Source organism: Microtus pennsylvanicus, chromosome 13, assembly GCF_037038515.1.
Source record: "Microtus pennsylvanicus isolate mMicPen1 chromosome 13, mMicPen1.hap1, whole genome shotgun sequence".
Classification (NCBI taxonomy): Eukaryota; Metazoa; Chordata; class Mammalia; order Rodentia; family Cricetidae; genus Microtus; species Microtus pennsylvanicus.
In genome coordinates, this window is record NC_134591.1 from 70260621 (window position 1) to 70463742 (window position 203122).

General features: G+C 49.1%; 5 protein-coding genes across 12 annotated transcripts; 2 read left to right on the forward strand and 3 right to left on the reverse strand.

Annotated features, from left to right (window-relative positions):
• Positions 1-4662: 4662 nt before the first annotated feature.
• On the forward strand, positions 4663-6943 carry Rnf186 (ring finger protein 186). The gene has a single exon (XM_075945063.1). It carries the CDS (start codon positions 4709-4711, stop codon positions 5549-5551), a length of 843 nt encoding a protein of 280 aa, XP_075801178.1. The 5' UTR covers positions 4663-4708; the 3' UTR covers positions 5552-6943.
• Positions 6944-10188: 3245 nt separating this feature from the next.
• On the forward strand, positions 10189-78642 carry Tmco4 (transmembrane and coiled-coil domains 4). 7 transcript variants are annotated; one of them, XM_075945727.1, is made up of 16 exons: positions 10475-10734; positions 14757-14889; positions 18632-18768; positions 22492-22669; positions 28483-28657; positions 29225-29252; positions 43395-43527; positions 50579-50676; positions 51039-51182; positions 51810-51929; positions 53113-53277; positions 54327-54463; positions 58968-59052; positions 73305-73422; positions 74884-75001; positions 77527-78642. In XM_075945727.1, the coding sequence occupies exons 4-16, from the start codon at positions 22500-22502 to the stop codon at positions 77929-77931; spliced, it is 1896 nt and encodes a 631-aa protein (XP_075801842.1). In that variant the 5' UTR covers positions 10475-10734; positions 14757-14889; positions 18632-18768; positions 22492-22499; the 3' UTR covers positions 77932-78642. The 7 variants fall into 7 exon arrangements, with proteins under 7 accessions (XP_075801849.1, XP_075801848.1, XP_075801842.1 ...); XM_075945731.1 differs by having other exon boundaries at positions 18681-18768; XM_075945730.1 differs by lacking the exon at positions 10475-10734 and adding an exon at positions 11083-11221.
• Positions 78643-79155: 513 nt separating this feature from the next.
• Htr6 (5-hydroxytryptamine receptor 6) lies at positions 79156-94327 on the reverse strand. The gene is made up of 3 exons (XM_075946291.1): positions 93193-94327; positions 81353-81511; positions 79156-81213 (listed from the first exon to the last, which is right to left on the reverse strand). Exons 1-3 carry the CDS (start codon positions 93904-93906, stop codon positions 80767-80769), a joined length of 1320 nt encoding a protein of 439 aa, XP_075802406.1. The 5' UTR covers positions 93907-94327; the 3' UTR covers positions 79156-80766.
• Positions 94328-102321: 7994 nt separating this feature from the next.
• On the reverse strand, positions 102322-149482 carry Nbl1 (NBL1, DAN family BMP antagonist). Of its 2 annotated transcripts, none has more exons than XM_075946866.1 (4): positions 112146-112288; positions 104312-104506; positions 104079-104190; positions 102322-103626 (listed from the first exon to the last, which is right to left on the reverse strand). In XM_075946866.1, exons 2-4 carry the CDS (start codon positions 104476-104478, stop codon positions 103375-103377), a joined length of 531 nt encoding a protein of 176 aa, XP_075802981.1. In that variant the 5' UTR covers positions 104479-104506; positions 112146-112288; the 3' UTR covers positions 102322-103374. The 2 variants fall into 2 exon arrangements, with proteins under 2 accessions (XP_075802981.1, XP_075802982.1); XM_075946867.1 differs by lacking the exon at positions 112146-112288 and adding an exon at positions 149382-149482 and having other exon boundaries at positions 103242-103626.
• Micos10 (mitochondrial contact site and cristae organizing system subunit 10) lies at positions 122428-149513 on the reverse strand. The gene is made up of 4 exons (XM_075946868.1): positions 149382-149513; positions 124485-124532; positions 123678-123787; positions 122428-122658 (listed from the first exon to the last, which is right to left on the reverse strand). The coding sequence occupies exons 1-4, from the start codon at positions 149458-149460 to the stop codon at positions 122650-122652; spliced, it is 246 nt and encodes an 81-aa protein (XP_075802983.1). The 5' UTR covers positions 149461-149513; the 3' UTR covers positions 122428-122649.
• Positions 149514-203122: the final 53609 nt, after the last annotated feature.

Below are 203122 nucleotides of genomic sequence, written 5' to 3' on the forward strand. Positions count from 1 at the left end.
ATACCAGGCACCAAGACTGGGTAGACCAGAGACTGGAGCAGAAAGCACAAGCCGAGGGAGTGGGACACTGTATACCCGAAGTGGTGTCTTACTGTTATCATGGCTGAGCTGCCTGGTGGCCAAAGCAAAACTGGGAGGCAGGCGACCGTACAGCCAGAAAATCTGAGTAGTGTAGACACAGAACATACCATTGGGGAAGCCAAGGGTTTTGTCAAACTCATCTCCTCTAGGCCAGTTTCCCATGTTCTGCGAGGGGGACACTGAGGACCGTCACATCCAGAGTCTTGGCCTAGTCTCAGGATACAGGAGCAGCCAGGGTGGCCCCTGAAATACAACTCCATCAGAATCTTCAGAAAGTATGCTCAGCATGACCAAGCTTGATCCACGGGCATTCCCCAAACCACATCTCAGACCCAGAGTCAGACACTGTGTGGGCTTTGTAAACGGGGCCTCCTGGAGCTGCCTGTGACTCCAGCACAGGAGGGCAGGAAGACCCGGTGTGAGGCCAGCCTTGGCTAGACTGACCATTAAAAGAAAATGGGAGGAGAGGGGGTGGGAAGAGGGAGCGAGGGGAAGAAAGAGGGATAAAGGGAAAGGAGAAGGAGAGGGAAGGAAAGGAAAGAGAAAACAAGGGCGGTGAGGAGGAGAAAAGGAGGAGAATGTTGTATAAAAATGGGTTTCTGATGGAATGTTATATAAAAATGGAGAGGTGGCTTAGTAGTTAAGAGCACTAGCTGACCTTGAGGAAGACCCAGGCTTGATTCCAGCACCCACAAGGCAGCTCACAAGCGTCTGTAACTCCAGTTCCAGGGGGTCCCATGTCTTCTTCTGGCCTCTGCATGCATAGACATGCATGCTGGCAAAGCACTCATACACAGAAAATAAAAGAAATGAATCTAAAAAAATATAAGGTTTCTGAGACGGAGAAGGTAGCTCAATGATGGAGCTAGTCCCTGAGTTCGATTCCCAGCACTGCCCAAATGGGGGTGGGGTGAATGCCACAAGTAAATACATTAGTGGTAAAGTCAGGATTAACAGAATTAAGCCTGTTTGTTTAGTGTTTAGTATTTTTATTGTCGCTAAGGTCTAAATAAGCACAGAGCAGAGAATTCTGGGACAAAAATGTGAGAGAACACTGCAGGTAGCCAATCCCAGAATATAAGAGAAGTGTGTGTGTGTGTGTGTGTGTGTGTGTAGCTAGTGGCTAGGACCCAGCTCTCTGAATCCCCAAGGTGAGTTGATCTCAAGAGGAACAGGCATGGGCTGGAAGACCTAACTTAGTCATTGCTATCTCAAATCCTTTCCCAGGGGAGCTAAAGCTCAGGTGGAAGTGTCTTGATTAGGTAACACCAGCAGTGTGACTTCCAGGGCAGCCCCCTTTAACTGCTGTCTCTTGGTTTCCACTCTCTTCGAGGCAGAACGTTCTACCACCACCCAAGCCTGTCGGAAGCCTCAAAAGGAATTGTCTGCAGCTCCAAGTTGAAAAACAAACAAGCAAAAGCCCACAAGCTTTGCTAAAAATCAGTGTCTGTATCTCTACAGCAATAAAACAAACAAACAGAAGTCTGACTTGGGGAGCTGGAAGGATCTCAACATCACAGCACACATACCAACCACAAGGTAGAGTGAGGAAGCCAAACACACGGGGCATGCTCAGTCTTCCAGAACCATCTGTGCTTCCTCTGGGATGGATGACTTCAGACTGTGCCCAAACCCTGCCAGAATCACTTCTCTTCCAGAAGCCCATGCTGATCGGCTCAGGTATCCTCAAGTCCCTGTTGCTTCTGCTGCTGAAGCTTTGAACTCGCGTCTAGCTGGCCCTCGGGCTTCTGAACAATTCTCCTGTTTCTATGCCCATATCATGAGAGTGTGCTGGGCTGACAGGTGCTCGCACACCAGTGAACTGGCATTTTACATGGGTTCTGAGGATCAGACTCAGGTCATCAGGCTTGCATGGCAAATCCTTTTCCCCACTAAGCTGTCTCCCCTCGTATTCTGACACAGTGTCTTATCTACCCCAGCTGGTCATGAACTCACTATGTAGCCGAGGATGGCCCTGAGCCCCTGATCCTCCAGCCTCTGCCTCTCAAGGGCTGAGATTACAGGTGTGCACCACCGGGCCTTGTTTACATTGCTCTGGGGATGGAACCTAGTGTGAACTTTGTGCACACTAGGCGAACACTCCATCAACTGAACTACATCCCTAACCCCTCCCTTAACGACCCTCTGATAACCTGACTTTCCCGTAGATGGGTAGGAGAGAGAGAAGACATGGCCATCCCACGTCCCTCTGCTGTGTGTCTGATATTATTTTTTAATTTTTAATGTTATTAAGTATCTATTATAAAATAAATGAAAGTGACTGATAGGCTTCTCCTCTCCCCTCCCCAACCCTTTCTGCACAAAGCGAACAGAAAGGAACACTACGCAAGCCTAGAGCAGGGAAAGCCATTATCTCAGCAGAGTGACATATTGTCACCTGGGACTGTGTGCATGCTGTCTGTGGGGTCTCACCCACTCAGAAAGCCAAAGTTGCTTTTCCTCGGCTACTGGCGTACCATCCAGGTAGTTCTCACTTGCAGGAAACAGAAATCCGGTTTAATTGACTCATGATTAACTGGAAAGTTGAGTGACCAAGACCTTGGGTTCAAGCCCCAGAACTAAGAAAAAGAAAAGTATGCTTCATAAATTAATGTAATTGAAAAATCTTCAGAGGGCTTTCTCTGGCTTCAGGCTTGGCTGGGTCCAGGCGCTAAAAGAATGTTTTGTGCCTTGGCCTTATTCCTGGGCAAGTTATTTGCACACTGTGGCCCTGTCCCTCCCCCAGGGCATCCACTTAAGCTGGGAAACCCAGGAGAAAGACACCATTAACAGTTCCAACAGGAGTCCCAGAACCCAATCTTGTTGGCTTTGCTTAGGTCAGAACCAATCAGTGCAAGCAGCCGGCGGAATATGCTAACTGGTCCTCCTTAAATCTCAAGGTATCAGCCGGTTTCCACTCTGAAGCCCAGGGTGTGGGCTCCTTTCTTCCACGGGGCCACACAGAAAGGCTGTGGGGGGGGAGCAGCAATCACCCGTAGTGAAGACAGGCTTCTTTCAGTCAGAAAGTGGGGAACATATGGGCACAGATACCCAGCTAGAGCCAAGGCCCCTTTGAGTGAACTTTATAGACACTGTGGTAGAAAGAAATCACCGCCTACCCATCCTAAGGCAGAAAACCAAGGAAACTGGGGTTGGGATTCAGAGTGAGAGAGCCATGAGGGGGAGACAACCCAAGAATCAGCAGCCTCTGCCTGTGGGTGGCTCCACAACACAGGTTGAGCCTGCAGCGCCACTCTTGTGGTGGAGGGAAGGGCTTAATTGAAAGAGCTAGACACCAGAAGCCATTGGCAACAGTTTCTGTGTTTGTTGTGGAGGTTTTTTTTGGGGGGGGGGGTGCAAGGACCTCCATTCGAGCTCTAGCATCCCAGGCATGGTAAGGGGGACAGAATTTCATAACTGCCATGTTGCATCCTATCTGCCATCCCACGTGAGTCCTGCCAGTTCAGGCCAGCTGCCCGGAGGTCAGTCGAATCTGCACCTATTGACATGGCTGGGTCCCGTGAGACTGGGAACCAGACCTTGGACACAACTGGGTCCTGCCCCTGTGAGAGGCCCCTTGGCAGGCAGCCAGCAGGCCAACACCCAGCTCCCGTGCCTAGACCTTCCTTATGGAGCTGGGATTCTAGGAGACCACAGATGAGAAACCAGGCCTCTTCTTCCCTGCGAGTTTGCTCTGAGAAGGCCCAAATAAATGGTAGCTTGTGCTCGTGGCCCCGGAGGACACAGCCAACGGTGCCTTTTCTTAAGGTGCCTGTTTGTGCGGTACGCTGATGAGATGCCTGGGGACCAGCGTCTGCTAAGCCAGCTGTCGGGATGACAAGGCGCTGAATGGACCAGTGGACGCTTAGAAAGACTCCTTTTCCTGTCCTCCTTTGCTCATCTTTCCCCATCACCTCTCTGTTTTCACTGGGTCACCCATTCGCCCGTGTGCTCAAAGCACAAACATGGTTCCCATTGATTCTGAAACCCGGAAGGTCTGGTCAGAAAGCCCATTTCTGGAGGCCTTTCTCCAAATGATGCTCCCCGGTCACCCTCATCAGGATCACATGGATGTTTGTGAACTCCACGGCTCTTTGGACCCCATCCTCTCTGAGCCCTGAAGCCCAACATTCTGGACTTTTAAAGGCTGGCGAGGTGGCTCAGCAAGTAGAGGCACTTGCCATCAACCCTGGTGACCTGAGTTTTACCCCTAGTACACACCTGCTGGAAGGCAAGAACAGACTCTCACAAGTCCTTCTGCTTCCTCCTGTATACCATGACACAGACAGAGAATAAATGTCATTTTTTAAAAGGTGTGGGGAGTCCCCTCATCTACCCAGATCAGGAAACTTGAGAGGGGTCACCAATGCACCCCAGAGCTTGAGAGGAACCCTCTGGCATCACGGTGTCTTAGCTGGTTGTCATGTAGACAGACACGCATCAGGCAGGGCCCCAACAGGAAAGTCCTGATTCATGAGACTCCACCCCCTTTGGCCCTTCTATCAGGTAACTCAAAGTCTCCAGGTCTCTAAGTTACTGATTAACCCTGGGTTTCGAGTAAAGAAATAATAATAACTGAAGGGGACAACGTAAGCTGAGAAACAAGCTGGGCAACCAAAAGAGAAAGATGCCAGAAAGCTGCTGTCAGCAGGTACCCGGACAGAGCAGAGAGGAGGCTGGAAGCGTCTCCACAGGGCCAGAACCCATGCAAGTCCCGGCAGCACCGGTGGTCACTCCTCGTGGATGCCCCTATGCGGAACAGCCTCATTGCAGCAACTTGGTACCCAGAATGTCTTGCACCAAGGCCCCTTCGCCTATCCCAGCGGGTGCCACCACCACAACCACTGTCATCGCCTTGGGACCCACTGGGCATCTCAGTATCTCTACGGAGGATGACCTGGAATGCTTGGTGTGCCGAGAACCCTACAACTGTGCCCGGTCCCCCAAGCTGCTCAGCTGTCAGCACGCCTTCTGCGCTGTGTGCCTGAAGCTTCTGTTATTTGTGGAAGAAGACACCTGGTCCATCCCCTGTCCACTGTGCCGAAAGGTCACTGCCGTCCCAGGAGGCCTAATCTGCAGCCTGCGAGACCAGGAGGCGATGGTGGGGCGGCTGGCCCGCTCATGCCCGGAGGTACACCTGTGTCCCCAGAGACTAGTTGGTTCTGCCACTCCAGCCGCGCGGCCAGCCAACTGGACGGGAGAAGATGATCAGGATGTAGTAAGTGTCAATCGGGTAGCTGCCCGGCGCCTAGCCGTACACCTGTTCTTGTTGGCTCTTCTCATTGTCCTAATCCTGCCTTTCATCTATCCGGGTGTCATCCGGTGGGTGCTGGCCGTTATCATCGCCCTGGCGCTACTGATGGCCACCCTACTCTGCTGTTACCCCTACAGCCGGAGCAGCAACTGGCCTTGCTCCAGGACTCTGCTCTGCAGAGAGCAAAAGCAAGCCCAGATCACGTCTATTGCCTGAGAGACCTGGATCACTACAGGCCCAGCACTGCCACGGCTCCCCTTCCCCAGATCTCATAACCCACGAAGGAAAAGGACTAGGAGCCTCCCTTTGAAATCACATGCGAACTGGACTTGTACTAGCTGTGTTGGATCAAGGACTCTGGGCTGGGACAATGGGCTTGCACCTGTCTGCCTTGTGTAGCATAGCCAAACTTTTAGGGGAAAAGGGAAGAGACACATTCCCTTAATGAATGACTTTCAAGGGCGGTGGGGTCCCTACCCCTCTTCCTGAGCTCCTGGGTTTTGTATATATCACTACGTGCACATATTGGGACGTTGACCTTACTACAAAGCAAATAGAACCAGCGCTCTTTTGTAATCCTTGTTGCTGGCTTCATTTTCTTGTCTGGGTTTTTATGTTTTGTGTGCTGGGAAGTCTGTGGCCATTTCTAGCTGTTGGACCTTTTTCCATCCTGGGATGCCCATGCTCATGGGAGCATTGCCAGACTTTCTCCAGAGTCATTTACCACGGTTATCCTAAACCCTTCATGGCAAAGGTCTCATCAGGGTTTCCCACAGGATCCACCCCGGGGGTGCGGGGAGGGGAAGAAGCCACACGGAGGCATACTTATAAAGCTGGGGAGGGGGCTATCTCAGGTTGAGCAGATAGAGCTGGGGAGGTGTGGAGAGGGTGAGTTCAGGAATTGTCCCCAGACTCCTCACTGAGATCACCAGGCACGAGAGAATCTCAGGGTTATAAGGGCGGAGGAGAGAGAGAATGAATGAGAATCCAGCTCGCCCTCAGACTCCCAGGCCCACAGGACAGAACGGAAGGTTTCCAGGTGGTGCCACCCTTCTTATCACATCTACGGTCCTATTTGTTCCTTTGCCATAAAGATAAGACATCTCGTAAAGGCAACGGTCCTCAGCAGTGACACCGCTGCCCCGCCCCCCACCCAGTCTCAGTGTGACAGTCACTAGATAGGTCCCTGGGTCATCTCTTCAACACAGGGAATCATCTGCCCTCAGAAGTCAGCTCTGGTGGGTTCCAGGCTAAGGCTCAGCCAGGGAGGAGACGGAAGGACAAGGAGTCCAGCATGGGAGCTGGAAGTACGTCTTGGAAAATCCGTGATTAGCAGCGCCAGACATGAAAGTCTGGAGGGACTCACCAGGCCCCTCGCACGGTCCTTTCCCATGCACCCCACTTCCTGAAACGGGAGAATTACAGACAGAGAGGGCACAGTTCATGGTGACAGAACCTTCGCCAAGAGTGAGCAGAGGACTCTGCCACTGGGCCCTGGGTGCTCAGCCCTGGCCAGTGGTCACATGCTGTTGAGCAAGGTTGGCTCTCAGCTTCCTTCCCATGCCCCAGACTGAGTAAGTCTGACTCAATTAGTCTTAAAAAAAAAAACCCAGGATATTCTAACTACTTAGGACATGGCTCAAGCCTCAGGTCGATGGAGGAGTCATACTCTTGTGAATGTCTGCAAGGAGTTCACAAGGACTCCTTCTGTCTCACTGTGTGGCAGGCTGAGGGTGGAGCTTGGCGGTAAAGCGTTTGCCCGGAATGTGTGAGGCCCTGGGTTCCCTCCATCCCCAACAACGTGAAATAAATAAGTGGCCAAGAAAACAAAAGTCCATGTGCAGTACGCTGCCATGAAAAGCACAGTGGCTCCCTACTTTTCTTATAAAGTCAGGCAATTCCCAGTACAGACAGAGAGAGCTGGGGTTGTGCATGGATTCAGGCTCTCACAGTCCGCCAGCATGGGCCTGCAGAACACCCTTTCCGAGAGGGTGAACAGATGGGGAGGGCCTTCAAGCATCTGCCCCATTGGCCGTGGGTGTGTGCAGTTTGGGATGGTTGCCAGTCTCCTCACCTACTCCTCCAAGCCCATTTTACTTCCCAGAGACAACTCTTCAGTTGATCAAGGAAGTACCATTTGTTATCATTTGGTGGGAGCGTGTTTAGCCAGTACTCGCAAGAGAGACAGGCGTTCCCCTTATAGGCGAGTTATGGGTCTCTAACAGCCTTGTGAAGTGGCAACCATTGTGTTCCCTCATGCAGAGGAAGACACTGAGATCAGAAGGGCGGCTTTCCCTGCTTTGGGCTGCACAGCCAGGCTATGCCAGAGAGCTGTGGGGAAGCGGCCCAGAGTTTCGTCTCAACTTGAGCCTCCCTTGTACACAGAATGATCTGGAAACTGATCGCCACCTATGGGCTTGAGAGAAATGCCATCGAGAATACGAGAATGACAGGACCCAGAGATTCCAGGACTCAGAGATCAGCAGGTTTCAGAAGGAAGAATGATAACAATGGGATTGGCCTGCCACCTCCCCCTCCAGCCTTCCCTGAAGGAACCCTGCTGCTGGGAGCCCTGGAGTCCCCATCTTGAGGTGCATCCTCTTGATCAAATGACTACCATCCTGAGCCTCGGCTTGTGACAGAGACACACAAGCTCCTGTTGTTATTCCTGGCCCCCAACCAAGGCATCTTTGGGATAGCTGGGCAAAAGTAGTCTAGTATTACTGTTTTCTGGCCCTTGGAAGCTGACTTGGTCCCAACTGTCTTCTGGAACTTCAAAGCTTGGGGGCAAGAATGGCAGCCAAGACCAGCTCTGTCCTGGAGGGGACAGAGGAATGAGGCAGTGTGATGGGGATGTGGTCGGAAGGAACCATCCAAGAGGCCCTCGGCTCACTGCCAGACTCTGGCCCACATTGGAAGGAGTTAACAGATGTTTCTGGGCCTTGGTTTGTTCCCTTAGAAATGGGAGCGTGGCGCCAGGCTCACTGAGAGACCTTGTCTTAGAAGAAAAGGGAAGACTGTTGTCCCCTTCGAAATGGGAGGCTAGCGCTAGGCTCACTGAGAGGTCTTGTCTTAGAAGAAAAGGGCAAAGAGTGACAGAGCAGATCACCTGACCCCTCCTCGGACCTAGAATGAGGGCTGGGGCTATACTTCAGTGATATGGCACTCCTCTGAGACCTCCAATAAAGAAAAGAGACTCCTAGGCATTTGTCCCCAGTCCAGTACATTTTTTTTAACTGTCAGCAACTCATATCCTGGTGATACACAGCACATTTTTACAAGTACGTGAACGTGGTGTTAAACGACTTCGGCTCACACATGGAGAAGGCCACTCCTCAGTTCTCTGTGGAGGAGGTGGTTCAATGCCTCAGAGTTTGAAAGGTCACCTAGCAGGAGTGACCCATCCTTTTTTATGGATTTCGGGGGGATGGAACCTGCCCAGCCAGTGCTCTGTCACTGAGATGTAGCTCCAATCTTTTGTCTGTTTTTTTTTTGAGACCTTTAACTCACTCTAAAGCCCAGAAACAAGTGATTTCAGCCCCACCATGAGGCCCTGATACTCTGTTTAAACAAAGGCAAGACAGGGCTTAGTTCGGAGTGGCTGTTACACTATGGGTTCAATCTCTGCCATTTAGCAAATGTGTGTTGGGGAGTTTTTGATTGGCAGGAAATTGCAGAGATGGCAGAGTTCTTAGCAAAAACTCATGTGCCCTTTGCCCTGATTTCCAATCTTAACACTGATACATTAGTCCAGATTTTAAAAAATCAATATTGCTATGTGGTATTGACTAAAGCAGAGGCTCCATTGATCGGTTTTCTCAGTAATGTCCTTACTGGCTCAAAACCTACTGGGGGACCACTTTTTATGGAGTACAACTTATTTCCTAAAATTATTTTCCATATTGATTTCACTTATCTATCGTTATTCCATTCTCCATTAGCAAATGATCCTTTTTTAACTTTTAGAATTACAATTATTTACTTATTTATAGTAAGACTTTACTAAGTCAGCTTCTGCTGAACTAGAAACAGTGGTTCCTATTTTCCCTATATTTCTCACTCCTGAAAGGCTGAGACCCTCACTGTTGCTCAGGCTGAGGCCGGGTACTTCAGCCTGGAACCCTCTGGCCACTACTGTCCTTCATCCCTCATAGCCAACAATAGGATCTTTCTAAATTCCGGTTTGGATGGGCGCTGGAGGGGAGAAGGGGTCAAATGCCACCTCCGTGTGTCTATTGCCTGCCCTTAGTGATGCCCAGAATCTCAGCTAGAACCCTTCAGCCCTCCAGAACTGATCCTTTCGACCTACAATAACCCTCTAGCTATTCTTGGCCCTGATTGGCCGATAGGAAGGTCAGGTGACAGAGGCCCATAGCATTCCAGTAGGGTCCTGAGTCACAAGCTCCGGGCTGGAATGCAGGCGTCTGACCTTTTTCCACTTACAGCCCCAGCCTACCTTCTCCGAGAGAAAGAGCGACTGGCCTCGGAGGTCATTGCGTAGGTCCTGGTGACTCATATTCCAGCCCTGACCAGAGTGGCCGCCTACTTCCTCGCCAGTAGACTATAGGTGATGAAAATCCACAGGTTACCAGGGCAACAGGAACTGTGGCGCTGTCCCTGAAGCTGGGGACCGAGCAGCGAATGAGGCACCGGAGACCTCCATTTCTGGGCCTTTGTTCTAGTGTGGGACACACAGATTGTAAATTGGCAAACAATCAACTTCACAGCTTTAAGTATTACTATTAAAGTATTACGGGCCTGAATGCCTGGTGTGCCAATCCATGGCCTTGGAACAGGACCTGGCGCATAGTAGGTGCTCAGCAAATATTTGTTAAATGGCTAAAGCTGAGTGGGTGGTGAGGGAAGTCTCACAGGGATGGAACCCCAAAACGAAGACCTGTGGGATGTAAGAGCCTCGGCTGCAAACATTGGCAGCATTAGAGAAAGTGAAAGAAGAACCGGGAGGCGTGAATGTTGCAAACTTCACAGAGCAGTGTAAGCCTGAGGGAGGTTGCTTCTGAGCTAGGCGCTTTCAGTGTGTGGAGGCACAATTTGGAAATTTCCCCTCTGAGTGTCTGCGCGTAACCCTTTCCTACCAGCCGAGCCCCTGGTGAGCACTTTCTGCAGAGTCCTCCTGCACCCCGCGTTCTCACTCCCTGGGGCGCAGATCTGCAGGTCCCTCCCGGAGGCCAGCACGCGGGTGGCGGCTTTGGTGGCAAAGGAGGCTGTGCGCCCGCCCCAGCCCGGAAGGTCGGGGCCCTGTGGCTGCACAGGCGGGACCGGCCGAGGCCAGAGTAGGGCGGCTGGGCCTGGGTGAGGACGGGCGGGGAGAGCCGAGGCGGAAGCAGCTGGGCCGCCAGGATCCAAGTCTCCGTCCCGTCGGTCGCTGCCACCTCCAGGTAAGCCAGCCCGGAGCCTCCAGAGCCCCCAGACCGCTTTCGGACCCGGAAGTGCTATTAGGATTCGAGCTGGGCTGCAGGAGGGGACACTGATGCCTGCGGAGCCCGCGGGCCTGCACACCAGGGCACCAAACCGCGCCCCTGAAAGATAAGGGGCTGGGCTGGAAGATTAGGAAGTGTTTTGCCCAAGGTCACTCAGGGTCACTGGACGCCCCCTGCTTACTGGTGGGGCTCCAGAAACCCGCTCCCGCCTTCCGCGTCTCTAGACTCATTTCCCCGAAGCCTAGGAAGCCCCCGAGTCCTGGAAAGGTCCGGCCCCTTCCTACTGTGACCGGGGCGTGGCTTCTCTCCCGGCGGGTATTTACGGAACGAGGGACGTTTCCTGCTACTGATGTGAGAGCAGATTTTCCAGCTGAGAAAACTGAGGCTGGGGACAATGGGGTGACTTTGGCTAGGACCAGGCCATCAAAGCAAAGGTGATAACAAGGTGAGCTGACTCCAAAGTTTGACCCAGCGTTAGATTCAAAGTTGGCCTCGATGATGTCGTTGTCTTTCCCAGGGGTGACCCAGTGTAGAAGCAGAGCAAGGCTAAACCTGTAGGTTTGCTTCAGAGACCACTGCTGCCTTGAAGTAGGAGGGAACACCATACCCATGAGACTCCCCAGGCCTTCATTGGCCTACTATGTATCTATTGAGCACCTACTACGGGTCAGTGTGTACATTCCTGAGGCACTGAAGACACAACAGCTAACAGTCGTTCCTCGGGAGTACACTCCAGAGGCTGAATCAGCGGGTCGATGGGTAGACAAGACCACTGAAGCCTTCCCAACTACCCAGTTTGTGGAAGAAGCAGGGACCCAGGGCCTGTACCAAACGTTCTGGACATCTTTACCTCAGTGAAGATGCTTCTTCCAGCCTCAGTTTCCCACTTCCCAAAGTTCTGGGGAATAGGTGAGTGAGCCAAGAGTCTCCTGGACCTAGCAGATGCCCTCGATGAACCTTGGCAAAGCGCGGGACTGCGAACCTAGCAGATGCCCTCGATGAACCCTGGCAAAGCGCAATGCGCCGGACTGCCACTTCCTCTGTCACCGTTGGTGTCTCCTTGGACCTACATTTCCTTATAACACAAAGGGACCATAAATCCTCCTGGTGCCAAAGTACTGTTGGAATGCTTCATGAGTGCAAAGGCACAGGACAGTGAGTCTTGGCCAAATCAGAAGTAAAGTAAATCCGAGTGTGGCAGCCCATGCCTTTAATCCCAGCACTTTGGAGGCAGAGGCAGGCCGGTCTCTGTGAATCTGAGCCTGGCCTCTTCTACAAAGTGAGTTCCAAAAGAGCCAGGGCTATGTAGAGACGCTATCTTAAAAAATGGGGCGGGGGGGGGGAGTGGGAATTAAAAATATTTGCTTTGGGTGTGGGGACCAAACAAGCAAAGATGCTTTTCTTCAGAGGCTTAGTGACTCGAGAACCTGTTCTTGCTCACAGTAGAGAAACTTTAGAAGCAGAGCTAGGGGGTGGCCGAGTTCCAGGTGAGGAGGCTGAGGCTCCCTCCAGGGCTGGAAACACAACCCGCGCCTCACACTCTGCATTTCCGGTTTGTGCACTCTGGCAGATTCACGCAGGGTCAGACAGTAAGACAGGTTGTGTTCCTCAGCTTCCTGAGCGGGCCCCCAGCAAGCCGTGACCTAGTCTGTAAGCTTGGCAGAGGACTGGAAGGAGCAGAACAGGGTGACGTCTGGCACCCTTGGAACCTCGATAGACCCAGGCTTCAGAGTGTGGCTGGAAGGGCATAGCCGACTGGTTTAGGTTGCTGTGGCTCAGCCTGTACTTGGATACCACGGGATTGGGGAGGCTAGACCAGAGCCTGGGCTGGCCGATGTGGGACCTGAAGATGGTCGTTATGTATTAGGTGGTTAATAATCATCTTATATGCCTTCAGTGGTTTTTATTTTCTTGGAGGCAAAGTATTATGTAGCCCAGTCAACCTTGAGCTCACTGTGACCAAAGATGACCACCTAACTCTTCTGATCCTCCTGCCTCCACCTCCTGGGTGCTGGGATAAAACAAGGGTATCATTATACCTGGATTTATGATGCTAAAAACAGAACACAGTGCTTCAAGCAGGCTAAGCAAGCACTCTCCCAACTGAGATCCCTGGTCTCTGAGATACTGCTATACAGCAAAGATTGCGGAGTGGGGGGTCTGGCTTCCTTGAACCTGGTACAGCAGGCAGAATCCAGCCTCTTTTCTGTTTGACCTCCCCACACTGGCAGCTGGACCTATGCCAGGGTGCTTCTCCCTAAAACCTGCCCAGCTCCCTGTTTTCTTAGGGTAAAGAGCAAAATTCTTGTGTCATGGACTCTGAGGTCCTTCCCCTGTGCCTGCTCTAGCCTCCCAGCACACCTCAGAGTGCCCATCAAGAGTGTCCTGCCTCCCCACCTCCCTACCTCTTTTTGTGATAAACACCTCACTCATCAGATGTTAGCCCAACCCAGCTCTGCGATCCAAATGCCCAGGCCACACAAGTCATGGAATCTGCGTGTCAGAGGCTAAGCCCAAGTGGACGCGAACTTTCGGTGCCAGCCCTCGTGCCAGCCACGACTTCTAGGATCTGGTCGGAGGCAGTTTGCTAGGTGTTAAGTAATGAAAGTCACCGGCAGAAAGAACCTTTTGAGAAAACTGGGGACCCTATAGATATAAAACTGCTTTACCGGGCTGGAGAGATGGCTCAGTGGTTAAGAGCAGTGCCTGCTCTTCCAAAGGTCCTGAGTTCAATTCCTAGCAACCACATGGTGGCTCACAACCATCTGTAATGAGGTCTGGTGCCCTCTTCTGGCCTGCAGACATACACAGACAGAACATTGTATACATAATAAATAAAAATAAATATAAAAAAAAACCTGCTTTACCCTTTGTAAAGACATACGGAATTCATTTCTCAGCTGTGGAGAGAGGCATTCATTGCGGCGGACTTCTCGACCAGCGAGAAAGAACAACCACCACACCAGGATTCTACTCAGAACACGCTTTACTGGAGTGTCCTTGATTGATGGGGAGCAGGAAGCAAGAGGGGCAGAAAACGAGGGGCAGGAAGGGAAGGGCAGGGAGCGAAGGGGAGAGAGAGCACTGAGGCAGCTGCTTAAATAGGGAATTGGCACACGGGTCGCCCTGTGATTGGCTGCCACCAACAGCTGACACCAGACCACATAGGGATAGGCTCAAGGATCCTCATCCACCGCGCATGCGGGAAGTGGGGGACACACAGCTCTCAAAGGCATAGCCAAATATGGAGTTGTATATTTCCAACAAGACAGGATGTTGGCGCCATCTTGTAATGGCGAGCCTGTCCGGCTCACTTCATTCATTCATTCATTCATTCATTCATTCATTCATTCATCACTGTCTCTGCCAGATGCTACCCAGGGTACCTCAAGGAACATAGTCCAAGGGCCACTTTCTAGCTGGAGAGACGTCATTTTGATTCGCAGCAGATCTCAGCCTTCCTAATGCTCTACGCTTTAATACAGTTCCTCGTGTTGTGGTGACCCCCAACCGTAAAATCATTTCGTTGCTATTTCATCACTGTAATTTTGCTACTGTTAGGAATCGTAATGTAAATATCTGATATGTGACCCCAAAGGATCGTGACCCACAGGTTGAGAACCACTGATCTTGGTCAAACCAATTCAGACAGATGAGTTACCCGAGGCTGGGGTGATGGGGTTGGAGTAAGCCTGGAGCTCTCATGGGGACATGGGGAAGTGGAGTGGAGTGACAGGGACACACTGATGCCCTGGACTTCAGCCGCTGTCTCCCTGTCTCCCTGGCCAGGAAGGCAGACACACCCAAAGGTAGGACTCAGACTGTGGCTTCAAAGGCAATGACCCCGTGGTAGCTCTATAATTCAGGGGAGCTCATGGCAGCTGAGTCCACTTAGTAAAATGACAGAGGAAAAAGTACTCTGGGTTCATTTTTATTTTTATTTAATTATTTATTTTGTTTAATCTTCTTGTATTTTTCAGTGCTGGGAGCCCTAGTGTGTGCTAGACAAAATGCTCTGTCACTGAGCTCCATCCCCAGCCAGAACTTGGGATCTGAAGTCACATGCACCTAGGGTGGGACTGCCGCGTGCCAGTGATGTGACCTCCACTTTTGGTGAGCATTAGCTTCAATGTGTCGGGTGGGGATAGAGATGGTGTCTTCCTCTTAAGGACTCAGTGTTGCAGAAGGGGGCGTAGCAGTCTGCCCCAGGGAATCTTAGATTTTGTTAGCATGATTGCTATGTATAAAAGGCCCCACTTGGACATGGGGACCCAGACCAAAGGAATCAAGTAAGTTGGGGTTGGAGGCCCCCAACTGTGGGTCTTCGGTGGCGGGGTTAGCTGTCCCTGTGGTCATCTGGGGAAGAGAGCATTTCAGCGAAGGGACAGACAGTGCAAAGGCCGTGGTCCCACAGTGTCTGGGGGACAGGACCAGCAGGACGGTGTGACAATAGCAGAGCCAGGGAGAAAGAAAAAGATGGGGAGGGTAGTAGGACCATGGGACCAGATTGCCTATGGCTTTGCCACCCTTGTGAAGGCCTGGGATGGCTCTGTCTTCATGACACATGACGAGTGGCGGTAAGTGAAGGCAGGGTGACACGGGAGACTAGTGAGGAGGCTCTTCCGTGACCCCATGAGAAATGGCGGTGGGTATGCCAGGGCCCCAGCAGGAGAAAGGGTGCGGTGGCAAATGTGGACACAGACCACAGAGTCTGCCCTGCACCTGTCCTCCCTTCCTTATAAGAATTCACAGCCGGGCGGTGATGGCGCACGCCTTTAATCCCAGCACTCAGGAGGCAGAGGCAGGCAGATCTTTGTGAGTTCGCAGCCAGCCTGGTCTACAGAGTGAGTTCCAGGACAGGTTCCAAAGCTACAGAAAAACCCTGTCTAGAAAAACCTTTTAAAAAAATTGACAAAACACGGGGCTGGAGAGATGGCTCAGTGGTTAAGAGCATTGCCTGCTCTTCCAAAGGTCCTGAGTTCTATTCCCAGCAACCACATGGTGGCTCACAACCATCTGTAATGAGGTCTGGTGCCATCTTCTGGCCTGCAGACATACACACGGACAGAATATTATATACATAATAAATAAATATTTTTAAAAAATTGACAAAACATAAAATATTGAAATCTCCCTGAATTCAGTCTCCATCCCCTTGGAGTGGTCATGGCCAGCACCCTGTCACATGTTCCAGTAGCTGTTTCTATGTACACACACACACAAGCACACACACACACCCGTCCACGGCACCTTCTAGAGAGCTCAAAGGGGGCCACGGCAGAAAGCAGTAGAGAAGCATTCACATCCCTGGCCGCTCACCCTTTGGAAGTGATTTTGGAAAATGCCCTCGCCACATGTTTTTCTCTCTGTATGGTTTCCACATGATTAGTTTCAGTTTAAATTTCCTCAGTTTTGGGGATTCTTGTGTACTGACGAAGTATTTAAAAAACTCAGTTAGCTTTTAAAGAGGCAAAGAGTAATATTCCTTGCTTGGCTGTGTGTGTTGGCTAGTTTTATGTCAGCTTGACTCGTTTGGAGTCATCTGAGAGGAGAGAGCCTCAGTTGAGAAAATATCTCCATAACATCAGGCTGTAGGCAAGCCTGTAGAGCGTTTTCTTAATCAGTGATTGATGGGGGAGGGCCCAGCCCATTGTGAGTACATACACCCATGGGCCTGTGGTCCAGGTTTTTATAAGAAAGCAGGCTGAGCAAGCCGGTAAGCATCTCCCCTCCATGACCTCCCCATCACTTCCTGCCTCTAGGCCCCTGCCCTGCTTGAGTTTCCAGCCTACCTACATCCTATGATGAACTCTGATATAGAACTGTGAGCAAAACAAACCCTTTCTTCTCCAAGTTGCTTTTGGTCCTGGTGTTTCATCCCATCAACAGAAACACTTAAGACAGAAACCAGTCCCAGGAGTGGGACATTGCTGTGACAGACCTGGTCATGTTTTGAGGAGGATTATGGAAGGACTTTGAAACTTTGGAAAAGAAAAGCCATCCAGTGCTCTAACCTTGGTTAACTGTTCTATGAGATCCTGGAAAATATGAAATGTAATCCTAATTAATCTTATCAATTAAAAACCAGGAGTCAGATATCGGGGTAAATGGTGGAAGATCAGAGAAGCAAAGGAGCAGCCACAGTTACCTGTTACCTCTCTAAACCCTCTGACTGCCAGGGCTGAGATCTTTCTGCCTCCACTCCACGTCGTCACTTCCTGTCGCCTCTCTGTACAGATCTCCAGACTTCTATGGTTAACTCGTGGCTAGCTCCGCCCTCTGATCTCCAGGCAAGCTTATTTGTCAGAACACAAACAAAACAGCACAACAACTAACCGTACTGGGGAAAATATAGACAATGAAGGCCCGGCTTCTGATTTCAGAGGGAAGTCTGAGGGTCCCTTACAGACTAGATCGGAGCCATTGCATGTTTTGAAAGAAGAATCTGTGGTTCTGGTCAGCTGGGGCTGAAGAATCAGCTGTGATTAACAAGAGACCAGAGCCACTAAAGTGAAACGTTTGCTTTGCTGGGCTAATTGATGCTGGTCAGCTGGAGTTGAGAAATTATCGGTGACTAAGAAGAGACCAGCATCACTGAGGTGAAATCTGGGAAGTGTTTTCTCAGAATCACCGTACAGAAGCCGTGGTTCAGAGGTGGCCGAGGTTGTACCTTGTGCTGGCAGCCGAACATGGTCCTGTGTCCTGTGTGAAAGTCTCCCAGGGGGCACTGGTTTTGAAGGCATGAAGGGATCATGGAGAGCAGCTAGGGCTTGGCACCATGAGAGGCCAGATGCTGCCGCTGGTGCAGGTGAAGCCAGAAGTTAAAGGCCCAAGATCGAAAGGGTCACTGAGAGAAGCTGAGGCTTGGCATGATGAGAGCCCAGGAGAGGCTATTGGTGGCAGCTCAGCCCAGCTGCAGCAGAGGACCCCAGCATATTCGCAATACCAGTGCTATAGTACACAGTGATTTTTTAGTAGGAAAAAGATAAAGTTTAAGATGAACACGCCTTGCTTTCAACGAAGGCCCAAAAGATAGACAAACAGATCACAGACAAAGGAGAGGCACAGACATCCAGACACACAGGGAATGATTCCCAATGAAAGCCAATGGCCAGGCATAGTAACTCATGTCTGTAATCTTAGCAGTCAGGAGACCTGGGAGGCAGAGGCAGGTGGATCTCTGCAAGTTTGGGTCCAGCCTGATCTACATAGTGAATTCTAGGCCAGTCAGAACTACATGGTGAGTCTCTATCTTAAAAAAAGATGTCAAGTTTGAGGATAGCCTAAGCAACTTAGTGGAATCGATCTCATAATGTTTGTGTGTGTGCATGTGTGCATGTAAAGGGGAAGGAGAAGGTTTAGCTAGGTGGTAGAGCTCTTGCCTAGCATGTGTGAGGCCATGCTGCAAACAATGGCCAGACTGGAGTTCAAACTGTTTGACATGTGAGGGTGCCCTGGGTGGGAATCATCCCTGGGTGACTTCATACACTAACCCCCTCTCCCTTTCCCATCTGATATCCAATTGGGGTGTGAGAAGTTTCCCATCTAAACTCAGCTCTTTAACTTGTTCACGAATCGGTGTTTTCTGAGCAACTGCCCTGCTGGATGCTTCATGGACCCAGCGAGCTGCAATGCAGAGAAATAACTCCTGCCTGTGGTGGCCAGGCTAACCCAGGGAACAGGTGTAGTCACAGCCCAAGGCACAAGGACATCCATGAGATAATCTGAGCGGCACCTGGCACTCTGAGGGAGAGGGACCACTAAGTGAGGGCTGCGTGCTGCCGTGCTGGGTCAGGCGTCTGAGTGAGTCAAGAGCACAGCCTAGGCTAACTGCTCCTTCTCCCACCGGTTCCAGGCTCCACACCCTCTGGACCTGTGGCTGGTTTTTCTGGTTTGGTCTCTAGAGCAATTTGCATATTTCCTTGAGGAACCCTCTGAAGTTGAACAGCCTCTCCTGAGAAAGGGACGCCCACGTTGGCTCTCCAGAATTGGGTAAGGTCCCCAGAGGTTTCCTTTGCTGCAAGTCCTTGGCATTATCTAAAGTCTCTTTCTAGCCTAGAGTCCCCATGAGGGGAACCATTGTCTGTCTGTCTTGGCACAGACACCCCTATGTCCCCACCAGACACCCTGATGTCTGGCACCTGCTAAGTGCCAGTACTTGCTTCTTAAATCAATAGCTGGTTAGTTTGTAGTGGGCATGGATGCTTCTAATTGTCTTGGACCCTAAGGAAAGACCTTTAGGTTTCTCTGCGTGCTCCTGATGGAATTCTTTTGACTTGTGTTTCAAAATCATGTTGAATGTAAAGGAAGTTACAGAATTAATACTTGGAAGGACCTGTGTTCCCTCACCCACTCCACTGGCTCTGAACATGAGAAAAGCCTTCCCTGGACCATTGGGCCCTGCATTGGGCCCTGCATGGTCCCTGTGACAGCTCCCCTCAGTGTCTCATCAGTTAGACCATCCTCCATACCCAACCACCGGCAGAGCCCTGGCTTCCCTGGAGAATCTCTTTGAGTCTATGAAATCCTGTCTCTCTTTTGCCTTGAGGCCTGCCACACGCTGTGCCCTCTGCACAGGACATGCCCTCTGGCCCACCCACCCCATCTGATTTTTCTTGTTTGTTCTTCAGGTCTCATCCTAGTCCTTGTCTTTGCTAACTCCGGCTTTGTTTTGGTATGCCTCCATCTCTCATGTTACTAGTACAGTGTTTATCCGCCCCCACCCACTTTCTGAGTCAGGGTTTCACTATGTAGTCCTGGCTGTCATGGACTCGCTCTGTAGACCAGGCTGGCCTCGAACTCACAAAGATCCGCCTGCCTCTGTCTCCCAAGTGCTGGGATTAAAGATGGGCACCACACCTAGCTCTTTCCTGGCTTCTTTAGTGTACCGGACCTGAATGTGAATCTTGGTTCCTCCCCCTTTTTTCTTTTTGAAGATTTAAAAATTTTTATGTGAATGTGTGTACCTGAATGTATGTATATGCACCGTGTGTGTACAGAGGCCAGAAGGCACCAGATATCCTAGAATTGGACTCACAGGTGGTTGTGAGCCTCCATGTCCATGCTAAGAACCAAATCCAGGTCCTCAGCAAGAGCAGCAAGGGCTCTTAACCACTGAGCCATCCCTCAAGCTCCCCTCCCCAGCTCCCTTCTGTAACTTTGACCTTGTTACTTGACCGTGGTGTCACTGTGTGTTATGTTATGTTAAACACTGTGTGTATGTTATTATCTGTCTCCCAGCAGCATGCAAGCCTCTCCATTTTTGAAGAAGTGAGTTTGATGCCTGCAGTATTCTAAAACAGAGAAAGCTTGGGCAAATAGCAGGGCCGCCATCTGTCTAAGGCAAGGGAAGGAAGATTCAGACGCTGAAGTAGAGGAGAGAAGTAGAGGCTTGGACTCAAAAGTCTGTGTCAGGTCTATCACTCATTCACTTTGTAACATTGGGGAAGAGGCGTGGCCTCCCTGAGCCCACCCCTCAGTTGTAGGAGGGAATCCTACTGCCTCATTTCCTCCCTACTTACAAGCATGGTGTGTGTAAGAATTAAATGTATTAGAGCGTGCTTTACAAACTGATTTGCTGTTTGAAAGTATGAATATTTCAGACACTGATCTGAGCCCAATTTACCCTGAATGAAGTTGATATTTAAGTGCGTCCTTTAAAAAAAGTTTATTGCTGGGTGGTGGTGGTGCACAGCTTTAATCCCAGCACTGAGGAGGCAGAGGCAGGTGGATCTCTGAGTTTGAGGTCAGCCTGGTCTACAGAATGAGTTCCAGGACAGCCAGGGATACATAGAGAAACTGAGTCCCAGAAAAAAAAAAGTTTGTTGCTTTTAACTATGTTTTGAAAATTAATACATTATTGGTTGTGGACAGATGAGCAATATATATGTATATATGTTTCATATATATAACTCATCTATGAGTCCATCTATATAATCTACATATAATAGCTATATATAAAGTGAGTAAATATATATTACTCATTATATATCTAATGTATAATGTATATAATATATATATTTTTTACCAGCTGGATGAGAACAAACCTATGGCTTGAGAACAGTGTGGGCTGACTATTAAACTCAGAAGTTCTTAGAATCATGACCATTGTTTAAAACAGAGACAGTGGCCCAGAACTTAGCCTGGCTTCTGTCAGTCTGCCACTTGCTGGCTGTGTGACCCAGGCCCAGTGGCTTCTCCTCTGAGGCTGTCTGAGGATGTACAACCTGTGCTTTATGGTCCTTCTTACCACCTGGAATTAGAATCCCAGCCCCAGTGCTCAGGGACTGTTGAAGACCCACCTTGACAAAAATGTCTCTTGCCAGAGTAGGGGGCTTGGGGATTTAGAAATATAAGTAAAGAATACAGAGATGCATAAAAATAATAAGACAGAAACCATAGAAAATACCACGAGGGCATTCCAGTGATTACTGAAATTTCCCAAGTTTATTTTTCCACAGCTTTTATAGTCAGTGTAAAGGGGGGGGGGGGGGAATGTAACAAAAGACTTTATTAACATGATACAAAGGACAACTCAGTCAGTCCCTCTAACACTCTGAGATATCAAATCATTAGCATTTTGCTGTTTAAGCAGTGAAACTGCTCTCGGCCAAGATCCTGAAGGCAGCCACTCCCGAGGTGACACAATCGTTACAAAAGAAGGAGCAGAAGTACCATCTGTACATCCTGACCACCCGTCAGGATGGCATTGGCCTACTTGTATAAGCTGTTTCAATGTTAAAAGAAAATCAAGCAATCACATCCTGAGTTGGGTGCTTGTCAACCATTTGAGCAACCTTCAACTCTCTGACTGACAGACAAGGTGGAAACGGGCCCACATTTTTGGGCCTCCACAGGGACAGACAGTTTAGTCTTACAGATTAGGTCTATATATCCCAGGATGACCTCCAGCTGTGTATAGCCTGGGGTGACCTTACACTTGGGATCCTCCTGCCTCTGCCTTCCAGGTACTATGATTACAGGTGTGTCTCCCACACCTGGCATATGCAGCAGTATAGGAGATGGATCAGGGCCCAGTGCATGTAGGGCAAGCACACAGTATATTCCTAGCCCAGTATTAGCTTTTATTGTTTATTGTATCCATGCTGTGTTCCACATACATATACATATACACACACATGTGTATACTAATATGTATGTATACACACACACACACACACACACACACACACATATACACGCAGAGGCCAACTATTCCATGTATGTGTGTTTATACCTGTCCTGCACTAAGGAGGCTAGCTTCAAACTCACAAAGATCCACCTGCCTTGGTCTTCCAAATGCTGGAATTAAAGATGTGCACCCTGTCCCCATTCCCTGGACTGTATGTGAATAGAGCCCATCTTGTAATCCCAGCGTGGGATGCAGAGATAGAGAGTGAGTTCAAGGTCATCTTCAGCCATGTAGCAAGTTTGAGGCCAGCCTAGGCTGCAGAGACCCATCTCAAACCAACGTACTGAACAAAAAGCCATCATTTTGGTGACATTAATACGTCAGTCCCTTCTTTTATGGTTTATGTTCTGTGGTCTTGCTGCGTAGCCTAGGCTGACTGGGAACTTGCAGTCCTCCTGCCTCGACCTCCCTCATGCTGGAGGACCCTCAAGCACCACCAAAGTTTATGCTGGGTGACTTTTGTGACCCCCTCTAGTAATCTCTGCCTTCCCCTGGAAGCTTCTCACTGGGATTCTTTCTTGCAGGGCTGGGAATGGCCACATGGATCAGGCCACACCTGAAGCAGCCTCTGGCAGCAGAGCCAGCTACAGAAGGGGAGTCTCAGCAGCCCCTGGGCCGAGAGCTGACCGAAGCCAACCGCTTTGCCTATGCTGCCCTCTGTAGTATCTCTTTGTCAGAGCTGTTTCCAGAGCCCGAGCAGAGGTGAGCTTTTAAGTCTCTCAGAGGGAAGGCCCTTTCAGGGAGGGGCATCTCAAGAGGCAGTTAGCTGCCAAGGTTAGTTGGCCACAGGGGGATGAGATGCCCCTTGTCCAGTTATCTCTCATGGATGCTGTTCCCAAGTATCTTTTGAGCTCCGACTGGACACCAGGCACAATTTTCAGTTCACAAAAGGCCTTGTGTATATGATAAATGAGACAGATCCATTCCTCCCCTCAAGCGGGTCACTGTCTACAGAAGACAAGTGATTTATTCATCCTTTATGTGTGTTTATTGTGCACTTACCATGTGCTGGGCATAGTGCCAGCCTTGCAGGTGAAACTGAAGAACACGAGACCTGGCTCCTGATCCCTCCTGGTGCTTAGATATGACGGTGGCAAGCAGAGATGAGAAGGGGCCATGTTTGTATTTGATGTCTGTCACTGTTGCTGCCTACCAGGTGTGGGCTTCAGTCATGCATTTGGCAGCAGTGGAATGAGATGGTTAGGAGCCTGCAAGGTTGCAAGGATGGGGGTTGGGGCAGAGTTTTGGAGGTTGAAAGTGGCCTGGAAGGGGTTCACAGTAGAGTCTGTCTGCAGGGCAGAGCACATGAGAGCCTGCTTAATGTAGGGGGAGGGAGAAGCAGGAGCTAACAGACTGACCCTGAGGAAGGAAAGAGCCTAGAGGCGAGAGATGTCTCTGTGGAAGGGACCACACCACCTGACATTCCCCCAAACCCTCAATGACCTCCTGACTATACTGCCTGCCAGCCTGGGGTGGCCTCTGAGTGGCCTTCCCCAAACTGCCATCACCCCGTCAGGGCAGTCAGGGCCACTGTTCTGCATAGAACACCAGCTGCTTCCCCCAGTCCTCTCAGTAGATTGCGCCCAGACCCACCACTACCCCTGCACCCTGAGCTCCTTGGAAGGTCACTTTTCAACCCCAGGACCTTCCCATAGTTCAGTGAAGCCCTGGCCCTTAGTGAAATCCCTGAGAAAAATTGACAGCAACTGCTGGATTTGGAAGCACGGGAACCTTCCACAGATTCACGCTCAGCTCTCGTCACATCCTGTAACTTTGGGAGGGTGGCCTAAGCAGGTGGGGAGGGGACCAGCAGTCTGGATTACCACCACAGTGCCTAACACACAGTAGGTGCTCAGTCTGCATCTGTAGGATCAACACCACAGTGCCTAGCACACCCTAGGTACTCAGTACATTCACCAACTCTGCACCTTACTCCCTTTGCCCTAGTTTATAGCAGTCTTTTTCTGTCCCACCAGCCAGCTCCCAAACTACACAGAGACTTATTAATTATGAAAGCACGGCCTTAGCTTAGGCTTGTCCTGTGAGCTCTTACAACTTAACCCATTGTGACTTTTTACCGTGTTTCATCTTGCACCTCCTGCTTCCTCGCTATCTGGTTGCCAACTCTGCCTTTGTTCTTCCCAGAGTCCTCTCTGTCCCCAGAAGTCCCACCTATCCTCTTCCTGTCTAGCTATTGGCCGTCTGGCTCTTTATTACATCAATCACAGCAGATACATCTTCACACAGTGTGCAAACATCCCACAACACTGGTTTCCTCGAAGTGTGAGGATAACAGCGGAACCTCTTCCTGCAGCCGGGGAACTTTTGGGTACGAGTTCTAAAACAGAGCTAAAAGAATAAGTGGTAGATTTCTTTATGTGCTAAAAACAAACAAGCCAAAGGTAGATAATTCCCAGTTGATGGCTGCCCCAGAGGCACTTGCTAATTTATAAGATTCCTGATCACAAAATAGCTGCTTCAGTTCTGTATATCACAGGACCAGGCCCAAGGCCGGAGGAAAGACAGACAGACAGTCTTTCCTAATCTCCCTTGACCCCTTCTACTCCACCCCTTCCCCCAAGGCTTCCTTTTGTGTCATTGGTAAGATCCAGTCACATGGCCAAACTTCACCCTTGGGGTGGGGACGGGGAGGAGAGTGTTTGTCAGCTTTTGCCATCATCGGAGAAACAACTGGCACTGCATTGATGTCACAGGGGGCAGCAGGGCAGGGGATGTGCACAGATGGCCTCTGAAGAGCCTGGCTCAGAGTTACAGCCCTGCATCAAACTGGGCGTGGGGACACAGGATGGCAGTACCAGCACCTGTGATGTAAAGGCAGGAAGATCAGGAGCTCAGCATCATCCTCCCCCACAAAGTAAATTTGAAGCCAGCCTGGGCTACACGAGACCCTGTTTCAAATGATGCTGATGATGTCGTTGCCATTGCCATAGCCTCCATGTGGCAGCGAGAAACATCTGGATAGGCTGCTCCCCCGCATCTTAGTCGCTTTCCTCTTCCTGCGACAGGGGCATCACGACCAAGGCCACCTGTGAAGGAGAGCGTTTGATTGCTCCTGTGGTTTCAGAGGGTTAGAGTCCACGCTGGCAGAGCAAAGGCATGGCGGCAGGAACAGTGGAGAGCTCACCTCTCAAAGCAGGAGGCAGAGAGCCCCTCAAAGCTCAGCCCTGGTGACACACCCCCTCTAACAAGGCCACACCTCCCAGTTCTTCCTCAAGAGCCACCAACTGGGGACCAAGTATTCAGGTTCCTGAGACTTCTAAGGGACATCTCATTCTCATTCACACCACCTCACCAGGCAGGCCCACGTCTGTCTCCTACAAGAGTTCAGCTCAACATCTACTCCATCCCTTGCTTGTACCAAACCTGGGAAGCCGCCATCTTCCCAAAAGCTCCCCTAAACTGAGCCACCTCCCCCACCACCTCCACCATCACCTCCACCTCCACCACTGCCATCATCATCACCATCACCACCACCACTTCCACTACCACCTCCACTTCCCCACCACTGCCACCACCACCAACAAAGGATCCCCCAAAAGCAGGTCTTGATTACCCCAACTGCAGGCCTGTCCTGGCCACTGCTAAAAGGACACTAGGGGTGTGAATTCTGTTCCTATGACCCCCAGCATTCTCCCTGGGCTCCCCAGTTCCCCACTGTTTCCCATGCTGTGTGCCAAGTTGCTGCTCCTCTGAATTTTAAGGCAGAGCACATTTTTTTGAACTCTCTGCCTTTCTGAAGCCCAGACAGGCTGCTGGGCTCCCCGTTATCTTGAGAAAACATTCAGTGGCCGGTTTTTTTGTCCTCCTGAGACATCAAAGCAAGTGTCTTGAATATTTATTTCTTATCTGTCCTCTGAGTGTCCCAGATGCTGCTCCTTACAATTGATTCAATTTATTCACAATATAGAGCCAGGCGGGCAGGGAGGAAGCGCAGCGGTGGAGTGCCTGCCCAGAATGCATGCGGCACAGTCCCTGCACTACAGGAAAAGAAAGATAAATGAAAGAAAAAAGACCAAAATAAAACCAAAGAAGCAGTATAGAGACAGGTGCAGCAGCTCCAGGCTCATACCTCTATCCTGCTGCATACTCTCGGGCAGGAGAAATCACATGTTCAAGGCCAACCTGGGCTATATGCTGAGGCCACATCTCAAAAAAAGTCAAAACTGGTTGGGTATACAAAGTTCTGCAAAACTCCTTTTGCCGAGGCTCAGGTACTTTTGCTTCTCAGACTGTGGCTGTGTCAGTTATTCAACCTCAGTCTTGTAGCCCATTTGTAGCCCCCAAGAGCATGGCTGTGTGTCAATAAAACTTTATTCATAAAAGCAGGCTGGGGGCAGATTCCTGAATGCTATAGTTTGTATTTCATGAGGGGAAAAACTTTAGAGAAAGAATAAGGAAGCCTTGCCTGTGTTCCCCTTTTTGGGACCCTGGTGAGCTTGAACCCCAAAGCCAGGTGCCCTACCTGTAAGAAAGGGAGTGACCAGCACATGATGACCCAGGGTGACAGCGTTGCTAGAGAGGGGCTGGCTCCATGGCAGGTAAGCACAGCAGTGGGGGTACAAGATGAATGTCTGAGACATGTCTGGATCTAGGTTGCCATATCTGGGGGGACAGAAGTTGACACAAGACCTTCCTGACCTCCTGGGGCTGTGGTAGGAATTCAAGTCTCTGTATGGAAAGACAGCGCAGGCAGACTTAGCTGTGTGACGAGCGTCGATGCATTTGCTCTTGCTGTCTTATTTTATTTTTGACGGTGCTGGGGATGGAACCTGAGGCCTGGTGCACACTGTGCTTGCCCTTCACCCTGAGCTAAACTCCCAGCCCGTCATTGCCTTATTTCTGTGTACGTCAGCCCTATCAACCAGAGTCACAGTAATTGCCAAGGCCCTGTTTACCAAGGCCCTGCCCATCTGACATACAACTGAACTTGTTCACTTGCTATGTGGCAACACACGCACACACTTCCACTCGACGGTTGTGCTGTTTAGTTCTGTCAACATGACAATGCCTAGGGGCTGAAGAGATGGCTCAGCGGTTTAGAGCACCGGCTGCTCTTCCAGAGGTCCTGAGTTCAATTCCCAGCACCCACATGGTGGCTCATGACCATCTGCAATGGGATCTGATGCACTCTTCTGACACACAGGTGTACATGCAGAGTACTCATACATAAAATTAAATAAAGTTTGAGAAAGCCGTGTGCATAGTTTAAAAAAAAACATGACAATGCCTAGAATCACCTAGAAAAGTCTTCATGAAGAACTGTCTAGATGTCGGTGGCTTACGGCTGTCTGTGGAGGACTGTCTCATGGTTCATTGCTGTAGGAAGAGGCCAGTCCACTGTGGGCAGCACCATTCCCTCTGCAGGGGGTCCTGAACGGTGTGAGAGGAGAGAGCTAGCTGAGAGCAGCGAACAGGAAGGATCCATGGACTCGGTCCATCTCTGCTTATGACCGTATATGCGATGTTTTAAGTTCCTGTCTTGACTTCCACGCCATGATGGACTGTAACCTGGAATCCCAAGCCAGATAAACCTTCTCTTCCCGAAGCTGCTTTTCATCGGGATATTGTATCACAACGGCAAGCGGAACTAGAGCAGCCATTGTAGAACTATGTCAGTCGGTAGTGCCCCACATGTGGACAGATAACCAATTCTGTTGATCTTTCCAGCGACCCTGTGAACTAGGTTTTCTCGTTGTCACAACTATTTTGTATATTGAAACTCTGAGTCAGAGGGATGGAGTAACTGATGCCAGGATCACACAGCTGGGGGCAACGCCAGTGGCTCTGCTCTTTAAACTTGGGCTCCTGTGACAAGATAGTTCTTTGGGCCCAAGCCTTCCTGGGCAGGCGGCAAGCTAGACTACTCCCTTGGCCCTTAGCCGTTCCTCTTTTACATTGACTGCTCTAGTCAGCTACTTACTCATATTCCTGGAAACATCCTGTCCACACCCGCCACCTGCCCCTCCCGGGATGACCCAGGGGGAAGTGCCTTATCTATCACGAGGCCATCACAGGAGATAACATTTACTGCAGGTGTGCAGATGCCACACGCTGCTCCTGTCATTTTATCTTCTTGTTTAATTCCTGGGGTGGGTCCCGACGTCACCCACATTTTACAGCCTTAGAAAATACGAAAGGTTAAGTGGGGACTCTGAGGATTTCCCAAGAAGGCCGCACGTCATGGTCCGACTCTCACCCTTCTCTCTGTTGTCTCCCCCGGTCACCTGTCTATCAGTTACAATGCTGACTAGCATCGCTCAGGCATTTTCTGCTTGCTGTGTTCTACCCTGTGAAACTGGCCTCTTGAACCCATTTTACAGTCAAGAGTTAAGGACTCTGAGGCACAGAGCTGCATTGCCTGAGATTCTGTCTGGACCATCTCTGTGCTTCTGGACCCTAGTCACAGGCTGACTTATGTGGCCCTGTCCATCCACCATGGGCCCCTCCAGGCCATGTTCCCCAGAGGGCTGGGCTCTAACTACATCTCTTTATAGCTCCTTCTGCACAGAATTTGTGAAAGACCTGGTGAAATGGCTGCATTTGTCCGAAGTCGTCCTCCCAACTATGACCGCCTTCGCCAGCGGCCTGGGAGGTGAAGGAGCCAACATCTTTGCTCAGACTCTACTGCAGGACCCCGTCCTGAAAGGAGAGCCCTCAGCAATCACTCAGGTGCGCTGGTCCCTGGGTGGCAGCTCACAACCATCTACAACTCCAGCTCCAGAGGCCCTGACGCCCTCTTCTGGGCCCCGTGGGCACTGCACACATGTGGTACACAGACATGCATACCACTAGAAGGAAACTAACAAGGAAGCTAACCATACCCAGAAAATACAGAAAACAGATAACATCCCACTAGCAAACCTCACAAAAGGGAAACACACAACCACTATCAAACACCCATACACAAAAAATAAAATTTTAAAAACCTTAAAAAAATATTCTAGCCCCCCCTCCCAACTGGAAGTCTTGAAAGCACTTCTGGTTGTATGTACTTTGAACATGGGACACACTCAGCCTGTGTCACCTGCCCCAGGAGGTTGTTTGAGAATTAAATGTCTCAATGTCTGTAAAGGCGAGATCTCATTTTAAGTACTCTGAGCGTTAAATGCATAGTAATGGTTTCCGCCATGAAAATTCAACATCAGCTGTGATCATCACTGTAATATAGGACGGTGGGTATTGAACTGGGTGGTGGGCTGTCAGCACTTCACTGATAACTGTCTCCTTTCCCCACAGGACCTTCTGAGCTTCTCACTCAAGGACGGTAAGTGGATTTGCTGCCTTCGTGAGGTGGGCGCAGGGCGGCCGGTGACCATACCACACCTGTGTTCCCCCGAGTGTGTTTTTGATGAGCAATGTGTGATATTGACGGGGCTTATTTCATTTCTACCTCATAACCCTCAAGTCTGTCCCTTCCTCACCACTCAGCATCCTGGGGCCACGTAGGTGACAGCTGGGGTCTCCTCCAGCCACTCTCTCCGCTTATATCTCAATGATATTCCAGAGGACTGCCTGGCTACCCTCGTCTCCCTGCCTCATACCCATCAAGGGCTTCCAGCACATTCCATGTGGCCCCGAAGGCCTGGTGGGCTTCTCATCCTCTCTCTTGCCTCCTCAGTCAATATAGTCAAGTCCCAGCCCCAAGGGTGGCCTGTACCAGCTGTGGCTCCTTGTAGCTCCCTGGGTGTCTGATGCTCTTTGCACCTTGGAGTCTTTGCACATAACCCTCCCCTCACCCTTTTGTACACTCTTCAGGCTGGGTATCATGACTTACTGTCCTTGGTCCACCCACTGGCTCTGCCCTTACCTCCTTCCACTCAGCCCTCACCTGCCCTGGAGACAGAACGCCTGACAAAAGCAACTTACAGATGGCGCATGGTAGGGTTGATTTTGGCTCACAGTCTGAGGGCACAGCCCACCACGGTGGGGAAGACATGGGAGCAGGAAACTGAGGTAGCAGCTTCCATTCCATCCACAGTCAATGCCGACTCCCTGTCTGTTCTTTTTATTCAGTCCAAGCCGGCAACCATGGGCTGCCCACTCGGGGTAACTTTCCTTCCTCCGTTAAACCTTCTGGAAACACCCTCACAGACATGCCCGGAGATTATACAGTGATGATTAACCCTCCCAATGCTGCCCCTCCTCAATGTGATAACCCCACACGTAATTTTTAGTGATGACATTCTACTTGTGGTGCCAACATCTGTGGCTGTCTCATGATGTACCGTGTATTTAGTTCATTTTATCAGTTCTAACGGCGCTCAAAAGCCCGGAGTCCTTTCTGATGCTCAAGGTGATTTTAACTATAAATCTTTGTAAAAACCACAATAAGTTATGGTAGTGGCTCACACCTTTAATCCCAGAAGAGGCAGTGAATCTCTGAGTTCAAGTCCAGCCTGGTCCATGGAGTGAGTTCCAGGACAGCTAGGGATACACAGAAACCCTGTCTCAGAAGGAAAATAAAGTTATATACTCCCAATATACAAAGGCACAGAGTAAGCGTTCCCATTCCAAGGAAGGAATGGGGGCAGAGAAAGGATAGAATGGGCCCAATCCAGACCAAAGCCCAGAGGACAAAGAACATATCCTGTCACCCCATATGTAACATCCCAGAGCTCTCGGTGGTCCCTCCTCAGGTAACTCCTGTGCTCCAGCGAGCTTCAGCAACTGCACCTCTCCCGTTCTCACCTGCAGCAGAGATCTCTGCTGGTTACACTTCACTGTGAATTCCAGCTTTCCTTGGCATACGTCCTGTGGTCTTGGTTTTCTCCACCTTTCTTTGGGTCTCTGTTGGATTTTAGGCTTCACCATCAAGTCTTCATCAGTGGTCTCTCAGAACCTCTCCCAGGGGATCTAACTGCCACAAATCCCCTAGAGTGCTCAGCTTTCTGGCGCTTTAGTGCTAGCTTCCATGAGCCTTGGGCAATGTGCACACACCTACTGTTGGGTTTCTATGGCCATGATGAGGCGCTGTGATTAGCCATGATGAAGCACTATGCTCCAACTGGGGAGGAACGGGTTTGTTTTGCTTATACTTACACATTGTAATTCATCGTTGAAGGAAGTAAGAACAGGAACTCACACAGACCAGGAACCTGGAGGCAGGAGCTGGTGCAGAGGCAACGGAGGGGTGCTGCTTACTGGCTTGCTCAGCTTGCTTTCTTGTAGAAACCAGGACCACCAGCCCAGGGGTAGCATCACCCCACCAATCACTAAGAAAATGCCCTACAGCTCAATATTATGGAGGCATTTCCTTCATGAGGTTCCCTCCTCTCGGATGACTTTAACTTGTGTCAGCGACCTGAAGCTACCCAGCTGCTAAACAGCTGTCGGCTCCTCCGTACACCTAGTGCCTGAACCCGGAAAGTCACTTCTAGGAAGTTGAGTTCAAGCTGAGAAAGCCTCTTGACATTCAGTTTGGGCTTTTTTTTTTTCAAATAAAATTGCACTTTCCCAAGTTGGAGCCTTCAGTAGACTCTCCAGAATGGCCCATTACACCCAGCTTATGGCGTTCTAGAGTTCTCTAGCCTGCAGTTCAGATTCTCCTGGTCCTGGAAAGCTACCCAAAGGCCCATGAGCCATATTGTGAGGTACAAGGATGGCCTTCCTTATCAATATGCATTTCTTCCATCCATTGTATTCTTATCGCTATGGCAAAGAACCTGAACAGAAACAACCTAAGGGTACCCTCCTGGTGGGAGAGACACCAAAGAAAGGGATTTCCCAGGGTGAGGCTCACCCTCGCTTTGCAGGTGTTTGGACTCCTGGGGTCTCCCCAGCTCTGGGAAACTCAACTGCATGAGTTATTACTATGGGGGACTGCTTTTCCCTGTGTTTTAGTTTAAAATAGAGTATTGGAGCCGGAGAGATGGCTTAGTGGTTAAGAGTGCCAGCTGCTCTTCCAGATGCCCTGGGTTCAGTTCTCAGTACCCATGTGGTGGCTCACAACCACTTAGAATGCGGTCCCAGGAATTCCAGCACATCTCTGGCCTCCTTGGGCACTGCACACATATGGTACACAGACACGCATGCAGTCAAAACTGCCACCAGCTCAAGGAATGAAGGGATTATTTTTGAATGAAAAAAAAAAAGACAAGGAAGGACAGGACTGCTCCTAGGTGTGCTGGGGTAAGCATTTGTTGTAGATAAAAGAGAGCAGAGGTGGGGACGTTTGGGAGAGTCTGACTGAACATGACCTTGACTGGGCTACCAGAGGGGAGGGGAGGGGAGAACGAGGTGAGTAAAGGGTAGACAAAAGGGCCGTACCCAAACAGACAGGGACCGAGGGATGGTGGGGGAACCTGGTGGCCAGGTACACTTTGATATATCAAATAGGCACCTCAGCCATTTGTCCCAGGTTTGAGACCTAACTATTTTGGCTTATAGTTTCAGGGTGCAGTCCATCAGTGGCATTGTGACAAAAGCTATTCTGGCTATAGTGGGAGGAGCACGCAACAAGGTCACATGACAGCCACAGTCAGGAAGCAGGGAAAGGTGGATGCTCACTGGGCTGGTCTACTCTCCCCAGTTAAAGTTTGTCGGAGACAGTCTCACAGTGATACCTAATCCAGTTCGACTAACAAAGAAGTTGAGCTACCTCACGTGGGAAAACATTTGGGCCTCTCAGTGTGGACAACAAAAGTAACTTTGCACTTCCTTATGTGCCTCTTGGTAACAACTTCCTCGCTACTCGGAAGCTTCCAGTAGGTCTAGCTCAGCGCCAGACACTTAGCAAATTCCTGTAGGTTCAGGAGATAGATCTGCCACCCTCTTTGTGGAGGAAGGCAGTTCAGGCACGTTCAACCATTTTCTCTTCTGGAGTTCCTCGATGAGCAGCAAGGCCAGATTCTACCTATATTGGTTTCCCATGACAAAGTGTTGCTAGCCTCCTGACTTCTCTGTACCCTCTGAGAAGCCAGGCATCTGAACCACAGACATCTGGTGGCGCTTCCTCTGGAGGATCCTTCACGTCTCTCTCAGTTTCTCTTTGCTCTCAGAGCACCTTGGCCTGGGTCCCGAACCCTACCTGGCCTTCCCAAGGACTTTGCCTTCTCACTATCTCTCCTCTGGGTACCTTACCTCTATTGTCATGGAAGGACAACACCTCGTCAGGACAACCTCATCTCTAGGGCTTTATTTTGATATCTGAAGAAGAATTTTTTTTTCTGACATAAAACACTTTCCATCTCAGGTACATCTTAATGACACACTGTTCAACTGCTAAGCAGCCATGGCTGCCTCTCAGGCACCTGCTGTCCCCATGGCTGCTATCCGCCATCTTCCGCCAACTCAAGGAGATTGCCTATTTCCTAATCTGAGCTTTTAGTCCCCAAACCTTGGGTGCTTATTCTGTTAACCAGTGGGAAAGGGGGGACAAATTAATGAGGAACTCCCCAGCAAAGTGATTAATGCCGGGCATGATGGCACATGCTCTTATTCACAAAAGGTGGGAGGTAGACTCGCGGGGATCAGGAGGTCAGTGCCAACCTGGGCTGTGTGAAACCCTGCTCACAACACCACCTGGAAAACTCAGAGGAGGGGTAGGAAGCACAACAGCTCAAGGGCAGGAATGGGCAAGGAATCCCAGGACTGGCAGACAGTGAGGTGACAGATGCGGGTGGGCTCAGGGCCATCAAGAGGCTAGGTGACAAGACTGGGGAGCTGGACCAGTATGGTGCCCACAGTCTCACCCAAGCAGCAGAGAGAGCCTGGAGAAGGCCGCTGGTAAGCAGACAGATGTGGCCGTGGAGAAGAGAGGGTCCTGGCATGCTGCCTCAGCTCTGGGATTCTGGATGTCCGGTACCTGGTACCTCTCTTGGAGATGCTGAGTTTGCAAGATTTTGTTTAGAGACCCTTGAAGAGCGGGGAGCTGGGGCTTTCTCTGGTCACACGTGGACTGTGGAGACTGCCTTCTCTTGCTTAGTTGCTAAGGAGGGTTTGTGTGGTATAGTCACTGCCCAACCGGATGGCAGAGCTTGGAGGTCCCCCCTCATGGAGGCTGCTGCTTGTGAGGACAATAAGAATTCTGGGTTGTTAGAAAAGATCTCTAAGCCTGCTGTTCCCACTATGGCCCACAGACACCCCCCTCCCAATACCAGTGCCAGCATCGGCACCAGCGGCCCCCAGAACTTTGCCAGAAATGCCTAGTCTGGGCCCAGAAGATCCACAGTGCCATCAATAGCTGCTGGTTCTTTGATCCCAGTAGACTCCTCCAGGCCCTGGCCCAGAGAATACTTTTGGTTCTTTATGTTATCAGTTGTGGGGCGGGGCCATGCTACAGGAATGCACGTATTGTAGTGCACGTGTGGAGGTCAGAGGTCAGCCTCCGGTGTCAGGCCTCACCTTTCACCTTGTTTGAGACAGACCCTTTGTTGCTTCCTCTGGCATCCGCCAGGCTAGCTGGCCCATGAGCTTGTGGAGATCCTGTCCTCCCCTTGCATCTCACCATAGTGTCCTGCTTTACTGGGCTCGGGGAATCAGAGCCTTAGGACGTCACAGTTGCATAGCAAGTGTCTTATCAGTGAGCAAACTTCTAGTTCTGGGTCTTTACACTGCGTTGAGCTGTCACAGAATGCCTGAGACTGAGTAACTCGCAGGGAACAAAGATGAATTTCTTACAGTTCTAGAAGCCGGGTCCAATATCAAGGGACCTGCATCTGGCAAGAGCCTTCATGTTGAAGTGTCCCGAGGCAGAAAATGGAAGAACAAGGGGAACAGGAATGAGAGAAGAGAAAGCAGGATGGGTCGGGACCCGCTCTGGCAATGCCAGCGTTGATCCCTCCTGACTTAGTCTTCTCTTAAAGATTTCACCTCTTAACACATGCATTGGGGTTAAGTTTCCATCCCTTGCTTCTGATGGCTATAGTCAACCCAGACCTGAGAGTACAATCTCAATGATGACAAAGCTACTGTGTGCTGAGCCACTGCTCTGGACCGAGCATGGATCTAAGGGCCCACGCAGCCACCTGACTCTCTGGCCCCCAGTGAAGCACTCTGGACACTTGCCTCAGTTTGCAGACCTGAGACTCACCTCAAGGCTAGTTTGGATGATCGCATTTTGAAAGGAGAGACCAAAGCCAAGAAAGGAAAGGGGACCTTCTCGGGGAAATATAGTAAGTGGTAGACTAGGAATCAAAACCAGGCTTCCTGGACCAGTGCTTTCCCCCATCGCCTCTCCACTGAATGCAGAGTCTCAGCTAGTACTGCCTTTTGTGTTTGTTTTGAGAAACCCCACCATTTACCAGCACCCTTACAAAGGATGAAGGATGGGTGAATGGTGGATGGAAGAATAGATGGGGGGTGGATGAGTGGATAGGTGGGTGCCCGTGTGCATAGATGGATGGATGAGAGCAGGTAGGGAGGCAGGAATTATATACATATGGATGAGTGGATGGGTGGATGAGTGGATGGATGGATGGATGGATGGATGGATGGATGGATGGATGGATGGATGAGAGAAAAGAGGAGAGGGATAGAAGAAGAAGAATGATAGTCTTCAGAGGACAAACTTAGATCAGAGCTGTCATTTCCTCTGAACACTGTTCTCTAGAGGCTGGCTGGGGTTGCCCAGCAGGGCGGCTGGATTTCTCCCTGTGTGGGGCAGGATGAATAATCATGGAATCCACATTTCTTAAAAGTTGCTGGAAAACTGACCTTTATTGATAGCCTGGGGATGATTGTTACAGAGTAATACCATATTGGCTACTGGGTGGGCTGCTGATCATGTTCTGTAGCACCCCACAAGGCTGTTTGCCCACATAAGTACAAAAGTTAGTCATGTAGTACAGGTAACCAGACGAGAGTTGGCAGCTCTCATCCCGCGGGTTCTGGGGATGTTTGGAGCAGAGGATCCTGTGTGGCAGGGCATCCTGCCCGCTGTAGGACATCAAGCGGCCTCCCTGGCCTCTATCCATTAGATTTCAATAGCCTATCTCATGTTGTGACAATCACTGGTGTCTGAGGCTGGGGAGACAGCTCAGTCAGTAAAATGCTTGCTGCACAGCGTGAGGATCCAAGGTCGGATCCCTGGCACCGTGTAAAAGCATGGCAGCAATCCTCTAACCTGGGCATTGCGGATATGGACACAGGCAGATAGATCACTGTTGCTCACTGGCCAGCCGGCCTGCGTAGCTGAAGCAGCGAGCTTTAGGTCCCATGAGAGGACAACCGAGGAAGACAGCCGACGCCTATCTCTGACCTTAATATGTGGTTATGCATCCACCCGCACACAAATGTCGGTGCAAAATCAAAACGTTGCTATCACAGTTGCGACCTGTTTGTTTGCACTCGGTAACCCTTACAAGCCATTGAAGTTGCTCTTTGGGCCCTTGGTATTGATTGTGAGTTATTGCATAGTGTGTAACCTCACATCAGCTACTGAAAAACCTGTATAATTGCCCCCGCTACCAGGGAGGAAATCAGTGCCGCAGAGGTTAAGCAGGTCGCCCAGGGTTCCATTTCAGAATTCTATTTCAGGCAGCACGAAGCTCGGTGTGAACTCTGAAATCAGAGCCAGGGCAACTGAGCCCTGAGTTTGACCTCTGCTCTCTTTGTGCCTTTCGTGGGTCAACAGAAAGCCAGGTTCCCCTGCACGCGCACGAACGTGAGCCGTAGCCATGTGCGCCTCACAGCTGACTCTGCTTTCTGTGAGAAGTCTTTCTGGAGGGACTGCGTTCCTGTCCCCAAATGAACAGAGCTTTGTGAAATGAGGCTGGCCTGGCAGAAATGTCCCTCCTGTGACCAAGTTGCTAAGTTCCCTGGCCGTGTCCTTGTGTTTTGGGCAATTGATGGTTAATTTTGCAACATCCTGCTTCCTCTATTCAGCAAAATAAGCTCCGAGCTGCTGCTGTGTGCACGGGCCCTGCACAAGGCCCTGGGAACAAACAGTTCCTGTGCCTGCTGGGTGCCTGGCTCCCAGCTGAGGGCTTCCTTTCCAAGCACTCTTTGGTGGAAGCCACACAATTCCTCCAGGAGACAGGTGCAATGGCTGTCCCCATCTTACAAAAGAGGAGAGTATGCACAGAGGGTAGGATAACCTGTCTGGGACCACACTGCTTAAAGCCAAGTAGTGGGATTCATCACCCACAATCCATCCCTTCCCGTGTTGCCTCCAGGCCTGAGGATGGACACCGTTGTGCCTTGTTCTCCACCGTGCAGAACCGTCTGACGGGTGGCAGGATGAACATGTCAACAGGAAGAGTAATACTAGGGACAGCCAGGTGGTGCATGCCTGTAATCCAGCACTCGGGATGCAGGGTCCAGAGGACTGAGGATCTGAGACCAGCCTGGGCTACAGAACGTCTTTGCCTTTAAACAAAACAAAACAGCAATTCTGGCTGCCTTTGGTTGTGTACTGCATGCCTCCAGTGCTGGCCAGACTCAATCAATAGCCTCCGGTTACTCCTCAGCAAAGGCAGAGGTAGCATGCCCAAGACCCTGGGTTCCGTCCTCGTGCCCATGCATGCCCAGACACACACACAGGCACACACCACAGTTGGGATCAAGGGCATGGGCCACTTCTCTACCAGGGAGCCAGTGGTCCTGGGCAAGTGACCCAGTGACCAAACCAGTGCTGTTTCCTCTGAACAATGGTGTGAGTAGTTATGCCTGCCTCCTTTTGAAATGAAGAAGGTTTGTGAAAAGCAGGGTAGAACAAAAGGATAGCTCAGAATGTGGCCCAGAATGGGCATTGGAGAGCATTAATGGTCTGCTGGCATATTGTTCCTTGGGCGGTTGGATGGCATCTCCCAGACTCTGCTCTTCTTCTCCTGTATCTTTGCTTGGATTTCCCGCCTGGCTCTATCCTGCCTTGCCATAGGCCAAAGCAGCTTTGTTTAGCAACCAATGAGAGCAACACATATCCACGGTGTACAGAAAGACATCCCACAGCACTAGGGTTTCTCTGTCCCTCTAGCCAGCTCCCAAACCACAACACAGAGATTTAGTAATTCTGAAAGCTCAACCAGCAACTTAGGCTTATTTTTAACTAACTCTTTTTTTAAAAAAAATATATTTATTTATTTATTATGTATACAGCATTCCTTCCATGTATGTCTGCAGGCCAGAAAAGGGCACCAGACCCCATTACAGATGGTTGTGAGCCACCATATGGTTGCTAGGAATTGAACTCAGGACCTTTGGAAGAACAGTCAGTGCTCTTAACCTCTGAGCCATCTCACCAGCCCCTTTAACTAACTCTTATAACTTAAATTAATCTTATAACTTTTAATCTGTATTCTTTTATGTGGCTTAGTTACCTTTACTTTGTAATGTCCATGCTGCTTACTCTTCATCCCTGCTGTCTCCGCCTTCTTCACAGCATTCTCCATGCCTGGAAATCCTGCCTAGCTATTGACTGTTCAGCTTTTTATTAAACCAATTACAGTAACATAGCTTCACACAGTGTAATCAAATATCTCGTAACAGGAGACAGACAGAAAAAAAAAGTAGGCAATCAAAACTACCAACATATTTATTTTTGTTTGCTTGAGACAAGGTCCCAAGATGATCCTCCTGCCTCCACCTCCTAAGCGCTGGGATTATAGGCATGTACCACCAGGTCTGGTTTATGCACCGCTGAGGGTAGAAGCCAGGACTTCATGCATGTTAGGGAAGCACTCTGTCAACTGAGCTGCATCCCTAGCTCCAAAACTGCCCATCTAAATGGTGGTTAGTAGGAACTGCTGTTGCTGAGGCAACAGAGGCCATGGCGTGGCATCCACAACGGCTTCCCAGAGGAGGTGACCCCCGAGAAGGAACTGAGCTATGCAGAAACCTCAGGCAGAATGTTCTAAGTATTGCCAGAGCTGGGCTCATAATAAAGGCTTGGGGGAGGGGCTTAGACAGTTGAGCTCTATGCCCAGTGCCCCCCCATGTCCTCTGGGAAGGAAAGACTCTGAGCTCCTGAAAAAAAAATCTCACAGAGATGGCAAAGGTCTTTTGTGTCATGTGGGGCTGTGGACACAGCAGAGAATCTGGTGGACCAGGAGGACTGTGGTCTGTCAGTGGGTGCACCTACTAAGCCAGGTATAGACAGACAGGAGCAGGCAGAGAAACCTGAGCTGTGTGGCTGGCATTCTGATGAACTGAGCCAGACAAGAGTCTGCACAATTGTGGGGAACAGAATGGCTGAGGCTGGGTGCTCCTGGTGAGGAGCCAGTGGCCTCTCCAGGGAGCTGGTATTTAAGTTGAAGCTTGACTGGTGGACAAGGACCAACCTGGCAGTGCACAGGGGAGGTACTGCCCAGACAGCAAGCATGCAAGTATAAAGGGCCTGACGTCAGTGCATGCTTGGCTCCTGGGCTGGACTGATGGTTGATGCCTGAAGCAAAGACCAGTAGTAGAGGATGTGAGAGAAGCTGGCAGGCAGGGCCTGGGAATGGACAGTCTTGCAGGCCATGACAAGATGTGTTGGTTTCTTTCTAAAGACATGGAAGCTGTTAGACTTTAAAGCTGGGATAGAAAATGATCTGCTAGGTTTTCGTGGACCTCTTTGGCCACCGTGGGGCAAATGGAATGCATGGGGCCAGCAGGGTGACCGGAGGTGGTAGACCAATGGCCATAGTCATGCCAAGTGGAGCAAAGTGCTCAAACCCAGTAGTCTGTTCTTAGGAGACACGGCTCTGGCCTTAGCTGATGGCCTGGATGCTGGGCTGGGAGAACCAGAAGTCTCTAGACCAGCGGTTCTCAACCTTCCTAATGCTACGATCCTTTAATACAGATCCTCATGTTGTGGTGACCATAAAATTATTTTCATTACCATTTTTTTATGTATACAGGTGCTTTGTCTGTATACATGCCTGCAGACCTGAAGAGGACATCAGATTGTGAGCTGCCATGTAGATGCTGGGAACTGAACTCAGGACCTCTGGAGGAGCAGCCCATGCTCTTAACCACTGACCCATCTCTCCAGCCCCCTCTTTGCTACTTCTTAATTGTAATTTTGCTACTGTTATAAATTGTCATATGGAAATATTAGATGCACAGGATGTCTGATATGTGACCCCTGTGAAAAGGTCGTTCGACCCCCAAAGGGGTCCACGATCCACAAGTTGAGAGCCACTGCTTCAGACCAATGCCCAGGGTGGATGGATGGCATGGGCTGCTCTTCCAGGGGTCCTGAGTTCCCAGCTCCTACATGGCAGCTCACAATCTGATGCCCTCTTCAGGTCTGCAGGCATGCATCAATGACAGCTTACAAGTTAGCTGACCACCTGGTAAGCTGGTAGGAGACCTGTTCCAAACTGCCCGACATAGTCCAGGACCCGGGAGCCACCCATCTCCCTCCCTCAAACAGCTCTGCTCCCGGGCACGCAGCCCAGCCCCCAGTCTTTGAAATGACTCTTTCCTGATGCTTCCCCTTCCCGGGAAGGGGCCTAGTGCCTGATATTACCACCCTGCTTATTAACTAAGTCCCCGTGCACGTGGCAGCCTGAATCACCACAGCCTTGACCGATGGAGCATGCATTGCCGGCTAATTACAATCGCCACCCATTAATCACCCCAGCCAAGCCTTCTCCACAGCTTGATTATCTCCGGGCGTCACAAGCTTCCCTTCAAAGAAAAAGGAGTGCCTTTGTCTGTGTGAGCCCAGTGACCCCAAGACGCGACACACTTGTCTGTCCCTGGGCACGTAGGCAGCTCCCATTATAGTATGTATGTCTGAGGACTCTGAGGACCCCATCCCTGCCCCGGCCAGCGTGTGTGTGTGTGTGTGTGTGTGTGTGTGGCTAAGAATGGAGCCCAGGCCAGCTTGTGTGTGTGTGTGTGTGTGTGTGTGTGTGTGTGTGTGTGTGTGTGTGTGTGGCTAAGAATGGAGCCCAGTGCATGTTAGATCAGCTCTGCCGCTGAACTGTATCTCCAGCCAGCAATCCTCATCCCTGCTATGTTCCTCAGATATCGCGGATGGGCAACAGGTATTGAAAACGGCACGTCTGACTATTCGTGTCTCCACAGGGCCCATGAGACTGTGCAGCGGCTGAATGCCAAGTCCTGTGACTCTCTGGGGGAAAGAAAATCTGATTTTAAGCTCTTATGTTGCACCTCACTAAAGGCAGACGCTGCAGTAGAACATGTGGATGAGTCAGAGTGTCATCTAGCCTGACACAGGCAAGCCTGTCACACAGGAATGCCAGGAGAGAGGCTACATGCAGGACCATAGGCCCCAGCACAGGTGTGGTCTGGAGAGGGTCCAAGGCTTAGCTTGAGGAAAAGAAAGTGTCAAAGCTCAGTAGAATCTGGGCCATCAGAGGTGTGTCCCCCTCAGCTCTGGAACCTCTGACTTTGCTACCCTACATGACTTTGGAATTGCATCCAGATGAAGCATCTTGAGATGGGGAGATAGTTCTGGATGGAGATGGTGGTATGATGGAGCCCCAGGGTCCCTGGAGGAGAGAGAGGAGATCCAATAAGAAGCAGAGGTTGGAGTAATACGATCAAGAGCCAAGGCTTCTAGAAACTGGGAAAGGGGATGGGCACTGTCGCAGAATGAAGTGGGCTACTTAGTGAGCTCAAGGTCAGCTTTTGGGATACATAGCAAAACCTTATATGAAGACAGGAGCGGGTTACATGTGAGAACCTGGTGACTGTGAAATGGCTCGGTCTCTAAAGTGCTTGCCCCGAGTTCAGTCCCTAGCATTGACATAAAAACCCCGTCCAGAGACACATGCTTGTAATCCCGGCACTGGGGAGGCAAGAACAGGAGCATCCCTGGGACCTGATGGTCAGACTAGCCAAACTGGCAAGCTCTGGGTTCAGTGAGAGACCCTGTCTCCAAAGATAAGGTGAAGAGAGGTGGAGGAAAAACCTGTTGACCTCTGACCTCTACACAAATACATGAACATGTACACATTTCTCTCTCTCCCTCTGTTATACATACACACATGCACACACATATGACAGACACACATACACACACAGCATGTACAAAATCTCAGAAAGGCTGGGGACAGATCCTCCCCGACTCCCTGAGAGAATCCATCCAGCTATCACCTTGATTTGGAATCTGCATCCACAGCACTGTAAAATGATCAGCTTGCCCTATCTGGGCCAGTGAGATGGCTCCATGGTTAAAATAACCCAAGTTCAATCCCCGGGACTCACATAGTGGAGGGGAAGAACTGACTCCTGCGAGTTGTCCTCTGACCTCCACACATATGCCATGGTTTACATACATATGTACATACACACACCTGACCTCCACACATATGCCATGGTTTACATACATACATACATACATACATACATACATACACACACACACCTGATCTCCACACATATGCCATGGCTTACATAATACATACATACATACACACACCTGACCTCCACACATATGCCATGGTTTACATACATACATACATACATACATACACACCTGACCTCCACACATATGCCATGGTTTACATACATACATACATACATACATACACACCTGACCTCCACACATATGTCATGGCATACATACATACATACACACCTGACCTCCACACATATGCCATGGTTTACATACATACATACATACATACATACATACATACATACACACCTGACCTCCACACATATGCCATGGTTTACATACATACATACATACATACATACACACCTGACCTCCACACATATGCCATGGTTTACATACATACATACATACATACATACACACCTGACCTCCACACATATGTCATGGCATACATACATACATACACACCTGACCTCCACACATATGCCATGGTTTACATACATACATACATACATACATACACACCTGACCTCCACACATATGCCATGGTTTACATACATACATACATACATACATACACACCTGACCTCCACACATATGCCATGGTTTACATACATACATACATACATACACACCTGACCTCCACACATATGCCATGGTTTACATACATACATACATACATACATACACACCTGACCTCCACACATATGCCATGATTTACATACATACATACATACATACATACATACACACACACACACCTGACCTCCACACATATGCCATGGCTTACATACATACATACATATACACACACACACAATTATTAATTTAAGAAAAAAGATTATACCTGGGCATTTTATTGTAGCAACATAAACAAATTCCTAGATCTTAGCATTCTGAAGCCCTGCTGTGAGAGACTATTTGTCATCCAAGAATCAGCGGCTCACATGACCCAAGACCACTAGGACAGAAAATGGAGACTGTCCACTTGGAGCATTATAGGCACACAGGGATGTGTGGCCTTGTGTGCTTGGGTCAGGGGGCAGAGCCACTCCTGAGTCTGGCTTCCCTGGGGCTTTTTGGGTTTTTTTTGTCTCCAGGTTTGGGTTTTGCTGTTTGCACCACTGCTAACATCTCTGAACTGATTCTCTGGATGTTCTGTTACCTTTCAAGGACACTACGACGCCCGAGCAAGAGTCCTCGTTTGTCATGTGACTTCCCTGCTCCAGGTGCCCGTGGAGGAGCTTGATATACTCGAAGAGGCATTTCTGGAGAGCCTGAAGGACACCAAAGAGGAGGAGTCGGAGTAAGATAGCCTTGCGGGCCCTGGTAGAAGCCTAAATTCCACTTGAGGGCTTTTGCCCATCATGGGTTGTAGCATGAATATTAAAAACTCAGAGTCAGATATTGGGGTTCAACCTGAAGATCAGGAAAGCAAAGCAACCAGCCACTGGCTCTTATCTCTTTCTCAGACCGAACTGGTGATCCTGCCTCCAGAAATCCTCAGAATGAGACAGAGCTGAGACCTGTCACAGTTTTATATTCTACTCTAGTGCTGGGATTAAAGGTGTGCCCCACTACCGCCTGGCCTCTGTGGCTAACTTGTGTAGCTACTGGGATTAAAGGTGTGTGTTACGACTATCTGGTCTGTAAGGCTGACCAGTGAGGTTGTTTTACTCTCTGGTCTTCAGGCAAGCTTTATTTATTAGAATACAAATGAAATGCCTCTACAGTGGGTTCCCTTCCCAAGTAGAGGTCTTGCGGTGAGGTAGACGGAGCACTGGACAAAGTCCCAGTGGCCCTGACTCGCTGTGTGACCTTAGCAAGTCACTTGCCACCCTCTCTGGGCTTAGCTATGTTTACAAGAAGAAATATTTATTAAAGGCCCTGGATGTGTGGCCGCCATCCAGTGGTCCCGACGCCCTTGTCCACCTCAAGCTTTTATGACACTGTCTGCGGGCCCACATGAACCATCCGCTACTTTACCACAGACGGGTGGCCTCCTTTCTCTCACCACAGTATCCCTGGATATAAGATGGCGATAACAATAGTGCCCTCTCAGGGTCACTGGAGAAAGGAATGTGTGACCCTGTCAGAAAATGCTCAGCCCAGGACTGGCATGTGGCAAGGGCCTGACAGATGAGCCCTCCCGTTCACAAACCCCTGCACCGTGTGTGTGGTCGGGAATGTGAACGGATGTGGGGAGATAGCTCAGAAAGTGCTGGCCTTAGAATCACTGAACCGGAGGTGGATCCCAGAACCAGCAAAAGCTGGTAATGGTGGTATACACTTGGATCCTTGGCACTCATCAGTCAGGCAGCCTAGCCAAACTGGTGAGTTTCAGGCCATGGAGAGACCTGCCTCAAAAGTAAAAAAAAAAAAAAAAAGAAAGAAAGAAAAAAAAAAAAAGAAATAGTGAATGGTATCTGAGAAATGCCAAACAGGACTTGTCCTCTGGCAACATGCGCACATGCACACACACGCGCACACACACACACACACACACGCGCGCGCGCACACACACACACACGCACACATCAAGCACCTTGCCGCCATCACCCATGTTCACACTAAGGGCGTGGGAAGGAAAAGCAACCTTGTGACTTGGCCAGCGCCCAGCTCTGAGCATCGTCTAATCCAGTATCGTAAATCAACCCCAGTGCCCTCCTGATCCTGGCCTGCTGCACCAGGCACTAGGCATTGCAGCCCAGCACAGGCTTCTTCTCATCCCTCAGTTACCCCAGTTCAACCCAGTGGGAGGTAGAAATGTGAAGCCCAGTTCAGAGGCAGAGCCTGCTCCCCCAGAATAAAAGGAGGGGTGTTAGCAGTGGCAAGGATAGATTTTTTGGTCTCTCTGTGTAGTCCTGGTCTATTCTGGAACTTGCTATGTAGACCAGGCTAGCCTCAAATTCACAGAGCTCCACCTACTTCTGCCTCCTGAGTACTGGAATTGAAGGTGTGCTCCCCCACAGGCTCAGGTGGTTTGTTGAAATAACCTAAAGGGAGGATGAGGAGATGGTTCAGTCAGAAGAGTTTGCCATGCAAGTGTGAGGAACCAAATGTAGGCCTCCAGCACCCTGGGAACAGCAGCGAGCACCTGTAAACCTAGCGATGGCGGGTGGAGACAAGAGAGTCCCTGATACTAGTTGGGGAGCTCCAGGGTTCAGTGGGAGACCCTGTCCCAAAAAATCAAATGGAGCGTGATTGAGGAAGACACTTAATGTCAACCTCTGGTCTTCTCACACACAAACACACATATGCACATATATATGCACACTTACCCCATACACACACGCAAACACACACATGTGTGTGCATACACATACTTACCCACACACACACACACACACATATGTGCATACTTACTGTCGTTTACATACACACAAAAAAAATAATGTGAAAATATTCGTGTTTTGATGCTCAGAACTATACCAGGGAGCAAACAGCTGGACCTGGGCCAATAACCTTAACCAAAGGTCATTGTCACGAGAAAAATTACCACATTCTTTAGCTAGGTTCAAAGTGTGCTGGGCCTCACAGTCTGGAGAAGGAGAGACCTCCCAGTTAGTCAGTTAGTAGCTGAGGGTTTGTTACAGACAGAAGCATGTTACCTGGGGTGGGGGGCTGTGCCCACTCTGTCCATATCAAAGAGTCTGAGAAGATGGACTCCAGAAGTTCCAACACAACCCAGCTCCAAACTCCCTAGGGCCTCAGTTTCCTTACCTGCAAAATGGGGATAGCAATCAAGACCTATTGCCCAGGTTTCCTGTGGAACAGAAAGGAAGCAAACAGTGGGTCCATATAGTTCATCGTCTATGTATTAGCAGTGGGGTTGCAATTATGTTATTATTACATCGGAATGTGGAGTTTTCAGGGCTGTAGAGAGAGAGCTCTGGAATTCTCTAGGATTTGAGACCAAAGGAAAGCAGCTCTTCAGACCAGGGTCTCTATTGATTCTCCTGTGTGGGCTTGGGCAGGGTTTTTGTCTTCTCTGGGCACCAGGACCAGTCTGTCCCCTCTGTGTTAAGCGACTGGGTTCTACAGAAATTTCTTTTCCTATTAAGTCTTTTTAGTGAGTTTCTCTCTGGTGCTTCTTTGTGGGCAGGGCTCAGAATGTGACATACCACCCCAGTGTGCTCGGTCCTCACCTGAATGCTGGGACCATCCCAGCCTCCCTGGGCATTTATTGGCCTCACCTCTCCGTGCCTTGGTTTCTTCAGCTTTGGTGTGGGGTTAGTGGGAGTTCTATGTCAGAGGACTATAGGAGAATTAAATTAATTGCCTCACATCAAAAGCTTGGGACCGTGCCCTGGTATGCTGCAGGCCCTGGTGACCCTCAGCAAGACTGGATTTTATAGCTCCTGCAAGAATGTCTAACTCCTGCCAAGTACTTCCTGATGCAGGCCCAGGGGGCTGCCCCATCTGTAACAACTTTTACAGTCCTTGTGGGGAGCCAGCCAGGTGATTTGTTCAGCCCAGGGCATACAGCCGTTCAATGGCACCCTGATTCAACCGTGTCATCCAGCCTGTGTGTTGCTTTCTTTCTTTTCTTTTTTTTTCCCCAAGACAAAGTCTCACCACGTAGCTTAGGCTGTCTTAGAACTCTCTATGTAGACCAGACTGGCCTTGAACTCACAGAGATCTGCCTGCCTCTGCCTCCCTAGTGCTGGGATTAAAGGTGTGCGCCACCACACCTGATTTGTGTCTTATTTACTTGAGGCCCAATTCAGAATCCCAGATCCCCTCCTTCCCAGCTTTAACTAGAAAGAGCTCTTAGGGCGGGCTGGGGTGGGGGCTGCACACCGTTTGCAGGTAAATCACTCATACACACACGTATGAGGACAGACAAGAGCATTGGTGTCCTGCCCTATCACTGCCAACCTTAATCCCTTCAAACAGACTCTCTCATGGAACCCGGGGCTAAGCTGATGGCCAGCAAGCCTAGTGACAGAGCGCTTTTGCCTAGCGTACACGAGGGGGGGTATTTGATTGGTGAGTCTGTGCTTGATATCTTGCTCTTCTTGAGCTATTCCTGCAGTCAGTGTGGGATCTGACTTCGGCTGACAGGGACACACCAACCGAAGTTCATGCCCAGTCGTCTAGAGGAGGTGTGTGGCCAGCGACTGCCCGTCTGATGGTGTCGGTTGCCATTGTGTCTAATCAGATGGCAAAGTCCATAGCAGTGACAAAGCCACCGTTTAGATTTATAGTTCTCAGGATTTCAGCATCCGAGGAGAAGGAAGAAAGTATCTTCTTAGCTATGACTCAGAGCAGAGTAGACGTCTCCCCTTGGGTCCTCGATGTGGAAATTCACCCAGACACCTGAAATCATTGCGAGAGTAAAATGCCGTGATAATCAGCAAAGATAAGGGGGCCTATCCACCTTACAGGGAAAGCGGTTCCTAAGATGGGTGCACCTGCGGAAACCAACAGCCCACGGAGGCGAATGTCAGAGAGAGCGCTTGCGCTGAGATGGCTCAGCATGTGCAGGCATCTGCTGCCAAGCCTGACAACCTGGGACCCAAACCCTGGGACCCATGTGGTAGAAGCAGAGAACTGATTCCCGCAAGTTATCCTCAGGCCTCCAGTTATACATATACATACATAAACATACACACAAACATATATACATACAGTAAACATTAATGAAAACTTGAAAACATAAAATAATTATTTTGTTTTTAAAAGAAAAGGTGGCTGTAGAGTTGGGTCAGAAGATAAAAGCACTGACTGCTCTTCCAGAGGACCCAGGTTCAGTTCCCAGCACCCACAAGGCGGCTGCTGACTGGCTGTAACTCCAGTGCTAGCTCTGTTGCCCTCTTCTGGTCTCCACGGGTATTGCATACATCTGATGCACAAACTATATGGAGACAAACACACAAAATAAAATAATAGTTTTTTTTTTTAAAGAAAGACAATTTCACCTTTTCCAGTCCAAAAAAATGTTTTCAAACACATAAATAATAACATGGAGGAAGCTGTGGGGGTCAGAGCATCTCATGTGTGCCGTCTCTGCAGGGCTGCTCTGGTGCAGCTTCATGCATTTGAGTCACACAGACCTCAGGGACCCTATTGATTTAGCTGTCACTCTACTCCATCCAACTCAGCTGAGCCTGCTGACCATCTGGTACCGTTATCAAATGGATGTCACCATGGGAACACTCTAGAAGCCAGCAGTGCCAACTCACGTCAATGGCACTAACTTCAAAACTGCACTAGGTTCTTAGTAAAATACATTAGTAATAATTATGAACATCCTATTTATTTATTTACTTGAGACGGGCCTCACTATATAAGCCGTGGCTGGCCTGGAGCTTGCCATGTAGACCAGAGTGGCCTCAAGCTCTTAAACGTTTTCTGACACTTCCCGTCTGTTCTCTTATTCCACGAGTTTCTAACGGGATGGTGACTGGCTTGTACCCCACCCACATGCTTCCATTTGCCCTGTGTCCCTCTGGTTTTTATAAGTGGTAGGGGAGCTATGTCACTGCAGCAAAGCAGTCAGCACTTTCTGGAATGATTGGTTTTGTTCAAGAAACATCCCAGGGCCGGGGAGATGTCTCAGATGCTGTGTCAGCGTGAGAACCTGGGTCGGATCCCCGGCACCCATGTGAAAAGCCCAGACGTGGCAGCGTGAGCCTCCAGCCCAGTGCTTGGGATAAGGACTGGGTGGAGACAGGAGGATCCCTGAAACTCACCAGCCAGCTGCTGTCACTGCACCGTGAGCTGCAGCTCCACAGAGAGACCCTGACTCAAAAACTAAGGTGGAGAGCAATTGAGGAGGACACCGGATGTCAACCTCTGGCCTCCACATGCACCCAATAGACACACGCTTCTGAACACGTATGCACTCATATCCAAAGAAACCTGCCCTGAACACGCCCATGCCCAGGAAAAACTTCAGAGGGAAGAGAGCTAGGAAGGGAGAAGCCAGCAGTGCTGGGCCCCCGCACCCTGGCTCTCAGCATACAGCAGCTCCTTAGTCCATGACTGTCGTGTGGAGATGCCACTGACTTCACGCCACTCCGTTGTTCCCCACTATGTGTTCTCAGCCACTAGAATGTCTCGCTCAGTTCTTCCGCTGCACCAGAAGCCAGTCATTTCCAGGTCTCCTGTTTAACGACAAGGTCATTAATGAAGGGTCAAAGTGTAGGAGGAAGTGATGATTACAAGGAGACAGACGGTAACAGCAACAAACACATTGACCGGTGACAGTAAGCCAGTCACCTTGGCCAGTCACCTCCCGCAGGCCTTTTGACGCTCCCCGCCCCACCCCCAGGGTGTTTGCCCACGGAAGAGATTCAGGTGTAACCTATACAGAGTCACACGCTCGCTCCGTGAAGTGGGGAGATCTTGCTGCTGGAACAGCAATAAACCTCTTCTTGGCAAAATATGGGAAGTTCACAGTGTGAGTCTGGTGTTGAGGAAGCACTCACTAAATATTAACCGTTTCTCGTCATTTATGGTCGCTCCACGTTTTGTTGTCCAAATTCCAGCTTCAGTTCAGAGTTCTCTTGTAATGGCCTCTCCACCCACCCTCCACCGCTCTTCTTGCCTCTGATCACCTTAAAGCAGCCAAGGGCTAAAGGTCCGCTGGGAAAACTGAGTGTCTAGACTCTGAGCACTCGAGACCGCCATTCTCAGAGGGGCTGGTGATGGCCACTCAGTCAGTGGTGTGCTCGCCTAACATCCTCAGAACCCTGGGCTCGACACCCGTACCACATAAACTGAACATAGTGGTATGTGCCTGTGATTTCAGCACTTGGAAAACAGAGGCAGAAGGACCCTAAGTTCCAGGTTATTCTCAGCTAACAGCCTGCCAGGGCCTTGAGACCCTCTCAAAGAACTACAAACTAGATTACAAAATCCCCAACCTCTGTCATTGCAGATGCCTTCTTACCCTTGGCTGGGTTTATAGTATCTGTGTTTTGAGTCTGGACCAATCCAGCTGTTGCCACAAAGCCACCATTATCCATACAGATGTTTCACTAGCCCATCCCACAAGTAATTGCTGTGGAGGAGATGGGTTTTCCAAAATCCCCAGGGGAGGTGGATTCTGCTGGCAAGGTGAGGGTACATGCTGTACTCATTCTGGGTCCACCTGTTCTGTGAAAGCCATTCTATGTTTCTCTTGCTGTTATTATTATTATTATTATTGTTGTCTTTTCATTATTTAAATTGCACCCATTAGGATGGATCTGCAGGGTAAGTAGTTTGCCCCATTCACTGAGATTTCCCCCAGTCGCTGATGGTCCAGGGCCTGCCTACCATTGATCTAGGGTTTGGGGGTTGGTGAGGTGGGAGATCTCAAGGGCTCCTGACCCGTAACTAGCCATAGACCAGCCTCTTCTCTCCAGGACCGCAGAGGCATCCCGGAAGAAGAAAGAAAAACGGAGGAAGTGGAAACGCTATCTCCTGATAGGCCTGGCCACAGTTGGAGGCGGGACAGTGATCGGTGAGGCCTGCTATAGGGGTTTGCTCATGGTCTGTGTCTCAGTGAGGCGGTGGCCCCAGCACGTGATAGGCACTCAGCTCAGTAGTAAATACACTCATTAACACTGATAGAAGCTGCCCGAGAATGGTGGTGCAAGCCTGTAATCCCAGCACTTGGAGATGGACACAGAAGGATCAGGAGTTCAAGGTCATCCTTGGCTGCCTAGAATGTCTGAGGCCACCCTGAGCTATATAAGTATGTTTCCAAAAATAATAAATTAATTAATTAATTAATTAAAGGCACTGCTAGAAGCTTCCACAGAAGGCAGTGGGCAGCTCATGGGAAAAGAACCCATTAATCCTAACTGAGCTCTAACCTTGCAGGTGTGACTGGGGGGCTAGCTGCCCCCCTTGTTGCTGCGGGAGCTGCGACAATCATTGGCAGTGCTGGGGCAGCCGCACTGGGCTCGGTGGCTGGCATTGCTGTTATGACCTCATTGTTCGGTGCAGCTGGAGCTGGCCTGACAGGTAAGGTGGAAAGGGAACAGGAAGTTGGAAAGGATTCTTATCCAGCATGACTCAGCCAGAAGGATACCCTAGGTGGCATCCTGAGGGGATGAGGAGATGTGGCTTTGCCCCTTCTGAGCCCCACCAAGGTAGACTTGCAGACAGATGTCTCAGAAGTTGCTGGACTTAAATTCAGCACAGCCAGGGTCAGGACAAAGTTTGACAAACGAATTTTTCCCACGGGCACCCCGTAAGTAGCTGCTGAGAAAGAGTTCAGCCTGTTCAGCCGAGTCTATTGCCATCACCCCAGAAGTACCCAGGCACCATCCCTTGGAGGCATGAAGCTTCCTCGTGTCCTTGTCTCAGCTTTCTGTCCTCTCCCGTGCCCGTGGCCTCCAGTCACATTCTGGCACGTGGAACACTGCCAAGGCAGTCGATATCGTCTCTGTGACAATGAATTCCCAACAGGAAACATGGGACACTGCGGTGGTTCAGACATCCCTAGTCTGTGGCTCTGGTGGCCTTGGGCAGTGTCCTAGTGTCCTCTGATCAGGACAGTGGTGGTACCCGTCTTAAAGGGCTCACAGATGCGACGCATTTGTCCAGGAGCTGAGCATATGTCACAAGTGATCGTTTCTGTGTCCTTAGGGTACAAGATGAAGAAGCGAGTCGGGGCCATTGAGGAGTTCATGTTCCTGCCTCTGACAGAAGGCAGGCAGCTGCACATCACCATTGCCATCACGGGCTGGCTTGGATCCGGCATATACCGTGAGGACCGGGGTGGGGAGGGACGCAGGCTGGAACAGCTAGCTCTTCCTGTGTGTCTCTAAGGGGTGGACGTGGGAGGCTCTTTTCATAGAGGGGGAAATAGATTCAGAAGTAAGAAAACCATCTTCTACCCTCCACTTGTGCGCCCAACCACCCATTATCCACGTCAGAATTCACCCATTCATTTATCCAGCCAGCAATGACTGTAGATGGCCCATCCTCCACCCACCATTACCCACCATCCTTCAACCTCACCCACAATTTATAAATGCCAGCCTTACCACGTGCCCCACAGAAAGCCAAGCCCTCGATAGTCAACGGGAGCAATGCAGCCATTTTCTATGCTCTTGCAGAATACAAGAGAGGGTGCAGAGAGACCAAGTTACAGGAACTTGGGGGCTGGGAGAGTACACTTGTCTTTGGTCTGTCAGAAGGGCCATAGAAGAGGCATGGGGTTGGAACCCCAAGGGCCAGAGGAGGAAAGCAAGGAGCTGAGTCAAGAGGGGTGCTATTTAAACGCCTGTACCAGGGGCCGGAGCAGGTGCATGCCCTGCCACAGACAGAAACAAGGGGGATCAGATCGGCTGCCCTGCTGGGCTCCGAAGACAGAGGACTATAGGGAGGGGAGGATGGAGCAGATGGCCACAGTGAGCCTTGGTCTCCTGGTCCTCATTCAAGGTCATTTCCATGATATAGGTGAGGAAATGAAGGCCTCTTCCTACTCCAGAACTCCAACTTCCGTATTCTTTCCCAGCTGGTGTTTCTGGAGTCTAGATGCTGCCAGCTCACGGGGCCTCCATGTTAGTCCCCTGCGTGTTGGCAGATTGATGTTGGCCTTCTGGGAGAGGCGAAGGAATATTTACTTTGGAATAATTCACTTCTCTTACATATCTCACACCTTCCCACTTCATAGATGAGCAGAGTGAGGTTCAAGGTCAGATGGTGATGTTCCCAGGGTCCCCTAGATCTTAAAGAGGGCAGGAGTTGGGATTGGAAGCCATCTCTGGACACACTCATAGGGGAGCAGTGTGCTCATCTGCCCGACTGACTGCAGCTGATTGAGAACAGGGCGAACCCTCAGGAGCAAGAGGCCCCTCTCGCTGTCAGTCTGATCCAGTGGGCGGAGCATCAGCTGCCACAGACAATAGCGGATGCTGCCTATATCTACCTGTGTTCTCCTCAGGCACATTCAGCGCCCCGTGGACGACCCTAGCCCGCAGCCAGGAGCAGTACTGCCTGGCGTGGGAAGCCAAGTACCTGATGGAGCTGGGCAACGCCCTAGAGACCATCCTCAGCGGCCTCGCTAACATGGTGGCCCAGGAGGCTCTCAAGTACACCGTGCTCTCTGGTAAGCATCCCTCCCTGACTAACCATGGTATGACGCAAGTCCTCGAATGCTTGTGACCCAAGGGAGCCTGGCACCATGTTAGAGATAAAGGGTGCAGATCAAACCTAGGGCCTTATGCATGCCAAGCAAACATTCCACCAATCAGCCTCGCTAGCACTGTGTTTGCATTTTTCTTGTTTTTATTTTGGGTGGAGAGGGGAAAAAAAAATCACAGCTTTCTTGTACATTTGGAGTCCAGACAAATGGCCGCAGCAATATCAATCTTCAACTAGGTTCTTTTTATTATAATCAAAAACAGTTTTTAAATTGAAATATATTTTGACCATAGCCTTCCCCTCCCCCAAGTTTGTGTTTACTTTTTATCTCTAGGCAGGGTTTCATTAACTGGGTCCAGGCAGACCTTAAGCTTGCAATCCTCCTGCCTCGGCTTTTTCCTCTGTGAAAAGTTTGTGGCTTTTGTGCCAAGAGACTAGGCAACAGCCAATTAACTGCATAATGTATCAATTGGCTGTTGCTGCATAACAGGTCACTCCCGACCTCATGGCACACTGATGCTTTAGCTCAGGAGAGGCAAGGCTAGAGCTTGCTCATCTCACCTGGGTCTGCTGATAGATCGGCAGCTCAGCCAACTGTCCATGACACAGGCCAGCTTGTCTCAGGCAACTTGAACAGCTTGACTCTGTTCCGTGTGTCTCACCTCCTGAAGAGACCAACCTAGCCCACAGCAGTGGGAGACACACAGCAGAGGTGGGCCCTAGGCTAGTGCAAGCCTCACCCCTGCAGTCTCTTTGCCCTACCCAAGTCACATGACCTGGGTAGGATGGTGGATCTAGAATACTGAATGGGGTACCTAGATGGGGCTGTCTTTGGAATCTCCCAGTGATGTGTGCTTGGACAGAGATGTAGTTTGTGTGCAGAAATGCTTGGTTCAAGTCTCCCCCTTTGCAAGTTAGAGGAAACCTTTCAGATTCCTGGCTCTACAGACTCATATGCATTTACTAGAGCATCCATCGGCCACACTACCTTAGCAAGGCTCCCCGCTTCCCCAGGTATCGTGGCTGCCCTGACCTGGCCGGCCTCCCTCCTCAGTGTCGCCAACGTCATTGACAACCCCTGGGGGGTATGTCTCCACCGGTCCGCGGAGGTTGGCAAGCACCTGGCACACATCCTCCTCTCACGACAGCAGGTACCCGGGGACGGTGATGGCGGAGTGGGCGGGGAGGCAGACGGCGGAAGCTTGTATACCGACGCATGGGCCATGTATGCGGATGGGAGCCCCAACAATAAGTCGGTTGGAAGCAGCCCCGCAGCTTTGGGGGGAAAAGTCGTCTTTCCTGCCACTCAACTTCAAATCAGGGCAGTTTCCTAGGAAACTCAAAACCACCTGTGAGCGCAGCTCCAAGAAATCCAACTCCTTCTTTCAGCCTCCTCGGGCCCCTGCACCCACATGGCATACATACGCATATACACATAAATAAAATAAATCTTTAAAAAAAAAGTAGCTTTAAAGTAAAATTTGGATCAGGGCCAGAGAGATTTGATAAAAACCGTTGCCCCCAGAACCTACATTCACTAAACAAGCCAGATGTGGTGGTACACACCTTTAATCCCATCACCGGGAAGGTGGAAACAAGGGGCTCCCGGGGGCTCACTGCCCACCAAGACTAGCCAAATCAGAGCGCCCCCCCCTGCCTGTGAGAGACCCTGCCTCATAAAACAAGGTAGGCAGTTTTGGCAGGAATGGCATTCAGTGTTGACCTCTGGCCAGCACACACACACATACACATACATACATACATGCATACATGTAAACACACATACACAAACATACACACACATGTATACACACATGCACAAACATACACACACATACCTTCAAGGTGAAAGTTTACTTTTGCTGGAGAAGCCTAGAGCATGTTGGGCAATCTGATGCTGCATGAGCCCTGGGAGAGAGGCCTCTTGCCTTGAGCAGGAAGTCGGCAGGAAGTCAAGGCCTCGCAATTGTTGCCCTGGGTATGGCAGCAATAACTTGACTTCCTACCCCAGGATGACAGTACTTGAGCTCCAGCAGGCAGGAGAAAGGAGGAGCTGAAGAAGAAGCCAGGTGCCATACCGCCTCTAGGTGTCCGCTCCCTGGCCAGAGACTAGTCACATGCTCACACTTCACTGCCCCCAGAGCCAGGAAATCCAGTCTTTATTCTGAAAAGGCATGTAGCCAGCTGAAATTCAATTACTGTGGACAAAGGGGAGAGTAGATACCGAGAGACCCAGCAGTTTCTGCCAACCTGGGAAACTGCCAACTCCAGCCAACCCCTGTATCTTTTCCTCCCAAAATGAAAAAGAAAACCAGAGTAGCTCTTTGGCAGATCTGGCTGGAAGGCAAAGACCAAAGCAGCATTGGCTAAACAAGGTGGAACTTTATCATCTCCCATGTAGCAGTCTGGGTGTCAACGACCAAGGAAGGTGATGGGTCTTAGCATCCTCACCTCACACGTACTCTCCTCACAGTGTGGAGAGCAGACTTCTGGCCTCACAGGCTGCCTTTGTTCTGGATACTGCAAGCAAGTATCCATTTCCTAGCCTTCTGGGGCTCCCAGAGGCCTCTGTCCTCCTCTGCTGGTTGACCCTCCTCCATCTTCAAAGCTAGTGATGTCTGGTGTGTCCACAGGCAGCTTCCTCTTTGCTCCTCCTCCCTTCTGCCTGGCTCCTGCACTCCTTTGACTCCTGTGTCCCTCTGATTGCTGAATCCTTCTGCCTCCTGCAACCCTCTTTATTTGTTTAGTTTTGGTTGAGATAGTGTCTCTCTCTGTAGGCCAGGCTGCACTAGAATTCACAGTGTAGCCCAGGCTGGCCTCGAACTCCTAGCAGTCACCCAGCTTCAGCTGCCTGTCACAAGTGTGAGCCACTACACCAGCTAAGCTTCTTGACTAGGTCACATCTGCAAAGTCCCTGTCTTAGTTAGTGTCCTGTTGCTGTGAAGAGACACCATGACCAAAACAACTCTTATAAAACATTTAACTGGAGCTGGTTTACAGTTTCAGAAGTTTAGTGCATTATTATCATGGTGGTGAGAAGCATGGTGGCATGCAGGCAGACATAGTATGGGAGAGTAGCTGAGAGTTCTACATCTTGAACTATAAGCAGCAGGAGACTATGAACCACACTGGAGGTAGCTTGAGCATAGGAGACCTCAAAGCCCACCCCCATGGTGACACACTTCTTCCAACAAGGTTACACCTACTCCAACAAGGCCACACCTCCTAATAGTGCCACTCTGCATGGGACAAACAGTCAAACACATGAGTATATGGTGGCCACACCTATTCAAACCACCATAGTCCCTCTCCTGGATATTAGGTGACATTCCCAGGTTCTGGGATCTAAGATGTGCACACCTCAGCAGAAGCTGTTACTCTGTTTTAGTTACTTTCTACTGCCGTGACAAGACACCATGACCAAGGAAATATAAAAGAAAGCATTTGATTTGAAGCTCCCAGTTCCGGAGGGTTAGGCAGGCAAGCAGGCATGGTGTTGAAGCAGTAGCTGAGGGCTCACATCTCAGTCCGCAAGCATGAGACAGAGAGAGCTAACTGGGAATGGTGCAGGCTTTTTAAACCTCAAAGTCCACCCCCAGTGACACACTTCCTTCCACAGGGCCACATCTCCTAATCTTTCCCAAACAGTTGCACCAAATGGGGACCAAACATTCAAATAGATGAGCCTTTGGGGGCCGTTCTCATTCAAATCTCCACACTGTCTTCTGGGAGCCTGGGCTCCTCTAGTCACGGGCCTCTTTTGCTAAGCACTGGTGTCTCTGTGCCTGAGGGCATCCCCCACCATCGTGTGCACAGTACAGACTTTCAGAGGTCGGAACATAGAAATGAAAGACATTTCCCAGAAGTTGAAGCTGTCCCTGGTCTTCAGCCTCCTGGCCAGGACTCCCACCCTGGGAACACCCTTAACTACAAAGGACTTCTAGAAGTTTCCTCTCTGGCTGCCTGCCTGCCTAGAAAGAATCAGGACAGAGAGAGAAAGGACCCTAAGATGATCGGCAACTTTGAACACCTGCTCCTTTGCCTCCTGTGTACAGCTGGACCCTGCTACCCAATTTATTTTTCTTTAGCATGTTCCATGCCTTATCGTTTCTCCAGGCTCCCCAGTCAATATCCTATCGTTTCCTATCCAGAAAAACAAAGTTCCCTGTAGGGGAATGTGTTAAAGCTGTAAGGTTGCAGAAATATCCTGACTTATTGAGAAGCTAGGCTATACTTGGAGCCGCAATAGGACAGCTCTGAAGGGTAGAGCCGCAATAGGACAACTCAGCCTTGGAGGACAGGTGTCCTGACTATCAGGAAGCCAGGCTACCTGAAGCTGTGGTGTGTTGGGTGATGGTCTCCTCGCAGGATATAGCAGTCCAGCTCTTCTCCTGGATAGTGGCTACAGCTGAACTCCGCTCTGATGTTCCCTTAAGGGAACATCCTAACAGAGCTTTCCCCTTCTTCCCCAGACTAAGATGTTACTTCTTTTGCTAACACTCTGCTAAAGGGGAAGCCCCTGCAGAAATACAGTACTCTCCGGCTCTGGCGAAAAGTTGTTACTTTTTCTCTGCTCGGTCTTGCTCAGCTCTCCTTAAGGAGAGTTCTAGAAAAGTTCTTCTGTTCTGCTCCATCTTGCTCAGGCCCCCTAAGGGGGCGTCTCATCAAGGTTTTTCAGCTCAGTTCCTTAAGGGATATCCCAGCCAGTTCTATTCTGTGCCGATGAATGAAGATCGTCACCTAAGACTCTTTCAAGAAAGGGATTTATTTGAGAAGGAGTCCAGGAGTGGCTGCCTCTGCCAGGGAGGAATAAGAGGTGGCCTCTAACTGAACAGGCAGAGAGACTTATATAGGGCTTCTTAGGGGTGGAGTTTTACCAGGGAGAAGAGGGATTGGTTCGTTTTTCCATGCTCAGGGATTGGTTAGTTTAGTTGATCAGGGGCAGAGGTGGCTCTGACTTCATGGCCAAACTGTGTTTCTTTCACTGGTCCTTTTTAGCTTTTTGACTCTAATCATAGGACCAGGGCATATTTCTTTCACCGGCTCTGATTCTAGGGACAAAGTGTGTTTCTTTGACACTAGTTTCAGAGTCAGGGCATGTTTCTTTGGTCCTGGTTTCAGGGATGAAGATGTTTCTTTCCCTGGCCCTGGTCTCAGATCCAGGGTGTGTTTCTTTCACTAGCTCAGGGCTCAGAATCAGGAGGCTCAGTGATTGGTTAGTTTCCTGCTCCAGTTGTCCCTTTTACCCTACATTCCCTCTGCTGCCCTTCTGTGTTTTCCTCATCACATCACACTTGTGTCTAATCTCTCCATCCCCAGAGGGACCCCACATCACCCCAGTCCTTTGCCATAGGCAGATGAGTCTAAGAGAGTCTTTGTCATTGGCTCATTCTGTCTAGCTGGAAGATGAGCCATAGCCGATGATGGCTTGAGATGAAAGAGAATTAGCCCAGCCGGAGGCCGTCTACTCTTGTGGAAGCCAACTCCAGAGCTGCCAACTCCTGCATGCGCAAGACCCTGACACCACTGATTGATACTTCAGAGTGCAGGAACCGGGATGTTGCACACACGAGCAAGAGTTGAGGGGGAGTTTGCAGTCTGCAAGGACTGACATGCTGTAACGTCTCGAGATACCTGTGTCCTGTTTCCCCTCAGGGCCGGAGACCTGTCACCTTGGTTGGGTTCAGCCTGGGAGCCAGAGTCATCTACTTCTGTCTGCAAGAAATGGCTCAGGAACAAGGTAAGTCCCTTCATTGTCACAAACAAACACCCTTCTCAAGTCGGCCCCCAGGACCCTGGTTCTGGGCCTGGAGTCGTGAGTTTTGCACAGTATATTCCCAGTCCTTAAAATAACAGTTAAAATGAATAGTCTTTATATGGAAAGAGGGTTAGCTCTGTACATAGAGGACATGGGTGGCAGACAGCCCCATCGTGACGACAGTGATCCTGGTGCTCTGATGCATGTTCTTGAGTGGGAGTGACAGTGAGAAGCGCAAAGTCAAGGGGTCTGCAGGACCACGCTTGCCATGAGCCCAGGAGAAAGAAGCCTCCATTATCTCTTCCAGCTTCTAGTGGCTTGGCATCCCTTGGCAGTCTCTGGCTGTCCTTAGTGGTCCTTGGCTGTTGTTATCAGTTCACTGAAGTCTGTGGCATCCCTTGTTGGTCCCTGCCCCCCTCTTAATGACCCTTGGCAGTCCTTGGAGGACCTCCATGGCCCTTGGTATCCCTCGGTGGCCCTTGGCATCCCTTAGCTGCTCTTGGCCATCTTTGGTGGTTCCTGGCATGCCTTGGTGGTCCTTGCACTGTAGATTCTTTATTCAAATCTCTGTATCCATTCTACACACCACCACTTCCTGTTCCTCCTTTTCTAAGAACAGAGCCCATTCTGACCTGGGTCAGTCACAGATCATTAATTACATCTGTATAGACCCTTTTCCCAGAAAGACCTTTTTCACAAATTCTAGCTGAGAAAATCTTCTAGGCCACATTCAACCTACCATAGATATCCTGGAGAGTGTGTAAGGCCCCTGTGTCAACCTCTCTGTGCTAAAACAACCAAAGATCTGAGGGGGCTGCCAGGTGGAGGGGGGAGAGATGCCAGGTGGAGGGGAGCTGCCACTGGTGGGTGAGAGCTGCCAGACACGATGCCAGCTCTGCTCAGACCCATCTGCAGAAGCTGTGGGGGAGGCAGCTGTCTGGGGAGTGAGCTGCAAAGCTTTCTGCCACTCTTGCTGGGACACAGGCTTCCCTGCCCCCCTATCTCCTGGTAGCACATACACATGCAAGACACTGAAGACCAAAGAAAGATCTGGAAGAGAGCTCCTGCACACACAGGGCAGATAGGCTATGAAGAGCTGGAGGGGCAGCCACTGTTGCCAAGACCTGAGCACCACCCTGAGCTTCCTTTCCCCCAGTTACAGAATTGAGGGTCCTACCCCTTGTTCTGAGGAGCAAGTAGGGGTGTCCATACAGTGTTTTGGCCAATCTTTAACCCAGACAGTGCAAGGATGTCTTGGGGAGCCTTTATCATCAGTTTCTGCTCATACAGAGCTGCCCCGCTCCTTGGTCAGCCCGAGAACATGGCACAGTTGCTCCCCAGCCAGCGAGAGCAAAGAAAGATGGCGTGTCTGTCATCAGCTAGACCTGGAAAGGCCAGAATTCGTTCCAGCGCTGGCATTACCAAAACACCCTGGAAAAGTTCCGGAGCTCAGGAGTGTGGTTGGTCCATTCTTGCTCTTTGTGGACCAAATGTCTCCCCACCATCAGACTAATGGATGGATAATATGATATGGATAGATATATAGCAAGTCAATCCACCTACCTCAGGTAACTCACCTGTGATACTCTGGACTACTGGATGAATCCCTAGACAGCCACAGTGTCTCCTTTTCCTCAGCTCTTTGCCACCTCCCATGACTTTTTTGAGTCTCAACAGTTTCCCACTGCTGTGTTCTGTGTGGCTACTTTATACAGTGATCACTGCACTGCTTAACTCTCTTAGGAGAAACTTCTCAAGTGATGAAATCTTCTACATAAAAACACACACTCTAGGGGCTGGAGAGACGGCTCAGTGGTTAAGAGCACTAGCTGCTTTTCTGAGAGGTCATGAGTTCAATTCCCAGCAACCACATGGTGGCTCACAACCATCTGTAATGAGATATGGCGCCCTCTTCTGGCGTGTGGGCATACATGGAGGCAGAATGTTGTATACACAATAAATAAATAAATAGATAGATAAATAAACAAACAAACAAAAACCTCACACACTCTAAAGAGTCAAGAGGGGTGTATTGGTCAGCTTTGGTCACAGTAGCACTGCGTAACAAAGCACCCTTACACTCAGAGGGGTTTGGAAAGGGCAATGGCTGCCTATGGTTTAATTGATCTGACACAGGCTGTGTTCTGGCTGTGAAGTCAATGGCCTTGCTGCCAGCAGCTAGCTAGATTTAGGTCATTTCTGCATGTGTTTATACTGCACACCCACTGCCCTCTCCAAACCCAGACAGGAAGCACACCTGCCAAGTGAGCAGGAAATGAGCAATGCTAGAATTAGTGGAGATAAACAGCACCCCCACCACCGCAGTGGTCTGTTTCCCTGCCAACGGCATCAATTTGCTTTGGGAATGATGCCAGCTGGTGGCAGAGGTAAAGGTGATGGTGCCTGCTGCCAAGCAGAGCCTCCGCTGGAGTGCTCGCTAAGAGACCCTGGGCCCCGGATCGTAATGGACCATCCCTTTATTTTTTTTCTCTCGGTATTTGCTTTGAAAGGGTTTTAAAATTGGACAGTTGGAGGGAGAGTTCAATTGAGACTGATTCATACTGGCTGGCTCCGCCAGGAAAAAAAGCCCTAAGAACCAAAAAAATCAATTTCTGCTTCAGCTTATTTATGCATTTATTCTCCTCTTCATTCTAGAGGGACTGGAAGGGAATTAATTAAGGGCGCTGCATATTGTCTCTGCCCAGTGACCCTGGCCACACAGTCGGGGCTGAGCCAGCACGCCTGGGGCATATTTGCTAGCAATTAAAAAGCCTGCTTCTGCTGGACTCTGGGGTCCCTCCTTTCTGCCCACCCCTCCTGGCTCCCCATCCTTCTGTTGGACTCTGGGATCCCTCCTTTCTACCCACCCCTCCTGGCTCCCCGTCCTTCTGCTGGACTCTGGGGTCCCTCCTTTCTGCCCGCCCCACCAGGCTCCCCGTCCTTCTGCTGGACTCTGGGGTCCCTCCCTTCTGCCCACCCCTCCTGGCTCCCCGTCCTTCCCCATCTGCAGACTCATTCTGTCGCTCTTCCACGTCTCTTCAAGATGCAGAACAACAGGGAGAGTCCTGGGAGCAAAGCAGCATTGGTCGTAGGATTTAGAGACCTGAATTCAAGTCCAGACTCTGCTGGTTTCTGTCTGGGTGACCTTGGGCACGTCACTTCAGTGCCCAAACTTTAGGCTGATTGGTCAAATGATGCCACCGCCTATCATAGTTGTTCTGAGTTTTAACAGTTGCCTCTTGCTGACTACGGACAATGTGACAGGCCCCTGTGAAAGAAAGGCTTTGCCTGTTTTCTCTCACTGAGTAAAACCAGCAGCACTGAGAGGTAGACACTTCTATCCCCATCTTGGCTCTGGTGCAGTGAAGGCCAGAAAATATACATCAATGTGCGTAGCAGAGCTAGGGTGTGCCTAGCATGCACAAGGTCCCGAGTTCAATCCCCAATACCACAAAGAGAAGGGTGGGGTGGTATGGGAGATATAAAGCCATCTGGAAGTTTCCATGAAAAGAGAGCAGAGCCTGGATCCAGAAGTGCTCATAGCCAAGCCTGCATCCAAATCTAACTGTGCTGTTCCCAGCTGAGTAAGCAAATTCCACATTTAGTCTCTGGAGAAAAAGGTCCAGGGATGCTTGCTTCACGGGACTAGCCACATGATGAAGTGGAAATGCATCTCTAAAGAAGTTAGGTACATGGCTGGCCAGGAAGCAGTAGCCATGCAGGAGCTTAGGCTAAGGTCATTATTACCCTGTGTCTCAACACTTCTGTAGCTGTGATAGTTACCATACCAAAAGCAACTTCCGGGGCGTGGGGAGGGTTTACTTTACCTTACACTTTATAGCATATCCATCTCTGAGAGAAGCCAAGGCAGGAACCCAAGCAGGGCAGGAACCTGGAGTCAGGAACTGATGCAGAGGCCATGGAGGGGTGCTGCTTCCTGGCTTGCTCAGCATGGCTTGCTCAACCTGCTTTCTTAGAGAGCCCAGGAGCGGTACCACCCACAATGGGCTGAGCCCTCCCACACCAATCGTTCATCCAGACGATGCCCCACAGATTTGCCTGTAGGCCGAGCATGTTTTCTCAACTGAAGTTTTTTTTTTTTCCAATGACTTCAGCTTGTATCAAGTTGGAAGGAAACAAAAAGAGCAGGACACACCGTGTTTCTCTATTCTTAGCCTGTGCTGGAATTAAGCTATGAATTTAGCTATTAGCTTCCTCTTCGTCAAGGCAAAAAAAAACTAAAAGGGGACACGTGGGGACACAGAGATGGCAGCTCCACAGAGAACAAGGTCTTCCATTTCAACCCAGCATGTGTGGTCGCTTAGGCCTAGGCGCTCTGTTCAGACTTAATCAGCCAGCTGAATCTCAGTGTCTCTGCCTTTACTCTTTAGAAAGGTCAGGCTGGAGGCTGCTGTGGAAATGCCATGTAGGAAAGATCTTTATCAGCTTGAACTGAGCTGTACTGGAGAACCCCAGTGGGGAGTTCTTCAGATAATTACCGCTGCGACTTTCGGTGCACGCCTGGGGACCCGAAGACTCAATTAAGCCCCAAGTCTGGTTAGTTTTACATGCTGCAATCTCGTGGCTGTTAGCTGATGAGCTTCGTGAACCTGTCATGTGCTAATCGCAGACATGGAGAGCCACCACAGTGTGGAGTTAATCAGCCCTGCCTGACCTCTGCAGAACTCAGAAGGAGAATACTGCCCCCTCTCCAGTGTGCCAGGGAGCAGGAGAGGCTAATGTGTTTACGCGCACGGAGCCCAGAACCAGAGGGCCCAGCCATCCAGCAGTCTCCCTTCCTACCTGGTAGCATCTCTCCCCTTCCTCTTCTTCTCCTCCTCCTCAATCTCTGCTCTTACTCAGCTCCCTCGCTCTCCTGCTCTCCTCCTCTCCTCCTCTCTTCTCCTCCTTCCCCCCACCCCACCCTCTGACTACTATCTCTGTTTTCAATTTAATTTAAGGATTCTGCCGCAGAGTATCGGTCCAGGAGGCCCAGGAGGCCCAGGAGGCCCTCCCCTTGCTGACACGCACATCCGTGCTCTTCCTACCGTCCCATGAGGGTGGTGCTTGGCCTTGTATGGTGTACCTTCCCTGCAGGCTCCTGAGGTCCTGCCCTACTTAGAGACACCCTCGGTGCTGTGGCCAGCATAGCTCCACCTTGTGGCTTTGGGGGACATACTTCACAGAAGAGGAGGACCCAGCAGCCACTTGGCGTGACCAGGTCCCAGAAACCAGCTTTTAGAAGCACCTGCTGGAGAAACTGCCTTGCATTGCAAGGCTGTGTAAAACTCGGCAGCGGTTCAGATTTCCTGAGAAACGGCCACCAGTGTGATCCCCGCTTTCATTTTCCTGGATAAACATTTATTAGGCACTAAATCTACAAAGCAGGGAAGGGATTGATAGTTACCTGTTGATAGACAGTTGTGTCCAGACAGTCTCCCAGAAAACCTTCCTAACAGCCTGAAAGTTCAGGGTTCCTGGGACATTTTCCAGATGAGACTATGGCTGAGTGCGGTATTGGTCTCTGTTGTGACCCAAATACCTGACAAGTGGAGGCTTACAGGAGGAAGGGCTTATCTTTGGTTCATGGCACAGTCCTTCAAAGGAAAGGAAAAGTTACAGCCATGTTCAAGGTAGAATCGTTTTCTCTAGGCTTAAGGGGAGCCACCAGTCGCTGGAGATGCTTCTGAGGTGGGGGTCAAGGCTTAGGAGGTCCATGGACACGCTCTCGTGTTCCAAGGACATTGAGAGATATGGGTCATGCAGGTCTCAGTCCTTCTAGCATCCAAAACTGGCAATGCAGGGCTGCTCCGGCAAGGGATGAGCATTGCTCTCCGTCAACAGCCACGTCAACCGTTCCAAGAACAGTAAAGAGTCGCAAAGCTTCCGCCTTGTGCTGTCACAGCTACTCAGGCAGAAAGAAGGCTGAAGCAAGAGGAATATGTGGGGCCAGAAGTTCAAGACCAATCTGTACAACAGAGTAAGACCCCATCATCTTTAAAATGGGGAGGAAGCTGGGTATAGTGGCGCACACCTTCAATCCCAGCCTTCGAAAGGCAGAGGCAGGTAGAGCTCTGAGTTTGAGGCCAGCCTGATCTACATGTGGTCCACGTTAATCATGGCTACATGGTAAGATCCTGTCTCAAAGATGTGTGTGTGTGTGTGTGTTTGTGTGTGTGTGTGTGTGTGTGTAAATAAGTAAAAATAAAATATATGCAAGGGAAAGGGGCTGCATGTATTTCAGTGGTAGGGAATTCATACAGCATGTGTGAGGCCCTAAGTTTACGTCTCCTTGCTGCCAGAATGAAATAGTAAAACTAAAGAAATAAATAGTGGGTGTGGTGGCTCACACTTGAACTCAGGAAGAAGAATTGCCACATTGAAGGCCAGCCTGGGCTACAGATGAGCTCCTGCCTTAAAGAGAGCCAGAGAGCCAGAACGTGAGGGGGTGGGCAGAAACAGGTGGGTATTAGCATCTTTCTAGAGTGGCAAATGTATAAGCTAATTAGCCTCCCTGCTAACTTGCTGTGTAAATTCTCCCATCACAAACACCCCATAAATGCTAATGAAGTTGCTGCAGATACTCCTTAAAGTGCTGAGCTGAGCCCCCAAGAGGTGAAGAAACAAGAAAGGAATAGAAAGTCAAAGGAGGTATTGGGAGGGTGTGAGGGCACAGGCCGGTAACCCAGCCCTTAGGAGGCTGAGGCAGAAAGAAACAAGCTCAGGCCTCATGCCTAGAAGAACAGCACATTACAGTTATCGAAGGCATAGGCTTAAAGACTGAAAGTAAATAGTAAAGGGCCAGAGATGTGGTGACACACGCCTTTAACCCCAGCACTTGGGAGGCAGAGGCACACATATCTTCATGAGATCAAGGTCAGCCTCATCTACAAATCCAGTTCCAGTTCAACCAGGACTACATAGTGAGACTCTGTCTCAAAAACAAAACAAAACAAACAAACCATGTTTTTAAAAAAAGCCAGAGGGGTGGCAGTGCAGAGCCCTTTGACCCCAGCATCCAGGAGGCCTCAAAGCAGGAGGACCATGAGGTCCAGGTCAGCCTGGGTTTCATATAGAGATTCTGTCTGAAAAGAAAAAGGATAGAAGAAAACTAACAGATGAGCAAGACGCTTGGAAAAATAAAAATAAAAAGTGAGAGATTTGAAATGAGCCAAACGAAACTTCTGGATATGAGAAAGCAGGGTGGAAACCATGCTGGGTGATTCAGTAGCAGGTTAGACAGAGGAAGAGAGAAACCACTGCAAGATCCACGTGTAGAAATTACCCATGATGCATCAGGAAGGGAGTAAGAGAGTAGAAAAGAGGAAGTTCCTTAGTCATCTAATGCAAAAGCTAAAAGAAGAGCAGAGGGGAGAGAGAGTTGAATGCCTGTGGATTTTCCAGAAGTAAGTCCTGAGCTGCAGGGAGCAACCATGCCTGGTTGATAGATGCTTGGGAATAAACACGGCCCACCATGAGTTGCTAAGCAGGGACAAGCACAGAAACAGCCAGCCTATTCCTGACTAGGTCACCGTTGTAGAATATTATTTTAGGAAGTATTATATTTGTTTATGCTGTGGAACATTTGTTTAATGATGCAAAGATGTGTTACAATCTTTTATGTTGCATTTGTTTAACTCTGTGAAGCTGAGTTACTTTGCCTGTCTAAAAACCTGTCTGGTCTAATAAAGAGCTGAATGGCCAATAGCTAGGCAGGAGAAAGGATAGGTGGGGCTGGCAGGCAGAGAGAATAAATAGGAGGAGAAATCTAGAGATGAGAAAATCAAGGAGCAGGAAAAGAAGGGTCCAGCCACCCAACCACACAGCCAGACATGAAATAAAAAGGAAAGAAAAGATATACAGAAATAGAGAAAGGGGGGGCTCAGCGGTTAAGAGCATTGCCTGTTCTTCCAAAGGTCCTGAGTTCAATTCCTGGCAACCACATAGTGGCTCACAACCATCTGTAATGAGGTCTGGTGCCCTCTTCTGGTCTGCAGGCATACACACAGACAGAATATTGTACACATAATAAGTAAATAAATAAATAAATAGAGAAAGGTAAAAGCCCAACAGCAAAAGGTAGATGGGATAATTTAAGAAAAGCTAGCAAGAAACAAGCCAAGCTAAGGCCAGGCATTCGTAAGAAAGAATAAGCTCTGGGCGGTGGTGGCACGCACCTTTAATCCCAGCACTTGGGAGGCAGAGGCAGGCAGATCTCTGTGAGTTTGAGGCCAGCCTGGTCTACAGAGTGAGTTTCAGTACAGGCTCCAAAGCTACACAGAGAAATCCGGTCTCAAAATAAATAAATAAATAAATAAAACAGCCCCTGTGGGATTTATTTGGGAGCTGGGTGGTGGACCCCCAAAGAGCCAAGACTAAAGAATAAAAACAACCGATTACAGATTATACACACTCAATTAAGGAACACTGTGGTGCAGGCCTGGAATCCTAGTACCAGAGAAGGGGAGGCCAGCTCTGGCTACATAGTGAGTCTGGAGATCTCATGGGAAAAAACTTAAAGGGGGTAGGGTGGGTATTAGAGAGGGTAAGATGGCTCGATCGGTAAAGTTCCTGTAGCTGCAAACATGAGGACCTGAATTCAGATCCATGTAAGACAGCCGGGCTTGGCTGTGCCGTCTGTGACAGAGACAATTGAGGCCTCAGAGTTTGCTGACCAGTCAACCTAGCCAGTTAGTCGGTACCAGGTTCAGTGACAGATCCTGTCTCCAAAGACAAGGAAGACGGCAACTGAGCAAGCCAGCCAGCATCAACCTCCAGCCTCTACCCACATGCACATGCGTGTGCTACATGCATACACCACACACACACACACACACACACACACAATTCTTTTAAAGGAAGAAAAGGGAATCAGCTATGGTGGTGCATGCCCTATTCCCAGCACTCTGGGGCCAGAGGCAGGTAGATCTCAATGCGTTCTAGGCCTATCTGTCTTTATAATGAGTTCCAAGCCAGCAAGGGGCTACAAAGTCAGACCCTGTCTCAAAAAGGGGGAAAGGGGCCTGGAGAACTGGCTTAGTGGTTAACAGCATATAGTAGTGCTCTTTCAGAGGACGTAAATTTGATTCCCAATACCCACGTCCAGCCATTCACAACTGCTTGTAACTCTTGCTCCAGGGGAATCTGACAACTTCTAGCATCTGCTGGGCCCTGCACTCATGGGCACGTACACCTGGACATACATATATGTAATTGTAATGATACTAATAAAACATTTCTTTAACGATTTATTTGAGTAGCCCAGCTCTAGAACCCGCACACTCCCAGTTGGCCAAACCTTGGCTTGGCTGTCACCAGACACCAGCAGGAATACACAGCTGGCAGTGGCTCCGTCATGTGGCCCTTTCATTGCCACGGTAACGCACAAGTCACAATCGCAGTTGGTGTGATTTATTTCCCAGCCATGAAGCTGGCCCCACCAGTTGCTTGAACCAAGGCAGACCTAACTTTAGCCCACCTGGGGGGCAGCCAGGAGAAGCCAGGTGGAACAGATTAATTTTGAGGTTCCTGGGGTATAGTAATAGCTGTCTCTCTGGGGTAGGTATCAGAGAGCAGAAATGAAGGTTTAGGGGCCTTTGGAAGACTCCGTCTCAAATCCTGATCAGACGGCCAAACAGGTTCCTCTGGAGGGATTTCCTGCCAGTGTGAGCCTCCCATGGGGGCAACACTGCAGACAGAGCCCCCTCCTCCCAACTCATCTTCTCCCTTTATGGTTTCCTCCCCTTCCGTGGCAAGCGAGTGTTGTATCTTTTCAATGGACTTGGTTTGTGTTTGACACAGCTCAGATCATCTCCAAAGCCTTTCTTGCAAATCTGCAGCTGGCAGACGCTGCCCCCCCGCCCTCCTCCCCCCCCCCCCCGGCACCCTGCATTCCCATCTTATCACTCTCTGCACACAGGAACCCCTGATGGGAGGCACAGGATTCATCTACTTTGCAGGTCAGACTTGAGACGCTCTGGGCTTTCCAACTGAGAGTCTCGTTCCTGACAACGTGACGAGCATGGGGGAGTGTGCTTATGCCTCTCTGGCCATTTGGGGAGCTGTCAAAATCGGTCTCCCTTTAGCGAGGCCGGCTGTGGGGACAGGGAGACTCACAGAAGTCAGAGCAGGTATGGTGGGTTCCATGGGCGGAGCTGGCCCCCTGTGTTCTTTAAATGCTTGGCTTTAGAATGTATACATCACATCCAGGGTTTTCAAGGCTGACCCTGGGAAAAGAGTGTCCCTTCCGGTTTTTGGATGGGCCTTAGAAAAAGCGAAGGCAGCCATCTCTAGACTTCTAGGAGAGCCACAAAGTCCAAGTGCCGTGCTAGGAGTCCAGGGGGCAGCCCAGAGGTGTAGGCTGAGAGCAAATGGTGGCAGAAGTGAAGGAAGAATGGGAGGCCATGGCGCACACTATTTAATCCCAGCACCTGGGAGGCAGAGGCAGGGGGATCTCTGTGAGTTCGAGGCCAGCCTGGTCTACAGAGCGAGTTTCAGGACAAGCAGGGCCACACAGAGAAACCCTGTCTTGGAATACCAAGCAAACAGAAACAATAACAAAAATGAAGGGCAAACGCTGCACCATGGCATGGATGTTCTTGACGCCACTGAGCCAACTCTTGGGCGTTAAAGGTTTATTTTTATTCTTTCACTAAGCGTAGGGGTGTGAGTGCCCAGACAAGCCAGAAGAGGGTGTCAGATCCCCTGGAGCTTGGGGTTTTGGTTGTGAGATGCCCAACTTGGGTGCTGGGAACTGAACCAGGGTCCTTGGCAAGAGCTCTTAGCCACTGAGCCCTCTTTCCAGCCCCCGAACTGAACACTTTAACACGATAAAGGACAGGACGTGTGGCTGACTTAATAGAGTGCTTGTGTAGCATGCATGAACCCTGTGTTCCATCCCCAGGGCCTCATTAACTTGGAGTGGTGGCCTACTCCCAACAGCAGGGAGGTAAAAGTAGAAAGGTTGCCAGTTCAAGGCTATCCTCCACTCCATAGCTTGTTCTAAACCAGCCTATGATGCGCGGGGTCCTGTCTCAAACTAAACAAAAATGACAAGATGGGAAATGTTCTGTGTGTTTTCTCACATCCTCTAGGGATGGAGGGTGGCTGTGGCAGAACATCTGCTTCCTGGGCACCTGAACACTGGCTCTGTGGTAAAGAGCCCTTGGCTGTACTTGCCGAGGATCCAAGTTCGGTTCCCAGTACCCACATCAGGCAACTCACAGCTGCCTCTAACTCCATAGCATCAAGTGAACCATCTTCTGGCCTCCAAGGGCACCTGAACATACAACTCATGTACATATGCACGTACAAAACACTTAAAGAAAAGTAAAACATTTTAAGAAATTTGGGAGCAACGATGAAATACTATTCCATGGCCTGTCACGGGTTATCATTCTCCAATTGCTCTGTTGGGGTTTGTTTTTGAGATAGGGTTTCACGTATCCAGGCTAGCCTAAACGTAGCAATATAACCAAGGATGATGCCTCCTTACTGCCAAAGTTATAGCAGAATGAAGGACCGCCCACCCCCATGGTAATAGCAAGATGGAGGACCGCCCACCCCCATGGTAATAGCAGGATGGAGGACCGCCCACCCCCTTGGTAATAGGATGGAGGACCGCCCACCCCCATGGTAATAGCAGGATGGGGGACCGCCCACCCCCTTGGTAATAGGATGGAGGACCGCCCACCCCCATGGTAATAGCAGAAAATGAAAAGATCTAAGGATCAGTTGCAGAAATGAGAAATCCAAGCACAAAAGCTGCCCGTGTCTGTGACTTCTGAACTTAAAAGATCATCTCACCCTTTTATATAAGAATATGAATATTCATAAGCCTGGGGCGGAGATGGAAGGCACAAGCCAAGCCAGTGCTCTCCTGTTGAGCTGCATCCTCAGCCCTGTGGGTCTGTACTTAACAACTCAGACCTTCACAAGAGGGAAAGCCTGAGCCAGAAAATGACTCTTGGCAGGCTGTCCCCACAGCTAAAGAATGCCAGGGCCGTTAGATGCTCATCTCTGGCATCTTTATATTTTTACACTTACTTACGTGTGTGTGTGTTGTGTATGTGTGTTTGCTATGTATGTATGTGTATTGTTTGTGTGTGTATGTATGTGTATTGTCTGTGTGTTTGCTATGTATGTATGTGTATTGTTTGTGTGTGCTGTGTATGGATGGATGGATGGGGGATGGATGTGCGCACGCATGCATACTTGCATGCCTCTGTTCACATGTGGAGGTCAGAAGACAATTTGACTTGTTCTCTCCTACTATGTGGGTTCCTGGGATCAAACTCAGGCACTTCTACTCACTGAGCCATTTCACTGGCCCTCCGGCGTCTTTTGCTGGTCTTGAAAAGTGGGTGTATTCTATGCTGATTCCACATCCTGACCCCAGATTGCGTGTCCTTATGAGGGGCTGCTGGACACTGAAGGTGCAATCAGGATTTTTTTTTCAATGCAGGGACAGGAACGCAGGGCCTTGCACGTCTACACAAGCACATTAACCCTGTGTGATGATCCCAGCCCCCCATAAGGACATTTCTGTACCTCGCCTAGAAGGCCCAAATTATCTGGGGTTCAAAAGTTCCAGCCTTTTTTAGGGGGTGGGCTGGTTGATTGTTTTCCAGGCTGGCCTGAACTTGCTATATTGGAACTCTTGATCCTCCCACCTCCGCCTCAGTGGTGCTGGGATCACAGGTGTGTGACACCATGCCCAGCTTTAAACAGTGTCTTGCGGCTGTGCCTTTCTCACAGCCCTCGTCCCTGGCACAGCCTCATCCTGTCCTTTCCACTTCTAGAACCTTCAGAGAGTGGGTAATGTTCTCGGACCTCCCATTCAGGATTCCACAGTGGATGGTCTTGCAGCTGTCCTTAACCAACATCTGTATGTTGCTGAGAGCCTAGCTTGTAGTTTGTGTTCAGGTTTTACCCCCGTTGCAGAGAAGAAATCTTTTGAATGCAAACTCATCCGAGAACAGAAAGAAAGGGTTTAGTGAGGCAGCTGCCGGCTGGGCTTCAGGAATGGCGAAACGCGTGTGCAGTCCATCCTGGTTTATGTCCACTCTGGACTACCATAGGAGGCTCAGTTCAAGGGCAAAGCAGTAGCCTTTTAAGGCTTTTTCCAAGGCTTTCCCTGGATCTAGCAATTGCTCCGAAACCCCTGCTATTTTTCCTGTTGGCCACAAGGAGGTGTGGCACTCTACAGCTGTCCCATGACAGAATGGCCACTCTCCAGGGAGATGGAATTCCCTAGGGCAAAGGAGGCATCTGAATGGTCCATCCCAGAGGTCCTGGCCCAGTGGTGACCAGAGACCCTTTTGGTTACTGTATCAGAAGAGAGAATGGTCCCAGGGACCTCACGGCTGTCCAGGTACCCTGGGTTGTAGTCCTTGCTGGATTCTCTCTAGCTGTGTGGCCTTGGGCTGGTGCCACCTCCTCTCTGAGCCCATTTCCCATCTTCCAAGGGAAGGGTTCAGAATGAGGGAGACAGGTCATCCATGTTCTCAGTCAGTGTGAGCTTTTGGGTGCTGGGAAGATGCCCTGGTTCCAGCTTGAGCTGTGCTACTTGCTGTCTATGTCACTGTGGATGTTAACTGTGACAGCAACACTTAGCAGGAAGAGATCAGGCATGTAAGGGTCTGACTCAGGGCCTGGAGCCCTGAAAAAGCCACCCCCCCATTGCCGTGTGTGTGTGTGTGTGTGTGTGTGTGTGTGTGTGTGTGTGTGTGTGTTATGGGGTATTTGTTCACACTGACACTCCAAGACTGCTAATTAAGTTTACCTTGAATGAACCAGGGGATAGAGCCAACCATTGGTTAACTGGAATTAGCCATAGAGATTTTGGAGGACCTAGATGGGGGACACAGGAAGATACAGTGAGGCGCTTAGGAGATTCTCGGCCCTTTCGATTTGGGAAGTGTGGAGAGTTAGGGTCAGGTGATTGTTCCTCCACCGCTCTTTGGATCTATCAGGTTTTTACCCCAATATCTTTTTACCTCAATTACCCCAATAGTTACTTTTATTAATAACAGAACAACATAGGTACACACTTCATGTGTGTATCCATGTGCAAGTATGTATGTGTATGAGACAGTGATCGCCTTTATCATTCTTAAGCCCCCTGCCACCCCAACCTTCCCCCATCCCACCCCACACATACACCACCCTACCCCTCTCATGGGGACCCACTGTGGCATAGACCACTGACAGACTCTGCTGGACTCTCTCACCAGATTGCCAAGGGATCATCGAGGATGTGGTCCTTCTGGGTGCACCGGTAGAAGGGGACCCCAAGTACTGGGAACCGTTCCGGAAGGTGGTGTCCGGAAGAATCGTCAACGGGTACTGCAGGTCTGTCTGAACCTTATGCCTTGGTGAAGGAAGCAATATCTCCTGAGCACCTAGTGCCCCATCACACCCTTGCTGGAGACAGGAAGCCTCTATGCTAGAAGATACCAGAAGCTGGCCACTGGCTGTCAGCTGTGCAGCCAAGCCAGGGGTTCAGGTCTGGAAAGCATCTCACCCTGCAGGATGGTCATTGACAGGGGGGTACCTGACCCCGAGTCAGGCCCAAGGTCACCTGCAGGATGACTCAGCAGATTAGAACTGTAGGGGAAGCGTGGGGGTGGCACCTGAGACTGAAACACACCAGGGCTCCAGTCAGGAGCCCTTTAAGGCTAAGGCATTCCATTGGCAGTGGAATCCGGGCTCTGTTTTTGGAACGTGATTTCTGAGCAGGGGCGGGAAGATGGAAGAAGCTGCTGGCAGTATGGAGGGCTAGCACCCTGGGCAGCAGGACCTCTGGCAAGCAGGGGGACTTGGGGAATCCACTGGAGGGGGGGACAGCCCTGTTTGGAGTCTGAGGAGAGGCCCTCAGAATTTCATTCTCTACAATAACCTCAAGCTCCCAAAAAGCAGCGCCCCCACTTCAAGCTTGCAAGAACATCCTTATGACGCAGGCCACAGGCTAGTTAGCCGTACAAATTGCGAGCCTCATAAACCACCACAGGCATAGGTCCCAAGGGCTTTGGATAAGGGGCCTGCAGTGAAAACATAGGATGATGTCGCTCTAAGCTCAAAATCTAAGGGCAGTCTGGAAGGAGGAGACGGTGACTGTTATCTTTTGAAGGCAGGCTCTCCTACAGCCCAGGCTGGCTTTGAACTCTCTACAACCAAAGATCCTTCTGCCTCTACCTCCCAAGTGTTGTGATGCACAAACATGCACCACCAATTCTGGTTTATGTGGTGCTGGGATCTAAAGCAGGACTCGTGCATGCTAGGCAAGTAGGCAGTCCACCGAGCAGAGCGCTTGCCCAGGCCCCAGGGACCCAACTTTAAATATTATCATTTAAGGAAAAAAATTACATATATATATATATATATATATATATATATATATATATATAATCCATACATATGAGGGACTTGGGGCAAGTGCTGCAGGTTTGAGCAACAGTGTGCATGCAGCCCACGCTGTAAGGCAATGCAGTGCTCAGAGGTCGGAACTGAAGGGGCGGGTGAACCAGAGGTTCTGGGTGACCACTAAAGGCGGAGGGACAGACAGTGGAAGGCCTATGATGGAGGAGCCTGCAGGAGAAGAGCAAATGGTGGGGTTCCTATTTAAAGGATTCATCTCAGGAGGGGGCACCAGGTGTGGGCTGGTGTCCACATGCCATCCCTGCATTTGGAGGCTGAGGTGGGAGGATTGTGAGTTTGAGGCCAACCCAGGCTACACAGTGTCCCGCTGTGCCCAGTTAGTCAGTTGCCCAACCTGCCTGGGCTCAGGTTGACGGTGCCCATTTCTGCCTGCAGGGGAGACTGGTTGCTGAGCTTCGTGTACCGCACGTCTTCTGTGCAGCTCCGGGTCGCAGGCCTCCAGCCCGTGCTGCTGCAGGACCGGAGGATGGAGAATGTGGACCTGTCCGCAGTGGTGAGTGCTGGCCTGGCCCTCTAAGGGCTCCCCATTGGCTTGTGGATCACTGCAGCACTTGGCAGTAGCACCTGCATAGATCTATCGGCTATCCTATCGGCTCCATGCCAGCCTTTCCCCCTTGGCTGTAATCCTCAAGCTTCTACTGCCAGGCAGGAACTGCTGTGTCCCATTTACAGATGAGAAAATCCGAGCTTAGGAGAATTCCGGTCTCCCAACTAGAAACTCACAGGGCTGGATCCAAACCCCTAGCTAGAGTCTTCAAATTACCACCCTCCTCTCCTCCACCCCCGCAGCAATAACCAGATCACTGGTCAGGGCTACCCCCGCCCCTCACCCCAGCAATAACCAAAGCAAGCAGAGGACTCAGGTGCGGAGCATTGTCTAGATGCAAAACAGTCATCCCTGGTGCTGGCCAAGAAAGAACATAATCCAGCACTAAGCCCAGCCATCATATGGGGAGTTTCCTTAAGATGCAGGGCCCTGGGCTCGTGAGTGCTCCCTGATACTAGCCCCCTCCTCTTCCTCTTCAGCCCCCTCCCCACTACCCTCACTTCTCCAGTTTGGAGACTAGATGCTTGCGGACCTCCTCAAACACCTTGGCTTTGGCTCAGCTCCTGCCTAATAATAGCTCTTTATCACATTAGGGGCCCCAGCAAAGCGGTGCTTTCCTCCTCTGACTAATTAGAGGTAATTAGCATTGCCTTTGTGTCCCTGGCTTTCCTTGGCAGCTCACTGCTGGAGGAGGGGATGGCAGGGCTCCCTCGGGAGGATTTGCCTGGCAGCTCCCTCTGCGTCAGCAGCCAGGAGACCTGTCCCATCCCTCCTCCCTGTGGCAGGCAGGGACCATCTCTGGTGGGGGGTGGAGAAAGGGACCCTGGCTAGGAAGCCTCTCTCGGCTGCAGCTGGTGAAGGATTTTACCACCCCAGGGCTCAGTGCTTGAAGCTGTCCAGGAAGCCCTGGTCCAGGACAAACCTCTCCGTGTCCCAAAGGATGTGCTTGATTTAGAAGTTAACACAGGGCCAGCCACAGAGTACAGCAGTCAGTAACAGCACCAGCGTCAGGTAACAATGGCCATTGTGAATCAGGTGACCCTGCAAAAGGTCCCAGGAGGACATACTGATCCATGGTTCAGATGTGGAAACTGAGGCTACAGCTCGTGACAAACACGAGCGTATTAGTGACTTTCTGAGTCGCTTGTGACCACGCCCCTTGGCAGAAATAACTGAATTGGGGATTTATTTGCATTCGGCTTCAGTTCGCAAGGGCAAGCGAAGTCCAGCCGGAAGCTGTTCACAGAGGGATGGATCGACAGCAAAGGCGGAGGGAGGAGGCCAAGCCTAAGCGGCACATTCAAAGCCCACTTCCCGTGCCCTCTTCCACCAGCTGGGCCCTACCTCCTAACGGCTCTCCCAACACCACTAGAGAAGGAACAGTCAGGGACATGAGCCCGAGGGGGACATTGTAGATTCAAGCCAGAAACCCAGGGCAGCTGCCCCAGAGCTTGGGCCCTCGGCCACACGCTGGTGCCGCCTGCGTTCCTCAACCTTGTCAACAGTTTGCAGCCCTGGTGGCATGCCCTTATCCACATGGTCTCCTGCTCACGCCAGCACACATGGTGCTGGGGTTATTGCCAGTTTCGTTTTACAGAAGAAGCGGGGACAGCAAGGAACCCGGGGCTTAGTGGCCAAGGAAGGGGTCCTCAGGACGGACAGGTAGGGTGGTGGCAGCCAAGCCAGGTCTCTTGCAAGGCAGGAAAGGGGAAATGCTGGGGTCCACCCCTACCCACACGGACCTGGTAACTCCTCAAGTTCATAGTCTCTTGGCCAGTAGTCAATGAGCCTTTGCTAATGGACAGTGGGGGTAGTGTGTCCTGAGACATCATTCATGGAAGATGGCTGCTTTGTATTAGTGATATCTGGCTGTACAGGGCAGTGGGCAGGGCTTGGTAGGACAGCTGGGGAGATGGTCACGGGCTAAAAACTTGAGTCCACATCATGGGACCCTAACCCTAACCCTAACCCCACCTTGAGCCCACCCATGACCCACCTTGCCCTGCTGCTGGCTGTAAACATGGAGTACCAACAGCAATGACTCCATCTTGGGTCTCTGTAGACCTGCCAAGACCTGGATCAGCCTATGGCAGAGGAGGCTAGAGCTGTGGGCTGTAGGTGTGATGGCCACCTGAAGTCAGCAGCAATGACAGTGACACAGCCCTTCCTGGCCGCCTGTTCCCACACAGCCCTGGCACCAGTCCCCACTCCTTCCCCAGGATCCCAAATGCTCAGGAAAGCAGCTGTAATTTGTCCATGGAGAACTGGTTGGTGTTTGTCCCTGCAGGTCTGAAGTTTCCACACACACACACCCCTGCCCCCAGGGCACTCTGGACTTGAGAACCACTGAAAATTAGGACCCTAGGATTCTGAGGGACTGGCTGAGTCACTTGGATCCCAGGGAAAGGGTGGGCCTGTCCACTATCCTGCCCACCCACCCCCCGTGGTCCTCATTCATGGTCTCCCTGCAGGTCAATGGGCACTTGGACTACGCCAAGCAAATGGATGTGATCCTGAAGGCTGTGGGCATTCGTACCAAGCCAGGCTGGGGTGAGAAAGGATTCCTCCTGGCCCCTGGCAGCCTGGCCCAAGAAGAGCCTCTCCAGACAGCCACAGTCTCCACAGATGAGGCAATCCACCAAGATGGGCAAACCCAGGAACCTGGCCCAGAAGACAGTCTCAAAACCGCTGGACCTTCCAGTGCCAGGCTATCCCAGATGCCAACAGAACCAGACCAATCCACAGAGGCCTTGCTCCCTGCTGCTGCCAGTCCAGCAGAAGGACCCGTGATCTGCAGCCATGGTGTGGGTCCTAACCCACTGGGCTGCCCTGACTGCACACAAGGGACCCGGGAGTCCTGTGCAGAACTGGACTGACCCCAGGAGTCCAGTTATCTCTTTAGACTTCTGTATTCAATTTTTTCTCATACCTCTGGACTCCTCAGAGAGTTCTGGAGGTGTAGAATTTCCACAGGTGCCTTTCTGAAACAGAAAGAGCCTGGAATGGAGAGCTGGTGAGAAAAACGCTTGCTCCCTGAAGGGACACTGGCCATGTGACCCGCAACATCAGCCCAGCTCCAGGCCAGCGTAGGCTCCTGCCCTGCAGGTCCATCCAGAGGCCCAGGAGTCACTGTGAGACTGGAGGTCCCTGTGCTCTTTCTTCCTCCACCTCCAGTGGAACCAAGTGTCTTCCTGATCTTTTATCAACTCTCCTGGGCTGCCCACCAGCCCCAGGCCCTACCAGTAGGGTGTTTTCAGGTGCCAATGAAGTTCCTCTCTCTCTCTCTCTCTCTCTCTCTCTCTCTCTCTCTCTCTCTCTCTCTCTCTGCTCTTCTTGGGAGGTCCAGTCAGCGCTGTCTCATACAGATGTGCAGGCTGTGTGCATGCACTGCACAATTGCAGGAGTAACTGAGACAGATGTCATGTGAATGGTGCCCCACCCTGAGCTTGTGAGACATGGTGGCCCTGTCTAGAATGGTGGCCAGTGGAATAAAGGCAGAATTCACAGTCGGCATAGAGAGAAATGGGCCTGATGATAAAAGGATTACACAGGGAGGGACCAATAAGTACTAAAGCCTTTTCTCTTAACCTTTGTGGCTGCCTTTTATTTTATGCTTGGGAAACTGAGTCTCTATGTATTTAGGAAATCTGTTAAAGGCCACATGGCTGATCAGTCATGGAGTCACTGTGAAGTCTAGCCAATGGGATTTTAGACCCGAGCTCTAAGGTCCTGCATCTGCATCCATGGGAACCTCCTCCTTGTTCCTCCCACCTCTTCTGTAGAGCAGGGATGGAGGTGGCCCGCCCCCATTGCGAACGTGGAGAAATAAGACCCATCCGAGGCTGTGGGTGTCACAGTGTTCAGAAACCGGATGCCCCTCCGGTGTGCAGCACCTGTTCACTTTATAGACACCTACCCAACTCATGCTGCTTTCAGGACAAGTTGCTGTGTCCACACGGAAAAAATGACAATGATTTGTCGGGGTGTCGCAAAGCAAGCTAGGGACAGAGTCAGATCAGAGCCCAGGATGCTTGGATGGAAACCTTTTCGCAGCCACTTTTCAACCACCCAGGGATTCAATACGACTCGGTCCACACACAGTCATTTCACCTCGTGTTTATTGAGTCCCTCAGGCAGGCCTGGAGGAGGAGAAACCCGGGCAAGCACCAAAACCCTGCTGCCAGGGCCCAGTTAAGTATGATCAGCACCAAGGAGAGCTCCTGGTCACGCTGGGCGAGCCTGGGAGCCGGGGTTGAAGGGGTTGACGTAGCCTAAGGGCTTGAATAAAGACCTGGGACGGAAGAGGAACTCAGCAGAGAGAAGAAGCAGGGAGCCGAGGGTCCTCTGCCCGTACCCACAAAAGCCAGGCCCAAGAGGAACCCCTCCTGCTTGCCGGCAGCTTCACCCCCAAGCCAGGGACATTCCTCTTGATTGTTCTCTGCCCACCCAAGCAGCTGTCCTTTCTTTCAATGACCCTAGGGAGGACCCAAAGAGGCAGGGTGAGGAACTGAATCCGCCTCCATCAGCTGCTTCCTCTCCGGGAAGCCCGGGATGGAGGAAGCCCGCCCTAGAGGTGGAAGAGGCAGAACAGCAGGTGGGACTGGAAGGGTCCCTGAGTGGTGGGGTCAGAACAAGAAGGCTGGGAGCCCGAGTTAGGGTATAGAAATCAAGGCTGGAAAAGGACAGTGGGGCCGCGGTGTGGCTCTGCAGAAAGCACTTGCCTAGTGTGTGCAAGGTTGTTCTAACAGAAAGGAAAGGGCGCTGGGGACACAGCTCAGTTGACAGAGTGCCTCCCTAGACTGCATGAAGCCCTGAGGTCCATCCCCAGCACCACATAAACCCGGTGTGTGTGATACATCTGTGATCCCAGCACTTGGGAGGTAGAGGCAAGAGGATCAGAAGTTCAAGGTCATCCTTGGCCACACAGAACTCGAGAGCAGCCTGGCTACATGAAACCCTAGAAAAATAATAAAAGGGAGGGAAGGAGAGAGTAGAGAGGGAAGGAGGGGGAGAGGGTGGGGCCTTGCTAGCCTTCTACCAGAGCCAAGCCCTGGCTGACCAGGGATTAAAGCAACAGAATTTACCACCTCCTGACCCCTCACAGGTGCTGGGCACACCATTTCCATTGTCTCTCCCCTTGAGACCTGTGCCAAGCCCCCAAGCTGCCATAGACAGTTGAGGAAAGGGTCATGTTTCTGGCTGCCCGACTTCCAGCCTAAGGTGCTCTTTAGTATGGCAGTTCCCATCCTAGGGGCTGGCAGGTCCAAAGTGTCCAGCAAATGCATACGTGGGAAAGCTCATGAACATACAATTTTGACTGAGTGTATCTTCAGTGGAAAGGGGGGCACTTTGAATAAACTCCCCAAGGCCTATGAGAGCCCCAGTATCCCGAGGATGGCACTTTGGATAGCAGGGGATTGGGCCAGACAAGAACCGGGGTATCTAGATGAGCAGTCTTCCCACCTACCAAGAAAGAAAAGACCAAGAACAGGTTGCTTTCCTGCTGGCCTGAACCAAATGACCCGTTTCCCCAAGCCCCCCAGCCACACTACACAAACCACAGGTGACTCTCCATACAGAGCTGTTTCTGATCACTCCTCATGTCAATGGGGGTTAGCCAAGGATGCCTCATGGAGCTCACTTCCCAGGCTGAGGGAGAGTGGGTTGAGTTCTCTGGAATGTGGCTCTCCACTGACCAGCTCTTGACCGGGTCAGTTCGTGGGGGAACTCAGTGGATGCTGCTGTATCTCGGGCTCCACAGAGTCCGCGACGAAGAAGTTGACCACAGCGGTGGCCCTGGTGGGTGGCGGGGGTTCCCGGGTTGCCTCTCCAGGCAGCAGAAGCTGAGCTGCCGTGAGCTGCAGGCCCGAGGTGCCCCCTGACGCTGAGTCTGAATCTGAATTCGTTGGCAGAGGCAGAGGCAGCACCTGCTGCAGGCTGAGGCCTGGTCGTGCACCGCTGTGGGAAGTCCACACGGAGGGGGAGGCAGGGCTGGCCCGGTGCTCCGGGGGACAGTGAATGCATGGCAGGAACCTGCCCAGGGCCCTCTTGAAGTCCCGCATGAAGAGTGGGTAGATGATGGGGTTCATGGTGCTATTACAATACCCGAGCCAGGTGAGGACGTCGAAGAGGCCTGGGGAGATGCAGTCACACACGGCCTGTGGGGATAGGATTTGTCACACCTGGTCCTGGGCTACCTCACCCAGCAGGGATGGAACGGGCACACAGACACAGGTACCACACATGTACCGTCCTCCTCCCTCCCGCTTTTGCACAGTGAGGCATGTCATTTTTTACCTGAGCTATGTTGGCCACAAAGAAGGGCAGCCAGGTGACAAAGAACATGCCCAGAAGGATGCCCAGGGTCAAGCTGGCCTTCAAGGCCTTCCTGCTATGCTTGGTGGCCAAACGCCTGCTGTCAGTGGACTCCATCCCTGGGCGTGGGGTCCTGGGCACCTGTAGAGAGGAAGGCCACATAGGTTGACTGATTTTAGTCATAGACTGAGCCTCGATCCTAATACTAGACTGAGTCCTATTATACCAGCAAAAAATTGAGCCCTGATCCTTGACCGACCCCCAGCTAAAGCACTAGGCCTAACTCCAGTTCCACACTGAACTTGATACTGGCGGCAGACCAAGCCTGACATCGCTGCTAAGCTAAGCACAGCACAGACTGCCCACAGATCCTTGTGTGCCCAAGGTCTCAAGCTGAGCCTTCAACACGGCCTGTACTGAGCCCTGATCCTGGTCCCACACTACACCTTGTCCAAGCAGCATTCCACAAGGAGTTTGAGAAGGTTCAGATACAGAGGTCGTCAGCTCCAAACGGCCCTCCTGCGAGGCCAAACAGTACTCGGTGCATGGGGGCACCAGAATGTAGCTCAGTTGATAGAGCTTGCCTAGCATGCGGGAAGCCACTACCTCACAAACTAGGTGCAGAAATATGTGCCTGGAATCGAGGCAGACTCAGAAGTTCAAGGCTACCCTCAGCTACAAAATGACTTGAGACCTGCCTGAACTATGAGAGATGCAGTCTCAAAAATAAATAAGTGGATGGATGGATGATGGATGGATGGATGGATAGATGGATGGATGGATGATGGGTGGATGGATGGATGATGGATGGATGATGGGTGGATGGATGGATGGATGGATGGATGGATGGATGGATGATGGGTGGATGGATGGATGATGGGTGGATGGATGGATGGATGGATGATGGGTGGATGGGTGGATGGATGGATGATGGGTGGATGGATGGATGGATGGATGGATGATGGGTGGATGGATGGATGATGGGTGGATGGATGGATGATGGGTGGATTGATGGATGAACGGATGATGACATTCAACGCAGACAGGCACACAACACAAGAAGCCCCATCACCTTCCAAGGCTTTGGCGCTTCAAGACTCAGTTACACTTGAGGAAGAACACCCATGGCCGAAGAGCAGGTCATTGTGCAGCCCGTGGAGTCCCTGCATGTTTTGGTATTATGGTTGTTACACGCATGGTGCACAAAACAGAAATGTTTCTTTTGAATATGTACATGAAGCAAATGTTTGTGATGAAATCTTGTGTAGATGCACAGGGATGCTGGCCCATGACCTAGCACCGCACAGACCCCTGACAACCCAGACTGACATCCGACTCCAATCTCCTCGTGGACACTGGAGGGAACCAGGGAAGGAGGATGGTGCCACTCCCCAGAAGTCACTGAGAAGGAGACAGGCTCATGGAGAGATGTAAGGTGATGCTGCCACCTGTCAGCCAACCATCCCAGATCATTAGGAGGCATGGACGAAGCCTGGACCACCTTGAACTCTGAGAGCCCTTTGAAAAAGAGGAGAAACCTCCCCCCAGAAAAGGATGCTCATAAAAATGTATATCCGCGTGCACAAAAGAAAATAATACACCGCTTTTAAGTAAAGGTGACTGCCACCAAGCCTGACGATCTGTGTTCGAGCCCTGGAGATGACCTTGAACTCCTAATTTTCCAAGATTCACCTCCTGAATGTTGGGGTTACAAGCATGTGCCTCCACACTTGGTTTATGCAGAGCTAGGGACTGAGCCCAGGGCTCCACACCTGCTAGGCAAGCCCTCGACCAACTGAGCCATAGTCCCAGCCCTGTTCTTGCCTTCCTCACACACTTAGGTTTTGAATCCAGGAATTTCCCCAGCTTCTTCTTCTTTTCTTAACTTATTTTGAGACATGTAGTCCAGGGTATATAGTCCAGGCTAGCCTCATACTGAAAATAGTCCTGCCTTGGTCTTACCAGATCAGGGTAACAGGTAAGTTCCAACATGCCCAACTGGGTTCTGGAGGCAGCCAGAGGTGGGATGGCTGTGGAGAGATGCCAAGACCAGGAGGAGGCAAGGAGGGAACCAGATTCCCGGGCAACCCTCCACAGATGGAGAGGGGGTGGAGAAGACAAAGCCAGGGTCTGTCGGAGTCAGAGAGCTTCAGTGCCAGCCAAATGCTTTCTCACACGGGCGCACTCCTCCGCCTAGCTCCCTGCCAGCTGGGCTTACAGAGCAGAGGCCTGTCTATAGTGCCAAACCCCAGCTCCCAGCTGTCCTTCTGCAGGGTTCGGGGTCCTGCTCTGGAATATGAAAAGCAAAACACATCATAACAGATTTCTTAGATGAAAACTGGTGATACGAGAATCAGGGGCAAATCCATCAAAGAGCAGCCTGCAAGAGGCCCCGATCTCTTCCCCTTGGCCTTGAAAGGGTGGCAGAGGCAAAAGCTGGGCTTTATGATAGGCGGTCTGCAGCCAATCACAGCCTCACCTCACACTAGCTCTATGAACTTGAGCGAGAGTCCCCTGTCTACAACTGTAAAGAGAGAGACCATGGGGCCCGTAGAGATAGCTCAGTGGTCACGAGGGAGACGTTCCTCAGCCGCCAGAGCCGCTGGGGGAGTGCAGACTGTACGTGCCTGCGCAATACTGATGCCAGTGCCTGACTTCCCTCTTCCCAGGAGCCATGCCCAGCCATGCTAGGTCTCCTTCTGCTGTCTGTATGTCCCCTTTATATGTCTGTGGCTTGTCGTCCAGGGTAACCCGGCAGTTCCCTTCCACGTGGACACTTTGGTTCAGCTGACAACTCAACCAAAGGCGTGGCATAGGAGAAAATGAAGGCCTCAGCCACCAGCTGTCACCCAAGGAAGCAGATAAACCGTGCACCTTCCCACGGCAGAACACAGCACAAATTTTTTTTCTTGGCTCCGCAGGTAAAAGTCCCTACTGCCAAGTCCCATGACACGAGTTTGGTTCCTGGTGGAAAAGACAGAACTGGGCTAGGCATAGTGGTGCACACCTTTAATCCCAGCACTCGGGAGGCAGAGGCAGGAGGATCTCTATTAGTTTGAGGTCAGCCTGGTCTACAGAGTGAGTTCCAGGTCAGTCAAAGCTATATAATGAGACCATGTCTCAGGAGAAAAAAAAAAGAGAGAGACAGAACTGACTCCCACAGGTTGTTCTCTGACTTCCACAGGCATGCCATGGCGTAATGCTCCCCCAACACACACACACACACACACTGAATATACACACAATGAATGAATAAATACAATAAACATGTCGATGTTGTTGGCGAGGAGCCGGAGATGTACCGTCATTGGCACAGTGTGTGCCTAGCCTATAGGAAGTCCTGAGTTCCATGCTCAGCATTGCATAAACCAGGTGTGGTAGTATACACCTGTAATCTAGCCCTCAGAAGGGAGAGGCAGGAAGATTAGAAACATGTGATCGTCCTCTGCTACATCATAAGTTCAAGGCCAGCCTGGGCTACATGAGACCCTATCTCATAAATAGGCAAGTACTCTATCAACAGAGACATAGCCTGAGTCTAGAATTCATGCATTCATTTATTCACTCATTCATTCATTCATTCATTCTTCAAACAAGGTCTCAGTGGTTAAGAGCACTGGCTGCTCCTCCAGAGGACCTGGGTTCAATTCCCAGCACCCCCATAATGGCTCACATCCATTCATAACTCAAGTTCTAGGGGACCCAATACCCTCTTCAGGTCTCTTTGGGCAACAGACACGGTACACATGCATACATGCAAGCAAAATACAAAAATGCATAAAATAAATGCATCATTTTTTTTAATTAAAGTAAATAAATAAAGAATATGGTGGCCAAAGGAGGTGTGTTCTAAGTGAGAGTGGCAGCTATGTAAGCAGTACAGGCAGCATGTCTCCGTCGTGGGCAAAGCACTAACATAACATACCGATTCTTAAAGGCCTGACATAGGGAAGAACTGCAACAATAGCCGTAAAAGGCAAGAGCATCACCAGCGGTGAAGAGATTGAGTTCAAGGGATCTTTTACTTTTTGTTCCTTGTACTTCTTGGGCTGTGTGGAGCACTTTCCTATCAAGCATAAGGTCCTGGGCTCCACTACCGAACACCACAAAAAGCTAAAAGGAAGTGCGTATATATCTTCCCTCATTATTTAAATTGCTAAGGATCAAGGGCTAGAGGGATGGCTCCGCTGTTCAGAGCACTGGCCACTTGAAGAGGACCTGAGTTCTGCTCTCAGCACCCACATTGGCAGCTGTAACTTCAACTCTGAGGAATCCGATGCCCTCTTCTGGCCATCATGGGTATTGCACACGTGCGGTGCATATACAGCTGAACAGACACACATAGGTGTGCATAAAGATTAAAATAAGGGGCTAGAGAGATGGCTTGGTGCTTAAAAACACTTAATTGCTCTTTCAGAAGACCTGGGTTCAATTCCCAGCACCCACATGGCAGCTCACAACCATGTGTAATTCCAGTTCCAGCAGATCCTATGCCCTCTTCTGACCTCTGTGGGTGTTATAATACATGTCCTGCACATACAATCAAGTAGGCAAAACACCCGTGCACATAAAATACTTAAATATATCAAATTAATAAGTAAATTTAAATTTTTAATTAAGATAAATAAACATTAAAAACAATTCAGTAATTATCTAGTCACAGAGCCAGGCCGACAAGATGGATTTGAGCCAGAACACAGGGCATCACACCCCGACTCTCATCTAAGCAACTGAGCGACATTGGCGAGCTATGGTGCCTCTCCCATCTCTTCTGTATAAAGGCGCTGCTGAGAGTATCCACCTCACAGCCCTGTGCTAAGGGTCAAATAAAGTAATACAAACCTATTGGAACAGCTCCTGAACCCCATAAGTGTCATGTAGGTTAGCTGTTATCATTTACACTGTATACATCCCGAGAGTCTCACCTACTTAACGGTGATGCTGTTGGTGACCGCCATAACCATCTTTTCCCTGGAAAGACTAGGGGTCCCCAGAACCATCTATTCTACCACCAACAGGCAAGGAGGGACACCTGTTGAGAACCTACTATGTGCCAAAGCCACTGTATATTACCCCCTGTCTTATGAGTAGTCCTCTCTAGTTCTGAGATAGAGAGAGGTGGAATGACTTCTCCAAGGTCATTCAGCTGTGGCCGGAGCAAGCAGGATCTGAAGCAGGGAACACTGAGTTTCGACTCCAAGCCCCCAGCTCAGCACAGCAGCCACCTGCACTCTGCAGCCACCTCCCCAGCAGTGAATGTCACCTCTTCCTCCAATAAGGAGGAGGAATGGGGGTGGAGGGACAACCTGTCACAGACAGAAGGGGTGTGCAGTTGGGAGGGAAGGGCAGAGGTGGGAGGAAGACAGGGAGGAGGGAGAGGCGGGGGACATCAGGGGAGGCAGAGGAAAGATGATGGGAGGAGGAGCACCCATGGGGAGGGGGAGGAAGATTAAGGCAGGTTAGGAGCTGGGGGTGAGAAAGCAAGGTTAGGCAGAACAGGGAATCCTAGCTCTCCTCTCCCTCAGCATTCCCTGAGAATGCTGGGAAGACCTACTGGAAACCACTGCCCAGGAGTGGCTTTTTAAAACCCATTTTCACACAGAGGCATATGTGGATCAGAGGGAGATATGCTGGCCAGCTCCACGTTGCCCATGCCAGGAACTGTTTCCACCTCCCTTCCGTCTGCAGGGAGCTAGAAGCTGCACTGGTGAAGACAAGAGCTAAGAGAGAGGCAGATCCTAGATGGGAAAGGGCCTCATGCCACCTTCTCTGCACCCATCCACATTGTTCCTGTGGATCTGAGTTCTAAGACCATCTCTGCCTCCAGGCTGCAAGTTCCCTGCCTGGTTTGTTGTTGTTGTTTTGAGACAGGATCTCACTCTGCACCTCTGGCTTGCCTGAAACTCACTGCATAAATCAGGCTTGGTGCAGGACAATTCTGTATTCTGTCAATTATGTTTTAAATAAACACTGATTGGACAGTAGCCAGGCAGGAAGTATAGGCAGGACAACCAGACAGGAAGTAGAGGTGGGGCTATGAGAATAGAAGAATTCTGGGTAGGGGGAAGTTCCCTCTGCAGTCCTGTCCAGACATCAAAGAAGGAAGATGTGACCTACCCAGCTGAAAAAGGTACCAAGCCATATGGCTAACATATACTAGAATAATGGGCTAATATAAGTTATAAGACTTAATAAGAAGCCTGAGCTAATGGGCCAATCGGTTTTATAACTTATGTAGACCTTCCAGGTGATTCTTTGGGACCTAATGACTGTGGGAACTAGGCAGAACAGAAACCCCAACAAGCAGGCCCTCATGTTACACAGGCTGACGTTAAACTCAGAGATCTACCTGCCTCTGCCTCCCAAGTTTGAGTGCCAGGATTAAAGGTGTGCACCACCACCATTCCTGGCGAGCTGCCTTTCTGGATAAGCCAGCTTCTCAGAAGGAAAAACAGACACAAACCCCAAGCGGATGGAGCAAGAGTGCCACACACCAGCCCTCAATGGCAGGCAGGATCCAGGCACTCAGGAAACAGGCGCACAGAAGGCTCACTCTTAACCAAGTGGCTTTAAAAGCAGGGTAGTGGAGGGTCTGATGCTTCACCAGCCAAGAAAGTAGGCTTGGAGCTGGAAATATGGTTCCGCAGTTAAGAGCATGCCCTGCTCTTGCAGAGGACCCCAGTTCAGTTCCCAGCACCCATGTCTGGTGGCTCCCAACGGCTTAGAGCTCCAGATCTGGGGGATTTAACCCTCTGTCCTCCGAAGACACCTGCACCCACACGCGCACATGCAACACAAATAAAATAAGCACTATTTTTAAAAGAGAATGAGGCTGGGTGTGGTGGCTCATACTTCTGATCCCAGCATTTGAAAACAGATGAATCTCTGTAAGTTCCAGGCCAGCCTGGGCTACATAGAGAGATTCTCAACCACTCCCCTCCTACCCGCCCCCCAAAAAAAGGAAAGAGAGAGATTAGGCTTTCCCTTAGGTGTTTGGTGGGAGGAGGGAGACAGGATAAACAAGCCTCCGGCTTGAATGCCCAACGGATCATCCTGTCTGTGAGGTAGGATGATGGCCTTTGGCTTCAGGGTTCACTGTGGCTTCTCTGCCTAGGCCTTCAGCTACACACAGAACATGGCTTTTAGAGGTCTCCCCCTTCTAAGATCCACCCTCCTCCCCTCCTGCTAATGCTTAAGGTCAAAGTCCATCTCTCCAACCAGCATAAATTTAAGCAGGGCAGGGTCTCGCTCCTACACGCTGTAGGTACTCAACATATGCCATTGATTGGGCTAATGAATTCATGCTGTGAAATTGCATACAGTGAGCCTGCAGGAGCTGAGAATGGGCAGCCCTGTGAGCCAGAGTTGAACCCCAGGCCCTCTGCAGCTAGGCATCCATTTCCTTCCCACCACAAACATGGGCTGAGTGGCTGTGATAGGCTTGGCACTGTTCTGGGTGCTGAAAATACAGCCGTGAACATGACAAGCTCCTGCGCTCTCACAGCTCGCTTCCCACTCAGGAGAAGCCATCAATCAATCATCCATCAACTGGCAAGATGTTTGCAGACGCTGCTGGGAGAGCAGTGGGCCTGGAGAGGACCTAGTGAGGGCAGCAGTTCCTACTCAGAAGCAGGAGAACCGAAGGGACCAGAAGATGGGACAGAAACTGAAGAAGGACCTTATGGAAATGAAACAGGTCCTGGGACAGGAAGGTGCTTTATGCTCAAGCGACAGGGAGGAGGCCAATGTGGCTGACAGAGGAAGAGCAATCAAAGGGAGAAAGAGGGAAATATAGACAAGGATCAGGGAGTCTTGGGACAATAGCTGTCCCAAGCATAAAACACAGTATACATATCAGGTAGAAGATTACCACTGTAACCCAGGCATGATAAAGGGTCTCATCCCCAGGACGGCAGTGGAGATATGCAAGGTGCCCAGAGCCTGGGCGTGTGCCACAGGTAGAGAGGAGAGGACTGGGTCCATAGTGGAAGAAGCAGAGAGGCATCCAGGCTGCTTCCAGAGCTTCTAGCCTGGGAGATCAGAAAAAAGAGGTCACCATCCTCTGACATGTAGAAGACCCCAGGGGCTAAGTGCGGAGTCTGTGAAGGGCCGAGAGTTCTGTCTGTCCTTGAGCAAGGCTTGGCCTAACTGCTCGCAGATGGTATTTCCAGGCCTGAGACAAAACAAACCCACTACAGAGAGAGTGGAAAAAGAGCACTAGCGACCCAGGTCAGAGCCCCACGGTGCAGGCTGGCTGTGTTGGCAGATCAAGGCTCAGGGAGGACCTGGGAAACAATCGGCAGGCGGGGCAAGGTTTAATGTCGCTGGTCACAGTGATCAACTGTCACTTCATCACATCGGCTCTCTCTGGGGCATAGATGCCCTACCGTGAAGCAGGGCTGAGGGACAGATGCTCAGCGGGTGTTCTGGACACCAAGCTTGGCTTGGTGCCTCACAGAGTGCTTAAGCCAACAGTGTGTGTCTGTGGGAGGCTCCCACGCAGGTCCTGAGATCATGGTACCAGCTGGCTCGCTTCATCTAAAGAACACCTGTGTGGGGGCCCTGTTGGGACCGGAGAGCCCGACAGGCCAACCTCTAATAGTCTTGATCTCTGGCACAGAGTTTCCTCAAGAACGGGCATTCAGGACTTTTCAGTTAGATGAAACATTTCAAAAACTCGCAGAGCCAATGAGAAGGCTCAGCGGATAAAGGCACCTGCATCGAGCCCGATTAGACCTCGGGCTCCATGAAAATAGTCGTAAGTCCTACAGACACACATTGTGGTACACATGTGCATGCTCACACACAAACACACAATAATGAGTTAAAATTAAAAAATGCAAACACATGAGAGCTGCGAGCTATTTTCCCGCAAGAGAAGGCATGGTCTTTGCTCTTCGTATCCCCTCCCCAAACTCATGATGAGAAAGCCTGCTTCAAGTTTGGGCACGGCAGACAGACACGTCAAAGGCACGCCAGCGACACTGCGTGGGACCCCTCTGACATCCTGCCCTTGTGTTTCCTGTGACCGCTTGTGGGAAGGGATATTGGTTTTCCATTTCTGGAAGAGAGAGGGTTTTTTCTTTCTGAACACATTCATGGAATAAAAAGATAAATGAGGAATACAAAGAAAATTCCAGATAGAGATGAACTGAGAGACTTAAATAGGGGATTGGGGAGGAACTGGAAAGTAGATACGCCCCACCCCCAAGTGATTCTCCTTCCTTTACAAAATCTCAGAAAGCAAGCAGGGAGCTCAGTGGTAGACCACTGGAGACCCTGTGCCACGGTCAGCCAATGTCTTCACGAACCTGGGAGCTTCCGTTTGTATTGAATATTGTTTCCATTGGCTTTTATTTGTGTGTGTGTCTGTGTGTGTGTGTCTGTGTGTGTGTGTCTGTGTGTCTGTCTGTCTGTGTGTGTCTGTCTGTGTATATCGGTATGTGTCTGTCTGTGTGTGTGTGTGTGTCTGTGTGTGTGTCTGTGTGTGTGTGTCTGTGTGTGTGTCTGTGTATATCGGTATGTGTCTGTCTGTCTGTGTGTGTGTGTGTCTGTGTGTGTGTGTTGGTATGTGTCTGTGTGTGTGTGTGTGTGTGTCTGTATGTGTATGTGCTGACCTGTTACTGTCACATGTACCAAATCTGAGAGACAGCACTGAGCGCAATAGAGTTCTGGGTGTCTGTGGGTTGCCCAGCTTGTTATGTGGGTGCTGGGATCCAGTCTCCCATCTTCATGATTTTTCAGCAAGGTCTCTTAACCGCTGAACCATCTGACTCCTTTGCTGAGTAAGAAACAAGCCTCTGCTGTGTAGAGACATCACATATGATCTGTTTGTATCACCGACACTGCCTATAGCTCATTCACTTTCAGGACCCTCTGGAGAAGCCACCTGCCTCTGAGGCTAGGAAATTTACACAGGTGAGAAGCAACAAGTCAACAAATGGGCAAGTCAATGAAATCACAACGAGGCAGGAAGGACTCACAGCTGAGCAAGGATGTCTTTTCTTTCTTTCTTTCTTTCTTTCTTTCTTTTTTTTTTTTTTTTTTTTTTTTTTTTTTTTTGGTTTTTAGAGACAGGGTTTCTCTGTAGCTTTGGAGCCTGTCCTGGAACTAGGGAACTAGCTCTTGTAGACCAGGCTGGCCTCGAACTCACAGAGACCTGCCTGCCTTTGCCTCCCAAGTGCTGGGATTAAAGGCATATGCCACCACCGTTTGGCTTACAAGGATGTCTTTACAAACAAGCAAACAAAAAGAAACCACCAAAATCCTCAGAAAAGAGTGAAAGGCCCAGGGCATCGATCCTGCCTCTGTGTCAGGACCACAGTCAGCTGCTGGGACTCCAGAATGTTCTCAGAATGTAGAGAGAGACAGAGAGCTACAGCCAGGATTCCTGCCCACCCAGATACCACTGTCCTAGGTGACTGGACCTTGGAAGATCGGGCCTCTCTGTAGTCCAGCTGCCCTGGAGGCTGCCCAGAGCCTGCTACCTTTCCCACCTAGTCCCTGGCTGCTGTGTGACCCCCCAGGCTACCACTCTCGAAGACCCTCCTTCACCTGAGGCTACACCAAGACGTCCTTGCAGAGCCTACCTGGGACCTTGGCCAGAGCCTTAGATTTAGAGACCCAAATCTCAGAAGCTCAAGTCTAGTCAGTGGACATCTCCATCACTCGGGATGGACCTCAGCCTGAAGCCCAGCATGGCCTGGATGGCAAGACCAGCCACCCTTGCTTGAGCTAAGAGCCCTGCCCCATTCTCCAGCTATTACTGAGCTGTGTATTGAGGATCAAAACTGACCTAACCTCACACAGCTCCCAAGTCAGTGAGCCGAAGTGGCTAAATCAACAAACAAGTTTGGGGGTTGTGATGGCAAAAGCAGATTGGAGCCGATGGGCCTGCAGATCAGAAAGTCAGGGTCACCCTGGGAAGAGGTGAGTTTAAAGGGAATTGGGCAAGAGGGGCTCCAGGGAGAAGCATCCAGGCAAAGGCCACAGCAAATGCAAAGACCTTAAGGCAGGCATGGTGGCTCACACCTATAGTCCCAGCCCTTAGGAGGTAGAGGCAGGAAAATCCCAACTTCAAGATCACCCTCAGCTACATAGTGAATTTGAAGCCAGCCGAAGCTGCATGAGACTCTGTCTCAAAATAAAAGCCAAAATCTTGGCACAGAATTAAGCTTGGCAGCTTTGAGGACTGCCGTCGGGGCCCTGAGGCTGGTGCAGACCAAGTGGAAGAGAGGGAGAAAGGAGAAAGGGAGGATGGAGTTTGGCCCGGGAGGAAGGATCCACAGGCCACATTCTGAGATGGGTTTTCTCCTTATGGTGAGCTAGGTGAGGTTTGTAGAAGGAGAGCATCACTGCCAGGAGGGTCTTTTCCGTCATTCTGGCTCTGGTTGGAAAAGTGGACCGCAGCGGGGGTGGGGGTGGGGGCAGGGGCAGCAGGAGTCTATCAAAGGCTCCCTGGCGACAGTGGCTTACACAACGGAGACAGCCGACGCAGAGAGGTGTGCTTAGACCCGTAGGCAGGACCAGCAGGCCTGAGAAAGGAGTGTGGATATGAGGGAAAGAGCGCTCTCTAAGTTTGCCACATGTGACACACGATGGGGCCTGTCAAGGAGAAGCGCGCCAGCTTCCTCCTCCGTATCCGGATATAGCAGCTAACCCACCACAGTCAGAGTTTGAGATTCATGAGAGAGGCAGAGCCACGAGGCCTTAGAGGATCAGCCCCAAGCACTTACTAAGAGACAGCCAGCAAGTGGATTCCCAGTGGTTGTTTATTCCTTCCCATCCCACGAGCCCAGGTCTCCCAAACGCACCCCGGGTACCTGCAAGGTCTCCAGGGCCTGGCCAGTCATGCCCGTGGTGAGCGAGGCCACTTGCACCGCCTGCTTGCGGGCAGCCAGCAGGATCCTGCAGTAGGTGAAGCAGATGGCACCTGAGGGCAGGAAAAAGGTGACTCCGGACGCCACGAGGACAAAAGGCAGGCTGGCCAATAAGCGGCACTGGCCCGGGGCAGGTGTCTGAGCGTTGCCCAGTTTGTGCCAGCCCAGCAACAGGGGCAGGAAGGAGGCAAGCGCCGCAAGGCTCCAGGCACCCAGGATGAGCGCCAAGGCACGCGGGGTTGTCATGCGCAGCTTGTAGCGCAGCGGGGAGAGGATGAGCAGGTAGCGGTCCAGGCTGATGAGGCAGAGGTTGAGGATGGAGGCGCTGCAGCACATCACGTCGAAGGCGGTCCAAAGTAGGCAGAGGCCGCGCGCCAGCACCCAGCGCCCATACAGTGCATTCAGCATGGCCGGGGGCATCACCACCAACCCCACCATCAGGTCCGATGCGAAGAGCGACACCAGGAAGAAGTTAGACGTGTTGCGCAGCGCGGACTGCGTGCAGATGAGTACGATCAGCAACGAATTGGCGGCCGCTGTCAGCACGATGACCACGCAAAGCGCCGCGGCCACCCAGCCGCTTCCCCCTGGGGCAGGAGGTGGCCCAGGCCCCCAGACTGGGGTGCTATTGTTGATAGGGCCCGGCTCTGGGACCATGGGGACTAGGGTTGAGGACCAGGACGGGATATAGTGAACGCGGGGACAGGATGAAACCAAAGGAAGAGGAAGGAAGCTAGGTAAAAATTGCGCCCAGGAGGAGTAACAACACGGGGACCTTAGGTCACCAAGTGGCGATTACAAGAGATCGGGAAGGGGCTGTAGGGGTGTCTCCAACGGGAAGGGGCTGTAGGGGTGTCTCCAACGGTGGGGCCACCTGGAGGACTCAGGTAAGAAGTTTGGGGAGGGGTACCTGATGAACTGAGTTAATTAAAGTTAGGTTGGCGTTGAATGAGAGAACCTTGGAGTGGAACAGAGCCACCTGGGATGGCGTAAGATGGGGGTGGGGCTCCTGGCCAGAGACACAGCTGGGGAGATGGGAGCAGGAGGCGAACTCGCGCTCTCGGGCCGGGGCAGGCTCTTCAGGGAGGGTAGACGTGTGCGTACGCTAGATCACAAGCTGTCGCGCGTGGGGGGTCTCAAAGGGATGGCCCGAGAGCAGGAGCGCAACCCAGGCGCGGAAGGCAGGTCTCCTTTCGCCCAGAGGCACCGCGGGATTCGGGGTACCGGAGGCCGCGGGCAGGGCCAGGCCAGACTGGGCCGGGGTGAGCGGCTTGGCAGAGGAGCGCAGCGCCCCGCTCCGCCTTCCCGGCCGCGCCGGCTCGCCTGGCTGCCTCCCACCCGAGCTCCCTACCTGGGCGCTCGCGGGTGATCCGCTGCCGGCGACTGCGGCAAGAGCCGCCGGGCTGGAGACTACAGGCGGCGGCTGGTGGCGCGGCGGGCAAGGGGCTCCCGAGCCGGGGAGACGCGCGCAGGAGCCCCGCGACGCTTCAGCCACTAGCGGTCCCCGAGCCTCCGAGCGTGCGCCCCGCCCCGCGGTGGGCGGGCAGAGCCGAGCCCCTCTGGCAGACGAGCCAGGTCGCAGTACTTCAGGCCTGGAGAAGATGCTCAGAGCTCTCTTGGGTGCCTGCAGCCCCCACACCTCCGCCTGCGGCTCCCCTGCCCACACGTGGTGATGGCGCAGGCAGAACCCAAGGAAGGGGGATGTGACCTGTCTGTACGGGGAGACTGCTCTCAGTGGGGTCCGGCCCCTCACTGTGAGAGTCAACATGCCGGGAAATACCAAGCAATTCGTTTGACATCCCTCTGGACCTCAGTTGCTGGATCTATACAATGGGTAAATAATTTCTGCCGTTCTTCATCTTCGGGTCGCCCCATCCAGGTCTCCAACAGCACTGAATGTTATTCCTGAAGATCCCTCTAGGCCTGTCGAAGCGCCAAGTCTTAGTGTGAGGGATTTGGGAATCTCCAAGCCATTGGAAGGGTAGAGTCACTGCAAGCAAAGGGGCAGGGTATAGCGCCTCCTAATGATGACAAAATTTTATTCGCACCTAGTAGGTACCAGGTAATGCTCGGGTCAGGCTGGACACTACATCAGATGATACTTCCCATCTGGGAACTTCCGTTCCGGCATGGGTTAAAAAAAAAAAAACAAGCAAGGAACGGGCAAAGGAAACCTAAAGTGGGCATTTCTATTGGAAAAAGAAAGACAATGTACAGCAGTCTGAAGAGAACCTGGTGGGTGTCTTTTCCAAAATAGAAATACCTCCCAGTTAGAAGTCACGGGTGCAGTTTGTCCTGGAATATCTACCCCGACTATAATGCCAAAGAGAAGGTGTTAGTTAAGATGAGGCTCAGAGAGGTCAAGAGCCTCTGCAGAGGTCACCAGCACCAACCAATCTAATGGTTGCTCAGATCTGCCAGGTGCCCCAAGCAGAAGGCGGCCAGCGTAGTTGGGCAAGATGCCCCTGCCCGAATTCTCAGAGCAGCAGTACCCACTCGCCCCTTGAGTGTCTTGGGAGCAATGGAGCTCAGCGCCCACACTGGATGGAGCCAGCTGCAGCAGAGGACTGCCGGCCCTCCCCCACACCATACTACTTGACCCGAGGAAGAGAACGTCCCCGCTGGATAGAGAGTCAGAGACCACCGTGAGATCCCGTGAGAGTACTTCTGCTCATTCGGGGCCAGTGGCACCAGATCCTTCACCCTCACCCCCACCCCCGCCTTTCTCTTCAGCCACAGTTAGCAGAATTTGGTGTCTGACTCGCGGGGCGCCCGGGAAGATTAGACGACGCTATGTGACCTGACGGCTTGACTGTGTCACGTCAATACTGTTGGCTTCTGCGTCCCCCGTTGGGGTTCCACCCTAAGGTGCCTCTAATAGCATACGAACGCCTAGCATGGGCAGCAGGAGATTCATTTGGGGTTCAGCAACCTGGGCTCGTCGTCATGATCTGTTGCTTGATCTATAAGGCTGGCAAGGGCCGTTTGTTTCCCTGCCTATGAGTGTTGGGCTGCGTATATGTTTAGTGCCTGTGGAGGCCAGGAGAAGGCATCAAATCCCCTGGAATGGGAGTTACAAATGGTTGTGAGCTGTCATGTGGGTGCTGGGAATCAAACACGGGGTTTCTGGAAGAGCAGCCAGTATTCTTAAACAATGAGCCATCTCTCCAGGCCCCTAACAAAAGTTTGTTCTTTTTTTATTTTTTATGTTTTCTTTATTATTTATTATGTGTACAGTGTTCTGCCTGCATGTACACCCGCAGGCCAGAAGAGGGCATCAGTTCTCATTACAGATGGTTGTGAGCCACCATGTGGTTGCTGTGGATTGAACTTAGGACCTTTGGAAGAGCAGTTAGTGCTCTTAACCTCTGAACCATCTCTCCAGCCCCTGTTCTGTTTTTTTTATTATGTTTATTGTGTCTGTGTGTGTGTGTGTGTTGTGAGATATTTATACACTATGTGAAAATGTATTGCTGTGGTTGGTGTAATAAAAAGCTGAATGGCCAATAGCTAGGCAGGAGGTGTAGGTGGGACTTCTGGGAAGAGAAAGGAAGAGGAGGAGGCATCAAGGTGCACAGGAGATGCCCGGAGACACAGAGAGGAAACAGGGGGTAGGAGATGGAAGAGAGGTAATGGCATGTAATAGATTAATAGGAGTGGATTAATGTAAATTAAAAGAGCTAGTTAGCTATAAACCCAAGCTATAGGCTGAGCTTTCATAATAAACAAGAAGTCTCCATGTCATTATTTGAGAGTTGGCTAGCAGGACAGAAAAAGGCTCATTACGTGTGTGTGTGTGTGTGTGTGTGAGAGAGAGAGAGAGAGAGAGAGAGAGAGAGAGAGAGAGAGAGAGAACAGAGGACAGCTTCTAGGAATTCTCTCTTACCATGTGGGCCCCAAGAATGAAGCACAAACACAAGTCATCCAGTCTGAACAGCAGCTGCCTTCTCACTCAGGAATCTTCTCTTCCTGGCTCTTGTTTGTATGAATGTGGTTTTGTTTGTTTGTTTGAGACAGGGTCTGTCTTAGTTAGGGCGTCTATTGCTATGAAGAGACACCATGACTACGGCAACTCTTATAAAGGAAAACATTTAGTTGGCGCTGGCTTACAGCTTCAGAGGTTGATTCCATCATTGTCGTAGCAGGAAGCAAGGCGGTGTGCAAGCAGACAGGGTGCTGGAGAGGTCGTGGGGAGTTCCACATGTGGATCCGCAGGAAGAGACAGCTACACACTGGCCAGGCTTAAGCATCAGAGACCTCAAAGCCCACCCCACAGTGACACACTTCCTCCAACAAAGCCACACCTACTCTAGCAAAGCCACACCTCCTAATAGCGCCAGCCTAATAGTGACTCCGTTAAGTTACTTCTTTTTTTTTTTTTATTAGTGCCTGCTTTTTAAAAGTTTATTTTACATTTTAAATACATTACTTTTTCATTAAAAAAATCCTAACTCTGTGGTTTCTCTATATACATAAGAGCTGTGGGGCAGCCTAATGAATATTCTGGATGTAACAGCATAGACATTCGACTACTTCAAATCAAAATTCAAAAACACAGATTAAGCACTGGTTAGGAGAAAACAATCCAGTTTCTTAACAACTTCTATTCCAACCAACACGGCTTCATTATATAGGCCAGGCTAGCCTCAAATTTTCCATCTGCCTGCTCTGTTTTTTGAGAACTGGGTTGCAGACATCACTATGATGCCTGGCTGCAGAATGCTCTTCTATTCTCCGTGCTTTGATATCAGGGTAGTGGAGATGGGGGTGGGGATGCACATTAGAGCCTCTTGGCACAGCAGCCTGCTAAATTTTAGCTACATAAACAGAGGGAATATATCCCTTGCTTTAGTTTTTTTTCTATGATAGGTAATGTCCTTCACATTTTACAAATAAAACATGATCATTTTATTTATTTAGTTAGTTTTATTTGTATGGGTATTTTTGTCTGCTGGTACACATGTGCATCACATAATACAGTACCTGGTAAGGCCAGAAGAGGGCATCGGATCTCCTGGAACTAGAGTTACAACCATGTGGTTGCTGGGAATTGAACCTGGGACCTCTGGAAGAGCAACCAGTGCTCTTAAACATTGAGCATCTCTCCAGCCCCCAAAACCTAATCATTTTATCATTCCAGGTGGCATGCAATTTCCGTGAGTATTTATTATTATCCACAATATGCTATAATAAAAAGTTTATTTTTAACTGGGTGGTGGTGACGCACTCCTTTAATCTCAGCACTTGGGAGGCAGAGGCAGGAAGATCTCTGAGTTCAAGGTCAGCCTGGTCTACAGAGTGAGTTCCAAGACAGCCAAAGAGTGTACACAGAGAAACACAGTCTTGGGGAGGGAAACATCAAAAACGGTTTATATTTAAGACTTGCCTGGAAGTGGCGCCACCTTGTGGTCATACTGTTAATACCTCCAACTAAAAGAAGTTCGTCATTTGTCCTTTGTGTCCTGGACTGAATGGTAGGTAGGGTCCAAGCCTTCCTCAACATCACAGGTGCAGAGGGGCTTTGAGAATTTTCAACCCTTTCTTGGTTGCTCCCGGCCATGGTGAGCTTCCTCTATGAAGGAGGCTGGTAATGCCATGCGGAATAACAGGACAACAATCTTAGGAAGTCATACCCCTGCTCCAGCCCCCATGCCTAGAGACACAGAGGACAAAGACAGCTCCCCGCTACACAGCGGGAGGAGTCAAGGTCTGCGGAGGTCATGAGTCCCGCTGGAAGCTGCCTTTGCAGAAGATGCAGTGGGGGTCACCTCCACAAAGACAGGCAGGTTTAACCATGGACACTGTCTAGGTTCTTTGGAGACAGGGTTTCTCTGTAAAATAGTCCTGCTGTCTTAGAACACACTATGTAGACCAGGCCAGCCTCAAACTCATAGAGATGTGCCTGCTTCTGCCTCCCAAGTGCAGGGATTAAAGGCGTGAGCCACCATTGTCCGGCCCATCTAGGTTCTTAATAAATATCTGTCCAATAAGTGAATGAACGCACGGACAAACTATCTGTCCAGCTACCTGCAGTGTGGGCCAGTCATTCGTTCCCCATGGTCACAGCAAATGACACTTCCTGCGGTGTGGCCTAAGGCAGGCACTGTGCCCAACTCGCCATGTGCACTGACTTCCTTCGGGCACCCTCACCCTCTCCCTGGGAGTAGACTTGGCCGTGGACAATAGTTTCCACTCTACACGTGGGAACACCAAACCTCAGAGACCTTGTGATCTCTCAAGATCACAGTTAGAAAGTAGCCTAGCCGGGATTTGAACCCAGGCAGTGCAGACCTTCCCAGAAGCCTGGAGCAGGGGAAGGAAAGCAGTTGGTAGCTGATCCCATGCAAGGTTGGGAAACCAACTCGGGCAAACCAGCCATCTTGCCTAAATTGCTCATCTGTACAGATGCTAAAGGCCCTCGCTGCTTGTGCGACGGGGTAAAGGGCTGCAATTTTATGCTTGGGTTCTTTTAGTGGTTCGGTTTGAGCTTGGTGGAAGCAAAACTCTGAATCAGTACCCCATATAAACATACATACATACATACATACATACATACACAAATATACACATGCATTTACACACACACTTGAAGTAGACATAGCTCATGAGAATTCTCAAATTCTGCGTTCTGCTGAGTGTGATGGCACACACCTGTGATCCCAGCACTCTTGGACCTGAGGCAGGAGGACCATGAGTTCAAGTCCACTCTAGGCTACAGAACAATATTCTCCAAAGACGAAGAGTGGGTTGTAGCTCAGTTGCTAGAGTGCTTGCCTAGCATGCATGGAGCCCTGGATTCAACCCCCAACACTATGTAGGTCAGGCATGGAGGCACACTTGTCATAATCCCAGCACTCAGGAGGTGGAGGTGAGAGGATAAGTTCAAGGTTATAATCTGCCTAGGCTAAGACCTGGTCACAAAACAATGTTTTATCCTATGCAAAGATGAGGATCTGAGATGGATTCCCAGAACCTACGTTTTCAAAGAAAAATCTTGAGGTGGTAGTGGTGGTACACTCCTGTAATCCCAGCACTCAGGAGGCAGTGGCAGGCGAATCTCTGTGAGTTCGAGGCCAGCCTGGTCTACAGAGTGAGTTTCAGGACAGCCAGGGATACACAGAGAAACCCTGTCTCAGGTGGGGAGGGGGCTCATGTGAAGAAGGGAGGCAGGGTAAGGGTGCTTTCCACCAGGCCTGAGTATCTGAGTGCGACATCTTGTACTCACACAATGGGGAAAACCAACTCCTAAGAGACGTTCTCTGACCTCTATGTGAACACCATAGCATACACCTGCCCCCCCCACACACACCACACCTGGTAAGCTGGCATGTGTTTATAGTCTCAGTGCTGGGGATCTGGAGACAGATGGGTTCCTGGAGTTCAGTGACCAGTCAGCCTGGTGAGTTCTATCTAAGTCAATAAAACACTTTGTTTGTTTCGGGTGGTGGTGGTGCACGCCTTTAATCCCAGCACTCAGGAGGCAGAGGCAGGTGGATCTCTGTGAGTTTGAGGGCAGCCTGGTCTACAAGAGCTAGTTCCAGGACAGGCACCAAAGTTACAAAGAAACCCTGTCTCGAAAAAAAAAATTAAAAGACTTTGTCTCAAAAACAAGGCGAATAGCACCTGAAGAAAGATACTCAAGGTTGTCTTCTGGCCTCCACATGTGCCTGTGGACCCCCATGCACAAATACACACACACATATACATGCATTCCCACACACACACATGCACACATGTACACACACATGCATGTGCACACACACACAATTCTTTCTCATTCCTGAGATCTGGCCGCTCTCCCTGACAAGGCTAACACATCCGACCAGAGGCTGCTCTTCCTTGGGCCCTCCCGGCCCCTCTCAGATGGCTTCTCCAACCTCACTGGCCCTGAACAACTCTGGCCCCTGAACCCACCCACCAGCTGGCCTGCTGCCTTCAGGCCTTTGTCTCCAGCCTTTTGAGTCTTTCTGACAAGCATCTCTCTCTCTCTCTAGCTGCCATTCAGGACCTGCCAGCAGCCCGGCCACCACCTTCTCACCTCCTCACTGAATTAAGTCTCTACACTCTAAGAAGCAGCCCAGAGAAAAGACACCTGCAGTAAGACAGCGCTCAGACTTGAGGCACAGGACTCAGAGGTACAGTCCCAGGGACCTCTAGAAGCACAGTTATTGCTAGTTTTCTGACTGCCGTGTAAAAGTGACATCAGGAGATCTGTGAACTTCTACCAAGTCGGGATGTACCCACAAGTCGGGTGTGTACCCACAAGTTGGGATGCACCCACAAGTCAGGTGTGTACCCACAAGTCGGGTATGCACCCACAAGTCGGGATGCACCCATGAATCAGGATGCACCCATGAGTCGGGGATGCACCCACGAGTCGGGGATACACCCACGAGTCGGGATGCACCCACGATTTGGGATGTACCCACAGACTTGGTGCCCGACTCAGAAGAGCAAATGAGAGAGTTCCCCCACAGGTTTACAAGTGCTTGGGCCACCAAACTTGGCATGGATTCTGACCCAGACTGCCTGGGTTTGATTCTTGGTGGCATTTAACAAGATGTACCTGTACCTAAGACGCCTCGTGCACAAAAAAATAAGGACAAGATCAAAATGAGACCGAGGGCTAGGCAAGCTGACTATGCAAATGACCTAGCCCAGGGACCACCCGTATATTCACTTGTAACCTTTGATTTTAGGGTTCATCTGTTTCCTCTTCTTCTGGGGCTTGGATCAGGCTGGTGACATGTACCAGGGCCCTGAGAGTAAATGTGACCCAGACATGTACTGGGTGACTGAGAGTAAAGAGATGGCCAGAGGGACCCCAAGGGATCAAGTGTCCAAATCTAATTGTCCAGGCCCAGTCCCATGTGAGCAAGGCAGAAATGCACACAGGAGCCCAAGAGAGGAGGTGAGCCAGACACGGGGCCAAGGCAGGGAAGCGAGCGAGCCAGATACAGGGAGGAGCTACAGCAATAATTAAGGTCAGCCACACACTGTCTAGACCAAACCCAGTTCCGGTTCCTGCGTCCACCACCGCCCGGATCAACAATCAGCCCACAGGAAAGAGAGTGGAGGCATTGAAGGTATTTATTCATGAAAATACTTGGGTTCGGGGGGAAACGGGCTACTGGTTACAAGCTTGAAGGCTCTTGTCAAACAGCCATGGGCTGGGGCACCCCCAAGTAAGGGGTGAGCTAGCAGCCCCCCCTGGACACAAACAATGGTGCCAACACATCAGAGACAGAGTGCTCTTCCTCACTACCTGCCCTGCCCTAGGGTTAAAGTGCAGACGGGAGGAGAGGGAAGAATGGGGAGCTAGAGAAAGTCAAGGTCAGCAGGGGCCCTACGTGAGGGGGCCTCCTGTCCACTATGGTCCCAGGTGATGGAAATCAACGAAGCATCACCTCGTTCAGAAAGACCCGCCCCAACAGGTGGGACTGGCTGCTTCTGCATCCCAGAGGGTCCAGAACATGGCAGGCACAGTGCTAAGATCTTGGGAGGGAGAGAGACAGGAAGGATGGCCTTTCTTCTTCAGTGATGCTCTGGCACCTGAGTCAGCGGGGTCCTGCCCCAGCCTGACCCCTAAACCACCCCGAAGAAGGGGATGCTTTCCTGGAGGTGGGAGGTAAAGGAGGCCTTAGGGAAATCTACAGGGGCTAGAGCTTCCTGCTTCTGCCGACAGTCTTCCCAGCTCAGACCCTCCCGCAAAGAGGATGCTGTCATGGTACCCACCCTCTGCCCATTCCTGGGGATCCTGCCCCATCAGGAGTTGTATGGACCCTGGCCTGGGCCTGCCTGTTTGCGGGTCTTGCTCTTCCTCAGCAGCTCAGCCCACTTCCTCTCCATCCTAAGGACCCATCTCTAGAAAGCGAAGCTCCACGCTTCACCTTCCAAAAAAAGAGCCCTGAGAATGTCTGCTTCCTCCCCCCATCTTGCATATATTAAATTGTGCAGCTTAGCTACAGCCCCTCCCTTCGGATCTCTATGACAACCGGGCAGCATTCCAAGTCCATCCAGTGCCAAAGGGGGTGGGGGGGATTTCCGCCTCTCCCCTCCCTCTTCCCTGGAGGGTGGGACCCGACATTCCACAGGGGACAAGAGGAGAGGAAGAGTTGGAGGCCCTCAGTCCTCAGCCCCCTCTTCCTCAACCTGAGGGGCTCCAGGAGGTTCTTCGGGCTCGGGGGTCTGGCCACCGGGGTGGGGGTGGGGGTGCGGTCCAGGCTGGGAGCCCAGTCCATCTTCACCCTGCACGTAGACGCTCAGGCCCTCGTGACTGGGCTCCTTGCCGCAGGCCTGGCAGCTGCAATGCACAATCTTCTCCACCAGTTTGTCCACCCTGGGCACCTCCTCGTGGCCGGGACACTCCAAGGTCACCTGGGTGGGGCAGAAGGAAGGGAAGCGATATTTGTTCCCGAGGCTTGGGCAGGTGTTAGAGACTCCAATAATAACACAGCCCTGGAGACCAAGAATCCCAGAGTCCACCTGCGCCAGCCCAGTGTGTCCTGTGGACCCACGGGGTGGGGGTGAGGGGGGTGGAGGGGTGAGCTCCTGCAGGAACTCCAAACTCATCTTCTTACAGGCATTCCCGCCCCTCCTACCCATTCCCCCAGGCATGGGGGTGGGGGTCTAAGCCTGTAACAGTGAGTGGGGACTGAAGGACTGCACTGTTTGTAACATGGGTGGAGCCTCAGGAATATCTGCGAGCCTCTACAAATCCCCCCACCCCGTGTCCCCGTGTGTATTCCCAGCAGGAACCCTGCAGCTCACACAGCAATGAAGCCTCGGGTCCTGCCTGCTGCAGGCCAGGGACCGAGAACCCTACTCACAATCTCCCACATGGACTGGGCCGGCATGCAGGAGTCACAGTGCACCAGGGACTCTGTGGACTGCGGAAAGGTGTTGGGGACGCTGTAGCTGAAGCACTGTCCCAGGCACGCCCTGCGGGAAGAAATGGCCCTGAGCCCAGATCTCCAGAGGGGAGGCAGGAGTGAACCCTCCTGGTTTTCCTTTCCCGTCCCTCGGTCCCGGGCTTCGCCCTCTCCCTCCCCGAGAGCCCCACCTGTTCTGGATGGACTTGGCCTCACAACCGCTGTGGCCCACAATCTGTGTGATGTTCTTGGCCTCGCACCAGGCACTCTTGTCCGGAAACAGGGCCAGCTTGTTGATGGGTGGTGGGGCAGCCAGCAGCATGACAGGGAGGACAGCCCTCACCAGGACCCAAAGCATGGTGCCCGTGACGTCCAGAGCCCTGGAACTGAGCACAGGTGGCAAAGTGAGGTGCAGGATGGCCCAGGTTAGGTGCTGGGGAACAGGGTGTATTCCAAGTGCAGGTTCTGGACCTCAGGTTCAAGACCAGCTCTCCACAAACAAACCAAAAAAAAAAAAAATTTTTTTTTGAGACATAGCTTCATGTAGCTCAGGCTGGCCTCAGGTCTGTATCCAAGGATGACTTTGAACTCCTGGTCCTCCCAATCCCACTGCTGGGTGACAGGCAGGTAGCACCATGCCCAGCGCCAGGTACACTAACAGTCAAAAGCAGCTAGCTGTATGTAACACCGCACCTGATGGCACGGAGCGACTGAACAGTCCTCAGTGGGATAGCAACTAGTGTCAGGTTAGGCGTGTGCCTCAGTGGTACAGTGTGTGCCTGACTTGTGCAAGCAGGGGCTCTGGGTTTGGATCCCTCATATCATAAATCCAAAGTGATCCTGATTTACAGCCTCAGAGGAGGCCATAGCACATGCCTCCTAAAAAGACACTGCCTCGCAACCTTACGCCACCGAGGCAGATATATTTCTTCTTAGGGTTCCCCACCACAGTGTCCAGCCACCAGAGATCCCCACACGTCTTTACCCCCAGCAGGATCCTAATCCCAGAGTCAAACACAAAGGTCTCTGGTTCAGGAGTAAGGCACTAATTCCAGAGCTGGCCACAAGATGGCGCTGCAGGACAGAGTCTGTGTGTATAGGAGCCAATCAGAGGGGGACTTCCGCCACCTTCCCTAACTTTAGCTTCTGTAGGCTTCACCCCCTCTCCCAATCCCTCACACACACATCTCAAAAGTAGTGAAGGGGGTTTCAGAGAGACCTGAACAAAGGGAAGTGCTTATAAAGGCAGGGTGTCCCCAAACCCCATCTGAAACAGGACACTAGAGAAAGGTATGTATGTATGTATGTCTCTGTCTGTCTGTCTATCTATCTATATCTACTTACCATATATCTATCTATCTATCTATCATTATCTACCTATCCTTATCTATCCATCTATCATTATCTATCTATCCTTATCTATCCATCTATCATTATCTATCTATCATCTATCTAATGCTTGGTGACCCTGGCACCTTCAAGCCTCAGTTTCTCCACCTGTAAAATAAGTGGCGCCTTCAAACCTAGTAGTAGTGCATCAGAATTCCCTGGGAACTTAAGAGTGAAAGCTCTCAGCTGGGGTGAGAGTCACACTTCTACAGCCTTAGAGGAGGTCACTGTCCATGCCTCCTAAAAAGACCTAATAGGCAACCAAACAGGGTAATATCCCAGCTTGGACAGTTGGGAACTGTGTCTTAGTATTGTCCCCAGAGGGGCCTGGGTGAGCTTGAATGGGGAAGAGAAGAGCAGGGTGTTTCCACCAGCTCTCTGGAAGTCAGGAACCAGGAGTGGGGAAGGCTGGCTCCTCTGGATGAAGGCCCTGCCCTGGACCTTCCATCCCCAGAAAGTGATGGGGGTGGCCATGACAGGTGTTGTGAAAACTGTCTAGGGAGGTGGCAGTGAAAGGGACAGTTTCTGCAGTGAGAATCCAGTGGGCTGAGAGAGAAGACTGTCAGGGAGGATAGAGCAGCCTTCAGGCTCCTCGGGCAGGGCCCCCAGCTACTGCTCCTCTCTCTGCAGAAGTCTTGATCCCTGGAGATGACCTCTGCCCCTGGCTTGACGGAGAAAGGGACAGTTAGGGGTGGGACTGGACAGTGTGCCCGGATCCCAATACTTTCTGCTGTGATCCACACTCAGCACATACTCCAGACTCACCCATGAGATCAACGACAAAACCCACATTTTTAGAATAAGCACGTCCCACGAGGACCGACTGGACTCGTTCCTGAGCATAGGCAACAGCCCCAGCATCCAGCAGGCCTCCTGCTCCTGATAGGCCCTCTGTCTACCCTCAAGAACTAACCTGAGCAAAGGTGTGCCCACAGCCTTCTAAAGATCTCCAAGGTCCATCGAAGACCAGAGCTCTGGACCCTCCCTGCGTTGGACTGGCCCCTCCCGGCACCAGAGAGATCCCTGAGTCTGGGACACTTTCTTGGCAATGACCCAGGCAGGATGTGAAGCTAAGGTATCGGTAGGCACTGGAATTGAGATCTGAGCTGTAGCGACAGTAGTCAGGAGATGGGCATGTGAGTCCGTCTTAAACCAGCAACCAGGAGAGATGGGGGTGGAGGCTGCCGAAGTCAGGACTGGCTCAGGCGGAGCCCAGCCTGGAGCTTAGCTATGAGGCTACCTGGAGACAGGACAAGGGGACATTTCTAGAGTGTCACTGGCCCAGAGGTTAGGCCCTGTTATTAGACAGATCTGGTAGAAGCTGAGAAGTAAGATAGATTGCCTCAGAAGGTCACCTCCTTTATCTTGCTTTTCAGAGGCCCCAGCAGGGACAAGCACAAGGGCCAGCCACGCCCCTCAGAAGAGTGGTGTACCCCAACCCACCACAACCGGGCCAGGATCCGGGGCAGAATGCTGCCATCACCCTAGACCTCCCCAGACCAGCAGCTGAAGTCCCAGTAGACTGGACCTCCCACTGCCCCTGGAGTCTGGGGTCAGAAGTCTGCAGCCTAGGAGCTGCATGCCTGTGAGGAAGAATTCATCTCTCATGGCCTCCCTTGGCTGGAAAGAAGGAACATGGATCCTTTCTAGAACTAAAAAGCTCCTATAACAGCACCCAGCATCCAACACCCAGTATCCAGCACCCAGCAATTAGCACCCACCCAGTATCCAGCATTCACCTACTAACACCAGTTCCTATCTCTGGAAGATGAATAAGGCTGGGCAGTATCAGAAGGGAGGTCAAAGAGGTACCATCAGGAACCCCTCTCCTCAAGCCCTCACACCCTGCCCAGAGGCCATGATGCCCCCCCACTCTTGGGTGGGCTCCTTGCAGGCTTAATCTTCTATTGATTTACCCTTTTTGCGTGTGTCCTCAACCCGCAACTCAGCTCCTTTCTGCTTAAGCAACAGTTGGACTTTCCTTCCTGGGCCTTGGGAGCCTCACCCAGCTCCTCAGAGCTTCCACCCTGAAGGTCACACAGAGTGCCAGAATGCCAGGGCAGGACAGAAGTGAGCCATCAGTCAGACCAACACCCAGGCTCTGCAGGCAGGGCTTGTCAGTCCCAAAGCACTTCCAGCAAGAGAGGTGCCATGCCCTCCTGGGCCACTCATTCCCCATAGCTGGTACTCCCTGTCTGGGGGTCTTCAAGGACAAGGAAGCAGGAAGGCCACGCTCACTCCCTCCAAAGCTCAGATCCCACGAGGAAATGCAGAGATGCCTGAGTGAGCGGGGAGGAAATTCATCGTTCTGGGTTGAGCAGAGGATTGCGTTTGGGTAATGGTGAAGGTCGAGGGAGGGCCCTCCTGGCCGAGGTTACTGCAGGAGCAAAAGCCGGCAGAGGGGATCACAGGCGGCAGCCCCATGGCCTCTCCTGCCTGGCAGGGAAATGCTGGTCCTAGCTGCCGCATCAGCTCACAATAACTCCATTGGATAGGCCCTGTCTCCCCCACTTTCTACTTGAAGAATGGAAGCAGGCCGCAGCTGGGATTTAGACGAGTTTACACGTCCCGACAATAGGAAAGCAAGGCCTGGTCATGAACCAATCAGGTGAGCAGCAGTTAGCCTCACAGATTGAAGGTGCCAAAGAGAGAAAAAGAGAAGGCAAGAGATGGGGAGAGGTGTCCAGGAATGGTGGTATGGAATGAGGAGCTAGAACAAGATTTGGGGTACCGTAGGGGCAGCCTTCCGGTCCCCATCAGAACTCTGGTGCTTAACCATTGCCTCATCTGGAACCTTGCTCCACAGACCAGAATTTGAGCTCCATTCCTGGCTCCCCAAAGGCTAGCATGTGGTCACGGCATGTGGTCATGGCGGTACCTGGTTCCTGGATCTGGGTACGGGAGGGAAGTGTCCGCTGAGCTCAGTAGCACAGTGGAGCATATACAGATGCCCACCCTGGCCCACCTCAGACCTGGAGGTAGGGCAGGATATTTCTGGTGGCCCTATCAGGGCACCTGCTGGATTGTGAGAGGCACAGCCCTTCTCTCCAGCTCCCCATAGGCCTCCTTGTGCCTTGCCTTTTCCAAATTGCTGCCATTCATACAGAAAGGAAGCCCCCACAGGGCGACACCCATGGGCTGACCCCTGTCTTCACACACAGGTCAAGAAGAGGCCCGACCTATCTCTCCCAGGCAGGAAGTGCTGTGGTAGCTCCCCAGGCCCTTGACTCACAAGGCCCTTCAGGAATGCCAGGAGGTGGGGCTGGGAGCACACAAGGCTTGGCCCACAGCACACCTGCCCAGGCTCCAGCAGCCTCCCTGAGGCGCTCACCAGAAACGTAGAAGTGCCTGGGCCTAGCCTGCAAAATCAAACCACCAGAGCCCGGGGTGTGGCCTGAAGGGGCATCTGTCTGTGTTCCCTGCATGACTCTGAGACCCAGCCATGTTAGGAGCCGTGTGTGGCCCCCAGATCCCCAGAAAAATGGCCTCCTTAATGTCATGGCTAACAGGAGCTCTCAGTTCCACCACTGGGGTCTACCGCCTGGAACAGGTGTTCTAAATGCTCTGCGGACCTAACTCTCAAGGACAGTTGCCACCAGCACCCACCAAGAGGTGACCTGTGTTGAAGGAACAATTGCTGCCTATTTCCTCTTCTTTTTTTTTTTTTTTCAACTTTCCAGAAAGGGTTTCTCTGTGTAGCCCTGACTGTCCTAGAACTCACTCGGTAGACCAAGCTGGCCTCGAACTCAATCTGCCTGCTTCTGTCTCCCAAGTGTTGGAATTAAAGGTGTGCACCAAGATGCCCCCCACCGCGCCCCATTTCCTTTTTTGGTAACTCTGAAAAGTCGGTCATCAGTCCCCACTGGGACTTTCAAGGTAGGCTGTACCACACTACACCCCCAGTCTTACACACACACACACACACACACACACACACACACACACACACACATCTCCCTCACACGCATATACATACAATCTCACACACATACAGGGAGGCAGAAATCTCTCCTCTGCTCACCACCACCACTGCAGGCTCAGGTTCAAATTTCAGCTCAGCCACCTGAAGATGTCTGTGCGTCTGTTTGGTCGTCTGCAATGTGGAAACAGTAAAGCAAGCCCTCTCGCCTAGGCAGCTGTGACTTGACCTGAGGAGTCGGTAAGGAAGGCTCTGGAGAGGTTGTCACTGTGGGGTTACAGCTCCAGGAAGTCACCGTGAGCGCGGCTTGGAGTCACTTAGCCCTCTTATGTTCCTTCCTCCAGATCTGGTTTAATCCCCAGTGTTTCTCAATCTGGGATGCATCTGCCACCGTAGGGATTTCGGGGGATACCTAAATCCTTGAGTTGAAACTTAAGCAAGAAGCAAGATGGCTGGGGACAGTTTCACAAGCTGCCAATTGTCACCCAACACGCCCGCTTGCCAGAGCAGAAGCTGGGGCAAGACCTGATCCAAACTCTACCCTTTGGAAGACAGCAGCCCTGAGAGTGCACCCCCACCCCCACCTAGCTATAGAGAGTCGGGCTATGCCTGGTGCCCACTGCGCATGCGGCTGGTGGAGAGGGTGTGGTGCTTATGGCCGCTGCCCTGGGCTTGGGGATCAGTAGGGTGGGGCAATCCTCCAGGTCTTGGAATGAGTGCAGGGACTTCCTCGAATGGTGCAACAGAAAAAGGCTGCTGGGGAGGGGGCAAAGCAGTCTCCAGCCTCCCATCAGTGGGGCCCAGCTCTGGGTTCCTGGGTGCTGAGGGACAGGGGCTGTCTCAGGATGCATGGCCTAGGGGCAGGGCTGCTCATACAGACTGTGTCAGTGACCTGTGCTTCACCTCCATAAGCCTCACACTTCCCACCTGTGAAATAGACCTCGGCTTAGCCTGGGAACATCTGGCTTAGTAGATTCCCTTGGGGAGAGTCTGGCTCCAGTGTGCCGCTTAAGGCCACAAGGATTCCATGACCCCAGGAGCACCACTGGGTGGTTTTCCTTCCTTCAGCGCCAGGGCAAAGCATGAACCAACTGTGCAGTGGGTTGATACCCAGGGTCCATCCCATGCCACCCAGGCCTACCTCCTAGTACCAGGCAGCTTCACCTTCCGGCTCTGGGTGTTTCTATGCAGGCAGTCAGGCCCCACAGACCAAAAAACAGTCTCCAAAACAAACGCACGCTAACTACCGGCTGTAGGGCAGGCTTTCACATCTGCTCAACAGAAGTTCCCCTCAGACCTCACCAACAACCCTGCCCACCCCACAGCCTCCGACCCCTGGGGTTGCCAGCAGGAGGAAGGAGCTGAAATTTCACTTTAAGGAGGCTGTACCCCGGGCTACGAGAAAAGCATCCACTCCCCTGCCTACCCCTTCAACACACAGGCCCAGGAGAGAGGTCTGGCTTTCAGAGAAGGGTGGAAAGGGGTGGGGGTCACCAAGGAAACGCCCCAGCCTTGTCTCTTCTTTGGCTCTCACTCAAGGCAAACCCGCCCAGGCAGTTCCAGCATCCGTGGGAGTCTCGGGGGGCTGGCTGCTTAGAGACAAAGAGTGGGGGGCTGCCTGTTGACAACTTACTTCCCTACTCTCAGCCTGTGCCAGGAGGCTGTTTTCCTGGGGTGTTCCGAATTGCAGGCTGGTGGCTTCCAGCTGAGCAAGGACCTCGGAAAGCCTGGAAATGTGGCCTTCTCCCTTGATGCCCGCACGCCCGCCCCCACCCCACCCCACCCCACCCCAGTCAGGCCAAGGCAAGCAGCTGCCCCCTTTAGTGACGCTTGTAAAAGATCATCGCCTGGCCCGGGAGCCAGAGCCGGCTGGAGGGCAGGTGGCCGGCAGCAGAGCCCTGCGGTGAACACTGCCTCATTGGGGTGGAATGCTTACAAGGCTCGCTATAGCCCCTGGAAAGGCTAGCTAGCTAGCTCGGGCGCTCACGCCTGCTTCCCCTCTCCCTCTCTTGCCCCTGCGGGGGGGGAGGGGAGTGACACCGGCCAGACTTTGGGGCAGTCAAGAGGAGAGTTTGGGGTCTTTCGTGGTGCCAGAGAAACTTTGCACGAGTTCTACTGGGGGACCGCGCCTCGGAAGCTGGGGCGGGATGCTTTGATTTGAAGTTAGGAGGTCAGGGAGGCGCTCAGTCACCGAGAGAAAAGACGAAGGCAGAGACATAAGCCCAGAGAAAGTGAAAATCGAGGCACGAGGGGGGACAACGGGAGAGACTGAACTCCTGAAGGAGCGTGGGGGCGGAAATGGAGTGGTGGGATGACGGAGACCTGCGGATGGGAGACAGGGACCGAGTTGGGGGACCAGGATTGAGCCAGTGGACGAGCGAGCCCAGAGCCCCAGCGCTGCCCGGCGCCCGCCGGGCGACGCTCTCCCTCCCACTCTTAGTCCAGGCGGTGAAACTCCTACAAGAAACGGAGCCTCGGGGCGCGGCTGGCGACCGGCTCGGGACGCCGCCGGTGCCCCCTGGCCACCCGGGAGCCGCGCCCACGTCCCCAGCGCGGGCGATCGGAGGCGCCGGACCGGCCGCTGAGCTGCGCGGCGCCGGGGTCGCGGTCTGGCGAGGCGCGGAGAGGAATTGCGAGGCTCTGGGGATGTTTTGGGGCGCGGTAGCAAGGGGACCCCGGCTACCCCACTCCAGCTTGCGGGCCCGGGCGAGACTTACCGCGCGCAGCGTTAGCGGGGAGCGCGGCGCGTCCTCCTGGGGGTCCTGAGAGGGGGTTGAGGGCCTCGGGGGGGTCACAGACCCGGGGTCCTCGGGATGGGGCGGCCCCGCGAGGCTCGGCTGGGCTGCTCTGCTGGCCGTCTGCGGCCCCGGGCAGGCGCGAGGCGCGGGGGAGCGGCGGGCCGAGCGCCTCCGACGTCAGGGTGTCTCAGCTCCAAATAGGGAGCGAGGGCGGGGGCAGCGGCGGCGAGGGGAGGGACGCACGGGCAGGGCGGGCGAGCAAGAGCCGCTCCCTCCGCGCTCGAGCAGGGGCGCCCAGGCCGCGGGCCCCACTCTCCCGACGGCCCGGACAGAGATGAAAGGGCACGAACCAGGTGCCCGGCCGCTTCGCAGGCTTTGATTCCCCTCTGCCAGGCTTTTCTGGGCTGTCGGGTCTTGCCAGGCCTTGGAGTGACAATAGCGGACAAAACCTTGGACACTTGCTGAGTGTAGCGCTCCAGCCTATTGGGGTTCCAGCACCAGCAGCCTATCCGAAGCTGTGCCCAATCTTCCCTCAGGAGGCTGGGTTCCCATCTGGGATGTGTTCCTTGCTCCTTGACCTTCAGTTGCCTCCAAACAACTTAGCTGGAGCATCCAGAGAAAGCCAAAAGCTACTCGCTGTCTCCTTGAAGAAGGCACAGTGCAGCTTCCCTAAGGGAGGGGCTATCTACCTAAATCCACTAAGGTGAATCGCACTGGTGTACCTGTTCCAACAGAATAAGAGGATCTATCTGAACTGCGGCTGTAGCCCAGTTAGCAGAGTGTTTGCCTAGTATGCAGGAAACCTTGGCTTCTATCCATGACTGGGTCCAGCAGTGCCCACCTAATACTCAGGGTCAACTAAACAGCCAGTTCCAAGCCACCCTAAGAAGAGGACAAAGGTAGTGTCCTTGTTCCATGGAGGTGACAGCTCAGAGCATCACCAAGCAGGACGGTGAACATTGGAGATCCATCTGCATCAGTCATCCATGCCTTGTAGTTAAGACGCTCAGATGGACTCAGCCCTGCTCAGCTGATGTTTCAAAGTTGCCAGGCATGAGAACGGGGGTGGGGGGAGTGGGGGAGTAGGGGGTGGGGGGTGATGGTGGCAAGGAGGCCTCCTAGTGGCCTAGGGGTAATGCCACGGCTGTCCCAGGCCCTCTGCTCTCCAAATCAACAGCTCTAATGCTGTTCTTAGTCTACATTCTTCCCTCCCTCCATCTTCATTCAATGCCCACTTCATCTACCAGGGTGGAAAGCCTTCCCAAAACCCGCAGGGAGCGCGCATGTCTTCCTTCTCCAGGTGCGATCTTGCAGCCTGGGATACCGCTCTCATGCTGCTCTCTCTTTAGGACGTCCTCCATCAGCCCCCCCAAGGCAGGGCTCTTCATCTCATGTCGGTGTGACCTACCATTTAATACGTGCAAAGCGCCCAGAAACAGCTTAAGTTGCACGACCAAAAAGTTACACAGTAAGAGGCTAAGGTTTGGAGGCTGTGTACTACAGACACCAGTCTTGAGCCTTGGACCACAGGAGGGCATTTACTGCCAAAGCTTGCCAGCAGTGTCAATGTGGACCTTGGGCAGGATGGGAGTGATGCCCACGGTCTGTAAGTTCTGTAAGGGCCCCCGCTCCCGCTCCCACCAGACATGGTGACGTGTGCTTGTAATCCCCACCTTGGAAAGGCAGAGACTGAAGGGTCAGGAGTTCAAGACCAGCTTTAACTTGGCTCCATGCTAACTTGGGCTGTGTGAAACGCTGTCTGAAACAAAGAAGGGCTGGTGAGATGGCTCAGTGGGCTCAGTGACACCTAACCTAACAACCTGAGTTTGATCCCCAAGATCCACCGTGAGAGGAGGAGGAAACTGACTCCTGCAAGTTGTCCTTTGACCTCCACAGCTGTGCTGTGGCACAAGTGTGCTCACAAACACACACTCACACAAAGAAAACTAAATCAATGTAATTTTTAAAAGCAGGCAAACAGGAAAAGAACCTATTCCCACACTGCAGGAAGCTAACTGCGGAGTAATTTGCTCATCAGATCATACGCAGCAGCAGTGGCGGCAGCAGCAGCAGAAGCAACGAAGAAGGCTGGAATCCCAGCCAGTGCCCTTGGCAGTGCAGCCCAGCACCCTCTCAAACACAGGGAGGTTCCAGAGCAGCTCCAAACCCCTACCCAAAGGCATGGGGTTCACAGCTGATTACCTCTGCCTGGCAAAGACCAGGGATGGACAGGAAGCTACAGTGTGGGTAGGGGACCTAGAAAAGGGATTTAAAATCTTCTTAGCAGCTACCGTTTTATACCCAGCTAAGCAGTCTGTCTGTTGGGATCTCATCTACTCTTTACCAGAATCCCTTGCTCCATTGTACTAGTGAGGAAAAAGTATTATTAGCCACCCCCTCCCTCCCAAGATCATCACATCGGTAGTGACTGACAAAGGCTCGATTTGAATGTACAGCCATGGTCCTGTGCTCTCCACACACTCTTGGCTGCCTCCGAGCCCCTCCTATTGGGATGCTGCACCCCTGGGATCCAGGAGAATGGGGCCCCAGCCGGAAAGGCAGAACCTGTCAAGTCAGAGTCTCCAAGCTCCAGGAGATACACCTGGTTGGCAGCACAGCTCCAGCTGCCCAGGCAGGCCTGGCTGGCACAGTGCACAGGCTCATGGCCAGAGCCTGCTGGCCCCGGGCCAGTCTCTTGGGGCCGAGGTAATGCGGTGCCCAGAGCTGGGGCCGAGGGCTGAATGCTCCCTCACCCCGGCTCATTAGCAAACATCTGGGCTCGGGGAAAACGACTGATCTGGAATGTGACTGGGTTGCAAAGAGCTGCCCCCTCCAGGGTCCTTGGGGAATGTAAACTCCCTCCTGCAGGGCATGGGGCTTGAGCCAGCTGTTTCCTCTAATCCTGTCAGCCTGGCCTCCTTGGGGGTCCAAACCTCTGCAGCCTCCTGGAGAAAGAAGAGTGAAAGCAGCCAAAAGCCCTCCTTCTTGCTCGGGGCCCACAGCCTGAAAACATCCACAGAACCCCGGTCATCGCTGAGCTGACGAGAAGAGCCGGTGTCTCCCTGCATGATCTGTCTCCACGCTCTTCATCATCCCCGGACTCCGGGGCTCCGTGCAAACTGTTCCATGCTTGTGCCTAGGTTTCTCAATCTGTCAAATGCAGTTAGGAAGAGCATATAGTCCAGGCATGTTGCTAGCATTCATTCACTCATTTAACGAATATTTATTGGGTCTCCTATGTGCCAGGCAGCTATGAGATATTGGGGACCCACCCCATGGACTAGGCCAATAAAGACCTGACGTTCCAGAACCCTAAGAACAGAGAGGAGGCTATCATAGAAAGCCAACAGATGGGAGGATTTCATGCTGGTCTGTGAGAACTAAGCGGGATGAGTAAGGTGGTGGGGGAGGGGAGAGTTAGTGAGCCGCTTCCAGAAAACAAGGCAGAAGTGACGGGTTGAGGTGAGATTCTGAGAAGGAGCCAGGATTGAAGGAGATAAATGGATGTGAAGTGCCGGGCACAGTTCCTGGAGAACAGCACATGCTCCATAAAATGAAAGCTATTTTAGGGAGGTTCGTATATACAGTGCAGCAGAGGCGCCGGACTTGGAGTCTCTGGATGGAGTCCAGGTGTGTTAGCACAAAGCTTCCCCGCCTTACTCCAGGGGTGCGCTTGCTGAGCCTCAGTTTCCTCATCTGGCAATTAGGAATCTCAGTGATTTCCTGAGACACAACGGAGAGACACAGGCAGTTAAAGGCTGGGGGGCGGGGGGGGAGCCATCTTCTCCAGTGGTGTTGGCACTGGTAAGTGCGCTTATTCGAGTAAGCAGCGCTACTTAAATTATTGGGTCAGGTCAGGCAGTGGTGGCGCACGCCTTTAATTCCTTTAATCCCAGCACTCGGGAGGCAGAGGCAGGTGGATCTCTGTGAATTCGAGGCCAGCCTGGTCCACAAGAACTAGTTCCAGGACAGGCTCCAAAAGCTACAGAGAAACCCTGTCTCGGAAAACAAAAACAAAACAATTATTGGGTCAGGATTGGGGGGGTGGCTCAGTGGTAATAATGAGTATATACTGCTCTCCCTGAGGACCCAAGCTGGATTTCCAGTACCCACATCAGGACACTCCCAAACACCTGCAACTCCAGCTCCAGGGGAATTTGAGGCTTCATCTCTTTAGGAACCTGCACTCATATGCCCAGCCCTCTCCCCCATGTAGAAATGATTAAAGCAATAAAAATATATGTAATGTGGGTCACAGAAATATATTCATACATACATCCATAAGCCACGAAAGTTGGAGAGAACCTACTGAGGAGGACAGATTCAGCAGGACAGGCAGGAAACAGGGAAATATGGTGAAGTATAATATGTATGAAATTGAGAACACTTTCTAAAATATGTTCTGTTGTGCGTGGGTGTTTTGCCTATGTCTGTGTGCCACACATATGTAGTGTACAGGGAGGCCAGAAGGGGCCATTGGATTTAGTAGACCTGGAGTCATAGACAGTTGGGAGCCACCATGTGGGTGCTAGGAATTGAATCAAAGTCCTCTGGAAGAACCACGGTGCTCTTAACCTCTGAGTCATCTTTCCAGCCCTGGGAAGAAACAAATAATTTTGTTTTTAATCTTTAGACAGGATCTCACTATGTAGCCCTGGATGACCTGGAGTTCTCTATGTGGGCCAGGTTGGCCTCGAAGTGACAAACACCTGCCTCTGCCTCCAGCATACTAAAGACTTGTACCACCCGTGAACAGATAACACCGTGAAGGATCCACTGAGGGCCCTGCACGGGAAACAGCATGCGTGGGCTCTGCTGCCAGTGGACATGTCAGAGGCAACTGAAGTTCGAGGTGTCAGCCACTGGGAGGAAAGTCCCTAATGGCTGAGTCTCGGGTAAGCAAGGCCCCGAGAGCACAGACTCCGGAATGTCTTTTGTGTCTGCTGTGCCTTCTTCACGTGGTTCCCGTTGCCATCTTTCTCTGGTATCTGGCATGGTGTGAATGGGTGTGGGAATCCCCACTGCCTGTAATGTAGTGTGTTCATCTCACGGAAACATCCTGTTCTAGTGGGTATTTTTACCTGTAGATTATCTTGAAGATGATTTCTTAAGCTGTACCAGCTAACTGATAATAATGTTAGTTTAAATAGAGCTTTGATGATTAAAAATATATACAAGGGATTGTCACACAGCTAGAACCTACGAGTTTCCCCTGAGGACCTGCAGAGATCTCAAGTTCAGGTTAATGATTAAGGAAAACAATTGAATGCCAGGAGCCAGGCTGGCTCAAAGTCTTTTAATCTTGATGTTGGGAGATGTGTTCACAGGTCTCAGAGTGCATCACAGCTGAAACGAAGCCTTAGGATGACCTCAGGTTAGATTAAGATGTTTTGATAATAGCTTTGAGGCTAGGGATCAAAAAAGAAAGCAGCCCAGTTATTTCTAACTTACATACTTTCCTTGAGAGGACTGGTTGGTGATCAAAAATAATGATTAATTCCTTGTACCGATTTCTGCCCTCAATCTCCTGATGAAAAAACTATCGATGAGTGGGTATGCACCCTAAAGATTGAAACTAGAGCTGGCTGATGTTTTCCATGTATAAACATTTAGGTTTGTGATTCCTTTAAGATTCCTTCTAAGAGGGCTGGAGAGATGGCTCAGAGGTTAAAGAGCACTGATTGCTCTTCCCGAGGACTTGGGTTCAACTCCCGGTACCCACATGGCAGCTCACAACTGTCTGTAACTCCAAGATCTGACACCCTCACACAGACATACATGCAGGCAAAACTCCTGCACATAAAATAAAAACAAATAAATTATAAAATATTCCTTATAAAATTACCTTCCAAGGTAAGTAGTAAAGTGATTGGTCCTTCCTTTGTAATCGAACCTGCAGCCCACCAGTGAAAAAAACTGGCTGGGAAGACCATCTTGCACTACCACCTATTAATCTGTAGCGAGTATCTTGGGATAATCTGTTTTTCACCTGTAATACGCAAAACGTTAAATCACGTAAGGGAGATGGGAAACATTTTTTTAAAATTATTTTTATGTGCAAATAACTTATTTTATGTGCAGGTGTTTTTGCCTGCATGTATGTCTGTGTGAGGGTGTTAGATCTCGGAGTTACAGACAGTTGTTAGTTCCCTAGAACCTACACAAAAAAACCAGCAAGGCTGGGGAGATGGCTCAGCAGTTAAGAGCACTGGCTGCTTTCGCAGAGGACCCAAAGTTTGATCCCCAACAGCCATATGGCAGCTCACAGCCACTGTAACTCCAATTCCAGAGGATCTAGTGCCCTTTGTTGGCCCTGCATGCGCCTGGACACACAAGCTTATACAGACACACACACAAAATAATAAAATAAGAATAAATCTAAAAAAACCCAAACAAACAAACAAACAAACAAAAAAGCAGAATTAGTCGGGCAGCGGAGTCTCCTAGCACTCGGGAGGCAGAGGCAGGTGGATCTCTGTGAATTTAAGGCCAGCCTGGTCTACAGAGTGAGTTTCAGGACAGGCTCCAAAGCTACACAGAGAAACTCAGTCTCGAAAAACCAAACCAAAATAAAAAAACTATTTCTGAATAATAAATGGCCATTTAAAACAAACAGAATCCTAGCTGATTTCAAACTGGAACTATTACCAATTTCATTTCAATGAGATGGGCCATTACCAATTTCACCTGGCTTAATTGTGCCAAATCATGTTTAAACTGGTTTAAGTCAAATCAAGTTTAAACACAATCAAACCCATCCCAGTGTGTCTGAGGAGCACAGAGCCTGCTGAAGAGCCTGGGCTGTGGGGTCGAGGCCAAAGGCATTGTTGCATTCTTGCCCTCAACCTGATTTTTCTTAAGTTCGTTCAGCTCCCGAAACCTGCCTTCATTCATGAAGTGAGGATAACACTATTCTCTCACGGGTATGCTATGGCAACTAGGTGTGGTACACGTGAGAACAGTAACTAGCCCGGATGACATGCTCAATCAATGTTAACCATATAATCATCCAAGGCTTTGATCAAAATGTGTAATGCTGGCTCAGACTGGCGAGACACAAGAGAAAACGGTGGCAATAAAAGTGAACTTTCTCCCCCTGCCTTTCCTCACTTTTTAAAAGAAATTTTTTTTATAGAGACAGGGTCTCATTATGTAGCCCTGGCTGGCCTGGAACTCAGAGATCCACCTGCCTCTCCCTCCTGAGTACTTAAAGGTATTGCCACTGACTTTCTACCCTCTCTCTCTTCCCTATTGAAGAGCCTCATTTATCGCACCTCCTCCAAGAATTCTCGACATCTCCCCCAAACACACACAGCTTGGGCTTCTGGCTCTGAACCCACAAAGTAAGGATCAAATAACCAAAACCTACTACCCTGGACTGCGCAGTGGCACAGTTCCGACCCAGGCTGGAAGCTGTTTTACGGTCTCCGCATCTTTGCCATTCTTTTCTCCTCCTTCCCATCCTGGCCTGGTACTGACCAAGTCCATATGCTCAACACTGAGTCCAAAAGCTACGTAGGATTTCAGGCCAGAAGTCGCGGTGGTCTCATGAGTACGCACCAGAACGAAGCAGAGTATGCAGGAAGGGTGAGGATGGAGCATTTTCCACTGAGTGGGCTGCCCTGGAATGGCTCACACTGCTCGCCCCGTTTGCTCTCTCTCTGGGAATGTGCAGATTTCAACCCTTTCTCAAACAATCTGACCACCTACCTGTCCTCCCTACCATCTGCTCTCCAGGTGCTAAGGATGGAACCTGGGGCCTTGTGTGTCACTGAGCACCAAGCCCTGCCCTAGATGGTGTTTTTATAAGCTTGTACTAATAGCACATCCATTTGAGCCTCAAAGACTACAGGCTGGAATTTCCCCTGATCTCATTTACAGAAGAAACTGAAGTCTGGAGGCTAGGAACCTCCTCCTGGTGCCTGGCTGGTGAGGGATGGAGCAGGAGCTTAGGCCTAGGGCTTGACAGTCAAGCCTGTAGGCCTGCAATCTATGGACCACATTGTGTCCTGACACCGTCCACTGGTGTCAGAGTTGAAGTGGCGCTCTCAGCACCCTTGAAGGAAGTGGTGATGGCTTCCAGATGAGCTTATTATCCTAAATTTAACATTTTTTTCGGCACTTAGAATTTCCACCTTCTCCCTTCCACCCCTGTGCGTTTATGCAATTAGAAAGCATGCAACAGGAAACCATTTGAGTCTCAGACCAGTCCGGAGGAAGGCAGCCCCAGCTCCGTGGACTACATCCTTGTGGAAATACTCTGCAGAGTTTATTTGGACAGGCTCAAAAATAGTCCTTCCAACAATGCAATCAGACTGAACCATGACAAGTAAAATCCAATTATGGGCTGGTTACATTAAAAAAAGATGTAAACAGAGGTTTGAGAACCAACAGCAAAAACAAAAGCCATCTCCTTCACCCCAGTGTCTGCTTCCTGCAGGATTGTGGGACTGCATTCTTGGGTCTTTTGAAACCGAGGAGAGGGTGACATTCACTCAAAGGGACAGCTCAGCAAAGTGTTCCGAGGCCACTTCTCAGAACAAAGGCATACTTCTGTAGACAGCAAATGTGTCCCAATAAAGGCTCCCCAGCCACTCGGAATGCAAAAGTTATTCACCTAAATGAGTTCAAAATACATATTGTTCTGGGCCAAATTACACAGTGTCAAGTTCAGACTGTATGTATTTATGTATGTTGGCAGCGCAGGCCACTTTTGGGGCGCCACAGCTTTGCCCTAGGATCCTGTGCCCAGCTGGGATCCCATCACTGGCTCCTTAAACCCATGTATCCCCTTGTGTTTGGTTCCAGAAAGGCAGAGGAGAGGTGAGCTCAAAGCTCCACGACTCCACGAGGGTCCAGGGCCCCCAGAGGACTTGAATTTCAAATGAAACTTCAAGTAGAACAGAATGCTTTCCTTGCCAACAAGTTGGGATTTTGTGAAGGCCTGTCTGAGATCGCGCGTGTGCACACACACACACACACACACACACACACACACCCCACACACAAACATGCTCTGTCTTCTAATGCTTTCTGCTAAGAGCTACAAGGTAGGAATACAAAACGCGCTAGGACTAAGACAAACAGCTGATGCTCCTTTGCTTGGCTTCAGCCCAGAATCATTTCCTTCTGGGGAGGGAGGGGAGATAGGGAGGACTGGTTCCTGGGCACTTCTGCAGAGGTTCAAGGGTGCTGGGGGACCAGATGCCCGCAGAGGCCTAAAACCTAGCCAGAGATGAGACAGAAGCTCAGTCCATGCTCCTCTCCATGCCAGGTTTCTGCTATATTCTAGACATAGGGCAGCTTTCCTTTGTCTTTTCGGATGGGGGAGGGGCTGTCATTTTTAACTCTGAAGGCAGAAAAATTGGGAGAAGGGATACTAACATGTAAAGCAAACACGGAGAGCTACAAGCGAGGAACCCAGCCCTTTCCTTCTAATGGCATGGGCTGTGCTGTGTGAGAAACAGCCAAGTGGCTGAGGCATGCCATGGCCATGACTCGCTGGCCTGGGCACAGCCCATCTTTGGCAGAGCATCCCTGCCGCCTGTTCAGGTTCACAGCCCAGCACATGTTTCTGGAAAGGGAAGTAGAACAAAGAATAAGGGAGGAAAAAGCAGAGGGAGGGGAGAGGCCACCCTGACTTTACTCAAAGCCTGAGGTCCTGACACTGGCTGATGGCCATACTTCTGGCCTCTCCTGCTCTCGCGCTCACGAACTGCTTGTCCTTTCGCAGCTGTGAGCACATCCATCATCCAGAGCATCCACCATGGACACCTACAAAAGCCTGAGCACAAGGGAGCTGGACATCAGAAGAAAATGGATAACACTCTATGTCGTGCCTCACACGAGCCCACAAGGGGAAGTGGCCCTTTGTCCTCAAACCTCAACATGTCCTTCCATTCAGGTTGTAGCCACCAGTTCCACACTGCCAGCAGGAGCTGAGACTGCAGGAAGCTCTGTGCAGTACTGGGATGGACATCAATGGTATAGATGTCAGCACAGCAGGTATGGCCAGACCAGCCATGGTCCACTGGTGAGCAGTGCGCAGGCCTAGCGCAGCATCAGGAGGGCACCCACCAAGACTTTATCATGGCCATCATTGCACAAGGGTACCACCGGTCTTCAAGGAAGGATGGGGGGCAGTGCATTAGGGGTATGGGGAGGACACACCTGACTGTTGCTTCAAGAGGTCAGAGAAGAGGTCAGCTAGGCCAATTAAAAGAAAACCCTCCTGCCACATAAAGGAATGAAGGCCTTGCACTTGGCTTCCCACTTTTAATTTATTTAAGATCACCTCCTTACAATTTCCAAAGAGAAAATACAAAAGAAACAGACTTGGTTTCAAACACATAAACAGTGGCTGGAGTTGAAAGCATTGCTGAGGACACCGTCACAGGACGTCAGCGCACTCCAGGGCACTTCAGTATTCCTGAGGAATAAACATGGTTTCTCCTTCTTCCCGCTGGGATGTTCTCAGCATAAGTCACTGCTCCTATGAAGCAAGGACATTTGGTTAAAAGGGCAGGAGATGTTCCTATATCACTGGCTGCTGCCTCAGTCAGATCCCAGGGCCAAGGGCTCCAATCACAGCCAACTTTCTGCTTGCATCTACTGCACCAGAGACCCCCGTCTGAGAGGGAAAAAACAGGAAGGGGCAGGCATGACTGGACACTCAGCTGTGACCCAGGAGGTGGCAGGTGAGCACCAAGCACAGCCAACCAGCAGCTGCTGACTTCAGTCACTGGCAGGCCTTGCCTCTTTAAGAATCTCCCCCTCTGCTGAGTGAGGATACCTCTCCCACAATCCACTGAAAAGTGAGAGGGAAAAGGCTATGAAGAAAGTCCCCAGGGTGGTGCACAGGGATCAGTCAGGGCTTGGCCAGCAGTTATCACAATACAGCCATGCTGCATGAGCCCCAGTGGGATGGTGTTCCTCCATGTGAGAAGGATGACAACATCCAGGCACAGACTCAAGTCCAAATGAAGTTACAAGGCCATTTTAGAGCAGCATGTGCAAGGCTGTAGAAAACGTAATATTTTCCACAGCACCTCCCAGCCATTAAACATCTAATACACATAATCACCTCTGATCCACCATCCAGGACAACTCAGCTTGGAACAATGGAAAAACTCACAACAATAGAAAGACCCAATGCCTGCTCCTTGCTGTCCACCCTCAGTCAAGTTCTGATGCCAGGAAGGTGAAGAGGCAGGGAGAGCGGAACAGTCTGCCCCAGGTCAGTGTTCCATTCAGTCTTCCTGAACTGACATCAGACAGAAGCACTGTCTGCTCCTACAGAGGACCTGGGCACTTAGTGGCTCACGACCATCTATAACTCCAGTCCAAGGGATCTGATGCTCCTTTTCTGGCTCCATGGGTGCCAGCATGCACCTGATACACAGACATACATGCAAACAAAAACCCATACTCAGAAAATAAACACAAAGCAAAAAAAATTGGTAAAAATTTGAAGAATTCTGCAAGGGAGAGAACTATCAATTCTGTACGTACTTTGACAAATTTTCCGTGTAGAAGATACGGAGCCTGCAAGTCATGTTGACAGTTGGAGTAGGCCATCCCCAATCCCACGCCAGAACCAAAGGCTAATGGCCACATTCTTCCTAGTGAACACAAAGAGAGAAATCCCAACAGGGAATTATTAAGATAAAGCATCCACCCAGTATATGTGCTTGGCATTCACAAACCTTTAGTGGGCATCAACTGGTGACTGGCAGGTGACAGCCCCCCCCAGCACTGTAATCCAGCATGTTTAAGTGCCTGGGGCTGCTAAGTGTGATGCAAGTAGCCCGGTCGGGCATCTTTGTGCACCTGAACTAGCTTCCTAGCCCTGGCAGAAGGAACATGTTGATAAGGTGTTTGAAGTGTTTATTAATCTCATCAACATCCACAAACTTTGGTTATACACAGAAAGCCATGGAGTTCACTCACACACATCTACAATTCCCCAGTCCCAGTCCTTCCCAGTTCTCCATGGAAAGAGGTCAAGCTGACCTGTTTGGCTTCTAGTCAATACTCAAAGTTAAGTTTTCCCACTTGCCTTTATTACCAGAGAGCCACATCTCTGGGTCACTTTAGAAATATGTGGGCATGCAGACTGGCCAGCATGAAATGTAGGCTTTTGAAAGGATGTCATGTTTTAAGACACCAGACAACCCTGACTCATTGCCCCCAGGGAACACTGGAGATGTCCAACCCATATAGACTGAGTCCACAGTCTCTGTCTGGCTCATTTTACAACGGACGGGCTGGCAGCATTTGTACAGACCCTGTAGTGAGAAGCTGGGGACAGTCACTTACTTTTAAAGAAGGTGAGTGAGAAAACAACTCCTAATCCAAAACCAGTACCTGCAGAAACGGAAAAGAGTGTTACAGTGCAGTAACAGAGACCCCAAACACAGGCTGAACTAAGATTTACACAACAGGCTACTTTTATGACTTGGAAGCCTGTTTCCCCGTTCTAACCTTCCTCACTGACAGCAACACTCCAGTTGCCTCCGGTCTCGCTCCTCCCAAAAGAAAATGAAAACCTTTATTCCCTATCATTTTGTCCTGGAGTGCTGCAGAGTGGGAGGGTGAGGACCCCAAGACTACTGCTGCAGACAGACTGCGCTCACCTCACACAGGAGTCACTAAGACGCTCCCTTTGTCACTTTGTTTCTCCGGGTGATGCTCACCGTTTTAGAGGAAGAAGAAATGATCCAGAACAATTTCCTACGGCTGCACTGTCACACAAGTCAGGGTCCAGATAGAGGGAGAAGCGCTTCCCTTTGCCAGAGCTGGGGATCCCATCCCAAGCCCTCACATGACAGGCAAGGGTTGTGGCGTGGAACTACAACCCGAGCCTTGGTAACACCTCACTCCGAGTCTCAGCTTGGAAAAAGTTCTGCCTTTCAGGATAAGTTGAGTCAGAATTTGTCAAACCCTAGTTCTGATGCCAGCTTCTAAATTTCTGCTTAGCCCACACGTAACCTGCACCATTATTTAGTTGTTTTTTTTTTTTTTAAGAGAAAAAGACATACTGCATCCATGAGTAACCTGAAGCCCAACTTAAATAACGCTCGGTGCGATTAGCTCAGGCGCTAGCTGTGTTCTCATCAAGTGCATGAAAAACTGCTACTGCACCACTTCACAAGGCTCGCCCCGCCCTGTCTACCAACATAAGCTCCTCACTGCACATAAGCATTCAAGAATTTATTTCTCCCCCTCAGCCAAGCTCTATAGACCAACACATTCAGTTCATGAACTCTGTACTCCGTTCTGGTTTTGAGACAAAGATTCTCAATCCTCCTCCTCAGTGTTGCTGGGATTCTAGGCTGCACCACTATGCCCAGATTATTCTGAAGTTCTGTGTCTGTCCCACAGCCCAGTAGAGCCTTGGGCCAACCTCTTTATGAGTAAATCACATGAAGTCCTGGTTCTCCCAAACTTGTGCTGCTGCTAAAATCTGGTGGGTTTTATTGCTCTTCTGCCTTTTGAAGCAGCATCCTGCTAAGCAGCCCTGGCTGTCATGGTATGTACCACTGGTGATGGTGGTGCACACCTTTAATCCCAGCACTTGGGAAAGAGAGGCAGGTGGATCTCTGTGAGTTCAGACCAGCCTGGTCTATAGAGTGAATTCCAGGCTAGCCAGGCTGCAGAGTGAGGCTGTACGTACTTATATAACTGACCAGTCACTGACCCTTCCTTACACTGTGCCCAATAAGTCTGTTCTCTTTCTAAAAACAAAATACCAAGAGATCATTGTTAATGGAAAAAAAACATTTTAAAGAAGTGTAGTCTGAGCACACCATCCATGCCTGTGAAGTCTGTAGTGACGGCCCAGGTGTCAGACTCCTTGTCTTATGCTCAGATGGCTTTGGGCAGACACTTGCCAGTGTTAGCGACACCACAGCATACAGCACAGTAACGTGCTCCTGAGGTTCACAGCCAGAGATCCGCCTGCTTCTGCCTCCCAAGTGCTGGGATTAAAGGCGTGCACCACCACCTCCCGGCTCGAGGACACATTTCTAAGAACACAGCAGCACAGCTAACACACACTGGATACACAGCTCGCCTCTATGTCATGTGAATTTTAACTAAAATCACCGGTGGCACTGTTCAATAGACCCTGTGCTAGTTAGTAAGTATTTTGGTGCCAAATTTAAAATGCAGTATTTGAAAAACCAGTAATGCTGCTCCAATTTCCATTTTTAAAAAAATTCATAGGAAAGTAGCTTGCCAAAGTTGGTCTGGTAAGTAGCCAATCAAGGATGGCATAATAAAAAGGAAAGGGAATTAACACTGAATGTTACTCTTGAGTACCCAGCACCTCCTTTCCAAGGAAAGTCTTTTATTTTATGGTATGTGTACTTTGCCTGCAGGCATGTCTGTGCACCACACGCACGCCTATTGTCCACGGAGACCAGAAGGTGTTGGATCCTCTGAAACTGGAGTTCCAGATGGTTCTAAGATGCCATGTGTGTGCAGGAAATCGAATCTGAACATGAACATGCACGTGTGTGCGTGCGCGCGCGCGCGCGCACACACACACACACACAGCCAGTGCTCTTAACTACTGAGCCAGCCCAAGAAAATTAAAACAAACAACCTTCTCAGTTGTGACAGTACAAATCCCAATGATGGGAAAGGGAGGCAAGAGGGTAAAGAATTCAAGGCCATCCTTAACTACATAGCTAGCTCAAGACAAGTCTGAGCTACACGAGACCCCTGTCAAAACGATACCCCAAACTGCCTTCTATGGTAGGTAGATTACCTTGTTCCCAGAAAATAGTGTGCCCAGAACAACCTGCTGTTTACAGAGCCAAGCGGATCCAATTCGGCCACTGTCCCCAGTATATCCAGACACAGGATTCTCCTCTATTTTCCACCCACCAATGCTAGTAGAAACTTCTAGAAGCAGTGAAGTAAGATACAGTCAAAACATGAGCCATGCTCTCCATGTAACAACCAGAGTGCTAGGCAACCAGGCTAGTCACAAGCCCATGCAAAGCCAACAGAATCATCCTACCACACACGTCACCCAAATTAGTCTACCTGGCAGGATTGACCCAAGAACCTCAGAGGATAGAAGCCACTGCTATGCTATTACCAAGCCCAGGAACCTGGTATTGCTTGCTTGGTTTGCAAAATGGCAGAAGGTTCAGTTTTATGGCAACTTGCCTCACTCCTCACAGTCAGCAAGGTCAGTATTGAGAATGAGGTAGACTGGTCTCGCTCACAGAGGCAAGCCAATGAAAGCAGGTAGGCCTCCAACCTGAGCTTTTGTGCATCCGTCTGGAGGCAAGATTTTGGCAAGGGAACCAAAGCCCAGAGGAAACTATTTCAGCATTTTTCTAGTCCCTTTGCCTCCATGCCTGTCCCTTCCATTTTCCCCAAGGAGAGAAAGCTCTCTGGTGCTCAATGCTTCCTAGCAGCAGACCACAAGTGAAGCTCAGCCCACTGCTGCCAGCACCACTCAATCAAAAGATAAGACATGCCCACACCAACCCAGAACGCCCACCTCAAGAGTCCAGATATGTGACCAGCTGGCCACTCCTGCCAATTGCACTTATCGGAAAGTATAACCAAGCTCAACATCTCAGGCAATAAGCCAAACCCAGTTTTCAAGGAACCTTCGCTGTGGTCTTAATTAGATGAGGTTGCTACATTTTTAATTCTTAACTGTGACTCCCCATCATTTCTGTATTTTTAAAATACAAATAAGATTACTCTGTACATGAAAAGGGATCTTCTATCTCTTTCCCCTGTAATATGGACCTTGCAGTCAGAGCTGACAGAGGAATGCTGATGAGCTCTAGGAATCAAGCCCTCGCTCGCTCCCACAGTTCTCTTTGAAAAGACAGCATGCTGCTTCAAAGCCAGCCCCACCTGGCCCGGGACGGCTCTGCAGCTGCTTCCACTCAAGACTGGCACCTCTAGGCCAGGTTTAAGCTTTAGAACAATACAACAGGAAAGGTTTGCCTTACAATAAAAACAAACCAACACAGAAAGAGAAGAGCCTTCTCTGCCGTTGGCCACTTTTTCTTGTTGTTGCACGACAAGTTGTTTTGGGGAAAAAAGCCAAAGGGAAAAGTACAAAGCATTTTTCACCTCCACCTGGAAGCAAATATTTAACTATGAATGCAGTTTATATAACTTTACCTCCTTGGCATTTTCAAAAGCCCATGCTTGTCTGAAATGACAAAGAACCTTCAGGTACAGAGAGGGCGGCTTATCAGCACACATCTCCACATGGCAAAGAGGGACAAGGGGAAAAAACAACAGAGGAGCCTTATGGAATTGACATTAGGCCCAGAGCCCAAGTTCTCCGCAGCCATTTCTTTTGGAGAGGAAAAAGAATTGGCACCAATTCTTTCAAATATATTCCAAATCATTTTAACCGCACAAGCTGAAGCTTGGTACCTGAGAAGGTGTGGGTACTTCTTTGGGGTGGCGCAGTTCTTTAACTGGTCATCTGGCGCTGGGTTTGAGGGGTTCTTTGTTGTTGTTGTTACTGTTTTGGTTTTTCGAGACAGGGTTTCTCTGCGTAGCACTGGCTGTCCTGGAACTCTGTAGACCAGAGATAAACTCAGAGAGATCCACCTGCCTCTGGCCTCCCGAGTGCTGAGATTAAAGGCATGCAACACCACTGCCCATCTTGGTACTAGTCTTTAAATTATTATTATTATTGTGCGTGTGCGCATGCCTAAGGATTACTGTACAGGAGCTGGTTCTCCCTTCTAACCCTGAGAGTCCTGGGGATAGAACTTGAGTACCTTTATCCACTAAGCAATTACTGGCCTGAGACTGTTTGCCTGTTTGTTTGGTTTTTTGTTTTGTTTTGTTTATTTTTGGTTTTTCTTTTTTTCTTTTTTTTTTAAATTTATTTATTATGTACACAGTATTCTCAGTATTCTGTCTGCATGTATGCCTGCAGGCCAGAAGAGGGCACCAGATCTCACTACAGATGGTTGTAAGCCACCATGTGGTTGCTGGGAATTGAACTCAGGACCTTTGGAAAAGCAGGCAGTGCTCTTAACCACTAAGCCATCTCTCCAGCCCCTATTTTTGGTTTTTCAAGACAGCACTTCTCTATATAACAGCCCTCGTTGTCCTGGAACTCATTCTGTAGACCAGGCTGGCCTCAAACTCACAGATATCCGCCTGCCTCTGCGTCCCAAGTGCTGGGATTAAAGGTGTGCACCACCATGCCAGGCACATATTTGTTTTAACAGTAAAGATTTTTATGTGTGTGGATGTTTTGTCTTCATTTATGTAGGGCACCAAGTGTGCACCTCATCCCCTGGAACTGGAGTTACAGGATGACTGTGACCCACCATATGTGGGTGCTGGGAACCAAGCCCGTCCTTTTCAAGATCAATAAGCGCTCTTAACCACTGAAGCATCTCTCCAACCCTGAACATTGATTAACAAAAAGAACAGAGGATGCAATTTCCACCAGCCACACACAATGTACAGATTTATCCCATGCCTAAGAACATGTGAAAGCAAAACCAAAGGTACCAAGTGCACGCTGTAAGCCAACACTGGATAAACACAGGGTAAACCCTATGTTGAAGGTCATTATGAGCATTTCTAGTTAACAGCAACTTCAGTTTAGATGCAGAAGAATATGCTCCCAGGCTACAGATTAAGCACAAAGCCCCACCACAAATAAATAACCTGCAGGAAGCTCCATGCAGGTGCCATAGTCTGGGAACTGCTTTCTGTGCCAGTCCATGCACAGAAAAGGCTGGAGCAACATATGTACAAGCTGTGGAACCCACTTTGCAAAGGCTGTAACTGCATCCTGCTTCCACTAAGGATGATCAGTAGTGTGGGACAATTCTGTATTCTGTCAATTATGTTTTAAATAAACGCTAATTGGCCAGTAGCCAGGCAGAAAGTATAGGCGGGACAACCAGACAGAAAGTAGAGGCTGGGCAATGAGAACAGAGAATTCTGGGAAGGAGGAAGCCCATTCCTCCCCAGTCCTGTCCAGACACTGAAGAAGCAGGACGTGACCTGCTCTGCTGAAAAAGTACTGAGCCATGTGGCTAACATGTACAAGAATAATGGGCTACGGATCTCTGTGAGTTCGAGCCCAGCCTGGTCTACAGAGCTAGTTCCAGGACAGGCTCCAAAGCCACAGAGAAACCTTGTCTCGAAAAAAAAAAAGAAGAATGGGCTAATATAAGTTATAATAGCTAACACGAAACCTGAGCTAATGGGGCAATCAGTTTATAATTTATGGAGACCTCTGTGATTTTCTTTGGGATTTACCGGCTGCAGGAACCAGGCAGGACAGAAACCCCAACAAGCAGGCCCTCCTGTTACAGATCAGTCCCAGAGAAAAAACAAAGTTACACAGAAATTCACTCTAAGACATTTCTTTAAAAGAACAAAAATCATCAGCAGTGGTGGGGCACGTCTTTAATTCCAGCACTTGGGAAGCAGAGGCACGTGGACCTCTACTGAGGCCAGCCTGGTCTACAGAGTGAGTTCCAGAACAGTCAAAGGCTACACAGAAAAATCCTGTCTCAAAAAACAAAAGAAAATTAAAAAAAAAAATCTCTGGCCAGGGGAGAGCCTGGTTAAGAGCTCTAGCTGCTCAGGCTGCATAACATGGCAAGACCATCCTGGAGGAATGTATCATAGATTCTTTTCATTAACAACAACACAAAAAACTTCTTAAATGACTATTACTAAGACCTCAGCGTACACTTAACATTTAAACAAGGATTCATATTCATAAGCTTGGAACCAGTATAGTTATTAGGGCTAAAACGTAATCTCTATCTATAAATTAAAACTAGAAAGCAACTCCACCTGATTTTGTATGGCGTATTTCAGAATTATGAGGAAAAACTCTCACGTAATACATTGAACTGATGGTTTACAAATGAGAAAGGATACAGGACCCCCTCTCCTCCCGGCCAGTCTTTATTTCCTAACCGCTGTATACCCAACAGTGGGTAACAAAGAAGACAAGAGTTAAACGCCAAAGGACTACTGTCCTATTGGTGGCATGGTGGCCCCAGAGCAATCTCCAACCTTGGGTCAGTTACTTGCCCAGCCCCAGCCCAGCCTGCCCAGCCCCAGCAAGAACAGCACTGCAGTCTCTAGCGCTGCCTAGTGAAAGGCTCAGTAAGAAGTAGTAAGCTTGTTGTTGTTCTAGTAGGTCTCAAAGATGTCAGAAGCATAATAGTTCATTCTATCTCAGAGTGTAACTCACGGACTCACACAGGATCACTTTGATCAGGTGAGCCACAGCTCAAAATCTGTTCTTTTCCTACTCAGAGCAATATGAACACATCAGGGGTGAGTGTGTGTGTGTGTGTACACAGCCGTGCTATGTCACTCAGGCTGGCCTTGAACCTCAAACTCCTAAGTGCTAGGATTATATAATGTAACCACCACACCCTATTCTATTTTCTTTAACAAAGAATCCCTTCAGCTTTATGTTCAACTATATCATTTTGCTTTAAAATGTAAAAAGATTCCCCTAGCATTGTCTTGTTCAATAAAACAGCAATGAAATGGGCTGAAACAAATTGACCTATTTATAATAGGCACATTTTCTTGTCAATCATGGTTCTATCGATGCTATTACAGTCAAAAGCATTTGTTGCTACAGAACAAACAGTGATTCTCAAATCACATTTCCAAGAAACATCCCTAATTTATGAAAGATGTTCTAAGTCCAACTTATGGGAGAAAAAAAACACAGTTATAAATCAACTCTAAATAGTGCCACTTAATCCTCTAAGGCAAAGACTGGTTGTCCCAAGTATCCACAGGTGAATGCCAAGTCCTGTGAATTAGCCAAGAAAAGTTGCCAATGCCAGACCAAAACTCAAGAGCCAGTGACCGAGGTTGTATTGATCGGCTTCTCAGAAGTCACTCTTGCTTCAGGCTCTGTAGGAAGAACTGAGAAGGTGGCTGTTTCATGGGATTTTGCTGAAGCATCTGTAGTTGTTTGGGTGAATGTCAATCACTAGGATTCTAGCCAGAACAGGCAGAGCAGTCAGCAGAGAGACACGGAGGGCATGTGGAGTGCTCTGCTGGAGGAACTCAGTCTTTTAAAGCAGCGCCTATAGAACATACTTCAACTCAAGTACTGGACAGCACAGGAACTCAAGAAGGTATAAAAAGAAACATGGCTGTAGACATTTTACTGACATGCAACTAATTAATTCCCATGTGGAAATACTATGTTGGAAAATGAGAGGCAACTCAAAGGTTCATTATTAAAAAGAGGCTAGGAAAAATTACAGAATTATTAAGTTTCGATAAGCATTTTGAAAGCTCTCACACTGATGGGTGTGCCTGGTTCTAACAGCAGTGTAGAGCTCTGCACCACCACGCCAGCTTTATTATGACCCCATCTCACAGGGAGAATCAAACAAATCCGAGGGGTAAGTGACTTACTCAAGCACACACACCTGAGAAAGCACAACTCAAACCCAGGCTGCCTGACTGCACACACTCCGGAGAGCAGATGAGACTAGAGGAAAGGCCAGACCATTCTCCAGGAGCCCTTGGTTCTAGAGGCAGAAGACATTCCTCAAGAGGTGGGGAAGGAGTAACATGGCTGAAGCTACACCCCAATCCATCTGAGAGAGGTGTGTGGAACAACTTGGAGTGCAAGACATGTTTCACTGACAGAATTACACAACCTAACTGACAAGCGTGAGTGTGTGTGCATGTGTGTAAAAGAGGGCTATTCATAGCAGACAGTAACTGCCTTTTAACAGTAAATTCTCTCAACTGTGACCAAGGTTTCAAAATATCTACATTGGAGAGATGGTTCAGCAGTGGTTGCTCTTCCAGAGACCTAGGCTAGATTCCCAGCACTCACACCTCGCAATCTGTAACTCCAGTTCATAGGGATCTAATGCCCTCTCTTGGTCTCTTCAGGCCCTGCACACACATGGTGTATAGATGTAACCAGGCAGAACACACATTTTTTACATTGTGTTCAGGAACTGCATAGTAGCAGAAGGAAAAACCCTCACCAGGAAGGTGCTTGTACTATTGGATTAAATTTCCTTACTTAATCTTTATAATAAACTTCTATGAGCCCCACTGAAGAGAAGAGAAAGTGAGGCACAGCAAGGTTAAATACTTACCCTTGGTCACACATGGCCAAACTGGCAAGTGTTTAACCATTATAATCAATTTAGACTCAACACAAGAGACTAATCCCTTCCAATCCTGGGCAATAATTTGGACATTTCCTTAATTATACAAACTAAACACCCACTGTGTGCTGCTCTAAGTGCTGGGCAACATCTCCATCTAAGGGCACTGTCCAGTGTGGAGATGGGGAATGATCAGAAACTGGAAGCATAAAGAGATATGGCAGAAGGAGGTGCGAGCTGGCTGTCAGGAGCTCCCTGCTGCTAAGTTATGCAGCTGGAGGGAGGAGGTGAAGCAAACTAGCCCAGAGTCATACTAACCAACAATTGCAGCCTCGTGCGCTGCCCACTGAGCAATGGGGAAGGTAGAAGCTCACAATGGGGAAAAGGCCATTAGATGTACACTTTACACAGCTGACTCTAGCAGGATGGGGAGAGTCAAGAAGCACCATAAAAAACAGGAGAGAGCAGTTAGGGGGAGCCCTATAGCAGGAGAAAGAAAGGATACAGACTTCAGAGTTCCCTCCAGAGAGGCAGATTGGTTTGGGGGTACAGCTCTTGGAACCCAGGGTCTAAGCAGCTGGGAGAAGCTCTTCCCCAGCCCCTAGGAGCAGTGTGCAGCTTCTCCTGCAACTTACACTTTTCTCTCTGTCCTCAACAGTTCTCCCTCTCTTCCAACACCCAGGAGGCAGAAGCAGGTGGATCCCCGAGTTGGAGGCCAGCCTAGTCTACAGAGCAAGCTGTAAAATAGTCAGGGCTACGCACAGAAACCTGTCTTGAAAATCAAAGGGGGAAGAAAAGCAAAGCAAAAGAAGAGTCTAGGTGTTCTGACTTCAGTCAGACAGCAAACACTAAAGCAAGCAGTGGGGCTCGGCTTCTCCAAACCGTTGACACTGAGTCCCTCTCACTATCTCAGAAAGACTAAACTGCTTGAGAGAATTACCCTATCCTACAGGCCCCTCACGCGTCACTGGTGATCCAGAAGCTTCTGAGATTGCCCCCTCACCAGCGACACTCCTTTAGCCACCGGCACTCATCCCTGTGTGCTCAAGTCTACCCTGAGTTTGTTCCCACTGCGCTGCCCCAATATTTCAAATTAGCTTTCTGTACTTTTAAAAATGACAAGCAAAAGTAACTATTAAAGGCAGGTAGATCTCTGAGTTGAAGGCCAGCCTGGTCTATATTGCAAGTACCAGGACAGCCAGAGCTACATTGTGAGACAGTATTAGGGTTTCTATTGCTGTGGAGAGACCGTGAACATGGCAACTCTTTTTTGTTTGTTTTGTTTTGATTTTGATTTTTGAGACAGGGTTTTGCTGTAGTTTTGGAGCCTGTCCAGGAAGTAGCCCTTGTAGCCCTCACAGAGATCTGCCTGCCTCTGCCTCCCCAAGTGTTGGGATTAAAAGCATGCACCACCACCGCACGGCCAACCACAGCAACTCTTATAAGGAAAACATTTAATTGGGGTGGCTCCCTTGCGGTTCAGAGGTTCAGTCCATTATCATCATGACGGGAGCATGTTGGCATGTGGACAGACACAGAGCTGGCTACATATTAATCAGAAGGCAACAGGAAGTGGACTATGACACTGGACAGTATCTTAGGCATAGGAAACCTCAGAGCCTGGCCCCAGTGACATGCTTCCTCCACAAGGCCATACCAACTTCAACAAAGCCACACCTCCTACAAGTACCAAGCTCCTACAAGCTTAAGGGGGAGGGGCAATTACATTCAAACTACCAGAGACACTGTTTCAATTTTTTCTTTTTAAAAATGGTTTTCGTCTATGGATAGGGAGATAGCACAGTGGGCAAAGCACTTGCTAAGTATGAAGACCCAAGTTCAGGACCTGGCACCAGCGTAAAGGGATGTGGTAGCAGTGCATGGCTGTGATCGTGGTGTCCCTACAGCAAGAAGGAAGGTGGAAGGAGGGCAATCTCCAGGCTCACAGCCAGCTAGCCTGTTGTGCATACAGGGAACAAGAGACCCTGTGGAAGGTAACAACCAAGACAAGGTTATCCTCTAGACACATCTGACACACACGTGCTTACATTCACACACACGAACACACATACAATCATACAGACAGATTTAAAACACTATTCTCATCTGTTTTCTGTCATAGTCTGAATCTTCACTGTTTATCCTTTTCACCTGCTTAGTGGTAGAACTGGACCAGCATGCATGAGATTCTATCCCCAACCCCAACACCCGCCTCCCCATACATGCTTGGGGCCAGCAAGGTAAAGGCAATCACTGTCAAGCCGAAGGACCTGAGTCTGGTATACAGGACACACATGGTAGAGAGCCAATCCCCATAAGCTGTCCTCTGACCTGACGTGACCTCCTCACGTGCAAGCATGCACACAAACAATAATGTCAAATTTTATAGTTCTGACATATGTACATGCCTGTGCAGCCAGAACTAAAATTCACAAACGCCATCACTGGTACCCTCTATAGCTCATTCCCCCTCTCCCTTAGTCTTCTGACATCATTTATCTACCTCCTTTCATTACATTGCTGAGTATATTTTCTAGAGTTTTACATATTGCTGGAATTATATGTCAGAGACACACAGGTTCCGTGTAAAGCTAGTCCACAACAGTTGGTTGTCTGTTCCTCAGCAGGCAGACACCTAAGCTGTCTCCTGTTTGGGGCAGTTAGGAACATTCCTGAGTGTCATCCTTGTTTCTTGTTCCACACTTCATAAGAAACTCTAGTCAGGTAGTGGCGCACGCCTTTAATCCCAGCACTCAGGAGACAGAAGCAGGCAGATCTCTGTGAGTTCGAGGCCAGCCTGGTCTACAGAATGAGTTTCAGGACAGGCAGGGCTACACAGAGAAATCCTGTCTCAAAAAAACAAAAAGCAAAAGAGGGGAAAAAAGCCCACTGACCTGGGCCAAGGCAGTCCCTACCAACACGCTTCCCCCAGAGGTATGCAGCATCACTTCCTGCCCCTTATCTCAGCAACACTACTGTACAGCTTGTAAAGCTTGGCCACGGAGCTCCTAATCTTACCACACCTTCCCCTGTGAGTGAAGACAGAGCTGTCCTTTCTGTACTCAGTTAACTGTGAGTAAAGCTTCTTTGCAAGCGTCCTACCGCAACTGTTCTTTTTTTTAAAAATATTTATTTATTTATTTATTATGTATACAATATTCTGTCTGTGTATATGCCTGCAGGCCAGAAGAGGCCACCAGACCCCATTACAGATGGTTGTGAGCCACCATGTGGTTGCTGGGAATTGAACTCATGACCTTTGGAAGAGCAGGCAATGCTCTTAACCTCTGAGCCATCTCTCCAGCCCCCCGCAACTGTTCTTGTGATTCAGTTCCCCATATGCGGAAACAAATCCCCATCAGCTACATGCACTGCTAGGATCCTCTCCCATCCTAAGGCCTTTAAAATCTCCAGCACTCAGAAATTAGTTTAAAGTGAACAAATCAGTGCACCTTGTCTTTGTAAGAGCTATTTGTTCTCGTGTCCTGAGAACCCCTCCGACCTCAGGTCACAGACTCCTCTCCACTTTTCCTGCTGAAGGTTTTGCAGCTTCAGCTTTTCCCCTCAGACCAGGCCCATTCTGTCTGTGTGGACACAGCTGTTCCTGTAGTTTGTTGAAAAGATTTTCCTCTCCCCATTAAACTGTGTGTGTTAAAAGTGAACTGGCCACACATTCTTGGCTCTGTACTATATTCTGTGTGTATATCCTTCCTCTAATACCACCCTGCTTTGTACTTAAGCAGGGTTATTAAGTCTCCAGCTATGTTCTTGTTAAAAATTATTCTGCTAACACCTGTAATCCCAGTACTTGGGAGTTAGTGCTGGGAAGATCGCTCCAAAGTCAAGGCCAGCCTGAACTAAAGTGAGACTCTGTCTAAAAACAAAATAACAACCAACCCCTTTGTGAATTTGAACTGTTTATCATTTTGCATAGATTTTATTCTTACTTTAATTTTGAATTTATTTTATGTATATAAATATTTTGCCTGCATGCAAGTATGTGCACCATGTGCACGCCTGGTGCCCACTGAGGTAAAAGGGATTGGAAACCATGTAACCGGAGTTATGGAATGGAACTCAGGTCTTCTGTAGGGGTGGCCGGTGTCTCTGCTGTCCCTCATGCAGATTTTAAGTCAGGAAGGGCAGCTCAAATACAGCAGACACAGCAAACATGCACCCGGCACAGCCCTCAAACCCAAACCAACAAGTCAGCCTCTGAACTCCCATACAAGCTTTTTTAAATATTTATTTATTTATTATGTATACAATGTTCTGTCTGTGTGTATGCCTGTAGACCAGAAGAGAGCACCAGACCTCATTACAGATGTTGTGAGCCACCATGTGGTTGCTGGGAATTGAACTCAGGACCCTTGGAAGAGCAGGCAATGCCCTTAACCGCTGAGCTATCTCTCCAGCCCCATCCCATACAAGTTTTAAACGTTGTTCTCTCACTAGGAAAAAAAAAGGGGGGGGAGGCAACAACAACAACAACAAAAAAAAACCTAACAGGGTGTGGAGGTACATGCCTGTGATCCCGCACTTAGGGAGACTAAGGCAGGAAAAACATGAGTTAGAGGCCAACATGGACTGGCAGGTGAGCCACAGTTACAGAGTAAGACCCTTTCTCAAAGGAGAAGAGATTATCAATCTCCTTGTTTCTAGAGAAGCAAAAAGAAAGGGGAAAAAAGGAAGAAAGAAAGAAACGAAAGAAAAAAATAAGTAGGCGAACTGTCCATGTACCCAGCAGGGCAGCAGTTAAATACAGTAACTAACATTCTATTACTGTTAGCTGCTTCTTCCCTCCCCTGGTCTCAGACAAGCTCCAGTGGAGCGATGTCCTAACATTTCACTAGGGGTCAACAGCCATGGTAAAAAATATTACCACACCAAAAACTTCTATAAGTAAATATTTAAATTTTTACTTGGACTCAATCCTGAAATTCACTTGCCAAAGAAAGCAATTCAGCATATTTACTAATAAACTGTTTCAGGCCACATTTCAGGAAAGCATAAAACCACAGCAGAACTAAATTTCAATGTTTTCAAGTCCCATATAGCGCCTAATTACATTACTCTGTAATGCCCGCAGGAAATTCCCCCGCGAGATCACAATGGCACTGCTGCTACGAACAGAAAAGTTTGCTCACATTGCTCTGAAAACACACAGCAAACAAAGCGTGAACACCAGTTCAACTCAGGGACTAATTTGAAACCTGAACTATACAGAACCAACAGCCTTTCAAGTATTTAGCCTGACTGAGACTGCTCCATGAAGAGTCGGGCATCAGTTTGCAAACGTGGGTTACCCAAAGGCACTCCCTGGTGAGCCACCAATGCTGGTAACCCAAACTCATCAGATGAACTAACTGGTACTTTAAGCAACATATGAATCTGCTTTCTTTTTCCATGACTTCATTCAAAGGCTTCTTTCAGTGAAATGTTTAGTAAACAGCTTTAAACAATCAATCTAAGTGAACTTGATTATTGGCTCTGCAGGCTAAACGAGAAGCTGAGACCGTAGTGTCCTGCTTTCCTAGTAACAGAGGGACAAGGCTTGTTTTCAGGGACAAAACAACAGGCAACTTCCACCTCTGACCAAGCTGCAGAAGGCCCACCGCAGCCAGGCCACAAGTCAACAACAGCCACATTCAGGTTCAGTCTGCCGTCCATGGATTCCTGCTCCTGATTCTGCTGTTCAGCTCATGCTCTCAGCAGGACTTTATCTTAACACACTAGCCCATAGCCCCACTTTCCTCCCCCCACCAATTTATTCTCGTGCTTGAATGATTTTTCTGAAATGTGAAATTCTACCATTAAGGCTCAATAGTCAATTTCCTCAAAGTTAAGCTGAGCTGCCACACAATCCAGTAATTCCACTCCTAGGTACAGACCCAAGAGAAAGAAAAACCTTTGTCCACATAACCCTTGTCACTTTATCATAGCAACATTATTCAGAACAGCCAAAAGTATCAAGGGGCCAGCCCTGTGATTTGTGAAAGCATTTGCTGCACAAATCTGGCAACCAAGTTCTGATTTCTGACACCCAGGTAAAAAGCTGGACAAAGTACCAAACTAGCATTCCTTTGGCAAGATGGGATACAGAGGCAGGAGAATCGGCCAGAAGTCAGCAGGCCAGCAAGTCTGGCTTCCACAGTGAGGTGGTAGAACAGATTCTGCCTCAAAGCAAGGTAGAAGGAGAACCAACTCCTGAAAGTTGTCCTCTGACCTCTATACACACACAATGTTGCCCACATTCTCTCACACACAGCATAAACAAGTGAATAAACAAGACATGTACTGTCCAACTACTACATATCATTTATAACAAAAAATAATGAAATAATGGCACATACTACAACATGGATGTACTGTAAAAACAGTAAGTTGGGCTGGAGAAATGGATTGATGTTTAAGAGTATGTGCTGTTCTCATACAGGACCCAAGTTCCCAGCACCCACATCAGGCTGCTCAAAATCACCTGTAACCCCAATCCCTCTCTTACACGCATACACACACGCACACACACATACATACATACACACACACACACAAATAAATCATAGAAAGATCAAGAAAACATTAAATTAAGTGAAATACCCTAGACACCAAGGATCACAAGTCTTACACTGTAGTTCAGGTTGGCCTTTAACCCCAACCAATTCTCCAGATTCTGCCCCTTGAGTGTTGAGATTACCAGCATGAGCTGGTAACACACTGATGACATGCCACATGTAGTATAATTTCATTTCACAAAATGTCTGGAATAGCTGCTGGGGCTAGGCTGGGAGCTCCAAATGGGAGCAATGGTGCCTGAGGTTTCTGTCGTAGGAACAAATACTCTGAAATGAGATTGAGGTAGATGCACAACTCTGTGAGTAAATACTTTAAACAGAATAAACAGTACCTGAAATACAGCTCAACAAAGCAGGTTTTGGGTTTGGGTTTTGTTTTGCTTTTCCTTGTTTTTTGAGACAGGACTTTTCTGTGTAGTCCTAGCTGCTCTGAAACTCACTCTGTAGACCAGGCTGGCTTCAAATTAACAGATCAACCTCACCTCAACTACCTCCTCCCTTCTGCCTTTCTTGTCTCAACTGTGATCCCTCCCTGACAGGAGCTCTTTAACATATTCCCCATGCCTCCAGCATTAATAAACAGTAGCTACAAGTATGGGCTTTGGGAGGCAGACAAAAGGGGCTGAACACATTATGCAGCCAGAGCTCTCAGCCCTATGGGCATCATGTGAGCGATGCCCTTCAAGAGCACAGGAGCTGAGTGAGATTGTAAGCTGAGTGCAGTGAAGAGCTGTCACTGCTGCCACCCAATCATCCTGCAATGACCCAGACTTTTTCCTTTTTCTCCCCCTCCCCAAAACAGGGTTTCTCTGTGTGGTCCTGGCTGTCCTGGAACTCACTCTATAAACCAGGATGGCCTCAGATTTAGAGATCCATCTACCTCTGCCTCTTGAGTGCTGGGATTAAAGGCGTGCGCCACCGTCGTCCAGCTTCTTTTCTCTAAGACACAGGACAGTTTCTAAGACCCGGAACACAGAACTTACTTCTCCAAATGCACCTTCTAAGTCTACATATTCTCAAGAAAGAAAAGTCACCCCTTCTTTCCTAGAACCTCAATATGCATGCATTCCCCTCCACTCCCAGAACTTATCACAATGATTAGTTTTAAACTACTTAAGGAAGTACACTATTTTAGTCTAGTGACAGACACTCATTCTACCAGGCTGGCCTTGAAGGTCCTTCTCTGCCTCCACACACACCTGGAGGGACATGCACCAGCACCCATGCACACAAAGAAAATGAATAATCTCCCATGCAGCCCATAGTGATAAATCCAAACTGAGGGTACCAGATCTACAGAGACCAGAACAATCAGGCCTCCTCCAGTCCTCAGGTACTCTGCCCTCCATGTCCACTAACAAAGACTGTGTGCCTTAGCTGAGTGGTGGAGGCGTGCCTTTAACCCCAGCACCGGGGAGGCAGAGCAGGCCATCACTAGGATGAAGTCAGCCGGGTCTACACAGTGAGTTCCAGAACAGCCTGGGCTACAGAGAAACCCAGTCTCAAAACACAAACTGAAACCACTGTATGTCTTTGCCATGCTCTGTCACACTTGTGGGTGTGTACAGGATAAACCACTCAGCATATAAAAGGAAAAGGAGGGGAGAAAGCCAGAGCAACCCATAAATCTTATAAAACTTAAAAATAAATCCATAAAATTAGTAAAAACCATTAATGACGCATTCATGTAAAACTAATGGAACATGCCATTCATAAAATGCAATATTCTTCTCTCCTTTTTAATTTCCTGCAATAAGGCTCTGGCACTTCTCTTAAAGCAACACCATCCTCTGCTTGTTTAAATACCAAAGTGCTCTCTGCTCTCACTCGGCCACTCCCAAATATTTCTTATACCACTTCTTGTTTTCTTTGTTTGAGATAAGGTCTTGTCATTTAGCCTTGGTTAGTGTGGAAATCACTCTGTAGACCAGACTAGACTTGAACTTGTGGCAATTCCTGTCTCGAAAAATAAACAAAACAAAACAAACAAAAAACAAATCCTCAAGAGTTCAAAGACACATTTGAACTAGCAAAAATTCACATAAAATATAGTTGACTTTTTAATTTAAATGCTAATAGGGAGGACAGCCTAGTCTACAAGAGCTAGTTCCAGGACACGTTCCAAAGCTACAGAGAAACCGTCTTGAAAAACCAAAAGAGAAAAAGACTGTTTAATAACATACTCTTAATCTCGGATGTGGACAGAGAACATGGGCTTCAAAATTCTCAGCAATACATGCCATTCACTTAACAATTACTGTGTCCCTCCCTGAAACCAGGGGTTGGGAGAGATCCATAGAGAGCAGTCTCTGGTTCTGAGGAAACTGACATCCCAGAGAGGAGGAACAATCAAGTTTAGAAACAAACTGCGAATTTCAGATGGCAATACCCACTCCTAGTGAAAATTACTTTGACCTCAGCACACAGGACACTAAAGAACTTCCTAAGCACCAACAGGGTCGTCAGCACAATCACTATCATATTTATAGATGGTAAAAATGTGAGGTGGGGGATGTGGTCTGCCATGGAGAACATGTTTAACACGCTCTAGGGCCGGATGCTGGAGGAGGCCCCCAAGTGGGGGTCGGGGCAGAGGACAAAAGGAAAGGAATAAGGGTCGTGGAGAGGAAATGTGAAAAATGGATGGAATGAGCAAGGATCTGTTCTGTCTGTTCCTCGGTACTCTCTGTCCAAGGATGTGTTCTGTCTATCCAAAGACAGGAGCCATGTCAGGTATCTCATAAATCACCTACTAATATTTCAACACTAACTGCAACAAGATAGATATTTTAAACTAGGATTAACAGGGGAAATAGAGCTGTTTCTCTTGGAGACTAGGGAGACAGCTCAGTGGTTAAAAATGGCTCACCACTGCCTCAAACTCTAGTTCCAATGGCTCCAACCCTGTCTGACTTCTGTGGATAGCCACACTCAGTGGTCCACACAGGGATGCACACACAAACATAAAAATAAATCCTTTTAAAAAGGGCTGGAGAGCTGGCTCTGCATTAGCTGGTTTGTACATGCAAGTGCAGTACCCAAGGAGGTCAGAAGAGGGCGTCAGATCCCTTGGAACGGGAGTTAGAGGTGATTATGAGCTGTGATGGAAGTGCTGGGAACCAATTCAGGCCCTCGGAAAGAGCAGCAGGTGCTCTTGACTGCTGAGCCCATCTCCATCCTGAAGAACACCCCCCCACCCCAGATAAGGTTTCTCTCTGTTTTTCTCAGTTTCTCTTGCTCTGTAGACTATGCTAGCCTCACAACTCAGAGATCTGCCTGCCTCTGCCACCCATGTGTTGGGATTAAAGGTGTGTGCCACCATTGCTTGGCTAAGAACAGTTCTTAAAAGTACCCAGTTATGCCAGGCTGTGGTGGCACATATCTTTAATCCCAGCACTGGGAAGGCAGAGGAAGGTGGATCTCTGAATTTGAGGCCAACCTGGTCTACAGAGTGAGTTCAAGGACAGTTGGGACTGTTACATAGAGAAATCCTGTCTCGGAAAAACAAGAAAAAGTGCCCAGTTGTACAACACTTGTAATAAAAATAGCCTTCTTGCAGTTGGAGGTACAGCTCAGAGGTAAAGTGCAAGGCCCTGCATTCCATCACCAGCACTGAGGGGCTCACAGTGGCTTCCATCCAATCACAGTGGCTTCTCTGCACTCTGCAGAGCCAGAGCAATATCACCATCAAATAGAACTGAAAGCTGCAGTGACCCTTCCTGCTTGCATTGTACTCCCATCTCAGTGCAAACTGTCACTCTGAGGCTCCATCTCCACTCTGAAGTGCTAGGAAAGAAAGCACTTGGCAAAGAGCTCAGAGAGGGACACTACTACCTGTGGGACTGGGGAGAAGAGAGCTGCAGAAGAGCAGGTTCTCCAGTCTGGAGACCAACGGGCACAACCTGCCGTGCCTCCTTTGTGTGGGAGGTCCTACTGTCTGTGTGTTGCTTTTATTGGTTAATGAATAAAGAACTTCTTTGAGCCTATGGCAGGGAAAAACATAACTATGTGGGGAAAGCTAGGCTGTATGCTGGGAGGGAGCTGCCATGGAGCCGCCAACAAGATAGACATGCTGAAACTTCGCTAGTAGACCACAACCTCATGGTGATATGCAGATTAATAGAAGTGGGTTAAATTAATATGTAAGAGTTAGCCATTAAGAAGCTAGAGCTAATGGGCCAAGCAGTGATTTAAATAATACAGTTTCTGTGTGATTAATTTGGGTCTAAGCTAGCCGGGCGGCTGGGAACCAACAAGCAGCCATGCTTCTCCAATACCTCCTCTGCTGTGTGTCTGCTCTTTTCTCTAAGCCCACTGTCAGTGAGTGAGCCCACTTGGAATCTCAACTCGAGAACCTTTTCTCAAGAGTTACTGGATCAAAAAACAAGGACTTTTTGAATTTTGCGTGCAAATGGACGGAAATAGAAAACACTATCCTGAGTGAGGTAAGCCAGATCCAAAAAGAGGAACATGGGATGTATGTACTCACTCATATTTGGTTTCCAGCCATAAATAAAGGACATTGAGCCTATAATTCATGATCCTAGAGAAGCTAAATAAGAAGGTGAACCCAAAGAAAAACATATAGACATCCTCCTGGATATTAACCTTCATCAGGCGATGAAAGGAGACAGAGACAGAGTCCCACATTGGAGCACCAGGAACAGAAGGAGAGAGAGCACGAGCAAGGAACTCAGGGCCATGAGGGGTGTACCCACACACTGAGACAATGGGGATGTTCTTTCGGGAACTCACCAAGGCCAGCTGGACTGGGTCTGAAAAAGCATGGGATAAAACTGGACTCACTGAACATAGCGGACAATGAGAAGTCAAGAACAATGGCACTGGGTTTTGATCCTACTGCACATACTGGCTTTGTGGGAGCCTAGGCTGTTTGGATGTTCACCTTACTAGACCTGGAAGGAGGTGGGAGGTCCTTGGACTCCCCACAGAGCAGAGAACCGGTCTGCTCTTGGGGCTGATGAGAGAGGGAGAGTTGATTGGGGGAGGGGAGGGATATGGGAGGTGGCGGGGAAGAGACAGAAATCTTTAATAAATAAAAAAAAAAAAGAGTTACTGGATCATGCTCAAACCCAACCACTACAAGTGACTGAAATCCATTGGCCTATGCTCACTGTGGTCTGGTATGCTCTGGGATGTGCAATCAGTTCCATCTTGTTACTGATGAGACTTATCTGCATCCCTTATGTTTTACTTACAAATGCTGATCAAGCACTTTACAACTGGGCCAGGGAGATGGCTCAGCGGGTAAACATGCTTGCTGCCAAGCCTGGTGGCCTGAGTTAGAAGCCCAGGACCCACACTGTGAAGGAGTTAGCTGATTTCTACAAGTTGTCCCACTGACCTCCACATGTACACTATGGCACAAACATATACAAAATAAATGGTTTTTTTTTTTAAGATTTTATTTATTTATTATGTATACAACATTCTGCCTCCATGTATGCCTGCAGGCCAGAAGAGGGTGCCAGATCTCATTACAGATGGTTGTGAGCCACCATGTGGTTGCTGGGAATTGAACTCAGGTCCTCTGGAAGAACAGTCAATGCTCTTAACCACTGAGCTATCTCTCCAGCCCCCAAAATAAATGTTTAAATTAAAAAAAAAAAATACCATGAAGGAAAATTCTAGCCTTGGTGCTATCCTTCTAGGAAATGAAGGCAGTTAACCAGATGAGAAAGAAGAGAGACAATCACCTTGACTGAGTTCCTGTTCTAAGGAGACTGGATGACTTAAAAGTTTTCATGGGCCCGGCAGTGGTGGCGCACACCCTTATCCCAGCACTTGAGAGGCAGAGGCAGGCGAATCTCTGTGAGTTCGAGGCCAGCCTGGTCTACAGAGAGAGTTCCAGGACAGGATCCAAAGCTACACAGAAAAAAAATAAAAGGAAAGGAAAAAAAAAACTTTTGAAAAACAACAACAACAACAAAAAAAGTTTTCATGTGCTTAAAAATATCCACATATAGCCAGGCATGGGGCTTATGGTTTTAATTCATCACGCAGGAGGCAGAGGCATGGACTACAGAGCAAGTTCCAGGACAGCCAGGGCTACCCAGAGAAACCCTGTATTGAAAAACCAGAAAACACTAACAATAACAAACAAAAACCCACTCAAGTTGCATCAGCCTAGAGGACCTGGTCCTGCTGAGGAAGCTGAGGCAGAATCAGGAGGAGGATCAGAAAGATCAAGAATTCAAAGCCCCCATAACACTTCAAGTTTGAGGGCAGTCTCAAGCAAAGTTTTTCATTTAAAAATTAAAAAACAAAATACCCAAATTCAAGCCATCGAACAAATGTCCATCCCTGGAAGGCTCTGCCACTCTCTAGTCAATTCAGAGGTGCAGAGACCAGTGCCCTCACAGCCCTCACTTCTGCCTGCCCCGCCCCTGGCAGCAGCAAACTCAGCTCAGATGCCCAGCAACATGAGCACACCACACACCACCACCTCCTGCAGCTGCCTGCAGCATTGCTAGCTAAGGATTTATGCATTTCTCCTGGAGGTTGCCGTGGAGGCGGTGTTTGTTTTGGGGAGAGGGTCAATCTATGTAGCCCAGGCCGATCTCCATCTGGAGGAGATCCATCTACCTCTTGCGCTGGTATCAAGAGTGTGTGCTACCATGCTCGGATGCTCTGGTTTTTTCCCCCCAAGACAGGGTTTCTCTGTGAAATAGCCCAAACTAGCCTGTAACTCACAGTGATCCTCCTACTTCTGCCTCCAGAGTGATGGGATTAATGGGGAAAACAAGTTTACTTTTTCTTTTTTTCTTTCTTTTCTTTTTTTCTGATTTTTCAAGACGGGGTTTCTTTGTAGCTTTGGGGCCTCAGAGAGATCCGCCTGCCTCTGCCTCCCAAGCGCAGGGATTAAAGGCTTGTGCCACCACCACCAGGCTTACACAAATTTTTTAGGTTAATCTCCATTTCAGATTGAAGAGACTTTTAAAAAAAACACGAACTGGTGAGGACGAGAAAGCGAGTGACTAAATCTCATCTGTATAAGCTCAAGCAGCATTTTAAACTCCCCAGCACACTGTTCATGGACAATGCTGGGATATAAATGTTAAATCTCCTCTCTCAAACTGCAAACCATTAAGTTTTTTTAAATTTTCTTTCTTTTTCTTTCTTTTTTTTTTTTTTTTGGTTTTTCGAGACAGGGTTTCTCTGTAGCTTTGAAGCCTGTCCTGGAACTAGCTCTTGTAGACCAGGCTGGTCTTGAACTCACAGAGATCCGCCTGCCTCTGCCTCCCCAGTGCTGGGATTAAAGGCATGTGCCACTTCCGCCCAGTGGAAAAAAAAAATTTTCTTTTTTGTTCTTTTTATTTCCTCGAGACAGGGTTTCCAGGTATAGACCTGGAAAAATATTTTGGACTAAAGGGAAGACCAAGTGGTTAAGAGCACTTGTTGCTCTTGCAGAAGTGAAATAATGAAACATGCCCCCAGCAAGGCTGCAGCATGCCTGGGCAGCCCGTTTATATTGGGTTTCATGGTCTGAGTTGATGAGGATGACTGCCCGGGTCTCTTCCTCAAGGAACAAGTTCCACGGACTTGCGAACTCAAATCGCTGGCAGAGGACCCAGGTTCAATTCCTAACTCCCTTAACTTTCAATAATCCAGTTCTAGCAGATCCACCATCTTCTGGCCTCTTCCGGGAGCAGACATGTACATGATGCAGACATGCACACAGGCAAATCACCTGTCTACATTAAGTAACAGCAATATTGTTGGCCACTTCCAGAATTACTCATTTCTAATAACAACGCAGCTATTGAACTCTCCCTGATCTCTAAGGTAGCAATAGTCACTGACAACTTAAAACCAGGCAAACAGGCACAGGGGCCTTAGCTATCCCGTTGTGTCCGAACTGATGGGGACAAATCTGGAAGTAACTGTGATCAGATCGTTCACGTATTGATTCATCCTGAATAATTTCTACACTACACTCTTCTGGAAGGGAGGGAACAACAGTGAGAAAAATAGAAAACACAGCTGGTTTTGCCGAGCTTAGATTTTATTCTTTCCTGACCTCACCATCTAAGGATATAATCCTAAATTCTCTTAAATACATCTCCACGCAGTAAGTATAAACTATGAAGCTATGTGATGGCGCACACCTTCACTCCCAGCACTTATAGGGCAGAGACAGAAAGATCTGTTAACTCGAGGCCAGCTAGGGCTTATACAGTGAGACCCTGTCTCAAAGGAAAAAAAAATCTAATTTTCAATAATAAATATTAGTACAGAAGAAAAAGTCAGGGGGACTGGGGAGATAGCTTGGTGGATAAAACCCCTGCCCAAATCCTCAGCACCTAAGCAAAAATCCTAGTGCTGGGGAGGGGGAGCCCAGCAATTAAAAAAAAAACAAAAACAAAAAACAAAAAAAACCCAACTCAATTGGCAGCCAGTTTAGGCAAATTGGTGAGTTCTAATTTCTGAGATTCCCGCTCAAAACAGAAGGTGGAGCCGAATGTGGTGGTGCATATGCTTAATCCAGGCGCTCCTGAGGCAGTGGCAGAGGTCTCTTGAGTTTAAGGCTAACCTGGTCAACAGTTTTCCTGGTCGGCCAGGGCTACATACTGAGATCCTGTCTCAATGAATAAGGTAAATCGCTACTGAGAAAGATACCCAACATCGACCTCTGACCTACATACCAACACCGCAAGACACTGCTGAGCGGTTCGCACAAACACACAAGAGGAAAGATGCAGAGGGGAGGACCAGCAACGAGCTCCAGACCCGGAGCCAGAAATCCTGGGGGAACTCAACTATGCCACAGATTAGAAACGCGATTCCAAGCACATCCCTTCACCTGGATTCCCAACTCACAACGTGGAAAACCACGAGTCACCGTGCTAAACAACGCGCCTACCATCTGTACCACGCTAAGTGGGATTCCATCGCCCCCCCCTTCCCCAACCCCATGACCTCATAAAGTGTTTCGTCACAGAACGCGTGTTGAAAAGACAACCTGGAGGGACTGCAGGGCCCACGATCATACTGTCTGGGAGAGTTCTGAACCATCACCACCATCTCCACTTTTGGACCGGACATCTCCGGATTCAAATAAATGAGGTCCCGCTTGACAGCAATTCCCACCGCGGCCCGGAGGAGGCTATAAAACGCCCCTGTGACCTTCCAAAGGCAGCGTTCTCCCAGCTGGGGAGCGGGGTGGGCTCAGGCAGGCTGCTCGCCCGGACCAGGGGACATGTGGCACGGAGTTGCAGAGTTGCACGGGGCGTCCCGCATTCTTTCCCTGTCCCAGAGCGCCACTGCGCCTCCGGGCCTGCACCACCTTTAACCCGGGGGCCGCCCGCGCCCTTCGGACAGCCGTCCCCGTCACCCGAGTTGACAGTCACCTGTCTGCGCCCCACAGCTCAGTGCGCACCGCGGGGCGGCAGCAGGCCGCGGCCTGACCCCTGCGGCTTTCCGTCCGCGCGCGGGCCGCTCGGCTCCGGACGGGGTCTACCAGAGAGAGCAGCGCTCACCTAGTTTCACCAAAGCGTCGGCCATGCACCGGTCCCACTTTCTGCCGAGGTCAGACTCCGACATGTTCTCCACCGGCATCTCCAGAGCTCCTCACGGCCGGCCCCCGCGCTCCGTCTGATCGCTAATCTCGCGAGAGCCGGCCGCCGCCGTAGGCTTCCGGCAGGAGCCGGCGCTCCAGATACCGCGAGATCACGTGTGTCATCTGTCTTTTCCGGTTGTCGTCGCTCTGTCGTCAAGGTGACAGGTTGCCAGGAAGCCGGAGGTGACCCTGACCTTGGAGCTACAGCGAAAGGTAAAGGAGAGGTTCAGCTTCCTGATTCACACCCAGAGTCCAGAAGGCCGTCCCTCGCCTATGTTTCATATTTGTATATATTTTGATCATTCGATCTCTGTTACCATCTCTCATGCCCATCCCATATCCACTGAACCCCTTCTTAACAAGCCCCCCTTTTCTTTTAATAGGACCCACAGAGGGGTTTTGTTGATTATAGACAGGGTTTCTCTGTGTAACCGCCCTGACTGCCCTAGGACTCGCTTCGTAGACCAGGCTGGCCTCGAACTCAAATGGATCGGCTTGTCTCTGCTGGAATTTAAGACGTGCATCACCTCGGACTGGCCAGGATCCCCAGAATTTAATAGGGTAACTTGTAAGGATTGGTGGGAGATTATTTATTGGAATATGAACAATTTACAAATGAATTTTTTAATATTTATTTATTTATTTTGGTTTTTCGAGACAGGGTTTCTATAGCTTTTGGAGCCTGTCCTGGAACTAGCTCTTTGTAGACCAGGCTGGCCTTGAACTCACAGAGATCCGTCTGCCTCTGCCTCTGCCTCTGCCTCTGCCTCTGCCTCTGCCTCTGCCTCTGCCTCTGCCTCTGCCTCTGCCTCTGCCTCTGGAATTAAATGCATGGGCCACCACCGCCCCGCTGAATTTTTTAAAAATAGATTTAAAAAAAAAAACCCTGTGGAGCCTCAACCCGTGTGTCCCTGCTTCCCCAGCTTCTTGTCTCATTCTCTAGTCATAACTGCATGACCCCACCCTTCCCTAATTTTGAGTTTCTGCCAGGCCTCACTTTCATTTTTCTATCTGTGGAGAATGTTGGTTCTCCTACCTCCGTCTAAGCTCTTTTACGCCAATCAGTGGTTCTCAACTTGGGAGTCCTGTATCAGATATCCTCCTGCATAACAGATATTTTTACATTATGATTCCTAACAGTAGCAAAATTGTAGTTACAGTAGCAACACAGTGAAACAATTTTATGGTGGGGGGGTCACCACAACTTGAGTGAATGAAAAAAAAGAAAAAGGAAGGAACTACCTGCTACCAGGTATGGTGGAGGGAAGGGTTTATTGTAGATAAAGGGAGAGCATAGGCGGAGGCAGGGGACATCTGGGAGAGTCCAGAGTGAACATGGCCAGGCTGAGCTGGACCATGTGAGAAGAGAGGAGGAAAGAGAGCAAGAGAGGGGCAGCCTGGGCTAAGATGCTGGCCAAGAGACCAGCAGGATAAAGGGTAGATCAAAGGGGCCAATTAGCCAAAATGGTTGGATTATGTAGGGAAGGACAGCCACTGTGTTTAGAGTAAGGGTGGGGTATGCTAGCCATATCCTGTAACAGTAGGCACTGAGGGATGCTGGGAGAATCTGGCAGCCAGGCCCACTTTGATGTATTAAATAGGCACCTCAGCCTTTTGTCCTGGGTTTGAGACTTCACAATCAGGAACTGTATGAAGGGGTTACAGCCTTAGGAAGGTTGAGAACCCTGCTTCTAAGTAATTTGAACCACTGTTGCCATGTATTGCTCCAGATGAAATGGCTACCCCATTTGTATGAGTGTATAAGAATCATTAAGTGTCTACCTTTTCTATCAAACACTGTAAAACTTGTGTTTACAAACACTGTAAAACTTGTGTTTACAATAAGGAATTCAATTTTTAAGATCTCCCCTGACTTGTAAAACATTTGTGAAAATCTTAACCCCCAACCTAATAAAGCCTTGTTCCTTTGGAGTGGTGTCTCTTTTTGAAGTCTAGTTTATTCTAACATAGGGCCTTCGTTGTGGCATTGGTTCCAGCCTGCCACGTTTCATCCTACCAGCAAAAGTTTGGTCTTGTTCTTCCTCTAATTAGACCCTGCCAGTGGTTCTGGTCCATATGCAATGAAGCCTACTCTAACATGGTTTACTTTCTCCCCATGGTTTGCCTATTCTTAGAATTGTCTGTCTGATACCTAGCTATACATGTCTTTTGCCGGTGGAACTTGAAGGGCCTTAGAAACCTGGATGCAGTGGTGGCGCACACCTTTAATCCCAGCACTCGGGAGGCAGAGGCAGGCAGATCTCTGTGAGTTTGAGGCCAACCTAGTGTGCAAGAGCTAGTTCCAGGACAGGCTCCAAAGCTACGGAGAAACCCCGTCTTGAAAAAGAATTGCCATAGTCATGTTGTCTCTTCACAGCAATAAAAACCCTAACTAAGACACCCTGTCTCAAGGAACTAAGACAAAGAGTGGCCGAAGGCCCCTGCTGGCCAGCTCTGGACGTCACGTGCACACTGTGGTGGTTTGAATAGGAAAGGCTCAGGTATTTGAATGCTTGGTCATTAGGGTGACACCACTTGAGAGGGATTAGAGGGTGTGGCCTTAGTTGGAGTGGTTGTGCTCTTGTTGGAGGCAGTGTGTCCCTGGGAGATGGCTTTGGGTTTCAGAAGCCCAAGCCAGGCCCAGTGGCTCTCTCTTCCTGTTGCCTGTGGCTCCAGATGTAGAACCCTCAGCTCCTTCTCCAGCACCATGTCTGCCTGCATGCTGCCATGCTCCCCGCCATGATCATAATGGACTAAAACTCTGAAACTGTAAGCAAGCCCCAATTTAATACTTTCTTTTATAAGAGTTGTTGTGATTGTGGTCTCTTCACAGCAATAGAACACTCACTAAGACACACAACAAACACAATAGTTAGATAAATATGTAGCCCTCGTGTGTATACGTGAATGTATATGCTTATTTCTTGACCTCATCCAGAGCCAGGGCTTTCTTGAAGTGGCAACCAGTAGTGACAATCAAGCCTAAATCTTTATCCTAAATACCATTTTCTGGGCCTGTGTGCCTCCACTACTCCATTTTCAGTGGGCAGTGGAGTTCAAACCTGGGGAGTATGCCATTCTCCCCCTTAGACATAGCCACACTGTCTCTCAGACAATGGTTCTCGACTGGTGGATCTTGACCCCACAGGGGTCGCATGGTGGATATTTACAGTTCATGATAGTAGCAAAATTACAGTTATGGAGTAGCAATGAAAATGATTTCATGGCTGGGGGTCACTATCACATGAGGAACTGTAATAAAGGGTCACAGCATTAGGAAGGTTGAGAGCCATTGCTTTAAAGGTTCCTAAGTAAGGCACTATTAGCTGCACACATAGTGTGCATACCCTTAAAACCACAGCAGAGGTTTTCCTGGCCAGCCACGACTACACAGTGAGACCCTGTCCCAAAATAAACAAATACGCACATAAGGTCCTTGGAAAAATAATTGAAACCCCATACTTGGACAGGGAAGATACAAGATAAGTCTAGAGTATCTTGTGTCACAAAACAGGAACTTTTCAAAGGATGACAGTGGCATATTGTCTTAGGACTTCTTTTTTTTTTTTTTTTTTTTTTTTTTTTTTTTTTTTTTTGCTTTTTCGAGACAGGGTTTCTCTGTGGCTTTGGAGCCTGTCCTGGAACTAGCTCTATAGACCAGGCTGGTCTCGAACTAACTCACAGAGATCCACCTGCCTCTGCCTCCCGAGTGCTGAGATTAAAGGAGTGCGCCATCATCGCCCGGCTCTTAGGACTTCTATTGCTGTGAAAAGCCCCATGACTGTAATGGTCTGTCCTGTCCCTTTAAGAGACAAGCCCCACCCACTCCCCACTTCCACAGAGGCAAGCAGATCTTCCTTCTGCTTCCAGCCTGCTCTCTCTCTGCCCGACTCTCTTCTCTTCAGAAGAGATGGCTGAGGCCTCTTCTCCTCTCCCCCCTCTCTGTTTTTCTCTTTCTCTCCCCCTTCCCTTTGACTGAATAAACTATATCCAAACTCACTCTGCATGGCGTGCTTATCCATCTCTGTCTCTCACCACCACAGCTCCTCCTGGGACCCAGCTGCCCCTCGTGGCCTGCCATGGTCTCCCACAGATAAACTGCCAGTTTATCTAAGCCATTACAATGACCATGGCAACTCTTACAAAGGAAGCATTTAATTGATGCTAGCTTACACTTCAGAGGTTTAATCCATTCTTGTCATGGCAGGTAGCATGGCGGCATGCGGGCAGACATGGTACCGAAGGAGCTGAGAGTTCTACTTCTTGATCATCAGGCGGTAGAAGCAACTGTGTGTCACACACTGAGTTTAGCTTGAACATAAGAGACCTCAAAGGACACCCACACAGCGACATACTTTCCTCCAACAAAGCCACACCTCCTAATAGTTCCACTCCCTATAGGGCCATTTTCTTTCAAATCACCACACATAACCAAAAAAAAAAATTAACGTGTGTGTGTGTGTGGAGTTTCACTATCTAGTCCTCCCAGCTGCTTCCAGAGTGCTGGAATTAAATATGTTTGCCACCACACCAGGAACTAAAGATTTTCATTTACATGTATGTGTGGGGTATATGTCTGTGTGTGTCCATATGTGTGCGTGCCCACCCCTGTGAGTATAGGTGCATCATGAGATGTGTGCAGAGACGAGTGTCTGTTCCTTGGAACTGAGGTTACAGGGGGTTCTAAGCTGGCATGTGGGTTCTAGGAGCCAAACCTGGGTACTCTGTGAGCATGGCAAATAGTCTTGCTGAGCCAACCCCCCAGCCCCACACATCTGTTTTCTAGATGAGTCCCCTAGGGCCCTGGCTAAGCTAGAATTCACAATGTGGCCAAATCTAGTGAGGAATCCCTGGTCCTCCTGTCCCCAGAATCCTCCCAGATTCTGGTTTAGCAGATCTGTACCGCCACCGCCACAGGCTCCAAACTTTTAGTGAGCACAGGTGACCCTAGAGCAGTTGATCCTAACTGGATCCCGGAGCAAGCTGGCTGCACTGTGGAGCAGGACTCTGGTCACCAGGTGCTGGTTTCACAAAGAACCTAGTCTGCATCTCAAAAAGGTGAAACAAACTTCTGAGCTAAAGCCATTTCACATCAGTATCTGAACTGAAGAAAAATGTAGAAGCCAGAGCCGTGCCACAAGTAGGGTTGATTTTAATCTCACTGATTCTACAGCTGGAAACAGTCCCCCTGTCTGACTACTGGGCTGTAAGGTCAGGTCATTAACAAGGGTGATTAGACGGCTTTATTGCATGGCACCTGCATAAATAAGGGCTCCTTTCATGCTTTCCTGTCAATCAGAAGTGAATTTCTTCTTAAAGGGACTTCATACCTTCTCTTCCCCATCTTCCTTCTCTGAAACAGGTATTGCATCATTGTGCTTGCTATACAACCCAGACTTGTATAGCTACCACCCACTGTTTAGTTTGAGTCCCTGTGTGTGTGTGTGTGTGTGTGTGTGTGTGTGTGTGTGTGTGTGTGTGGCGGCGATGAGTGGGGGATATACAGCAAACACACACACACAAAGAAAAGTGCTGAGATAGCCGGACAACGGTGGCACACGCCTTTAATCCCAGCACTCAGGAAGCAGAAGCAGGTGATCTTCGTGAATTCGAGGCCAGTCTGGTCTACAGAGCGAGTTTTGGGACAGGCTCCTAAGCTACACAGAGAAACCCTGTCTCGGAAAACAAAACAACAAACAAACAAAAAACCCCAAACAAATGAACAGAAAAGGGGCTGAAAAACCTCAGTGTAGGTTAAGGGCCAGGGAGATGGCTCAGTGGCTGAAAGCACTTGCCTCGTGAGCCTGATGCTCTAGAGTAAAAAGTCAGATGTCTCATGGCCAAATCTGCCTTCCCAGCATTCCTGTAGCAAGATGGGAAGTGTGCAGGCAAAGGCAGGGCCTTCCTCTGGTTCACTATTTCTGTTTTTCCTTTTTTACTTTGTTTTCTCTCTTTCTCTCTTAAATTTATTTAACTTTATTTTGCGTACATTGGTGTGGAGGTATCAGATCTCTGAAACTGGAGTTACAGACAGTTGTGAGCTTCCATGTAGGTGTTGGGAATTGAACCTGTGTCTCCTAGAAAAGCAACCAGTGCTTTTAGCCACTGAGTCCTCTCTCCAACCCCTCTCCCTTTCTTCTTCTGTCAGGGTCTCATATAGCCCAATTTTGCCTTGAACTTGCTATGTAGAGGAGGACTCCTGATGTTCCTATCACTACCTTCCAAGTGTTAGGATTGCAGGTGTGGGCCACCAGCCTGGGGTCTATATTATATTCCTGATGATTTGCACAGTAGTTGCATATGGTAAGCATTTAGTTAATTGTTCTCTAATTAATAATTAACAGGAATAATCCCCCCTTTTTTCTTTTGATTTTTCAAGACAGGGTTTTTACTGTATAATAGCCCTGGCTGTCCTGGAACTAGCTCTTGTACACCAGGCTATCCTTGAACTCACAGAGATCCACCCGTCTCTGCCTCCCAAGTGCTGAGATTAAAGGCATGCGCCACCACTGCCTGGCCCTTTTCCCTCTTTCTAACCCCAGCTGCCTGGAACTCACTCTGTAAACTAGGCTCCTCTTGAATTTACAGAAATCTGCCTGCCTCTGCCTCCTAAGTGTTAGGAATTTTTCCTAACATGAGCTCTCTGCCTATGCAAAAGTCCCAATCAAGCCAAATCACAACAAGCCAGATTAAAAATATCCAGGTTTAATGGGATTCCTGCACCTCGGGTGGCCTCGAGGAGAACCAGGAAGCCACAAACACGACCACCCCACCAAGGGGAGAAGAAAGAGACCACGAGGGACCTTCTGGGGGGGAAACAATTTAAGTAGACTGGGGGAGTGGTCAAGATTCTGGTGGCTTGTCTTGACACTCCTTCAGGGAGGGGTCAAGGCTTGGAGGACACCACATAAGGGCAGGTTCTCCAAAGATGGAGGCCAGAGACGGGGGGGGGGGGGGGGGGGGGGGCGTGTTACACTAAGTGCTGGAATTAAGGTGTGCACCGCCATGTCCCATGCTGGCCCTTGATCTTTTCTATGTTTCTTTCTTTCTTTTTCTTTTCTTTTTTCTTTTTTTTTTTTTTTAAAGAAAATGGCTTCTTAAGCAATGTAGTGTGTTTAGTAGAGAAAATCTTTCTGAACATGAAATCCAATGATAGGGATTTTTTTTTTTTGGCAGAAAACCAAAAGGTTTGGCTGGTGGCTGCTCTATTCCCCCCCTCCCGCTGAGTTTTTCCAGAGTTTCTCTATGTAGCTCTGGCTATCCTGGAATTTACTCTGTAGACCAGGTTGGTCTTGAATTCAGAGATCTGTCTGCTCTGCCTTCAGAGTGCTAGAATTAAGGGCATGTGCTACCACCACCTGGAAAGAATGGCTACTTCTTTTTGGTTTGGGGGTTGATGTTGCTTTAGAGCCTGTCCTGGAACTTAACTCTGTAGACTAGCCTGGCCTCGAACTCATAGAGATCCCCTGCCTCTTTCTCCTGAGTGCTGGGATTAAAGGTGTGCACCACCACTACCCGACTAAGTGTCTGCTTCTTAATTGTTCCTGTTTCACAACTGGAGAACTCTTGTTTATTGATTTGGTTGGTTATTTTTGGTTATTTGGAGGCCCAGACTATGTAGCAGAGGATGACCTTGAACTCCTGCTTTTCCTCCTCTCCCTCCTGAGTGCAGGAATTAGACCCCCAGACCTGTTAGCTTCTAAAGTCATTCATGGATGGGTTCCAGAGGGTCTGCCTGTCAATCACTGTAAGTCTAGGTATATCACTCTCACTCTGCATTCTTGGGGCAGAACCTAAGGCCTCAAGAATCCAGGTAAGCACTCTACTACTGAGCTACAAGCCCACCCTTTATGCAAACATTAATGTACGGGTTTGCATATCCAAGCTTTCTCTACATTCTCAAAGGGACCTAGGGTAAAAAGAGTTTTACACACACACACACACACACACACACACACACACACACACACACACACACCTTGGTCCTGAGCCAAACACAGGTCTTGGGCAGGATGCCAATCGCTCCAGCAGAGGGCAGTGGTGTCCATAGTCACTTTGACCTTGACCTTGGTTATCAAGAATTCCTGAGGTTGAGTAAGCCCGGCCTAACTCAAAGTTTCCAAAAGACAGCTCTTAACCTTCCTTTGCTTCTCCCTGTGGGGCTGTCTTTAAAATTCCATTTCTGACCCTAAGCCACACCAGAATCCAAACCCCAGGGAATATTGGTTCCCCAGAGTGAACTTCAGCCAAATCATGTCTTGTTTTGTTGTTGGAACCTTAGGGAAAGGGGTAGACAATGCTGATGTCTCCACCTGTGTATTAATCAGGAAGAGAACTGAGAGAAAGAGTCTATAAAGAGAAAGAGGATTTATTGGAATGGCTTCTAGGCTGTGGTCCAGCTAGTCCAGCAATGGCTATCTATCAACAGAAGATCCAAGAATTCAGGAACTGTTCAGTCCATGAGGCTGGATGTATACACTGGAATCCTGAAGAAATAGACTCTAATACCAGTGAAGGAATGAACTTGTTAGCAAGAGCGAGGATAAGCAGGCAAAGAACAAGAGCTTGCTGGGTGGTGGTGGCACATGCCTTTAATCCCAACACTCAGGAGGCAGAGGTAGGTTTTGACAGAGGTTTCTGCCCCACCCAGTCCCACAACCTTTCAGTCCCAAAGAAACACAGAGGTCTACATTAATCATAAATGGTTGACCTATTAGCTCAGGCTTCTACTCTTACATCCTACATTAACCCATAATTCTTGTCTGTGTCAGCCACGTGGCTTGGTACCTTTTACCAGTGAGGCATTCTCATCTTGCTTCCTCTGCCTCTGGGTGATGACTACAGTCTGAGCCTTTCCTCTTCCCAGAATTCTCCTACTCTGGTTGTCCCACCTATACCTCCTACGTGGCTACTGGCCAATGAGCATTTTTACTAAACAAGTACAAGAGACAAATCTTTAGAGGGTACAAGACCATTGTCCCACAGCACTGTGGTTGCCAGAGGTTTCTGTTTTCTTCTAGAAAGAGTGCCTGTGGATGGCAGAGTTACCCATCACTTCTGAAGTGTTTGTCACTCCTAGGCTTGCTCAAGGCTTTCTGCTTTTTTTGTTTGTTTGTTTGTTTTGTTTTGTTTTGTTTTGTTTTTCAAGACGGGGTTTCACTATGGCTTTGGAGCCTGTCCTGGAACTAGCTCTGTAGACCAGGCTGGTCTCGAACTCACAGAGATCCGCCTGCCTCTGCCTCCCGAGTGCTGGGATTAAAGGCGTGTGCCACCATCGCCCGGCAAGGCTTTCTGCTTTTATTTGTCACTGATGATGCCAGAAGAGGGCACCAAATCTCATTTCTTATTACAGATGGTTGTGAGCCTACATGAGGTTGTAGTGACTGGAACTCAGGACCTCCGGAAGAGCAACTAGTGCTCTTAACCTCTGACCCATCTCTCCAGCTCCTGTCCTCCCACAGGGAATGCTTAATATTCTACCCTGTGTCAATACTTTGTAAGTCAGCCATTGCCATTGGAAATAATATGCAAACAATTTCCTAAGTTTATAATTTACCATTACATGGATGACATTTTGTTATCTGACTCAAATGCAGATACTTTAGAAAGAATGGTTGAAGAAGTAAAGAAAGTTTTGCCTAAATGGGGATTACAAATTGCTCCTGAAAAAATACAAAGAAGAGATTCTGGCAATTACCTAGGTTACAAAATAGGTTTACAGAAAATTAGAACACAAATTAGGAGAGACCAATTGTGGACTCAGTGACTTTCAAAGGTGGTTAGGAGACATTTCCAGTCTTTGACCAGCTGCTGGGATAACATGTGATCTAATAGTTCATTTAAACAAAACCTTAGATGGTGACAAAGACTTAAATAGTCTCAGGGAATTAACAGCTGAAGCAGAAAAAAATTGATAGTCATTGAAGAGAAATTACAGGAGGCACATGTAGATAGGGTGAATCCAAATCTTAATTGTATTTTAGTCATATTGTCTTTCAGAATTTCCCCTACAGAAATTTTAATGCAGAGGAATATTATCTTAGAATGGATCTTTTTTTACCACATAAACCAAGTAAAAAATTAAAAACTTACGGGGAAAAAATCTCTGAATTAATTATAAAAGGAAAACTGAGACTTCATCAACTAGCAGGATAGACCCAGCAGAGATTATAGTGACTTTCACTACTGATGAAATAAAAAGATTATGGGAAAACAATAAACCATGGCAAAGAGCTTATACTAATGTTTTGGAAGAAATTAATAGCAATTATCCCAAAAGTGATAGAATTAACCTTATAAAGAGAACTACTTGGATTCTTCCCCAAACTGTACATGACGCACCAATAACTGGAGCCTGCACATTTAATACTGATGGAAATAAATCAGGAAAGGCAGGTTACAAAGCAGAAGAATTAAGTAAGGTGGAACAAAGCCCTTATAATTCTGTCCAAAAAGCAGAATTATATGCTATTCTCATGGTACTAAGGGATTTTAAAGATCCTCTCAATATAGTTACTGATTTGCAATATGCAGAAAGAGTTGTCTTCCATATTGAAACTGCTGAATTTATACCAGATGATACAGAATTGACTTCATTATTCATTCAGGTTCAAGACATCAGGAATAGGCTTTGTCCAATATACATAACACACATACAATCTAATATGGGTTTGCCAGGTCCTCTAGCTCAAGGTAATGCAGAAATTGCTCAATTATTGATTGGAAGTATGCTGAAGGCCTCAGAATTTCATAAGAAACATCATGTCAATAGCAAAGGTTTAAAGAAAGAGTATGCTATTACATAGCAACAAGCTAAAAAGATTATAAAGAGATGTCCTTCTTGCTCTTTCTATAACCAGATACCCTTACTTGCAGGGAATAACCCAAGGGTACTCAAAAGAATAAGATCTGGCAGATGGAAATGTTTCACTTCACAGAATTTGGAAAATTAAAATATGTACACCACACCATTGACACTTATTCAGGTTTTCAGTGGGCAACTGCCTTGAGCTCAGAAAAAGCTGATTCAGTAATCATGCATTTATTAGAAGTTATGGCCATCATGGGTATTCCTGCACAAATAAAGACAGACAATGGTCCAGTTTTTTGCTTATTATAATATAAAGCATATTACAGGTATACCAAACAATCCTATAGGTTAGGCAGTTATAGAAAGATCAAATCGGAGGGCTGGAAAGATAGCTCTGGGGTTGAGAGCACTGGCCATTCTTCCAGAAGACCCAGGTTCAATTCCCAACACCCACATGGTAGCTCTGTTTGTAGCTCCAGTCCCAGGGGACCTGACACCCTCACACAAACATACATGTAGCCAAAACACCAATGCACATACAAATAAAAATAAGCTGGGCGGTGGTTGCGCAAGCCTTTAATCCCAGCACTCGGGAGGCAGAGGCAGGCGGATTTCTGTGAGTTCGAGGCCAGCCTAGTCTACAAGAGCTAGTTCCAGGACAGGAACCAAAAAAGCTATGGAGAAACCCTGTCTCAAAAATCCAAAAAATTAAAAAAATAAAATAATGTTTAAAAAAAAGAAAGATCAAATCAAACTATAAAGGATATGCTAAACAAACAGAAAGAGAATGAAAATACCCCCCCAAAATTGATTGCATATTGCTTTATTAACCTTGAATTTTCTTAATGCTAATGAGAAAGGAACAACAGCAACAGAGAGACATTGGATAATAGAAAAAACTTCTGAATTAAGTCAACTGGTATATTTCAAGGATGTGTTGACCTCACAATGGAAACCAGATGGCTATGTAGGGGAAGGGATTTTGCTCTTGTTTCCACAGGAGAAGATAAGCTATGGATACCATCAAAATCAATAAAGATTCAGTTTGAAAAAGAGAAACCTCTTGAGGAAGAGAAATGACGGCTCATCCACAGAGGTGACAATCATACAGGTGGTAAGAAAACCTCATAAGGCTTGGGACAGGGTTCTGTTCCTGTCTTTGCAGGAAAACACTCATCTTCAAAGAATTGAGAGACCTTGGACATCTAGATACCTAAAGATGAAAAGATAGCTATCCAGAAAGGATCACCAAGCAAAGAGAAATCTGACTTATGATGCTGTATCATCTGCATGATAAAATTTGATGATCTGGACATGTATACATCTCTACTTAAAAATCAGAACTGACTTTGGAGTCGGGCGATGGCTATTCTCTAAATCCAAGTATGTTGTTAAAATAAAAATTCGGAATTTCTGTCTCATGTTAAGAGCCATCTGGTATGGGACAGAAAGAAGGTAGATTTTATGGAAATATTTTACTTTCCTCCATGCCCATTTTGTCCGTATTGTATCTTTTGTTGAGTATGTGTCTATATGAATGATGGTTAAGTGTTCAACAATGAACAGTAGATTTCCCTGCAGTAATCTTTGAAGCTTCCAGGAAGAAGATGGGGGCTTCACAACAACGACTCCACCTGGTTGTGACATCATGATGCTGATAGCGCTACTTTGAGACTGGTTTTTGGGTACCAGCAGTCAAAATGGTGCACCTTCTTACAGCATTCTGGCCAGAACTCCAAATAAAAACTTCAAAAAACCCTATTGACTATTCAGAGACCATTTGCAATTATACAAAACAGCAACCTTGAAACTTAACCATCATTTTACTTTTACGGGATTCCATTGAAAGAACATCACCTCCACAACAGCTGGAAGCAATTCTAGAAGATGACATCCCCTCTCCCAACAAAGTTTGTCCTCGTGGTTAGGGACACCATTTAGGGGTTGATTATAACTCGAATAGGGATGAGGATTGGGGTGGAAATTATGTAGGCCCAGAGATCTCAAAATAAAATAGGGAAAATTGAATGGGATAATAGATTAGTGTGAACTTACAATAATAATAGTTTTTTGTTTTTTTGTTTTTTTTTTTTTTTTGGTTTTTCGAGACAGGGTTTCTCTGTGGCTTTGGAGCCTGTCCTGGCACTAGCTCTTGTAGACCAGGCTGGTCTCGAACTCACAGAGATCCGCCTGCCTCTGCCTCCCGAGTGCTGGGATTAAAGGCGTGCGCCACCACCGCCCGGCTTACAATAATAATAGTGAGTAATAGAATGAATGCTTGTGAGCTATTATTTATGGACAATTTACATTGGTATAAATTTTTGTATACTGATACAAGCACAAATTATATTTTTTATATTGAATATGCTATTTCTGTTTACAATATTTGTACACCTATACAAAGTTATTTTGTTAGATTGTATACAAGCATGCTTCTACCTCTGTTTAATACATTTTGTATATTGATACCATTTTAGGATATATTATCATATTGTAGTATATATTTCTACCTCTGATCAAGATACTTGTACATTGTTTACATTTTGAGGTCTTTACTGTACAGTTGTTTAAAGATTGTTTAATATTCTAATATGAAATCTTAAAGTTATATAAAGTATTATAGGTCAATAGTCATTCATGTTTGTTATACTTTTAGTCAGACTAATTAGGTTCTTTAGATACATAGAGATTGTATTCTGCATAGATAGGTAATCGTCAAAAATCTGTAGAACATGGCATTTAAATAACTTAGGATTCTGTTGATGTGAGACACAATTGCTCCTGGCAGCACCGTTCTATTCCTGAGACAGTGTTGAGCACCAAAGACAATCCACTTGAAGTTTGTTTTCTTCTTGGCACAGCTGGCCTTTGTGCAAGGAACTGCCCCTGCCTCAACCACTGACAAAGTGCATGATGTCCAGACTGGACAAGCAGGATATAAGAAAAAAGACTGTCAAATCTTGCCAAGACAGGGTTAGACAGTTCTGAAAATTTTCCTGTGTCTGAAAATGGTCTGTCAGTTACTCTAGGCCTTAGCCAAAGTTGGTTTCTTCAGCATTGCAAATGAGACTTTGGGTGACCACTCAGGCAGCCGGTTGTCTCTGTCATCTACTGCACACTTTGGAAGCTGCTTGATTGCACTTCCTGCCTACTCAAGTAATATTATCTCCCTTCTCAGGCCTTCGGTTGAGTTGAAGATTAGATGTAGTTACCGTTCCTCTTATGATCTAGCCAAGCCATTTACAATACAAGATTTAGACTCCATAGGATAGAATGTTTATTAAAACAGTAGGATATGTTCTTTGCTTAATATTGTTTATGCTGGTTGTAATTTTAACTTTATACTTGATATCTGTTCCTAATATACATAGTTTTGTATTGGATTTGGAACTCTCTTATTTAAACAAAAGGGGGAGGTTCTGTGGGAGCTCCTTCAGCCAATACCCTTTAAGATACCAGCCCACCAGTGATGGTGCATGCCTTTAATTCCAGCACTCAGGAGGCAGAGGTAGACAGATTTCTGTGAGTTCAAGGCCAGCTTGTTTTACAAGAGCTAGTTCCAGGACAGCTAGGACTGTTATATAGGGAAACCCTGTCTTGAAAAACCAATAAATAAATAAATGCATTGAAAATGTAGTATTTTCATTATATTAAGTGCAAGCAAATCTAGAGCAAGAGGGTGTGAACAGGTTGCTTGTTTGTCCTGTAGTATTTTATATTAGGAAACTTAACTTTCTATGAGTCTTGGTACCCAGTGTTGCGGGGGAGGGGGGAAGGATGTCATGGGATTATTAATTCCCATGGATACCAAGAGCTGTCTATGCTTTTTAAGTCCCCCATTTTTATCTCCAGCAGTGACCTCCCCCTGCTTGCTCTGCAAATCCTCTGGAATGTTGACTTAGCCTGGGCTCCATAGAAATCACAGCCTGAGGCTTCCACACCCGTGGTCTATTGGAGCAGAGGGAGGAGGAAAGGAAATGAGGCAGGCAACTAGAGAACACAAACACAAGGTGGTCCTGGAGCCAGCCACGCAGGCGCAGGAAAACAGAGCTGGGCTCTCATTCGCACAAGAGCATCTGCAGAGATTCGGGGTAGAACCACAGTACCTCTGCCTCCCGAGAAAGAGAAGGTACAGGGCCGGGGAGCGGGCTCAATGTGTAAGTGCTTGCTGCTCAAGCATGAAGCATGAAGTAAGCTCAGAACTCCAAAACGCACCTAAAGCCAGATGCGCAGTCACACTCTGTAACCACAGAGCTTTGACGGCGTGGGCGATGGGAGATGGAGAACGGGACTCCCAGACGTTCATGGGGCAGTTAGCCTGCTGTACACAGCAGTAAACAATAAGACTCTGTCTCAAACGAGTCAGAATGGCGAGAGACGGACGCCCAGGGTTGTCCTCTGACCTCTTGACACAGGCGGCACACAGACAATAGAACATTAAGATAGGAAGGGAGGGAAAAGGAGGGAGGGAGGGAGGGAGAGAGAAAGGAAGGAAGGAAAGAAAAGGTGAGAGAAAGAAAGAAAAATGGAGAGGAAGAAAGAAAAAGAAAAGAAGGAAGAAAGAAAGAGAAAAGTAGTTGGGGACAAGGCTCAATAGGTAAAGTGCCCTTGAAGGTACCAAAATGCAGGAATGTTCAATATAAAATACTGACAAGCAGAGTTTGTATATAACATACTGCAGACTTCACATCTATCTAAGGAGCACATGCTCTGATCTTAGCACCCAGAGGAGACTAAGCAGGAGATCAGGAGTTTCAGGACAGTGTGGGGTGCATGGTGTGTGTGACCCTCTCTCTCCGAAAGGAAGAAAAACAGATCAGAAACAGGTAGCCAGGTCAAGAAAAGCCTAGTGACTCCATCACTGGAATCAGCATCAAGGAAGTACCACTGGTGACAATGGGAAAGATGCACCGCTCAGAATGACCAGAACCAGGCTGTGAAGAACCAAATGCCAGAGGGAGTGAGCTCCCGCTGGACTGGGATGAAGGGAACCACTCTGTTTCATTTATTATTTATTATTGAGACAGAGTCTCATGTAGGTCTCAAACTTGCTATTGTAGCTGAGGATGACCTTGAACTTCTGATCTTCCGGCATCTGTGGCTTGTATGCCTGCACTACCACATTCCATGTGTGTCGTTCTGGAAACTGAATTTGAGGCTCACAGGCACCCTACCACATAACTGACTTAAATATGCCCAGCCCCACATGTCATCATTGTGGGATTCATCTCTAAAATGGAACAAAAAAAAAGTAGCAGGGGCTTGGGAAGAGAGATCCACAGAGGGCTTGTTGTGCACGGATGGATGGAAGAATGATTCAACAGAGATGGTAGAGGTGATAATGATGGTGGTGGTGATGAGAGAGACAGAGGAGGAAAAGGGGAGGGAGGCAGGAAGGAGAAAGGAAAAAAAGAGGGGAGTCTAGAAATTCCCAGAAGAAGCACTGAGATTTGAGGTCTAGGGACCTGGAGGCAGGAGGTTTGCTTTTGAGGCAGAGGGAATTCTAGACATCTGGAATCTCCTCTCCATGGCTGCCTGCATCTCTAGGGCCCAACTTTTAAAGTTGAACGCTTACTTTTTGATGTGGTTACAATCCCCGAGCCTGCAATATGTTCCCAAGAGGATTTAATTAAATGGGAATCTGGTATGCATCTGTGACTAATTAATGCTGATCAAAAACAATTAAATATTAAATGTCAGTGCCGTTACCTGGTTCCTTACCAATAATTGCAAAAGGCTGAATGTAATTATCAACTCCTGACCCCATGGGAACCAAATTCATGTTAGAATAACGGAAGACGAAAACGGGGCTAATGAAAGGGTGGGCTTTGTGAATTTAAAAATGTACCTTGGGGTGGGGGTATAGATCAGTGGCAAAGTAATTACCTAGCTATGCATGGGGGTGGGGGCGGGGGCTCCATCCCCAGCTCTGCAAAGCAGCAATAACAACCACCCCCTCTACACATACAAGCGAATGTACTAAGCAAATGAACCTGTTTGAAGCTAAGAAGTGCTAAGCAGCAGGGCAGGCAGCCATGTTTCTGAGAATTCTCTTCCTCAGCCTCTGGATCTAAAGACCCCCCCCCCTCACAGAATGGAAGCTCCACTCGGCAAGACAGTAAACATGGATTTTAAATTTATGTTTATTTCATGTGTGTTTACCTGCATGTATGTGTGGCATGACCTGTGTGCAGTACCCAAAGAGGCCAGAAGAGGGCATCAAATGCCCGGAACTGAAGCTATAGGAAGTTGTGAGCAGCCCTGTGGCTGCTGAGAATCAAACCTGGGTCCTCTGTAACTGCAGCCAGCGCTGTTAACCGCTGAGACATCTAGTCAGCAGTAAGCACTTTTGACAGTTCTCTTTATGGTTAAAGAAAAGTCTGCAAATGCTGATGACTGTTTTATGAGCTAGACAGAGTGATTTGATTAGGTGTTTAACAAGGACTTGATTTGGACCAGTTCCATGCTCAGCTCTTGGGATAAATGCCTAGAGACTGTAAAATGAATTAAATAAAAGTGAAGGCCTGCATACAATGAACTCCGTCTTCAAGATCCAGGTTAAAGTCTAGCCCGATGTTTCTCAGTGTTCCCAGATGACTGCCAGTGTACATAGAACCTTAGGGGCAGTTAGGGGATGTAACTCAGTGGCAGAGTACTTGCCCTGCATGTGTGAGGTCCTAAGTTCAACAAATCCCATGTACCCAAGAGGAGAACCTGGGGGCTTTGCCCTGTTTCTTCCTATGACCTCTGTGTCCACTGGATAGGGGCTGCTCCCTCCTAATTTTCTATACTTTAGTTTCGTTCAATTTTCCACGTCCCCATCCTGTTGTTGCTGTTGGAGACAGCATTACAAGATGTAGGTCATTAGCACAGGCTAGCCCAAAACACATGTGCTTCTCCTACCTCATCCTCTCCGTGTTGGGATTACAGGTGTGTGCTGTTGTCTGCCTTTGCCTTTCCTCCACGCTTTCTTTTTCTTTTCTTATTTTTTCTTTTCTTTTTCTTCTCTTCTCTTTTCTTTTCTTTCTTTTTTCTTTTTTGTTTTGGAAATAGAGGCCCAACTAACCTCAGACTAGGCTGCTAGGTGTCCTGGGGTGACCTTGGCCTGGACCTCCTCTTCCTTCTGCCTCTGCCCCCAAATGCTGAGATTATAGGCATGCACCACCAAGATAGTAGTTATAATCCTAACTCTTTGGAGGTAACTTTTTTGGTTTTGCTTTGGTTTTTAAGGAAGCAACAGTGGCTTCATTCTACCATCTCAAAGCTGCAGGCAAGCGCCGCCACCCTCATGGTTCTAGTGAGAGGTGACTTACAGCTAGTGGACCCCACAGACAGCCTGCTCCCCAGAACAGTGTGTCAGTGGGGGTGAGGTTCAAGGACAAAGACCCAGAGCGATGGCTTGGAACTCCAGGGTTGCAGAGATCCGGAAAAATGAGTCACACCCAACAGACCAGCAAAGGGATGGGTGGAGGAAAAAGACCGCATCAGCAGCCAAAACAAAGAGAGCTGAGAACCAAGAAATTTCTGCACAAGGAGTAGCCGGGTGGAAAAACAAGGAGGTGGTCGGGAAAGGTTCCAGAGACAAACCAGGGGTGCGTGCTGTGACTTTGAATTACATTCTGGCCCAGGCTTGAGATGCCACTCCCGGCCATTTAAAAAGATGTCAGTGGAGTGGGAATCTGAAGGATCCTCCACAGCCTTTCTCAACAGTGAGGAGTGGGGCCTGGAGTGCAGCTCCCTTGGGACAGGGCTCGCCCGTCCTGCACCAAGCCTTCGCTTTGATTCCAAGCACCCTGCATAAACTGAGCTTGGTAACAGGGGCCTAAAGTCTCAGTGCTTTGGGAGTCAGGGCAGGAGGATCAGAACTTCATGGTCATCTCCTGTTGTAAAAAGGAGCCGAGCTCTGGGCAGTGATAGGGCACGACTTTAATTCCAGCACTCAGAAAGCAGAGGCAGAGGCATCTCTTTGAGTTCGAGGCCAGCTTCATCTACAGAGTGAGTTCCAGGACAGCCAAGGTTACACAGAGAAACTCTGTCTTGAAAAACCAAAGACAGAGAGAGAGAAAGAGAGAGAAAGATGCATAGGGGCTGGAGAGACGGACTCAGCAGTTTGAGCATGTTCTCCTCTTCCAGCGTAAGAAATAAGAAGTGTGAGGCTTTACTACCCAGCATCATAAAACTGGTGCTCATAACAAGGAATTCAAATCTTTTCTTTGTTGTTTTTGTTGTTTGGGTTATTTAGTTTTGATTTATCAAGACAGGGCTCTCTGTGTAATCCCTGCTGTTCTGGAACTCGCTCTGTAGACCAAGCTGGTCTTGAATTCACAGAGATCCACCTGCTTCTGCCTCCTGAGCTGCTGAGATTAAAGGCACTGCACCTCCATGCCCGGCCTGGAATTTAAATCTTTTAATCTCTCCCACGTTGTAGGCAACTATCTTAATCATGTCCCCCACCTGGTTTATACAAAGACCCTGCTATATTTTTGGAACTGAAGTGAATTAGCCCTTTCTGCTTTCCTTCATTCCCAGGCTCTGGTTCTTCTAAAACTAGCCAGCCTGGAAAGGCTGTGAGGTCAGACCCCAGCCAATGGGAAAAGACACAGTCACTTCCTTAGAAAAAAACTAGTGTTTTTTTTGGCCCAAGATTCTAGCTTTTCCAAATGCACATTCTTTCTGTGGAGCCCTGGCTGTCCTGGAACTCGTTCTGTGGACCAGGCTGGGCTTGAACTCAGCGATCCATCCGCCTTTGCCTCCCGAGTGCTGGAATTAAAGGTGTGCATCACAATCACTGGGCTCTTAACACACACTCTTTTTTTTTTTTTTTTGGTTTTTTTGAGACAGGGTTTCTCTGTGGTTTTGGAGCCTGTCCTGGAACTAGCTCTTGTAGACCAGGCTGGTCTCGAACTCACAGAGATCCACCTGCCTCTGCCTCCCGAGTGCTGGGATTAAAGGCGTGCACCACCACCGCCCGGCTACACACTCTTGATCAAGAGGAAATTTCTGCTTTGTTGAGACACTTCAGTTTGAGGGGTGGTCTCTTTACGAACCAAAATGTTTGCTGCTGTTGTTGACAGAGAGGCTCACTGCGTAGCCTTGTATGGCCTTGTATGGCGGGGCAGAGATTCACCTGCCCCGCCAGCCCACACACTGGAATGAAAGGTACGTGCTACCTCTACGTGCCTGGCCTTGAACTTATTTCTGACACAAGACCTGAGTTATGCCCCAGCACCCATGTCAGGTGGCTCACAACTGCCTGTAACTCCAGCTCCAGAGGGAACTGTTGCAGGTTAGTGACCCAGAGACCACTCAGCATGACTAATGTCTCAAACTGACCTCTCCTGGAGAGAAGCGCTTCTTACGGAGGAGCCCCGAATGCACTTTACAGGGGGCTTTTAAAGGCAAACTGCAAACCTGCATCCTGACTGGCAGCTTGCTGTGGAATAATCTTTTTGTACACTGTGAGGATGTGTCTTTGCCAAGGCGTCTTCTGATTGGTTTAATAAGAGAGCTGACTTGCCGGTAGCTAGGCCAGAACTATATATAGGTGGACAGAGAATGCTGGGTAAAAGAAGGGAACAGTGTCGTAAGTGTCAAGAGACACAGAGGGAAGCAAGATGAATGTGTCATGTTAAAAGAAGGTACAGCCACATGGCAGAGGGTAGATAGGAAAAATGGGTTAATTTAAAATGTAAGAGTTAGCTAGTAATTAGCCTGAACTATTGGCTGAGTATTTATAATTAATAATAAGTCACTGAATGGTTATTTGGGAATGGCTGCTGAGACACAGAGAAACTCCACCAGTTATGGTGGGGGGAGCAAAGCAAGCAAGCAGGTTAACAGAAGCCAAAAAAACGCAGTCAGCTGCGGTTTTTTTTTTTTTTTTTTGGTTTTTCGAGACAGGGTTTCTCTGTGGCTTTGGAGCCTGTCCTGGAACTAGCTCTTGTAGACCAGGCTGGCCTCGAACTCACAGAGATCCACCTGCCTCTGCCTCCCGAGTGCTGGGATTAAAGGCGTGCACCACCACTGCCTGGCAGTCAGCTGCGTTTTAAACCTGGAGTTTCTAGGACAGGGTTGGGTACTTTCCCAGGGGACTTTTTCATGGGCTGGAACAGAAAAGGGAGGCAGGGATCAGTTTTACCTTAAACCAAAAGGGATTCCAGCTGAGACAAGATGGAAGAACCGTCACTCTGTCACAGATACCTGCAGTCATATGCACATATCCATAGACAGACACACATACATTAACTAATTATGTTAATTAAGTAACAATTAAAATTGTAAAATAAATCTTAAACTCTTAGGAAAAGGAAAGAAAAGGGGGGAAAGGGAAGCGTGAAGAGATGGTGATCTTCTTTGGAATTTCTAATTTGGGGACCAGTGAGAAAGCTCAGTGACAAAAGGCACTTCTCACCAAGCCTGACAGCCTAAGTTTGATCCCAGAAACCCTCATGGAAAGAGAGAATTGACTCCCAAAAGTGGCCGTCTTCTGATGTCCACACATGTTTTGGCACACTTAAACCGTCTTTCCCATGCACACAATAAATAATAAACTTAAAACTTTATTTTTTTAAGATTTCTTTATTTTTATGTGTAGAGTTTTTAGCTTGTGTGTGTATGTATATATACACATACATGTGTGTATATGTATGTGTCTAGTGCCTGTAGAAGCCAGAAGAAGGTGTTGCATTCCCTGGAACTGGAGTTGCAGGTAGTTGTGAGTCATGATGTGGGTGCTAGAAACCGAACCTGGGTCCTCTTGGGCATCAAGTGCTCTAACCCTCTAAACCACTGAGACAACTCTCCAGCCCTTAAAATAAAATAATCCTGAAAAAAATGAAATTGCTTGGCCTCACAAGCAAACTGACATGAGACATCAGATCTGCATCACCTGCCAGTTGTCTCTCTTGGAGCCCCTGATTCTTAGTTCACGTCTTCACTGATGCTCAGTGGGAAAGGAGCAGGAGAGGAAGGAGCTAGTGCAGAGTACACAGGGCACTTGAGGTTTTGTTCCTTGGGGTTGATCATTAGACCCTGCAGGAACACCACAGTGTCTGATCACTCATAGAACATGAATTCACACCTGGCGCACACCTTTTTAATCCCAGCATTTGGGAGGCAGAGGTAGGCAGATCTCTGTGAGTTTGAGGCTAGCCTTGTGTACAAGAGCTAGTTCCAGTTCAGGCTCCAAAACTACAGAGAAACTCTCTCTTGGGGAAAAAAAAAAAGAACATGAATTCACTAGTGATGTTCCAACCACAATCTGCCAACATGAAATTATTGTATTTACTTCCTTCAGATCCATGAAGGGGATTTTGCATGACAAAGAATGTCTAATCTTAGCTAATGTTCATGGGAAGACTCCCAAAAATATTCAGATACTATCTTAGTTCCTTTGCTTGTTGTTTGGTTTTTCTTTTCTTTTCTTTTTGTTTTTTTGAGACTGGGTTTCTCTGTGTAACAGCCCTAGCTGTCCTGGAACTAGCTCTTGTAGACCGCGCTGGCCTCAAACTCACAGAAATCTGCCTGCCTCTGCCTCCCAAGTGCTGGGATTAAAGGCTCCCACCACCACCACCTAAGCCTTTGTTTTTTTTCTATATGTTAGTCATTTTAACCTTAATGCCTTGTTTTGTGTTGGATTTGTTGGCTGTGAGGTTGAGTTGTGAACTCAGAGCCTTGCAACCCTGGTAACTGTGCTGAGCTGTACACCGGCCCTGTAAGATTCGACTGATTCAGACCTCCCACAGTAGCCCCAAGAGCAATGGAACAAGGGGTGTCCAGCAAACGCAAGAAAGGCTGGGGAAATTGTATCTGTTGAAAAGAGAGAAAAATATGGCTGGAGAGATGGCTCAGGAGTCAAGGGCACATACTGCTCTTCCAGGGGACCCACGTTTGAGTCTCAGCACCCACCTTTAAGCAGCTCCCAACCACCTGTAACTCCAGTTCCAAGAGATCCCATGGCACATATGGTACACATAAACTCATACAGGCACACACACATGCACAGAAATAAAAATAATAAATAGATCTTATAAATCCAGCACTATGGGTCCACATTCTGCTATCCCCTTCCTGTCTTGTGCTGATAGAATTCTTTATCGCCATCATCAGCCTTACAAGGAAAACAAAACAAAACACAGAAAGGCTGAGGCAGTGACTCAGAGTCATAAGTAAGAGACATGGCTAGATCTGTGGCCAACTCCTGGGCTTGGCAATGACACTGAGAAAACTCAGAGGACGGAATTGATTGCCAGTCCTGGGGCTGTCTGATCTGATATAAATGATAGTCTGTGGAAAGATGAGGCTTGGCTGGTGGTGGCGGCACACACCTTTAATCCAAGCACTTGAGAGGCAGAGACAAGCAGGTCTTTGTGAGTTCGAGGCCAGCCTGGTCTACAAGAGCTAATTCCAGGGCTGGAGATTGCTCAGTGGTTAAGAGCACTGGCTGCTCTTCCAGAGGGTCCTGAGTTCAATTCCCAGCAACCACATGGTGGCTCACAACCATCTCTAATGAGAGCTGGTGCCCTCCTCTGGTGTGCAGGCATAGATGGAGGCAGAATGCTGTATAAATAATAAATAAATAAATCTTAAAAAAAAAAAGAGCTAGTTCCAGGACAGGCCCCAAAGCTACAGAAACCCTGTCTCAAAAAAACAAAACAAACAAACAAACAAAAACAAGAAACAACCAAGAAATGGGTCTTCCTATTTCAAATGACTTAATTAAGAACAAGTTCCTTAGGTGTTACAGTCAGGAAGATAGTTTAAAGGGTAAGATCACTTACTGAACAAGGTGAGGACTTGAGTTTGAATCCTAGAATACACATTAAATAAAATCAGACCCAGAGAGATGGCTTAATGGCTAAACACTGGCTGCTCTTGTAGGAGACCCAGGTTTGGTTCCCAGCACCCACACAGATGCTTACAACTGTTTATAATTCCAGTTCCACAGTATCTGTCACCCTCTTCTGGCATCCATGGGTACTGCACACATGGTACACAAATTCAAGCAAAACACCTATACATATGCAATAATAGTAATAGTAGCAGGGTGTTTCTTTAATCCCAGCACTTGTGAGGCAGAGTCCGTGATTTCAAAGTCAGCTTGGTCTACAGAGCAAGTCCCAGAACAGCAGTACTACACAGAGAAATCATGTCTTGAAAAACCACCACCACCAATATTAATACCACTAATTTTTTTTTTGAGGCAAGGTTTCTCTGTAGCTTTGATGCCTGTCCTGGAACTAGCTCTTGTAGACCAGGCTGACCTCGAACTCACAGAGATCCGCCTGCCTCTGCCTCCCGAGTGCTGGGATTAAAGGCATGCGCCACCACCACCTGACAATATCACTAATTTAAAAAAAAAGTAGTGGGAATTGGGTAGTTGTGGTGCATCCCTTTAATCCCAGCACTCAGGAGGCAGAGACAGAAGCAGAAGGATCTCTGTGAGTGAGTTTGAGGCCAGCCTGGTCTATAGTACAAGTCCCAGGATAGCTAGTACTACACAGAGAAACATGTCTTGAAAAACAACCACCAACAATAAAACCACTAATTTAAAAAAAAATAGCAGATACAATGCATGGATCTATAATCCCAGTCTTAGAGGGCAAAACAGGTGGATCCCGGACTCTCATTAGTCTGCCATCCTTGCCAAAACGGCAAACTTCCTGTTCAATGAGAGAACCTGTCTCAAAGGAACAGGAAAGAGCAACAGAGGAAGACATCCAACATCCTACTCCGGTTTCCACACATGCACACATGAGCTCACATGTCCAAACACACGCATATTGTTCATGTGCATGCAAGCGCGCGCACGCACGCACACACACACACACACAGACACAGATGCCTGTGCTCTCATGCACACACATATCCACAAGAAAAAATACTTTAAGCAGCTATGCTCGTACATGCTAGTACACCCCAGCACTCAGGAACTGAAGGGAAGGAAAAAAACTTCAAGACTGAGCAGGCATGATGGATCAGGCTGCTAATTCCAGGCACTGGGGAAGGTAAGGCAGAAAAGGCTCAAATTCAAGGCCACTCTGGCCAATGTAGTGAAATATACAAAGTAAATACACAAAGTCAAAAAGAGGGGGCTCGGGATATCATCCAATGCTAGAGTATTTACTTAACCTTTACAACCATAGCTGGGTGGGTGGTGGTGCATACCTTTAATCCCAGCACTCAAGAGGCAGAGGCAGGCAGATCTCTGTGAGTTCGAGGCCAGTCTGGTCAACAAGAGCTAGTTCCAGGATAGGCTCCAAAGCTACAGAGAAACCCTGTCTCAGAAAAAAAAGATTTACAAGACTGAAATGTAATCTCCAGGATCAAAATGAAAACCAAATAATTTAAAAAAAAAACAAGGAAAAGAAAAAAAGACAACAACAAAATTCATTTTGAGTGTGGTGGTACACACCCATAATCCTAGTACTTAGAAGATGAGGCAGGAGCGTCAGGGGTTTAAGGTTAACCTTGGTTATATTGTAAATTCAAGGCTAGCCTGGACTGTATGAGACACTGTCTAAAACAAAACAAAACAAAACAACCTCAAGACCAGCTGAGCTACACATTGGGTTTAAGGCCCACTTGAACTAGAATAACAGAACTGTTTCAAAAAAAACCCAAGGGCAAAGGTATAAGCCAGTGGTATAAAACATATCCAAGGCTCATGGTCCAATCCCCTCTTCCCACTTTTTTCTATTTTGAGACAAGGTCTCATCATGTAACTCTGGCTGTCCTGGAATTCACTATGTAGACCAGGTTGACCTGAAAATCACAGAGAGCTGCCTGCCTCTACTTCCCACGTGCTGGGACCAAAGGCCTGTGCTACTGAGCCTGGTCTTTGCTTTTTTTTTTAATAGTTTATTTAAATTTATTTTATGTGCATTGGTGTGAAGGTGTCAGGTGCCCTGGAACTGGAGTTACAGCTGTTAGCTGCCATGTGGGTGCTGGGAATTGAACCCGGGTCCTCTGGAAGAACAGACAGTGCTTTTAACCACTGAGCCATCTCTCCAGCCCCTGCTTTTCTTTTTTTAAGAGAGGGTCTCAGATAGCTCAGGTTGGCTTTGAATGTGTTATGAAGGTGAGGATGGTCTTGAACTCGCGATCGTTCTGCTTCCACTTCCCGAGTGCTGAGTTTACAGAGGTGCACCCTCATGTCTGGTTTCTGTGAAACTGGGGATCAATCACATTCAGGGTGTCCCGCACGCTGGGCAGTTGTTCCACACTGAGTCACATGCCTAGCCCTATAGTGGAAGTTTTCTTTTTCGGACAGGGCTGTCCTGGAACTCACTCTGTAGCCCAGGCTGGCCTTGAATTCACAAAGATCTACCACCCGGTGACATATTGGAAGTTTTCCTTGGTGATGGCTAGTGGGTTCTACTCGCACCAAGAATCATTTTGTTGTCCAGATTCACATCAGAAAGAAATAATCAGTGCCATCAAGAGCTCTGACTGTCCTGGCACTCGTCTCTAGACCAGGTTGGCCTCAAATTCAAAGAGATGCGCTGCCCCTGCCTCCCGAGTGCTGGGATTAGAGGTGTGCACCACAACTGCCCAGCTTAATCAGTTTTAAAATGGAGTTGTACCTTTCTCACTCAGGTTCCCGGATCCTCAGGAAAATTATTTTCCTTTTTCTTTCATTTTTTTTAAAAAGATTTATTTATTTATTATGTATAGTGTTCTGTTTTGCCTGCATGCCAGAAGAGGACCCCAGATTCCGTTATTGATGATTGTGAGTCACCATGTGGTCACTGGGAATTGAACTCAGGACTGCTAGAAGTTCAGTCAGTGCTCTCAACCTCTCAACCATCTCTCCAGCCCACAAACCAAATTCTTGGTCTTCCCTGCAGCCCCAGATCCGCCTCCCCAGCTCACCTGCGGATGCTAGCTTCCTCTTCTAGCTGAGACTCTCAGGTCCCACCAACGTCTCAGGTAGCCTGATTAGTCTGCTCTCTGATGAATTCACGTCTGACCACTTGAGGTTCTCATCTTGGGTGCCATGGAGTCATCATCACCCATCACCCTTGAACTCCACTCTTGTGTGGGCAGAGCGGCCTTTACCTATGTGTGGCCTCGGCTCGCTCGGCTGGTGGCGCAATGATCTCACTGCTCACAGGTGAGCCAGGCAAGTTCCTACCTTAGGGCCTTTGCATTAACATCCCTGTTGCCTGTGACAATGACAATCTTCCCTCCAGCAAAAAACATCTTCCCTTCGAATCTCCATGAAGTTTCCAGGTAATTGTCACTCCTATACATCCTATTCTGATTGTTCCATTTATATGTGCAGTTGCCTTTTCTAGCCCCCCAGCCCCTCCCACCGCTCCACGATGCTCTTTATCCTTATAGACCGTAGAAGACTTCAGGTTATGCTTTCTCCATCTGCAACTCCAATGTAGGGCTCACAAGGACTCTTAACTTTTACATTTATCCCCCTGTGTGTGCACACACCCTCGGTACCCAGTGTGAGTGTGGGCGTCCAAGGACAGCTTTTAAGAATTGGTTCTCGCCGGGCGATGGTGGCGCACGCCTTTAATCCCAGCACTCGGGAGGCAGAGGCAGGCGGATCTCTGTGAGTTCAAGACCAGCCTGGTCTACAGAGCTAGTTCCAGGACAGGCTCCAAAACCACAGAGAAACCCTGTCTCAAAAAACTAAAAAAAAAAAAAAAAAAAAAAAAGAATTGGTTCTCTTCTTCCACCTAGTGGGTTCCAGGGATTGAACTCAGGTCCTGAGGTTTCTGCTGAGCCATCTCATCACATGACCCTCCAGCTTGCTCATTGCTGTGTTTCTTACAGCCAGAGTAAGTGATGGCACAGTAAAGATGCTCAGTAAATAAATAAAACTTACTATATAGTAACAAAGATTCCAGCCGGGTATGGTGGTGCACGCCTTTAGTCACAACACTAGGGAGGCAGAGGCAGATGAATCTCTAGGTCTCTAGCAGTTCAAAGCTATCCTGGTATACACCTGCCTCAAAAAAAAAGAGAGAAAGGAAGGAAGGAAGGAAGGAAAGAGGGAAGGAAGGAAAAAGTGATGATTGGCAAATAGAATATTATAGTGAACAGTCACAACAAAAAAGCAGAAATGGGCCAGGCATGGTGGCACTCTTGGGAGGCAGAAGCAGGCAAATCTCTGTGAGTTCAAGGTCAGCCTGGTTTCCAGAACAGCCAGAACTATATAGTGAGACCCTGTCTCAAAAAGCCAAAACAATTAATAATAGTTAGAAAATAAAATAAAGCAGTCATAAAGGCCAGTGCACAATGCCACACCTCTCTAATCACTAGTGGGTGTGGTGGCTCATCTGTTCTCCCTTCTCTTGGGAGTCTAGTGTTGCAATGAGGAGCCGCTTATTCGTCCAGAACCAAAATAACCATACAGAAACTGTATTAATTAAAACACCGCTTGTCCCATTAGCTCTAGCTTCTTATAGGCTAACTCCTACATCTTAATTTAACCAATCTCCATTAATTTGTGTATCGCCATGAGGCTGTGGCTTACCAGGTAAAATTCCCAGCATCTGTCTCTGGTGGCTCCATGGCATCTCCCCCTGATTCTGCCTTTCTTCCATCCAGCATTCAGTTCCATCTTCCCTGCTACCTAAGTTCTGTCCTATCAACAGGCTAAGGCAGTTTCTTTATTCATTAACCAAGAAAAGCAACCCACAGACAGAAGGACCTCCCACAGCAGACTAGGGAATCCCCAGGGCAAGCTGATTAGATTGACCAAACAGAGGTACTCTGGGTTCAGATACATACATACACACAAAAATGTTTTTAGATCTATTTATTTTATTTTATGTGTTATGGGTGTTTTGCCTGCATGTATGTCTGTGCACCATGTTGCGTGCCCGGTGCCCTCAAAAGTCAGAAGAGGGTGTTAGATCCCCTAGAAGTGAAGTTGCTTGTGATTGTGGGCCACCAGGTGGGTGCTGGGAACCCAACCCTGGTTCTCTAGTAGAATAACAAGCTCTCTTTACCTCCAAACCATCTCTCTGGTCACTCCACCCTAACCATATACACACAGCAAAGGACAAACCCAGTTCCTAACTCTGCTGCTAATGGCTGTGTGGCCTGGGGCAACTCCCTGTCACTCTCTAAGCTACCTGTAACAGGGAAGTCACCAAGCCCATCTCACAGAGTATGGGAACTAAGCAGACCAGTGGGAAGAGGTCTCGACAACTTGTAGGTGTTTTGTAGATGTGCTTGATCTAGAAGAATCATCTTCCTCTTATTGGCACAGGGTCCCTGGGACTTTTAGCGGGTGGGGCATATGTTCCCTCCCCTGACCTGTTCTCAGAAAAGCACTCAGAATCTACAGGCAGCCAAGGCTACCAACCACAGGACACTTTTTCCTGTCCACTGTTTCCCTCTGAGGTGGAAAGCAGTTCACTGGAATAACTTACCCAGGGGCAGGGAAAGGAAAAAGCAGCAAAAGCTGTTTTAACAGGGAGGTACACCATCGCACACAGGAAAATCCCACTGCGGGGCAGAGATGCTGATGCAGAGAAGGAGGGGCCTTCCAGGCCTTCCCTAGAGGGACCTGAATGTCCTCCATTCCATCACACTTTTTCTTGCCCACAAAATGGGCATTACACACACACACACACACACACACACACACACACACACACACACACACACACGATGACAGTTTGAAAAACAGACTATGTAGAAAAAAAGGGGTTGGGAGGGGATGTTTGAAGTGTGTCCTCAGCCAAAGTATTCTTCCTATTACACCAGCCAGCTTCCAGAGTCAAGATGGGGAAAGACAGCCTGGAACACAGGCGATGCTTCCCCAGGGAAGGAGATAGATTTTTGGATTACTAATGGAGACGGTTCTGCAGGGCAGCTTTGATGTCTTGCCCAGGGTGAGGCTGGAGCCTAGCAAGCCAGGGCTCCAAAGCAAATGGTTCTTCAGCAGTCCCCAGCAGCTGTCTTCCTCCTAGGGTGTGCCTGAAAATCCAGGAAGGCCTCGTGTCCAGTCTGGGCTGGTGCTCTGGCATCCGTGCCCTTGTCCTTGGTGCTCAGGAGTCCTGTGTGCTGGCTCCTCGCTGCCCTGAACTGAGCTGAGCTGCAGTCTGAACATTAGTAAGTGTGAAACGCGTTGTTCACTGCTTCTTGTTGAGAGTCTGTTTTTGCCAAGCTGCCCGGGGGAGAAGATTGCATTTCTTGGTTATTTTTAAACCCGGGTTTGTGGAATTTGATTTGGCAAAACAACAAGACAAAATAGAAAGTCACGAGAGGCTAGTGGCTCTGGGCATTCTCCTGAGGAGACTTGAGGCTCCCTAGGGCTTCCTGGAACCCAGGGAGCTTAGGCCATCAGAGGACAGGGGAGCAAGGGTTCTGGGTCCACTCTGCAAAATGTGCTCACATCTGCATGCCAAAGCCTCAGCCCTAGGGTTGCTATAGCACTTGGGTTTGCTGCAGGATCTAACTGCGTGATTGTAGATCCAGCCAGACTTGGTTCTGGTCAATGAGGGACTCATGGATTAGACGTAAAGCTTGACGGCTGCAGCAAAATTAGTATAGGTTTCATAGGGAAGATGCAAACACTGAAGGTAGGACTCTAACCTAGCAAAGAAGACTCCAGAAAAACTCCAGAAAAAAACGAGTGCGATGGAGCTGAGGAAGTGGCTCAGTCAGTAAAGTGTTTGCTGTGCAAGCATGAGAACCTAAATTCAATCCCCCAGAACCCACGTAAAAATTGAGTGTAAATGAGACAGTGCCTTTAATTCCGGCCCTTGGAAGGCAGAGGCAGGTGGATCTCTGTGAGTTTGAGGCCAGCCTGTTCTACAAAGTGAGTTCTAGGACTACGCAGAGAAACCCTGTCTCAACAAACAAAACAAAACAAAAAGTTGGGTGTGGTGGCCTGCACCTATCATCCCAGCTCTGGGGACATAGAGAGGGGAGAATCCCTGGGATTGATTGGCCAGCCTAGCTGAATAAGTGAGCTCCAGGTTCAGTGAGTCTCAAAGTCTGAGTGGAGCGCGGTGGAGGAAGACATCCAAAGTCAACTTCTTTGCCTCTAAATGCATGCACATTCGAGAGCATGTGTACTCATGCACACATACATGTATGCACACACACATGCATGCACTTATACACGCACACACAATATTTCAATGGAACCTATTAAATAATGGAGTCCTTCAGAAGCTCTTAGGAGATAAAGGGGATGTCGAGATATTCCACAATGCTATTCAGAGAGGGACCAGTACAGTGAACTTGCCCTAGGTTCCTCCATAGCCAGTGTTGCCGGCCAGCACCCACACACAGGGGTTGACCGCCTTTCATGAGACACAGTGCACGTGTCTGTGGGCAAGGATCATTTGTGTCACTGCCAACGCTGTACAACTTACAAAGAGCACAAGAGGTTCAGAAAAAATGAAAAGCAGAAGGTGACCCTGGCAGCCAAGCTGAGGACCGATCTATGTTTCCTCAAAAATGTCCCTGGTTCTCCAAAAACTGCAGAGAAACCCTGTCTCGCAAAACAAACAAATGTCCCTGATCTGAATCATTTAAAAAAAAATAGTTCTTCTAGTCTTGAGATAAGGTCTTACTACACAGCCCTGGTTGGTCATAAACTGTCTTCCTGCCTTTGCCTACCCACATGCTAGGACTAGAACCATGTGCCACCATGGGGCCATTAAATAATTAATCAGTTAACTGGTGTATGTGCAGTGTGCACATCATGGCCCTCATACGAGGACAGCTTCCAGGAGTTGCTTCTCTACTTCCACTATGTGGGTCCCAGGGATCAAACTCAAGCTCCGCCATCCGTTGAGTCATCCTCTAGGCCAGATAGTTTTGTTTTGTTTGTTTTGAGACAGGGTCTCACTGTGTAGTCCTGGCTGTCCCAGAACTTGCTCTATAGTTCAGGCTGACCCCAAACTCACAGAGATCCACCTGCCTCTGCCTCCCAATGCTTGGATTAAAGACGTGTGCCACCATTGCCTGTCTAAAACTGGTAATTTCAGCCGGGCGGTGGTGGCGCACGCCTTTAATCCCAGCACTTGGGAGGCAGAGGCAGGCGGATCTCTGTGAGTTCGAGACCAGCCTGGTCTATAAAAGCTAGTTCCAGGGCAGGCTCCAAAACCACAGAAAAACTCTGTCTCAAAAAACCAAAAAAAACAAAACAAAAAAAAACAAAAAAAACCTGGTAATTTCAAACTGCCCTTTCTTTGTGGGTATGCACACATGTGCCTGCGTGTGCATGGGTGAGCGTGCATGTGGAGGTCAGAAGCAACTCTGGAAACTGGTTCTCACTCTCCATCTTGTGAAATTCAGGTCAACAGGCTTGGCAGCAAGCTCCTTAACCCCTTCTGGCCCATTCCAAGTTCCCGTGTTCTCTGATCAGGCTTGTATGGCGTCGTAAGTTTTCCCAGTTAACGTGTTCATTTATGGATCTGGCTGCCTCCACCCCCACTCCCTCTCCCCTCCACTCACCAGAGCTTGGCTGTAAGAAATGTTTCCTGTTTACAAAGGGATATGTAATATGCTGGTTGAAGGGTCTGCTCTGGGGTTTTGCTGACTCTTCCTCCTCTATGAGATAGATTTCACAGTTGCCGGAGTTTTGTTTATCCTTGGAAGGAATGCCTTGATGGTGCTTAGAAGCTCACAACCCCATAAGACCGTGTGCTTAAGATGTTCCGTTTATACTGTTCCCTTGTGTTTGATTTATTTATATATTCTACCATGTTCCAAAGAGGGTTTACTAAACACATATGAGGCAGTTTCGTTTCTTTCTTTCTTTTAATTTTTTTAAGGTGACTGCTGAAGTTAGGACTAAGCAGAAGTCAGGAGAGAAAAGAAATCAGCCAGGCAGCAGTGGTGCAAGCCTTTAATCCCAGCACTCAGAAGGCAGAGGCAGGCTGATCTCTGTGAGTTCAAGGCCAGCCTGGTCTACAGACTGAGTTCCAGGACAGCCAGGGCTACCCAGAAAAATCCTGTCTCGAAAAACCAAAAATAAACAAACAAACAAATAAATAAAATAAAAAAGAGAAAATAACCACATAAATACATGTAGTTAATAAATACATATATTCTTTAAAAAGCATAAAAATTGTACATATTGGTAGTATATTGTGTATCCAAGTGATGTTCAATACATAAATACATTGTATAATGTTTGAATTAGGTTAAATATACCTTACCCTCTAAATGTTTGTCTCTCTTATGTAGCCCAATGTGGCTTCAGATTTGTTCTGTAGCAAGGATGACCTTGAACTTCTGACCCTCCTGCCTCCACTTCCCAAGTGCCAACACACCACGTTTCTGTCAGGCTGGGCTCTAATCCGAGGCTTCATGCATGCCAGCAAGCACTCCACCGCATGGTTTAATCATGTCCCCCAAAGGTTCACTGTGATTGACAGGGAGCCTTTGCCCCCAGGACATTGTCACTGGGAGTCAGAATCTTCAGGAGCTGGAGCCAGATGGGAGGTACTGAGGTCGCTGTGGCTGTACCCTCAGAACATCCGGTGCCCATGGCCTCCACAGGGTCAGTTTCTAGGCTGCCGGATTTGGCTTTGGGGGGAGCGGGTGGAGGAGCAACTGGCCACTCCCCTCACAGCAGCTAGCGGGCTGATGGGATTGTTCTTGTTGTTTTGCTGTCAATCACCCCACGGCTTCACCCAAGCGAAGCTAATCTCCTTAGTACACATTCTTTTTCTCTTTAAGGCAAGGAAAGAGTTCTCACCGTTTGCCAAAAGAACAACTACCGTGGTTGTCCACTTGTTCACATAGCTCCAAGCAGAGCTCATTCCCTGCGTGTGTGAACTGTTCGTGTTTTCAGGGCCAATGCTCTCCGAAGAAACTTCGCAGAAAGTTTGAGGTCAGCATGGACACAAGACCCTGTTCATTCATACCCATCCATCCATCCATTCATCCATCCATTCATCCAAACATACATATATACATTCATACATACATACATACCTGCATACACACATGTATACATTCAAACGTAGAAATTTGTGTTCTTTTTGTTCCCAGTGTGTGGCACAGGACAGATGTCACATGAACACTCCCTAGCTGAATGGAGTGATCACATTGGAAAGAGTGGGGTTTGGAGGCAAGAACCAGCATATAGAACACACTGGGCAAGAAGGGCAGGACAGGAGAGGGGGCTCCAGGGTGGGCAGAAGGCAGACACAGGGGTCAGGCAAGCCATGGAAAGAGAGGTGCTCGACTGGAAGGCCTGCTAAATGGGGTTTTTTTTGTTTTTTTTTTGTTTATTTTTGGTTTTTTCGAGACAGGGTTTCTTTGTGGTTTTGGAGCCTGTCCTGGAACTAGCTCTTGTAGACCAGGCTGGTCTCGAACTCACAGAGATCCGCCTGCCTCTGCCTCCCGAGTGCTGGGATTAAAGGCGTGCGCCACCACCGCCCGGCTAAATGGGGGTTTTGTCTAATTTGTGTTTTCATTTTGTTTAATTGCAAATTTTTAATTATATGTATATGTGTATGTCTGTGTATAGGTGTGTGCATGGGGGGGGGGGGGTACAGGTGCCCGTAGAGGCCTAAAGGCGGTACCAAATCTTGAAGACTTGGAGTTACAGGTGGTTATGAACTACCTGACTTGGCTAGGAACTGAACTCTGGTCCTCTGGTAGAGAAGTAAGTGCTCTTAATTTCTGAGCCATCTTTCCAGCTCCTAATCTTTATTTTTTTTTTGAGACAGGTTTCTCTGTGGCCTTGAACTCATAGAGATCTGCCTGCCACCCGCCTAGCTAATATGTACTTTAAAAAAGTTATTTTATTTTATATGTATGGGTGTTTTGCCTGCCTGCTTGTATATGCACCATGTGCATGCAATACACACAGAGGTCAGAAGAGGGCAGTGGCTCTCATGGAACTGGAGTTAGGGATGACTGAGTCATCATGTGGGTGCCAGGCACTGAACTTCTGTGAAAGCTGCAAGTGCCCTCAACCACTGAGCCCACCACCCAGCATCTAAACTGTATTTTTAAAAGACCGTTTGGTGCACGACTTTAATCCCAGCACTTGGAAGGCGGAGACAGGCAGATTGCTGTGAATTGAACGCTAGCCTGGTCTACAAGAGCTAGTTCTAGGACAGGCTCCAAAGCTAAAAGAAACCCTGTGTCGAAAAACCAAAAAAAAAAAAAAATGAAGCCAGATGTTTTGGCTCTGCCTATAATTCCAGCACTTGAAAAGCTGGGGTAGAGAGAGATTGTCACAAATTTGAGACCAACCTTGGCTACACGATTAGTTCCAGGCTAACCTGAGCTACAGTAAGACTCTGTTGCGGAAAAAAATAAGCTCTAAAGAATCACTGTGGTGGGCAGTGGTGGCGCACACCTTTAACCCTAGCACTCAGGAAGTAGAGGCAGGCGGCTCTCTGTGAGTTCGAAGCCAGCCTGGACTACAGAGCGAGTTCCAGGACAGGCTCCAAAGCTATACAGAGAAACCCTGTCTCAAAAAATAAATAAATGAATGAATGAATAAACTCATAAATAAACAAACAAACAAATAAGTAAGTAAGTAAATCACTGTAGCTGCCCTTTGGGTCCCGAGTTTTGGGGTCAAATGTAGAAATGAACAGAAAGAAAGCAGCCCCATTAGGCGGCGACAGCCATAGACCCGTCAAGAGGGGGATAGTAGCTAAGGTTTGGGTTCTGTGAGGAACACAGAGAAGTCTGTCTTCGGCCGTTGTCTAGGCTCCTTGCCAGACACTGGGATTTGTGGGCTTGTTTCAGTGAGACTGTCCTTCAAGTGGCAAATCCAGTCTGCCGGTCAATGTTACCACCTGACTCTAAGCGGGACAAGACAATGTAAATTAGACCCCCAGCCACCCCGGAAGCGACAATGGCCAAGCCATTTGGAGGGCTCCACGCCCCAATCTCCAAAGCCCGAAACCAGGACCCACAGCTTCCTGTACTCGACTTGCAGTTGCTACTTCGGAGCTGGCTGGCCAAGGTGCGGTATCTGTGCCATAGGTCTGTCTGTCTGTCTCCAGACTCCAGCTCCATCCTCCGCAGGAGGCTGTAGTGAAAGTCTCCCAATCTAGGCCCAGGCTTGTCGCCTTTCTGCAGAAGCCTTTAGTCACTGCTGGTCGCTTCCGGCATGGTCCAGCTGCAAACCACAGTCCGCAAGGCCCTTTTCCAAATTTCACACTGCCCCCTACCACATGGGACCCTCCTGGTTGACTTAGGCACACTTGGGCACTTCCCTTTGTCTAGGAAACCTTCCCTAGTTTATACCAGGGACTTTCCATGCTCCAGGTACTCTGGGCTCGGTCCCTGCCAGATAGAAAACCCACTGCTGGCTTCTCTGATGGGTTTGCCTGTCTCCCCCAGTTAGACTAAAAACAAAACAAAAAACAAAACAAACAAACAGAAAAAAAAACCAAATGAGGGGCTGGAGAGATGGCCCAGCACCTGTTTCTCTACTAGAGGAGCAGAATGTTGTTCCTAGCACCCACGTCAGGGCTAAAGGTCAAGGACTTTGTTCATTCCCTTTTGGGTCTTGGCCTTGTCTACAGAGACTAACATAACAACAGGCTCAAAGACTGTTAAATTTGGCCCTGGCACCACCATTGCACCCTCGGGCCTGACCAATTGCCATTGCGCTTCCTATAAAATGAAAACTCGTGAGTCAGACGGCATTGCCTTGAGCGCAAAGGCCCATGGGAGCTCTTTTCACTCAGTGCTGAGGGAATACACAACTTGCCAGGGAATAAACTCTTAAGTTGTTTCCAAAGAAGGTGAAAGGATGAGCTACTGCTGAAACAGCGGGGGAACTGTTAGTAAGGGAATATTCTCTTTGAGATGATGCTCCTGAAGCAGAGAAGAAGATGCTTCCAAAGATGAGCTACTGATTGGATGGAAGCCTGCTTGTCCCGAGCCTGACTCCTCCCTCCCAGTCCAGTGAAGATGTGGAATACCGACCATGTCAGGATGCGGCCATCCTGAGATCTCGAAGGGAGGAGGTTCTTAATCGATTATTAGGCGTGACGAAGTCTTGGTAATGTCACCGGTCAAGTGTTGCGTGAAGGCTTTCCAAACAAAGCGAAAGCAACATGGAAAATGAACAGAGAAGTCTCCATAAGGGAAGTGTGTATTGCTGGGTAACACGTGATCCTCAAGCTCAGGAGCTTAACACACGCAGCGTTTGAGCAGGGTGGGGTGGCACTTGTCGTAATCGGCAGCATTCAGGAGGCAAGGGGATCAGAAGTTCCAGGTTCTCCTTTGCTGCAGAGTACATCCCAGGCACGCCTGGCTTTCATGAGAAACCAGTTTTTAAAACGAAAATTAAAACGTTAGCTTTAGGAAAGAAAGGTCTTCAACGGCTAGAACCCATAGCAGCACCGAAACCTGTCTTGACCTGTTTGGGCAGCTGCAACAAAACCACCTTAGACTGGGGGCCTCACGACCAACATTTATTTTTCACAGACCCAGAAGCAGGACAAGTCCAAGACAATAAAGTGAGAAGAGCCAATGCTTTCTGGCTCATAGATGGCACCTTTTCCCATCGTGACAGGGGTAGCGGGGCTCTCTTGAAACACCTTTTAAAGTTTATTTTGTGTGTATGGTTATTTTGCCTGCAGGTCTGTCTGTGCATCAAATGCATGCCTGGTACCCACAGGAGCCGGAAGAGGGCATCAGATCTCCTAGACCTGGAGCTACAAACTGTCTTGAGATACAACGTGGGTGCTGAGAATCAAACTTGAACCCTTTGCGAGAGCAGTCAGTGCTTTTAACCACTGAACCATCTTTCCAGCCCCTATTTTTTTTTTTTTTTGACACAGGGTCTCTCCACATAGCCCTGGCTGTTCTGGAATTACTATGTAGACCAGGCTGCCCTCAAACTCACAGACATTATTAGCATCTTAAATGCATAGATCTGTTACTTGCTTGAGGACTCTCATGTTTCCCGAAGTTGAGACTTATCCCAGGTGTTTTTTGCTCCCTCCTCCCTTCCCCCACTACCTCCCCCTCACCCTTCCCAATCTGGGCTCCTTCTTGTACACTCACTCAGCATGGAGTGTGTCTGTCCTTCTTCCTCCACAGCCAAGATGGGAAGAGTCCCCCCGGGACTGGGGAGGAGGTGAGAAGGGGGAAATTTCTTCAGAGGTCTGGAAGCTTTTATGAGCATGCATCTCCCCGGGTCAGATGAAGAACCCATCAGAACCTCTCTGGAGGCTGCCGTGAAGGTGTTCTGGAAGGACTGGCGAGCCTGATGAGGTGTTGGCCTCCGGGTGCTGTCAGCTGACTGGCTCTCAGAGCAGGTCTGGTTCCTGCTGCGCTCCAAGATGAGGTCAGGTGAGGCTCCTCCCGCAGAAACCTTGCCAAGCCGGTAGACTGAAAGCACACGTGCACCTTTGCCCTGCATCCCTGCGGCTACAGGCAGTCATGCTGGCCGATTCTCTCCTGTGATGGGGAAGCCTGATGGGGAAGCATGAGACCTAGAAGCACTCTTACCAAGTCCCTGCGTCATAGCCTGTCTCCGAGCAGTTCCCCTGGGGGCTAGAGAGATGACTCAGTGCTTAAAAAATCCTGACTAAACTCAGAAACGCAGGTCTGATTCCCAGTACCCACATGGAGGGGTCACAACTGTCTGTAAATCCAGCCCCTTCTTCTTCTTCTTCTTCTTCTTCTTCTTCTTCTTCTTCTTCTTCTTCTTCTTCTTCTTCTTCTTCTTCTTCTTCTTCTTCTTCTTCTTCTTCTTCCTCTTCTTCTAATGGAGAATATATTTATTTTGTTTCATGGTTTTGTTTCAATCCATGGCCTGTTGGCTCCATTACTTTGAGCCAAGGCATTACGGCTATGGGACACAGTGTGGAGGAGGAGGCTGATCACTTCATAGTGGGCAGGAAGCAGAGAGACAAAAATTGGAAGGATCCAGGGCAAGATGGATCTCATGCACAGTTTCCTGTGACTTTCTTCTGCTAAGTTCCAGTCCTCCTTGTAGACAACTCCATCCCATGAAATTGGGCTGCAGGCGGACAAAGATGGAGTTCAGAGGTTCTGTCCATTATTATCAGGATGGGAAGCATGGTGGCAGGCAGGCAGGCAGATGTGGTGTTGGAGCTGAGAGTCTTACATCTTGACTCAGAGGTGGCAGAAAGCCAGTTGACTGTCACACTGAGGGAAGCCTGAGCTCTCATGCCCTCTTCTCACCTACGAGGGCACCAGGCTATCATGTCGGTACTTTTACACATGCAAGCAAACACTTATGCACATAAAATAAAAGCAAATATTAAATAAAACATAGTTACCTTGGTATCACAGAGAGGGTATGTTAAAACCCAAGGGCTTACTTAAGGCAATCTTGCCTTTGTGGGTCACTTCTCTACATTATAAAAATGGGGGGGGGGTGCAAGACGGCTCAGCCAGTTAAGATATTTGCCGTCAGGCTTGAAAGTCTGAGTTTGATCCCCAGAATCCACAGAATGGAAGTAGAGGACTAAGTCCTGTTAGTTGTTTTCTGAACCCTACACACACACCCACACACACACCACAAACACCACACACATATACACACCATGCATACACCATACACACACACCATGCATACACTACACACACATACGCACCATGCATACACCACACACACACACACACCATGCATACACCACACACACACACACACCATGCATACACCACACACACACACACACACCATGCATACACCATACACACACACCATGCATACACTACACACACATACGCACCATGCATACACCACACACACACACACACAACATGCATACACCACACACACATACACACCATGCATACACCTCACACATATACCATAGCTTGCACGCACATAGACACTCAAAATAAATAAATGTTAAACAAAAAAATTAAGGATGAGGCTGCAGCTGCATAAAACATGCTTGCCTAATAACATACAAGGCTCTGGGTCAGATCCCCAGCAGCCCACGAACTGGTCATGTGGCACACACATACAAACCTAGCTAGCACTTAAGAATGTTTTATAGCCGGGCGGTGGTGGTGCACGCCTTTAATCCCAGCACTCAGGAGGCAGAGGCAGGCGGATGTCAGTGAGTTCGAGGCCAGCCTGGTCTACAAGAGCTAGTTCCAGGACAGGAACCAAAAAGCTACGGAGAAACCCTGTCTCGAAAATCAAAAAAAAAAAAAAAAGAATGTTTTTTAAAAGATTTATTTATTTATTTTATATGCAGTGTTCTGTGTGCATGCATCCCTGCAGGCCAGAAGAGGGCACCAGATCTCATTATGGATGGTTGTGAGCCACCATGTGGTTGCTGAGAACTGAACTCAGGACCTCTGGAAGAGCAGCCAGTGCTCTTAACCCCTGAGTCATTTTTCCGGGTCCAAAGAATATTTTCAGTGCAAGTCTGACAACCTGTATTTGAGCACTGGAACCCACAGTGTGGAAAGAAAGAACTAACTCCTGCAAGTTGTCCTCTGACCTCCACAAGCATGCAGCTTGTACACACGTTCTCTCTCTCTCTCTCTCTCTCTCTCTCTCTCTCTCTCTCTCTTTCCCCTCTCTCTACCACTACTACTAATGATAATAATAAAAATTTAAATGTTAATTAAGCAAAACATATTTAAATAGAACAATTTTGTAGGCTGTTGAGAATCTCATGGGCCCTAGGCCCTTACTTACGGTGCCTCATAGAGAATTTGGTCCTGGCAGGGGTGAGTAGTGGGATTGGGAGTGCGTCCCTGGCAGGGGTGAGTGGTGGGGTGGTGAGTGCATCCCTGGCAGGGGCGAAGAGTAGGAAGGGCTCTGAGTGCGTCCCAGGCTATGTGATGATAGAGCCCCATTGCTCGAAGAGGTGACAAGCATGAGACCTGGGATAGGCCTAACTAGGTTTGACTCCTGCTCTGTAGCCTTGAACAACTTACTCAGCCTCTCTGGGCCTCTCTTGCCACGTGTAAACTGTGAGTCAAAAAAGTTCCTTCCTCATAGGGCTATTTAGGGGATGTATGTGGAACAAGAGACAGCCAGGCAGAGCAAATGTGCCGTCAGGGCCCGTTCCCTGTCCTTAGTCCATGCTGAGAGCTCTACATTCTCTTTAGGAAGTTGGGCTTCCCTGTGAAAATGTCATTGAAAAGAAGAACGAAGGGGGAGGCACCCCTGCTGGGGTGTAGTCCTGCTGGGATGATTATGGACAGGAGCACCCCTGGGACCACGAATCTTCCTGGAGCCAAAGCCTCTCAGCTGAGGTTGATTTCGTTGTCAGGCTAGCCTGGTCTATGTTTGAAGTCAACCAGAAGTGCGCAGTGAAACCTTGTCTCAACTTCCCTCCTACAGCAAAAGAACAAACCAAGGAGAAAAATAAACAGAAACAAAACCACAAAAAGAAACAAACAACAACAAACGACCAAAAGAAGCCTTAAGAACAAAATGAAAGTCAGAGGCATAGAAAAATCTCAGGAAACAGAAACTCCAGACACCTGACCACCCCACCTAGGGCCCTGCACCATCTCCCTGCTCCTCCAATACCGTAGTCACTAGTGACACATGGCTACTGCGTACTAAAGCGTGACGAGGCCAAATTGAGATAGCTGTGCATGTACAATATACACCATCTCTGGAAGACCCGGGATGGAAAGAAATCTGTGGCTTGACAGGATGGTGCACACCTATAAGCCCAGTACTGGGAGGCTGAAGCAAAAGGTTTGCAAACTCAAATCTGGGCTGCATGGAAGCCAGCTGGGTCATGGGGCAAGAATACCAGTTGCGAAACCAAGAGGACCTGAGTTCAAATGTCAGGTAAAATGACCATCAGGTCCAGCTGAACTGGTCTTGTCTCAAAATAAATAAATAACAAATGAATAAAAACAATAGCAATAAAGGAAGACACTTGACTTCTGGCCTCCCATGTGCATGCACACATGTGTTACACACACATAAAATTTAAAAATTATTTAATTTTATGCATTGATCTTTTTTGTGGGGGATTCGAGACAGGGTTTCTCTGTGTATAGCTTTGACTGTCTTGGAACTTACTCTGTAGACCGGGCTGGCCTCAAACTCAGTGAGATCTGTCTGCCTCTGCCTCCCAAGTGCTGAGATTAAAGGCGTGCTCCACCACTGCTTGGCCAGGTATTGGTGTTTTGCTTGCATGTGTGTCTGTCAGATGCCCTGGAACAAGAGTTACAGGCAGTTGTGAGCTGCCATGTGGGGGCTAGAGGTTGAACCTGGGTCTTCTGGAAGAACAGCCATTGCTCTTAACTGCTGAGCCATCTCTCTAGCTTCTGTAAAAACATTTGAGATGGGGTCTCACTATGCAGCCCTGACTGTCCGGGAACTAACGCATCACTACTCCTGTCTTAACTGGTCCAGTGAGACTGGAGAGACGGTTCAGTGGGTAAGAGCGCTTGCTGTGCTGAGGGGCCATGTTTGATTTCCAGCATCCACATGGAGCCTCACAATCACTTGTAACTCAGGTTCTTAGGGACCCACATCCCTTTTTTTCTTCTGAGCACTCCTGCATGTATACGACCTCTGAGGCTCACACATATGCACAGACATAAAGAGTTCAGCGCCCCTTCTGGACTCCAAGGGTACCTGCATCACACAAGGCCACTTACGTGCACAGATATACAAGCAGACTCATAGATAGAAATAATTATTTTTAAAAAGATCTGTCCCCTCTTCAGTGTACTGAGGCAGTCTTGTGTCTGCTGGACTGTTTACCCTACCAATTAGCTATATCCACTTCCCTCTTTAATCTTCTCTTGGTAGGTTATTATTTTTTTTAACTTAGCCCAGGCTGACCTTCACTTTGTCATCCTTCAACCTCAGTCTGCCCAGCCCTGGGATTACAAGAATGTACCCCATGCTCAGTGTTACTTATTCTACTTAGAAAATGGACTGCTACAAGATTGAGGCTAAGCTCGAAGGCCAATTTCCTCTTCACACTCAAGTTCTGCTTCCAGATTCTAGCAATTATGTGTTCTTCATCATAACCTGGGGTCTGGAAGCGACCGTTGAGGAACGCTAGCTTTGTGTCAATCTTTAAGGTGTCTGTTGGTGGTGAGTGTCAGCTATCCATGGGGCAGGAAGCATCACCGTAACATCTTAGCTGCTTTATCCTCCTTTGGTTAGTGATTGACTGATTGAGACCCGGTGTAAAGTATCCCAGGCTGTCCTGGAATTCATTCCGTAGCAAAAAAAAAAAAAAAAAAAAAAAAAAGACCTTGAACTTCTGACCCTCCTTCTTCAGCCTCCTGAGTGCTGGGGTTATGTGCATGCACCACCCCTAGTTTAGGGAGCGCTGTGGATGAAATCATGACTTTGTGTACGCTAGGCAGCCACTCTTCTAACAGCTGGAGCCCCAGCCATTTGGTCCCCTCTCTTACTGCTTCCCATAGGAGGATGGAAATTGATGGGCTAATTGATGGGTAGGAAAGAAGAAACTGAACATGTTATGCTTGCCCTGAGTTGGATGTGGTCTATTCCTACCAAAACTGATGCAATCCGTTGCTGGTGTCACGCCACTGAGAGACGATAAGGCCTTAAGGTGTTTGGGTCACAGGACATGCCGTCATGAAAGGATTTTTGTCATCCTTGCAGGAGTGGGTTCTTTTTCTTTAAATTTATTTATTAAAGATTTCTGTCTCTTCCCCGCCGCTGCCTCCCATTTCCCTCCCCCTCCCTCGTCAGCCCAAAAAGCGCTCAGGGTTCCCTGCCCTGTGGGAAGTCCAAGGACCACCCACCTCCATCCAGGTCTAGTAAGGTGAGCATCCAAACTGCCTAGGCTCCCACAAAGCCAGTACGTGCAGTAGGATCAAAAACCTATTGCCATTGTTCTTGAGTTCTCAGTAGTCCTCATTGTCCACTATGTTCAGTGAGTCCGGTTTTATCCCAGGCTTTTTCAGACCCAGGCCAGCTGGCCTTGGTGAGTTCCCGATAGGACATCCCCAGGAGTGGGTTCTTATGAGAGCAGACTATCTGTCCTCTTTGTCTTTCCCTTTTCCCCACTCGGCACTGAAGGTTGAGCCACCTTCCTACCAGGCGCTGAGCAGAAGCCAGGGCAGAGCTCTTGGGCTTCTAGAAGTAAGGGCCCAAATAAACCTTTTTCCTTTGCAAATGACATGACTTCGGTGTTTTGGTACAGCGACAGACTGCAAACCCAGCTTTTCCTTCCCTTGTTCTCTTGGACAGTGTGTCTAACGCCTTTAATACTATAGGGCTCTTGACTTCCGAGGCCTAGGTCGGCATTGTTTTGGCTGGAGTGGCTAAATCTGCCTAATTCCAGGATGGGCAATTGATAGACACCCACAAGCTATTTCCTCATAATCAGCTTTATTGCTCCCCACCCCATAATTTTTTTCAGCTCCACTTGCTGGGTTCCTATGTCCGCTCTTCCTTTGTTGTTGGATCCAATCAGGAAGAAGGGGCATGTGAGTTTCTGGGATCTCTCCATATTCCGGCAGCCTCCGTAGAGACACATCCAAAGGGGTTAGAATTGAATTAGAGACCTGGGACTTGCCAATAAATAAGTATAACACATAATTGATTTCCACTAACAGCAGAAACAACACAGTTCAGATTTGCAGTCCTGAAAAGAAGGGATTGGAAGCCCCCAAAACACTGTTTTTGAATCTATGGCTAACATGCTTACGCCAGGCCCCAGTGATTGGGAAGTGGTGGTTTAGGGTCCACAGCCTGTTCAGAACAAACAGCATTCCTGGTTTTTGGAAACTCATCGAGGAATCCGTGTTTACTTAGACAACTTGGGTCCCAAGCGCCTCTAGTGTAGGCTGGATTCAATCCAAGGAGAAGGAGGAGCTAAGGCTCCGGGACTTTTCTCCTTTTCCCAGAATCATTGAAACACAGACCTATCAGCTCTCAGTGGCCCTCAGGAGGGCATCCAATGGTCTCTTCAATGGTCTAGTTCCTAGATTGGACTGTGAAGCCCAGGGACTGTTTTAGAGTCAGGGGTCCGCCGGGCGGTGGTGGCGCATGCCTTTAATCCCAGCACTCGGGAGGCAGAGGCAGGCGGATCTCTGTGAGTTCAAGGCCAGCCTGGACTACAAGAGCTAGTTCCAGGACAGGAACCAAAAGCTACAGAGAAACCCTGTCTCGAAAAACAAAATAAATAAATAAATAAATAGAGTCAGGGGTCCCCTGGATGATCAACATGTAGTGAACAGTCCTGGGCATGAAGGTCTCATTCATTCTCTCTCTCTCTCTCTCTCTCTCTCTCTCTCTCTCTCTCTCTCTCTCTCTCTCTCTCTCTCTTCTCTCCGAGGAAAGGTTTCTCTGTGAAACAATCCTGGCTGTCCTGGAACTCACTTTGTAGACCAGGCTGGCCTTGAAATCACAGAGATCTGTCTGCCTCAGCTCCCAAATTCTGGGATTAAAGTCATGCGCTGCCACCACCACCCAGCTCAGCAATGCTCATTTAACTCCGATAGCACAGACGTGAGGGCAAAGGATTGGATTTGAATTAAGCCAGATCATCTTGCAAGAGGTGGGTCAGCTGTGAGAAACAGACCATAGGGAAGCTGGGAAGGCCAAGTCTGAGCATCCAGAAAATACAAACCATTTCTACCCAAAGCCAGAAAGCAGCCTGACCTTACTGAAAAACAATGGAGAGGGCTGGAGAAGTGGCTGGGTGGTTAAGAGCACTGGCTGCTCTTACAGAGGACCTAGGTTAGATTCCCAGCACTCCCATGGCAGCCTACAGCCATCTGTAACTTCAGTCCCAGGGGATCCCACATCCTCTTCTGGCCTTTGTGTGCACCGGGGGTATAAGTGGTGCACAGACATACATGCAGATTGTTATGCCCAGATCCGCGAAGTTCCCCCAAAAACTGAGTCCCGTATGTAAAAGCAAAGAGCCTTTATTCTACACAGGTTGGCAAACTTGGACTCTCTGTAAGTCCAAAGTACAGTTAGAGTTGGATTTTTATAGTAGCAAAAGTGGGGGTATGGGACTTCTAAGGTTCAGGACCCCTGATTGGCTGACATTTGTCTAGGGATGTCCTAGTGAAAAGCGCTGGGTGTGTGCTGACAGGTGACCCTATTTACAACAGTTGGAACGTTAGGAATTTCCTTTGGGTGGTCTGTTCCTGGGTGGTGCCTAGGAAGTCGCAGTTTACGGTCTTTCCCGGAACCAGGTATTTATTGCCTTAGGGAAGACTACAGAGACCCAGGCCTCTCTTGAGCTGGTCATGGCTGGGTCCTGCACAGACAAAAACACCTGTACAAATAAAATCTAAAACAGTAAGAAAAGAAAAAAGAAAAACAATAGCGGTTCAGGTGTGAGCATGCGCAGGCACGGGGCCTGCGCCTTCAGTGACTGTCAGGTGTGTTCTCCCGGAGCCGACCCGTAAGGTGAGATGAGCACGTGAGCAAACTGCGTGGGTGTTACAAGGCTGGAGCTGAGATGGTGAGGGAGCCGCAGGGCTTCCTTCAGTGAGGGAGCAGAGGGCCTTCTCTCCCCTCTGCAGTTCTTTGGTGGTTTAGAAAGGACAGCGATTCCCTGCCCCCTTCGCATTAATGGCAGACCCTGAGGTCACTGGTCAAGTCTGACCAATCATAGATAGCCAGTCTTTCTATGCTGCCTGGGTGTTAAGTGTGACCAATCAGAATCCTTCTATAAGGCTTGGTGGGACCGGTGGTGGCGACACACGCCTTTAATCGTGGCACTTCACTTAGGAGGCAGAGGCACGCAGATCTCTGTGAATTCAAGGCCAGCCTGGTCCACAGAGTAAGTTCCAGGACAGGCTCCAAAAAGCTACAGAGAAACCCTGTCTTGGAAAACAAAAAACAACAACAAAAAACAAAAAGAAGAGGCTTTTTAAAATTTTATTATTTATTTTGGGTTGTTTTTTGAGACAGGGTTTCTCTGTGTAGTCCTGGCTGTCTGGAACTTATTCAGTAGATCAGGTTGACCTTGAATTCAGAGAACCAGGAGCCTCTGCCTCCTGAGTGCTGGGAATAAAGGTGTGCACCACCACACCTGACTTAATTTCATTTGGAATCTGTAAATTGCAAAAGCCGTTTATCTGCATTACACGTAGATCAGCAACTCGAGAAAGAGAGGCCTTTGGAAATCTCATCACATGGTTATGAACATCCTTATGAGTTTCTTCCCTGTTTTTCACATAAACCCTGTTCTGCTTCGCATGCATGCCGGGAAAGGCATCTCTCCTGTAGCCTGGGATTTCTAGTTATCCCAAGCACTTGACTGTCATCATATTAAGGAATCTACTTATCACGCTCACTAGAATTCATAAAGACATCTTACTATTTACACTTCCTTTTTAGGTGTTTTGAGACAGGGTCTTACGTAGCCCAGGCTGGCCTAGAACTCCCTATGGAGACAGAATGATCTTGAACTTCCGGTCCTTTAGCCTCTGCCTTCCAAGTGCTGGGGTGTCAGACCTGCAGCACCAGACCTTTTCATGCAGTTCCAATGTTTGAACCCCGGATGTCATGCATGCTAGGCAAGTGCTCCACCCTCCGAGCCCCATCTTCATCCTTGATGTACATTTCAAATGGATCACTTTGGTCTGTACGAACATGCGCCACCATGCTGGCATCAGTTTATGACATTTTGTTATACTTGAACAACCTGCTGGGTGCTGAGGCTGGTTCTACATGCCTGGGATTCAGCATGGAGTCCCATGGAAGAAGAACACTCAAAGAGGCTGCAGGAAGACAGGGGTGCAGCTACAGAGTGCAGGAAAGAAAAACAAACACAGGGAGGAAGAAATGCGATCTTTTTTATTTATGTGTTACTTTTAATTATGTATAGGTGTGTGTGTGCGCGCACACACGTGCACTTGTGCATGCACGCGAGTGAGCATGTGCACACGAGTGCAGGGGCCTGCAGAGGATGAAAGCATATGAATCCCTGGAGTTGGAGTTAGAGAGGGTTGTGAGCTGCCTGACAAGGGTGCTGGGAACATAACTCCAGTCCTCTAGAAGAGCAGCAAGCATTCTAAACTTCTGCTCTGTTTCTACATCCTCGATGGAAATAGTGCAGTTCATGTCCAAGTGTCAGAGGAGGTTGTGTGGTAACAGAAATTTCACACAATATGCAGACAAGAATGCAATCTCGGGGCTGGAGAGATGGCTCAGTGGTTAAGAGCATCGCGTGCTCTTCCAAAGGACCCGAGTTTGATTCCCAGCAACCACATGGTGGCTCACAACCATCTGTAGTGAGGTCTGGTGTCCTCTTTTAGCAGGCATATATGCAAACAGAATATTGTATCCATAATAAACAAATACATATTTTTTTTTGAAAAAAGAATACAGTCTCCATCAAGAATATATGGTCTGGTTTTAATTTCCCTAGATACTGGTCTATACATCAATGACTAGGGTTCAAGTATTTGATTTTTCAGAGTTATTTTGAAAGGCCAAAAGAATGGGTTAGTGTCACCCCAAAAGTACTTCTAAGGAGCTAGGCATGGTAACTCACATGTGAAATTCCAGCAGCTGAGAGGCAGAGGCACAGGGAGACTGAAAGAGACCCTTGCAGAAGGGGACAGACGGCTCTAAGGTTAGACGCACATACTCACCTCGCAGAGGGCCTGAGTTCCACTCCCAGCACCCACAGGCAGTTCACAGCCACCTGTAACTTGAGCTCCAACACCTCCGGCCTCCTTGCACACCTGCATTCACTTGCACAATCCCCCTCCCCCACAGACATATACACAGAACTAAAAAAGAACAGAAGGTCTTGGGGTTGGAGAGAAGGCTCAGCAGGTAAAGGCGCCTGCTGTCAAGCCTGATGACCTGAGTTCCCTTGCTGGAACCCACGTGACAGAAGGGGAGGTCTCACCCCACGTGTGCACCAGGGCACATGTTCACACACAGTTTATGGAAAAATATGATCTCCGTGTGGTCTGATGGCACAAGGCTGTTTTCCCAGCTATTTCAGAGGCTGAGGCCCCAGCTCGAAATCAAAAGTTAAACCAGGTGTGGTGGTGCATGCCTTTAATCCCAGCACCTGGGAGGCAAAGGCAGAGAGAGCTCTATGAATTTGTAATGAGTTCCAGACAAACCAGGGACATACTGTGAGACCTTCTCCAAAAAAAAGGTGGTTGTGGAGAGAGCACTTAGCACGTTTGGGGTCTTTGGTTCAAGCCCTACAGTATAATGGAGAGAGGGAGGGAAAAAGAGAGAGGGAGGGAGATACCCCAGGATCCTGCTTATCCCTGTAGCTCCATTCCTCACCGAATCCTGGTAGGTAGCTTTGGAACCTATCTTGGAACTAGATCTTGTAGACCAGGCTGGCCTCGAACTCAGAGAGATTCACCTGCCTCTGTGTCTTAAATGCTGGGATTAAAGGCGTGTGCCACCATTGCCCGGCTCTAATAGATATAAATGAACAGATAGCCACAGTTACAGGCCTGTTGGAGAAATGTCCATTTTAGGAGAGGCAGGAGATTTTTTGGATTCATTTTCTATTGGCCACCACAGAACACTTTGTGTTAGGCTCTTCGGTTTAGCAGTCTGGAAGAGAAGGGAACAAGGGGTTAAGTTGGAAGAGGAAGTGATTCAGGGTCAGTGAAAACTTCGGGGTCAGTGAAGAAGTCGGCACAGCATACTGCCTGGAGTTTCTTTCTTGGCATAGAAACACATAGCTGGTTCTGCTCTTTGTACTGGAGCTCGCTGAGTCAGGGATTCAAAGAGAATAGCGTGAGGCCAGGAGTGGTGAAGGAATCTGCAGCAGATGCAGAAGCCCCAGAGACGTGGTGTGGCTTGAAGATGCTTCCCTCCTTCGCTGCTTTGGCTCGGGAATCAAGGTCAGGGGCAGGCAACCAAGTCCAGTTCCCTGGAGTCCCAGACCCAGCCTCTTCTCCAAAGAACATCAGCTTTGTTCCACCCTTGGACACCACCCAGGCTCAGCTGAGTGTCCCAGGCCGAGAGTGTGTGAAGACTCTGAGTGTCTTTACCCATTTATTTCAGTTCTTTTGGCTGCACTTCCTGAACCCTGAAGACGCTGGGCCAAGACTTCTTTCTGTGATCTGCCAGACCTTTGTTCAACCTCACAAAAGGAAGGGAGGATGGTTATTAGAAGAACAGTTTCTGCGTTCCTTAGTTACCCCACGTGACGTTGCCTTGGTCTCTCAAATAACTCCAGATCGCCGGGGTCGATGTTTCTCCTTCCTTTTCATCTGGTTATTTTGCAGCTGTTTATGGAGACCATCACCATGGTGACAGCATCAGAACAGGTCAGACGGAACACCGAATCCTTGGGTTATTAGTGGTTTTGCCTTTGTACCCGGAAGCATGACTTTTTCACCCCAAACCATGTCTTTCATTTCTTATAAGCACTTACGGTTTCGGCTCCAAGTCAACCCGCCTCCCTTTTTGATGGATTGCCAGTGGGTTTCACCACAGAGGTGGTCCACTCCAGGAAGAGGGATGGGAAGATTTGGCTTGGGGTTCCCGACTGGAAAGTGGATTTACCAGAAACCCTCTTTCCTTCAGCTACAACCTGAGTCAAAGTTTCAGGGTGTTGAAAGACGCACTATATAAACTACAAATCTAAAGGACCATTGGTGTTTGGTCCATGGACTTGGAGATTGAGTTCAAGAAATAAACACAGCTGGCGTGGTGGCCTTTAGCAAATACTTATCGTCTTTTTTTCCCCCCTTCACAATCGTCTTCTTTCCCAGAGAGCAGAAGTAGTTGCAGTTGTTATTTTAGCATATGATAACATATAATTAATAATATAGCATATACGGCTTGTGGAGTTGTGTCTGCTTGTCGGAGGGAGAGCAAAAAAGATGGACCAGCGGGGCAATGGTGGCGCACGCCTTTAATCCCAGCACTCGGGAGGCAGAGGCAGGCGGATCTCTGTGAGTTCGAGACCTGCCTGGTCTACAGAGCTAGTTCCAGGACAGGCTCCAAAGCCACAGCGAAACCCTGTCTCGAAAAACCAAAAAAAAAAAAAAAAAAAAAAAAAGATGGACCACATGCTCTTCTTCCGATGCTGAGTTATACTCGGCTCCTAAAAAAATTAAGATGAAAGGGTGCACGTAGAGATGTTTGGTGGTGCTGAGAAGATGCAACACTGGGGGGGGGGGCTGTCTATTTTTTTTATTATTATTATTAGTAGTAGTAGCAGTAGGTGTGTGTGTGTGTGTGTGTGTGTGTGTGTGTGTGTATGTGTGAGAAGAGGGTATACAGGGGAGAGGGCATATCAGAAGACTCCATTCACTGTGGGCTTCAGGGATTTGAACTCAGGCTGTCAGACTTGCAGAGTCTCTGCTTTCACCTGCTGAGCCATTTCACCAACCCCATGTTTCGTTTTTAATCAAGATGCTTCCATAAATAGATACTGAGAAACCAACATCCTGCCCTGGGAGAATCCTTAATGTGTAAAGTAACCACGATGAGTTATTGGCTAAGGAAAAGCAACTTAAAAACCTGTATTGCTGCATAAGCTCATTATGGTAAATTATGCATGTATGTGTAACAGAAAAAGGTTGGCTTATGTCCTAAATGGAAAGCAGCAGTTGTTTCTTGGTTACTTTTCTTCTTTTTTTTTGTGCTTTCATCTAGCTATAAATTCCCTTTTTTGTTTGTTTGGGTACTTTTGCTGTTGTTAGTGGCTCTATGGATTCAAATCAGGGTCTTGCACACATTAGGCAATTGCTGTCTCACTGAACTGTATCTCCAGCTTCTAGCTACAATGACTGTGCACACACACACACATACACATATACCTGTTCTTTTCTATTTTTTAAGAAAGGGTATTTAGCCTTGGTAGACCTGGAATTCACTATGTAGACTAAACTGGCCTCAAATTTATACAGATCCACCGGCTTCAGCCCCCTGAGTTCTAGGATTACAGGTGTGCACCACCACTCCCGGCTTTGCCTATACTATTATTGAGTGATGACTGTACATGGGTGATATCCCATGAGGAGGATGCCAGAATAGAGCAGGAGGCTCTGCGCTCTGCTCCTTCAGGACTGCAGGGAGGACAGAGATGGGATTATTTAGGTAAGGAGACACAGAGCAGACTGTATCTGCCACTTTCCTGATGCTGTGACAAAAAGCCATGACCAAATCAAGTTACAGAAGAGTCCGTTTTGGCTTAATGCTTCCCAAAGGCTAAGAGTCCATCTTGGCAGAGATGGGATGGTACCCTGGGGACAGGAACGGTGGCAGGAGCCGGAAACTGAGACCTTACATCCTCAACCACGAACACAAAGCACAGAGAACAAACTGGAAGTAGGACCCGGCTAAGAACTCTCAAATACAGTCCCTAGTGAGGGATTTTCTCCAGCATCTTGTTCCAAAACGATGCCACCAGCGAGGGTATCATGCTGTGGGACAATGGTGTGTACCCTGTCACTTGTATTTTCTTTTTTTCTTTCTTTTTTTTTTTTTGGATTTTTCGAGACAGGGTTTCTCTGTAGCTTTTGGTTCCTGTCCTGGAACTAGCTCTTGTAGGCCTCGAACTCTCAAATAACCGCCTGCCTCTGCCTCCGAGTGCAGGGATTAAAGGCGTGCGCCACCACCACCCGGCTTGTCACTTGTATTTTAAATAAACGCTGATTGGCCAGTAGCTAGGCAGGAAGTATAAGCAGAACAACCAGGCAGGTAATAGAGGCGGGGCAATGAGAATTCTGGGAAGAGGAAAGTTTCAGTCTGCAGTCTTCATCCAGACAGAAAGGAAGCCAGACATAGAGCAAGCAAGACGTGACTGCCTTGCCGAAAAAGGTACCAAGCCACGTGGCCGACACAAACAAGATTTTTTTTTTCCAAGACAGGGTTTCTCTGTAGCTTTGAAGCCTGTCCTGGAACTGGCTCTTGTAGACCAGGCTGGCCTCGAACTCACAGAGATCTGCCTGCCTCTGCCTCCCAAGTGCTGGGATTAAAGACATGCACCACCACTGCCCAGCACACAAACAAGAATTATGGGCTAATATAAATTATAAGAGTTAATAAGAAGCCTGAGATACTAGGTCAATCAGTTTATAATTAATGGAGAGCTCTATGTGTTTATTTGGGACTAAACAGATGTGGGACCTGGAGGGACAGAAACCTCAGTCAACAGTATCAAGTGTTTATATATCTGAGCCAATGGGAGATGTTTCTCATTGGAATCACAGCAGATTTTACTAGTGGAGGGAAGAAGCCGATGGAGAAGGCAGGTCCGTACATTAGCGGCATGGTAAAAGGCAGGTTCCATAGACATTAACGTGGCACGCTGGAGAAAACGATCGTCATTTTAACCAGTTTCCTTTGAGTGCTCGGGAATGATGGGGACGTAAAGATGAAAGGCGCCGTACATATCTGACGTCACTGACCATGGGGCACAGAGGAGGCTCTGCGTCAACCACAGCAGCAGTGAGGCAGAGAGCAAATCACACAGCAGCCCGGAGTCTGGTCGTCTTCTAAGCACCTCTTCATTGGGGCTGAGGTGGAGGAGTGAAAGGAAACTGCCCTTGGGGAGCAGACAGGGCTCGGTTCAAAGCTTGGCTTGCCATGAATGGGGCCGCAGGGCCTCTGGCCAGCCTCCCTGCTCTATCTGCGGAGATCAGTAAAAACACTGCACTTTTATGGAGATTCCAATGACGCTGAGCATTCCAGATGTTTATTCATCTGTTGGGAGCTACAAAGGAGAATGTCTCAGATGTGCATTGGGGAGACATTAGCTGTTGGAATCAACACTCCTCAACGCTGGTGTATCCCCTCCTCTCCCAAGCATCATCTGATTGGATCCCTTCTATCTTTTACCACTGAAGGAGATACACGCTTCTGCACCTCGGTGACTTCCTCTGGATTCTCTGCATCCACTCAACTGCTGGCCACAAGGCAGGGCACGAGGGACACATTATGGCTGTGCTTTGAGATGTCACCATGTCATTTCCTCCTGCACACCACGGGTTAAAAACCAGTCATGTGGCTACAAGGG

Excerpts from the sequence above, each read along its gene's own strand:
- Htr6 (XM_075946291.1), bottom strand. The coding sequence starts at position 93,906 with ATGGTCCCAGAGCCGGGCCCTATCAACAATAGCACCCCAGTCTGGGGG. Across the intron at positions 81,512-93,192 it reads AGGCCCTGGAGACCTTGCAG|GTGCCCAGGACCCCACGCCC; the intron begins GTACCCGGGGTG and ends TCCTCTCTACAG. Across the intron at positions 81,214-81,352 it reads TTGTGGCCAACATAGCTCAG|GCCGTGTGTGACTGCATCTC; the intron begins GTAAAAAATGAC and ends CTATCCCCACAG.
- Rnf186 (XM_075945063.1), top strand. The coding sequence starts at position 4,709 with ATGCCAGAAAGCTGCTGTCAGCAGGTACCCGGACAGAGCAGAGAGGAG.
- Nbl1 (XM_075946866.1), bottom strand. The coding sequence starts at position 104,478 with ATGCTTTGGGTCCTGGTGAGGGCTGTCCTCCCTGTCATGCTGCTGGCT. Across the intron at positions 104,191-104,311 it reads GCCAAGTCCATCCAGAACAG|GGCGTGCCTGGGACAGTGCT; the intron begins GTGGGGCTCTCG and ends TTCTTCCCGCAG. Across the intron at positions 103,627-104,078 it reads CCCAGTCCATGTGGGAGATT|GTGACCTTGGAGTGTCCCGG; the intron begins GTGAGTAGGGTT and ends TGCCCCACCCAG.
- Tmco4 (XM_075945734.1), top strand. The coding sequence starts at position 22,500 with ATGGCCACATGGATCAGGCCACACCTGAAGCAGCCTCTGGCAGCAGAG. Across the intron at positions 43,528-50,578 it reads ACCAAAGAGGAGGAGTCGGA|GACCGCAGAGGCATCCCGGA; the intron begins GTAAGATAGCCT and ends TCTTCTCTCCAG. Across the intron at positions 73,423-74,883 it reads ATCGTCAACGGGTACTGCAG|GGGAGACTGGTTGCTGAGCT; the intron begins GTCTGTCTGAAC and ends TTCTGCCTGCAG.
- Micos10 (XM_075946868.1), bottom strand. The coding sequence starts at position 149,460 with ATGCCGGTGGAGAACATGTCGGAGTCTGACCTCGGCAGAAAGTGGGAC. Across the intron at positions 124,533-149,381 it reads CGACGCTTTGGTGAAACTAG|GTACTGGTTTTGGATTAGGA; the intron begins GTGAGCGCTGCT and ends CCGTTTCTGCAG. Across the intron at positions 123,788-124,484 it reads CTCACTCACCTTCTTTAAAA|GAAGAATGTGGCCATTAGCC; the intron begins GTAAGTGACTGT and ends TGTGTTCACTAG.